Below are 225,379 nucleotides of genomic sequence, written 5' to 3' on the forward strand. Positions count from 1 at the left end.
TTTTTGTTCATCTCCTGGGAATCTATGAACAAATCACCTCTTCTCTTGCTTTCATTTTCTTGTGAAGAACTGGAACTGATGCATATCTGATGGGAATTTGACAATCCTGATGTGATCACCACTTGAAAACCTTTCTAAAATGTAATATGGGAATGTTGGAGAAATGCTGCAGTTGTACCCCCTCCAGGGTTTCTACTCACAGGTGTATGAGGGGAAGGACCAACCTGGTTTTTTTCAAATTAAAATTGTATTTACTTACAACGTGGATTAATTATTTCTGCTCTCAAGAGAGAAAGCTTGAGCTAGTGGGTGTTGGGAAGTTTGAAAATTATATTAGTGGCCATAAAACCCAGCTCCATAGATATTCACTCCCAGCTCCATTACACTATTGCCTGATAAGAAATGCAGTGTAGGCACTCCAATTTACCAGCTGACTAATGCTTCACACCCAAGGACAAATAGTCTATTACAATTCACTAGAAAAGGAGACCATTGTTATAGCACAGTAATCTCCACATAGTAATTGTTTGATGGTTTTCAGCTGGAAAAAAATATGCTAATAGGATCAATAAACAAAGATAAAAAAGCTTAGAAACAATGATGAATACAGATAAAACAGCTCAGTGAAACAGAGATATTTCCAGATGGCAGCCGAGCATGAGCTAGGAAGAATTGCAGTGTCTTTTCTGAATGCAAAGAAAGAAGCCAACGCTCAGAAATAGACCCTAAAGTTGTACTGAGATAGGGAGAAAAACTCAGTATTGGTTAGGGGTAAGGACTGTGAGGTTGAAACAGACAAATCTGTGTCATTTCAGCTCATTTACAGTCACTAAATATCTTTTTTTTCTTTTGACACTGTGGCCAAAAGTGTTGACTATCCTGCTTTAAAAAAGGGTGGTGGTCTGTCATGGAGACCACCTTTTCTGGGTGCTGTACTTCAATATTGGTCTGGGTACCTTCATTTCACTTTTTTTGTTGAAATTTTAAAAAATTCTTCAGGAACTGTCATTAATCTGGCTGAGTTTCCCTGAGTAATTCTGTTCCCACTTGGAGATTAACAATAAAAATTCCCTCAGCTCTCTCTGGGTTCTCATCAAATGTTGCCTGAAATACACCACAGTGTTATTCCACCCATTCTTGCTGCCCTCAAGTTATCAACCAGTATTGCTGACCAGAAACAGCCCCACAGATGGTGTGATATGAAAATGTATATTCCAAAGCTGAGAAGGAGCAATGGCACAGTGCTGTTGTGGTTCAGTGTGGTGGTTGAATAATAGTTAGCTTCATTTCATGTGAAAACCTTACCTGTTGAGTGCATCAGAAACCAAAGGCATGAACCAGAAGTGTCATTGCATTAGATTGCAAAACAATTTACAGAGCTTGCCAAGAGTAGTAATATAGAAGAGAGGACCTGTTACTTAATTTTTTCTTCATCAGAAAACCAGACTAGCCATGTAATGCCATTGAGTTGTACAAAGTAACCTCCTGATTCAATCTTATCAGACCACTCTGGTTTGCAGAGTTGCTGCATGTCACCATCATATTTTCTGGAAAAATCCCTTTGGCAGGATTTCTCTCCTGGGAAACTGAGAAGCCTCAGGAAAAAGGAAAACAATAATTATCTGATTTGCTTCTCCTGTGTTTTGCTGCTTTGGAATGTGGTTGGAGATCGTTTAACCAATATGTGAATTGTTTTGACTTAATAATCAATCACGGTCAGGCTGTGTCGGGACTCTGGCAGGAGTCACAAGTTTTTCATTATTATCCTTTAGCCTTCTGTAATTATCCTTTCTCTATTCTTTAGTATAGTTTTAGTACAGCATTCTTTAATATAATATAATATCATAAAATAAAATAATAAATTAGCCTTCTAAGAACATGGAGCCAGATTCATCTTTCTTTCCAACAACAGGGACCCCAGAAAATACCATAGCTGTACAGATAATTCCATGCTTCAGAGTATGTAATGGAAAGTTGGCAATGCAAAAGTTCCAAGGTGGGTCATTTTGTATTCAATGGATTTCAAAAGAGGGATGGTTTGAGGAACAACAGCTTGGATGCTTTTCCTAATAATTTGTAGTTTTTGTTACACAAACACAAGTTTGTTGCTTTCAGTCACAATTCAGAGCTGATGTGAAAAGTGCATATGTCTTGGTGTGGATAAAAGGCCCATGTAATGTCCAGCAGACAACCATTGATGTTATTTTGTTTACTTTCTGGAAAGTGCACATTTCATTTTGATAGAACATTTGTCTGAAAAGCAATCACAGGTTGAGCTGGTGCTTTGAGATGTGAATTGTACTAACACAGAATAGGCTACAAAAAGCTGAAAATTACTACAGAGGTGCTGTGAAAAAGATGAGATTGTTGGATGAGTCCCATTTGACACGGGAAAAGTGGTCACATACAGCATGAAATCACAAAGGTTACAATTTCAAGGACTTCAGAAAGGGCCAGCACTCAAGAGATTTGTACTTTCTCATTCTTGCTAGTTTTTGGGGTTTTTTGGTGGGTTTTTTTTTGTGAAAAGAAGGAGGGTTGAGTAGTTTGCCATATGGAAGGCTGCTGTTACTTAGACAGCAATTTCTATAGTGCTAGGACATGTCAGATACTCTGCCATAGTCAGGAAGGACACTATCCTTGAAAAGAAAAGAAATAACTTAGAAAAGAAACGCTAGTTCTTTTCTAAACACTATAGGACCAACATAAAGCAGTTTTCAAAATATTATTGACATGTAGAATTTTCAATCTGGCATGCAGTAGGAGATTAAAAAAAAAGTCATCCTAGTAGTAGTTTTCCATCCAAATACTGCCCTACCAGGGAATGTGGTTCTTCACTGTCTCCTCCCTCACAGATTGTCTCACACCAGTCATTTCCATTTCCTGCACTGTAACACAGTTGTCATGCTGCAGCTCCATGTAAGAAATTCAAAACATTAAATCAAATAATCACTGTTACACATTACACTAAAACTATGTACTTCTGCTGTTCTCTTCAAGTTTAGCCTAGATGTACTTCTATTTTATGATGGCAAATTCAAAGGCAGATTTTCTCCCAGAGTAACCCTCATCATTTATATGCAGCATATATTATGGACAAAACTGAAATCCTAATATTTTCCTCTAAAATCATGAAAAGAAGAAGACTGTTTGGATCAAATAGTAGCATACTATATAATTTATCCAAATTACTTTAATCACTGAGGTCCACATATAATCTTTTATAAATTAGTACAGAATATTTAATGTAATTTAAACACTGACAGGAAATCTATGCTTGCTTGCTCTTCTTTACATTATTTGAATGTTAATACTGGAAAATAATTCTAAAAACCTGAACAGTTTGTTGACTTTGCGGTATTTTTTTAATACTGCAAAGAGGAGACAACTGCATGTAATTTAATGAGGCAGAGTGTAAAAGACCAAAATGATAAAATCAGATTAAGATCTTTTTGTTAATGGGTTGCATTTGTTTGCTCCTTAGGGCAGGAAATACACCTGCCTTCATAATTGTATGTGTCCAATGAAGATATTCTAGGCCTAAATATACCTTTAAGGCAGTACAGCAGAATATGCATGTTTTCCAGAACTTGAAAATTAATTCACTGAATTATGCATTGGCTAATTAACTTGTGAATCTTAAAAAAGACATAAGAATAGAATAGAAATTTTTGTATTACACATGGTAATCATCAAAAGGAGAGAAGATTCATGTTTGATATTGCACAGCCCCACTTTCACTGAAACTCAAGAACAAATGTGACCTGGCTTTGGTTAGCCAGAAAGAGAACATTATAGGCAGTCTGATCATCTCTGAGTGAGAAACCCAGCAGAAAGAAACATGTTTTACAGAGCAGAGATGTCAGGAGCTGAAGCAAGTAATCATCATATGTTTCTGATGCAAAACTATTTGCACAGCAAAACTATCTTCAATTTCTGCAAGGCAGATCACTGGGACTTTTGGAGACCAATGGTTCAATGGTTTGGATGCATGTGTGTGTGTGGGCATGCACAACAAGTGTACACAGACATCACAGCTGGCTCACAGATGGGATTAGAAATATGCCCTGAGAAAGAGACACCCTATAACAAATGCACTGTTTGCTGTAACAACTAATTTTCTTCCTCCATTCCATGACATATTAGTTCCTCCAAGGAAGTTCTATCCAAAGAAAGTCCTTGGTTTTTCTAGGAAAGATTGCTGTCACAAACAGCAAAGTAGCCAAAACCAGTGGATTTTTTGGTCAGTCTAATTTTACTACCAACTGTAAACAGAAACATTTTCAGACTAGTTTTGTCAGATACATCTAACATTACTTTAAAATTAGTGAAAGGGTAAGTAACAGAGATCAGACAAACTGTAAGATGGAACAGTTGATTTATGAGTTACCCTCTCATCTAGTTTTTGTTAACAATTCCTTGACTAATATAAAGAGGAAGATCTCAAGCACTGCACAAACTCCCTGTATGCAGCAATTTTATAGCATACAAATCTCACCTGCTCTCTCTCGGTATCCAGCCCAAGTTTATAGCTGTCTTCACAGATAAATTGATGGTTTATAGAAATTCTTACTTCAAGGGCTCTGATTTTTTTTAGTCATTTATGAAATGACTATGAAAATGGAGTTATGGGAGCTCAGCATTTTGTTAAACAGCTGTTATGATTTCCATTTAATTGACCCAGTCTAACCAAAATTAACTCTTAGCCATTCATCTGGCCAGAGCATTATGGAAACCAAGTGCTTAAAATGACCTTTCCCTTGCTTAATTCCTTGGCTATTATAATACTCATTAATTTAACAATCTTTCTCTCCTGAGTACATGGTACAGTTTTCCCCACAGCTTCACAGTAGGAGATGTCACAGTTTCCAATGTACTTTCACACTATTGATGTAAATTACATTTCTCCATTCAGCAGAACTATATTCACATGGAGGAAATGTTTTGGTCCTCAGGAATCATTAGCAACAAGACATCCCAGGTCAAAACTTCTCATTTTAATCAACAGCAATGAACATAAAGGGTGTGAGTTTCCCCAAATATTTGACTATGTAAAGAAACAAACCAACAAATCTTCTGTCACAAAAAGTGCTGAGAAACAGCCGCATATTTGTTCTATTTTCGCCTTCAGCAAAGTGAGTGATCTTAAGAATGAAGCTATTGTCCCTTCCCTCTGAAATACTCTCAAGTCTCTGAGATATGCATCTTCTGGCTCTTTGCCGTAGCAAAATCTCAGCCTATGGCTCATAGGGACTGGGAGTTTGGGCATCTCTTTTCTTGCCTTACCTTTAGCAAGGCAGCAACAATCTCTGCCCACAGTTGACCAAAAAGGAAGGAGAAATTCAGTTATCTAATGCACAAAACAGCTAAGTCAAAAGGCATTGAAAGTATATTGCAATGTTCCACTGATTTAATTCTATAGTAATGTCATTTACTTTACAGAATATACCTGGAACTATTACAGAACACAAGTATGTTCTAGAACATTGTGATGGTCTCATGGGTTTAGAGATGGGTGGTAACTCAATTAGCATAATGATCTCTGGCAATGGTATCTCTTCTTTTCTCATTTTCTTCAAGGGAAGTAATACATATTTCCCAAACTGCATGTACTTGCTATTTACCTGAAATGTCTAAGACCCAGCTGTATTAGCAGTCCAACAGTTAATGTATACATACATACATAGTTAAGTAATTAATAAAACTACCACATTTATCTTTACATTTTACTTTTACCTTTCCAAGGTGAGCAGATGATGAAATGTACAGTAAACTTCTCCCTTTTCCTTTTCTTTACCTAGTAGACAGCTTTCAGCAAATGGTTCCATGCAAAACCATTAGTCTGAATGGTTGAAAACTTTTTCCTCCCATCAGTTGAAAAAAATGTATTAACAGAGAAGGCAGTGTTTCTGGATATACTGGAGCTTTCTTTATATGCTTCTAGATGAAAATGCTTTTTTTTTTAAACATCATACAAATAGGAAATTACAGCTTCAATCGCTGAAGTACAGCAAAGTTTTACACAACTATAAAGCAGGATATCATAAAGGTAAAAATTCTTTTTTAAAGGAAGTGTTTTCAGCCAGCTGATAAAGTTCTAATCTTCAGCTCACTATCTGAAAGTCATTGTTACAAATCAAATTAATTCAAATTAAAAATAAAGCATGGAAAGAGAAATGTGAAAGCTATATCATCTTTGAATACCATCAAGAATAAAACATACAGAATTTCTCTCTTTCACATTAAGTAAAACCAAGAACTGAGAGGCATAGAGGAGAAAAATCCCCCACAAACTATGTGAAAAGAGGAAGAGAAGAAAGTACATTACCCCAGCTTGATCATTGTGACCAGTTACGCTCTCACATTTTGTAAAATTAATCCAAAAGCCTCTGTCTCTTGCTGAACGCCTATAACACAGATGAAAATATAGAAAGAGAAAGTTATTTAAGAGTTAATAACACAAATATATAAAAATTAATGTATTGTTTTGTCACCTCATCTCACAGTGTTGAAAGAAGAATCAGACACTGACTTAAACAAACTCTTAACTACTGGGGGGTACATATATATTGCCAGCAACCCTGAATATAGGAGTGAAAAATTATCGAAATTAATCTTTATTTAAATTTGGAAATGTGGCCATGTATTCTCAATGTCTGATTGCAGTAATGCTGTTCTGCATTTCTCAACACATGATGGGATTTCCAATGATTCTTACAGAAGTGTCCATCAGGAACCTACTGCAGCTACAGTGACCCAAAGTGCAATGAACAGAGGAGAGTTTAACACTAGATGGCAATATGCTTTTGCAAAATATTTATCTGAGGTGCCTGTAGATAAAGGCAAATATTCTTCAAGCTATTGTACTATTTCTTGGTTCTCATATACGTTTAGACATACTGTTTTTCTTTTGTTTGCACTAAAATAAACTCTCATTTCATGCTATTGTATTTTTCTCATTGTTTGCTTTAAATTAAGTTTAGACAATACTCTGATCCAGACAGAAGCAATTCACAGTTTAATTGAAAATATGTTACAAATTATTCACTATTTTGTGTGCATGGAAAACATGTGAAGAATCACATGTGGAATGTTGACCAAATCTCTCCTGCTTGGCAAACTGCAAATCAAAAGGAAGTTTGTTTTGTGGGCCACCATCTTCCTTCTACTGATGTAAATCAGAGCATGAACCTAACCACGTACCTTTTAAACACTGGATTGCTTTGGGTAGCATTTTTTCCCATTACCTGAAGCATTAAACTTGCTTACCCACCTTTTGCTCTCACCTAACCTAATAGCTTCCACCAAAGCCAAAGTCTGTTATACCTTTGGAATAGCCTGGATTGTGCTACAGTTACCCACTGTACTTTGGGTTAAAAAATCAAAGCATTCTGTACTTTGTGTAGGGCTTTCCCCAATTCCTTGGAAAGCTCAACATGTTATAAATCAAACCAATAAATCTACACTTTGTAAAACTAAACCCACATTATAATTATCAGCTAGCTGCTAAATAATGAGTAACTTGGTTGTTTCCAAGAATTATCAGTATTTGAAGGTAACATTGATCTGTCTCAGCAGTGACAGCAGCTCAGAAAGGCCTTGTTCAATTTCCTGCATGATTTTAGGTGCATCTTCCTTTTACTGGCACTTCTTTTTCTAAAAAATTGGGTTCCTTGAAGCTACTACCACTCCCACACACAACCTATTTTCTCTTCCCTCTCCCAAAACAAAACAACAGGGTAATTGCCAGTACCATTTTGTCTGTTCTCCATCTTAGCTATTGCCCTCTGGACAGTTTGTCCCATATTTCTGCAAAAGGCAATTTTATGCCTTTTTTGCTCTTTATGGATGTGTCTGTGAAGACAAACATGAACACAAGATTATAGTAGGTAAGAAAATGGGACAGTATTCAAGGTACTTTGTTGAGGCCAATCAAGATACCTGATACATTGTAACTTCTAAATTAAAGGACAGTTTCAAATTTCCATAACCCTGATATACAATATCTATTTTAGTTTGACTTAAAGTGAGAGAAATTGGACATATGACCTAAAGGAAAAATACACAGTTTGTTTCTAACAGCCTGTGTATTTACAGTCAATGCAAATTTCCTTGGAAATGCCAAGGACAGCTTTGAAACACACCACCAGCCAGTCTAGTCAGTATCAATAAGCACATTGTAGTGACATAAAAGCACAGTCATCCATTTTAACAGTTCTGACAGTTTCATTCAGAAAACTTTTGTGGCAATATTTAAATTAATCACCAGCTTCTCAAGAAAACATCTGATAGAAAAATATTTGAAATGTGCCATGAAAGCATGCCTATGTCCTAGCATAAAATGCTTTACTGATTTAAATGCGGAAGAGCAAATATAACCAAAACCTTCAAGAATCCAAAGACCCTGAAAGATGATAACAGTACAGGCACAGAACAGAAAGGAGGTGGAGGAGGAATTAGATCTGAAGGAACAGCTAATTTATTAATTCTTCACTACTAATTCAGGATTTAATATCAAAAAGTAAATTACTCACAGGGGTCAATGATACTGATTACCAGAAAGATACAATATTTATGAGAAATTATTGGTATTTTTATAAAGGACTTCTTGGTATTTTATTCCAAGAGAAATAAAAAAAGTTATTGAGAGAACATTTACTCCCTCCCACATATTTGCATTTCAAATCTTGCAGCATTGTGCTAGTGCATGATCAGAAATCATTACAGCTGAGCAGAACAATTGCTTTAATCATAGCTATTGTAGCCTCTCTCAAAGTTAAATATAGTTATTAAAATTTAAAGAAAGCAGGAACCCAAACTCCTCAGGTATTCTAAGGTGCACAAGGACAATAGCTTGATGCTTGATTACACACAGGGAGGTTGTTTGGACTGATGTCAGCACCTGCATGAAACACTTGTGCTTTACGCCCAAGCTAGACAGCTGTGGCCGTGGCTGGCTGGAACAAAATGTTCTTTCAGCACAAGTAATATTTCATCTCTCATTGTCAAAACAACATGATCCTGCTGGTCCATACAATTCATTAGCAAGTCTAAATAACTAGATAGTGTCACTGATGTAAAGGCCTCCCATCTCCTAGCCATTTGCTACAACCCTTCCTTCCTGCAGTGGCAGTCTGGTTATGGAATACAGCCATCCATCACACTCAAGCACTTGAATTTGTTCACAGAATTTGGAGGAAAAAAGAATAATGGAACTTTGCACTGCACAAAATTCAGGTTTGTGACTCACTTATGGTCCAAGATCAAAACAAGATCCACCACTCTGTGGAATACTGCCAGCAAACCCTTGTTCTGGTATTACAGTAATAATCTGTTAAAACACAGCAACCAAACTGCATTTTAATTGGCAAGTCCACCATGTCAGTGTATTTTATGACCAAAAGTTGATGAATCATAGAGAACTGGAGAGAAAGTGCTCACATTTGAGAGGAGGGAGTTTTACAATCCAGCAAAACTCCAGATAAAGCTGATTGAGAACACTTCCGCTGAGAACATCATCAGTGGAAGACTAGCTGTGTAAACACAAAGGAAAATCTATCTGGATTAAGTTCATCAGCTTCTAAACAGTTACTCTATATTTGCATCAATGTAATGGAGAAGAAGCTGGCCACTGTGCAAAAGAAGTACCTTGTCTCAGATGACATCAAGAGTGCAGCTTTGAACCCAAAAAGAAGGCAATTGCCTAGAACACTGAACAGCCTGAGAACAGCCACAGCAGTAGTCCTTACAAGTCCCAACACTGACTGCTGTCTCCTCTTTTCTGCTGCAATTCAAGGAGGAACAGAGAATATGGGGTAATAAGGGATATATTCTGACAGCAGTAACAAGGACATCATCCATAGTTCTTAAGAGCCCCAGCTCCCACTGAAGATCACTTTATTTGCAGGGCTCCATTTTGTTCATATTCATGACAAGCCTTAACCCAACTCCTCAAAGCAACTGGTCATGCTTCTAACTCAGTCTGAAAATGTGCAGAAAAGAGTATTACTGAATGAGTATTCTTGCATGCCAACATTGAAATCATTAACAGAAAAGGTGTATCTGATTGGGGCAGAATTCATGTTGAGGCAGGGGTAGTGTGTGCCTGAGGCAAGGCATGGTGACACGACATGCCTTTGTTTTCCAAGCACAAAGGACCAAAGAAGTCTATGTTAAGCATTAGCCAAATAAAGGCAGCTGATTCCTATCTATTTACCTATTAAGCCAGCGGCTTGGAGTCGGATTTTTTTTGTTGTTGTTCTGACTGTTAGTTTATTGCAGCTGAAGAAATGATACCATCACTTTTCTTCATCATTTAATCAAAGCATGTAAACAGGAGACAAAGAGGTACACTGCAAACCAGAGCAAACCTTGAACTCTCTTGACACACTTCGCTTTGACCTGACTGGAGCTGAGAAAAGAAGATGAGGAAAAGTCATGGAAGCAGACATGGACACTAAAACTACAGAAGCCACAGAAACATGACTTCAACACCAGAGACTGGAATAACAACCCTGCTAAGGAGTTGTTTCAGGCAGGGTTAAGAAGGGGAGGCAGGGTGGGCAGGTTGAAATCTTCCTCCACCTGCCTCCTTCTCCCCACACTGATTCTACACTGGAGTCTTCCTCTACATTCTTATTACTGTATCTTCAACCAATTCTGACCCTTCTCCATTGTCAATGAAGAAGTAGCATCTCAAGCTGCAAGGCCAATCCTACCCTGTGTTTACATAGTAAGCAGATTTAACCCTACACTTAAAAAGTGGGGGGAGGGGGTGAGCATCACAGCATGGAAAGGATTCTTTATATTGTAATTTGGGGGTAGAGGGTCAAATTTTGTTCTTTGGATTAATAAGTTTTCAAATACAATACTAGCACTTAAACCATGAAACAATTTTAAAGCACTGGAGTATTGTTAATGAACATTTGCATTCCCTCAACAATGTCAAAGATCCAGCAGCTTCAGATATCACAGTACAGAACACAACACAAAGCTGTACTTTTACTTGCTTAGTAATATTATGTTTATCATGATCCCATAAATATTTCATCGGGTTTATTGGTAAGATAAAGGCATTTGATCTACACCTTATATATTGTCCTTTGTACTCCCAAGGAGGTGAGTGAGGTACAGTTATTACCTTTATCATTATCTTCTCCTCTTCCACCTTCAGCTGCTGCTTTAACACAGGCTGCAAGCATATTACAGAAGCAGTTACCTTGACTTTGGAACAGCTAGAGTTTACACACCTCTCACCATGGTACAGCACACTGTTTCATTCTCCCTCTGTGACCTTCAACAGGAACAGAATTAATCAACATGGTGTACTTAAAAACAACTCCAGCCCTTTACATGTCTCTTCTCATAGAATTAGAAGCATCAAGATCAGATCAAAGCAAGCATCAGCTTTAACACTAGTATCTTTTCCACATTTTGTTAATATTTTTACACGAATATTTACACTAATATTTTGTTATCCTCAAAGTAAGAGTAATTTTACCTTCCTAGTTACAAAAGTCTCACATAAAGTGTGAGACAATGGATACTTGAAGAGATGAAAGTTAAATCTTTCTGCTTCTGTTGTAGACCTGCAGTCCCTCCTAGACATGAATAGAGTATATGAAGAACCTGACCGGAGCCTTGCAAATCTGAGACCTTGCCTATTTTTTATGAGTTGGTCTATTTAAAAATCTTGTCTAGCAGAGCAGTGTATTTTAGGAGTAGTGTCTGATGCCACGTTCTCTAGAAACAGCAAAACACAGACTCTTCAGAGAAATTTTTCAGGTATGACATATACAGGGCATGAACAGCTTCAACCTGTAGACCCACATCTTCCCCCAGGTGCCTACAAATTAAAAAAAAGGGCATTTTGTTTCTCAATAAATGTAACTCCCCACCACATTTTTCTATTTATAAATATCTTTAAACTGTCAGAGATAAAAGCAGAAATGAAAGTGTGACATCTGGATGTTTCACAGAGGGATCTCTTTAGCTCTGACAGATGTGAAAGATACAACATTGTTTCCTCAGAAAGGAGAACAGATTCCCCTAGAGAAGTCTATATCTAATAATCACAAGAAAAGTTTTGTTTTGTGCCTTAAACTAGTTTGGGATTATACAACCTTTTTGGGTAGCAACATGATAATTTGTTTTCAGTAATTTCTTTTAAATTCTTACAGAGAGCTTTTGATGACTAAGAAATCACTCTCAATGTTAACATATTAACAGGACTTTCATTAACACATGAATGGACTGAACATAAAACAGGAACTTGCAAGATCAATCCCATCTCTCAGAACGGTGTCTCTGAGCCAGATTTTTTTCTTATTTAAAGTATACTGGGGAAATGACAGAAATAAATCTTGATATATGCACACTATAACAATAAGAGTATTTGCAGCAAGAGAAATTTGGAAATTTTAAATTTAACTAACTGTATGAAATTCAGGGGGGTAGCTCTAGAAAACAGTGTCACATGCTTTGCCACTAGAGACAGTCAATGTACTAAAGAGATTAAAAGTTCATTCATGTACCTTTATATTTTTTGCAATGAATTTAGGCTTATTCCTGTTCCTTTGCAACAGAGCCTTTTGTTGCTTATTCTTCCTACAAATCACAGCCAAATCTCAGAAAAATCCAGAGGTACTTTATAAAAGGACATTTGTTAGCACTGCTCCTTCTAGCAAAAAATGTTCAGAGAAGACTGGGAGCACTAGTAATGCAGATGGTTTAATAGCCCTTTTGCATACAGTAAGATACCCACAGCATTTTCATATTTGGGAAGACTGATTGACCCATACTAAATCCTAGTTAAATAACAGAAGGCAACCTCTAGCTCTTTACAGTCACTAAGCATGACTGACTCCACCCCTCTTAGCCATATATCTACTGTGTCACCGTGTCCAGCCAGGACCTTGGTGAGCAAAATAGCTGAAAGCTACCCTCAAGATGAGAGCAAGGCTGGTCTGTGGAATTTGGAGTCTGTGTTTCCTGTTCTGTCTTTTATGCATCTTTCTTCATCAAACAACAGCTAAAAGAAAACTGAAGTTTGTGTCCCTAGTAAGTATGGGCAAATGAAATTTCTTCAAAACCTGTCACTCACTACTCTTCTTGTACTCTAGAGTAGAGAGGAGGGGAAAATTTTTCAAATATTTAAATGTTTCCTCCATATTCAAAATTCATTATTGCATTGTCCAAAAAAAGTTCAATTTCAAATAAGATTTTATAATTTTGTCTCGTTTGTGCATTCCTAAATTAACTTATAGATAGATATAGGATGCTTATTTTCTAGTACTAAAATAAAAATAACACAGGATTCTGTTTTAAAATGTTAAAGAGGATTTCATTACTAAATACCAACTGTGCAAAAACCTTCTTTGCCATGGAAGAGTCTCCACTTTTCCAGTGGTTTCAATGGACTAGCATAGATAGTAAATTTCAGTATGTGAAACTCAAGGGTTCAATGACATTCAGCAAGCAACACAGAAACCAGTGTTTTGAAGCTAACTCTATTTGCAATGGTTATGATTTACCATTTGTTTGCAGGAAGCCTGAATCTTATTCTGAACATCACACACATACAAATCATTAATATTATATTTTTTCTTGCAGTTTTCAATTTAATTTCTCCCTGCTTGGATTAAGAATTTTTTTTCAAATATTAAAATTTTAGAATCATATGGGAAATATCTGCAGGAATTATTCTGCAAAACATGCGAAGCAGAGAATTCATCGTATGAATGAAAAAATCCAATGTAACTTATAAATACATCTTTTATCTGAAGTGAAATTTCAAAACAGGTTCAGTGTTTTCAGAGCAACAGTTTAGCATGCATTTACATATTAGATAACACTTCTATCACCTCTTGTGATGAAAAAACCAACATAGGACTTTTTAAGGCTAATTTCTGCCAAGTAACAGAACTTCACAGGAGTCAGCCATAGAACTGTTACTTTGAGTAATAGCCTTGGTTTTTCCCTTTTGAATCCAAATTTAGTGATACCAAAATACTAATGTTTAAATATCTGCAAAATTGCTTACATGCTTCTAGGTTTTTTCTGTTTATTTAATATTATGGTCTATACCTTCTAAAATACATGAAACTTCTTTAAAATATAATAGGGTATCCTGTAGCTTTTATAACTTGCAAAAATTTATTTAAGCTAATTTATTCTCAAATGCCAAAAAAGAACCAGTTATGTTTGTCTAAATAAATTAAACAGGAAATGTAGCTATCTAAATTTAAGGCAAGAACCATTTATATACTTAACATCTGTCAGATACAGTACTCACTGTCATGGCATATTCCTTGTGACTACACTAATTAGTAATAATCACCACAAAAAATACCAGTAACAAAAAAGCAATTTCATCTATTTTATCAGGTATTTCGCCATGGGGATCATACCCCACAGGAGTTTTTCCCAACTGATAAGCATAAAGAAATTGCAAGACAACAGGGATATGGCCAACTTACCAAGGTGAGTTTATTTACCTGGGCAAAGAGCTGAAATATTGAAAGATGTTGTGTTGATATTTGGGGGTTGGAACTTTGCTTTCACTTGGAGAAAGCCCTTAATAAGTTACCACTTAAGGACAGCCAAGGAACTTATTAGGAAATCACAGCAACATCACTCACTAATTTTGAATGAAATTGAGTCAGCCTGTTCTGATCCAGTGCCAGCATATGTTGAGCTTTTTGGTTGCAGACTAGGATCTTCTGGGAGGAGCCAGGCATTGGTGACCACCTCAGTTCACCTGAGACCATACAGGAAAATTTAAACATCAGTAGCAGGAGATAGAAGTGCTTACAGACACAACCCTCCCTCAATCTCTGCTGAACCAGAGTGCTTCCTTAATTATAAACTGTTAAGATCAGTACAAGCAGAAACTTCTCTTATGCTATGCCCAAGAAACTTGATTTAAACCTCAACTATTTTAGTGAAGGCATTTGTGGAATCAGCTGTTTCCACAAATGTACCAGAAGCTGAACCAGAAGCAGCACAGATTCTGTAATCTGAACCAGAAGCAGCACAGATTCTGACAGATGTTGTGCCTGCCTTGACTGTAACTTCTAGTAGCTGCCACCTCTTACAAATGGAGCCACAGGTGAACTGTACTATCAGACTGTAAGGCAATATTTGGACACTGGGTGTTTTTTGCCCTCCCACTGGCAGGACCCACTGTGTCTGTGTGCTTGTGCTTCATTCCTTTTCCCCCAAGATTTGGATTGGAAAAGCTCCCAGTTATTTGCCCAGCACTCAGAACCAGGCAGTCTTCCTGAAGTAGTTGAGAAGTGCCAGAAGTCTTGTTGCCCCAGACAATGGCTACAGTGCATGTGGAGGCAGACTGTGAGGTGTGTCTCTCTGTTAGGAACACACACCTTATGTCCAATGGGTCTCTGTCCTAAAAGAACTTGCCAGGTCTCCACTAAAATCAGAATAGAACAAATTGCCAAAGGGGTTCTTCTTCCCCACTGTTCTTAAGAGGCAAAACTGCTCTCCAAAGCAAATCAGGCCTGTTTCTGCTCCTGTCAACTCCCTTGAAGAAACAGGAGTGACAGAGCAGCTTCCCAACTCAGCTGTGACTCAATCATTCCATATAAACGCTATGCAAGTTCAGCAATCCATGCCAGCTTGCTCCAAGGCATAGAAGACTTCAAGACCCAGGAGTCAGGACTTAACAACATCAGCATGCATATTAGGCAAGTTGGGGCAGAAGCCTAAACCACACATATAGCCTAGGAAACTGGATGCACAATTCCAGCAAGAGAAAGAGGTGATCACATGCACACACAGCAGGTCCTGAGTAACTCCTAGCTGACTTGGCTTTGAGCAGGAGGTTGGACTAGAGACTTCCTGAGGCCCCTTTCAGCCTGAATTATCCTTTGATCCCACAACTTAGAAAATTGCTTTAGGAAGCAATGAGTACTGTACTTGAGATCCCAATGTACAGTAATGATTAAATGAGCTAAGTGGAAAATATTTAAATTTAGGCCAGGAAACACCAGGTAGATGTAAAAAGATGGCAATATAGACTATTACAGGGACACTGTGTGTGATTGTCGCGGAGTCAACACCCCAGGGGTGTTTAAGGAAAGAGTGGATTGTACCTGATTCCATGGTCTAGTTGACCTGGTAGCATTAGCTAATAGGTTGGACTCAGCGATCTCAGATGTAATTTTCAACCAAACTGATTTTGTGATTTGGTGATTCATGTGTCACGTGTTCACAAAATTATGTAGGTAGGTTGAAAGATGTTCAGCTAAGAGCTACTAAAATGTTGGGACTGAAAAAATTTTGCTTTAAGGATAGAGAATTGTCATCAGTTTAATTTAACACAGAGATAAAGTGACTTGATTCCATTTTATGGGTTATTGTTTAACTGTGAATAAGATCTGTGATGCTGAATGTTATTCAAAAGTGTAACAAGATTCAGTGACTGAAAGTTGGGAACATAATCAGGCAAGAATCAAAAATGAAATGCTTCAGACTGTTGATAAAAATTAACTACTGCAGAAAAAGGCCCAAAGGCTTGGAGGACTTTTACTTCAAAACTTCTGTTCTGAAAAACTAGATCTTGCCCAGGCTAAAATTCTAGCCCCCATAAGGAATCTCTGGTGATACTCTATGGGATTCATATCCTGGATGTGTCTCCATGGACAGGTGGCTGCTCTGTCTGCACTCCCAGTTAATCAGCTCTGAGACAGCAATAGAGTAGAAAGTAGACAGATGGTGTTGGAACATCTCTATGCCTGCTTTAAGTCTCACTAGCTCAGATAAACATACACATAGCTTTTCCACAGAGCAAAATACAAAACTGCAATTGCATCCACCAGGAGTCATAGCTAGTGTTATCCAACACCATACATGTAGCAACTTCACTACTTTTTTCTCACATCTTCCTTCCTAATTCAATTTGAAAAAAAGTCTTTATTAAAACAATATGAAATATTATTGCATTATTTTTTGGTTGTAGGAATGGATGCATAGCACATTTCTTTAGCCTCTCATGCTCTTGTGTTACCTCTACAGCTTGGCATACAACAACAGTATGAGCTTGGCCAGTACATGCGGAGGAGATACTCTCATTTCCTGAGCGTTGTATACAAGCAGTGTGAGGCAAGTACTGGATCTGGGCAGGAAGATGTTTTTCATGGTTGGTAATGGGACTTCCTGGATGCATAAGAGTCTAAACCTGGTGCAGTTGGAGAAAATTTAATACCAATTGAAGTCAATGTCATTCCAAAATATCCCTGAAACTGTAGTTCAGCTTTTATCCTGATGGCTAACTGAAAACCACATGAAAGGCTCTTTAGACAGCACATCAGGTTCAGCTCCCTCACTGCTATATGGCAGAGCATCTATGTCAAATACCTCCAATGCTACACTTCCATATGGAATGCAGATACAACTCAGTTTTCAATTAGGTTCCACTTTTCAGTGCACATACGATGTCCCAAAGCCTAGAGGGTCAAATAGAGTCAATCTCATGCTGTCTACCAGGATTTCTAGGATGTTACCCTGCTGCAGCTCAGTTGTACAGTGAAATTTTATTCCAGCTGCAGTCTTTCTCCTTCCTCCTTCTTTCTCATAGTCCTTCTTCATGCCACTCCATTTTAATGACAACTTGCCCAGTATCTCTTTTTTTCCTACCAAGAAGACAATAAAGTAATCTAATGAAAGAAATTACCATCCAAAATGTTTCTTTTTCTTTTTTGTTTTCCTCCTTCAGATATATGTTCAAAGCACTGACTGTGATCACACACTTATGAGTGCTCAGGCAAGTCTTGCTGGACTCTACCCACCAACACAGGATCAGATTTGGAATCCCAAAATCCTTTGGCAGCCAATTCCAGTTCACACAATGCCACTGTCACAGGATAATGTGAGTATAAACTAGGGGCATCTGCTTTCCCTTGAGCATTAGTAAAGTACATAGGACATGAAACGAAGGTGCAGCAAAAAGGCAATGAAAAGAACATTGTTACAAGCATTTTGCAGAAAGGCTTAATAAGCTTAGTAGAAGTGTTGGCAAGTATTTCCACAGGAATGGACTTGCATATCAGAGACATGATCTTAACAAAAGAGAAAGAAAAATGGGAGTACTGGCATGGAGAAAAAGAGTTCATTTATAAAGCGAGTAAATCACTGTAAAAGTAGATTAATTCTAAATTTAATGCAAACATGACTTTCTTTATGTGACAAGAGAAAACATACTTAGTCTCACTGGTGCTTCAGTATTACTTAGTCCACAGCCAATGGAAAAGACAAAAGAATCATTCTGGGACTTACATTATGGTGAGAATTGAGTTACAGAATTGTTTTTCATGCACTTTGCAGGTCAATGCATGTACTCCAACAACTGGTGAGAAAAGTAAAAGGGGAAAGGAAGGAGGACTCAGAGCTTTAAGCACAAGTTCATGGGGCAATATATTTATTCATCTCCCTTCCTCAGCTCCTCACTTAGGAGTTGTAAGGAATCCTGTGGATAGCAGCTCTGTAGCTTGCATGTACTTGTCCTAGAGGGCAAAGCTGTGCAGCTGGCTGGAGCTGGAACCTCCTGTGTGTGGAAAATCTATGATAAAAAGTTAAGAAGATCAGGAGTGCGCAGCATGAGTCCCAGTTTGTGAGAGCAGGTTTGCACTTGTGATGCAAGATAAATTGTGTGGGCTTTACAAGTCTAATTAACACAGTCTGTGATGATAAGGGACTCACGTCAGAGAGGCCATGGAGCAATGGTTCTCACCTCAGGGTGATGAGAGCGTGGAGATGGAAGGTAGGGAGACATGTCTTCCTCATCACACACACAGCCAGGCACAGCACAGGAGCTGCTTGGCACTGTCACAGGTGGGGATATCCCAGCAGAGAGACAAGATTACCTGCCAGTATCAACACAAAAGGCAAACTCAGCAAGCAGGTGCTGCACCTCATTCACATCTAGGGGAGCAAGTAAGTTTATTCAAACAAATAATAAAATCATGAGCACACGTACAATTTTTGTACTTTTTTAAAATATTTGTGTTTTAACTTTATTCATCCTTACTACATATACAGGCTAAACCTGAGACTACATGTATCCTACAACACAAAACAAGTGCCCATCATTTATTGGTGAAATGATGCCTGCTCATGAACCTATGGCTATAATTCACAAATACCTTCCTATCTTGTGGAATGCATAGATTGTATTTCTAAAAAGATTGAGGAACTGCTGTGAAGCATTCCAAGCTAATTATCCCTTCAAATCTCTCAAGTTCTTTTCAAAGTTCTTTTAATATTGGGACTATATAGATGGAGCTACATTACTGGAAAGACAAAAAAGCACATTAGGGAAAAGCACTAATAATATCAGTGTCAAATTTGAATTTTTGTTTAAAATTTAACACAGAAAATGAAAATAAACTCAATTTAGCTAACATATATAAATACATATAAATGAAATAACAAGTTTTTAAGTTATTCCAGCCATATGTAACCTTCATATAGCTTAGATTAATGAAAGACAAACCCAAGTTACAGAAAGTTCACAAGTTTCTACAATTTAGCTGAACTAAATGAAGCTCTGTTAAATAGACTCAATACAGCTGAGTATGCACAAAGAATCCTATTGCAGTCCCTCTGCTGCTTTGTAATTTGTTGTGAAAATGTGATGGTGTGTTTAAAGAAAGACTGAACACAATGAATGAAATCATCCCTGGAGAAGCTAAGAACAAAGGAGTTCATGAGGGCTTGTCTTATTATTCTGTCAAAGGACAAATTTCATCTTGTGTAAATGAATCCTTTAACTTTGAACTACTGCAGCTATTACTCCTCTGAACATTTAAAGATTATTTTGTGTGTAGTCATCAGTATGACTCCTAGAGTCCTGAAGATGAATATCCTTGAAACTACATTCCCAAATTATTTTTCAGCTTGTCCTAACTAGTGCAGCAAATCAAAACAGCAAACCTGCAAGGATATATTGAATTGCAGAACAAGATGCACCTTGCTTAACTAGGATTTTGCAATTTTCTTTCCAGTTGCTATATCTACCTTTCTCACACTGCCCAAAGTACAAGGAGCTTCTGAGAGAAACCTTTGCAACAAGGGATTTCCAAAGGCAATTCAAGCACTACAAGGTAAAGTATTCTGAGTTCTGGAAATCCAGTTAAAGTGTACCACTTCTTCAACATTATCTAATACACAGGTTTTAAAACAGCAGTTAATATGCTCCCTTCAGATCTCTAATCTTCAGAGTGGGTGTAGAAAACATTCCCAAAAAACAATTACAACATCCAGCTGGACTGGGTTATTCCCAACAATTGAAAATGGCAGGTCACAGAAAAGATAAATTATTGACCTACTTGCAAAAACTTCATTTCTCGGGGACTAGACAAAACAAAAACTCAGATAAAATCAGTGTCAATGCCTCTCAAATTATTCCAATACCTCTCTCTGTTTACTCCCATGTAAAGCAACTCCTCTGACATCTCTGCCTATATAAATCTGTGGGTTCAGATTCATTTTCTTAGCTCAATTTCTCAGAATTTCTATAACAGTCTCAGTGTTTTTCTCAAGTACTTATTCATGTTTTCCACCCAAATTTAGGTGTTCTCTTATGTTTTGTGCCTGTCTTCATATGGTATATCCTTTCCTTTCTTTCTCCATCATCAAAACCTTTGCATGACTATATAACCACATGTTTATTCTGCTGCAACCTTCTACTTCACATGTGTATTCAAAATGACACCATGAACCTCACCTGTTTTTCTATTATCTCTCACCACTGACCTCAATAATCCATTTATGGCTCTGCATCTGGGTATTATATGCAAGCAAATCACAATTCACATTTTATCAAATTTACATCATACCTCTCCTTCTCCTGAGTACCAATATCAGAATAATTCTGTTTATCACACTTCCTTTAAGCACTTCTTGGATTTCTACCAGACTTCTTCATATATCTGTGTTCCTTCTAAACATTTCCACCAAGCATAAACAATCACTATACTTCAAATCTGAACTAAAATCACCAACCTTGTCTAAATGAGTAGGCCAAATTCTCTTACATCTAGGCAATGGTTCATTGTTAAAGTGCAAAGACTGTCTTCTTTCTAAAAATTTCTATGTACTACTATGACAGTGTGTAGAAATCATGTAAAAATGCCTTCAGTACTACAAGTTTGGATTTTTTTGCATTCCAGCAATTTCTGAAGTTTTTAGCCACTCATACAGGATATCCAGTAAAGAAGTTGACGAGTGAAAGGATTTGGAAGCTCTCTGACACTTTACAATATGAGGTAAATAGAATCCTAGAATCATTTAGGTTGGAAAAGACCCTTAAGATCTTTCAGTCCAATAGAAATTCCTATGCTTCCTTCAACCTGGTATTTGTATTTGGTTTATTTTTTTTATTGTAAGTCATAAAAAGATCATAGATCTGTGCTTCAAAATTTTTTTAAACATCAACTATTTGCAGCTTCTTTCCCAGAAACCCTCACTTAAGGTCAAACTTATGTGTGAGGCTGCTGTGGGTCATCCACTACTGCAAGGAACACAAACTAGTGGACTTTCATATTCAAGATCCAGCCAGTGACTGCATATGGACAATTAGGCAAAAGCTTACCTTTGGATAAAATTCTCTTGTAACTCCCCCAGGCCCCACTAGGAGATAAAAATATCCCACAGGGATAAAAATATGTTGCTGGCAAAGAAACATAAGCATCCTTCCACAAAGATTTTATGCAAATTGTAAAAGCAACAGAAGCCATTATTTGTACATGGCCAGTAGTGGACGGAGTATTTTCAGGAATTAAGCAGAGGTTGGAATGACACAAATTGCTATTTGTGCAAGTCTGGGAGCTTGCTCTAAGCAAAGGTATCACAAAAGAGTGTGGATTTTATAACAAAAGGGTTATTGTGGTGCCAGACTGGCATGGGTATCTGGGTTCCGCAATCTGGAAAGGTCATGGTTTGAAAACACCCTGACTGCCCTTAATCTAGCAAGAAATCCCTCTTCAAAGTCTAGACTTACTTCTGTTGACACAAAATTGCAGAGTCTTGTGTTAAAAAGTTATTTTTGAAGGCAGCTTTTGGTACACTTTCATGCATAGCTATTTATAAACAAATATTAATGATAAATTGGTCATCAGTACTGGGATATTAGTGAGGGAGTTTTAAGGTGGATTTCAGAAGCAACATGTAATATTTTACAGGGTGTGATACGAATGAGTTTACCTTCATTCCTGCAGTTTTTGCAAAAGTCCAACTTTGCTCAAAGCAGACTTGAATAGAATGTTAGCCAGGGCCTTAAGTTAAATGAAACGTTAACATGTTGGGACATCTCACTGTAATTTCAGTGAAGTCACCCTTGCATGCAGGACCATAACTTTCTATTTCAATAGTTAAATCATACCGAGAATCTGTGTCACCAGACTAATTTGGAAAACCCACAGCTCCCATCAAGAATCTAGCTAAATACTGGAATAAAAAAAAAAATAAAAAAAGTGCTTCTCATTCTAGTGTTATATTTGATGAGTCTTGGTCTTTGATACTACTGACTGAGAACTCTCAGGGTATCAATTAAAGGCAACTGCCATAAAAACCTCTCTCATTTTTCAAGCATATAAAGAGAGAGTGCTTACACAGTTTTTAAATACAATCCATGAAACTACAGTAGCACACATCTCTCTGTATTTGTTACTTTCAGCTAAGTGTTATCTGACTTTCAGGTAACTTGGAGACTGAGGTGTTTACTTGCCTACAGACTGTCTTTAATAGCATGCCACCATCCAATTCTTCCCTCAAGACATAAATCACACTTATTAAAAGAGCAATGGATAACATTGGGATCTGAGCTGGTTTAACCTAGCACATTCTATTGTTTTCTTGTTTAAACAAACCCTTAAAGTAGTTGACATTTTCCTTTGAGCTAGCTTGTTACAAGGACAGTCCTTTAGGTGAGATCAGTCCAAAGGTTACATTGCTCTAAAGGAAAATTACCAACCTTGTTTAAACAGCAATTCAGGGTACTGCAAACCAGGAGTTTTGTGGATGTCCTCCCTTCTCACAGTTGTGATCACTAATACACCTTGGACTGCATCCCCAAGGAAAGACTAATCCATTCCACTTTAACTTGAGCACTGTGACAGTATCCAATAGACCATAATACGTACAAATTTCATTTGTATCTCATCCTTATACACCTACCCCTTACTTTGGTACATCCATACTACAGCTATACATTGATCTCTGTATTCCTCTTACATCTGAGAGCTACCAGCCCTTAAAATCCTGGTGTTTATATAGGATTTGTTTCAGTAAAAATACAACCCAGCACATGACTGAAAAAGTCATATAGTGATTTTTTCACCTGACAACATAAAAACGCCAGTTGCTTTTTGCATAATTTTAGTATTATTAATAAATATTCCTCTTCTTGTGGAAAACTGCCTTTCAAATTTCTTTCAAGCACCATGATGTTATAAATAGGAATGCTACAGCTGTCTAAATGCAAAATACAGTCATCATTTTATTACAATGAGAAAATGTTACTGGAGCGAAACATTCAAAATTTGTTCTGAGAAGTATTTTGTGCCAGAATAAATAACAGTTAGCAGTAGGAATCAGTAAGAAAATCACTATGTTTTCTTTCTTCACTGTAGGATATCAACAATTACACTTTACCTGTTTGGGCTACACATGGTGTCAGGACCAAGCTGATAAAGCTGTCAGAATTGTTATTGCAGGCGGAATTTGGGTTCCACAAACAAATACAAAAATCCCGTTTGCAGGGAGGTAAGCTGAATTCTTACAACATTTAAAACCAAAAGTAGGATGGGAAAGAAGAAAGGGTATATGACAAACATTGATGCTGGTTCTATGGTAGAATGGTGAAAGATACCATTATGGGGATTTTGGTGGGCAGCACTGAAATATTTTGCTTAATGGGGAGGGAGATGGTGACCATATGAATCATGAATATCCTAATCTAATATTGTAATTGAGGTATCATTTAGATTACACTGTATAAGAAATTCAATATAACATAAAGATTCTTGTTGAATTGAATCAAGCCTAAACTTAGCATATGCCATGTGTAACTTACTTAAAAAAAAATATTATTTGTAAGAATGTTGACTCTGTTACCTAACATCTTCATATTCCACTACTGAGAGTCCTAAAATGAGATTACTAACTGCTTTTAAACTTTACTCTGCTCAGAAAACAGTGACTAAAATTTGAAAGTATTTTATACCTTTTTTATCACCCATTCTCCTCCATTCATCCACTGTCATATTTTGAGCCTCCTTTTTGTTTTATATGGGCAGTGTGCAGGCAGGATCTGTGAGCTAGGAAGACAAATGAACACATAACTTGAATTAATTTGTTGCATTTTTCAAAACTCCAACTTGCAAAACTTGGCACAAAGTTCAAACCTCTGTCCTTGCTTTACTAACAATTGCTATTAAAAATGTGCCAGAAGCTAAAGACTAATTCTGTCTAATTTCCTAGTTGGTACAGTTCTACTTTAAGGATTTTAACTTGTCAACCTGCCAACCTTATATTAACATACTAGAGCAGCCATTGATTTAAATCAAGTAGTTTGTCTTACAATTTTTCAGCAGTTAACATTAACAAAATGCAGAAAATCAGACAATTTATAAAGCCCCAGAGTCAAGAGGATATGCTCTTTCTTTTTTCTCTGGAAAGCAGGAAATCATTCAAGCTACACAGACAACAGGGTAGCATTCATTACTGTGCTTTCCTTTCACTGTTCTGCTGGCACAAAGTAACTGTGAATGCACTGCTTGAAGCTGTTGAGGCTATTAGGGATCCCCAAAACATTTTACACAGAAGTAAAACAGGCCCACTGTTCATTTGAAAAATACTGCCACTATTAATCAAGGCACTCTGCACAAATTACCAGTTGAGTCAATGGAATGAATCTGGTGCACTTAGTGACGGATTGCTGAAATGGCAGCAGTCGATACAGATGTTAACACAAGCATCTCTTTCATTGTCACTGCTTCCCCATTTTCTTTCAGGTATTCTTTTAAAAACTATTCTAAAGCATATCTTAGATGCTAAAAAGCCTTCATACCATCAAAAAATGGTTATGTATTCCACGGTGAGTGCTTTCTGTTTCTCTTGTGTTTCCTTTCTGCAGTTATTAAATGCACTGAAAGCCGTGAAATTTTATTTCCTTCATGAAATACAGCTACAAGCATTTTTTTTTATTTGGTTAACCTTAAATGTCCTCAGATTTAAAAAAAATTTTAATGAACAGATGCTACTTTGAAACCTGAAGCATTCCACTTTCTACTGAATGTCATGGTTTTTTTCATTGTAATAATGTTTTGATTGAGTAGGGAACTGGAAAAATCATGCCTCATGTTTTATTAAACCTGGATCACAAAGTTAATTTTAAACAAAGTCTCCTTCTTCCTGCATCTTTTTCAAGTGCATATGGGGAAGAAAAGAAAAAAATTAAGTTACAGTTATTTTATCAGACCTTATGAAGGCAGTTACTCAATTGTGATCTTTTATTTTTGTTTAGAATGTACAAATGCTGTCATTGAAGGAGGAAAATTTTGGATTGCTCTCACTAAAAAGCTCCTGTTTCTAAACTGCATTTATATAATAACCTATTGGGTACATATCAGCTAAAGAGCTTACTGATCTGATCTCAAATGCTGTATACTTAACAGGCAAAACCACTAGTTCTTTTTAAAAGAAGTTTTAACAGCTCCTATTAATTATGTAAGAGCTGCAAGTGACTAAGACTTCTTAAATATTTACATATATGTATACTTGATACATGCAGGACTTCAGTTTATATAGCCATAGAGGGACAATATTTGCTCAACAGAGCAGAGGGCAAGTACTAATGAGGCCCTAATGAGGTTAATGTTGAGTGGACAGATAATGTGTGGGAAGTGTTGTTAAATAATAGGTTCGTGCAATCATTTTCAACAGACCTTTAATTAAAGATTTCCTCTGGTCACAGCATGCAGCCACCATTGCTGCCTTACAGATGGCACTCAATGTCTTCAATGGGAAATTGCCTCCTCACAGTGCCTGCCATTTTTTTGAACTTTACCAGGAAAAAAATGGGCAAGTATCTGCAAGCTATGCTGCTTATATGTACTTTTCTAAAAAAGAATTTTCTGATACCCAAGACTAATTAAACCGGATACCTGAGGTTCCCTATTCAGGGAAATATTACACATTGATTTTAATTATTGTAATTGCATTCATTTTAGTAGTCAGTAGCAGAATAGCCTGCAAACCATATCTATATATATCTATATCTATATATGTATATCTTACACCTATGAAAAGTTTTACTCCATCCTTTTTAACTATTTAACTCCTTAGCAAAGACAGCAAACTACATGCAAATTGGTGTTGACCCCCTGTTGCTTAATAAATTCTCTTCACAGTATTAATTATATTAGTAAACCATAAACATATTAGGAACCAGACAAATAAGCTGGCTAAAAGTTTACCCCCAGGTACAATAACTGCAGCATGGAAAGGCTGTGTAGTTTTGCATAGCTCACCTTATTTTGACCCCTCTGTGTTTTGAAACAGGCAATACACCATAGAAATGTACTACAGGAACAATTCTTTGAGGGAGCCTCACCCCCTCACTCTCCCTGGCTGCAAATTTCGCTGTCCCCTGGAGAGATTCACTCATCTGGTCTCTCCCATCCTTGTACCCTATTGGACAAGAGAATGTAGAATGTAGGACATCAAAAGAGGTAAGCTAAGTGCTTTGGGCACATGTACCCAAAAATAAAATCAGGATTACATCTTGAGCCAACAGTTCATTTGAAGTGACAATTATTTTCATAAGGGTCTGCTCTGAAATGAAAAATATGCAGATCCAGGAAAAGAGAATTGTACCCATGGCTGTCATTTCTCCTCCATCAATACATTTACTTATTCCAGACCAACTTTCTAGTGAAATGAAATCAAAACTGATCTGACTTTAGAGTTCTGTTTTTCGTGGAAGTTTTTTTTGGTTTTGTTTGATTTAGTACAGTCAAAAAGACCTTCAGTTACTGAAGAAGTACATGTAAATGCACTGACTTACAACAGTCACCTTTTCCTCTCTAACTACAGAGTATTTGTCCAAGCTGATTACAACAGTCAACATTAGTCATTCTCTTGATTTTAGCAGGCATTCAGAGATCAAAACAGATGAATATTGAATAGTACACCAGATTGGTACTTACCAGAATGTCAAAAGTGTACAAACACATTGGTATACGAACTCATTTCCTCCATAGCTTGTCTATATCACCATATTAGGATGTTTAAATTTCCATTTTGACCACTTACAATACTTAGTTTTGCAAAATGAGGGAACAGAAAGGCAAAAAAATGACATTGTCTGTCTTTATCTAGCTTTATATTACTTAAGGGAAATAAAAATCTAAGAAACCTCACTTTTTTAATGTTCAAATATTGTACCCAACATTAAAAAAATCCCATATGGCTTTCTGAATCACTGATCTCAAGAAGAATTTGAATCGTCAGAGATTATAAGAATGCAGACCAGGCAGCTCATCTGGTTGAAAATAATTTCCTGTTAAATATCTTGAATCCATTAATAGAGTGGAGATAGTCTGGCCAGAATGCACAAAAAATCAGCAAGTAATGATTCACTAAACAAATTTATTCACTATAGTCATTGCTCACAAATTCTCAGGAAATATTTCAGGAAATTACCATATTTAATTGCAAAAGGTAATTTGGCAGAGGAAGTGGCAGGTTGTTTCTGATGAGGTTCTTTTTTCCATCCACACTACTAATACAGTCATGGAAGATAATGATAAATACTTCATGTTTATATTGTGGTGCTTAATAATCTACGATTTGTGGAAATTAATCCCCCTCCTTCACAAACCAAACTGTGTAACTGATCAGATAAATAAACAAAAAAAAAATATAATATATCAAAATTTTACAATAATAATGACATAAATATTTAGCCTTAAAGTTTAAAACAAAGGCTTTATTTTGTTTCAATCCTCACATTTTGCTGAAGTAGAAGTTAGATGGTGTTTAGGCATTTGACACCAAATCCAGCATCACTGCTTTCATTAGCAATCCTGAATGCTGAAAACACATATAGACCACAAAAGAGGTTAAAACCAAACCTGATACTCCAATAAAAATGTTTTCCAATAAAAATGTCACTCCATAAAAATGTTTGTCATATCAAAGTTTGACACTTTCCACTATTTTATCTAATTTCCACTATACTATCTACTGTTTTATTAGATAATATATGAATAGTTCAGAATGGACCTGTTGGGGCCATATTTTGGACTCATTTTTTGGACTCATTTAGGAAACATTAATTTCATTTTTCCAGCAGGCAGTTTTAAACTCTCTGCTGTGCATGAGTGGAACTTGGGAGAAAGCCAAGGCACACTGATCCACAGGCTGCACAGTGCAGCACACGGACAGATTGTGCTAAACCACTGTGCACTACCAATTCTCAAGGAATGCAGACAGCCTGGAACAGCTGACTTTTAACACCAGTGAGCTAAATTAAGGAGAAGACTGATGCACAGTTAATAGGTCACAATTACATTTGACAAAGACAGCTGCAAAATCCCTGATTTCAGATGTTTCCAACTCTGTCAAAATTCATCTCAACTATTTTTCATTGCTAATCCATATGTTATTAATTTGATTATGCATGCATGAGAGCATTTTATGAAGCCCATAAATGTGACTTTTTAAAAAAATAAAATCCAGAAGTGTGACTGAGCTCAAAAGTGTAATTTATAGAGACAATTATTCTACAGGGAGACTCCAGTTTGCAAACATACAGATGTTTCTATAAAAGGCTTAATTGAAGTTTTGTGGAGAGGATTCATGTCCCCACTACAAGGAAATAAAGGGGTTAGGCAAGTATTTTTGCCTATTATTATAGGTCACACAATACAATAGCAGTATTTGAGGGTAGTTTAAGTCAGCCTTAAGTTCCTCCACGTCTCAATGACCATAGGGTGAAACATAGGAAATTAATAAAGCTTAGCATATTTGGGAAGGAGGTAAAACTGTGAGCTCTCCCTGTGCTCTTTTTGCTGCTCAGGAAGATTTAAGCATGGATTGACTCAACATTTCAACAGACTTCTCCTAATCCCGTTAAAATGAGAGCAAATGTGTTAACTCCTATCCACTTAGTCTGAACTGCTCACTTGTTGAGGTACAGGTTTGTCATGCTTTTGGAGAATGCCAAACGCTAAGAATGCATCTCTCTTTTTGTCTTACCTTTAGGTGTTCCCTCCTTTATCTTCAGTGTGGTTCACTTCATGAAAGAACTCTTTCCACACTGTGATATGACTGTGGTCCAACATTTCTCTTTAAATTCCATCAGCATGACCAACTGAGTCTCCTAATCTCTACCAAAAGAAAATATTCCTTAATTCTACAAACAAAAATTATAGAAAACAAGGACTTATTCTTCGTGAATATTTGCTTTGCTTTATCACCTGGTAAAACCTAAGAGCAATATGAAACCAATGGAATTTTGCAAGACCTATTCTTTCCAAAGGGACTTTGTCAGAATTAATTCAACTACGCAATTAGACTGTTTTGGAGAGCTAAAGCCTTGATTTACAGTAAAATTGGAAAATACCTCTGAAGGAGTGTTGCCCTCTTTTGAAGAACTTCCAGAACTGGTGACAGAAGCAATGCTTCAAATGGAGACACTAAAAGGAGGAGTCATTCCACACTCCTTAGACCTTATTTTAGTTAAGAAGCAATGAATCATTTTACAGCCTCAGAAGTCACAAGAATTAGGACTATGCCTGCTTACTTACCTAAGAGATTTGTTTCTCCTTCTTTTCTCTGCATTTTACATGTACAAATATTCCATCTCTATATAGCAGGAAGATGAGACTTATGGAAAACTTGGATGGTGAATCTAGACCTAACAGGGGCCTAAAAACAGCCAGGCTAGCTACCATGAAGAGCTAGCAACAACTGGTTAACCCAACAAGACCTTCAGATATTCCTTCCAAAAAGACAGCAAAGCCAAGTGTTAATTTTGGAAGAAAAATAAATTTCGGTTTCAAAGAGCTTTTTTAACACCTTCCTTCTGTTACATTACCTTGATTGTATGTTGTGATCTGATCATATAAAGTCTGTTCTCCTGGGAAATCTGTAAGCAGATGCTGCTCTTGATATGAACAAAAAAATAAAAAGGCAATAAAAAATTTAAAGAATCAGAGCTGCATTAAAATATGCAGAATATGTTGGGCAATCTTCACTAGTTATGTTTTCTAATATGGCTATTGCAAAAAACAGCTTGTGTCCTTACTGCAAAAGCTGGATCAGAAGAATCAGATGTAACTAATTTCTGAAAACAGTGGATATGGCTTTGCTTAAAGAAGCAAAGATTTCTTTTTTTGTTTGTTTTCTCACAGGAGATAGGACCTTTTGTCAACAGTCTTATTGCCTACAGATCATTTTAAAGAGAACTAGAGTAACAGCTGAGGTGCAGAAAATTTTGCCATTCTGGCTTCTTTTCCTCACATCAGGCTTTTTAAATGGATGCTAAACCTGAAAAGTATATTCTATATAGAATAAGCAGATGACTGCCACTCTACAAGATAAAAATGAATCATAATAATAAAAAGATCCCTTTTCTGTCCAACAAGAATCTAAGTTTCAGAATTGTCACTGTAAATGTCCTATTCTCTTCCCAACAGATCCCAATTTCTGCTCTTAAACCACCATAGGAAATACAGTTCACCAGGAAAGCTGTAGTTAGATTTCCAGTCAAAAAAAGCAACCCCTTTTACCATAGCATCCAAACAATGGTAGAAATGTTTTCTGACAACATGAGACAACCAGTTCTACCTGCTCCTTAATGCAAAGAAGAGCAAGTTTGTTTATTTTGTATTACCCTAATATCCCATAATGGATACCAGAAGAAAGTCATCCTAGGTCTGGCAGCCTTCACAGGAAATTTAGTGCAAGCTCTTTAAGTTATTCATCTCCAAACCACGCTGATCATCACACCTCCCTTCCTAAGAAATAATTTAAAAAAACCTGCTAGACGAAAGCAAACAGAAAGGAAAAGCCAAGACTCCGTCTTTATCAGTGTTAGACTTCTAACAGATTGTAGCCTTGGCTGTCAAAACCAAATTTCTAGGCACTTTCTCTTCTCAACCTGTTCCTGTTTCTTCTTTTTTTGAACTGGTGCCAAATTGTGGTGCTCGAGTTGCTTTTAACGTTTTGTTTGCCAGATGTTTAGAAGTGAAAGTTCAAGAGCTGTAAAGGGTAAGTTTCATGCTTCTCCCATCCAAGTTAAGGGTAACTTTTCTGTTAGTTTCCTGAATTGGACAATACTGACATAGAAAATGTGATTGAGACCTGAAACATTCTTAAATATTCTTTTCAGTCTCCAGTTCCCAGCTCTTCCACTCCTTCCTAACCCAAATCCATGTCCCAAAAACTTTCAAAGCTGCATGAAGATCCTTTGTCGCAGAGAATTGTATGGTTTGGGAGATCATGGACCTGGATAGACCCTGGCCTCAGCACTTCAGTCAGTCGTGGAAGTGCATCCTATGTGAGGTCACTGCTTACACTACAACAATGTAAGGTTCCCCTTTTCCATCACAGGTTGAGACAATGTTTTCTTCCATGCTACATGCCCCAGTGTATATACCTTGAATAACCTAATTTCTGCTGAGCAAAATAAATTTAAAATTTAATTTACAAATTAAGATATTTCTAAATTGATTTATTCCCCCTATCCCTATTGTACAAAAAACCCATCACACACATTCTTGGTAATGCTTTTTGTTCCTAAGACTATCACTGTAGAAACACAGAAAGGAAGATTTCCTTTATACCTCCCTAAGTCAGAGGGAAAATAAGCATCAGTGTTTATAAAGGCTGGAACATAAAGCCCAGATCTATTGTAGGAATATAAATTGGGCTGTCAGTGAATGAATAATAAACTGCTCTAAATTATGTTTTCCTACAACTTCACCAGCTGACTTAATTTGAAAAATCTGTCTTATATTTTTTGCAGACGTGAAGTCATAAACAAGTTCATTTCAGTTCCTCTTAAAGAAGAAGTGAGTCAAAATGAGTAAAAACAGTTTGACTTTGGAATTATTTAGATTAAGTAATCTATTTTTTAAATATGTTGCAAAACCAGGATCACCTGGATATGCAACTCCCTCTCTTCTTTCACAAGCAATGGCTAGACAGACAGTCATACTTTCAAGAGTTGCTTAATAACTTGAATAGTCATAGATGCTGTAATGGAGCTGGATATAACTTGTGATCATTATTTTTCCTTTCATATGCTGAAGCAGTGTCAGAAAAATGGGGAATGAACAACAGAAAAGCAACAGTAATTTTGTGCTGTCTGGGAATGGTGGCAATGGACAGCCTGAACTATCATTTTCATCAATTTCATCACCTGTTTCTCTTTGGGTTTTTTACTGAGCTGACTATCAGAAATGAATGAAAGAAAAAAATGCAAAACAACCTAAACTCTGATCAAATTAATTAACTAATTTAGATTTGTTTCATGGTAGTACTAGAAGCAGGTTTTCCTTCTTTTTATTTAATGTTCACAGTACTTACCCAAGATGTGGCAGACACAAGTTCAAATCCTTCCTTTAGCAAAAAGATTTGTCTCCACCTCTTCCAGAAAATAAAATCACCACCAAATTGCAGAGTTTCAGAGGGGAAAGAGAAGAGGAATAGTGCTTTCTGTCTCTTTTTTCTTTGCAGTTCACTTGGTTTTTTGAAAAACCTGCAAATTAGGTTTCCCTTGTCTCATGCCAACATTTTATCTCATAAGACCAAGAAGAAATTCTCCGAGTGCCCTGTAACCAGGTGCATATTGCAAACTTGGGACAACTAAGAAATTATTAGAAAACAGTGACTACACAGTGAGTAGACACTTTCTTCCCCCCATCTGCCTTAGATTAGTAACTTTGGGCTTAGGACATTTTTCTCTCTAGTCTAAGATAGAGGTTCATGTTCTGTCAGCAGTACAAATAAGTGAATTCTTTCTGTGTCACAAATTAACTTCCTGGTCCCTTCCCGCTCCCCACAATTGGGTGAAAACATTCCCAAACAGGACTGTGTGGCAGTCTTATTTTCCTCATGTTTCAGAATGATGCTTGGAAAAGGTGTCACTTTGTTTACTGAAACAAAATCTTTTCCCTCTTTCAGCCCAAAAAACAAAACCAAAAAAAGCTTGGAAAAAAAGGATAGGAGATAAATCCAAGACACGCTAAGTGCTGATCTGCACAGGCAGTCAGCAGCAGCACCTGAGCTGTTTCCCTGTGTAAGCAGCTTGGTTCATGAGTGCTGGCAGCAGTTTCATACCTGGTGCTTTGAGTGCAGTGACTGCCACCCTTTGAGGGTGCAGGTTGTGCTCCACCAGCAGCAGTGGTTACCTCAGGTAACCCTTGTGTACAATAAAGCACAGGCTCTTTTGCAACCAGCCACTTCAAAGCAAATCGAGGCTTCAGCAAGCCTTTAAGATAGGTACGTGCACTTAAAATTTATAATTGTGTTTAATTCTACTTAATGCCATAATATCATAATTAGAACTTATGACAATAAGTCAAATTAACATAAGTATGATTTAAATTGTTTAGGTTCACTTGCATTATAACGCTTCAGCAACCATAAATTGATTAAGAAGGACTTTTTAAATTATTATTATTTTGAAGCAACTTCTCCTGAAAAGTGCCAGCATTTAGTTGCTGCAGAATATGCCAAGTTTATACCTGCCAAATACCCAGTAGAAATGGAGATAATTCCAGAAACACAAGGAAATTTCCAAATTGAATACACACTACCAACATACTTTCAGATTGTACACAGGATTCCTACATGACTCTATCTTAACCAGTATGGCACATAAATGGGGATTCTTTTCCATTTTGGAATGTGCAAGCATTTACTCAAGTTGTTGTGGTACCTATTATTTTGAGCACAAAATACTCTCCCTAACAAAGTACATATGCCAAGGGAAGAATGAAACCACAGAAATCACTACTACTTACCATAGGCTTGGTTTTGTGTTGAGGTATCATTTTTAAGAGACATTAGCAAAGATTTTCTATAAAATGTCATTGTCATATATTTTTTTAACATTCTTGAATTATGCCATCCAGAATCCCCCTCCCTGCCCCAATAGAATTGAGTTCAGGTCCTAAAGTGAAGTCATTAGAATGGTTCCATAATAGTGAGACTAAAGTGGTCATAGTCACTCATCAATGAAACACAATAAACCAGCAAATCTTATAAAAACTAATCAGTTATGAATTTTGTGGGAAGGTCATAAGAAGGATAAGAAAAGATTCCAAGAGCCAACAGTGATTCTTGATCAAATAGCTTAGGAGCCACCCATTACATAGATTAAAAAGTAAGACATCCATTTTTGAGTTTTGAGACATATGAAAGTAGTCTGAGAGTCTGTTTTATGACCTAAACTCTTAAATAATGGAGGAAGATGATCAGCTTATGTTTGTTTTCAGAAAGACAACATATTATTTATTTATGAAGTATAGATAACTCTCATGCACCCTTTGCATAGGCAAAAATCACACCAGGAGAGATCAAAAAGGAGGGTGGGGACATAACAATGGAGGAAGAAAGAAGTCCAACTGCTGAAAACTGGGAATGGACAGAGAAGACAGACAGGAAAGTTTGGGAGCTGTCATGCTCCTCCCATCTGGCCCCATCCATCAGACAAAATGAATGCATAAAGACATTCACACAACTCAGAGGAGAGAATACCTGAGGCTTAGTGGGCTTTAGGGCCTTAAAGATGGAATTTCTGGTAAATGGTGAAGCAGAAATTGTAGAAAATGCTGCTGCAGAGAGCTCAGCAGTAGACCCTGAGACAGGTTTGGGTATGGTAGGAATGGAATGACAATACACAAAGAACCTAAAGTTTTAGCACTTAAAGAACTGTACTTACAGTTCTCTGCAAACTAATTCATTACTCAGTGCTTATAAAATCAAGTCTACAGGTATCATTCTTCTTATTTTATAGAGAGGAAGTCAGCAGAGACAAGCTGAGCAATCTCCTCAAAGCCACTCAGCTACTGTCAGAAACAGTGCTATTAATCAGTAATAATAAAAAGGTGAGATCCAGGACTTGTTCACCAGAAATTTCTTAAAGATTTGAGACCAAAAAGATCTTGACATAAGCAGTTCCAAAGGGGAAGTATAGGAATACTCCAAAGGAAGATAAAAATAACACACACAAAGTGAAGAGCAAGTAACTGCCAGCAAGGATCTTAAATAACATATTTGTTGCAAAACCTATTCTAGTATTTTGTCTGATGGATTGGCAATTTAAAACAACATGAAATGTTGTTTTAAAATAATTGTTCTGATTTTACAAAGATAATGTGGAAGAGGGAAAGAAAAAAAAAAAAAAACTGAGGAGAAGGAAGCTGAAAAGTGGGCTAGCTGAGCAGCAAAGAGAAACAGTATTGCCTGGCTCGTGGTTCATCCTTGTGGCTATAGTTTGGAAAAATTCCAGGCACAGAAAAGTCAAAGCAGAACAGGTAGGTTGAAACACCAGCAATGCTTAGCAATTCCTTTGTATCTTAACTTCATCCTCACACTCCAAAAGAAAAAAAATATTGCAGGAAAAAAAGGAACTGAATTATGATTTGATTTAAAAGAATGTAAACAGTAATTTGAAAACAAAAGGCGATGCAATTTGTTGCGTAGTCACACAACATTCCTCTTGGATTTGAAATGCACCAGCGGCAGTTCCACCCCTTCTGAAGGTACAGCCTGACGTCTCACAGTTGAGCCTGAGCAGCTGCTGGAGCTACAAAGTCTTTCTCTCCTCTCCTGTCAGGATGGGTGTGATACGGCTTCCCAGCTTGTCTAGGATCCTGTGTTTTTCTTTTCACATTATTCTCATTCTGCTTCAACAGACTACTGCAGCACGAGAACTGAAGTTTGTGGTTGTAGTAAGTAGATTTGTTGTCTGTTTTGTTGTGGGGATTACAGGGACAGAATTACATGTCTGTTGAATCAGACAAGGTGTACAGTTTCTTTGCTTGTGTCCAAACTTAGAAATAAGTACTGCTGCCCTGCTGCTTACTGAGTTTAAAGACCTAACCTAAAGAAAGATAAAAATGTCTTTGGTTCTTAGAATTTTAATCTCCTAATCTTCCTAATTATTTCATCTCCTAATCTCCTAATTATTGTTTCAAGATAACTGACTTTGTGGTAGATGCATAGTGCAGAGGAATTAGGAGATGCAAAGTCCACATTTACCTATTCTTCCTTAATTTAACTGATACTCCAATGCATACTGTTAGAGCTGGTGATAATGGACTAATTCTTCTATGCTTGGAAGATGAAACGTATCATGTTACAGAAGTTACCACACATAAACATACAAAATAAATATTTTCCATTTCACAATAAATGAATTGTAATAGCAATACACTGAGAAACTAAATAGACAAGAGTTTTTAAGTGGAGATTTGAGAGATAAGTTGTATTAACTTCAGTTAGACTGAAAACAGACTGTAACAATTGTTTTGCTGTTTAACAATTTCTTATTTCAAAGTAGCTAAACACTACTTCAATGTCACTTTCCCAAATGCCTCTTAAAAAAAGAGACATTAATTGAATGTAATACTTTGGATTATGAAGGTTGAACAATGGTCCTTTTCATTCTTTTTTTTTAAATAAAATGTATAATGATAAAGACTAGTTAGTCCAAAGCAATACTTTCTGTACAAAGTTGAGGAGTTTGGAATGAACTTTTATAAATAGGCAATTGAAGATCTTCTCCTTCAGCCCTTCCCTATTTGAGACATTATATGTGCAGAAGTACTCTATCCAAAACATATCTTTTGGCTCCAGGTAGAGTACTCCATGTATAGCCACATTGGGTGCATTGTGCATGCACAGCTTGGAGGAAGGCCAGGGTGCACAGGAAAAACCAGTTCCTGCTCCTGCTGAGACACCACACATAGCAGGGACCTGACGCTGATTCCAGTAACATTCTGTATAGAGAATGTTGCATGTCCATGTTACCATTGGAAAAACATGCATACTTGGTAACAGGGAAAACTGGATGAAAACAGGTAGACAGCAAGCCTTGGAGCATTAACTCCTTGAAAGGAATGAGATTTTTATTGAATTACTGTTATTGTGTTTTGACAAGCAATGATTTTGCAGAAAGTTACTGGAAATGTATACCATTTTGGGGAGAGAGGCTTCTTACTCAAAATCATCTGCTTACCATAACGTGACCAAAAAAAAAAAATAAAAAAAACAAACCCACAAAAAAGAAACAAATAAAAAATCAAAAAACAATTTCTAGGATAGCTTGCCACAATAAACATTAAATAGCAGGTAAATTTCATTTAGGCTGTCTTCCTTTTAGTCCTGTTACTTTTGCTTAGGCTGACCAATCACATAAAATGTTACAATAGGTTTAATATTATCACAATATACATCTTTTTTCTCAAGGCATGGTTTATGTATGCTCTATTGAATTTTGCCTTCTGAAATCACTGATTGAATTTTCATAGAAACAGAATTGCTAGTATAAGTATACAGCATAGGAATTGACCCCATCAGTGAATATACCACTGATATAATGAGATATAATGAGGATGTTGCTACAGTCAGGTAAATCGGAAAGGCATTTTCTGACATACTTCAATAGCCATTGTCCAGCTGTCCTGTAAGCTACCATGTTTTCACCTGGGAGTATTACAGCAGCGTGAAAATTGTCATAATGACGTTTTAAAACTTCCTTAGCAGAACTGCACAATATAAAATACATGTGTAGGAGTGAAGAAACACAGAAAAATGTTCACTTTTTCTCACTTCTAGAATTGTGCTATGCCTGGGAAGGTGTCTCACTCTCTCCTCACAACTTCCACCTTTGTGCTGACTCTGTGCGTTTTGACTATTGGCCACAAGCCCTGTTCTCTGAAAAGCTCTACTTCAAGCCAATTTGTCAAAATGCTTTCTAAATTTCTTTGCTTACATGTAAACATTAGCTTTCACCACAATCTTGTGCAATAAATTTAAGATTAAAGGCAGAATTTAAATTTAAAAACACAAACTTTAAAGAAGAAAATAGGAAATATGTAGGACAATCAGGCACCCAAGTAGAAATGAAGTACTGATTTATTGCCTCTGTTTAAAGAAGTTCTGACCTGAACCTTCTGCCTCTACACACACACATTTCACCTGTCATATATACAAAGAGGTGTGGTTTCTGAGGTACTGTGGTTTCATCATGTTTTTCTTCTTGTAACTCAGGGTAGGAAGCGTTGACTGAGCATGTTATCTCTGAGCGTGATTTCTCTAATCAAGCCAAAGCATCTGAAATCTTGACTAAACATGCTCAGTACTTCTACATCTGGTTTCCCTGAACTGGCAGCATGATGGTTTCACTTCACTTTTGTTTCTCCCTTCCTACTCCTGGCTTCAAAGTAACAGATCTTTTTGTCTGAAGTTAAGTCTGTCAATAAAAGGGTCTGCAAGATCACTCAGAGACAGACACTTCACTGTAATTCATGGCATTTCTAAATGAAGATTATATATATATATATATATATATATATGTGTGTGTGTGTGTGTGTGTGTGTGTGTGTGTGTGTGTGTATGCTACACAGGCCATATTCTCAGTGCACCCCCTGCCCTGCACCAGATTGTCTCCAATATGATTTTTCACCTGACAACAATGGAAGCAAATGCTGGCCAAAGTCTGACTCATTTGACCGTTTTCATATGAAGTGATCATTCTCACAAAGTTACCACGAGTGAATGACAAACCTATACACCAAATCAGATTCAAGCCTTATCAGAGTGGAAGGAGAAAGTAATGAATTTGGTAATTATTCACCTATTGCTTTCGAGAACAGAAGTGAAGCACTTCAAAAGGAGTGCCAAAATTAATATACCAAACAGATCTGTTTTCTCCTCTTGTGTACATTCCCCTTACCATTGCCCCCTTCTTGATTTCTGGAGTCTTTTCACTTTTAATGATGCTTCCTTGCTCCTCTTCTCTCATTCTTCCATGTTTTGTGTCTCCTGAAAAGTCAGGAAGGTAATCTGTTGGTCAGGAGTAATAAATGCTGCAATACACAAATTTTTAAATTACTTTGATGAATCAACTAATTTTTAAAGCAGTTGAAACTATGAGTGTTGAGAAACTCATATCGATGAGTAAGGTAGGATCTGTAGGGATACACTTTCTTTTCCTATCAGGTGTTCTAATGAAAAAAACTGTTTCAAATTTTAGAAAAAGTCTCCTAAGATGAAGCTGTGAGTGAATGAATTAGTCTTTCAGGTTAAGTGGTTGTTTATAGGGTCATTGTTTCATTTGCAGCTGAAGCAAGGTTATTTTCAGAAGTAGCAAGGAGGTTTGAGCGCATACAAAAACCAGTTGGCTAAGACGCTTTATCCCTGAATTCCTAAAAACAGGATTCTGCTTTTTTAAGTGTTTGTTCCCCTCTTGCTGCTTCCATCTTAGTGTTCATACCATATTTATGCAACACTGTGCAATGAAGGTGCAGAAATATGAACAAGGATCTTAATTTTTATTTCCTCTTTTGTGTGGACTTAAGGAAAGTAAGCTTCTTTTTAGAAGAGCACACCTCCACTCCTTCAAATTCTTAAGGTTACAAAGAAATTAAATACTTTCCTTTACATCTCCTGCTCATATATATCGTTTGATCTTGATCTTTCTGCACACTAACTTCTATTCAGAACAAATGCTGTTCTGATTTTATTGAAAGCTTTATGGGTTGACTGTTGTGACAGTGACTGTTGTGACACACTCAGGGTTAGGCAGAAAACTGAACATAAAACATCACAAACCAGTATTTAAAATCTAACACATTGTCAGTAATTTCTCTCTACTAAAAAGGGCATATTTATGGCCAAGTGTTGATCTATTGTTAATTATTGCCTAAAAAATACATAAACATTAGTCATTTAAACATGTCAGTCAGTTTGAACAATTGTCAATTACCTATAAAAATGCTCTGCTGTGAAGCTGGATAATTTAACAAGAGAGGATGCAGCTATGTTGTGATTGGGAATTTACCCTTCACTCTTGACACAGCTACCAGCTTGTCCAGAAAAACTAATAAATCCTACCGGACACCTATGTACGTAAGCATAAGGAAAACAGCAGTAGTACAAAAGTCCTTATCACTCATTTTTATTGCACTCAGCTGAATTAACCACCAGACAACGTAACTTATTCTCCTGCTCACTACAGGTGCACTGAGAAATTGTTGTAAAGAACCGACTGAGATTCCAGACTATAATAAATGAGATTTAAAGAGGATTAAAAATTGCATAGAAAAGGAAAAAAAAAAAAACCCAAACAAGAAACTTGATAATGAGGGTGAAGACCCTCCTCAATTCACTGCAAAATATACATTTTAAGTTGGCCACATAGTGAAATTAAACCGGCAAAACAAAAAACATAATGAGCTGTCTTCTACATGTTCTAATGGTAACTTATACTCTAGCAAACTTTGCTGTCTATTGTAGAATCAGAGGGAGAAATCCAATTATATTTGCCTTTAATGGACAGTATTTTCCATCTCTGCAGTACCTGCTCCAGCACAGGTCTGTGTGCATTACTACAGAAGGCTGATGGAAAGGGTATGTGCTGTAATTAAAACATTAAGTCACACCACTGGTGTTTACTTTGAAAAATATAAACGTGAAACACCTCCCAGTGGGAGTGGCAAACAAACAAGTGTGATCAGCCTTCTCTCATGTCTGGGCAAGAATGATGTGGCTTAATGAGGCAATGGAGAGTATTAATTATAAACAAGTTAAGCGCCACTGAAGTATTAGGGCATAAATGTCATTTTATTAACAAATATACCATGCTGCTACATTGTCATTTTATTGTGCTAAGTCAGGAAAGAAGTTGGTGATGGGAACATTGATAAGCAAAGGTAATTTTTCCAACAATTTGGGTCAGCATCCTGGAAGGTTGTCTGGAGCCCTGTGAATTTGTATTTCAGCATTTTGTTTCACATGAATCTTCTGTGAATTTAATTTTTCTAAGCCCACGTAGTATATGCTATGGGGGGATAATTTTGTTTTTCAGAACCATTTAATCTAGGGCTGTAATTTACTTTGTATGCTGGAATAAAAATACAAAAAGGTTCATTTAATTTTTCTGATTAAAAATCATATGATTGAGTGCATCACACTAATACTCAGCATGCTGGACTGTTCAGGATAGTGAAGCAACCAAAGTGTTTGCTCTCACTGAATTTGATAGAGATAAAATCCTAAAGACTTTAAAAAATATTTTATATTTGCATGTAAAAGTACTAATAAAGTATTAATTAAGCCAACAATGTAAATGTTTATACTCTTTTATCTTTATATTTTAGGATGATTGAGAAACTGAGCATAAGATCCATGTGTACATAGAATTACTTTTAAAGATACTGCTATGAAAAAAAGGTTACCAAAAACATTTCAAGTGTCTATGACAAAGTAATTAAATACTAATCTAAGCAAATCAGTAACTGGCTTAATATTCACAGGAACTGAGTTTCCAAAATTCAGGCATATTTCCTGTCTAGATGCCTAGCTGTGAACACAATCCCAACATTAACATCCCGGGTGATTAATGTTCTAGAAGGAAGAATCATCAGGCTTATGCCCACTTAATTCTAATAAAATTATACATAATCTTGATTTTAAAGAATATATTCACATCCTACTTGACCAGGTTTCTGCAGACTCTCCAACATTTTCATTTGAAAAATGACACTGGAAATGTAATATATGCTTCACTTCTAGTTAGATAAGAAAGGAGTGTTAACAGGAATGAACTCAAGGGGTTTTGATTGCTTACATTGTCAGCTTTTCCGACATGGTGACCGAACACCAATTGTGAACTTTCCAACTGATCTACACAAAGAAAGTGAATGGCCCCAGGGATTTGGACAGCTCACCAAGGTATGTTGACTTTCTTATAAGAACTTAAAAATGCTATTGAAAGAGGAAGTGGGAAGATATTTTTGTGTGTGTATGTGTGTGTCTAAAAAGCATTAGCAAAAATCCCAGCTTCTGATACTTGCTATTAGCAAATACCAATACCAGTAATTCATAAATATTTTTGCAATATTATTCATTTAGCTGTTATTAAATTGAAATCTTGTTCATCATAGCTTTATAATTACCTTCCTAAAAGCAACAACTTCATGATAGTGTGTCTGCTTTCAAAAAAATTGCAAGTTTAAACACTGTACTGTTAACATTGATGAAGTTCTAATGACCATTAAGTACTGAGCCCTGTGAAAGGTCAAAGACACAACAAGTCCACATCTCATCATTGGACTGACAACCACCAATTCACAAAACAAGAGAAGACTTGCAGGAGGAGGTTGCCTCTGGGGACAATGTGTCTTCCAACAAGGCCACTTGCAGTCCAGAGTTTCACTAGGATGCACTGAACCTACTTGCTGCTCTGGCATTTTAACACCAAGCCTTAGCTCTTTGACTACTTGACATATGAAGCTCTGGAGCAAAAGGAAGCTAATGCATTTCCTAATAACATTTTGTCATGGTGCAGAAGTATGAAACAGATACAGTTCAGTGTTTAATGCTTGAAGGGGGCTTGAAAGATGTGAAAAATTCACACACTGAATGCATTACTGTCTCATTACTAGCTTACATACTAAGATGTCCCTGCTTTGGCACTGATTTTTTGATAGCTTTTTGCTATTTTTCTATCTTTTTAAAAACAGTAGTAGGAATGTACTTCTCTGACAGATAGAAGTTAAAAAGTTCAGCTCAGGCTTTAGAAATAAATAACAGAAAAGACAGTGTGCAACCAAAGACAACCGCAGGCACACCAAAGCAAAGACAGAAGAATGCTTACTTAAGGCAGAAATATAAGCCACAAATGTATAAGGCTGGATAAATAACAGAGCAATGACAATGATAAATACTAGGCTGTCAATCATCCTCTCTCAGCTGTCACTAAATGACATACATTGTAAAGGACAATGTTGATCGGTGTCTACAGATCTACAGCACTGTGGAAATAATATTTGTACAGAGTCAGGGGCATTGCCTTTCTGTAGCAGATACTGCAATCTTAGCACTTCAGAACATAAAACTTCTTCATAGATAAAAGTGAACGTTTATATTAAAAATTCTAGATCACCTGCAACATACACAGTTCTTCTGGTTTTGGCTGAGAGAGAGCTGGGACAGGGCTCTGTTTTGTGCTGAAAACAGTGCTGATAACACAGGGATGTTTTTGTTACTGCTGAGCAGGGCTTACACAGATTCAAGGGCTTTTCTGCTTCTTGTACCACCCTGAGTTTGTCAGGGGGGTGGGGCACAAGAAGTAGGGAGGGGACACAGCTGGGGCAGCAGGTGTCCACTGACCAAATAGATATACTGTACCATATGATGCCATGCTCAGCATATAAAACTGGGTGGAGAAAGAGGAAGGGACAGACATTCAGCTTGATGTCATTTGTTTTCCCAAGTAACTGGGATGGGGCTCTGCTTTCCTGGAGGCCTAACACCTTCCAGTCCATGGGAAGTGGTGAATAAATTCCTTGTTCTGCTTTACTGGCATGTGTGGCTTTTGCTTTTCATATCAAACTACTGTCTTCAAACCTTGGAGTTTTCCCACTTTTACTCTTCTGATCCTCTCCCCAGTTTCACCAGGGCTGAATGAGAGAGCAGTTGTGTGGTGTTCAGTTGCCAGCTGGGGTTAAACCACAATAACAGTACGTTATACAAACAGTTAATGATAACATAAAAGGTGATAGCTGAAGACAAAAAAAAAAAAAAAAAGAAAAAAAGACACTTTTACACCAAAAGTCTCTAGTCACCCTAATCTTGTAGTTACCCATATGCTTGCCTTACAGACTGGAATGCAGCAGCTATTTGAACTTGGACAGTACATGAGGAAACGATATTCCAGCTTCTTGAACAGCACATACAACAGGCAAGAGGTATAGAGCAGATCTGTCTGCAGCACATTTCTCTGGCATAGCAGAACTATGGACTTAAAAAAGCACATTATCATACTCATTTCATTAATGGAGAAATTCAGGTAATAGAAGAACGTTTTTGAAAGTCAGACTTATGTCAAGATAAACACAGAATAAAATCTATTCTTCAGCTCTTACATTCTGTTTGGGTCTTTCACAGCCTAATTTTCCCAAACTGAACAGCTCCATGTTGAATGAGTTGGGAATTTTTCAACAGACTAAGACAAGAATGGTCACTGCACAGATAAATACTTCTCCAGTCATGTGATGGGCCATGCTTACACACTTCCTCCTGTAACAGCTCTTTGGATGTGCTTATCATACAGCACAGATCCATTGTGGGGAAGACACCTCCAACATTTTGGTCTCTTTAGGAGGCATGCATTATGGGAAGGCATGAAATACCTTTGCTATGCTTCCAAGAGAAGTTTATGGGTTTGAGTGCTTTAACATTCCTGATCACTGATAGACCATGGAATCATTTAGGTGGGAAAAGACCTTTATGAATTTCAAGTCCAATTGTCAACCTGTCCACCATTAAATCATATATATCAATGTCAAGATTGAGAGAAATAAGATAAAGAATGTCCTTCTTTGAAATCAAGTTTTCCTATTCTTTTAGTTCAGTCTGGAGGTTAGATTCCAAATTAAAAGATGCCTTGAAAATTCCATTTGTGAAACTGAAGTAGGGCCCTGAAAAACTGAGTTACAGTTTCACTGTTTTGACTTTATGCAAAAATATAACACTAAAAACAAGAAGTCACTATCGACAAGTTGGGTAAAATTTCCCTAATATCTTATAGTTTCCATTTTATCTTTAATTCTTTGCCATTCTATTTTCAGTTTTACATCCAAAGTACAGATTATGATCGCACCATTATGAGTGCCCAGTCATATCTTTCTGGCCTCTTTCCACCAACTAGCAGCCAAATTTGGAACCCTGATCTTCTCTGGCAACCCATTCCAGTCCACATTTTTCATAAAACAGCAGAGCAGGTGAGTACTGGCTAGAAGCATTCTATAAAGTCCTAATCTTTCACAGAAGCAAAAGAACAGAAAAAAGGAAAATAGCAAAAAAACACTTTTAAGCTTTTTGAGTTCAATATAATAGAAAATATCAAATGCAGCTACTGGCTGACAAGCATTTCATAGGTCAATCGTAACAGCTTCATGAAAATCCTCCTTCCATAGTTGCAGAACACCTGAATTACCACACACACTACCATTTTCTCCGAGGTTATTTCTTCTGACCAGAACACTTTTGGAAAATATTCTAGAGAAGTTGCCCTAAATCTTTACAGGAAAGAAGTGCTTTTCTAATCACCACTCAAGTAGGCAGATCTTTAATCTTTGGCAATTTTTTTTCCATAGTTTATTCAAGGAATTGAATTTCCACCAGCCACTGTAATGACCTCAAAATGATTACCTTCCTATTCTGGTAGCACTTAGGCATTCTAATTACAGACAAGGGCTCTTTTATGCTCAGTGCTATAGAAACATTTAATGAAACCCTAGAACTTCTCTTGCAGATCATAAGGGTATACCTACCTGAATAATATGTCCTGTAGAAGTTTTACTTCATGTAGCTCACTCTGGCTGACTCAGGTTTAGATTTTAATTTCACTTGCTCTTGTGACAAGGACTGTGTAAGGAACAGTGTGGCCAACAAGGATAAAAAGCTTGTGAGTGTAAAAACAGAAAGCCTCATTTACTTCTGGCTTTGAGGACTTTGAGAAGCTGACTTTAAGGAAATTTGTACAAACCACCTATTACATAACTAATGCATCTACATAACTGCCCATCACCAACATCAGGCCATGGACTCACTCATTAGGGGGCTGCCACACCTCTCTCCCTTTGATGTTGCTCCATTCTTAGAGCCCATGTTTGAACACAAGTACAGGGAGAAAGGGTTCCCACAAACTGGATTAGGCAAGTGTGATTCAACCAGAAACTTAACCCTGTTCCTAAACAGAAAAGAACACTGTCATTGTTATTTAAATAACAGAGGAAGTCCTTTCACCAGAAGACAAGAAAAACATCAGGGTGGTTAGAGTTTTGGCTATAGAATACCTCAAAGCCCTTAGGGGAATCATAGTGCAATGAAACAACCTGTTTGAGGAAGGGAAGCTCATTTGTAGGAGTCTCTGGTGCCTCATCATTTCTGTGGCTGCTTCAGGAGTGAGTACTGATGCTTCCATCAAACACACCTCTGCAGCAGCATAAAATGCCTTTTATCATGCAAACCACCTGGAAAAACAAAACATTGTTCTCTTGTTAAACCAAGCAGATGTTTGAAGGTATGTTCAAGCCCCAAGCAACACAAAGTGGGAAACTGGAGCCCGGTACAGTTCTATAAAAAAACCATAATCACAGTTTATTTTTAAGCTGCTGAGATCTATCAAGACTTGACAGGCAACAGTACTGAGTACTGCTTAATGAAGCCAAAGGGAGTGGCTTAATTAATAACACCTAGAGAGGGATAATTAAGGCATACAGCAAGAAAAACATTTATATTGTGTAATTAAACAACATTCCCCAGTCTCACATTGCAACTCTGAGCTTTCATCCTCAGTGTGCTGCTGTTACAGAAAAATTGCATCCTTGGTAACCTATCCAAGGGAAAGTGGGCTAGGGTCAGTTGGTGGCTGCTGCCAATGTCCCACTGGAGACATGCTGGAAGTGCAGTCTGTAAATGTCACAGGGCAATACTAGTGCTGGGTCAAAAATGCTCTAGTGATGCGGCATAAAATGCTGAACCAGCACAAGCTTGTTTTGTTCACCATGGCTTTTCACTGACATTTTATACTGTATCAGGTATCATTTGTCTTTGTGCAATTGATATAAATATTTTTTGCCACAGCTCAGGGTTTGAAGCACGCATGTATTTACATGCTGTTCAGATCAAATATGTGCTATCATGTGATCTTGTAAAGCACATACTTGGAGTAATTAAAAGTGAACCATTTCCCTAAAGAAGAACAGAGCCCTTAGCCCCATAGCTTTTTGATATTTCAGGAGAACAATCTGTCACTCTTGTTTTAAGTTCTGTCTATTAAGTAGTACTTAAAATGCTTACCATAATCCACTGGTTATCACCAAAGAGATGAGACCTGGGTGTGTAGATGGAGAAGCAATTCAGATTCCAGCACCAGGTGGAGTTAAGTTACAGCTCAGGGAATGCAGAAAATGAGAGGGAAATTGTAGCTTTTTAAAATTTTTGATCATGGACCCCAACTCATTTCTCAAAGCAACCCCTTGACAGACATGTGCCATTTCTTTCTGCCAAAATCAGTTAAATTGAGGGAAATCAAGCTATCACAGAAAAAGTAACCATTGAAAAGTCAAGTTACCCCAGTCTACTCACTATGTTAACTGAATTAATTATTAAGGTACCCAAACAAACAATTATTGAGTTGGTCTAGCACAACCGTGAATCTGTCCAAAAATATTACACCATTAATCTCAGGAACAGAAAAAACAGAGAGGTGTTGATAATTTTAGAACTATTCTAAGTTTTTCCTTTCATGTTTCAGAGGCTGAACTTCCCTCTGCCCAACTGTCCCCGTTTTGATGAACTCCAGCATGAAACACAAACATCTAAAGAATTTCAAAGTAGAATACAACCATACATGGTAAGAGGAAAAACAAACAAACAAAAATCTAAACAAACCCAAGATGTGAGAAAAAGGAAGGTAACTAAGTTGTAGAAGTTAAAGAATTGCACTTTTTCTTTTGTTAAAATGCAAAAACAAATTGAAAAAATTAAACTCCTGTTTAGGTAAGGTCACCATTGGGTCAGAGATGACACAGAGTCAGATCAGAAGGCAAAGTGACAAAAGCCCTAATTTTACTGAAACCACATCTTTAATACACTGGTCTGATACAGGTGGACCTGATTGGTCATTTAATCAATACATTTCAGATGACTGGCTAATTAACAAGACACCCATTTGTAAACAACCTTATGGGCAAAACAGCTTATTACCAAACACCAGGTGTAGATTGTTTAGAATTCTTTCTCTCCAGCTCCCTAAAGTTTCCCAGACCAATTCATGGGAAAGCTTATCTAGCTTTCTCCATCTCTGACCAGACTATTGCATCTCCAAGGTCAGATATTAGAGAAAGTTTCTTCACCCAGAGGGTGGTCAGGTACTGAACAGGCTCCTCAGGAAAGTGATCACAGCACCAGCCTGACAGAGTTCAAGAAGCATTTGAACAATGATCTCAGGCACATGGAGCGATTCTTAGAAATGTCATGTGCAGGGCCAGGAGTTGGACTAAATGATCCTTACAGGTCCTTTCAAACTCAGCTTTTTCTTTAATTCTGTGAAAATTCTGTGAAAGGGTTGGGTGTTAGTGAATCTATATGCATGTACATTCCATGTGTATTGAGCATTTGTGGTATACTCTTCACTTTTTCCCCACAGGATTTTTTGCAAACAATGGCAGTTAACACAGGGCTTGAACTAAATCACCTTAAAATACTGGACAATTTCCAGCTCTGGAATACATATGACACTCTTCATTGTGAGGTAATAATAAATCAATAGATGCAGGGGAAGAATATAAGTCCAACTTTGGGTTTCAATTAAACCATGGCAATGTGTTTTCACAGGAATGAGTTGTATTTTCTCCTACTTTTTTTTTTTTTTTTTAATCTAAGTTATATTTTAGTGCTTTGGTAAAAAAAAGATATAAAAAAAATATGGTCTATAGCTTGGGAGATTGTAATTTCCATTTCAGGTTTGAAGAACTGGTACCATTCCCATTATTTCCTTTTTCCCCTTCCCAATATGCTGCTATAGAATTATTCAGCATGATGGCTATAATAGATTTGTGATTTTTAACAGAGAAATTAAATTATTAGCGTTCAACTATTAAAAGGTAAACATCAAAACACTTATGATTTTGAACATGAGAGATCATGAAAGATCTATAAATTAAAAATTTCAAAAATTCTCTCAGTTAAAAAACATCAAAATACTTACGATTTTGAACATGAGAGATCATGAAAGATCTATCAGTTAAAAATTTTTGAGACAGTGATTGCTATCAGTTAAAAAATGCCCAAATTGACAACAAACATGGGATAATTCCATTTGACCCCAGCCACTACCAGCAGTGCATGAAGGACTTTGAACATACCCTCTACAAACTGAGGTAATTAAACATGATACGACACTGTCACTGTTACATGACTGAAGAGTGACACTTGTCTCTAGTTGCCCAGTGATAGAACTGGTATGTGGACAGCTACACGGAAAGGCAGAAAAAATTAAATATTTATAACCTGAAGACCCAGAAAAAGAAAGAGAAGAAGACATATGTCTGCAATATTTCCCACCAAAAAAGTGTCTCTATAGCAAGAACACATTATGGAATCTCCTTCATTTAGATGCTTCTCTCCCCATTTACTCACTTCAGGCCAATCCCATTCCCACAAAATGTGTTTCAAGGCATGCTCTGGAGTAAAACCATACTGTACAGAGAATGGCAGGACAGCCTCAGAAAGTCTAAACTAAGTAGTGTGAGTGTAGATGATAGGATGATGGAAACCAGTGAATTATAAACATGCTTTTGTTTTCCTTTATCACTAGGATATTCATAATTACACTCTCCCTGTATGGGCCACTAAAGATGTAATCAACAAGATGGAAAAACTGGCAGAATTGGCTTTACTCTCATTATTTGGGGTTTATAAAACAGAAGAGAAATCACGGCTACAAGGAGGTAAATCAAAAAATGCATAGCTTTAAGAAAGGAGGAGGTAATGCAACATGTTGTCACTTCACTAATGCAAAATTATTTAAACAAACCCTTGATTTGAAACTATGGACATTGGATGCCATATTAACTATTCAAACATGTGCTGAACATTGGCACTTGCATGGATAAAATACCACAACAAGGCGTAAAAATTAATACCTTCAGGATTTCCAGATTTTTAAAGGTATTAGGACTTTTTAGAAATAGTATAGAAAACTAAGGGAATAAATCAGGCCCTCATGGTTATGATCATTACTTACCTTATAGTAGGTTAGATTTAGTTGTTTCTCCAACATTTCTTCTAATTGTTTACTGTTGTTTTTCTCCCTTTGATATACTGGTTATATATTGTGTCAAAACACTGGCAACATACTTGTAGCTCTCTGAGTGATATAAAGCTGCTCCAAAACAGTCTGATCAGAGTAGAAGCTGAGAGATTCCAGTTATGTCTATACTGCAAGAACTACAAGAACTGGGAGCTACTGCTTAGCTCCAAAATGGGGGCACATAGACTGTGCTGCACTTTCTGACACTACTTCAGGACACAACCCTGGAATTTATCATGTGATCCCCGGGTATCCATGAGCAGGAAATCCAAACAATTGTGTTAGAATATTTGCAGGCTGGAACATTTAAAGTTAGGCTTTCTAATGCATCTACTGTGCAGCTTAGATCTAGGTAAAGAATTATTAGCAGATCCATCACCTAGGCATGCACATCATGGGATCAAATATATAGCAATTACTGGCTCCAATCTGCAGTAAAGCCTATTAGCTGGCAGATGCCCATATCAAATAGTCAGGACTATTTAATGTTCACTGGCTACATCCTCTTTTCTTAAAATTATATAAACTGTTCTTCAGGCAATTTCTGCTGCCCTTACCCATTGGTTTTAGAATACCTTTGGGCTGGAGGAGAAGCACAAAAGAGCTTTGGAAAAAGCAAAGAAGCAATAACGTGTAACATGTTGGAAGTAAATAGTTAAAATATTTCTTTGGCATGTATAGAGGAAGAGACCAGCACAGTTGTCATTATTCCAACACTACAAAAAAAAAAAAAAAAAAAAAGAATGGAGAGATCTCAGCATAACAGAACTGGAAGTGTCATTATCACCAGTTCTCAGGATGGTTCTAAATTATTTCCTGTGAATCCTGCTTTTTCACTTGACCTGGATGATGAATCATATTTTTCTCCTCTGTAATATCTTCTCTGTAGTTACAAAATTGTATTAAACTGAAAAATGAATATGAGGCCTGAGTAGATGTCTTATATTTGATACTCACATTATTTTGTCTTTTTTGTTTCCATTCAAGCATTATACCTTAATTTTCCACTTCCTTTTTTCCCATCTTTTTAAGGTGTCCTTGTGAATATTATTTTAAACAGTATTAAACAAGCTGCCAATTCTTCAAAACCAACAAAAATGGAGGTCTACTCTGCAGTGAGTATTTTCATCTTTCATAAATCTTGCTTTGATTTTATCAGTATTTAAGTTAAATGAAGGAATAATACACTACAGTTTAATTCAGCCAACAAGCTAAACACTAATCAGTACAAGAACACATTATAGGCATTGATCTCACCTCAGTTTTAGTTAAACTATATTTTGCAAAAAAACCTATATATATATTTTATCCTTCATTATTCCTACAACCCAATGGTGCAGTTTCTATTAGTTGCATCTTTCCTGAAGTGCTGCAAAGGTACTGGCAATAGCAGAACTTCAGCTGTGCCTCCAAACCTCTCTTCTGTGGGTCCTTTTTTATTACTACTACTATTATTTTATTTATTTTAGAGGGTGAAGAGGGCCACTTCCATCAGGCCAAGATCTGCTTAGCTCATCATTCTGTCTCTAACAAGAGCCAAAGGCAGGGATGAATGTGAGAATAAAGACAGCATAGAGTGATAAAACGTTCCAGAATCTGTGTCTTAGGGACTTCCTGGGACAGAATTTGCCCCTGTGTTTAGTCTCTCTTGACAAACTATCTTCCATCAACTTGCCTAATTACTTTTTAAATTCATTTCTACCTTTGGAATCTGCAACATCCTGTGACAATGACTTTTGTGTTAAAAAGTACTCCTGCTTTTATTCACATTTTCTGGGTCTCTAACGAGTTTAGTATTTTCTGTCACTCCTCTTCCATATTTCGTTTTCCAAGACAGAGTCCTACTGTATTTAATCTTTTCTCCTATAGAAACTACTTGCTACCTCATATCTTTCTCACTGTTCTTCCTACATGACTCCATGTTCTTTTTGAAGAGGAAAGAGCAGTATATCCAGATTTTTCACTTCTGCTTTAATAACCTGGGTTCATGTATACTGTTATTTTTGAAACTGATCAGCCTATAAAATTCCAGAACCTGAATATTAATTAAAGCATAGCTGCTAGACTATAGTATAAATAGGTCTGGCAGATACATATATATATATATGTGCCTAAAGATGCTTGCAAAATTTATGCGCCAAAGTGTTTGGACTTCCTGCCTTCAGCTCCTCTTCCTATGATCCTTGCAAAAGCCAGGGGTAATGGGTAGATGAAGAAACTATATGTAGGTGGGTAACAGATCCCATAAAAATAGAAGCCAAACTGAGATTTTGTTGTATGAGTCCAAACAGAAGGAACAATAGAAAAAAATCTGAAGTGGAAGAAAGGAGAATAATCTTTGAACACAACTATTTTGTCTGGTATACTACCTGAAAAAAAAAAGTACTTGTACCTTCACTTGATATGCCCTAGATTATACTACTGTACACTGCCTTAATCTGACCTTGGAGCAAAAGACACTACCAAAGGCAGGAAAAGAGAAAATGAACTGAAAAAGTAGATTTATTACTCAAACCACATCTTGCTTTCCCTCAGTATCTGTCTCCAAAATCCTGCCAGATGGTGTAAGACACATACTGCAGTAACTCTTTGGAAATGTCTCCTGCTGTCTGTAGTAATCAGTTAACATGTTTTTCCCAATGGTGAATATACTGAACACAGTTTTATGGTCAAATTTACACAGGTTTTCTTTTATCTTCATTTCCACTCCCTCTCTATTCTTGTCTCATAACTCTGGATGAATGCTAGTTGAATTAATTGACTGTAAAGGATGGATTTTTTTTTTCCAATAGCATGACACCACAGTTGGGGCTCTCCAGATTGCTCTCAATATTTTCAATGGAAAACTGCCACCATATGCTGCTTGCCAGTTTTTTGAACTCTACCAAGAAAGCAATGGGCAAGTATCTTCTTATTGATGCAAGAAAGAGTGTTTAGAATTTGCTACCCTCTTCCCCAAAACCATTTTTCTCTCAAATATTGTGAGAAGATACAATTTTCATTTAAATAGATCCTTCACTAACAGCCCATAGGCACAAGATCATATTAAAACTAGGGAAAATTACATTTTCTGGATGTATGCTTTGAAAGACAGGAAGATATAAAACAAGCCTTATGAGAGGGAAGAAAGTGGTAAAATAAATTTTCTTGATTCTCCAGATGATAGCAAGAACATTTCCAAGACATAACTCCCACAGTAAGCCAGTTGGCTTAGAGGAGCCCAGTGCTGGTGCCATTCAAGGAGCCTGCAGAAAGAACTTTTCAGCTGTCTGTTGATCTGCGCAGTTAAATTAACAGCTTTGCCAAACTGGGCTTTGCAGATGTCTTTCACAAAGCCTCCACTATTGGAGAACAGGTTCTAGAGTAGGATGTTAGAGCCTATTTCCATCATGCTGTCTCAAAGTATGAAACCTTCTATTTAAGGACCTTTTTTAAAAAAAGCTTTTCAATGTCGTTAATCAGGCAATATAGCATCGAAATGCATTATCGGAACGACACTTCAAAGGATCCTTATCTCCTCACTTTGCCAGGGTGCACCTCTTCTTGCCCACTTGAGAAGTTCGCTGAACTAGTTTCTCCTGTGATTACAGAAAACTGGTCAAAAGAATGTGGGAAGAAAGACAAAATGAAAGGTAGTGTAACAGTTCTGTATTTTCCACATAAGACACAGAGGCAGATGTTTTATCAGTGGCTCCAAACTTTGTACCTTTCACACAATCAATAGATTTCCCTTTAAGTGTGGGCCAGATTTACTATGGATAAGAAATGTCAGTAGAAATTAAATTAGCATATTCACAAAAGGAGCTGCCTAAAGGCCGTGGTCAAAACCAGATCACCACTTGTTGAAAACATCGAAGAGAAGTACGGATGTCGGTGCTATACAAGCGTCCCGTTCATGTTGGATACAGCTGACTTTCTGCAAATGCAAAGCAAGAATGGCTTGCAAATGCATGGCAAGATTTGTGCATCTGCATTTCTGCAGTTGTACTGAGTGCAGCTGTTCCATGATCTACTAACAGCTGAGAACTGATCACCTCTTCCTGCCTGAATATTATTTCTGGGAGGGAGGAGAAGAGCAAGGCAATACACGTTACTTCTCAATAGTCCCGTTATTTCCCCTGTCCTGCAGATATTCACCATTCTGCTGATCCCTGATGAAACTATTTTTCTTTTTTCATTAACTACACATAGGCCCTCCTGCCCTATGGAAACATGGGAGCAAGATTCACCTATGTACAGGAAGCAATCTGCAAATTTCTAGGATTGAAGTATATGTTCTTATGTTACATGTCAGTAAATATGATCTTGCCAGAAATATTTCCATTGCACATATATATAATTAGACTGTTAGCTTTGCATATTAAATGGTATACATATATGTCTTTCATTAACTCCCTTTTCATTTATTTTTTGTTCTTCACAGATATTTTTATCGGATTTAATGTTGCTGTTGGCTTCTTGTCCCTTTTTAACCTTGTACTGCTCTACCTCCTTTATCATTATGGAAGCTGCAGGAGCAGAAACAGCTACCAAGACATTTAAAGAGGAGGTAAAAAATGAAAGTGAGAGCAGCTAGACATCAAAGAATACTTGAAGTTGCTGATACCCATCAGTTTGCTCTGGTCAAAATAATCTCCAAAGCATATTCAATATACTTGAACAACTGAGGTATCTGTGGCGTAAAATTCTACACATCTGCAGTAAGAAATACTGTAGTAATATGTTATTTCAGGAAATACTGGATGGATGGAATTACTCCAATTTATATCTTTATTCTACTACTACTATTAATCAATTTTATATCAACCAATGGGGTGAAGGAATGCTATTGCCTATGTTTATTTTATATTGCCTATTACCATTTAGCCCCCTGCTGCTCAACAAGCCTTTCTTCAAAACTGCACTCTAATATTTACCTTACTTCCTATAAATGGCTATTTTGCTGATGCACAGGAAAATAGTTTTAGTGAGCAGAAGTTGCATTACTGTATGAAAAAGACTCATACCAGCATTTGAAGATACTGTTCCTGCATTTATTAATGCAAATTTATGCAAGAGTTTTGACCTTGGTCTTTAACTAATAAGTCTTCAGCCTGCTCTTTAAAGGAGTTACACCTCTATAGCTCTTACTGAAATTAATACAACTGGATCATCTCTGTCACATATCCAGGCATCAAGCAAGAAGCTTAGTGCAACAGCACCTTGGCCAGTGCCTGTAACTTCACTAATATGGATAAGTAAATATATTAAAATCTATTTTCAGCTGCTACACTGTTTTCCTCTTTTTCTGAGTTCCCAGTCATGTCCTATTTTTCTGAGTTCCCAGGATCATGAATGATCCTTTGCTCTGCATTTTTTGAGCCACTCTTAGAATAATTCCTCAAGCTATCACTCTCTTCATTATCTTTTATTTTAAATCACAATAGCTCCTTTAACTCCTTGCTCTGTTCACAATACTATATGTTAGCAAGATGTACACTAAAAGTAAGAAAACGATGATTCTGCTTTTTGTATGTTGATCTCTTCTGTGCAATTTATTTTGTTTAGATTGTAAGCTTCTAATGTCAGGGAATGTGTTTCTGTAACTGCTCTTGAGTGTCACAAACTATATGCATAATAAGCACTAATATTGCTGTATAAAATCCTGCTTATTATTGTATGTTTCAAGACTGAATCCAGACCTTTTCATCCTGTAGTCCTGCAGAGGATACTGTGAATTATAATACCTTGGAGAAGTCTCTTTAGAAACCAAGACAACCACACAAACAGGTGCCAACAGCAGGGTCAGCCCAACAGGTACAAAGTGCTGAAGCTGATGTGTCCTGCTGAGATTCAGAGAGAAAGCTGAGGGATGGAGCTGCTTAACTCAGACACAGCATCACAGCAATGTGAATACACTGCTTCTGGACTGACTTTCACTCACATTCTGTGGGTTGCAATGTGGAGCCCAGGAGCCTCAGTAAGCTATCACTGAGATAGTGATCTAGAGATCAGCTCTCAATATTACAGCTGAAATGTGATATAATTATATATAGTGATATTAAATATCATATATTAAATAGCATAAGTCAGAGTAACATGCTTGTGGGAGTATAGCACTTCCCAAACATTGCATTTCTTGTAATAACTTCAGCGACTGAAGTGTCCACCTTTTGAAAATTATTTCTCACTCAGTAAAAAGCTTTTAGTAGTATCCATGGCATTTCCGTTTTATCTATTTTAGGAAATATCATCATCAATGGGTGGATTTGAGTCTGACATGTTCAGGATTTTTCTTGTATAACAGGTTGATGCAAAGCTGTCAAAAAGATGAAAGGCTGTCCCTAAGTCAGATGGTTTAGATGTATAAGCTTCAGCTTGTAACTAGTAATTTTTATCCTCATGTAAAAACTTGAAGAAATATCTATATTTCAGCCAAATGTATTAAAGCAGCTCTAGGAAACAAGCCTGAGCTGTCTTGGTTACTATTAGAAGTGTACTCAAGGTGGGGAAAAGTTCAGAACAAACTCCAAAACTCATCCTTGCTCTTGTATGTGCATACATATATATATATAAATATATACACAGTCAGTGGTTACCTGAAACTGAGCTCTGCATTACCACATCCCCAATGCTGCTGGTACCCACTTAAGGATAAATTATGTTTCTTATTAGAGGAAGTCAGATGCTTGACAAATTAAGATGTATCGACTGATAAAGTGCAGGAAGAACCAGTTTTGAAATATTACAAAATCAGTCGATTGCACTCCTCAAGAAGCAGAATGGGACATATTTTTCCAAGATTGCTTCTTACAAAAAGAAGTTGATTCAGACAGAAATTAAAATGTGAAGTGTCTGAGACATCTTGTATGGTTTATGCTGCCCAAGCCTAAGGTGTAACAATGAATTTCAAAAGATAAGGCAATTCTCATTGCAGCAGGAGCTGTGAGGAATGAGTTTTATTGTAGGGACACCTTTCTGTTAAGAGATAGTCATACTTGAAAATGCAAATGCACTTTTAGAAAGGATCCAGTGAACACAAGTTACAGAGAATGTAATGATAGGTTCAGATGGTGTAACTTCAGAATTAATGAGGGTACATTAAAGATGTAATAACTTAGTAAAGTAGGCCCTGAATCTCACTAATAGGAAAGATGTTTTGTCTTGCTGTGTTTAAATCAAGTAAAATTTCTCCAGTGGAGTAAAAGTAGACAAGTTCATGTACATGTAGATAAGTTCATAGCTTTTTTTTATTTTTTCAGCCATATTTACAATTTGCTTAGTATAATCTGCAGACTGTTTGTGATTAGAAAATATCTTGTCTCCAAGCAACTTGTGGCACTGCAATAAAGTACTTGAAAGAAACAATTCATCATTTGCCATTTCATCTTCTTGAAAAACAATGGAACTTTCAGTACTTCTAGAATTTCCAAACAAAAATAAATGTTCAGATTTTTTGCTTCTGTAAGAACAGATTTTAAAGCACTTCTGCTTTGATACAAATAAAATTGATGGTATGAAGCTCTTCAATTTGCCCTCTAGCAGTGACATCATCTGTCTCTACAATAATTACAGTAGCAACTAGATGCTCTGCAGCAAGGTTTTCTGGTGCCTATGGTAGACAGTAGTGCACACACAGCACTTTTCACCTCAGTCAGCAACAACCTCCTCTCACTGAATTGATTTTATTTGGGAACTTCTTTTTCCACAGGCCAGAATATTGAATACAGTGGGTCAGCACAGAATAGGCATCTGACTTCCAGAATAATATTGGCTCAGCCAGCATCACTCATGTTCATTTGTACCAGTAATGTAGAAACATTGGATCCAAATGACATTATTTCCTCTCACTGTAATGTATTTTCTTAGCTGTGGTAAGAAAGCAGAATGACAAATGTAGTTTATTTGAATAATTAAAAAAAACTGTTAAGTCCAAAAGTTATTAAGTCTGGATTAAACCCTAAAAGACAAGAATTATGTTTCTAAATTATTCTCCACCAAAAAGAAAAAAGGCTAAAACTTCTACTCTACAAAGAATATTAATGATTTACTTTGCTGGAATTTAAGAGTGATGATGAGAATATAAAAATGCTTATTCTTAGGCACATAACCTTGGCCCATACAAATCCATGCCGAGGTGGTGTCAGCAATATTGCATAAAATTGTATTCTTGGCATGGAAGAGTTAAAACTACTGTATTCCTTATTGCATTTCTTATAAAGATGGGGATGAAAGATGGACATTTACCTATAAACAGCTAACTTTATTGATTTAGACACTAATGCCTCTTCATCAGAAATTGCCAAGTATTAATACTCAAATAGATAAACATGAGTTGCTCTTGAGACAATAGCATATCACTTGAACTATTACATGGTCTCTTCTGTGACTAGGCAACTTCACCTGCAAAGGGAATACAGCACTAGAAAGACCTGCAAGATCATGTGTAGGACATCAAGTACAGTTGGAAAGACAATTTAAAAGACTAAGTCCTGTTTTGCTAGTTTCTGTTAACGTCTCTTGTAGAATGACACTAACTTTTCTCCTGAGACTCAGTGCATTATCAATATTTTTCCATCCTGTAGACTGAGGTTGCAGTGGTCTTTTTAAAAAATCTGTCGAAAGCAGAATAATGGCATTTATCAGTTCAAAGTACTTGGAGGCAAAAGAAATTGTCCTGGCTTTGCCTCTGTATATATTTAGCTGCAGTCATGTGCATGTCCAAAAAAAGGTAATTTCTTTGTGCTCTGTTTACACCAGCTAAATCTCTTGCTCACTTCCTACAGTGAGCCCTTGACATCAGAGGACACAACAATTCTCCTAGCTCATCTACCCTACAAGGTAAAACTATGGAAAGAAAAGTTGTAAAAGGCAGTCTGATCATAAAGCCTTTTCTTTAGGAAGATGAGAATAAATGTGGACTGTAATTTAAGGTCCAAATAGGTAAGCTCTCCATCTTCTAACATACAAGTATTGACAGCATTTGGATCAATAATTACAGGCAGACTAGCAAAATTCCATAATACCCACAACTACTGAGCTGTCTGAGGACAGTGCCAGTCAGTACTTCTTGGAAGTGGAGCTCCTTCATTCTTTCCATTCTAAGGCATTCTCACAGTTTCTTCTGGCTGCTCTTCAGGAAGCAGCAAGAGCTGAAGCAGATCTGAAGCCTACACCTTGTTCAGAATTTTTGAAACACACACATTTAAGATGAAAATAGATGTGATTAATGAATTACTGTTGTACTTGTACAACAGTTTCTTCACTTGTTTTATTAGAATCTATATGAAGAAATACTTTTACAGTGCAGGTTGATTCCTCCGGGGCAGTCAAATGAACAATTCAGACACAGCATGTTAAACCTATATTCACATGAGATCATTTGATACTGATACAACTAGCTCTACATGAGAACATTCTGTATCCTCTGTAATATGGTAGTGGAAGATAGCCTTATTAATCTATTACCCACAACAACCAGAATCCTCTCTTCTTGGTAAAAGAAGATGTGGACGAAAAAGCACAGTAATCTGGAGTACTCTTCAAATAAACACATAGAAGTCTCCTTTTGCTAAATGAAGGCCTAATTTTCACTTCATCCAGTTAAATGTTTGGAAAGAAGGACCTGAAAAAGACAGACTATACTAAATCATGCAATGCTGTGGTTAGCCTATCTCCAGCACAGTTACTGAGTTGTCTTCTCTTGTAAAGCTATTTTCTTTCACCTCTGAGTTACTGATAGGATAGAGGTGAAGGACAACAATACAGTGAGTACTATACATACTGTACTTCTACATATTTTAATGACCAAAATATTTGGCCATGTTTGTGAACCAAATGAGTCATTAATCCCCTTGGCTCCTCATTCTAACTGCCACACTGAACCTCACTGTATGTACCAAGCAGAGCCTCTGCTGATTTATCTCTCTCCCTTTCTGACCATACATTCAGTAAAATCAATACTATAAAAAAAAAACCACTAGCTGGGCTGCTTGGTCTGGTTGTCTGGTTGAGACTTCAGTATGGTTTGAATACCAACTCTCTGTAAAGACCACTCTTCACTATGAAGTGCTGCTTCACTTCATTAATGACTGCCTGACTTAGGCCCTAAGAAGAATCCCAAATTCTGCAGAATTGCAGGCAAGAGTACAATCATTTAATATCTCTGAACAAAATGTTAGGAGATTTTCATAACCATAGCTTGCATTATCAAAGCAGACTGAGCATTCTAAACAAACTTTCTTCTTTATTTCAATAAAGTAGCTGCCACTTTGGAGAGTGCAGACATCCTCTGACTCTTCTTAAGTGTGTTATTTATAATGATGTATAATCCTCTGGTTTAGGATGTATTTTTAAAATGTAGTCTATATTTGTCATCAGAGAAAACACAAAGTCTAATAGGAGGCTCTTGATGATGATAGGTCTTGACTATTCAAGAAAGAGCTGTGTATCCTGAAATAACAATGACAAACTTTAAATGATCTACATTGAAGAGCAGAAGAATGTTACATGTAAATCATGTTTCATGTAAATTCTAAGAAAACTGGAAATACTATAGGAATGGTCATAGGTAAGGGTTTGGAAGATTTCTAATAATAAAATATAAAAAATTTGAAAATGGGCTCTTCTGTCAAGAAGTCCTGAAGTTACTCTTGCTGTTTTTCTCAGAGATGTTTTTTTTTTCTACCATGTGCTTACATGTTCACTGAGCCCTTGTAAATGTTACTGTGACAAGATCACTCCTGATTTCCCGTGAGTCTGAAAGAGTGCATAGAAGGGACGAAGGAGAGGAATTGTGCATGGCTGGACAACACCCCATTCTCAAATCAATCTTTCATTTATACACTAAGCAACTAATATAAAACTGCTAGCAAGCTAACATGACACATGGAAAGGAACTCAGAAAATATATATGTTTAATCAGGTATGAGTTCTTAAGAAATTCTATCATGTTTTAAGGAAGATAAAAGCAAGAGAAAGATGAATGGCATAATCTTAGTCTAGCCAAAGTGTGCAGTAGAAATGTAACATAGCCTGAGCAGGAAAGCAAACCCAAAAGAATTCTGATTCTGCATATCCACGGGATGTCTCACTAACCATCAGCAGAGCCTAAAGGATCAGTCTCAAGAGTTAGCTTAAATATAGAAGCAGCTACAATTAGCATAATCTTAATAAAAATATAAATTCCATAATATTTGGTTATTTTTTACTTTCATAAGGCCTTTCCTAGTATGAAAATCTATTTTCTTTTAATTTTCCAACATTTTTTTCATATTATCCAACATTTTTGCATAGTGGATGGGCAGCTCCCCCAAGTGTTTACCAACCATTGGATTGTGTGGTTTCCAGCAGTCTCTGGACAGCCCTCTACTTTGATACAAGAGCCTAGTTCTACGTGGGTAATGAAATGTCTTGGTATACACTAGATAGAGTCTGACAGACAGCAAAATAATGGCATGAGAAACAAGTGTGAGGGGAAGGCAGTTTGTGTAAACACCACAGGCTTCTCTTGAAATGAAACATGTGAGAAAAAAGCCAAGGCATAAAGTGCATCCCTAAGTACATTAATTATTAGCAGCAGGGCATTGGGAAAACCCCTCAAGGTGAATTTAAATTCAAAATAAAATCTGCTATAAAAAGAAAATATTTGTTCCATATAAACATCATTTAGGTAAGGGTAAGCACAAAAAAAAAAGTTTTGTCAAAAGACTGGATCCCAGCGTTTTGGGTACTGTTCAGAAAATACTCTGTGTATGTAGAGATCAGTAGAGGCTCTGGGGTACCCACAGGCATCCTCAGACATAATTGCATGTTTTAAACTCTACTTTGGTTAAAAATCTCCTTGGGTCTCTGGAGTTAAAAGGGATTTCCAAATGGTGACAAAACTACAGGCAAACTGTTGTGCAGAGGTGTCAAAGGCATGACAGCACTGGCTTTCCCTCAACAGTGGCCAATCCTCCAAAACAAGATCGAGGTCACCCAGCTGCTGCAGGGCAGGGTAACAGCCACAGTTACTCTAGGAACTGATAACACAGGGCATGGGGGAGCAACATCCTCGCCTGGCAAGGGCTGCCTCCAGTATCCCTGGCATGCCCTGTGAAATTAGGCAGACTGCTTGAACCCTAGGAGTCTCCCCACCTTTACATCTCTCTTCTCATCACCTTTAGCTACAGCCCCGCGGGCATTAAGAAGGGCTGTCACAACTTCCTAAGGATTACTGGGAGCAGTCTGCCACCTACTGCTTAGACAAGATCTTGGTGTTTGCAGCTTCCCACTTATTGCAAGAAATCCTGTTTTCTTAATCGTAAGAGATCATAAGAAAGTTTCTTTTAAAAGGGATCTAGCCCACTCTGATTCTTCTGAATCTGAAGCTAAAACCACCTTGGATGGTAAAGGTCAGTTCTGCCCTTCCAGAACTAACTTTTGTTTTAAAGGAGTAGGAAAGAGATTAACAATTTTCCTCTAGATAAAATGCAGAAAGTTGATAGGTAAATTAGTGTAAAATGAACAGATCTTGCTGCCTCAGAAAATACCAAATTTCACCACTACACTTGGCTCAGGGATTAACCCATGGTCTTCTTTTTCACAGACAAGAACCTCTAGTCAGTCATATTCAATGGCAAAACTTCAGAAGGTTATTGTTTTTCTGACCTCTGTTAGCCTGTGTGCATCTTGATCTGTGCTAATTCCCACAGCCAGCAAATATAACAGACACCTTAAATGGAAGAACAGAAGAAAAATATCTATGATCAGTTTGCTGTTGATTACAGGCTTAGCTGTACTATATTAAATTTCCACACTGATCACCAGCATTTTCTTACCTCTTGTTGATTGCAGTGATGAATCCAACCCATTGTATTTGGCCACTTGGTCTAACACTAGGGATTTCAGCTGGGGATTTCTCAACACTTTGTTATCTGAAGTCCAATACTGTTGCCACACACAGATACAAGCTTTCTATCGAAACCAACGATAGACACATTTGTTCTAGAAACAGATGTTCAAGGCCTAGCAAGTTTGAAACTTTGTATATTTTTAATTATGGGACAATCCACGACATAAAAATTTTAAACCCCCAAGCCATTAATGGCTAAGGCTGCAGTAATTAGAGAAATAATTAATGTCAAGGAAATTCTTACTTCCAAATTCTCCTTCAAGACCTTGTACTAATGTAAGTACAAAAAATAGTGATACACTGTAAGCAAATTTATGGTTAAAACAGATTTATATTGCTTTTAATAGTAGTATTCACATTTTAAAAAGTGAGGTACTTCTTGAGGTAGATGAAGCTAATGATCAGAAATTATTTATTAACTTTGTGTTGCCTCCTGCAGTACAGAGCAATTCTGCTTCAAGCCCATTTAGACAAGACATGAAGAAGGGACACTCAAGAGAGATTAAAATAGCAAAGGAAATGTGAAGATATGCACAACACTTGTCTTGAAGCCACCTCCTGGAAATCCTCACCTGTGGGATGAGTACATCACACATGCACACATGCACTGACTCTGATCCTTGACACTGAGAGCACTCACCTAAGAAAGGCTGGAAGAGCTAGATGGCAAAGGCAGGAGCAGTGAAACAAGGAACAGATTGGTAAACTGCAAACATCTCAGATTTTGGGCAGGAAGGTATTAAGTCTCTCCAGGAAATCAAGAGGAAGGAATAAATTCTCCTAGAGGGGAGAAAATATACAAAGCCACAATGAAACAGTAACATTCTGCATGGGGATACCGGAAGCCACAAAGTAAAAGGAAACACAATGCCATGTGTTGAGCTGGTTACAAATTGGAACACTGTCAAATGCAGCTTCAGGCTTTTTAATTCTGCTTTTAATCAGCAAAGTCCATGCTGTGTCCCTGTTTACTGGTTGCACTGAAATAAATTTAGGGCCACAACTGAACAGTTTGTCCTTTGTCTGCCATGTGCCAAGTCATCACTTTGTGCTTCTGTCAAAAGCTACATTAGTTTTCCTAGAAAACTGGGTGTGCCAGCTCTCTAAGCACTGGTCAGAGAGAAAACCAAATTTTATTCAAAGACATAACTGTTAGTCACTTTTACATAAGAAAATAACAGCAAATAAATTAATTAAATGCTTCATTTTCTCTTAATGACTACCAAAATGTTAGTTATTCAAATACAATAAACAAACAATTCAGTTTTAGTACATTTCTGTATAGAGTATTCTATACTTTACTTGACTGCAATCTTATTTGTGCAAAGAAAATTTTGTTGTAAGGGTCAGGTCACTTCAAATGATAAGATTCACACTGAAATAATTAATCAGCACACCTGGTGCTATGAAAATAATTACCTCTTCATAAAAATATTCAGTTTGAACATGATCAGTTGTAAAAAAAAAAAAGGCTCAGTGCCTTTTTTTGCTAAGAAACCACTTGTTTTGCAGATTGTGGGTGAAAGCCATCAGTAAAAAGCTTGAGCAATTATGAAATTGGCTTATATATTCATGAATTTTATTCTTGACTTTCCTATAGTGGAAGATATTACTCCTCTCAAAATGCAATTTGGACCAGAAGCAGAAACAAATAATACTGTGATTTATAATAGTGAACATGGTCCTTTTCATGGTTGGTATAACATCATCCCTTTTGCAGGAGAATTCAAGCTTTTTTAAACATTTGCTACCCTCCTCTTGAGTGGATATTGCTTACTTGTTGACCAACTAATTCATAAGCACACTAGCTAATTTCAGTTCTCTGTTAAGTAATTTATCAAAAAGCAGATTAATTCATATAATCAAAAACTGGTTACTAGTAAAGTACAATAATAATATGTATTTTCCACAAATTAAGATGTATAAATAAGAATATATTTGAGCTTCTTTTGTTATATGCCTCTCCACCATGCACTAAAAATACGACAGCAGAAGTTCAGAGGAATTTGGTCAAAAAAACAAACTAGCACTAAATAAGATTACATAACTGTCCATATGCTTATGCTTAAAAACAACAGCATATGCCTTATATACCACTTGATGGTCACGATCTGTGTCAAAGCAAAGCAAAAAGTGTGGGAAGATAATATGGATAACATACTGCCTGAAATGGATGCTAGAAGGGGTGTTAACTTACTGCTGTTAACTTTCTGACTTGAGGCTTGTGCTCTCTCACATTCATCTACTTCTGTTTCCATTAATTCATCCAAATGACCCAGTGATCTGGATATTAATGGTGAAATTCTTTTTCATCACCAGAATCTAAAATACCAGTATCCCTGCAAGACTGAGAAATTGGTAAGGGACTCAATGATTTGTCAGAATGAGAAAAACGAAACCAGCAACAGCACGAGGGAAATGAAGGCGAAACTGTAACAATCTAAGAAAAAATATCTACCAACTCAAAAGAAAACAGAAATTTCCAAAGTACTGCTTCTGCTTATTACAGGAAATGGGAAAGAGCCGAAAATCATGCTGACTGCAGCTCTTTTTATGACTCACTCAATCTTACATTGTAGCTGTCATTCAACAACGGGGGAAAGGCAAAGTATCAGCTTCTCTATGTCCACAGCTTGCAACGCAGTTTAGCATTACTGCAGAATATGCTACACCCTCCTTCTGCTCTTAGTGTGGATGTAATCTGATTATGACTCTAAATAGCTCATAACACGAGCTTTATAAGCACCTGTGCCCATCTCTTCTGAGCCTTCTTCCAAGGAGAGGGTGTGTTGCCTAGGAATATTCCCCTCCCTCCTTCAGACCAGCACTAGCGATCACTGATGTTGCACAGAGAGCTTAAAACATTTCTCACATAAATGATGAGACCTCTTGCCTGTGAACAATAAAGGTGAGAATAAGCCTATGGGGAATACCACCCACCTCTGTGGGTTCAATCACTTTATTTTTCTTCACAAGCTCCACAATGTTATTTGGAGATTTCGAGTCAAGGACTCCAGGGTAACTGCATGTGACTTCTCAGATCAGAGATCTGTCTGCATTGAGGAGGAGGAGGACACACAGCTCCCAGAATCAGGGCTTTTCCTGGCTCCATCAGGAGTTTCAGGTTCAAATGTCAATTAAATCAGATGCATCATGTGCCATCAGTGTGTGACATGCCAGCTCTGCCATGCAGGGACAGGGTGGCATTGTGTGCCACACTTTGCTGAGGGAAGTCACACCAAAATGTAAAGCTACACATAGGAATATAGCCTGAAATACCATCACTGATGACTTACAGGCATTCTGACTGAAGTGAGCTGAAAGGAAAGTCACTATAGTTAATTTCCAGTTTTTCATGGCAAAAAAGGGACAGGGGTTGGGGAGAAAGCAGCTTAAGTAGGCTAGAAAGATGTGAATACTACAAACCAGCACACACAAAGATAGACTAACTTTTGAAATTGTTGTAAAGGGTTTCTTTGGAGAGCAGGATTAGATAGTGATTGGATCGTGATTTGGATAGCATCCAAAATGTGGAAAGCAGCAGGTGTTGGGCGTCCCATTTTCTGTGTTATGGTGCTGGAGCTAGGGGTGCCTGGTGTAAACTCACAATGAAAATTCTGAATGCTTTGAGAAATTGAACACAGCTCAATAAAACAGTGCTTGAACTAACATGGAATTTTTTATCTTCTAGCAATCAGATAACGGCATTCTCTTTTACTTTAGAATGTTTATGAAACCAAAATACATTTTTGTAAAATCCACCACGAAAAAACATTCCAAGTGTGGATCACGCATATAGGGCGTTAAGGTATCATTGGGGTGGGGGTCCCTACATAATAATGCTTGAGATTAAATGGTTATAAAAGCAACACAGCTTTCACATATGATGCAACTTAGATCTTTCAGCCAGAAACCTTGTCATTGCTGCTGCTGCTATTACTAGTGATCTGTTCACAGATGAATTAGAGTTGAGGAATGTTATTAGGCAATAAAATGTTCTTTTGTTTTTGTGATAACACCTTGGAGCTGTTTCATTCATAAATGGTTAGTGTGCATTTCTCAGCTAGCAGTCATTGTAAATGGTAAAGAGCATACTACTGGGCTATGAGAAGCTTTAAAAAAAAAACAAAAAATGCAAAAAAGGAAAAATTAAATATTCTTTCTGATTTGCAGTCTTTCTCTCAAGGCTATAATTTCAATGGCTTGGTCTGTAAATTATGAGATCATAATTTCCTCTGTTCTTCTTGAACAAATTTTGATGAACTGGATATGCTCAAGAACATTCTTGCCCACTGAAAATAGTAAGACTTTTAGGATCATCTGAGACACGGTGGGCAAGATTAATAATTCTTGTTTGTTGTTTTGTCCACAATTATTTCCATTGGGCATCATAATCTCACTTATTTCTGCTTCTGGGATTTGACCCCAGACTAAAGAATCAAATCCCCTATTGCTCTACAGGCTGCAGTGCTGAATCAAGTATAAGTGATTCCTTCATAACTCTTGATGATGAAAACTGTATTGTGTGAGCAATAGGAACCTCTTGCTTGGTTTTCAAAGGCCCTTTTGGTTTGGATGACCAAATTTAAACACCTGCACTGCAGGAACCTCCCTATGATTCTGAATAGTTCCACCAAAAAATTAGTAGAATTGGTTTACCAAAAAATTGATAAAATTCCAATGACTGAATTTTCCTACTGTCCCACTAATTCACTGTGTTCCTGAAATAGTTCAGTGTTCAAAATAACTTTTCTTAACTATTTATTTATTTTATTTTTTCTTACCCTAATTGCTCAATATAAATTTCAGCCACTCTGTCAATATCCAGTTCCTCAACTTAATAGCATTCCCATTCCTGCCCTAGCATTTAAATTTAACTTTCCACAAAAATCAACTTTCAATAAATAAACTGACAATGAAATTGACAATGCAATATCTTTAGTAGGTGAATTTCATAAGACAGGAGCATGTACTAAAATACATAAGACATGCAAAAGTTGACATGTCACACTGTCACACAGATCAATACATTGAATAAGCCTGCAAGGTACACTGTCATCTGGTTTTGTTCTCATGTCTATAAAAAGAGACAGGGAGAGATCAAATAGCAATTTTATTTTTTTTAATAGGAGAAGGGTTCTTTGCTAAAAAACATGTGATGCTTAAAGGTTGTGTTAGGATACTTGAAAATTATACACAAGAATACACAGAAAAAGAAACATTAATGTACTTTCAACTAGTCAAATATTAGAAGCAGAAGGATGCTGAGAAAATAAATTAATTCATGTTTCTGGAGCACTCAGTGTACTGAACAATGTCACAGAAATGCCAATATGGAAATTAGTAAGCTTGAATATTCTGAAGCTTGAATAATAGAGCTCGTATAGTGTACACTAAATAAATCTTGGGCCAGCAAACTGAGCAATGTGAATAGAACACAGCACAGCATCCATGTGGATTCAATGAGTCCTTTCATCTTGTGGAGTGAATAAGGCAAAGTTCCCATGGATAAAAATTATACACAGGCATGCAATTATTTGCAGAGGCAATCCTAATCTTCGGGAATTTTGTAACTCTAAAAGACTTCTGGGTTTACAATGTCAATACTGCATAGTTATTTATGTATGTAAATGCATAATTCTCTATGTTTATTTCAAAAATCCACATAGTTATGATGTGGGATTTTATCATATTCCACATCTAGATCTGCAACACAGATCTCTGGTTGGTATTAAGAATAACTAACAACAGAACTAAGCTGAGATCCACTAGAGAGGATTTCAGATACAAATGGGCATTAGGTTTTTCAGCCTGAATTATCCTGCAAAAACTGTGGTTTCTAGTTTAGCAGGCTGAATTATCCTGCAAAAACTGTGGTTTCTAGTTTAGCAGAATGTTGTGGGTATTGCCTCTTTTGTCCTGTCTTTTGCAGCCTGTTGCTCTGCTAAGCCCTTCCTCCCACTCCTTGCTTCTACATTTGAATCTTCTTATCATCCTATTCTTTTCCTCAGATCAATCCCTGTCTCCTTCCTAGACATTCCCAGCCTTTCTTCTCAGCTATTTGTATCATTAACAGCGCTTTTACTAGGCCACATCTAAGTATATCTTCTCCTTTTGCTTTCCCTCTTCTGTGAATTGGCTGTATCAGTTTCCATGAGAAAAAAATCCTCTTCTCCCTACATAAGCACTTCTCCTGTTCACAGCAAAATTTTCAAACATCATAGCCTCACAGCTCTTCCTATCTTCCCAGTTCCCAGGTCTAGCCTGCAGAAGCTGACAGATTACTCTCCTTCTCAGTTGTTCAAGATACTTATCCATCCTATGAGAGCCCCATGTGCAAAACCCACTCCTACTACACTGGCCAGTTCTGCTCTTCCAGAACTCCAATTTCTTCTTTGCACAGGTCCTCACTTTTCTCATATTCTGCCTCTTTTGCAATACCTCTTTGTGTTTCAGGGCACTTCCCTGCAGGTGCTGTGTGTCAACAGTGTGAAGAAGTATCACCTGGGACATCCACAGTACCTTTTATCACAAAATGAGCCCTAGGAGTCAGATATTTCAAAGAACAGTTTACCTTAAGAAGCCTTGCAATGCTAAGGTGAAGTACTCCCAAGATGAAATAAGTATATGGGAACTTTCATTGTCATTTTATTGAGGTTTCCACTGAACATATGTGTACAGATTGTTTTTCAACAACCTGACTAAATGCAGTCAAAAGAGAAGGTAGTTAAAGACTTACTCTATAAATTGGTTGCTATTTTGTTTTGCATGCAATAAACAATACATTTGTCCTTTACCTTTTCCTTTGAAAAAATACAACCATACTTTTTTTAAACAGTGTAATTTCATTAGGAACTGTTACATCATTGTGCACTGCTATTTAGTTCCATTATAAGATTCTTTCTACTATGAATGACATCTGAGGTTTTAAACAAATCTGATATATTCACTTTTCTTACACCAGATGTACCACATAAACTACTAAGAATGGATTGCAACTAATATTGGAACTTACCTATTGGAATGTGAAAGAGTCAAAAGAGTTAAAAGATAAAGACAATTTGTAGATTATCTTCAAAAGATACACCAAAAAGACCAGGTTATACAAAGGTATAGATGGATCAAGAGCTCAAAAGTTAATATGTGAGGGTTTACTGCACATAGGCTGATGCCAAAATGAAAGGATTATCCAAACAGAAGAAGAGTTATTGGAGGAATGCTATGAATATGAATACAGATTGGCATGCATCGCGGTATTGAAGATACTTCTTAATTATTTACCAAAATTTATCACAATTAGCTAAGATAACAAACAAGTTGTCATTTAACAAGTCTATCAGGAAATATAGAATTATTATTGGGGAGCATCCAAAAGTTACCTGTTAATAAATGTCACAGAGGAGATAAATTATCGTTATTATCTGCACTTATTTTTAGACAAAATATGTCAAGATACATAAAAATTTGATGTGAGCTTTGAAGAGCTGGCAGATTGTCAGCATAGTCTTAATGCATCTTTGGGATAACAAGGAATAGAACAAAGACTGATGCAGGAATGTGGGTCTGATTTCCAGAAGGCCCTCAGTGTAACCTGCATTTTGCCATTTACAACAATTTTGCAGTAAAAGAGACAAGATCCAGGACAGAGGTTTCCAAAGGCATGTTTCTTAATTAGATTTATGTGGGACTTTGACATTTACTCCCCCCCGTTTCAAAATCTTTCTGTTATCCCTTCTCAGTCAAGTACTATAATTAATCATCAAGGGATTACTGTCCTTGTTATTTGGTCACTTAAAATTACAATAATTAAGCATATCTTCTGTTAGTTATCCTAAACTATCCTATACTAAGCTGTCTTGTACCTTTTAGATCCAGTCTTTAAGATGACTAAATAGATCCACATTACTTCATGGCAGAAAAACAGTAGTTGACCTTAGAGTGGATGGTCCTGCATCCTCCAACACTGCAAGTTAAGTAAGAGAGTGAAGTAACTATTCCCAGTTCTAGCAGGAACTTATTTTCTTCTAAGACAAGGAAGAGTGGAAAAATCTCTCCTTTGCCCAAACAGATGACTCAAAATTCTGCCCTACCATTAGAGACAGTACTAGGAAGGGAAGTTAATTTGTTCATTGTTTGCTGCACGCAGGCTAGGTAGAAACCTGTTCTTTCTCTTGCTATAAACCACAATATATCTTTCTTAAAGGTAATAGGATCTCTACTATTATAGGTTGTATTTACAATCATAATATTTATGCAGAGAATCTTAGCATTGGCTCGACAGTACCTGTACTGTAGCCTCCTTGAAGAATTCAGCATCCTAAACCACTGTCTTTCAGAATAGGTGCTGATCACAGAAATAGCCAGTGGACTATTAATTATTTAGTGGTGGACTAGAACTCTTCATTCCTTCCAGATTTCAATAATTGGATGGCAAGGAGAGACTTTGGTCTCTAGACTGGACATGGCCTGAACTCTTTTGCAAATGGAAGTGTTTAAATGGACAAGGTCATATTGACATTTGCAGTACTTCACGTGAAAGATCTGGAAGAACTGAACTTGAGTTTGCTTCTCCAAACTGGATTGAAGCAATTTAATATTTTAGCTTTCAAGAAGGCATCAAACTTCTGTTTTACTAATGCTATTTTGATAATGAGAATGGCTCCAATATGATTTCTGACTTTGAAAGTGACTGGGAAAAATAAAGCACTACCTGTGCCAGACACAGGTAATAACAAAACTGTGATTGACATTAATGGAGTGAGGATTTTGTTCACTTTCTTTTTAAACTAAGATAACAAACTTTTAAATTTGAGGTGTTAAAAATAGAATTTTTGTATTCCAGCATTTTCACAAACCCTTGGTTAAACAGGAAAATGAGATCCTATCTCTAAAAATATCCAGTAGTGTCATGTCACAAGAAAAAAAGACCAAGCAAGAATACTTTTTTTTCTGCACACAAGGTAACTTCACACATACTTCACAGTTAGTAATGAAATCCTGGTCTACTTTAATTTCTGAGAGATGTTGCACCATGTTGTACAATATCATTTCCATAACTTTCTGTCAGAACTGTTAAACACACTTTCCTTGTTTGCTTTTTCTCTGAATAATTTCAAAATTATTACTTCACTGTCTCTCAAATTTTCTTCATCTTAATCTGTGTCCTCCTTTTCCTTTATCATTTGTTTGCATTAGACCAAAAGTTAATACCACTACTTAGGCAAAAGCATGTCCAAAAATAGAGGAATACACAGTTACTAAAATACTAGTTTGAGCTGAATAAAAATACTGAAATATAATCTGTGCTCTCTGATTAAAATCCATCCATGAAAACATTGATTACTACTTTGTTACATCAGTTTCATTATTCAAGTGTCATTCTTTGTTCCCGAGTAATAAACAGCTAACAAGCTCTTGCTTTACTTGATGTATTTTACTTATCTATATATTAACAATGCAAAATAAGTACTAAGAAAAAATCAACACCCCCTGAATCAAAAAAACCCTCTGAGCCAACTAATCAACAAAACCAGAAGCCACTCCAAAAACTCTTCTATGCACTCAGAGAAACTCTTCCGAATCATATGACCTCCCTCTGAAATTAGATTCCTACAATTCCTAGTACGTTAATAAAACATTAAATCTTTTTTTTTTTTTTCCTCCCTTGAAGTTCTGTAACCAAAAGCAATTTATCAGCTTCCCTGAAGTAATATGTTATTTTCCCATCAGTGCTATTTTATCACAGTGCCCCAGATTCGGAGGACTAGATTTTACAGAAGAATGTCTGACTAGTATTTAAATATCTTAAGCAAAATACAAGACAGTTTATCACAGAATATCCTGAGTTGGAAGGGAACCACAAGGATCATCAACTCCAACTCCTAGCCCAGCACAGGACACGCTGAGAGTCACACCTTGTGCTCAGGAACATTGTCTGAAAGCTTCTTGAGCTCTGCCAGGCCGGTGCTGTGCCCACTTCCCTGGGGAGTCTATTCCAGCGTCCAAACACCCTCTGGGTGAAAATATTTCTCCTGATATCCATCCTGAACCTGCCCTGACTCAGCTACATGCTGCTTCTTAAGAGTAGATATGACAGTGAAAAGGATATTAAAGGATATTAAAAAAAATTAACACCTGTTGTTTCGGTATTTTTCACCAAAATAGTTAGTTCCACTTACAGTTTTTTCCTCTTTTCTCTCTTCATCTGCAGACATTTATGACACTGTTTTAAGGGAAAGGCCATAGTATTCTAATCCAAATAATATTTTAAAATATTCAAAATATTTATGCCAATCAGTAGGGATTTTAAGGAGCTCGTGTTACAATGCTGCCGTCCGTAGTTTACATTTTTGGGAACCCTTGATCTGGTGCAGAATATGGGGAAGTTGACGGGGAGCTTACGAGTCCCGTAAGAAATCTGGGGGGTGGTTAGCCAACCACATAAATCAGTGATTCAGTCTCCGCAGCCTTCATGTGGCATTTTAACATGGCTTTTACAATCACGTAAGCACTGTGCACAATTAAACAGCGTGCTCCGGCTTTTTAACTGTTCCACGCGCCTTCCACGGCCCGGGGACGCTCGGGCAGGAGCGCACCGGTCACTGGCACCCCTGAGGCGACGCGCAAGGGGAGCACCACGGGCACTTTGCACCCCGGCGGCGCAGCGCCTGCGCACGGAGCCATGCCGGTTCCCGGCAGAATCAGGCAGGGCAGGGCAGGGCAAGGGGCGAGGGTAGGAAGGAAGGAAGGAGGGAGGGAGCGCGGCGGGAAGGGGGAGGCAGCGCGGAGCACATCAGGTGACCGCGTCCCATGACGGCCCCGGGCCGCACGGCGACTGCGCCGAGGGGGCGGTCTCGCTGCCCGAGCTAAGATGGCGGCCTCCAGCGCCAGGCTCTGAGGCAGCGGGAGCGGTGTAGCGGCTGCCGCCCGCCCGGCCGGCCGGAGGGTGAGGGGTGAGAGCTCCGCTCCGTGCCCCTTCGCCCTTATCGCCGGGAAAGCGCATTGCTGGTGGGGGCAGGTCCGGGCAGCGCGGGCTCCCCGGCCAGGTAAATCCCAGCGGCGGGGGAGGCGAGGGGGCGGTGGCAGCAGCCCCCGCCTCCTTCCACGGTCCCGGGCGCTGCTCGGGGCCGGGCGGGCGGGCAGGGGGCGCGCCCGGCCCGCGTCGCCGTGCGGGGCGCGGGGTCGGGGCTGGGGCAGCGCTGGCTCTGCCGCCCGGGAGCTGATGCTGCCGCCGGCACAGCCCCGCTCCCGCCCCAGCCGTGGGGGCCTGGGGCTGTGAGCCGGCGTCCCCCGGCCCCAGCGCGGTACCTGTCAGCTGCCGCCCCAGCCCTGCCTTCGCTTCCTGTATCCGGGCACAGGAGAGGGCTGGGTTGCTCTCCAGCCTCTGCCCGCCCGGCGCTTCGCTCGGCGTGCCCCGCACCTGATGCGGCTTCTGTAGCCTCCGGGCAGAATTTGTCTTTTTTCTTAGAAGAGCATTGACGTGTCCATTAAGAAAAGACACGGTATTTTCCTCCTCCTGCCTTCAGATCAAAGTATACATCAGGAGATGCTTTGGGAAATAATTTATGAAGGGTGGGAGAGATGTGGCAGAGATATGCTCTCACAGAGATGAGATTTTATTTCTTTTTTGAGTGCTAGCAGTGTGCCTGAAGAGCATGAGCAGAACTAGATGCACTTTTCAGAAAATCTACCCTTAATGCTCTTATTTTTCCACGAGCATTTGATTTCCTTCCATGCATGCTTTTATCTTCCTTTTTGTTTTCTGAAAATCAAAACAAGCAGTCATATTGGATGGTTGCGATGTCTGCGATGAGCTGCCAGCAGTCTTTGGAATAGATTTTCCTGTGGAGTGAAGCCTGTGCCTTCATCACTGTGCTTCTACTGAGGGCTGAGTTGTGGGCCATTAAAGTGTTATCTTAGCACTTCAGTTTGGGAGAGAGAGGTCTTTTTTTCTCTTTTTAGCTTGGTGCTCTCAAGCTGAGGGAGTGCTTGAGCATTCTGCTTGGGGGAAAACACAGGCATAGAAGTTTATTCAGAGACTTCCTGTGAATGCACTCAATCTCTGCAGTGTGGCTGCTTTTGAAGTTAATGTGATCTGAAATTTGTTTTCTCTTTTTCTCCTGTGCTCTTTCACAAATAAGACTTGTGATGGTTGGAGTAGATGAAATTCAGTAGATAGCTGCTTTGTTTCATGTTACTTAGCATTGGTTAGATAATACTGCGCTTCAGAAAATATTCCTGGTTTTAGAATTTAAGTTCTCTGAAGCTGAAGACTTTTTTCGTTGATTATTAGATTTGTCTGCATAGGCTACTTGCTTGTAGTGAGATCTGTTGGAAAGGAGGAGGCTGTTGAAGGGACTGCTAGTGACTTTGAGTTTCATTTTAGGATTGAGTTAGGAAGGTTGTTTACAAACAGTCTGATGAGTAAAATCAAAATAACAGGACCGGTATTACAGATGTGAAAATTATGCTTGGTTCCAGCCTGCTTCAATTCATGAACGTGCAGCATGGTCTAATTCTTGCCTACTATAGGCAGCCAAGTGCCAGAACACTTAACTAGAAGTTACTGGCACCTTTCTATTATTTCTGACAGTTTTTTCCACTTGCAGCAAATACCTGAGTGTTTGGAGACAAAGTTGCATTTCTGTCCCTGTGTATTTTAGCCTTGTTGGAACACATTTTTTGAAAGATTTATTTTGTATGTATTTGTTGCTCCTCTGGGTGTCATGTGGCATTTCTCATAGTTTCCAAACACATACTTGTCCTGAAGGACTGAATCACTTTGTATTTCCAGATTTTAAGTGATATGCTGAGGCTTGGTCTTTAAAGCCAGATCTGTTTTTTGTACTGTGGAGGTGACTTTACTTTTGACTTGTTTGAAGCTCAGTAAGTGAAACTTACTGACTTAATAATTCTTCTGCTGGCATTCAACCATGTCTTGAAGTGTTAACCTTCAACTCCTTAGCTTCCTGATTTGCTTCCAAAAAACTATTCTTGTGTCAAAAAAATTAACAACTCTCTTGCCTCACTAATAAAACAGAACATTATTCTGAAGAAATATGACAGGATTGCTAAACTATGACCGAAAGGAATATTTTTTTTTCCTTCCTTCCCTTAGTGAGTATATGCTTTTGTTCTGATACTCAGCTGTCTAGCTGGTGAATCAGATTGGTTCACTGGTAAAGCAGAATGCTAATATAAATTTAAAAGAAAACCAGAATCTTCCACACTTTTTCTTATCCTTAGCACTGATCCTCAGTGAGGGAATGGGTCACCTGGAGGATGGGCTCTAATGTTGTCACTGTCATTTATGGTTGCAGTAAAGCTGGAATTCTCAGCCTCTTTCTGTCCTGGGGCACTGAAGGTGGGGTTGCTGCTATCACTGAGGCAGGTTGCATGTAGATTCTTCTAAGGATCTGGCAGATCTTCTCTCTTTCCCCTCTTACAAAAAGGACTGGGAGTTCCTACACTGCAGATGAAATCTGTTCCACAGCTAATTAGGCTGTAGTACTTTAGGAGAAGAGTACTGTTCAAGGAAGAGGAAAAATTAATGCTTGTTAGAAAGAATCTATCTGAAGGCAAAACTCTGCCGCTTAGTGACCACAGCAATGAGAGAGGAGGCTGAAATGTAGGCAGCTAAAACATTTCAGTGCAGGAAAACTCACTTATTTAAATAATGGCTTTAAAGCTACAGAGGTGTAGATGACTGGAAATCAGGCTCCAGATCTTTAAGCTAGCAGGCAGGTGTGTAGAACGACAAAATAACAGAACCTTAGGGATTTTTTTAGTGCTTTGCTCTCATTGCTTTCCAGTTCACTCTGTTTTTATGCTCATACTATGTGTTCTGTCTCTCAGAAAAGTCCCACTTGAGCTTGCTATGACTCTCTGTCTCTGTGTAGTAAAGACTTTCCAGGAGCTCTTGCTAATGTTCTTACTAGTGTGGTGGAATAAATTTTTAAAACAAAATCACAGTTTCTTATCTGTGTTTCTCTTCCTCTTTTGCCCAAGAAACTTCAGTTTCTTATCAGCATTCTTTTTACTCCTCCCTGAAGTAGAAAAGAATAATAATCCTGTGTGGGGCTCTGAATCCTACTTTGTTAAACCTTAGTTTAAAAAAGATATTGAGGCTTTGTAATAATAGAGAGATAATATAATCAGGAAAAAAACTCAATCTGAATTCTGCACTAAACTTTGAACCCATGTCCAAACTTCTGACTTTATTTAATAAATTGAAGGAAACTTATGTGTAACTACAGCTGTGCCTATTGCTTTGATGTCTGCAAGGTCACAGCTTTTCTTCTGACTCCACAAGTGCTGGTTTGAGACTGACTTGTCTCAGTTTCCTGAAATAGATTGTTTTCCCAGATGGTAGTTTTGTCTAAAGAATGTGAAATCCTGGAAAAGTGGAAAGTGCATACAAGTTGAATATAGATTGTGTAAAAGGTCCCTTTCAACTCAAACTATTCTATGATTCTGTGTAGCTTAAACTCTGAGGCAGGGGGACTCCTGGAAGCAGTTCAGGCCCTTTAGTTTAAAGGGTTGCTATTTCTGGTACATGAGGCACTCAAAAATGTGGTTTCAGCTCTTCCCCTAAAGCTGTTTCACTGCTATTTACAGTACTACAGGAACCAAATAGGAAAGTATTGTTGAACTTCAGTCCTGTGAAAAAGCTGATTAAAATATCCAGGGGATATTTTGGAGAGTGCTTTTGTTAGGCTCCCAAAAGAAATTGCAAGTCGTAGACAATACTTTGCCTGCAGAATCCTTGGATAGTTTGACTACAGTCTGTATTCAGCATGCCCTCTCTCAACCAAGAAAGTCATGTTTACAAACTGCTACTTTCAAAGTAGTTTTTGCCTCTGCTCCAATGGAAATAGGACAACTGGGTGTTTCTCTAGTATCAAACCTTTAAAAGCCATCAGTATGGGATATGCAATAGCTGTGCTGCAAAGTATTCAAAATAACCTTTGAAGTTGTGACTTCTCTACTCCTAGGTACCCCAGAGCATTAAGATGATTGTTCAAGTTAGTGCCTTACTGTCCTGGGGGCTCTTATGAGTGAGATAACAAATTTCACTCCATTTTTGTGTTAAGGCAGGCAACTTTTTAAAGGTCTATTGAATGGAGGAAGAAAAGGTAAGGGTAACAAGAATGTTGTCTTATTTTAGGAAATTAATATATAACTAAGCAGGCCACTATAGCTCACATTGACAATATGGCTAAACTTGATTAATGGTAAAGCCTGATGTGTTCTGCAAAGTCAATGGTTATACTGCCTTAGGTGCTAAAATTACAGTGTATGACACTGTGGAGAGTACAAGAGAGGTGCCACACTGGTTCTGCTGGAATGAGTGAAGGAAGAGAAATTTCTTGGTTTCTTCGAAAATACTGTTGCCTTTGATATGAACTTTTTTTTTTTTTTTATCTTGTTCTTACTGTGAAATCAAAGACAACCAGTAAATAATTGCTGGGCTTTACCAGAGCAGCTCAGAACACTAGGCTATTGTTAGCCTTTTCTGTCTGTTAAACTGCTGGAAAATGTGTACAAGAATTAATTGTTGCTGGACTTGAGCATATATTGCCCCTGTGGTAGTCTTCTCAGTGGGAGGGATGGTTGCAATCACTGTCCAGAAGCACAGTGAATAAAGCATGAAAGCTAAATGATTTTAGTGATTTTCATCTTAAAAAAAAAAGCAGCCTGGTGAATTTGTTATTGCACTTCAGGTATGATACTTCATGCATCAGTATCCTGATCCTAGTTAGATGCTGTTGTTAAAATTTCTGGAAGCTGCTGGTAGCTCATAAATGAATGTTTCTTAGTTCTGTATTATTAGGAGTAGATATTTGCAACCTTGAGAACATCTTGCTTTAAATACTCTAGAGCAAGTGGTGTTCAGGTCTGGGAGACCTAATAGAGCTGGTCAGAGGAGTCTGGTATTGGTGAAACTGGAATTACAGATAAATAGATCTTTTAATCCTGTACTTAGTAAAGCTAGTCTTGTTATAAGCCTCTTATTTTATTTTTACTAATACTTTAGTCAATGTCAAGAAAATGGCTTTGAAAGAGGGGCGTGAAGATTGAGTATGTGGCATGTTGTTCTGAAAGATAACTTTGAAACAAAATTACCAGATCTAAAGTATGCTACTGTACAGTAAGGTCTGTATAGTTTGGATAGAGTGTACTGTTTTGATTCTTATCCATGGTAATAATAATAACAGTTCTTAACCCAAGCAAAATGGGAACTTCAGGAGTAATCATAGAATGCTTTGGGTTGGAAAGGATCTTAAAGATGATCTAGTTCCAACCTCGCTGCCATGGGCAGGAACACTTTTCACTTGACCAAATAGCTCAAAGCCCCGTCCAGCCTGGCCTGGAGCACTTCCAGGGCTGGTGGAATGGAGTATCCACAACTTGTCTGGGCCTATTCTGGTCCTCACAATAAAGAATTTAATTCTAACATCTAACCTAAGCCTCCTGTCTTTCAGTTTAAAGGGTTAAAGCTGTTGCTCTGTCCTGTCACTACGTGCCCAAAGCCCCTCTCTGGCTTTCGTGTATGTCCCATTAGGTATTGAAAGGCTGCTCTGAGTTCTCCTTGGAGCTGCTTTTTCTCCAGGCTGCACAACCCAGGTCTTAGCCTGTTTCCATAGAAGAGGTGCTCCAGCTCCCTCCCTGGCCATCTTTGTGGCTCTCCTCTAGATTCACTACAAAAGGTGTGGACCAGGTCCTTCTTATGTTGGGAGCCCCATAAGAGCTGGACACAGTACTGCAGGTGGGGTCTCACAGAAGAGTCATCTCACACAGCCTGCTGGCCAGTTTTCATTTGATGCATCTCAGAAGGTGCTTCTGGGCTGTGAGCACACATTGCTGGGTTGTGTCAAATTTCTCATCAACCAACACTTTCAAGTCACTTTCAAGAACTGCTTTCAAGCCATTCTCCACCGAGCTTGTATTTGTGCTTGGGATGGCCCAGCCCAGCTGCAGGGTCTTGCATGTGTCCTTGTTGAACTTTGTGAGACACAGACCCACCTCTCCCACCTGTCAGAGTCCCTTTAATGTCATCCCTTCCCTCATGCCTGTTGATTGCAACACACTACTTGGTGTCATCAGCAAACTCACAGAGTCCACTCTGACAAAGGTGTCCATATCCCTGACAAAGGTGTTAACGCAGTGCCAGTTTCAGTCTCGACCCCTGAGGAATGCCACTTGTCACTATCTCCACTTTAACATTGAGCCATTGACTGCAGCTGCTTGAGTGCAACCCTCTGGACAATTCCCTGTCCGATGCTGTTGAATATCCTGCCCTTTGTTTCCAAAAACTGGCTTTAGAGAATTTAACTTGCCACAAGTCATTGGAATATTAACTCTAAAAATTTGACTCGAACACTGTCATTGAAGGATGTAAATACTGCTCTTCTCTCCTCCCAGAGGCAGTACTTCAAGTTTCCTTCAGTAGCTAGTGATGATTGTGCTGGCTCTTCACCTGAGGGAAGGAATTCTAGAGTTCATTTTGAACAGGTTATCCATTCTTCATGCTCATGACTCCATAACTGCTATAGCCTTTGCTCAGAAAGAAAATAACCTGAAGTCATAGAGGGTAGAAATTAGCAATGAGCTAATGTTGCAGGTTGTCCATCTCAAAATAAGAAATCTTCCTTTGCCCAGTCAAGCAGAGTTAGATGAATGTAAAAGATAATGGGATGTTGCTTAACTTTGAGTGGGGTACTGACTGGGATTGGGTTGTTTGAGAGTTGCTTCAGGCAAGCTGTGTTCTTGCAGACCAGCGTTAGTGTGTGGTATTTTGGGGATGCCACTGTGTTATTGGTGTGAACCTGAGGGTAATACCAGTCTTCAATCAGTTACAGGGAATCCTGATTTAACACATTTGAAAATATAGCTAATGCTGTAGCAGTAAACGGAGAGTGACAACTTCACTTTTGTACTTAATCAGGGAATGTCTGCTTAAGTTCCTTGTATATGCAATAACAGCGTAGTGAAATAAGAGGGAGATTAATTTTCTAACTACTCAACATGCATTTGTTTCAGGCATTGAAAATAGTAGTGTTTAGAAGCATTCCTTAGAACTTAGCAACTCCTAGAGCAATGATCTACTTAAGCAATTATGGGGAAGTTTAACTAAATTCCTCTGTGTGTGTGTTTAGGGAATAGATATTCCCTCTGTGTGAAATAAGCATGTCATGATGTTCGTGGTGAGATTGCTTAAACTTTTACAGCATAGGAATGGTACTTAGTCAGCTCTTCAGTCACAATGCTTAGCTAGTAAGTTTCTCAACCTCAAGTTCTGATTCAGACTGGGAAACAAACGGTTCTATGTATCTGGATATCTCCTTACTGTTTATTTCAGAATTGCAGAAGAACTTTGGTTTAGCTAGAGTTACAGGTAGAGGTTACTCAAATAATTTTATATAATACAATTTTTGACAGTAAAACATTTTGGAGATGACATAAAATGTACTTTAACTTCACTTCACTTTTGCACATTCAAATTTGAGTGATTGTAATATGGAAAATATGACATAACTTACTGGAACCTGGTACTGTTAAGGAATAGCTAGTGTAACAAATGCAGTGGAGAAACTAATAATTCTTGTGCAACTTGGTCCACGTATTGTTTGATAGACAAGTTTAAAAACAAAGTCTTTTTGTAAAAGCATATCAATGATTGGTGAACTTTGGTTTTAAATAAGAATCCTGAGTGCTAACAGGATGTCTCCTTTGTTTTCAGGTCTTGGCGCAGAATGAATATAATTAGAGAAAACAGAGATCTTGCTTGTTTCTACACAACAAAACATTCATGGAGGGGAAAGTAAGTGATTTGAAGTTTGTTAATTTTGGCTTTTTGTTTTTAAAGTTTTGTGTGACATTTTTCCTCTCTGTTACTGGATTTAAGTGCATAGTTTTAACTTCATCCAACTGATGAATTAAAATTGAACGAAAGGCTCCTGCTGCTCAGTGTCTGAACTAAATGTATCTTCACTAGAATCAGTTTGGATTTGTAACATTGTAGTTTAGCTTTCCTCTGCTTATGTTCCCACACTGCAGTGTAGCTCTGAAATGGACCACCCGATCTCATCAAGTTCTGAACCTCTGAACTAACTATATAAACCACTAAATTTAAGATGGAAATGTTTCTTCTCTGAATAGTTTTATGGAGGAGTAGTGTTTTATGTACTTTAATTCATGAGGATTACTAGTGTACATATACACTTAAGTTGTGTAACATATTATCTGTTAAACTATTAACTGGGATAATTTGAAGAATTCTGCCAATAGAAATTAACCTGATTTTAATGGGGGTCTTGGATCTAAAAATAAATTTTTGGTGATGCTTCTGTCTGCAAAAGCTTGGGAATGTCTAATAAAATTATCCACTAAGTTATCATAACTGGTATCTGTTATGCTGTGTCCGAAGTCAGCTGTTACAGAACTTGATTTGGTATGTTCATCCACTGTCCCTTTTCACATGCATAGTATCTCTGTAGAATGAGTTTTTCCTTGCTATCCAAAAATCAACCTAGCAAAGAGAGTGGGTTATCTGCACCTTGGGAACAGGAGCACTGCTTGATTCTAATGGTTTTATGAAGAGGTATTGTCCAAATCTGTTGTTTGAGCAGTAAATTGAAACTGGTTGATTTTTTTTGTCTGACCCATTCATTCTATCAAAGACTGGGAGTACTGAGAAGGAAAGGAGAATTCCTCTCATTAAAGAGCCTGAGGCAAGCTCTTGAAGTTATGATCTTGAACCTTGATGGTAATGTTCTGGTACATTTATAGAATTCTTAAAGAACTTCAGGCTAAGTCTAAAGTCTAGAACAGATTTAGTTTAAAAATTCAGTGGTGTGTTAATTCTTTTGTAGTGAGGGGGAAAGAAGTATTTAGTAAGTAGTTGCCCCTTGTTTTTTGCAACAGAAGTTTATTTGGGTTTTAGTAATTTTCTATTTGAATTCTCTAGTCCACTCAGTTTGTAGTTATACATTCTCAGTATAATCTATGTATAACATTAAAAAAACAGTAACTGAATGTGTGGTGCTAAATGAGCCTGAATCATTTTGACTACTCATAGAATTAGTCATTTTGAATATGGGCTCTGTGTGTCCATAAAGTATTTTCCAGTAGTGCACATGATGATGCTCCAGTGTTCTGTAGATCTGTAAAATTACCGAAGTTTTTTTATTTTTTTTGTTGGGTGTGGTGGTATGAAATTGATCTGCCAGGTTCATTGTGATTAAAAAGATTTCTCCAGTGCTTTGAAATAACTAGTGAACAGGCCATAGCCTTTTCTTGAGTAAGAGGACATTTGCTTCAACTCTTCTCAAAACAGCCTGGGATTAGACGGTACTGCAGAGTAGTTTGAGAGATTATTAATAGTAAACTCTTCAGGTCCTTTCTTGTATGAATACCTTTCTTAAATATTTATAGGTGAAGTTATGAACAAGAGTAGGCCACATGTAGGAGCTGACTTCTGAATCTCCTCTGTTCATGAAACAAGACTTGGTTCTTCTGAATTTACCTAGGGAGAGGAAACAAGGGAAATGGCAACTCAGCAAAACTGCTGTTCTGTGTTGTGTTCCTTATCCCAGCACATATTAAGAATGCTGGATAACAAATGCTTCCCAGATCTTGAAATGTAGGCTTGAGCATAAGGGGAGAAAAGGAAGGGGCTATGATGTTTGGAAGCTGATCTTCAGTTATGTGTAGTGGTTGCAAGTCCTTACTCTGCCACAAAGCATTGTGCAGCTCATAGTCGGCTCAGTAAGTAAACAAAACCTTGAGCAAGTAATAAAGAGCTTTATTACTTGTGATATGCTGTTCTAAAGAACTTAAATGAGTTTTCTTTATAAGTCATATAAAAGACAGAAAAACCTATATAAATTGTGCAACAAGAGGAGAGGGAACAGTGTGTTTCTTCTTATGCACTAAGGACTGGAGCGTTCCTTGAGAGGCTGAATATAGTGGAATTATTAGCAGCTAGAGTAGCTTCAAACATTCTGCTTCATTACTTCATTACTTCCTTGACTTGCATCTTAAATAAGGAAATTTCAACTATGTAGAAAAACACAGATAAGTTTTGCAAATATGTTAAACATCCTTGAGGGGGCCAATCGGTTCAATACAGATGTTCCTAAGCTTTGAAGAAAATAAGCACTTGTTTTAATTCCTAAAGTAAACTCTGGGCCAGTAAAGCTTCAACTTGCACTGTTTTAATAATAATGGAAATTGGAAGGGTATTAAGTTTGTGAGATTGCCTGACTGTCAGATGGATGCTCTTGACCTTCCTGTTATAAGGGATATGTGAGAGCTGCTCTGAATATATTTGATGCCCATGCAAAGTTTGACTTTATACAGAAATAATGGCTTGTGCTGCAGACCTGTCAAGTGAGAGAGGAGAAAGGACTGCAGCACAAGAATGCAGAGAAGGATGGAAGGAGTGATCTGGTGGTTCTTGATGCAGTCTAACATGGCACAGATTCAGATTAATTAAGCATCTGGTTGCTAATATCTTTTCCAAGCAAACCCATGGTTTACCCAGAACTGAAACTTAAATTCCTACACTGAATCAGTTTTAATGTGGACAACTAGCCAAAGTATTTTTATTTGGTTCAAGTTCAAGAAAGGCATCCATGTTCAGATGCTATTGCTTTAGTCAGAGAATGCTTACTAGTACTGGCTCTGCTTCAGCTTTGGCTTTTCTTGTTGGGCCGGATGGCTTCCAGATGGAAGCACCCTAGAACATGGCTTGTGCAAGTAATAAGCTATTATTAATAACCTGCTGTTTCAAACTCTGCTTAGTTATGTTTCAAAACTTTCAGATTCAGAAATATGTAAAGAGTCTTTGTTTGTTCAGGGTACATTTTGGAGATTATCTAGGAAATGAAGCCATGGTAAGGCTTTGATTTTGCACTTGATGCATCAAAATTCTGTAGCTTTAGCTCACTGCTGCTTGTGTCTGATACACTTGAAACACAAACAACTACCTTGCTATTCTTTAAGCCCTGTGACAGTTAACATATCTGTGATATCAGTGTACAATGACTGTAGCTTTGGTGATATAAGTCTTTCTAGAGTTTGGTAGCTTTGGTTTCCCTCAAGATGGAGAAAATTAGGCTTGGCCATAGTAGTACTTTGACTTGGTACAGTATTGTGAACAGCTGTGTAAGCTGGATTTTGTGTTAAAACTGTTGGCTGAGACAGCTTCAGATGGATGCTTTAGACTATTGCAGGAATGGCTGGGGTTTTTTTTCTCTACCTGTTTAGCCTTCTTAAAATTTATTCTGGTCTAGTAGTACCTTTCAGTGCAAGTCCATGAGTCTTTGATCCTGCCTTAGCCAGTAACTTAGGAAAAGGTATGCATAAGTAAATCTGTTTAGTAGTATTTAACTTGTGCATCCCCTTTATGGATATATAGAACTGAAGAGCTTAACATGTTATAAGGGTAAACTGCAAGTTCCAACAAAGAAAATTCCATATCCATTTCCTAACAAAAACCTGTGATCTTAACATCATTTTTGCAGTTCAGCATGGATTTTCCTGTGACTTCTGGAGAAACTTAACATTATTTTGTATTCTAGGTATAAACGAGTCTTTTCAGTTGGAACCCATGCCGTCACCACATACAACCCCAACACACTGGAAGTTACAAATCAGGTAGCTGTCATTTTTGAAGCTGATTTTTGACTTATGTCCATTATCCAGAGTGAATAGTGGCATTCAGGCTTAAGAAACCATCTAGTCTGACAAGATCTCAGAAAAGCCAGAAGGTGTGGCAGCTGTGTACAAAAGTCACATAACAGAAGGTCTGTGGCCTTTGCTAACTCTACAAATACCCAGTAGGGTTTTGTACTTTTAGGCAATTTCTCTTCATTGGCCAGCAAGTAGTTTGCCTTTGGCTGTGCTGTTCTGAAGGAACCAGGGTAAGTTTGATCACTGCTGAGCTGTGTCCCTGAAGGGACTCAGGACACTTAGTTACTTTGCACAGTATCAAAGAGGAAGCTCAAGCTTGTACTGTCACGTAGTGTGCTAGCTGTCACATTGTTACAGCTAGGTTATTTTAGGTTCTAAGGGGTTTTGAAAGGGGGAGATGTAGCTTTAAAATTACTAACAGTATAACCTAATTACTTTCCATTGTCTAGTGGCCTTATGGAGATATCTGTGCTATTTCTCCTGTTGGAAAAGGACAAGGAACAGAATTTAATCTCACTTTTCGCAAAGGGAGTGGAAAAAAATCTGAGACACTTAAGTTTTCCACAGAGCACAGAACAGAACTCCTTACAGAAGCACTGGTAAAATTTTTATTTTTATTTTCTTCAAGCAGGCAGTAAGTACTCAGTTACCATTTGTGCTAGTGTATTATGCTTTCTTGCCCTGCATAAAAAGTAGGAAGGCAAGTTTTTTGAGCTGTTATGTTAATGATTTTGATCTAGTGTCAGTTGGAGCAAGTACTGCATGATTTGTAAAGAGTGAGTAAAGGTACAAGTATTGAATATATTAATTGCAATGGAATGGTGAGCCTTCTGAGGAGGCTTAATACAAGTCTCATAAAACAGAGTCAGCTTAAATGTAGACTTTCTGGATTGATAGGTTGTCATATTTGCATTCATTCACTGTTAAATTTTTTAAAAACAGAGATTCAGGACAGACTTCTCAGAAGGAAAAATCACAGGACGGGTGAGTGTCTGGCTTACCTGCATCATGTGCCACTTAAGGAAATTATCTAAAGACTCAGATTTCTGCTTTGTTCATGTATTTTATGCTTGTGCTATATGTGCTACCTAAAATAGCTTTTGTGAATTTGGATCTGAAGTCTTTGAGAAGAGAAAATGGAGTTTGTTCAAAAGCAGTGGGAACCTCTTTACCAGTGGAATATTTGAGCTCATTTTTATTGGCAGGAGCCTTATACTTGTACATAGACTATGAATGTTACTGTTGAAATACAGGGCTGAGCTATGTGGAATTCTTATCTGGAGAGGAGAAAAACATTGATTCATGTTAGTCAATGTTTGCTTTACTTACTAATTAAATGTTTTCTGCATAACATCCTGAAAATTTGATGCTTTCTAAAAGGATTTCCATAGGTCAGATTACAGACAAGATTGGCATTCACTGAATTGTGGTAATACAGCAATAAGCAATGCAGTCTACTGAGCTGGACTTCATATTTGTCCTTTGGACATAGAAGACAGCAGTACTTCAAGTGCTTAAAGTTACTTTAAGTAATTTAAAGTGTTTAATAAAATAAATCTTCAGTCATGAGCATAGTAACACTGCTGGAATATGGGGATCCCCTTTGTCTTATTGTAGTTTAGAACAGACCTCTAACTTTTGCTGGCTAAAGTAAGTTTGTATTTGTAATGGAATGTGACTGCAGGAGATGAAAAATTTTCACTACAGTGACAAACTTACCTTAACTTGATTTAATTAGCTGAATAATAGCATTTGGTGCAAATGCTATTTCCTCATCTAACCACAGTGTTCAGAAGTCTGTGAGAAGACCACCTGCTGCAGCAAGAGAACTTACTTCCTTTGAGAGTGGCTCTTTTGGGATTAGGTTCTTGCTTCAACGTGCATTGTTTAAGCTGTGACCTCCTTGTCAATTGTCAACTACAGCTACTTTCCTTTGCTTCATAGTGTTCTTAATATAGACAACAGCATTAAGGGAAATTATGTGATATTTTTAACTTACTAGCTAAGTAGAGAACTACTGCTGTGTAGTAAAAGAGTGTGCATAGATGTCTAAAAGTAGCTCTCCCTGCAGAGGTATAATTGCTATAAGCATCACTGGAGTGATACGAGGAAACCTGTGATTCTGGAAGTGACTCCTGGAGGTATTGACCAAATTGATCCTGCAACAAATAAGGTCCTGTGCTCCTATGACTACAGAAATATTGAAGGCTTTGTTGATATTACTGGCTATCAGGGAGGCTTCTGTATCCTCTATGGAGGGTTTAGTAGATTGGTGAGTATGAAATCAAAATATCTTGGTATGGTTCTTAGGATATTTATAGCTGCATGTTTAAGAATGAAATTTCAACATAGTTGGAGCATACAAATATGTGCATCTTTGGGACCCAGTTGTGAGGCCTCATGGCTTAGGGACAGATCCTAAAAGGAAAGGAAATTAGTTAAAACATTTGAGAGGGTGTTGATATGGGTTTGGTTATGTTTTTTGGTGTGGGGAGTTTTGCGTGTGTGTGTATTGCATGTTTAAGAATTAGAAAGGGTGGGATATCTACTTTTTTAGGTAGTCAATATGAATGTAATGTGGATGTGGAATTTCCTGTCATTTCTTAAATTTACAATAGTGTGTTACTAATCTACCTAACTGATGTAGGGATTCAATTCAGAAATAGATTGATCAGTGATGCCATTGCCTCTTTATACCTGTGATCTGATTACTTAGCAGCTTTTTGCTTGGGAAATGTTTCAGTGTAATATTGGTTCTAAAATCATGACAGGGTTTCTGTGTACTGTACTTCAAACAGCTGAAAGGGATGTTTACATTATTAACCATAAATTAATTCCTAGGTATGGCTACCTCAGTCTCTAAAATAGAACTAGAGGAGGGTTTCCATGTCGTTTGTATTGCAGCATGCTTTTCTTTGGCATAAAATTAGCAATGTATAATTGATCCTCTAGAGCTGCCCTTACCTTGAAGATCACCAGCGGTAGCCCCAATTGCTTCTCTGGGTCCTCACTCCTGCCAGGCTGTCAGGGTCAGTTGCCAAGGGTGGACAGGCAGGTCATGCAGACCATAACTTTAATGGCACACTAATGTGTAGCAGGGTATCCTTTAGGAATAGCTGCTATAGATTTTCTTTTTAAAGGCAAATGTAAAGTTAATAGTGGATCTCCTGTGTAATAAATACCTGTCTATACTGTGCACTTAGCAAAGGCCAGTCCAGCTGCTGTGAACATTCCCTACCATTAGGTATATAGTGGAGGGTTATTTCTAGCACTGTGATTTTCTTCAGTTGTGCCATAATTTTCACCTGTTAATTGTTTTTCCTGACAAAATTTGCAGCACCTGTTTGCCTCTGAGCAGAGGGATGAAATTATCAAGAGTGCAATAGACCATGCTGGCAACTTCATAGGCATCTCTCTGCGCATAAGGAAAGAATCCCTAGAATTTGAGCAATACTTGAACCTTCGCTTTGGGAAGTACAGCAATGATGAATCTATAACATCTTTAGCAGAGTTTGTTGTTCAAAAAATAACACCTAGGCACTTGGTAAGGCTGTCAGACTGAATATACTTGGTTCCTGTTAAGCACTAAGTATTCTCTTTCCTAGCATGCCTCTCTCTTGTTTTACAAGGAACCTGTGAAAAGAATCCTAGCTCTTACAGAAGCTTGCTTAGTTGAGAGGGATCCAGCTACCTACAACATTGCAACTTTGAAACCTTTAGGCGAGGTAAGGGCATTCTTTCTCACTACCACTTCTTCAAATAAAGGCTCTAAAAGGGAGGAATTGATAGTATATGCAAGCTTTAATTTGTAGAGTAGCTAAATAACACTACTTCATGAATGTGATCCTTGTCCCTTATTTTCAGGTATTTGCAATAGTGTGTGACTGTGAAAACCCCCAGCTTTTCACCATTGAATTCATCAAAGGACAAATTCGAAAATACTCTTCAACAGAAAGGTAACTGGAGCTTCTGTGCATTACAGATTCAAATGGAAGTTACTACTGTAGCACTTCTAGTTCCTCAGCTTCTGTAAATTCTGACCCTTGGGAGAGGTTAACTGAAAGCATTGCTGTTCTAGCAGTCTGCCACTTACAAATCAAGGTTTGTTACAAGAACTAAATCTCTCCCATTTACCTTCATCCCAGCTTTAAACAAATATCTCCAGAAGTTTTCTGATGAACATGAAAGGATGTTGAACAGTTAGATACAGCCTGTTTCTCCTAAGTAATATAGTTCTGTGTTTGTTGTACTTGGTTAAGTAGTATATCTGAAACAAGGGAAGAAAGCACAGTCTAGGTAATATGGAAATGTGAAGGCTGTGAACCCTTTGAGCTCTCTGCTTGAGACAGTCTTAGTTGATTCTATTTAAAACAACCAACAGAACAGTCCCTGAGTGCACTTGCAGTTGTAATACAGTCTAATCCTGCTAAGTGAGGTTTTGCAGAAAGCCCAGGGATGAATTGGCTAACAACATGTGTCACTCATTAACAGATAATCTAGAACTGATCCCATTAGTGAAAGGCTGCAGCTGGCTATACTGGGTGTAAGTCAGCTCTCTCCCTACAGTGCATAAAGGAACACTGAAAGTTAGTGGTTTCTTCCAGAGGTGTAGCTGTTGGCAGTAGCATTAGTAAGAGATCCCAGGTATTGCTGCCTTTCATGATGTGATTTTTTTTAGCCCCGTTTCTGTTATAATTTGTTTCTTTGGCACCACTTCTCTGATATCAATTGTATTTCTGTGTCATTGTCCCAACCCAGAGATTCTCTCCTGGCTAGCTTGTTGGATGGAGTGAGAGCCTCTGGTAATAGAGATGTCTGTGTGAAAATGACCTCCACACACAAAGGCCAGCGTTGGGGATTACTCAGTATGCCTGTGGATGAGGAAGTAGAGAGCCTTCATCTGAAGTTTTTGGCTGCTCCTCCAAGTAAGCTAATGCTTCTTACATGGGTTTATAGTGCTCTTTAAAGCATCCAGATATTGAGTCAGTACTGTACACTTAACTTTTAATATGTCTTTTTCCAGATGGTAACTTTGCAGATGCTGTGTTCAGGTTCAATGCTAACATCTCCTACAGCGGAGTCCTACATGCAGTTACACAAGACGTAAGAATAGAACCTTTACCCATCCTTTTAAGATGTTGCTAATGCAGAAAGAAAGTAATGATTGTTATTTTTTAACCAGGGTCTCTTCTCAGAAAACAAGGAAAAGCTCATTAATAATGCCATAACAGCATTGCTCTCCCAAGAGGGAGATGTTGCAGCATCTAATGCAGAGCTTGAAAGCCAATTCCAAGCAGTAAGACGACTAGTAGCTTCAAAAGCAGGCTTCCTTGCCTTTACTCAGCTTCCAAAGTAAGTGCAAAGCCTCTTCAAGCTTGGAAGTAGTAGATGAAAATAGGCCTTGAATTTCTGTTAGTAACTTTAAAGTGAGAAATGGAATTTCTTCTGAAGAGGACTGTAAGACTCTGTACATGATGGTTTTCAGTAGTATGAGGCTGCCACCAGGCTTTTGTGCAAATTGAGAATCCCAGGTAATCATTTGCAAGGGAAGCTGATTCTTCCTGTGCTAAATACTCTGTCTTGAGGCAAATACATTTTAATGATTTTCCTAGTGGAATAATTTTTAACATGTACCTTCATCTGTCCTTGAAGTAAGCAGTTCTTCAGTCTCAAAGTATGCTGATGTCATTGCTATCTTCAGTTCAACACAAGATAAAATGGTGTCAGGAGGTTGTACTTCTGTAGTATGTACAGAGTGCTTGGAGTTTGTCTTAAATAACATAAGGAAGCAGAAAAACTGTCTATTGTTCTGACAATGAAAGATTCTTTGAAATGTTTCTGACTAGGAAATATAGAGGAACTATAATATAGAGAATTGCAGGAAGAGTAACAAAAGCACTTTGTCTGAGACCTTTATAAATTTCAGTTTCTCTGTAAATAGTATCCTGTAACTACACAGATACATCTTTATTTTGATGAATGTGCTTGGCATGTTAACAGTAAAGTCAATATTTTCCTACCAGGAATCTCAAATTTATGAAAATATCAAGGTACTGGCTTGCTAAATGCAATAGGAGCAGACCCTTCTTGGCCACTGATTAGATTTCATCTTAATTTTAAGATTTTAGTTTCTTCTCTGATCTTAGTGGTTTTGCTTCCCTTTCAAAAGATTTCGAGAACGATTAGGAGTGAAGGTTGTGAAAGCCCTCAAAAGAAACAATGATGGAGTAACCCATGCCTCTATTGACATGCTGTGTGCTCTTATGTGTGTAAGTATTAAATTTCAGGTTCTTTCACTTTGGAATATGTGAACTTCAGGCTACTGAAAGATGTAGAAATAGGGACTGCCATTCAACTTGCAGTGTGTTCAGACATGGAATGACTTGTTTTACAGTGATTTCTTGCTGAACTTGAACTGAACTGAACTTCTTGTGTGTAGAGAGAGTGGCTTTTGGATTACAGCTGTTAAGAGCTGAGGGTTGAAATGTTCCTGTGTAGTGAATACTTGTTTTTTTTATAGCCCATGCATGATGACTATGACTTGAGGCAGGAGCAGTTGAACAAAGCTTCCCTTCTTTCTTCAAAGAAGTTTCTAGAAAATCTACTAGAGAAATTCAATTCCCATGTGGTAAGTCAAATTTCGGAAACAGATTTGAGCTTAAGTGCCTTTCCTAATTTTAATGAAAATGCTTTTATCATGCTGAGATGTATCTTTGAATGTATTTGCACCTACAGTTGAAAATACAGCTCTGTCTGGCACTGAAGTTTGTTCTAATTAAGATTGGATCTTGACAGGTTAGGACATGGCTGTCAATACCACAGATTTTGAATGTCCTGCAACAAATGTTTGCATGTTTAATGTGAAAACTGGATGTTTCTTTTAAGTAAAGGAATAGTGTAAACTCAAATTTGTGGGATTAAACTAGATAAAAGTATTTTGACTCTCTAACATGCCTTAGGAACCAATTATTTACCAGGGTAGTGCCATACTCAGAGGAATGGAATATTCTAAACCCATAGTTTTTGTTTACAGACTATTTTAATGCTATGACAGGGAAGAGCACCTTCAGCATCATGAATACTCTCGGACTGCTGTATCTGAGTTACATACCTGTCTTCCTAATTTCAGGATCATGGGACAGGTGCCCTAGTAATTAGTTCACTTCTGGACTTCCTGACATTTGCCCTATGTGCTCCATATAGTGAGACTACTGAGGGGCAGCAGTTTGACATGTTGCTGGAAATGGTGGCATCTAATGGAAGAACACTATTTAAGCTCTTTCAGGTAAGATTTACTTTTCACTATTATTAGAGGCTTCAGGTAATCAGTGAACATGAAATTTTTCTAGTTTTACTGAAAGATGGATTTGGCTTCAGATGGTTAATGTGCCTAAATCTTTTCTATCTTGGTGAATGTTTTAGTGGCCTATTATTTTGCCTTCACATATCAGATTGAGGTGATTATTCTATAGTGAATGATATGCCACATCATTGTAGAATAGACTGCCTAGGACCTGTTTCCAGAAACACAGTAAAATACCACTTGGACTTTAGGATAGATTCAACAGATGCACAGATCTTCCCCTGATTGGCAAGTTTTCTGCCTTTTTGTTTCTTTCTCTGTAAATGAGAGTTAAGAGTCAGAAAACAAGAGTAGCATCCTCTTCAGTAACAAACCTGTAAGGATTGTAGCATTTTTGGCTAAAATGTTAATGCCTTGTTACTGTAAAAATAGTATTTTCTTCTGCTTTTGATTAGTGTCAGCTTGTGTCAGCCACTTTCCTCAGCATTATTTCAGCTTTTCACTGCTGCTCAGTGCCAGGAATTCTGTCTGGGAGTTGCATGAGAGATGGTTGTTCAAAGATATAGGGTAGGAACTCTTCTTAAGGCTAGCTTTCACCAAACTGAATTGGAAGTAGAACAGCCATGTACATTAGTTAAGGAAACTGAATCACAGATGATCTAATCTTCAATTTTTGCACTTGGATAATTTTTTTGTTAACATTCTGTTCTAGCACCCTTCCATGGCAATTGTGAAAGGAGCAGGTTTGGTGATGAAGGCAATAATAGAGGTGAGATTTTATCAATGTTAGCTGGGATAGCATGCAAAATATGTATTGTCTATTTTGGAAGTGCAATTGCTTACCAAGAGAAGTTTGTTTTATTAGTTTCTCAAAGTGGGGAGTGGGGAGGGGGAAGTTGGAAGTGAGGAACAGAGCACCTGCTTAATTGTGAGTGGTTTAATATAGCAACTTGCTTTGTCTTACACTTGGGGGTTTGGAAAGCATGTGAGTTGGGACATTAGGTAGTGCCTTGCATGTCTTCATACTGCAGTCAAGATTTGGCTGTAAATGTTGTACGTAGCTCAGCCACATACCTCAGAGCCACCAGACTTCTGCATGTTGGAGGGTACTTCAAGGAGGAAAGGTCATATTTCCTGGGATGCATTGCCAGATGGAATGGGACTGGGATTAGTAAGCAGTAGTGTCCCAGAGCAGACTAGTGATGTCAGCCTCTGTTCTTGCTTTGGCTTTAAGTTTCCATACCACATAATGTATGGGCCAAGTCCATACTTTTCAAGGGTTGCTCATGATTGTTGCAGGGTGACCTTGCTAACTGACTCTTGACATTTCCTGGGTTGAAATTCAGGGCTTAAGTTAGTGCCTCATTGTATCACAATGGCTTATGCATCTGAAATCCATCTAGTACTTTCTTGGAATGGAAGTGAATGAACACTTGAAATAGAGGTATTCCAAATCTTCACATTTCCCTCGATGTACCTTATAATGTTAGCTGAAAGTTACTATGTTGTTTATTAAAAGTCCTGTAATTTAGAGGAGTAAAAGTGCTGCAAAACCTTTTTCTTATTCATTGCAACTAATGTGTCTTGAGTGAGTGGCAGTCTTACCCATGTGGCTGTCTAAACTGAACAGCAGCCATTAATCTTAAGTGGTTACTGTCAGCAAAAGTCAAGCAAAAAGCAATTATGTGTGGCTGCCATTCTCTGTTTAATCCTAATTTATAATTGCAGTGTGAAAATGGTACTGCTACTACAACCTCCTGATGTATGATGGGAGACAGGCATCCTGCCCTCTTCAGTTACTGTCCTCATGGATGCAACTACCAGTTATCTGGTCCATGGCTTTACTACAGCATTGAGCAGTTGCTGTTTAGAACTTCCACTTAAAACCTATCATACTCTAAATTCTGGTTTTTGAATATTAGTTGCTATAATTGATGGTCAAGAAGGCCTTGGAACTTTAGACTGAGATAAAAGCAGCTTAACTAAAATTCTTTCCTTAGTAATAATCTTGCCCTATTTCCAAAGGAAGGAGACAAAGAGATTGCTACCAAAATGCAAGATCTTGCCCTCAGTGAAGGTGCCTTACCTCGTCACTTGCACACTGCTATGTTTACAATAAGCACAGATCAGAGGATGCTTACAAATAGGTATGTCCATCTCACTTGATATATCATGTTTAAAAAACATTTCTAAGTAATGGCCTAGCAAACATTGGGAGTTTAAGGAAGAAAAGTTGCAGTTCTTCAGGAGAATATTTTCTTTAGCAGCTGGTATGTTTTAGTAGGACAAGCTTCAGCTGAAACTGCAGCAACTTAATAAACCCTTGATTATTTTTTTGTTAACGTGGGTTTGGGTTGGTTACTTGTTAATGGCTCAAGTATTGATTTTTATTTCTTTTAATTCATGGAAAGAAAAGGCAAGTAGAATGTTTGGAACTTGTAAAAAGTTTCAACTTGTACTGTACAACTGTATAAAAATGGGTGTGCACATCTTAGGCATCTTGCATGCAGTTAGGATCACCCATCCTATCTGAGAGAGAAGTTTCCTCACATAAGTTATTCCCTGAAACAGCAGTCAGTAGAACTTGTGATCTCTGAGAGTATGCTGTGGAGGATGAGTGATGATACAATTAATTCCACCCAAATACAAGATTATGGAAGCTTTAGCTGTGAATTGCTGCAGTGCTTAGAGTTGCTAAGGAATGTAGGGACAAGTGGAGCTTGTTGCCACTGTGTGTCATCCAGGAGAGAGCGGGTATGAAACCATCTGTCATGCTAGTTCTGTTTGGTGCTACTACTTACAATGTGCTTGTAGCAATGCTTCAGTTCAGTGCAGTGGGATCCTAGTGACAAATGTTGGCAGAAAGAATCAGTTGGCATAGAAGGCAGGTTCCCAGAAAGGATTTTCTAGTCAATAACTGGCATTAAGAACTTCAAGTAGAGCATGTAGTAGTTCTTGATGACTTCTAGCCTCTTAACTTCAGCTATAAGTTAAGGTTGGCTGGATAGACTTAGACTTGGTTATTAGATGTTTCTGCTCTATTGCTCAAGTGTTCTTTGAGGTCTAGATCAAAAAGCATGTGCTGCTGCTGTTCCACTAACTTCACTGGAACTTCTTAGAGGCAACACTTTGAAGCATGCTAAGCATATCCTTGAACAATGTAATGCTTTGTGCTCACTAAAGAGTGCGAAGCTCTTGCTCATCTTCATTTCATCAGCATGGTAAGGGTGACAGTTTAGTGGTTTAAAAATCTCTTTAAAGTACTAACTTGCAGTTTGTTAATTTCAATGGCTTTTTCAGGCAGTTAAGTAGACATTTGGTTGGCCTCTGGACAGCCGAGAACAAAACTGCTATGAATTTGTTGAAACGTATTTTGGTAAGTAAAAACAAAATATGGAGTAGCAAAAAAATAAAATATGAAAGCTTGCAGTATCAAAGTTGGGACAGTCTATATAGTAAACATATTCCCTTTTTTCCTTCAAGGGGAAGGTCTTGCCTGGGAGATCAGCAGTCTGGCATCTGCTAATTAAAGGATATTGATGAGGTTCAAAGCATCTCATAATCTAAAAATTTAGTTACTTTCCTGACACTTTTTAAGATACTTTGACACAAAACTTAAAAATAAGGAGTCTTGACTTATTTTTCTTGATTAAAGCGGGGATACATTGTAAGCATGTCTCTAATGCTTTCTTGTGCCAATAAGAAATTAAGGTATCAGGAGTTCTATCCATGCTTTCCTGCCTTGCTTGTCCAACTTTGTTTGCTTGTAACTTGGTTAAATCTGTATGTTGTTAGTTCATATGCTGATTGTTCATATGTTCTTTCACCCTTAGAGCTTCCTGAATGCTTCTTGCATGTTACTTCAGTGAAGTTAGTTCAATAAGTAATGTTGTAAGAAATTATCCTATCTGTTAAATTACTAGCTTTTAATTTCAAAATAGCAGTTCCTTCATTTTTGGCAGAGCAAACTGTCCTGATCTTGAACACTATCTTATGGAAAGCTTCGTCAAAAAAGACTGTCTCATCTCTAATGTCACATGTAACATTTAGTCCATATCAGAGGATGTGGATGGATTCTAGTATTATTCTCTCAGTATTGCCCTGGGATGAACTCTTTTCTTCCTGCATTCTTTAGGTGCATTAAGTACTGCTTTAAGAAATGGGGTATAGCCAAGAGTTGTGCTGTACTGAAGCCAATAATATGTCTCTGTTAAGCAATTCTGTTGAGGATGGTGGCATTTTACTACTCACAGCAAAAAAAAAAAAAAAATGCTGGAGCTTTATATACCTACTTTAAGTAGAATATAAATTGAAATCCCTGATTTAAAGAAATTGTGTTATTACCTAAAGTGTTGTTTTCTGTTAATGAGCCACGTGTGTGTTTACACTGGTTTTAAATGTTTTTAGCCACCAGGTTTGCTGGCATACCTTGACAGTGCTGATCCTGTTCCTGAAAAAGATGCTGACAGAATGCATGTTAGAGATAACTTAAAAATTGCAACTGTAAGTAATTGTAGTTGTCTTTCCTATTCCATTATATAGATGTATTTTCTTAGTGACTTTTGTAAGACAAACACTTGACTGCTGCATTGACCTGCAGCAAAGATAACCCACAACTAAGTAATTGGTTTTATTCTGCAGGATCAGTATGGCAAGTTCAATAAAGTGCCAGAGTGGCAGAGACTGGCTGGAAAAGCTGCAAAAGAAGTTGAAAAATTTGCCAAAGAGAAGGTGGATCTAGTCTTGATGCACTGGAGAGATCGAATGGGCATAGCTCAAAAAGAGGTAAAAGTATTTGAAAGTCTTTGTTAGAGTAACTTGATTAAGTCACTGTTGAGTGTCAGAACACACACTGAAATAGTAAAGAATTGTTTTGATTTGAGAGTTCTTCTTCCTTTTAGCAAACTCTCTAGTGCTTACTGTTCTTGGGTTAGAAATAGGATCCAGGGAGAATGTAAATCAGGCAAATGAATTCCTTCAGCATATGTATTAGGCATTTTGCCAACTGTATCAAACTGCAGTACAGCTTATATGCATTTCTTGTAAGATTATTATAGAGGAGAAAATTCCTTGAAATGTGGCAAAACCAGTTTTTGAGGTATATTTAAAAGAAATGGAATATTCTTTGCATTCAAAATTATATACTTTACACCAATGATAATTTAGCTATGGAACCTTCTTGAAGAATCATAGAATAACCTGGGTTGGAAGGGACCTTAAACATCATCAAGTTCTATTTCCCCTGCCATGGACACCACCTTGGGATTCACTTGAATATAGGTATCTCAGTGCTTGAAGGGCAACACAAGACTGTACCTAAGGTCATGATTGAGACTGAAGTCATAAAAAAATGTTTTGGTCTGATATTGTAAGAGGAGAGCTTAAGCATTGCTTGAGTCTGTTGGTCTCCTTTTTCTTTTAGTTTTATTGCCATGTTTGAAAAGACAAACTCTCTAAATTCTGAGGTGTTTCCCTTAACTTTCTTTACTATATTGACTAAGCTTGTTTTTATGCATTCTGGAAGTGAAACAATCTGTTGTGCGTGCAAGGAAGGATGAAAAACACAATGCAGAGTATTGAAAATGCCTGTCTTTGTACTTGTTCTGATATAGCAGTAAGCTTTAATTTACGAAAATCTAGCTCAAGTTTGATGTAGAATGTGGTGCAGAAGTTTGACAATAATATTTGAGAAATAATGATGAATTAGGTTCAAAACAGGAGAAATGAAGAAATGTGAAAAACAACGTAAGGTCAAATTGCACTTTAAACAACTTGTTTAGATACTGAGTTTAAAGAGTCATTTTTCTGTGTGGAGTTCTGAGCTGTATCATTTCACAGCAAATGTGTGCAAGTGTAGCTTGGAAGATGTAGTAGCAAGTTTGCTGTTACCACTTTAAATTACTTCAGTGACTTTGGGGTGTTAAATGTATTTTTCTTTTTCTTCCAATTTTTCTTCATAATCAGGACAGAAACAATATGGTGAGTCTGTATATCTCTTGTCACTTGTGTGGACTCTGTTGCTCAGACTTCTGCTTGCATGTGATACCTCATGTAGATGATAACAGTGATTTCATGCTTCATCAAAATAGGGAATCTTTCAGTGACCAAGTCAGGCTTGGTTTTATTTTTGTGACTCCCTCTACTTCTTCCCTTTCAAGGGCAAAACATTTTTCATATGAGTTTTCACCTCCATCAGCTTTGGAGCTGATGAATACCTATGGTGGTGGGAATTAAGCTTTTCTCAGGGATAACTTGCTTCTAAACAAATGATGCATCAAACAGCTCTGGCATGATTTAACTTGGTGCAAATAACACTTGTGAAAGTCTGTTGCTGCTACTCACTAGAAAAGGAGACATTATTAATGAGGCTTAACTTAGTATGGTTTTTGAAAGAGTGTAAAAAATATAGCCTTTTATTTTAAAAGGGAAAAATGGGAGACATCTGCCTCTACTGACTTATGAAATTTGGTTATTTTGCAGAACATGATTCAAAAACCAGTGATATTAAGGAAACGGCGCCAAAGGATAAAAACAGAAGCAAACTGGGATCTCTTTTATTACAGGTGAAAATACTAAATTTAATACATGTTCTTAGCTGGCTGGATATTTTTGTTAATATCTTCTGAGTTTCTGTGACTTTGAATTTCTGCCTGCCTTGAAACAGTGCAAGTGTTTTGGAACAGCTACTTACTAAAAACATCCTAAGCTATACTTAAGGATTTCACTTGTGTTTAGGCAAAGGAGGAATTTAGAAAGCTTCTGAAATATTATCAAACTACATTTTTTTTTTCCCTTTAACCAAAAGGAAGAGTAAATAACAAACTTCAGGTGCAAGTCTGCATGGTGCTGAAGGCCAAGTGAAGTAGCACTGGAAAGTATTGTAGTTTGATGGTACCTGTAAGCTACTCAAGATGTTGTAACTTGAATTGGAACAAACATGAGCTTAAAGCAGGGCAAGAGAAAGCACATGCATACTGGATTTCAAATAGTGCCACAGGTCCTAAATGCAGCTTGCTTACCTGTGAGTTCTTATCACTGTCAAAGTTTACAAGGGAGGAGCTTCAATCTGAAAAAGATACATCTCTTTGGCTAGAGCCATTGTGTTAGCCAAGCCAAGCTTTATTAGTCTAACAAACAATGTAAGCAAGCTTGGGGAATTCCATAAACCTAACTGCTTGATGTTTCTAAATGTCAAATACAGTTTCATGAAAGGAAGATGATTGTGTTCCTAAACCTTTGGTGTTAAAGTCCCTTCTCAGTCTTTGGATGCAAAGAATGTGTTGGTAACTGCTACTAAAGAATGCCCACTGACTGTTTTGTGACATTTAAGACATCAACTTCTATTTTACTGCATAAGCTATTTTTTAATGTTGTTATTGGTTTAAAACACAGCATGGCTGCTACTCTGTATTGTTTACCTGTAGCCCTTGCTGGCTTACAGTGAATCACTTGCATGTTTCCTTGTCATCAACTACATGCAGATGGCAAACTGAGCCCTAAGGGATGACACAGGCATGCTTTAGTCTAGGCTGGCCTCCATGGCTATCAAAACAGTATACAAGTGAACAACTGTAATTACTGTAGCAACCTGGAGACCACTGCTCTCTGCCTTCTAATTAAGGTCCATTAATGCTAATGATCTCCCCTAGCTTGCCAGCTGAATCTTGTCTGCTTTTCAGATCATGTTTTGAGGGCTTTAAACTATGTAACTTCTTTCTTAGATTTGTTCAGGATCATGCTAGATCAAACTTGATTTGGAACTTCAAAACACGGGAAGAACTGAGAGATACGCTTGAGTCTGAGATGAGAGCATTTAATATTGACAGAGAACTTGGTAGTGCTAATGTTATCTCATGGAACCACCAGGAGTTTGAGGTAAATGACCTATGAGAAGACAAACTGCATCTGTAAAGTATCACTTGAAATGTCACTTCTGTCTCTTATTCTACAAGTGAATCTTGTGTTGATGATCTCTGACTGCAAGCTAGATTTTTTTAGACGTTATGGGATCAACTGCTAAGGCTTGAATTAGTGAACAGGTACTACTGTCCAGTGTCACTGGGCAAAACAGAAGCTTCTTTAACCCAACAAATGGTGCTGTAGAGATTAAACTTTTATCAGAACCCGTGGTGTATTCTTGAATTAAGACAAGAGTTAGTCCTTGCACTGTTTTCCAGATAAAGTCAAACTTGTTTTTGAGTGTGTTCTGTCAGAATTGGTTTGGGTAGTTTCAGAAGTCACTTCTTCCTGATAACAAGTTTGTCTTTATTTCCTTCATGTTTCAGTAATCCTGTATCTGTTAAATACTGGCTTGCCAAATCATGAATAGGTTATGGGGCTAAAAAATGCTGCATTGTAAATTATAGCAGTATGGTCTTGATTGGCTCAAAACATCTTGCAAGATGTTTTCAAGTAATATGCTAATAAACACTTCCTGTACTGTTCTCTTATCTCTAGTATTGTTGTGGTTCCACACAAAAATGTGGTTTTAATTAATGTGTAACACTTAAGCAAAGCAAGGCCACCGTTAAATTCAACTGCAAGATATTCCTTAGATATTCCCATTGCCATCCTTGTTAGAGTATAGCTTTCTAGTGACATTTGAGCTGAGAACTGTTAGTGACATGAGAACAAACTTGGTTTGAGGAATTTTTCAGCTGGCTCCTATGCAAATCAGGAAGAACTGCAAGACACCAGGCTAATGTTTTATGAGAGAGCAGTTTTATGTATGCAATTTATCCCTATCACACAACTACAGGTTGTTTCTTATATTGATACAGGAAATAGCTAAGACTGGGTTTAGATTAATATTTCTTGCGCTGTCATTTGTGTTTCAAAGCTTCCTTCAGGTATAGGTCAGGACTTCTGGGTGTCAGTGTCTGCTATCCCAACTTTTTACAACTGCAAACTGGGACAGAATCAGAAGTACAGATTTGAAGCTTAGTAATGCAGACTTCCTCCATGTACCCTATGCTTCTGTGTGGCTTTATGCTGCTGGAATGTAGCAGTAGCATTCTTGCAGCTACAAGCCAGGATACTTTGAGACTGGATTGAACAGCTGCTGTCTCACAGATTTGCTTTTAGATAGTAGTGAAGATGTTATTGGACTATGTGTAAATATTTGAATAGATAGTGGTGACAAAGGCTTTTCTATCAACTGTGAAAGCTGTCACTTTGCCAAGGAGGATGGTGGCTTGATACTCCTCTGAAAGCATACCAGTTAGTGGAATATCATTGTATGTAATGCTGTGATCAAATCTGTAGATAACTTTGTGGCCTCATGACAGTAATCTGCAAACTATAAATAACAAAAGCCACTCTACAGTGGTTTTTCTTGTATGTTAGAAGTACCTCTAATTGAAGTGCTTCCAAATTCTTGTTACCACTGAACATTGAGGCATTTGTTAAATTTAATGTAGTTGCTCTGAAGTTAATGATGGCTTTTATTGGGCAATTTTGCTTCAGATTCTTGTTTTGTGAACTGATGCCTCTAGGCTTTTATTATCCAGCAGAATAGCAAGTATAACTAGTAATTAGGTCATGCTTGTATTTCATACTTGCAATAACATTAAGTGAAATACCTTGCAGTGGAATAAGTACTTATTAAACTTGAGTCACTGAATGCATCATGTGTTATCCAAGTTTAGTTACTAAAACCAGCTGGTATTAGAAACAAGTTAGTTAAAGTCTAGAAATGGAGATTTCAGTATAAGGAGAAGCTTCCTTTATTCAGGGGGGCAGCAATAGCCAGTGAGTTCTGTTCTGTGGATGTGTTTCTTTAACAGAAAACCTGCAGATTTCAGTTTTCCTACAGCTTAGGAGAGGTTGCTAACCTTGTTGAGTTTTATGATGCAATCAAGCTCAGTATTGTTTTGTGAGCAAAAACTTACAGAAGGAGAAACAATATATGTTGTTAAGTAAGGTGTTCTGTGTTACAGGTAAAATATGAGTGCCTTTCTGAGGAAATAAAAATAGGGGATTATTATCTAAGATTACTGCTGGAAGAAGATGAAACTGAAGAGAGTGGAGCAATCAAAAGATCGTGAGTCATTATAAAAACCTTATCTCATTCCTGAGGTCTGTGTTTGTTTTCTTTTCTAAAATCTCATTTCTTTTTTAGATATGAATTCTTCAATGAACTCTACCATCGCTTCTTGCTTACCCCAAAAGTGAATATGAAATGCTTGTGTCTGCAAGCATTGGCCATTGTTTATGGAAGGTGTCATGAAGAAATAGGACCATTTTCTGATACTAAGTACATTGTTGGAATGTTAGAAAGGGTAAGAATGATGTTAAATTACTGGATATAGTAGTTAGCATACTGCTAGTCCAACATACATTCAGATCTTTCAGTTACTGTGAAACTCAGGTTTTGGGTTTACAGCTTGTGAATACTTTTTTCCATGCTGTCAACAGCTGTTCTTAGAATCTCCCTTTGTTTTAATTTCATTAAAGTTTAACTAAAAAAACCTTGCTGATCCTAGAGATGTTTCAAACTAGTCTCTTTAAGGCCAACAAAATGCAGATGTAACTTCAGCTTGCTTTTGAAAAATGCAGAAGCTTTATGAGAGGAGAGTCTTGTTCCATATCACATTATTTCAAAGTACTGACTTCGAGTCATAGCCCCAGACCTAATGAAATGATAGCTTTAGATGAGCACATGTGGTGGATTAGATTTGTAGTAGTAGCTACTTTGCCTAGTAAGTGTCTGTTAATTTATGTCTGACAACTGATTCAGCTTGCAAAAATAAATTTCCATGCAGTCTGAAGGAGGAGTTCTTTCCTTGCATCAGCATGAGTTTTGGCTGTTGTAAGTGAAACTGAACCAGGGTAGTCTGTTGTTATTTTGCCTTGAGCCTTGGTAATCTCACCAGGGGTGAAAAAAGACCCTCTCTGTCTGCTGGCTAAAAGCATTCTCTTTTTTTCTTGTGCTTGTTTTAACTGGTTCACTGGGAATCCAAACATAGTCCTGATAGGACTGTAGACTTGGCAGAATAGTGGATTTGATCCAGGGCAACATCAGTGTTGGAGGGCAGCAAGGCCTTTGCTCCTCAGTGGCAGAAAACTACCTTTATTAGCTGTGCATGAAACTTAACATTTAATAGTCATCAGTTTTTCTGGGCGTGAAAAAACAATATGGGGATTTGCAGCTGCAACTCTGTTAACTTTTCAAGGGAACTTCCAGTATGTGCTGTGATATACTAAGTTGTTCTTTTCTACTAAAACAGTGCACTGACAGGCTGGAGCGGGACAGATTGATCCTGTTCCTCAACAAGCTGATCCTCAATAAGGTAAGGTGGGCATATACACTTAACAGCAGTTCATCAGTCTTGACTCTATAAAATAGTCTGAAGTAATCTTTCAGAGTTAACTTGTACCAAAATTCAAGTATTGAGGAAGTTTTAGAACAATGTTTGCTACAGCTTTCTGGAATGTGATTGCTGTTATTACTGGTGAGAAGGCTGAAGGAAATGTGTAGATATTGTGGTGATTGCACCAAATCCAGTCGCTTTAGAGAATGATTTGACTTTTTTTGTGGTCACTTCTTTTTTGAATAAAACTCTGCAATACTTAATTGCAGCAATGCTTATCTAGAAAATGCTTTTGGTAACTCATTTCATTTGTTAACAGAGAAATGTGAAGGACCTTATGGATTCAAATGGTATCAGAATCCTTGTAGATCTTCTTACTCTGGCACATCTTCACACGAGCAGAGCTACAGTCCCTTTGCAGGTACAGGGCCTTTGTTTCTTACTACTCATATGTTGCTCTGTGAACGGGACAATTCTTAACAAAATCAATGTACTTTTCACATTTCCTGTAGAAATGTGATATTTGCACTGTGAAGCTAAAGCTGTTCTTGTAAACATCAACTTTTAGAGCAACGTGATTGAGGCAGCACCTGATGCGAAGAGGGAGAGTGAGAAAGAATGGTACTTTGGCAATGCTGACAAAGAAAGGAGTGGTCCTTACAGCTTTCAAGAGGTACCTGTCAGCTTCAGACTCACAACTTGACAAATTATTTCTGTCCTGGTGCCTGGATGTGTTTCAAACAGTGAGAGGGACCATAAACAATGCTAAAGAATGTTCTCCAAGTAACTCTTTAACTAAGGATTAAAGCTAGATAAGGGTCTTGATGTAGTGCCAAGAACTGCCGCCTTTTTGGTAAGACTGCCTACCCCTCCATGCCTCAGTTAGTTTCAACATAATCAACGCTTTCTTCTTCGTGATTCTATGACAGTGTTACAAACACATTGAAATTTCATGCAACTATAGGAGTCTGCCATATAGCAGTTAAAAGCTTGTAATGAGTGTGAGTGTTTAGGAGCAAAAGTGGCTCTGAATGCTGAATAAACTAAATTCATCTTTAATCTTGTAATAGATGCAGGAACTATGGAACGATGGGAAGGTGACTTCAAAAACTCGTTGCTGGGCTCAGGGTATGGATGGCTGGAGACCCTTACAGGTCATCCCTCAACTGAAGTGGTGCCTGCTTGCCAGTGGGCAGCCTGTGTTGAATGAGACTGACCTTGCCACACTTGTCCTCAACATGCTCATCACCATGTGTGGATATTTTCCCAGCAGGTAAACAGTGATTTTCAGCAGAAAGGGTTAACTTTATCTAGCAGATGCATGAATTAATAAATCCTGTCTTAAAGCTTTTCTTAGAAAGTAGTACATTAAGGAGCTCTATTAAAGAGCCTTTTACATGGTAGTAATTAATTCTGTGGGCAAATAGAGAGTTTGTAAATGAGACAATACTAATATTGTGAAGGGAACTGCAGGAATGAATGCATAAGCTATGTGCATTTCTAATGCTATAGACAGGCTCTTGTTTAACTTAAACAAAACTGCTTTAATGCAGGACACTTAACCACACTTACCAAGTCTAACAACAAACTTTGAAGTTAACAAAAAAGATGAGAATATGGCTTCAATAGTCTAATATTGATGCTTAATAAAATTCTTTGTTCTTGAAAGAGAAAAAGCACACGTGTGCTTACTGCTGTACTACTTGATTTTTTTTAGGGATCAAGATAATGCTATTATAAGACCTCTGCCTAGAGTGAAAAGGCTGCTGTCAGATAGTACTTGCCTTCCTCATATTACTCAGGTAAGTAACTCTTCAAAAATGTGCCTGAATAAGTGAAAGTTTCACTTGCTCTGTCTTCCTCGTGTGAATACTTTAGGTGGGGTAAATGCATCAAAGAACAATTGTAATATTGTGCAGGTTCCTGATCAAGCAGTTGTTAATTTCATAGGGTGTTGTTGCAAATTTCATGCTTTTCAGCCAATATCTCTTAAGGAAATATTTCCATCATTGGAGAAACTGAAAAGCCACCTGGACATGATCTTTATCAACTAAGTCTAGAAGATCACACTTTTAGCAGAGGGCTTTGACAAGATGATCTCCAGAGGTCCCTTTAAATGTTTTTTGATTGACACTTGTTGTTTATAAGCTGAAGTATTCTTTAACTGTAATACCTGTAAATTTCTGGGTTGTCCCAATAATTTGTTAAAACTTCAATTTTGGTTAGATTACTTGCAGCTAATATAAATGCTTGTGTTTGGTTTCAGCTATTACTGACTTTTGATCCTATCCTGGTGGAAAAAGTTGCAGTATTGCTCTCTCATGTCATGCAAGACAACCCTCAGTTACCTCGTTTTTATCTGAGTGGAGTATTCTTCTTCATCATGATGTACACAGGTTCCAATGTACTTCCTATTGCAAGGTGAGGAAAAAGAACAGCCAAAAGCACCTCTTGCCCAGTCATGCTCAGGACTGCTGCCCTACATCTCTACATGCTCTGGGGAATGTGGCTTGCTAGAACCAACATGAAATTCTTCTAGAAGAATTGCCTCCACATGATCTAGTCAGACACTAAAAAGTGAATTTCTTATCCTTCCAGAGAGGGAATGAGAATGTGTCTGATGACACAGTTCTAACAGTACAACTAGGCATGTCTTACTGTAGAATAAGCCATTTACAAGCACTAAAAAGTAGTAACACAGGCTACATATATGCTGATGTAGTTTTTGATAGTAGACAGCTATTGAAAGAGTTTAAAAAATATAACAACCTCTTTCAATATTGAAGCCTAAAACAGTTAAAACAGTCTGGACTGCTGGATAATGCACTGCATATTTAGGTAGCTACTGCCATTCTTGTCAGTACTTTTCTTCTAAATGCAGTAGTTCATAAAAAACTGTCCTACAGTTCCAGTTAAGTCTCTTGGACAGTGAAATGCATTGGGCAATGATTGCATGCTTCCAGGATGACTCTGGTGTAATAGAACTGTCAGCACTTACTGTAAAATAATCCTGTGTCATCCCTGCAGTGATGATCTAACAGAGCAGAGGTTGTCTGTGTCTCTATAGCATCTTTTTTTGTGTGTGTAGAAAACCAGCTTTCAGGAGTAAGACTTTCAAACTGAAATGATGAACATGAGGCAAGATTTATAACAGGAGTGCTTAGCTTGGTGGAGTTCCCAAGGTTTTAATGAACTCAGTACTTAATAAATTCATACAACTGTTGCAGTTACTCTTTTATCTCAAAGTAAATGTCTAATACCTGCCAGCTGGACTGTGTTGGTCTGCTACTATTCAAGAGTACCTAAGTATCAAACAAAAAGAAGATAACTGCTGTTTCTCTTCTAGGTTTTTGAAATACACACATACAAAACAAGCTTTCAAGTCTGAAGAAGTGAGTAAATTGCAACAGTAACTAACTCTGTTTCCAAATAGTTTTGCAGACTACCTGTAGATGTTTTAACTAGAATTTATCTACTATAAGGGAAAAGGGGGAGAGTTTTTAGGTCTCAAATTATTAAGCAAGACAGAATTCAATTATTGTTGAGATGACCATGTGATCTCTTCTGTAGACAAAAAGTCAAGATATAGTTCAAAGAAGTATACTTGGACATATTCTTCCTGAAGCAATGGTGTGTTATTTAGAAAACTATGAACCAGAAAAATTTTCGGAGATATTCCTTGGAGAATTTGACACTCCGGAAGCAATTTGGAGCAATGAAATGAGGTAACTGTTTTCTGTCAGAGGGCCAAATAAATCTGAACTACAGGTTATCTTGAAGAGGTATTTGATGTTCTTAAAGAAAGCTGAAAATACCTGGATTCAATGGCTTCGCCTTGTTTGCCTTCTGCAAGGGCAGTGTCCTGCTCTGCTTCAAACAAAAATAACCAGGGCAGGGGAGAGCAGAATTGGCAGTGGGAAGGGGAATATTTCCCTGAATGTCTTGAGTAAGTTCCTTCTGTGATTGGAGACTTGACTGTGTATGTGAAGTGCTTTATGCTTACTCATTTATATGTACTTTTTTATTATCAGCAACTATCTGTGTGATATACCTCTAATATTCTAGTACATATTAGGTCTTCCAGAAAGTAAAGAGGTGTTGAGAAAAGGAAAATATCACTTTTAATTTATTTAATACACTAATTTTCATGGTGTTTAAATAGCTCTCTAATAGAATAGGAGAGAGTCCTATTCTAAATCCCTACTAAAATGTGGGAAACTTCTAAGGAAAACCTTTTCAGAGGAAATCATTGAACATGCTTGTGTGCAGTGAGTGAGGATTAAGGACTGCTGGGCAAGTGTTAAACTAAACTTTGTCACTTTTAGGCGTCTAATGATTGAGAAGATTGCTGCTCATCTTGCTGACTTCACTCCTCGTCTTCAAAGCAATACAAGAGCCCTCTACCAATACTGTCCCATCCCTGTTATCAACTATCCCCAACTGGAAAATGAGCTGTTCTGTAACATTTATTACCTCAAACATCTTTGTGATACAGTTAGATTTCCAGACTGGCCAATTAAAGATCCAGTAAGTAAGAAGTATTTTAGGATTCATTTAGTTCTTGATCTTTCAGTCCTAAAAGTTAATGAAAAAGTACTAGGACTTTCAGTCCTAAAAGTTAACAAAATCAAGTGCTAGGTCTGTTGCAAGTAACTCCTTTATCATGAATTTTGGTCTACAAGTAGATACATTAAACCCTGCTTTATCTTGAAGCAGCATAGTGTTCTTTCCACATAGCAATCTCAATAAGTGTATCGTTCTTGTGGTGACTACTTGAATAGCAAACTCAAGCATCCAAGCAACTTCAGGGAGTGTTTCAGTGAATCATATTTTGCGGGCAGGGAGAGAGAATGGAAATCGTGACTTTGGGGTTCTTATTTGTCCATGCTGCAAGAGAAACCAAGCTAACATGTCAGTACATTAACTGAAGAGATCGTTTTGGTACAAGTCTATGGACTAGATCTGTCTAAACAGCTTTATTTATTCATGAAGCTTTTCAGTTTCTATAGTATCATGATTTGAGCTGTGTCTTATTTAAGTGATTTGCCATCTTCTAATTTTACTCTTACATAGTTATTTTAGTCTCAAGGTGCTTTTATCTTGAATAAAATACAGGATTCTTTAGTAAAACAGCATTTTATTAAAAATTATGTATACTGGTGTCAGCATAAATGAAACACTAATAAATTGTAATTCTTGAGGTTAAACTGTTGAAAGATACCCTAGAAGCTTGGAAGAAGGAGGTGGAGAAGAAGCCACCTACCATGTCAATAGATGATGCCTATGAAGTTCTTAACCTACCCAGAGGACAAGGCCAGTAAGTTGTCTTCAGGATTTAAAGTTATGTAAATACTTTGATATAAACTCCATGCACTGAACAAACTGAAGTTTCTTAACTTGGCACATGGAATGAGTTAGTGGTACCAGCTCGGTCACGTGTAGCACCTGCTTCTTTCACAGTGGAGGATTGCTTTGCTAAAAAGATACAAAGCTTGGAAGTACAATTCCAATGTTTGCGAAAACAATTGTTAAAGTGTTTAGATAACCTGAAAATGGGGAAAAGAATGTTCTGAGCTTTGCTCTTTTAAAGGACAAGCTTTAACCATAGTGAGCAAAGAATATAGCAGAACTTCAGTATGTTCAAAGGAGCTTTTTTGTGTAATAATCCTTCTCCCTCCCCCATATTGCCTTTTTTTCTTGGTGATTATACCCTTAGAATTTTTTGTGTACTGTCTTCCCACTGGTTTCTGACTTCAGGTCTCTAGAAGTGAGCCAACAGCAGTTTGTTTATACTTCAAGAACAGTGCACTTACAGCAATGGTGAAATACTAACTTTCAACACTTGTAGCTCATTTGGATACTTCATTTAAAGTATTGAGGGACTTTGAGCACCTTGAAAGTATTAAAATACTTTCAGTCTTTAAAATTTCTTCCTATTGTGACAACACAATTACCCCCCATTCAGTGTAAGATGATGAAGCAGAGTTTTAAAAAAGAAATAGGAGAGCTTTGTAGTTTTTACTCAATTGCACTTAGTGTTAGTACTGTTTTCAGAACCCCAGGCTTGTTTTGCTGTGGTTGTTTTAGGTTTTTTTGTTATTAAGTGTAATTGATGGAACTTGTTTTATTGCAGGAATGATGAAAGTAAGATCAGGAAAGCTTATTTCAGGCTGGCTCAAAAATACCACCCAGACAAGAATCCAGAAGGCAGGGTATGTACAGCACAAATTTGGGGTGTTAATAAAATGGGAACATATTCTCCTCTTACATATATTAAGAATTTTGAAATGCACACCTAAATTGTCTTTCTTCCTTTTAAAAGCTGTGCTCTAGATGAATGATAAAATACAGATTAATAATTTAACTAATACCATTCAAGGATTTAGGATTTCTACAGTAAGCTGGTGTAGTCAGATCAGACTCATATCTCAGAAATGGTCTTGTTTAGGGAGTTACACAGGATCTAAATGAGCTATTTGTTCCATTTTGGAGACTGACTGCATCCTCTGCCCGTTCTCACAATCCAGCTGTACTTATTGCTTTTGTCATAGTATGATTGACTTAAAAGTCTCTTGCCTGGGGCAGAGTTCAGGAGACAAAAGAAAACTATTCTATCAACCAGTGTTTGCAGTATTTCCTTGAGTGCAGTGAGGCAGCAAAGTTAGTGCTGTTGCTAGTAACCTGAAATGCTCTATTTTACTTGCACTTAAACTACGCTCCAGTAATTTAGAGTGTTCTTAACAACACTTACAGCTGTTTCTCCTTATGGGCAGGATATGTTTGAAAAAGTTAATAAAGCATATGAGTTTCTGTGCACGAAGTCTGCCAAGGTGATAGATGGGCCAGATCCAGAAAACATAATTTTGATCTTGAAAACTCAAAGCATCCTCTTCAACAGGCATAAGGAAGGTAAGCATGCTGCCTCAGTGTTTTATGTTCATTTTTTTAGTGGTCATTTCAGTCAGCTTTAATTTCCTCTCTTCTTTAGTCTGTGCTCTGTTGATCTGGTTTCTGACTTGCCACAGCACTACGTAGTTATGGTATAGGGCTTCAAATTAGGACTTTTTCTTCTAGGAAATAAACTAATCTGCAGTAAAACTTAATTCATAACAGCATGAATAGCTCTTTGTAGTGCTCTGCTCCAGTACTAATCAATTTGAATCTTCCTCTGTACGGAGAGTTCTGTCTGTGCAGAAAAATCCTCACTAGTACTCAGTCACCCAGATGCTGGTTATGCACATATATCTGGCTATTAACAATGAGCCATTCTTTCAAATCCTGACCAGTGTTGGAGTCCTTGGGTGAGTGTGCTGCAACACAACTTATCTCATTGCTCAGTTGGGAAAGAGGGATAGCTAGAGCACCCTAACACTTGGCTCCAGCTACAGTCCCAGGCTGGTAGCTGCTGCCATGTCCAAGTCTTGCAGAGCCAACCGTGTTTTGCTTTTTAAGTGTTACAGTATAATGGTAAACTAAGAACCTCAAGTACAGTCCTAGTACTGTCAATTATGTGGAGCTAGGGACAGCATTGGTATAGACTTAAATGTGTTGGCTTGCAGTTGGCTCCATGTGAAAAATGAAATTAGGCTTTAGCACCGTGGAATTCTACAGGAATGAAAAATGCAATTTGAAACTTAAAATTGTTGTGTCAAACTGGACAAGGTCCTTATAGGGTGATTGTTAGTCAGTCCTGGCCCAAGACAGAGACCAAGCTATACTTGAGTTTCTCTGGAGAAGGCTTTGACCTTGGGGGCTTACTGAGCTGGAGATAAGCCTTTTTGATCTTTAATGAGTTCTTCGTGTGAAGCTCTGTTAGCTTCTAGCATGAGCAGTTCCATGTGATGAGGAGTTCAGTTGTGTGGAGTGCTCAGTCTTGTTCCAGATTCCCTGGGTGTTTGGCTTCGTTTCCTAGTCCTTGTATATCTGATATATCTTCCACCAATAATTTTGTGGTGGCTTAGATTGCTTAGACTGTGCAAATACATAAACTTGGACTTTTTTCCTCTTTCAGATTTGAAACCTTACAAGTATGCAGGCTATCCTATGCTGATTAAGACCATTACCATTGAAACATCAGATGACCTTCTGTTTTCCAAAGAATCTCCATTGTTGCCTGCTGCTACAGAGCTTGCTTTTCATACTGTCAGTTGTTCAGCATTAAATGCAGAAGAACTGAGAAGAGAAAGTGGAATTGAGGTATATGTAAAGAAAAGTGTTGAAATGCATGCTTTTAGTCTAACTTTTCCATAGCTAGAAATCTTAGATCCTCAATGCCTGGGAAATCAGATGTAATTGAGACTCACTTTTGGTCCTGAGACACCTGTTATTCTTAACATCTCAGATATTCTGGATACAGTAGGAGAAACATCTTGCAGAATATACCCTTTTCTAGACCTAGGCTTGTCTATTGAACTGTGTGTAAACAAGCTACATACAAGGTTTCTCTACTCCTTTACAGAACTGCTGCATTTTTTTATGTGAAAGAATAGATAAATGTGAACAAGTCACTTGAGCAGAATGCCTTTTCATTGCACATATTACAGTATTAGAACCATGTGGGTTGGAAAAGATGCTGAAGATAGAGTCCAACTGTTAATCCCCACACTGACAAGTCCCACTAAATCATATCCTCATGCCTTGTTAATTAACTTCAGGGATGGCAACTCAGCCACTTCCTTTGGCAGCCTGTTCCAGTGCTTGACCACCTTTTCAGTGAAGAAATTTTTTCTAATATCCAATCTAAACCTTCCCTGGCACAACATGAGGCCATTTATCCTTGTCCTTTTGTTTCTTGGGAAAATAGACCAATCCCCACCTTGCTGCAGCCTCCTTTCAGGTGCTTTTACAGAGTGATGAGGTCTCTCCTTAGCCTACTTTTCTGAAGGCTAAACAACCCCTACTGCCTCAGTTCCTCCTTATCAGATTTGCACTCTAGAACCTTCCCCACTCTGTTGCCCTTCTCTGGACATTCTCCAGCACCTCAATCTCTTTCTCATAGAGAGGCCCCAAAACTGAGCACAGCATTCAAGGTGCAGCCTCACCAGTGCTGAGTATAGGGGGACAATCACTGTGCTGGCCCTGCTGGCCACGCTGCTGCTGATCCAGGCCAGGATGCCCTTGGCTGCCTCGGCCTCCTGGGCACACCCTGGCTCATGTTCAGTGGCTGTTGAGCAGCACCCCCAGCTCCTCTTCTGCCAGGCAGCTTTCCAGCCACTCTGTCCCCAGCCTGTAGTACTGCATGGGGTTGTTGTGACCCCAGTGCCAGACCCAGCACTTCAACTTGTTGAACCTCACACAGCTAGCCTTGGTCCATTGGTCCAGCCTATCCAGATCCCTCTGTAGAGCCTTCCTGCCCTCCAGGAGATCCACTCCCACACAGCTTAGTGTCATGTGTGCACTGACTGAGGTATTAGCTCACATGTGAGAAGACTGTCAGCTCTTAAAGCATCATTACTAGTACTTACAAGGAATTTTGCACTCCATACCACTTATGCAGGCAGCAGATTTTTGTCAAATGCTTCCTTTCAGCCATTACAAATGACTTTACCAGCTAATGTTTTGGTTTTGCTGGCTTTTACCCCTTTTTGTTGTGACTGAATTTGTGCATCATCCAATCCTCACAGGTATTGCAAGAGGCATTTAATCGTTGTGTAGCAGTCTTGACTCGATCTAGCAAGCCAGATGATATGTCTGTACAGGTGAGTTTAAAGCAGCAGCTTTAACTGAGTCTATGGTCTTCTCAGAAAATTGCACTATATATATATATGTTTGAATATATATATTGTATATATATGTAAAATATGATAATAAACACAAATGTGTGTGTATAGATAATAAAAACATTGATCTAGTATTGTACATATAAAAAATACAATTGTAAATATGCATTTTTCCTCCTCTTGGAACCAATAAAACATTGTGTTTTGTAGGTATGTGGATACATTAGTAAGTGTTATAGTGTTGCAGCTCAGTTTGAGGACTGCAGAGAGAAGATTACAGAAATGCCTAACATAATTAAGGACCTCTGTAGACTACTGTATTATGGCAAGGTGAGTGCTTCTTTCCCTTGTCCAAATGGATGTTTAACTGTTAAATGTTTAGGGGAATATTCTGGTTTTTGGGCAGATAAGACAGTCATGGAATCATAGAATGGTTTGTGTTGGAAGAGACATTAAGTTCTTTTAATTCCAGTTCCCCTGCCATGGTCAGGGACACCTTTCACTAGACCAAATTGCCTAGAGCTGCATCCAACCTGGCCTTGAACACTGCCAGGGATGGGGCATTCACAGTTTCTCTGGGCACTCTGTTCCAGTGACTCACCACCCTCACAGTAAAGAATACTTCCTATTGTCTGGTCTAAACCTACTTTCTCTGTTTGAAGCCTTTTCCCCATTGTCATGTCACTCCATACAGTTGTAGATAGTCCCTCTCACTCTTTTGTGCAGGCTCCCTTCAGGTACTTGAGGGCCCAGTTAGGTCACCTTGAAGCCTTCTCTTTTCCAGGGTGAGCAAACCCAATTCTCTCAGCCTTTCCTCATAGTTGCAGTGCCTGGTCAAACCCTTCTGTAAGATCCCAGCAAATCATGAGTTACAGAACTCAATTGCCTTGTTTCAATACTTGCATTTGAATCCATTTAAACTGTAGATTTAAACTGCAGCCCCTCTAAAGATTCAGCTACTTTTGCCTTTTAACTGACACATTAGGCAGTTTGGCTTACTGTACCTAATTAGCAAATAAATGTACTACAACTAAGCCTTGCATAAGCAGATAGACTCTAAAGTCAGCATAAACTATGGGAGCAATATTTAAGAAGTTTTCTTGCCATTTAGCTCTTTTGAACTTGCCTCATGTTATAAAAATAATTAATTTTGTCTGAATTAAGAAAGGAAAGCTTGTCTTTAACTTTTCATGTGGGGTGTGTGAAAAGGTGAGACTAAAACCAGATTCTAGTAATTGACTGTATATGCTAGTGTGTTCTTTAGTCCCTACAGGACACATGTATTGCCATAAAAAACTCTCCTGGCAATCTCTGCTGCATTTCTGAGTTGCTTTCCCAGCAGTTCATTAATGCTTCTTTCTAATCATATGAAATAACTTTTCAAGTACTCTTCCCTTTGAAAGATGCTGACTAATTAGCTGTGTTGTTGATTATGAATACTACAGCTGCAGAAATTATGTCTTCATAATTTCTTCAGTCTTGTCTCTGGGTTGCTTAGATAGTACTGCAGAATTAGCAAGTTTGGGCTTTTAAATCTTATATACAGAAACCAGTTGGCATTCTTTGGTTACAGGCTTTAAGGCAAATTTCTTTTTTCTCCCCCCAGACCATACCACGAGTAGCTGCTTTAGGAGTAGAGTGTGTTAGCTCCTTTGCCTTAGATTACTGGCTACAAACACATTTGTTCCAAGCTGGAGTTCTGTGGTACTTACTGGGTTACCTCTTCAACTATGACTATACACTGGAGGAGAGCGGGATTCAGAAAAGTGAAGATTCAAACCACCAGGTAATGTTGCTGAGGTGCTGTCAACAATCAGTGGCTGTTGTTTGCCATCTCTTACTAAGAGACCAAGTGTATTCAAATATTTGTTAGAATCATTGAATAGCACGAAGAGTAACATCAACAGAAAGTTTTAGAAGGGATTTTTTTGTAAAGTGATGAGTACTCTTTGAGTGTTTTTTTTGTTGTTGGTGGTTTTGTTTTTTAAAGCGTTGAACTGTTAAAGCTGCCAAAGCCCATGATTTCTAATGGACTTCATGCAAGACATTTTTAATCTACATCAAACAGTATAAGAGTAAATTTTTGCTATCAGAAGAAAGCTCTAGGTTTTCTCAAACTGTCTCCACATTTTTCAGGAGGTAGCAAATAGCCTTGCTAAGCTCAGTCTCCTGGCCCTGAGTCGCCTTGGAGGGTATCTTTCTGATGAACAAGCTACTCCTGAAAACCCAGCAATCAGGAAAAGCTTGGCTGGAATGTTGACACCCTACATTGCAAGAAAACTTGCTGTGGTCAGTCCTACTGAGGTAAGCATCTGTTGGCCAAAACTTTCTCTAGTGATTTATAAAAGGAGCAGCTGGTCACTTGTAAAACACTGAAATCTCTTTGACCAAATTAATACTGAGAACAGCAGTGTGATTTTTATTTGCAGTTGAGGTAACTGCAGGGAAAAGAAACTGATTCAGCCTCAAGCACTATGGACAGGAACAGTGCTTTATAGACTAATATTTGCAAAACAAATACAGGAACAAAAAAGTGGAGTTAATTGTTCAAGGCTTAAGGACATATTGATGATGGAGAGCAAAGGTTAAGTTTAACTTTTAAAAAGTGGTGCCAAGGAAGTCATCTGTAAAGAGATACTGCAGGTAGTTGCTGCTCACTGTCAAAAATGGATGGAGAATCTGAAGTAAGTGTGTCTAAGAGCAGAACAAACAGAAAATTAAAATTTAGATTGCACTTTACCACATAACTTGCACATGCTGTTTTTTCTGTATGTTTTTCCTATATGGGAAGTTTCCTACTTTAAACTTACTTGTGTAATTAGTCTAGCTGTTAATGAGATTACCATGAAACATGCTGATTATTGTGCAAAACGGTCCAAAATTGTTGTAAATGTGCTACATTGTATAAATTCCTTTTCTTAGACTCTGAAGATGCTTAACAGTAACACAGAGAACCCCTACTTGATCTGGAACAACGGGACACGAGCTGAATTAATTGAGTTTTTGGAATCTCAGCAAGAAAGCATGATTAAGAGAGTAAGATATTCTTTACTTTAAATCTCAGTACTATTTTTTAAAAAAACTGTTTTGTGTTTTCCTATATACTCTAGGGATGCAAGTGTATGGTTAATACAAGTATCCATTGTTGTCTACCCCAAAGTCACTTTCTTCATTCTGTAGTTTTTAAAAGAAAACAAAAAACCCTAAGATTTTGCTTGTTCATTTCGTGTTATGTTTCAGTCTGAGCTTCTGACTTGCTGAAGCATTAAGTTTTCTGTTCAAGTATTGCCTATTTCATGATAGGATTATAGCTGTATACTTCCTACAAGATTTTCTGTCTGAGCTTGTGCTGCTTATCTCTGCTTAAAGGGTGATTGTGACAAGAGCTATGGATCTGACTTTGTCTTCAGTGACCATGCAAAGGAACTTATTGTGGGAGAGGTTTTTGTTAGAGTCTACAATGAGGTCCCTACCTTCCAACTAGAGGTGAGATGTAGCTAAAAAGTTTTCTGTTAAAACTAGTGTTTGGAATGCTACTTCTTCCTGTTTATCTGTCAGTGCAAACAGAATGGAGGAAATACAAAATGTTATGGAAATTTCCTTCAAGATCAGCATGTTATGAGAAAGCTCTTTCCTGGAGCAGAATAAATTAAGAGACCAAGTCTCTCATAATGTCTTAGTGACTTCTCTCTACAAGCTTGTGATGCAGACACTTGGGTGGATTCAGTAATTCCAGGAAGAGCCTATTGCTTTACAGTCAATCTCTATGTATGGGCAAACACAGATCTGTTGGAGTAGTGCAGCTTTTTAAGTGTATATGTAGATAGAAATAGGGTTTAATGTGATCCAGGTGTTATAGTGATCATAGAGAAGATCTGCCTGTCTGGAAGAAAGGAATATGTGAAATGTAGAAGTTACTTGGATACAGTTTCTTCTGCTGTGGCTACTGTTGCACCACACAGCTAAAACTGCTGTCATCTCTGCTTCAAAGCTCCCTAAAGCATTTGCTGCAAGCCTCTTGGATTACGTAGGCTCACAAGCACAGTACCTTCATACGCTCATGGCGATAACTCAGACTGGGAAAGTGGAGTCCAATCAACATGGAGATCGCTTACGGAGAGTTGAAATGGCCCTGGAGGCTCTGAGAAACGTCATAAAACACAACCCAGGTAGGCTTAAAACTGAGCTTCCCCAGTATACTCTTCTGTGGGCAGCCTTAAAAACTCTGAACCTCTGTAGTCTGTGTCTTCCAGTGAGAAAGAAGCTTTTTTTGCTTGCTAACAGACTTTAACATTGTTAGTAAGCCATATAAGCTTGCTGGTTTTTTCCCTTACCTGGAAAACACTGTCAGTAAATGTAGCAAAATTTTGAGTTAAATTCGAGCCTTATCTATTTTCGTATCTGAATCATTAGATTTCAAATGTAATTCAATTCTGCTGTTGCTAGGAAGACTTAAACTTCTTGAAAGAAACTTTCTGTAATCCTTCAAAGAATCTTCAACTGTTTTTTAATCTTCCTTGCATCATAGAATCTTCCTTGAACTGAGTACTTTGTGCTAGTTAACCAAAATGGCACCTGTGTTAGGGTTGTAGTAAAGCAAGAGGAGAAGATGCTCTTGAGAGTGGGCAGCAAAGTTTAATGAGCAGACATCAATGTATAGAGTGGAAAAGCCTGAGATAAATTATTAGGATGTTTTCCTACTGTATTATGTGCTACTTCTGAAAGCAAACCATGTTACTGTTGTGGCATCTAATAATAGCTGGTTGGGATGTTCTCTGTGCTTGCAATTATAAACCTGAAGGCAGCTGCTCCTGCTGGAGACAGCAAGCCTGCTCTGAGCTGGGGCATTTTGAAAGGGCAAGTGTCTTTGAAGACAATAGGTTTTGATTGTCAATGATAAATAAAATGACAGAATTTGTTTAGTTGTTTTATAAGAATGCAAGTAACTAGGTAGCCCAAGAATTACATCACTTACTTTCCTTAGAGTGGGGAGTTACCCTCTTGTTTTTGAAAAATTGTTGACCTGAAATTCTGTGGAAGCTAGATTAATAGAGAGGAGTCCATAATATTCTAACTCTGTAGCAGGTGCTGTCCTGTATGAGCTACTGAAGCTTCTGTGGCTGACTACATGCAGCTCTTTAGTCTGTAACACCTCTCTGTACAGTGAAATATGGGCATGGGAATTGGCCTTCAGTGAATGCTTTGGCTGGCATGGAGAGTAACTTATTTGGTCTCTTGCAGGTTCTGAGTGTGAATGCATAGGGCACTTTAAGTTGATATTCTCCCTTCTGCGTGTTCATGGAGCTGGCCTGGTGCAGCAGTTGGCTCTGGAGGTAAAAACCAAACCAACCAAAAAACAAACCAACCCCCACAAACTCCCAACCTCCCTGTCTGGATGCTTTATGTAATCACCATAAACAAACCTGCTTGTGTAGCTGTTAGAGTAGCATCTAAAAATGCTAAGATTGGGGTTCCAAGGTGTCAGTTCCTCCTTGGAGGAACATGTGTCATGCATGTGTCTTTGCATCCTTCTTGCCTGAAGTGACAAAACAATTTGGTGGCAGGAATAAATGTTGTAAATATCAGTTCTGGTGGCCAGTGAATTGGCTGACTTCATACACTGGGTTTTCTGAAGTGTCTGAATAGCTGAAGTATAATCAAGTGCTGTTTCTGATCTTTTGCAGGTAGTGAACATAGTAACAAGTAATCAAGAATGTGTTAACAACATTGCTGAGGCAATGGTCCTTGCCAACTTACTGGCGCTCCTGCATTCCTTACCTTCAAGTAGGTACCATAGGATTCTCCATCTTGCAAGGGAAAGGGTTTCCAACTCAGGAATTTATAAGAATGCAGCTGAAATTAGCTCTGAGTTTTAGGTTACAATGGTCTTGTTAGCTTTATAAGATAGAGAGCTGGATTATGAATAGAAGCTACAGTAAGAACACCTATATATTGGAACAAAGCTTTCCTCAGGCTTCCCAGCTGTTGCTGTGCTCCATTCCAGTTGCTCAGCTATTAATGAGAGCAGTAAAGACAGTACTGCAATACATCCTCAGTGAAGCATGGTGTTTCTATGCTCAGTCCTTTCTTTAGCTATCAGTTATTCCCCTGCTAGATAAGAAAAGCAGAGCTACCAAACAGGAATCACCATTTTTTTAAGAAGATGACAGGAAGCAGGAATAGAAATAGATAATTTTTTTAAACAAAAGGAAAATTTAGACCATCTCTGTCATCACAGGCCCTGTGATATACTAAGTCACTTCTGTCAGCTGATTTAGACATTACTGACTATCATATCCAAAGGATGGATTACAAAAATGTTGTGTATGACCAGTTTTTTGTCTTAAATGTGTGACCTGAAACATAGAAAATGCAGATACTCTGATTACTTCTGAATTGTGTAGTGTTCCATGGACAAATTATTCCTGGGAATTTAGCTAATTAGCATCTAATTAAGAAGTTATGCTGTATTGGAATGTGGGATTGATTTGACATTCCTTAACTAATGCAGTGTAGGCAGAAATCCCTAAGCTTGTAATTTTCTGAAGCTTTATTGCAGTTTTGATACAGTTTTCTGTTGAGATCAGTTACATTTATCTTCCCTTCTTCATTCTCTGTGACACAAAGTTCTTAAATGCTCTTTATTTTGACAGGTCGGCAGCTTGTCCTTGAAACTTTGTATGCTCTGACATCTAGCACAAAAATAATTAAAGAGGCCATGGCAAAAGGTACAGTACTACACTGAAAGCAAATGTTTCTTCAACAATGGGCCTAAAGTGCATGGAGTGGCCACTCTTCCCTTTAAAATAATCAGTGTGGAATTGGAGATTTTCTACTACTTGTGACCAGAAAAATATACTAAATTGGATGCTTCCTATCTCTTTGTTACAGGTGCTTTGATCTACTTATTAGATATGTTTTGCAACTCAACTCATCCACAGGTCCGAGCCCAAACGGCAGAGCTTTTTGCTAAAATGACTGCAGATAAGCTGGTGGGTCCAAAGGTAAGAATCTTAACAGCCCATGTTGGAACTCTTTCTTGATATTACCTGCATCTTTCTAAAGGTGAGCAAAAAAATCCTTTTCTGTGTCTGAAAGACTCATGTAAGGAGCAATCAGGCTTTTTCAAAATTTAACTTCTAATCTGTGATCAGACTTCTATAAACTGTTGTATGTACAGTAACTTGTATAAGCAATTTGGTTTCCATTTGTAATGACTTTACAGTAGAGACCTAGATTTCAGTGTCACTGGCTATTGCTATTTGAAATGATGGCACTATTTTGTTTTGTGGTATTGTAGTCTAGCACTTGATAATTCTTGCATTAAAGACAGTTGGACATTGTAGAGTTTTCTATTTCTGTGAGCTTGTCCTGTCAGTTAGTCATATGATAGACTAAGTGTAATTTATGTTCATCCCTTCTAGGTTAGAATCACACTAATGAAATTTTTACCTGGAGTCTTCATGGATGCCATGAGAGACAACCCTGAAGCTGCTGTTCATATCTTTGAGGGAACCCATGAAAATCCAGAATTAATTTGGAATGACAGCTCCAGAGAGAAAGTATCAACAACAGTTCGAGAAATGATGCTTGAGTACGTGGAAACCTTCTGACTCAGTTATCTTTAACTGAGACACTCTCTGGCAGTGAACCAGAGTAGCTGTAGAACTGTGAGACAGAGCTCTGCCTCTAAAAAGTAGAATTCTTGCAAGCCAGACTTCAGTGAAATAAACTTGTTCATTGTTTATGTACTGTACCAGTAAGTCAGTGATGCAGATGCAGTTTGTGCACAGTCCAGGTATTTGCTCACTGCTGTAGGATTTGGAGGGATACAATGGGGGTAGAACGGAACTTAGAAACTGGAGCTGCTGCACAATGATGGAGGGAGACTAAGGTGTCATGTAGAGAAGACAACTGCTTCATTTACTGCTCATTAAAACTTACTTTCTTTTTAAAGGCACTTTAAACTTCAGAGGGACAACCCTGACACTAACTGGAAGGTAAAAGTATATTGTTTCTGCTTTGGGTGTGTCCAGGGAGGCTGTAAGCCACATGATAATAGATGCTTGTATTGGACTCTAACAGGCTTTTTTCTTAAAGTACTAACAGGAGTTCACTGCTGTGCTGTAAACATAACTGTTCATAACTGAAAACAGAACTGGTTTAATGTTGAATTGATGCTATTGTTACTAGCTTGCAGCTTGAAATGAGACACTTATAGATAAAACCACTGTCAGCATACTCTGAACATTTTGATAGTTTAGGTGATTCTAAAACTCATCAAAAGTCAGCAACAAAGGAGAATATTGAGACATCACTGGCTTGCTGGAAAAAGTCCTGTCACTACATAGCCATAGTAAACCTGTTCTTGGTAAATGTGAAGTAACTTTAGTAAGTCACTGGGTCTCAAAAAATATTCGAGTCCTTAAGCCATTCCCTTGCATCAGTCCCATCAATGAGGTGTTTCAGCATGTAGTGATTCCCAGTATCTGTGAAAAGCTAGACATTACTTCCTTCCAATAGCCCTCTAGTTCAACATTAAACCAGTTTCTGAACACATCATAATGTCTATTTTGATCCAGATGAAAACTGGGAACTTCCCTGGAGTGATGGTGAGAAATCTTTCCCTGAAGTGTGCAAGGAAGGAAAGAGCTGTTGTATCATCAGCCTCATTGCTGGTGCTTCTCTTGGACTAGGGTTTGCCACTGTTGCAGTTGTAGGTTCAGTTAATTGTGTTCTTTGAAAGAAAAGTTCACTGTAGTGGTCCTGCCTGCACTGCACTGTTCTTTCTGCTGTCACTTCTTACCTCATGTTCTTTCAAGACGAAGGGTTTGTTGGCCTTGCACAGCTCTGTTTCAGAGAATACAGTTAGTGACCCTGCCCACTTAGAGAAACAGTTTTAGGTCTCTCAAATACTCTTGTCAATAACTTCTACTTTACAATTCAACAGCTGCCTGAAGACTTTGCTGTGGTGTATGGTGAGGCAGAAGGTGAACTTTCAGTGGGGGGAGTCTTCCTCAGGATTTTTATTGCCCAGCCGGCCTGGGTTTTACGGAAACCAAGAGAATTTCTCATTGCACTATTGGAAAAGTTTACTGAACTACTGGAGAAAAATAACCCCCATGTAAGATGATTTTTTTTCTGATTCTGTGCTTTGAATTTGTTTAGCATTCTTAAGTTTTTAGTCTTTTCGTTTCTGATAAGCTTAGATTCTCACATTTTATTCCCATCATAAATGGGGCTTTCTGTCTGCTTTCTGACTCTCTCTAAAAGTGTGCTGATATGTTTAGGCAACTTTTGAACATGAGTCAAGGTTTTTAAAGTTCCTGAAGCCATAGAATTAGCTTCAGTTAAGTCTTAGATACTTACTTTGTGCTAGAGATGAGGCTTAACAAATGAAGTGTCTTTTAATTATTCCATGACTGACCAACCTAAAAAAATGGCACTTGTTCTACACCACCTAAAAATTTTCTGTTCTTGAGACTTTTGTTGTCCTTCTGCAACACTAAGTTCCCACTCTGGTATAAATTATGTGATTAAGGCTGCCACCTTAGTGTAATGAGTACAGCAAATGTGTTGCAGTTTAAAAATTAGTTTTTAAACAGTGTTCAGACAGATTCTGTGTTAGACTTGCGGGATGGAAGCTAACTAGCATGTTGAATAAAACAGGCACCTTTATTACAAAGATGTGACAGCAGATTGTAGAGGCAGGCAGAATACACAGAGTATGATGAGTGCTTCTGCACAGACTGCAGAATCCTTTAGGAATTCAGGTGGTCACCTGAACATCCATGCTATCAGTGCTTCCACCAAGCAACTTAGCCAGATACACTGGATTCTCAATACACTAGAAATACTGCTTAGGAATTCCTGTGTGATCTGTCTTTGTGGAACTAGTGAATGTTTGCCACTATTGGAGCTGATAATCATGTTCTTCACTTGTTGTTTTAACAGTTTGAGAGCAAAATGATATACAAGCATTAAGGAAAAAAAATATAATGCAAAGCAAGTGAGAAATGTTGTTATTACGATGATACAGAAGGCTTTACTGACTTACATTTTCTGTTGATTTTCAATTTTCTGCAGGGGGAAACTTTAGAAACCATTACCACAGCAACTGTGTGCCTGTTCAGTGCCCAGCCTCAGCTAGCTGATCAAGTTCCTCCTCTTGGTCATCTTCACAAGATAATCCAGGCTATGAATCACAAGAACAATGCCATTCCTAAAAGTGCCGTTCGTGTCATGCACATATTGTCAGACAATGAGGTACTGAATCATTTAAATGCTTGAGGGGAGAAAAGCATAGCTGGAGGTACTTGTATTGTTTAGTAGTGTTCCTAAAAGGACTATTCTAACTGTAAGTATGGTGTTGCAAGTGAGCAGGGACCTATAGCTAATTAATGGAGAATTGCTAGATCAAACACTGAGAAATGTGTGGTGTTGGCTGACCATACCTGCAATAACCATTAATCTTGGCACAAAGTAGAGTCCTCAGGATGTTTCTCTCTGTACAGCTTTGTGTTAGAGCGATGGCATCACTGGAGACCATTGGCCCTCTCATGAATGGAATGAAGAAGAGATCGGATGTGGTTGGGATAGCCTGTGAAACACTCAATCGAATGTTTCAGAAGGAACAAACTGACTTAGTAGCCCAAGTAAGTAGTACAATCTCAGACTGTAGAAATGTGGTGTATTTAAACTGTTCAACTTAAATGGCATCTGGGGAGCCTCCTGGACACTTAACTAATGTGCTTTTCTTGTTGGAAAAGTGTTTTATCTAAAAAGCAGACCTGTTCTAGGATGTTACCTGAGCATTCAAGCTTAATGCACAGAGTAGTGTTGTGTCCTCTGAGAAAGTGAAGTGGAATGCCAACTAATTCAACTGAGTTTACACCTAGATAGAGCAGAATTGCTGGACAGTATCTTTGCTTTTTCTTGTTTGTATTCATACAGCTCAGGAAAAATGGACTCATCTTGGCATTTGTAGTAATACCTGTTCGCACTTCTGGTTCACACTAATGCTAGTGATATCAAAATTCTCTATGGAACTTCCTGTCTCTGTTAAGACAACTCATTTGGGTATGTTTGCAGGCTTTGAAAGCAGATTTGGTCCCTTATCTTCTGAAGCTGCTTGAAGGTGTTGGTCTTGAGACCCTGGAGAGCCCATCTGCAACAAAAGCTCAGATTGTTAAGACTCTGAAATCCATGTCTCGTAGCCTGCAGTATGGGGAACAGGTGAGTACTCACAAGTCCTTATCTGGGCTTTGACACTTGGTAGGTGTGTACCAAACTCTGAACATCCCTTTTTTAATCTTCTGGCTGTCATGTACATCATTCCCCCTAAAGTGTTAGCGCACTGCCACAGCAAAATGATTATGGTTTGGAATTTCTTCACCTCTTGCTTGTGGAGAAGTCGTTGGTTCAATGCATGTGAAGACCACTAATAAAAAAGACAAATTCCAAGTGTGTGGGATCTCAGCACCTCAGGAGATCCCACACAAGTGCAGCAATATTTTATGAGCTGGTTATCTTTAATTGACAACACTTCAGAACTTGTGTTATAAGTGTAAATTTCTCTTCTGTTTTTTAAATAAATACATAAATGCAGCAGCATTATGGATGTATATCTAAGTAAATTTGTCCCAGTAACTGTGCTAGTTCTTAATGCCTTCCTCTTACCCTTTTGTTGAAAGCTTTCTCAAGGGGAGGAAACTTTGAATAGTCTTTCTTCCAAGTAGTCCCTATCTTGCTCTAGTACAGGAAAAGTCCTATTCTCCCTCAGCTGTCAGTGAGTGGCAAGGGCAGCTTCGAGGGTTGCTTTTCCTTGTCACCTTTCTGGGGAACAAAGGATAAAGTGAAGCTACTGAATAACTTCTTTCGATCGTTGTGTTCAGCAGCACAATTCACATGGAAAAGCAAGTCTCCTTGGAAATGTGCACAAATTCCATATTGCAACCTAAACTACTGCCACATTCTTTGGTGTAATCCCTTCAGAATGGTTTGGCAATAGAAAATGGGTTTGTTTACCTAGAACATGACAAATGGCACTTGCTCACTCTGTTGTCTCTTCAAATATTGCAGGTAAATGAAATTCTGTCCCGTTCTTCTGTTTGGAGTGCCTTCAAGGATCAGAAACACGACTTGTTCATTTCTGATACACAAACATCAGGATACCTCACAGGTTAGCAACTCTTTCCTGTTTATGTTCTGAATTATACTGAACTGTTACTTAATTGTCACACTGGACTCTGGAGTTACTGTTTATCCCCAGGATCTAGTGCCATCGTGGTCTGAACAGTCAGTGCTGTAAAAATACAGTAAGTTTTTAAAACACTTACTAAAAGGTAAACTTCTTGCTGGTTGAGAATTAATTTCTCTGCATAGTCTTTACTGTACATACTTAGCAACAGGATCTGGGCACTGGCGAGACTTGCAAGTACTCTGTAGTGATAGAGCAGAGATGTAATTGAAACTGATGAATGACAATAGCTTTCCATGCTTTCTTAGGATCAGTCTACTTCAGTTCTAGAACCTGTCTATATCAGTTAGCTGTGTGAATTAACACAACTTCAGGGTTAGGCAGGTAGTTGTACTGTTGGAAAAGTTGGAATGCTAATAGGTTGGAGTATGAGGCTATGTTCCAGCCAGAATCAGTGGCCTGACAGGGTGGCCTCGTGCCTGTACGTGGAGCTTGCAGCATTTGCTTCACTGCTGCAGTGGTGCACCTTGGGTGGCTCCCCTGCTGGTGCCACCAAGATTGAAATGGCACTTCAGGTGCACCCCAGCCCTGCTGGTAGTGAAGAGCATTTTAGCTGTGTGTGCTGTGCACTGTGTGCACAGTAAGGTTGGCAACTGAGGGAACTTCCTTGCATGGTGCAGACGTAATCCCAGATCAGTATGTCACTGCAAATCTGCTCTTGTTCTTCCTTCACTTGAGCACTTGACAGACACAGTATCACAGTCCAAAACATCACTATCACATAAAATATTTTCAGATGTAGCAAATAATGGCATTGCAGCAAACTGTCTGCAAGCTTCTGACTCCTCAGTAGCCATCAGCTGAACAAATGCTTGGTCTTAAAAGCTTTGCCTCACAGGTGAGGTTTTAAAGTCCTTTGTGACAAGCCAGTGTGGACACAGCTATGTGCCACAAGGAACTTTCTCATCTAACCCAATTTAGGAATCTTGGTAAAGCTTTTGAGTATAACTGAACTAATGAGGTGTAAATCAGATGGCCAAAGTTTTACTGCAAGATACTAGCATGTATTTTGAGTCTTTCAAGTCAGGAACTACACCTTCTAGAAGTAGTTGCTTGTATTTTGAGAGTAGCTATTGGAACACTTGATGTATTTTTTTCACACAGGACTCTGCGCTTTAGCGCTGAACCGGGGTTTTCTGGTTTTGTATTGTTTAATACCAGTTTGACAACACTGGAACTGATTCAGTTTGTATTGAATTTCCTTGGTATTTTCATAAATACTATAAATTTAAATTTCATAAATGCTGATTGATTATTGGCCAAGAACTGAAACTATATCAGATGTGGTCAGGCTTGAGACTGGGGGCAATACAGTTTTCCAATGGCCTTAAGGCCCATGCTGCTTTTAAACTGCCTAATGTTTAAGTGCTTGCCAATGTAGAATGAAGGTGCTGTACAAATGCAAAGTGTAGATGGAAACCAAGCTTTATTTTTAACCTCTCTTATCTTGTATTCTGCCTTATGTCTTGCTTCAAATTGCTTTGCTATTTGCACTTCCCTTGAAACTTCCCTTGCTTATTTCTCTTCCCTCAGGTGTCTCTTCTCCTTCCCTTCTAACTGGCAGCAGTCCCCTTCACCTGAGAAGTGGGCTTTAGATCTGCTGTGTCAGGCAGCTTGCTAACTTCTGTGTAGCTCTCTAAAGCAGGTAGATACCACCTCGCAGAACGCACGCTGCGCTCGCTGCATTCCGAGTTACAGATGCATGTCCTAGAGCTGTACAAATGCCCAGCACCGACACACCACACTGACACCTGCACTGGCTGCTACTTGCTGGTGCTACACAGGAATTCAGCTTTGGAACTGTGTTAGGATTCCTTCATAATGGAAGAGCTTGAGGCACGAGATAACTATGGGGAATTTTTGCACTAGGATGGGTAGCAGTGGGTGTGACACTTGGCAGGTTCCACTGATGGGCTGGCAAGGAGAAGTCCCCTCCTGCAGCCAGAGAGCTTTTTATTGCCAGAGGCACTGCTTGCCTTGCTCTCTGCCTCACAGAAGTAGTGTGAGACTGTTTGCAGGGAGACCAACCACGCTCTGATGTTCTGGCTGAAGTAGGAGAAAGGAGGGTGGGGCAAGAAAGAATAGTAAATCTGGGAGAACTCAGTGAGAATGGCTTAAAGGGGAAGAGTAGAGGACCCAGCAGAACTTAGTATGTTGAATATTGGCAGTGTAGGCTGGAGGTCTGAGACCAAGTTGATTGCTGTATTGGTGCAGGAACATTCTGTGAGTGATCAGTTTTCTAGTCACTAATATGATAAAAATTACTGTTAAAACACTTCATGCTGCAACCTAAATTTTTATTGCATTTGTTGAAAATTTCAATATGACTAAATTTTTAATTCCAGGCTTTAATTCCAGGGAGAGGGGCTTTGCCTGCAGGGCTGATTGCTCCTATTATAATCAACGTAGAAACTTAGTAATGGTGTGAGTCCTGCATCTCCAGTATAGAATTTCTGTATCCCAAGAATGCTGTCACTTTATTCCAACTGAAGGCACAAAATGCTGGCTAGACAAGCTTTAGGTAGTTCTGTTTCTTCATGGGGCAGCCCATTGGGCTTCCTGGAACTGTGCAGCTGGGAAAAACCTTTAAAACACTGAAAAGATACACAAGGAGCCCAGTAGTTGAACACATGCCTGAACTGACTTTAATTCCATGGCAGGGCCTTTCTTTAGCAAAGGAATGCCATCCCTGCTTTACTGTTGCTTCCACGATGGAAGGTGAGATGGGTAATGCAGGTGGTTGGGGTTCTTTTTCACTTATTTGGCATATCAGAATAAAAAAAACCTGAGCAAGCCCAAAAATGGTCCCCACAAGCTATTCCACTTGCTAGACTAAGAAGTCTTAGTTTCTAGTGTTCCTAAATTTTAGAAAATGTAAAGAAAAACTCTTAAATGTTCTTGTGTAAGGTGTCTGGTTGGCTCAGATGATGTATCTGAGTGTTACCAGAGGGGAATAAAGCTGCTCAGTCACCCAGTAGAAGGAGAACTAATCCCCAATTTTTGTTTTCCTCCTGAAAGGCCCTGGAGTTGCTGGTTACCTCACTGCAGGGACGACATCATCCGTAATGCCCAACGTACCACCCCCGGTAGACAACGAAGTGGGAGATGTCAGCTAAGGACTGGAAATCCTTGTGGAAGAGACAAAGGCAGACTGGCCAGTGATGAGGAACAGCACTTTCCTCCAATACATTGAAGTGAACTTACTGCCTTGCCAGGTGTTTATGACAGTGTTATTCCTTTTTTCTATGACTTTTTTTTCTAGGAAAAGTCAGTGATTCTAACTTCCACACTGTAACACAAGAAAGCACTCTGTGGATCAGCTGAAATGGGTACACAAGAATTTTTTCTTGTTGTACATAAGCACATTTTGTTCCTTTATATTTGTTTACAAGACTGTGAATCAAACTTTCCTAGTTTTTATATTTTCTGAATTAGCATGACTGGAGTTGAGCTACAGTCTAGAGGAATTGGGCTAAAATAACTTTGACCTCACCAACCCCACTAAAAGGGCATCCCTTCATTTCTCAGTCTGATGTGATCACTTCCATTGAACATGACCTGAAAGGGTTTGTTCCTGCACCAGTTCACTCATGTCCTTAATCATTAACATTATCTTCTTCCTCGGATCAAACAGCATTAGACATTTGTATGTATAACTGGCTTGACCAAATTGATGAAGCTTCAGCAAAAAAACCTTAAAAAGTTGACATGTTATGTAAGAAATTAGTGTAATTGTGAAATGTTCTATACATTATCCAGTATATAAAAACTTTCTATATTGAGTGTACATTATACAGATCATTCATATGTACATAGAATTTTAAAATAAAGGGAATTAAGAGCCTTGTTAATGAGATAAAGGTGGTATTCTTGTCTAGTTGTTCATTGACAGTGAGAGAAATGAGGGCAGTCCAAGACCCTAACTGGAACGTGGCAAAATGTGATCCTGGGCATTCTTGGTTGAAAAAACACTTTGTGCAGGTTTTGACAGCCTAGAGCAGAACTCCTGAACCATATGTAGTAGTGCAGGTGGTTTTATAGTTGAAGTGCATTTCAGCCACTGACCTGCTGACACCTCAACTTCCTGGAAAACATTCTTGGCAGGAAGCAAGAGGAAATGAAGGTGGATGGAAATGTAAACAAGAATTACTCATTATAATCTTGGTTTTAAGTATCATGAGATAAGGAACTTCATGGAATGCTTCTAGTTCTAGGTACCCTGCCCCTGTACCCCCTGAGAGACCACTGCAGCTGTGGCTGGACACCCTGAGGCGAGCGCTCGGCTCTGGGCTCAAGGACAGAACTGGCACAGCCTCATCCTGAGGACTGAGCCAAGCCCAGGGTGTTCTCCGCAGGCTCCAACAGGAAGGAGCTTGGAGGGGGGAGTTTGTTTGTTCATGCAAACAGTAAACCCTTGTGTCCTTAACTTCACTGCCCTTAAGTTACCAGCCCTGTGTAAGCTGAGAAGTGATTATCCTAACTTCAGGAATCATTCCAGGCTCCAGCTTTCTGTGCTGCCCTGAGCCTCACTTGAATGGGGCTGGGGGCAGGACTGAGTGTAGTCTCAGTGACAAGGAAGGCAGCTGTGAGCAGGAACTGGGGAGCAGAGGGTTGGACTGCAACTGAGCTTTGGAAAAGAAAAAGCAAGGTACTACCTCCAGTGTTTGTCAATTTAACAAATACAAAAGTTTAGCCTAGCTCGCAATAAATTAAATTGTGTGGCACTTCTGACTCAAAACTGCTTTGTCTACAATAAAAGGATAAAATGCTCTGATTCAGAAAAAAGAAAGCACTTCAGGCCTGTTTGAAAATAGATTTTATTTAGTATTATAAAGACACCCAGATTAGTTATTGCCTGGTGTTCTGCAAATTCTTAAAAGCAAGCCTATAATTATTAAGTGTAATAAGTGAAAACAGTGAGAGAATTGCTTCCAGTTAGAATCAAGTTTTTGTATTCATTCAGTTTTATCTTAGATACCATTATTACACTGAAACTTTTCCTTCATCTTCCCTCCATTAAAGAAGGCTTTATGCTGACATTAGATTTTTGCAGTGAGTTTCTTGGACTGATCAAGGAGCTCCCACCTTGCAATTGTTGAGAGATGAACTTCATCGGGCCCGTCTGCCAGGCGCAAGGTGCGTATGGACGCGAACCTGTGGGGGGAGAGCTGAGTTAGGCCTGGCCTCCTGCCCTGCCACAGCAGCCACACTGAGCTCTCAGCACTGCTTTTGCTGCCCTTTTGACACTCCTTGCTTGAAAAGTGCTGTCACAGGGAGATACTGCAGCAAAATCTTCCTGGCACGATTGAGGTGGGTGGGCTGGGAATTCAGAAGTTTCGCTTCTCCCCAGGGCCATAAGAGATAACATTAAGTTTTAGAAGCACATCCTCTTTACTGCTGATAAGAACTATTTTAGGCCCAGTGCCAGCTTTTATTTTTTGTAAGGCAACAATTGGTTTAACTTTTATAGCTTAAAGGGACATATACTGTTATTTCATGCTGAGGTGAAACAGCATGTACTGGTGTTATAAATTATTATAAAAGAAATGCTTAGAATCTACAGGAAATCTGCTTTTACTCACATGAACGCCAAAGGAAAATCCTGAGAAACTCCAGCTCCACCACACACTTGAACTGCACGGTCAATCACTTTCAGTACAGCTCGTGGAACAACCACTTTAGTCATGGCTACCTGTGGTTAGAAGAACTCACATTATGAGTAACAGTTTCATAAGCAAGTGAAAATATTTACCTAACACTTCTATTGAATATTTGTATCTCTCAGTACATTCCTTCCTCTTGGGGTTGGATGAGAGCTCTGCTGTTCCCGTTCACAGGGGATGGTAAAACTGTTTCCAGTCACTCCAAACTATCTTACTGTGTTGAGACAAGCAAGCAATGCTTGAACAGATTCATGTCCACTTCTGACTAACTCCCCAATCTTCTGACAATTAAAAGCATATCTTAAGGCTCTTTTCAACATGGATTTATACTCTACACTTAGAGTAATAGTGTTTAACAGTATGTTTTACCTTGTCTTTTAACCAGCTGAATGCACAGGCATTGCATCCAAAAATAAAATTTACCTCTCTCCTTGCTCTTCTGTTGCCCAGCATGTCGATCTTGCGGGCTGTTTGCAGGGTGAGCAGGCGAGCCTGTTCTATGCTAAGACGGCATTCCGCAATCCAGTGGGCAACAACTTCCTGCAGATCCCAAAGCCAACACCAGGACATCAGTTAATGCCTCTGAGCCCCTCTTCCTCAGCATGTGCACGTTCAGCCAACCTACAGCCACTTGTGTGCAAACTAAAGCATATCTAAGATGAGGCATAATAAAGAAAACACTTGACTAACAGAAATATTAAAGATAGGAAAAGAATTGCTCTGCCAGGAAACAAGAAAAGGGAAAACCTGTGGATTCTGGCACCTGATCAGACCCCACTGTGTGCTGGCCATTTTCCAGAAGCTCTTCCATGCCTGCTTTTTCCTTCCTCTTACCACCCCTCACAGCCTTCTCTCCATATGATAAGCCCCAGTGTATAGAAATAAGGGGGTGACAGGGGAGAGGAATTCCTTGTTTTGCTTAAACTGGTGCTGTGTGGTGCATGACACAGAGGCAAACAGCTGCAGGGTGGTGCCTGCTGCCTCTGACTGATGATAAATTAGTAACTGTCTGGATCCAAAATGAAGTTATGATCTTGGCAGCCCTTCCCTGCTCTTCTTAGCTAATTCCCCCCTGCAGCCAACATACCACAGGAGAAACAAATATTTTTGATGCTTGTCAGTGCAAAAACTGTTTGGAGCCTGACCCAGCCTCCACTTCTAGGGCTGTGGATTTTGTAGGACACAAAAGCAAATGTGCAGCACGTGCTTCAGTGCAGTCTGGAAGCTCAGCTTGGCTGGTCCCAGCAAAGGTGATCTGAACCTAGATGGGGTGTTCAGTTCTCTTCAGTCAGCAGCTCCTGGGGTCATAAATGATGGCCTGGGTGGGGGCAGGCACACTGGTACTCAGGGAAGCCACCAGCCTCACCTTGTCTTAGCCATCCTCACTGAAGGACCTGCATGGGCTCAGCAGCTGCCTCCAGGTGAGGCCTGTGGTTTCATCAAACATCACTGTTACTTCAGCCAGCTTCTGAGAGCCAGAGTGAGCCTCATGCACCTCTTACTCATTCTAGGTTATGGTGGTGAAGGGAAGTTGGGAAATGATATGACTGGAAATACAGATATGTAAAATTGCTCCCTCTGGATCTGCACAATTTGCTACAATCTGTGCCAGATGCTAATTCAATTTCTTCTTTCCATTGCTTTTACTTGTGTTTTTTCCAATAAAGCTATCCTAGCTGTTGGGAAAAATTAAGGAACACTTGAAATGTGACAGACCAACTACCAAACCCCAATAGTTCTTCTAGAAAGCAGACTGTCATATTTTTATTATTTTAGCAAGCTCTTGCTCATGAAACAGTATTTCAATCCAGAGCAAGATAAGAGCAAGGCTCTCCAATCTTCCCTTGATGTGGTCTGTACTTTCATAAGCAACTACAAATATTTGATCAAAGTAACGTTTTCAGTGAAATTTAGACCCCTAAGTGTCTCCAGTGGTTCTGAATGGAGACAGCCAGGTGACAGAATGGATACACAAAAATGGTGAACTCAGATTGTAACAGAAGCATAAATTGCATGCCTGAAAAAATACCTGTCCAAACTGATCAAGAAAAGCAGAGAACAACACACAGTGAAAAAATCCACATTCAAATCCAGCAAAAGGTATCTAATTCATTGCATATTGCAAAGGGAAAAAAAAAAGAGAAAAAGATCCTGTAGATTCTGGTGAAAAATGGGAGCCTTGCAATGTGGTTTGTTTTTTTTTCCCTTTGCCACCCAAAGGTTTATGAATAGGAATTCAAGGTTAGGGCACAGCTGCTGCCATGTCCATTATCAGAGCCACAAGGCTGTGCTGGGCAGAACAAAGGTCAGTGTGTGCAGTGTGTGCCCAGGGCCAGAGAGGGAAGGTGCTTACGTGCTGATAGAGTTTCTTGCCGAAGGTCTGGCGCTGAGCCGCGCGCTGGCACAGGATCTCCAGAGCGGCCTCGGCCGCACCCAGCGACCGCATGCAGTGATGGATCCGGCCCGGCCCCAGCCGGCCCTGGGCGATCTCAAACCCCCTGCCCTCACCTGCTTGGAAAGAAAAACAGGCTCTGCAAACTGCCTCCTGGAAGGGTCCAAGGCTCCAAGCAGAAGGGACCCCATAGCAAAATAAAAGAAGCAGAGGGGTAATAGAAGAAATCAGGATCTCCACTAAGTGAGAGAGCAGAGTTCTCCCTGCAGGGGACCACAGTGGTGGCCTGCTTGTTATTTCTTTTTCAGTTCTGCCAAGTACTGGCCATGGAGTGCAGCACAACATTCTTTCTAAAAGTCTGTAAAGTCTGCAAGAGCTGGTTCTGGGGGAAGAACAGCACTTAAAGACTTTGCTTTGCTCTACCTCAAGGCAATGATGCTTGCATGACAGCCAGAGCTGCCCTGCTTCCTTCTGCTCTAAGGTACATTCAAACAGCAGGAAGGCTGCTAAAGGAAGAGTGGGCTCCCTCAACTGACCAGAGCTGTTTAAAATAACTAATGGTGATTCATGACACAAACCACTGTCTCATAAAGCTTGGTTCATTGTTGTATGTATTAAAAATAAATCAGTGCTGAAACTCACCCAGTATTATATTGGAGACAGGTACTCGCACATCATTGAAGTGTATCTCAAAATGTCCTCCATGGATCTCATCTACAAAGTTAGAAAACACAACAGCAGGGTAAAATGAAGGAGAATAAAAATACAGGTCTCCAGTTCCTAAGCCTTCTTCTATATATCCATTTTACTGATTTATTTCATACACAATATTTATTAGTGTAACTGCAGCTTCTGAGCCTGCTAATAAATTAAAACACATATAGCTGATAAATATGACCACCTACCCATGTAGCCAAACACTGAGAGAGGTCTTATCAGCTTCAGCCCTGGGGTGTCCATGGGAACAATAACCATACTGTGCTGCTTGTACCTGATCAAGACAAAAAAGCACAGTTACCTCTGAGCCTCCCTTCTGTCTGCCCCTTCTGCTTTTTTATTTTCCATCCTTAAATTAGGACTCACATAAAGCCAGTGCTGAGATTTATCTGTACCACCTGCACCATTCTGCCCACACAGTGTGGCTTCAACCCTTCTTGACCCACCAGTCAACAACTGAAAATGTATTAGTGGCACCTAACACACCATGACTGAGAAACTCCTGCTGCTGTCACTTCTGTGCACACAGTTCTGTATCACCCAATCAGTTTCTCCCCCTCTACCTTTCTGCTTTGTTCTCAAAACCAGTTTATCAGAATCACCATCTTGGCCTGCCTACAGCTTAGGAACGAGAAATCCATCCCCATGTTTACATTCCTTCAGAAAACTTAGGTTTTAGTCACACAGAACTGGAGGTGATGCCCCAGGTCTCTAAATTCAGTCTCCAGTTCTAGCAAGTGGAGTGTCACATGATCCCCTCCATTAAATTCTCTTCAGCTTCTAAGAGCTCAACAGATGCCACTGTCTGTATAACTTCCAGGCAAACCTTCCTGGGTGCTGTGTGCAAGTTACTGATTGCTTCTTGGTGGAAACCTAAAAACGTCAGATTATCCACGGAATTTGGGCTAAAATCCATCTTAGATATAAATGTCACAATTCTTTTGCATTACAAGCTGTGTGATGTTAATAGCACCAGACATGGAGCATTTCATTCATTACTTGTATAAATTTTTGCAAAAGCTTGCAATTCGAGTTGAACGTGTTTGTGTCAAAGAAGAAGAGGTAAGGATCATATTTACACATACAGTAATAAAATGAGTAGGTCTGATTTAAGATGTGCAATGCTCTCTGCTTACACAGCTTCACCTTACCAACACCCCATGTTTCAGACTTAACTTTCTGTATCTACAGATACCTTTGTAGAAAACTTAATCAGTAACTTCAGGTCTCTGATGTGCCACTTCTACCCATTCTGATCAGGAAAGCCCTGAAAAGTTTTGTTTTTATTATATAAGCATTTTTATTTAATTCTTTCTGGTGTTAATTGTTTTTTATCCTACACTTAGAAAATAAATTGTAAGCCAGAGTTGTTGGTTATTGATGCAGACTAAACAACTCATGCAGACTAAAATTTATGTGACCAAGTTAAAGCTGGTGAAGTCCCCAAAATTTCCTCATCCAGTTCATCACACAGCTGCACAAACACTAGAGCTGGTGCAATTGAGAGAGGTGGGAAACATGCCAATGAAAGATGGTAACAGTGGAAAGGTTGGGAGGACTCAGTCAACAGCATCTGACAGCAAAACAGGAACTCAGGCTACAACAGACAGGTGCTGAGGTTTAAAACATCTTTCTAATTTAGGAGCAATCCAACTGGTCAAGGCAACTAGTGGCATTTCACTTAACAAAATTTTTGCAAGCAGCAACTCCTCCAGGGAACAAGTTTTAGGGGATTCTGAGTCTCCTAGGAATTCTTACCTGGATGCTGATGAGTTTTTGGTTTTGCCCATTACAATTGCAACTTTGCAATTTGGGTTCCCAGCACCTTAAAAAAAGTGGCAAACACAAAAATTGGTTTTAGTAGTAAAATCTCAATGTAGAATCAAATTAAGTTTCATAACAAGAAACCCTACTGCCTTCCTTTTGTGAGGCAGGAAATGCAATCTACCCCTGTGTTTATATTCTGAATAGCACATCAGAACAAAATACACATTAGTAGTTAACAAGTAAAAGGGAGCTGACTTGTGGGAAGGAGACCATGAAAAGCCAAATATCCAAACCCTCCAGGTCGTATTCCTATGATTCCTAATCACCTATTCCTATGAAAAGGGAACAAGAAGGTACTTGAAATGGAATCTGATTACTGGAATCTGATTCAGTCTCCATTACAGCTGAGCAAATAAGTGTGATACAACAGCCCATCTATCAAGGTGACATGCTGCCATTTCAAAAGTAAAACTTCTAAAGAACTTCTTCAACCCATAAAGACTGGAGGATCTATGTGGGAATGAAACACCAACCACATTATACCCAAATTATGCAGATAAGGCTACCAAAGGGTTACCATGATTACTTTACTACTACTTCAGCATAACTTTTCTGGAATGCAGGACTTCTCCCCCTTTATGCCAATGATTTTAGATTGCACTCTGAAGAAAGATCTGAGTGAAAATTGTTACCTGAAAATAGCCTGCTAGCATTTCAAACTATTGATAACATTACTTGAGATGTTTCTTATTATGGACATATCTATTAAGCCTCTGTAGCATAAAGACAGCACTTTAATGTAATAGTCCTGAAGAAGATTCTACTCTTGATTAAAACAACATTTCTATGATCCTTAATCCTCCCTGTCTTTTTCTTTTTCTTTAAAGGTTTCTTAGTACCAAAGCATGCTCTCATTCCTTTCAAAGCCTCCCAAAACAATACAGCTAGGGAAAATACCCAATGGGTGTAGCAATCAGTAATTTTTTAGTGCAGATGACAAGCTTTGTAGAGATTCAATTCAAGGCTTGATCTGTAGCAGCTTGGCTTTGTTCTGAGGTTAGAAGCAAATACAACTTCATGACTCCTCTGGCAGCTGTTCTCACAAGGCTTGGGAGACTCTGGTCTGGACAATACAACCACCTGGCTTTCAGCTGAGCCACTTCCTCCTACAAGCAGCCACTTTGATGGCCAGGAAGTGGGAGAGAGATTTATTTAATTGTGATAAACACTGCCTGTTTGGAGGGCCAGACTGCCAGATGTTTACTTTCCTCTTCTGCAATATGGTATTCAGCCATTATTTCCACAGAGGGCTTAAAGAGTGGCTCACAAGCTATACAATGCCAACAAGCTAAAAATTCCAGTGAAAAGCTTTGGCCAGGGGCATAAATCCACTTGGCAAAAAAAAAATTACCTAACTGGATCCCAAAAACTTGGCTCATTTGGGCAACTGCAACCAAAAGCAGCTGATCAGCTCCAAATGACCCAACATATGCTTTGCAGGGTACTACTCTGCACAGGGAAACATCACCCCTGCACAAGGGGTATTTGACTCTTCTCCTTTTCCACAGAAGGTAAAGAATTGCACAAGTGCTCTTTTCTAAAACAGATCTATGTTCAAGTGAGGTTTACAACAAAATATGTTTTGACCTTCTGGAAACGCCTGAAAAACTGTTTTGTAAATAATCCTCAAGTCACGTCCCTACTTGAAAACAAAGAGCAAATTTAACCATGTCATTTAATCATTTAGCCATGAAAAAAACCAAAAACCAAAACCTCAGAAGAAGCTTTCATGTTGAACTCAGTGAGGAGTTCACTAAGAGCTGGACATCTGGTTAGATGTTCTAAATCATTTGTACAATTTCTGGAAGGCAAATGAATACTCTCCAATCTCCTCTCTAAGCACAGCAATGGATGGCAGATTCCTGGTACTTCCACTCCTTAGAGTCTGAAGTCCTGAAAAACTAAAATAAATTTTATGTCACTTCAACCCATAAAAGACTGAAAAAAAGTTCTGGTCTAATGCAAGACTCTGAAAAACTCCAGTGCTTTGGAGGGAATGCAAACAGCCTGGATGGAATAAACATCTCCTTTGTAAATGACATTTTTACCTCACTTACAGAATTCAGAGATGTTGCTGGAGGATGGAGGGGAAGAGTCAGAGAAATTTGCAAGAAAACTCACAATTGAAGAAACACTAAACATTTCAGGTGGTCAGTTTTAACCATATTTCCATATTGATGAGCTTTCAATAAAGTTTTCAATGTATAAGACTGCACAAACCAAAACTTTTAGACCACAATGCTGCTAAACTGGCAAACATCTTTGGTTTAACTAACATACTTTTGAACTCTTCATGGCACTCACTCACATAGTGAGGCAAAGATAGTATTTTAACATGTGCTTAGAGTGTTGATCACAATCCCATTAGAAGCCTAATCTTTGCTATCAGGGGTATAACATGTGTAATTTTACTGATCTTCACACAATCAACTTATAGAGGTTCTCTCTGGTGGAGAGACTACTAAATGTGACAACCTTTGAGTACTACCTGTACTTGAAGAATCTGCCATAAGGTAGATATTTTTCTACCTTATGCTTTCAGAAGCCAGCAGCACCTTAGTTCTTACATTCTATTTATTTTTCAGTGTTCAGTCTTCAGTGAGACTAAGATGACTAAGGCCAGATGAACTACTGCCTGAATGCTGAATACCTATGGTTTTTGCCACATTGCCTGCTGCACCCCTCAGCCCAGCAGGTTACTTCTCTCTGCTAAAGGTCAGGGGTCTGTGGTGGCTTACAGACCTGTCAGCTTCCTGTTCTTCTTGTAGGAGAGTTCTGGCCTCTCCTACAAGAAGAAACTGGTCTGTAGGACCAACACCCTTGAGATGTTGGTCCTACAAGGATGTGTATGACAGCATGGTACTGATGGTTGGAACATGGGAGTCTCCTGATGGAGAAAAGGGACACACTCAGACACATCCCACCAAGAGCCTGCAGTAATTTCTCTCCACTAGCATGTTGTATTCCACAGCTTTATCTCATCTTCTCCAGTGCAGGCAGCTGGTTCATGGAGAACAAAGCCCACAGCTGTAGCTGCAAGCAAACAGGCAATGCTGGGGCTGTGCAGTCCTGCCACTGAATGTGGCTGCTGGTCATTCCCAGCTGGAGCTCACACGCTCTGGTGGTGCCAGTGAGAGCAGCTGCTCAGCTCAGGAATGGTTTTTTCCTTGCCTTCATGCCACTTTCACACAGCCACAAGTGTTTTTACTTAAAATCTATTTTGTATTCACTCTTACTTCCTAATTTTTGTTATTTTTGACCCTACTGAAATACACACATGACAATATTATTTCTTTACTCTGACTGGAAGGATCTGTCCTCCCTGCACCCCTGAAAGGTTACAAGGAGCTGAGGAGCTGCAATAAGCAAGGGAGGATTCACTGCCTTCCTACAGCCTGCCCACAGAACTTGTTGGAGACCCTATTGAGACAAAGCCTATTCAGAACTGAAAATCTCATTTGTTTTTTAAAGAGACGGAGCTCAGGCCTCAAAAACATGACATCACCTGTGAGGAGATGGCTGGGAAGGAGCCCAAGCATCTTCTCTGCCACTGTGAAGAGCACCACTGAAATACTGTGACAACTCAAGAGGAAAACATTGCAGAAATAGGCACAAATATTGTGGCACTCTTCCTCTAGGCTGCAATTCCTCTCCTAGCCCATTTTACTTTGTCATTCTGAAACAAAATATAGCATGTGGAAAAAATTTGCCCATTACATTCTTAGCTGCCCATTTTTAAGAATCTTTCCTTTCACATATTTCAAAATAATTGAAGCACAGACAGAAGCTTAATCCAGTCATGGCAGGTGCACCAGCATGCCAAAAACCCCCAAAATCTGACCTCTGGTCTCCTTAATATCTCTCTGTGTTGCTAGGCTTCAATATTGCATTTACTGAAGCTCATTAGATTGTTTTCTGATCCAGGATAATTCAAACAGGTCACTAATTTGATTATGAGATTGGCAACATTCAAGGCCCTGAGAACTCTCCCCCAGGATGCAGGAATATCTGCTTGTACTCTGGTTGACAATTCACATATTTTCCTTAGCATCTTTCTGGTTTCACACACTGAAAGAACCCCTTTCCCCACCTCACAAAAACCACCTCATCTTTCTATTGTATCCCCTAAAACAGTCATGTAAGGAGGGGATGTAAGGATCCCTTTAAACCTTACACAATCAGCCATCAAAAGCACAGTACTGCCCTGAGGAAAGAATGGAGTGACTCCCTGTGGTGTCTGGGCCAGTAACTCAGCCCCAGATGCACCTCCTTTCCATCCTTTTCACCTTTCTAATGTGTTGTTTGATAAAAGCCTCTCGATGATGTATTAAACATTTGGACTTCCAGGAATAAAACCACAAACAACAAAGAGAAGCAGTAAGGGCGTCCTGACCTTCCAAAGAGCAGTCACAGTTTGTTGGAACAGGAAGGAATGTAGGAAGTGTACGTGTTCAACACAAGAAGAGTCTCCAGGAAAGCACAGTTTTTAAAAGTTTTTTTTTAACTGTCAAGTCAAAATGAAAGTGCAACGGACTTCCACATGAGGGTGTGGTGTTTGAAGACAAAATGCAATGTGTCAGAGCAATTCAGATCACTTCACTGAGGCACATCTCAACTGCAGTACCTGCTACTCATCTGCTGAACAAAAGGTTAGTTTTGTTTTAATTCTTACTGCTCTGTATATTGGATAATATTTTCTTTGCATACATTAACTCTTAGTTAAGTTAGCTTTACAGAGATATATCATTTCACTAAAGGCACATCTCCTTTCCAGTTTCAAAATCAGATTTGCTCAGTAGCAGGACAGAATACTGCTTAATTTATCAGAAGAAAAAAAACCTGTCTGTTTAAACTAGAGATAATAAACTAATTCACCATCATTCATACAATCCTACATGAAGTTTAAATGCACAGAAACACTGAATTTTTATCTGACTGGAAGGCTGAAGCAATTCTGCAAGGAAGCATGCAGTTGCAGATTTAATATATTTATTAGTATAACAGAAAGCTACTTGAAAAACCAGCAGCTTCTGAGCTGTTTGGGTACTTGTGGGCAGTTTGCACATGATAAAATTCCTTTCTGTCATATCATTCTGAGAAGCTCCAGCTGGAAGACGCAGTGTGCCCACAGCAATCTGCTCCAGTAAGCAATTCCACGTGGGCATGGCTCCCTGTGTGGGATGGAGACTAAACTAAGCCTTCCCACCACCCTTCAGTGCCCAGCTGCCACGGGACTGCTTGGCTGTCTGCAATGGGCACATGCTCGTGTGCCTGAGAGACAGCACCACCAGGAAAAACAAACGTGAGCAGGCAGGAGAGCCAAAACATAACTGTGCTTTTAAGGGAGAAATGTCAATGTAGCATTTTAGATAACTTTGTTTCTGTCATGAACTCAAGGCAGGCAAAAGCTTATCAGGCAGCGGAGCACAGAGTCACAGCCAAACCGCTTTGTCATACACAGACTTTTCAAGTTTGCCCTGAAATGTTTGCTGGTTTGCTTTCAAGTAAATTTACCAGTGATACAATTTGATTAATATTCCTTGAGGGGTTCTGTATTAAGTGTTTTAAGACCACAAGAAAAATATTTTCATTTAACTTCTAATTTTCCTCAAGTCCCAGCTAAGTGGATTAAACTCTTCTTGCTGCAGTTTCTCTTCTACTAAAAAAATTAATAAAATAAAGGTTATTTTGCTGCTGATAACTAAATCTTTCCTCAGAGTACAAAAAAGCTGCAAAAGATTACTGCTGCTGGAAAATCCTGCTAACACAGCTTGTTAGGCATGAACAGACATCCCTTTGCCAAAGTATTAAGTAGAGTGACTGTACTTTTCCATTCTGCACATTTCATTAAAGATGACAATAAAGATAACAATAAAGAAGAAATTGCAAGACTTAAAAAGGAGTAATCCTTTTTTAAAGTTTGATGGGAAGTGTTTTGTACTATTCTGTTAACATTTCAAAGTCATTAAAGATGAAGCCAAACCAATAGTTAATATTAAACTAATACACTTTAAAAATCTGGCTAAGAGAATCACTAAAAAAAAATCAAACAAAAAAGTTTCATTTCTCCATTTCTCTCTATTTAATTGGTTTGCAACCCTTATTATGAGATCAATCAGTAACTTATTTTTTCCTAGTAGACAGATATATTAAAAAAACTTCAGGAGTTTAAATATTCATTTAAACTTCATTTAAACAATTGTCTAAGAAACAGAAATGGTATTTGCATTTTTCTTTCAGGCTTGAAAGAGCCAAATTGTAGCTCTGGGACAGAATATCAGATAACAATCTGCTTTCAGCAACACTGACCTCAAATTCTAAACACTGCTATGATGCCAAAAGGGGAACATGTTTTTCATTCTCAGCTGATTTTTGCTACTGCTGCTAAGAAAACTTAGTCCCATTTATTCCAAGGAAACAGGGTACTGTAGGACTGTATTTTACAACAGACAGAATTTCAGCACACTAGTCAATGAACACAGTTACAGGAAAAGAAGAAAATAATGCAGGACACAAACTTGCTTAAGACCTAATCTGAAGATACAAATGCTTAAGCTTCAACCCTAAGCTGGCAGTGAGAAGCCAGCCTCAGTGTTTACAGAGTAAATCCATCATGAGATCATACTTCAAAAACCAAACTGAGCTATTTGGGTACTTGTGGGTAGTTTGTATGTGATAAAATTCCTTTCTGTCATAACATCCTGAGAAGCTCCAGCTGTAAGATGCAGTGTACCCACACAATCTGCTCCTGTAAGAAATTCCATGTGGGCATGGCTTGCTGTGTGCGATAGATACTAAGCTTGTTCTGCTGCTGTTCAGCAACAGACTCCTTGCTGTGCTTTTTGTAATGGGCATGTACAGTGCACCTGAGAAACAAACAAAAACACTCTCCCTGTACTAGACTCATATCCAAAATTTGTCAGAATTTATGACAGCAGACAGCTGCTTGCCTCAGCTCTAATCAGCTCATATTCCTTATACACCTGATTGCAGCAGCATTTACAGCCTTCAGCTGGTATTGCTTTGCTTTGCAGAGGCTGGAGAGGGGAAGGTGTAATTCCAACCCCATAAAGGTACAGACAGTTATGTGCAATGGAATTTTGCCAAACATAACATGGTCAAAGCAGGTAAAGCAATGATGGCTCCTCGACTCAAATGCAGAAATCAATGAGGGGCACTCCAGGCATTATACAACCTCAAATGCTAAGGGTGAGGAAAGCATTTCAATTGAATCCATTTTACAAGTATTGCCCACACTGATGTCCTCAGTTACCCTATTTCATGTGAGAACTTGAGATGGTCTGCTCTGCCTCAGTTACTGTCTAGCTTCACTTTGATTATTCACAAATGTATTCTGAATACACATATATAGGTATATATATATGTTCCTTAAATTTGAGATGTATAAGCAGCTCTGAAGAAGGGTTTTAGTTTTCAACAGAAATTTTAGAACTTAAACCTAATATTATTCCTTTGGTGCTCCCTTCTCCCCACTTTTTTGTGTCTTGTAGCTTTGCCACGGTCTGAGACATGAATAACTCAACAGATTACTGGATTGATGATGAGGAGGATGACCTCAACCCTCTTATAGATTACAATACCTATGAGCTTCTCTGTGAAAAAAGTGATGTGAGAAATTTCAGAAAATTATTCCTCCCAGTGTTCTATGCACTGGCTTTCACAGTTGGAGTGGCTGGAAACTCACTAGTGGTTGCAATTTATGCCTACTGCAAGAAACCCAAGACCAAGACAGACGTGTACATCATGCACCTCGCCATCGCTGATCTGCTCCTGCTCTTCACCCTCCCCTTCTGGGCTGCAAATGCAGTGCAGGGATGGGAACTTGGAAACCCCATGTGCAAGTTCACTTCTTCTCTGTACACCATGAATTTCAGCTCCAGCATGCTGTTCCTGGCCTGTATCAGCGTGGATAGGTACAGGGCCACTTCTGAATCCCAGGGCCATAGAAGAGTGGGCAAACACTGCAGTGTTACCTGCCTCTGTGTCTGGCTGGCTGCCACTTTCCTCAGTATCCCAGAGCTGATATTTAATCAAGTCAAGAAACACAACGAGAGGAACGAATGCCTTCCCATATTTCCAATGAACATGGAAACACTCTTAAAATCAACCATTCAAATCCTGGAAATTATCCTGGAATTCCTGCTTCCTTTCCTAGTAATGCTGATCTGCTATTCTGCTACTGCTCGGGCAATCTTTAGGTCTGCAAATGTTAAGAAGTCCAGGCCTTTCAAGGTGCTGCTGGCAGTAGTGGCTACTTTCATTGTCACCCAGCTACCCTACAACATTGTGAAGCTGTGGCGAGCCATAGACATCATCTACATGTTGGTGACAGACTGCCAGGCCAGTAAAACCATGGATGTGGCACTCCAGGTCACCAAGAGCATCGCTCTGTTCCACGCCTGCCTCAACCCCCTCCTCTACGCCTTCCTGGGCGCCTCTTTCAAAATGCACATCATGAAAATTGCAAAAAATTACGGGTACTGGAGAAGGCAGAGGCAGAATGGAAGACCTGAAGAAATTTCTATGAATTATGAAGACCCTACTGAAGAAACAATCAGTTTCACTATATAGGCCCTCCATTGCTTCCACCATCTTACATAACCAAGGGAATTGTTTAGTGATTCCAGGAGGTATTGCTTCTAGACCTGTTTCTCTGCAAGTCAGCTTTCAGATGAATTTCTGAACCTGCCAAGACATCACAAAGCACTTTCAAATGGAACATGTTTATTGGAATCAAGCAAGAACTGAATACTGAAACCCCTAGAAACAACCCAAGATATTTACTAAACATCAACATCAAAGAACTCAAACAAAAAAAAAAAGCATCACAACAAAACTCAAACACCTAAAAACACCCCCAAAATTTAAATTTCCAAGTGTCACAGTACTAGGCAATTAAGCAACTATGTAATGAACAACCTGTACACATCTAAGTACGTGATTAAAACAGAGAAAAAAAAAGGTCACCAATCAAACAACAGGAATCTTTGTACCAGAAGTTAATAATCTTGTGTTTCTCCAACTATTTTATAAAACTTTAGAACATTTGCCTAACAGTTCAGCTCCATTTCTCAACTATCACTCCATAGATAACCTTGCAGATTGAAATGAAGCATAAGCTTATGGCTGAGAATTGAGAGGGAGAAAGAGGGGGGAAAAGCCATTCTCTGTGTTTCTACAAGTATATACCAGCAACAACATCCTCCACAAAAACACTCCAGCAACTCCTTTTCTATAACTACAGAAAAATGATCTTTCATCTCTTCTTTTCTGCTTACCCTAAGCTTCAACCAGTGCTCGAAGGGTGGCTGGCATACTCTAGATTTTTATAAATGTAATAAAAATTTCAGGTAATCATCAAATACAAGGCCTGGATTTTTTATTTAGAATTGCTAAAATTAATCAAGGACTGCAATAACTGCATCTGCTAAAATATATGAAGATATAATAAAATCAAAGAATAGAAAAAGTGCATTGGCTTTTGTTTTTTCTTATCTTTACATTTGTTTTGTTTTAGTAGGTACTGACATCTCTCATCATAGGCATTTACCAACCAGCAAATGGGAGAGGCCTTGCTTGACAAAACAGAGAGGTTCTCATTCCATATGGAGCTCATGGATTTACAATTTTTACAAAGAGAGGTACCAAGGCCATCCCCTGCCACAGTGTTGGCAGGGGTTCCAGGAAAACAGCAGTTTTCCATGAGTCACTGGAAGCATTTCAAACATACTGGCAAGCTAGCTTAGCTTTCAAAATGAAGAAGTGGTGTTACAGCATTCTGTCCTTATCTTCAAACATCCTGTGGGCACTGACAAAATGTCTCAGATTAGAAAAAATCTACAGATTAGAAAAGCCAGCAAGAATCTCTCATTTTTAGATACTGTTCCTAGTTACACAATTATGGACTGGAACAAAAAGCTCTAAAATGACAGACAAGAAACAACAGTAGCATAAACAAGACATGAGCCTCTTCTCCCTGTTTGGATTACAAAAGCTTACAGAATGTCTGCTCAGAATGTTTTGAGAAATACTAGGGCATGAACAGATAAGTCAGAAGTGCCTGACAGGTTTTCTACACATACACCATAAATCTGACCTATTTAAGCCATACTGGATTTGCTATACACATGCAGAGCATAATAAGAAACCCCACTTCTTCAATGAAGTAACTGACTCCTTGCATGTGTGATTTATGACTTGTCTTCACAAATACAGAGGGACATTCTGACCAGACTTCCAGGCTTCTGGGATTCCCACACATCCAAGGTTTTAATGTCCCAAAAGTTAAAAAAACCCAACCAAAACCAACAACAACAAAAAAATACCTTCCCAGCCAGGCAGAAAGAGAGACGAATACAGAGCCAAATGAACACGTTTCTCAAACTTCTTGGGATTGCAGTGCCTTTTATGCATCTGTCTTTATGCAAATCTGACTTCACTCTTTGTATTTATTAAAAATAAGACAAATCAAATCATGCTGCCTTATGTTTACTCTCCTTTTTATAATTCACATAATATTATTTTGTGTGTGTGACCCCCTAAAACTTTCTTGTTTTATGAATATTATTTTGTGTGTGTGACCCCCTAAAACTTTCTCAATTACTTCCTCAGGGACAGCATTGCATAGCTGGGAGACAGTGACCCAGAGCAAAGGCTAAAAAGCCAGTAGTTAAGCAACACTCTTAGGTCAGGAGACAAGATTCCATGCCTCTTTTTGCTGCCAGTTTTACAGGAGTAGAACAGAGAGAGAGATCTATCTTCTGGTGACTCCAAGTATTGCACAAGCATGTAGCAGCAGCTAGCTGTCATAATCGTGTACATAAATGAAACATTCCAGTTTACCAACTTGGTTTATTTACTTGGATTCCAAACTCCCAGGGAATGATGACTTTCAAGTTGCTGTGACATGTTTTGGCAAAAAAAGTAACAGTACTACAATATCAGGGACAGTTGCCACTTACAGTACAATGCATTGATTTTACTGGGAATTATAACATAAGGAAATCTCATTTAATAGTCAGTCCAACTGCACCACAGGCTACTTTAAAAGCAGCCATGTTTTACAGTAGCTATATGGTACTCTCAAGCCTCTCACACAAGCTGCCAAAGACAGCTTCATGAAAACAAAGCCATAAATATGTAATTTAACTGCTAGAAAGAGGTAATGTTTAAAGAAAATAGCAGCATTCACTCTGTGAACAAAATTCAGAGGTTCCAAAAAGGGCTCAAATCCCCAAACTGGATTTGAATCTTGGACTTTGGTTCACAGAACAAAAGCTCAATTCAGCTCCTTCTACTGCTTTACATTCTATTGCCTTTACTCAGGAGAAGACAAATTTTCATCTCAGAAATGGAGCAAAGTGATTTTTTTTTCAACAGTTCTTGAAAGAAATTCTACCTTAGCCATTCTTATTTAGGTTTCCACACTTACCACTGCTCCACCACTTCTTGCCATTGATCACATAGCTGTTCCCATCTCGCTCAATGCTGCATTGCATATTGGTGGCATCACTTGAAGCCACATCAGGTTCTGTGTCAAAGGAAGAAAACAAACCACCAGACTAAATATAAAGGTAATACAACCTTCACAAATATAGGGCTCTGGATACACTATTAAAAGTTTTGCTCCCAGTAGAAAAACTTTTTGAAAAACTCGCTGCTGGTGGTCAAAAGAATTCCTGTTTTCCAACAATCTGTTATTCACAGCCAGTTTAAATGTACTTGTTCTTGGCCTTGGACCACCCTTTGCAATCAGCCTTCTTCCTTTCCTTCTCTTTTTAAATCCTTTATCCTTCCATTCTACTTACAGGTAACAGTCATATTTCTCCTCAGCCTGTTTTCTCCTCTTGGGTTCTTCCCAAGCGAACATAGAGATTGAAAATAATTTTGTGGTTGTATACGAAATACACTACATGAAGTTGACAGCAAAATTTCATTAATGATTTTTTGGAACAGGAAATATTCTTACTCTCTCCTTTCACAGTTACATCTTTTTATAGGCCATCTACTTTAAAACAAAAGTATCTATCTCCTCTTGGGAAACACAGTGAAACAGAATTTGCAAAGTAAAAGTTTGCAAGGCTGAGTTCTCTCAGATCAAAATCAAGATTTTGATCCTCCTATTTTAGATGGAAATAGTTCCAAAAGCTACCTTCCAGTGATGCTGAATGCCACAAGCTTTCAGGAGCAAAACTAAATACAATGCTGAGCTATGGACACAAAGCAAGTTATTTCTGGGTTGTGTCTTAAAAAAAAGCTATGAGACTGCAAAACCACACAACTTTAATCACAATAATCATACTTGGACCCAACTGTGTGTGTCTAGAGAACTCCACAGCACACTACAAGGAAGGGTAAGCTCTACTGCAAACCTGTTTGGTACTACAAATTTTATTTTACTAGTACAAAAAGGAAGCTAAAAAGACATAGAAAGCAAATACTAATGATTGTAACCATGAAAATTGGCAACTACCAAGAAAGGCAGTAAGGCTTCTCCAGTTTGCATTCACACCTCATAGGTGATTTTATATTCAAACACATTCACTGATACTGAATTAGTACAGAAATGTCCACTGTAACACACAGCTTGCAGTTTTCTACTCTTCCCTGCATACACCATGTGAAGTTTCAACCAATTGGCTCTAACTTTCTTCTGGAGAAAAACTCACCTGTCATGCAGAAGCAAGAACTAATCTTCCCTTCTAGGAGAGGCTCCAGCCACTGTTTCTTTTGCTCTTCGGTGCCATACATGTGGAGAACCTCCATGTTTCCTGTGTCTGTAAGAAATCAGCAGTCATGATTACTGCTCAAGACACACAGCCTGTAAGGTGTGAGACACCCAACTTTTTAATGCTCCAGTGCCATAGTTTTGGGATTAAACCAGGGTTGCTAACCTGGTGCATGACAGTTGAAAACCTCAGGAGCAATAAGGGATCTCCCTGTCTCCTCAGCTATTAGGGCATAGTCAAGCTGGCTGAGACCACTGATATCTGGGAGGAAAAGGTTCCACAGACCTTCTGCTTTGGCCAATTCCTGTCACAAGAATCAACAGAAAAAACATCAGCAATAAGTCATTAAAAAAAAATTCTGGTTTGCAACACATTTTCTTCACTCCTGCCTACCCTACTGTCCATATCTGATGTTTTTTGCAATAGCTATTCTGAAATTGTAGGTTCAGTCTTTGATTTAAAGGTCAGATATACCCCTCTCAGACTTCATTTTGTTTTTCTTCTCTCTCATTTGTTTTCTCTTCCTTTCTTTTCCCTGTTCTTCACATTGTTTCTTTCCATGTAAAGTAACTTCTCTGACAGGATATACCAATCACTCTTATCCTCTATGTCTGTGCTCTTTTACTGCTATAGTGCTAAAAATATTTGTTACCCCCTACCTTCAGTTTCTCCAGCAGTGGTGGTTTCTTCCATTTGTCCTCAGCATTTCTGTGTTCAGTGTAATATTTTATTATTTCCTTAGAGAAAGAAAATAAAAGATGCTGTTTAAATTAAGAACACATGTAACACACAAATAATAATACATCTCTTCCAGACCTATGACCCAAGGAACCAAGTAAAAAATATTCAACACAGGTTTACATTATATAGTTGGCTGCATTATAAAATTAAATATATCATTGGAAGTTCATGGCAAGCTATTCATTCTGCAAGACTTTAAATATCAGATGACCCCAATCAGTACATTAACTACTATTTGGTATTGTTTAAAGCATGTGATGGAGATAGTATCCTAGGAGGTCAGTATTTTCTGGAGATAAAAGTACCTATTGACAACAGTACACACAAGAGGCACAAACCCAAAAGTAAAACAACAAATAAAAGCCTGATGTACTGACAGTTAAGATTCAGACACATAACCCAGCTAATCTTTTATTCACTGTGAGGAAAAAAAAGCATTTTCTCTTTCTGTCAAAATAATTCCTTAACAGATAATGTAAGCAGTCATTCCAAGCACCAGTTGTTAGTTTTAAGTGAAACTCTAAATTCAGTAATCTTAGTATTTTCACAAACATGTTTTACTGAGGCACAGAACTTCAAATCTGGCCCAAACCTAGTTATAAAATGAATAAAAGTAGTGCCCAGTTCTGAAAATGACACAATAAAGACAAATGGCCAAGTAGAATTCACAAGTCCTGATTCACAATCCCCGTTACCAGAAATAACATCCAAGCGCAACACAACTTATCTGAAAAACTTGCATGTTTTTTTGTGGTTCATTTGTTTTTTAAAGAAAATATTTTAATTATTGCAAGGCTTTCTTGGACAATCCAAAACTACAATCCCAACTTAGTCACAGAGATACTTTTTAAGAAACTTTGCACATCAAGAGCTACTGCCCTCGACCCCTCCTTGTGATAAGTAGATGTATTCATTAAACATTTAGATTAAGACGTTCTCTGCATTTCTGCTTGACTTGGAAAAAAACATAATTCAAAAAGCCAAAACAACAAATTCTGTATCAAAAGCCATCTGTACTTCCATGAGGCTAAAAGCTGAACCAACTTGCTATGTGGAAATTCCTAACCTCCCTAGGACATGAAGTAAACTACTTCATCTAATTTTCCCTTCTACTAACTATAGACTTTGTGCATATTTCATTATCTGATTTCAAACTTTCATGGGTATTAGATATATTCAGGAATGAGGCTATTCTGACACATTATGCAATCCCACTTTCTGTCACAGCCTAAAAAGCAAGAAACAGAAAAATGCATCTTCATATGGTTAAAATCAGCAGTTTCTATTTTTAAATAGGTGTCTTTAATTCAGTATCTGAGAGTTCTAGGTGGTTGTTAGTCTAACAAGTCTTCTGGCAACTTCCTCTAAAAAGTAACTCTTTCTAAAAAAGAAGGTTTTACACTTCAAAAGTTTAAAAAATAACTCTTTAATTAACAATGCACACAACATTTTAATGTTGTATTTTAATCTTCAAAAGAAATAATGCTGTCTATAATGATTTCTGATAATATTTTGCAATGCAACAATCATTATTGCATGAAAATCAGGCTGTTTTGGAAAAAAAAAAACTAACTAGGAAGACATGACTTCTATACATATTTTTACATTTTTATAACATCTAGTCAGAAAATGTTCCTTTATAAAGAGGTTGATGAAAAGCTTTTACCTTCTCAGCTGGATAAATGTGCTGCTTCATGAACTGCTTAACCTTCAGCAAAATTTCTTGGCCTTTCCTGCTTTGATGGAAGAGCTCTCCAGAAATGCCGTGCTGTGTGCTGCTGAAGGATGACCTAGGGAAGAACATTCAATCCAGTAACAAGACCAGATTTTCCCTCATAATAACAGAAGCTGCCTTAGACAGGCATTTAAATAAATGAAGATGTTGGAAAAGCTTTGCCTTGCCTTTGACCAGTAATCTAGACCACTCTTACCTTTCTGAGAGCTCTAATCCTCTTTGTGCCAAAGGCTCCACAAGCTTTGCAAATTCATGACTATTCTCTGCAGAAGCATTTCCAATAAGATACCTGGCATATACACCCTAAAACCAAAAGAAAACCATATAAGGCATAATTATGCACTTAAAATTGTTTCTTTAACACACTGGTGATTTCTCCAAATATAAAAGTAACACTTTAATGCACACGGTCTTAAAAGGAAAAAAACTTACTGGGATATGCTAATATTGGTTTTGGTACACATAATGGATATAATGAAGATGCTTGCTGCACAAAAGTAGAAATCATATCCCAGCTAAACCAAACAAAAGGCAATCACAAAAAGTAGTAGTGGAAAAGTAAAAACTAAAAAAGACAAATGTCTGCACATGATATGCCAAACGAGCCCAGCCTGTCCCTCAAGCCAACTGACAACAGCATAGACATACAATTATTACCCATGACTAAATGAACTACCCACAAACACACAAGGTATGTGGCATTTCAGCAAGTGTGAGGGTATTACCTGGGCTATCCCTGCCATTTTAAAATAGGACAAAGCAAGAAAAAAGTTCAAGTTGGGTAAAGCAGTGGAAATACGCCGGCAGCGGCAGTAAATGGAAACCAGTTCTTCAAAGGAAGGAGTTTCTACAAAAATAAAAAAAAACAAAGAGTTTTTTTTAGAAGACTCAACATTTTCTATGATTTTTCCCCACTTTATTCTTCAAGCATTTGTGCAGTTTTTATATTTTATGAGGTATTTCTTTTACATAGTAAATATATGATTCATCATTTCTCATGACATAACTGTGATATGGAGAGACCAAAGGAAGTAGGAACTGCCAGAATTTCAGATAACCATAACAATTCCTGCTGCCCTGTGTCTCCACTCCAGTCAGGCAAAAAATTAGACCTGGGGGGAAAAAAAGGCTTTTTTTTGAAAAAAATAAAATATATATTTACATTTACATTTATTTTTTCTTCCATTATCTCTTAGAAAGGTTCAAAATAAGGTTTTACAGAAGTAGCATGCTGTAGCTAAGACAAAGCTTGATAGAACAAAAGTATCTAAAGCATCACTATCAGTATGTTTGCTACAACAAAAAAAAATAAATTATGGAAAAGTTCTTTACAAATGCCAAACCATATGCTTGTGAATTTACCATTTAATTCCTACAACATTTCAAACAGAAACCAAGCCTAGGATTTGTTTCAAGAAAAAGATTAGTTTCATACCTATGGTGTCTTTGAAACCCAAGACAGAGCCTTGACCTAAGTTCTTAATAGATGTAGGCCAAAAGTAGAATTGAGTGGCATATGCTAAATCTGCTAAAGGATGACCAGTAGTTGAAAGTTCCCAGTCCAGCACTGCCAAAACACGAGCCTTAAATAAAAATAAAAACCTCAAGTGAGTGCTAGAAGACATGTTATCTCCCTCCACAAATGCACAACCCACTCAATATCCAAGTGTTTTATTTGGTTACTGTATGTTTAAAATTAAAAACACACTCTAGCTGTCAACAGCAAAGAGTTCCTTTTGGCACTATCTAAAGATCTGCAGAAATTTAACATTCACATAGGGACAGAAAGCCAGGCATTTTTCCAAAGAAAATCTCATTTAAATCTACATTTTTGAGTAGTGTTCTTTCTGTCAGAAACTTCCAAACTCTTCTAGCATAAAAGATGATTGAATTACAATTTCCTAAAGCAGTACTGAGAGTTGTTGTATTTCTTCCCCAGTCCTGTTCCACACTCCTTTAGCATAGAAATTCACACAAGACCATGTACAAGAAAACCTAATTTATCACAACATTGTCCATAGATTAACACTTCTGTGGGGAACTGAATTTCTTAAACAGGAAGTCAATCACTGCCCAGAGTGAGTCTCTGCTGCAATCCTTGCAATGGTGTCATCAGCTGGGTGGTCTGAGACTCCCCACAGTCATTCTGCTAAATTCCTGTAATCCAGCTGTCCTGTCAACTTGAATGACCCCTCCAGCCTACTCATGATCCATGGCTACTTGAAATATGTGGAAAAGTCTTTCCTACATGGCCAGTCCTGCATATTCAGGAACAATTTCTACAGATGACTTAAAATGACCTATGTACAACTTGGTCAATTCCTTCAGTTCCTTCAGGAAGAGCTGGGAGAGTCCCCAAGTCAAATTCCCTGCTTAGGGAATCAATCAGCACATTTAAGCCTATAAATCATGTCTGTCAACTAATCTATGCACAAAATCCCTAGGAATCTCTGGGATTGGTTTCTTTGTCATGAAGCATGAATTGCAGTCATGGTCACAAGTTCCAGTCATGTCCTCTGGTCACAACTCAGCAGGTAGCACAGAAAAAAGTAATGAAACTGTGTTGATATAGGTAGCACATATTTATTTCCATAAACTAGAAACAATAAAACAAAACAAAAAAAAATTCTCTTTTTCTGAATGGGGAACTTTCAGGGTCTCTGTGATCTACACGTGCTCCATAACTAAACAGCTTTGGCAGATTTTCCTTTGCTTCACTAGTGTCAGGTATCCTACATTCAGCTCCTGCTCCAAAAGCCCTTGTTGTTAACTGAAGCCACAAAACAGACATCAGTGGGCTTTGGATCAGATGCTTATGTAGCTCAATGAAGTGAGTCTTCAGCTGCACTGAATCCAATAGGATCTATGCATACAAAATGCTTTGTTCCTGAACTTTGAAGCAGGGACTGAAATGAAGGAATAAATAGAGTATCTCTCAAGGATAGATTGGATGGGGCTCTGAGCAACCTGGTCTAGTAAAAGGTGTCCCTGCCCATGGCCAAGGGGCTGGAAATAGATGATCTTTATGGTCTCTTCCACTCCAAACCATTCTATGATTCTGTGATTCCACTGATTGTATATAGCTCCTGCAACGAAAGCCAGGACTGTATTAGGTACCTAAACACCTTACACAGAGTATAGAGAAGAGTTCAATTTTCTACTGTTTCTTTCAAAGGTGTTCCATGCTCTAAAATAATCCACATATAAGTGTCCTATTACATGATAGGAGTACAAACAAATGAAGGGCCAAAACCTACTAAATGTACAAATACATTTCAAATACCTCTGTTGGGTGGAAGATGATGTTATCTATTCTGAAGTCCCCATGAATCAGCGTTTCTTCATTATCATCAGGTGGCAAGTTGTTTGCTAACCACTCGGCCAGCTTGTTCATGGCAGGAATATCTGTATGAGCAGCTGCATCATACTGTTTTTTCCAAGTTGATACCTTAAAAATACAAACACTCCAACAGATTTTTCAGTTGATTCACAAGTTTTTCAAGACTACAAAATTTTGAAGCACATACTTCTGGGCTTTGGCTATCACCATGTTTCTTGAAAATTCAGTAAAACCTCTGCATTTGCAAATGTGAACTGAGATATCAACAGATGAAATGAAGACTACATCTACATCAATCCTATTTACATAGCCCAATTCTAGTGTTATTCCAAAAGCAAGTCTGTTTTCTTTCCCTAAGTACAGCATTACAGAATCAATCTGAATGTAGTAGTAGCTTCAGATTGTGCACAATTCATTGAACTAAGTGAAGTTTTAATAGCTAAAATACGATAATTATTAATTAACGATTTAGCTTGCAAATCAAATAAACATTCAAAGACCAGACAAAAGAAGAGAATGTTGAGTTGTACCTGTCTTTTGCAGTACCCTGGTCCTCTACCATATCCTTGGAGGCCCAATGACTGCAAATCAAAGGAGTGCAAGAGGGCCAGAGTTTCTATCATTGCAAGATACAGAGCAGAGCACTCTGCAGGGCCCACCTCAGGCAGGGAGATGTCTCGGAAAATGCGACCCTAGAAATGCCATAAATCAGGTATTTATTGGGACATGCACATCAGATGAAAAGAAGTAAAGCTATACATTCCACAGCCAAAACCAAATGTAGTGAACCAACACTCCCTATGCAATCAAAAATTCCTTCCTCATTTATTTTATTCCTCACCCAGGGCCAATGAAGGGATTCATGGTAAACCCAGGTCTATAGTATATAGTGTATCTGTAGATGAAATTCTGAATTAGAGCACTCAATCCAGGTATCCTAAAGCTTGAAAGTACCAGGAAAAACAATGTTACTGTACTGTCTCTAAAAGCTAAGTTGCAGAAAAAATACCAATGAAGACCTCAGGGGAAAGGAGGGGCAGGCAGGGTAATGGGTGGGTTATGAGTACAAAGACTCAAACAATCCAAAGAAATTCACTTATTTTTCTCCTTAAGAGTAGTTGAATACATTTAGAAGATGGGTTTGTTGCTCCATTTTCACAATTGTTAAAAACAGAGCAGTGCTGACCACCATAGAATTGACAGAACATACATTTACATACTTAGAAATGTAACAAGGTTTCTTTTTAAGGTATCACTTTGTTCTAATCAAAACCAGTAAAATTCTCCATCTTTGGAGGATTTTAAGAAATCTGTTTCAAATTTCTCACAACCCTTACATTCTATTAACCTTGACTTACAGTTTTGGTAGGAAGGTTAACCTAATCTTCAGAAACTGGCCCACAAACTAACATTTCTAATTTCCCAGTGAACCTGATAGAACAGGATGCAATGAAAAGGAAAAGGCCTGAATTCAACTTGTCCCAGAGGATAAAAAAAAAAGGAAAAAGACACAGTAGAGCAGACCTATGCTCAAAATCACCAAAATCTAACAAAAAGTGCATCAATTCAGCTACAGCACCCCCAGAGTGGTGGACCACAGACAGAGCTATGCTGTGTTCTTTCTGAAAGTAGTGTTTGAACTAGAATCCTGCTTTGTTTTCAAGAACAGGTGACTGTATGTCAGCTCCTATCTTCAATACTAAAAAGCCTCCAGGATGTCCAAAGATTCATTTTACAGACTGAATTTTTTCCCTCTGACTTGTGTATGATTTTCACAGAAGCAATATTGTCTCATTTCAAGATATCCTTCCAAGAGCTCAAACAAGAACAAGAGGTTAAACACTGAGCTAAAAAATTCAACAAAGTGTGAAATAAGCCCTGGAGAAGCTGAAATCTGTGAGAATCACTGACAGCTAACATTTTTTCAAAACATCAAAAGATCATTTACTCTCATATCACAAAACTGTGCTGAGCGAGGCTCTAACAGAAAGGTTTTAGACAACTTAAAAGCAGCTTGGAGTAGAGAAAAGGGAAGAATCTCACACAGGAGGACCAACCTGCACGTGCTGCATTACATAAAACTCTGTTCCAATGACAGAAACATCACTGCAATACAAAAGGGGCTCAGGCACTGGAAACCCAGCTGAAAATAAGGCTTTCTGCACACGGTATTCTCTATCCACCTGAGGAAGACACAAAAAATTTAGGGTCAATTAAAACCTCTCAAACATAAATGAGCACAGTGAATCCTCTTGAATGTTTAATTATATGTAGTCCAGCAACTCACTGCATTTCTGGACACATTCATCAGTGTGCTGGACCACCATGCATAGACCCTGGTCACCTGCAAAACAAAGTGTTTGGAGCTCAGTGAAGAGTGTTACTTACCTTGTGTGCTCCAGGTAAAAGGGGACCATGGGGCTTCTTCCTGAGCACAAAAGCCTGCCCACCCTTCTGAAGGTAAAAGGTTGGGTTTGACTGGCCTGAGCTGCAGAGAGAAACATTATAATTACTTAAAAATTCAAGTACTTACAAATTTGTAAGCTTCTAACAGAAATTATACTTGCAAAATGCATTGTGACTTGATCTGAACAAAATGGCAAGATGGAGGAAAGCATCTTCTGTGTTGTGGTTTTTTTTTTCCAAATCTGGACTGGAAGAGGCTGCCACAACAGAGAAGTTGTGGATGCCCCTCTCTGAAAGTATTTAAGCCCAGGCTGGATGAGGCTCTGAACAACCTGGTCTAGAGGAAGGTGTCCCTGCCCATGGCAAGATGATTGGAACTAGATGACCTTTAAGGTCTCTTCCCACCCAAACCACTCTAAGATTCTACTCTATGATTAAATTACTGATTATTCTAGTACCAAGCCCCATTGTTTGCCAGCCTGATTATAACATCCAAAGATTATACTTAAGGTACAGCCTATAGGAACTGTAAAATTTTAAAGAATGCATGTTGAAGTCACAGAGAAAATTAGACATTTCAATCACATGTAATAGAGAAGGACAACCCAGTTAAACCCTTCATCACACCTTGTCTATCACATTCTAATCAAACTCATTGATCCTTATTTTCCCCAAGGCTCATTGATCCTTTTTTTCCTCAAGTGTTAATCTGCATGCTTTTCTCTCCTTATTCTTGTTCATTTTAAAGAAGTATTCTGATCTAGACCAATAAACAATTAGACAACTATTGGAAAATAAAAATCAAATGAACTTTTGCCATCATTTCTCCCATTATGTTTCCATTCTCCCCAAAGCAGTTAGGGCACAGTTTGTAATAGTTTAAAAAGTTTGACTGACAACACTTTGCCTGGAACAAAACAAATTTAGGCCAGCTGAAGCCTTGAACTGTAATTACAAGACCAAGAAGTAAAAGCATAGATACTAACAAACTTTTAGCAGACTTTACTATGACTTTACTATTAGCTACTCTCCTAAGGCTCCTCCTAAAGTCTTCTCAGCTGAAGAAGATTAGGGCAGACTGAATGAATTAATGTTTTATATTTACATCAGAAGACAATGAAAAATTGTTCACTGTTTCTTAGTGACAGCTGCAGATAAGTTAGTCAAGATCACACCTACAAAGGAATTAATCCTTATTTTTAGAAAAACTTTACTTCTAATAGTTAGTTCCTGACATGAAGTCGTGCAGCCACACCACTGATTTGCTGAATGCAAACTCAGCGCTCTACGGAACAGAGGCTTTTTGGTGTAGCACCTCCCTGGCACACTGCATGATGCTCCCCGGGCAGTAACAGGAATCTCAGCTCATCCTAACCCTGCTCTCGTGCATTTGCTTACCTGGCGATAGCCTAATGTTTTCACTATTGATTTCTCAAGCCATGTGTGTGTTTGTGAACATTGCTATTCGCTGTGCAATTAAAGATGGAGCACATCAATTGCGATTTATGTGTAGGTAATCAAACAATCGTGGATGTACTCCGAGGACGGCGGGAAGCCCATCCAATACACAGCCCGCCCACAGGCGGCCACAGGCTGAGTGTGACAAAGGGCACTTCGGCCGCCACCGCGAACTTTGCCTTCTCCAGCAGCTCAAAGGGCGAGCTAGGACATGCCTTTAATTGGACTAAGAATGCATCTTAAAAATCCATCGATGGCTGCTGCCCGCCATCCCAGCAAAAGGCTCTACCTTTGACCACTTTCCCTGGCGGGCGGCAGCGAGCGGCTCCTCTGCCCGCCCCTCCCGGGCGCTCCGGGGCAGGGGAGCGGCGGCGGCGGCCCCGCCACCAGGGTTAGTGCCCTGTCACCTGTGTCACCGGTGTCACCTGCGTTACCTGTACTGCCTGACAGCCAGCGCGCCCGCGGGCTGCCGAGGGAAGCCGGGCAAGCGGCTGCTCAGGTACCGCTCCAGGCTGCCCTGGTCGAAGCGGTGCTGCGGCCGCACCTCGCTAGTGCCCGGCTCCGCCGCCATCCTCGGAGGCCGCACCGGAGGCCGCCCGGCCGGGACACCCGGAGGCTCCTCGGTCCGCCAAGGAAAGCCCTTCGCAGCCCCCTGGCTGTCGGGCCCGGCGGCTTCTCCCGGAACACGACTTTTCCCGGGAGGCAGGTCCCGCCGCGGCGGCCACCGCCCCTCAGCCGTGAGGAGGCGGCCCCTGGAAGGGCCGGCCCCGCTCCGCCCCGACGCTTCCCGGAAGCTCCCGGGGCCGGGCACAGACGTGTCGCTGCCATGGCGGATCCCGGGCGGCTGGAGCGGCTGGAGCGGCGTGTGCGGGAGCTGGAGGAGGAACTGGCCCGGGAGAAGCGCGGGCGGGCGGCGGCGCGGGCCCGCATCGACACCATGAGCGCCGAGGTGACCGACTCGAACCCCTACAGGTGCGCTGAGGGCTCTGAGGGCGGCGGGGCTCTGTCGGGGCGCGGAGGATGGGCAAGGGGGAGGCCGTGGGTTGAACGGTGGGGCTGGGGGAGCGGGAGAGGCTCGGACGGGTGGGAATCTCGGGGATGAGGATGGGTGTGCTCGGGAGGGTGTCGGGCAGCGCAGGAGGCAGGTGCTCCGGCAGGGATGCTCTCGGGTTTCCCACCTGGCTGGGCTGGATGTCAGGGTTACTTTGTATTATCTTGCTTTACAGTAGAGGCAGGCAGGGAGGGAGAAAAATCTGAAAACCTTGTGGTTTTCAGCTAGGTTGCTAGTAAATGGGACAGGTGTTGGTATTATTTGAGGTCTTATTCTCATTCCTCCAAATTGTCTGTTTTAGAAGTTGGTTTATAGAATTCTTGAGCTTTAGAGACCCCTTCCCTTCTAGAAATCTGATGATTTTTTGGGTTTTGTTGGTTTGGGTTTGATTTTATTTTTCCTTAATACACGTTGATATTTGTACTTTCATGAAAAATGCCATAAAGAGATAAAATGTTCCTTTAAAATGCTTTCAGTTATCCTCAAAACCTGATAGTCTCTATTTATTTTTTTAATGTTATGTTAATCTAATAAAGTCGAGCAGAAAACAGTGCAAGTCCTCAATAGGTTGCTGCCATATGGTTCATTACCAAAAAAAAAAAAAAGTGTCACCTTTCATTCTGTAAATCAGGGATTGAGTTACAAAAATATCTGTGTCCTCCTGATTTCATGATATTACCAGAGGAATAGGTGCATGAGTTTCTGCAGGGTTAGGACTCTGGGGCAAATAGGAAAGCATCTACTCTGTCACTCAGACTGTACCCAGCTGGCAGTGGAACAGCAGGCTTGCATTTATTGCTTGGTCAGGTTATTTCTAAAGCAAAAGTGATTTTAAGTACCTGAAAAGCAAAATTGTTGTTAGAAACATAAAGAATATTTTCTGTGTTAACATTGCATTTTTTTCTTTGTAGTCGCTTGATGGCATTAAAAAGAATGGGGATTGTCAAAGACTATGAGGTAGGATTCTATCTGTAATGAAACACTGTTTGCATTTTTTCCCTGGGAGGACCACTTTTGACATACTGATGTGTACATTATTCCTTCCTACAGAAAATCCGTACCTTCACAGTTGCAGTAGTAGGTGTGGGGGGTGTTGGCAGTGTGACTGCTGAAATGCTGACAAGGTGTGGCATTGGTAAGGTAATGAGAGTTTTTTTTTGTTCTTCTTTATCTTTATAGTAGATTGACCAGTCCTCTTTGTAAAGAGTTTGATTTGATTTTACCCAAATAAAAAAATGTTGTGAAGAAAGCACTCAAGAACAGCACTTGTGTAAACATCACACATGATGAGTCTGTACTTTATTATGCTGGTAAAATTTATTTATTTAGGGCTTGATCATCTGGACAGTTCTTGTTTGGATGTTTGTCATCTCCATATTCTTATATGAACCTATCTCTCTAATCTTCATAGTACAAAAGGATTATTGCCAAACGAAAACAAAATAAAGGAAAGGAGGGGGTATTTCACATAAAGTCTCATAAGAACCAAGTTTATATCATGCAACTGAAATGTAGTAGATGACAAACAGAAATCTTTATCACAAACATTAGTTTTCACATGGCAGCAAGTAATATAGGTGATAATAGAGGTGCTACTGTTCATATAGGTTAATCTGTTGAATAATCTTAGTTTTAATGACTTAACAGATTGTTTCAGTTTTTCACATCCTTATGATGTTTGTACCTCTTGTATGTGAACTGAATGGGCTTCTGAGGGAGGGAGTTTTGTTGGGGGAATTTTCTATGGCTATGGTTTTAGAATTAGTTTTATTGTTCAAAATTGCCACGGTGCTCTGTTTGCAGAGTCTCTGGAGATTCACACATGTTAAAACAATCTTTGTTGTAGCTGCTTCTGTTTGATTATGACAAAGTGGAACTGGCAAACATGAACAGACTCTTCTTCCAACCTCATCAAGCTGGATTAAGTAAAGTGCAAGCAGCAGAACATACTTTGAGGTAAAACTTGGAGAAACGGGTATGAAAATGTATTGAGCCAGGATGCTGCCCTAGAAAATCAGTGTTTTGCTCTTAATCATTTGCAAAGAATCATGATTTAATTTGGGAATTTGAGCATAAAATATTTGTGGGGATGATTGATATCTCAAAGACATTTTTGTACTGGCCAAAACCTTAATGTGAGTCTACTTTTTAGTAAAAGCCAGTTTTGCTCAGAAGTTTGGTATAAACTATGCCACTCCCACATGTTGTGGGTTTTTTCTTATCTAATGTGAATTTTTGACAAATAGGGGTGAATTCTAGAGTTCAGAGTGGAAACTTAAGACTGTAGCAACACTTGGGAAATTAGGGAGAAGAATGCAAATTACCACTGTATTCTTAACTACTGACTCCTATTATTTCCTCCCTAAGGGATATTAATCCTGATGTTCAGTTTGAAGTACATAACTACAACATCACAACACTGGACAACTTTGAGCACTTCATGGATAGAATAAGGTAAAATCTCCCAATTTTAGCATATTGCTAAGTTCTGCTGATGTGTAGTTCTACACAGCCTCACATTTTTCTTGTTGGGGCTCTTTTTCAATTTATTAACTTCCAATTGAAAACCTCTGGGAAATGTATGTGTATGAAGACATTCTTGTCTAGATGTGTTATGGAAAACAGATCAGATCATATCTTGAATGCTCTGTAGTAGTTTTCAGGTATGATTTAGGAAATGAAGAAGAAAGTAGTTACTAGTGGATCTCATAGAGATCTGAGATAACTTACACCGTTTGCAGTTCTGTTGTACGAAGATACAATTCTCCAATACTGTGAGTGCATACTATATAAAGCAGTCTAAAATGCCCATATATTTAAATCCCAGCCTCAGCATGGTGTTGTTTCTACTGCAGATCTAAGATACTGGTTGTGTCCTGTACTGCATTTGCACAAGCTTTGTTAAAAATTCACTTTTCTTGGGCTTCTGTACTGTATAGCAACATGTCAGTTGCTGTGTTGGTATTTTGTTCTGCTGGCAATTTCATGTAAATTTCTGATGCTCGTTGCAGTAACGGTGCACTGGAGGAAGGGAAGCCTGTGGATCTGGTTCTGAGCTGCGTGGACAACTTTGAAGCTCGCATGGCAATTAACACGGTAAGGCCACCAAAGGCACGAGCTTGTGGAAGGCTGTTTTCTTCTATAAATGTTAGGAGTTGTGCAACTATAGAAAAGACATGAACTTAAAAACAATCTCCTAAGAAATGTCCCCCTTGGCTTGAGAAATCTGAGCTTTTACCCAGTGCTTATAAACCCATTTTATGTGTATAAATATCACTAAAGACTTGGAAGTTACTATCAGCTAATGGTTAGTAAAAGAAGTATCATAAATTCATAAACTCTGTCTTTTCTAATTACTCTGTTTATAAAACGGTATTTTGAAAGGCTGGTATGTTGAATCTTAGAAACTTAAAAAGATTTTCTACAGCTAATTATATACCTCATGTGACTTTTTGTATACTAAAAATGCTGTTTATTTAATCAAACTCTTTTTCTTTATAGTAGCAGCCAATGTAAGGTATATGCCAAATGAATGTTTTCTGTTACCCTTCAGCTGACTTGATCCATAAATTGCAGTCAGGGAAGGCACACAGATACACTGTACCCAAGCCTCTAAAATAATTTGTGGAATTATATTCTATAGTGTGCTGTAATTGGGTCACTGATGTCTGTATTGTTAGAACATCTCAGGTCCTCAGGAAAGCACAAAGGGCTGGCTTCGTGAGGGCAACTTTAATTTGCCGCTTGATTTGTCCTTTGATAATAATTTCTATCTCTTCATGTACTTTTTTCTGACCATAGCCTTTTTGCCTGAAATCAGGGACATGAATGTGTTTCATCACTCCCAATTGTTTGAGTTCCTATTATTTTCATTAAACTTCTACAGTGCTGATGTGTGTGTTTCTGTGTTTATAAGGCCTGCAATGAACTTGGACAAATCTGGATGGAGTCTGGAGTGAGTGAAAATGCAGTGTCAGGACACATCCAGCTGATCATCCCTGGTGAATCCGCTTGTTTTGCGGTACGTGGTGCTCTGCTGAATTGCTCTCTTGCCCTTTACAGTGGGACTGGAAATGTAAAGATTAGCTGGCCTTGTGAGTGTGATCCTGGCACAGCTGATGCAGTACCTTTAAATTCTGTGTGATCTGTGGGATTTCTTGAATGCTTTTTTACAGATTTTTTTCTCTATTGCCCCTCAGTGTGCTCCTCCACTGGTAGTAGCTGCAAATATTGATGAGAAGACATTGAAACGAGAAGGAGTTTGTGCAGCCAGTCTTCCTACAACCATGGGTGTTGTGGCAGGAATGCTTGTGCAAAATGTTCTCAAGTAAGTGACTGAGTTGTTGCTATTTGATGTGTACAGCAAAATATTTAAATATTTAATCATGCTCTGATTTGACATCATTACGTTATACATAAAAAATGCTGTTGTGCTGACTTGTCTTTGTAATTTTGTACATGGACAAAGAATAAATTTGTACATGGACAAATAAATAAATCTCTTGCCTGTAGCTGAGTTATCCTCACACACCACGAGAAGGTGGGATTCTGTATTGATCCAGTTATTCTGTTGCCAGCTGACTACAGCATTACTGGATTTAAGGCAATTACAGTAATTCACATTACAACTCCATGAGTCTGAAAGTATATTCTAAAAGTTCATTGAGGAAAAATGATTCCCTAAGCAACTGAATTTTTAGGTTTGCACCTGCATTACAAGCTCCTTCTTTCTCTGTGTTTCTAGATACCTGTTAAATTTTGGTACTGTGAGTTATTATCTTGGTTACAATGCAATGCAGGATTTCTTCCCAACTATGTCTATGAAGCCAAACCCCCAGTGCAGTGACCACAATTGCAGAAAACAGCAAGAAAATTATAAGGTAAAAACAGTTTGGGGTTGTGGGTCAATTTTCTAATTTCCCTTTTCGTAGAGAACAAAGCAAGTTGCAAATCTGTAGTAAAAGAAAATGTTCGTTGCTACTCCAGTTTGCAACACTCATCTTCAGATGGTTGCACGTGTTTCTAAATATACAGTACTTACCTTAAAGGGTAGGAAGAAGAGTTGAGCAATTTTCTAGAAGAAAATACTGCTTAAGAGAATGCAAACTCTTCTAGTAGTCATATGTTTCTGAGTTTTAATGGGTTTGATGTTTTTTTTAACTTACTGATATTCTGCTTTTTTGCTCCTAAGCAGTCACCATTTAGAACCTTTTTATCTTACATGTTGGAAGAAATGTGACTATTAGGCTTGAACTTCTTTGCAGTTTTTGGAAATTGGACTGGAAATTGGACTAAATGTTGATTATTGAGGGGATTGTTTTTCTGTGTTTTCTCTCCAGAGAAAAGAAGCTGCAAGACCAAAAGAAGAAGTAATTGAAAAGGAAGAAGAAATAGTACATGAAGACAATGACTGGGGTAAGTCATCACCTGGAGACTAATTGATTTTCCCAACACTGAGATTCATTTTGGGTGAACACGGTTTAGGGTACATAGAATTTTTTTAGTTCCTATATTTTATAACTTACACTGTGTAATCACTTTTGGCTTTTCCTGGATTTTGAAAGTAATTTTACCACAACGTGATGATATATTTTTAGTGCAATGTGCAGGTTTTAGGCTCAAAATGTAACTGCTGCTTGAATAAAAAACTTTCTCAGAAGATGGTTTGAAGATGAGGGAGATATGAGAAGATGTATTAACTGCATATTCCTTTTAAATATACTAAAGAGCAGTTGTCGTTTCCATAACCACTGTGCTGAGGCATCCCATGGATTTTTACTTTCCTCTGAGGATTTTAAATTAGAAGGAATTATCTTAAGGAATGGTAAATGTGTTTTATGTAACTGTTTTAAGACTGGAGATATATGTTCTGTTTATTACATGCTATAGAAAATAATCTTATCTTACACCTGGGAGAAGTGTCCTTATGGTAAAGTTTAAATGGTAAGGACAAGGAAGAGATGCCATTCTGGTTCATAAGTTGCCTATACAGAATTATGTCAAATATTCTAAAGGGAAAATATTTTCTATTGGTAATGGAATGAAATTGTTGAAGTCAAAGGTGTTTCTAGTTTAATTTAACTCTGTTTTTGGAAAGTAGCTGCATCTTTCCTCTTACTGTGATAACTTGGTGATTAAAGAACTTTTTCTTCTAACTTTTTCTTCTAACTCCTAATGGAGTTTTTGTTTCCTTTTAATGCAAAGGCATTGAATTAGTATCAGAAATTTCAGAAGATGAGCTGAAGGCTGCATCTGGCCCAGTACCTGAGCTTCCTGAGGGAATTAGTGTAGCATATACTATCCCAGACAAGGTAATGAACTTATTAGTTATGAATTTTTGAAATACACGTTGTAGATTAAATTTATAATACCAGCCAGTTTGGTTACCCTTTAAACCTAGAACAGAATTCCATCTTGAACAATTCCAGTGAAATGTGACCTCAGTTCATTTGATTATTCCTTTTTATGGTCCATTTTTGTGTTCCTGGGAAAGATAATTCTTTAAGTGTGGATGGTGTCGTTACGGTAAAGCTTAAATGCTAAGGACAAGGAAGAGATGCCAGTGTGAATGTACTGCTGAGATTATGGGAATTAATGCATTTGGGGCTGGGGGAAGAACAGCAAATGTCAATTTCTCAGTTGATATTTTGGTGACTAATTTTTCCCATACATATCTTGTAAAAGCTGTATTGTCAAAGAGCAATGAGTATACCTGGGGAACATAGAATCTGAATGTACTGCAGTAAGAACATTCTAACTCCTAGTCAAAATAGTTTACAGTTGAATTTTATTATCTAATAAACTAGGCCTAATCTCACTATTGAGTGCCTGCTTTTAGGAAAATGGTGTAACAGCAATAAACCTGATCTGTGAGGGCTTTTTTTGTTTACTTTTTTTGTTGACAACTTTTTCTTCCTGTTCCTAACAGGAAGAGAATTCAGTAACTGGGGAGACAGTAGCAGACTCTGAAGAAAGCCTAGAAGAACTCATGGCCAAAATGAGAAACATGTAGAAAAACAAATATGAAGTACAACTTTCATGAGTTTGGATGGACATTGGATTTTAAGAAGACCAGACTTCTTACTTTTTTCCTTTTTTTTACTTCCTTTGAAGCTTACTTTTCTGATGAAACAGAACTGTTACAGGGGAAGGAAGGACACAGACTTAATTGTTTATTTTCTGTTTTCTCATCATGTCTTTATTAACAGATAGAGCTGTGCTACTGTTAAATTTTAATTTCTCAGCATTGCTAGTGTCCAGATATTCAGTGGCAAATAAAAGGACCTGGATAAAGTAAAAAAAGCAGGCACAGCACATTATATACCCTATCATGTGATGAGAATAGCACATAGAACAAGCCAAGGGAAGGATGAAATCTGCTGGAGTGGGCTGAGTGAGTGAAGGGCAGATGATAATGCCTCTCTCATGATGCTGCTCCTGATTTTCCAGGCACTTTTACTTGGTTGTCACTCACTGGTCTAAAGTCTTGGCATGGATCATGCTGTGGGTATTTTTTCCGAGAAATGAGAACATATAAGCCTTTTCATCTGCCTTAAATATCCCTGGGATGGAATTTTCTTTATCAATGTCTTACTGCTGCTTGTCCTTCAACAGCTGCCTATGTTTTGTATGTGATGTTTTGAGTATACTGTAAGAAGGTGAAGTCTTCTGGTATTATTACATTAGCAGCATGCCACTATTTTGTCTGGCAGATGCTTTTCATGACAAAATTATGAGTAACTATGGAAAGAACTGGAGATTTGTCTACCTTTTCAGAAGTCTAAATATTATATTTTTGTTGGTTACTGAAAATTTAGCTATAATTCTGATCACTCCCCATCAGGTGGGCTATATTGAGGAATATAAGTCTGAGTTTGCATAGAAAGTCTTCTAAAATAAGATACTATAAATTTTTAGTTTTGCAAATATTTTCATTGGAGTAGCTCACCTATTGTATTTGTCTTGTAAATGACATAAGTACAGTCATATAACCTTTTAAATGGCCACATGTTAAACTGACCTGTAAATATTTGCATCCTGGGGCACCAGTACCCTGCAGAACTGGAAGGATCAGTTTCAGATATTTTAACTACTGTGGGCATCTGATCCAGAACTTGGTGATTATTTCAACCTTGGCAGTATAGTACAAATATTTCCAAAGTGGGTTCTTCAAAAAACTTTTCCACAACGTGATGCAGCCAACACAGAGTCAGCTAGTATCGGTCAGTAGTATCCCACTAAAATGAGAAGAGACAGCAATATCATGGTGGTGCTTCTGTTTCTTAGAGCAGCTGAATGAGTATCTGTTAGTTATACTAATAATTAGTTTAAAAAATGTTTCATTTGTAATAAATGGTTACAAAATTCAAAATCAGTTTCCTCCACAGATGACATCAAATTATATTTTACATAGAAAGATAATTTCTGAAACCAGTGAGGGAGATTTTGGGTGTGTTTTGAGTGTGGGGCATTATACTGTAAAACTGAAGTGGCTTTTTTGGATTGAGTTCTGTTTTGGAGAAACCAGCTTTTAGAAATGAGCTGCAAAGAAAGATAGGAAATAGAATAATGAGAACATTAAAAAGGTAGATACTTGAATCTGTGTCACTAAGTCTACGTTAGCTTGATCCAGTGTCAATTTACGTGTTACTTACATTTCTGTGTGACTTTCACCTTTCTGTTGGGAACAATAGAAGTCAGGCACACAGCTGTGTGGGTCTGGAGATCCTGAGGGAAATGGCTGATTCATTTCTACAACAGCTCATTTCATCCTGACTCTTAATGATTTGGCTGACATGGCTGCCATCACAGGATTGACAGCTTTATGAGAGGCAACTTCAAGTAAACTTTTATGAGGGAATTACTTTTGTATGCCCTGTTAGAGAGTACACAAAATGGTTCCTGTGTTACTTTTACACTTTCAACTTGTATATACAAGAAAAATTTGAAATAATCAAAAAATGAATAATTGTATTAAAATAATTGTATGTGTCAATGGTTAAAATTATTTAAAAATAAACAGCATCCAAAAAAGCAGCACTAAGGATTTTTTTTTTAACTAAAAAGATGTTTATAAGTATAATGCACTCTAACTGTAAAACACAAGAGAATATTTATTGCTTCCTTGGTTGTGAACTTCAAAGTGCATTGCCATGATTAAGTCCAGCTTTGTTTATTCAGCAATCTTATAAAAGTGTTCAGTTTTTACAGTGTCTCATGAACATTATTAAGATGTTGATATTCTGACAGTATAATTACATCTCCATTGAAACTGGTGACCCTCTGCTTTGAGGTGGAGTCCTACACAGAAGTATTATCTGGCATATCCCATGTATAGAAATGACTTTTCCTTGCTGTCCATGAGGTACAGCTCCATGGAAGCTGTCTCGTAAGCTTTCTTTGGGTTCACAGGGCAGGCACATGGATTCCTCACCCTCTTTGCTGAAGGACAATGGATGTTGGGATCTGCTGTTTTTGAGGGACTAATTTTTTATTTTAATTCTTTTTCTTATTCCAAAACCAACCCTGCAACCTAGGAGGAAGTTGGAGAGAAGTTGCTCAATGGAAGAAGAGTAACAGTTCAGCAACAGTAACACTGAGGCTCTAGAAAGCAACTTTTTATTTAAACTGGCTACAATAAGGGAAACTGTTTAGGAGAGGAAGATGTACCACTGTACCTATTAAAATCAGAATAGACATGGCAAGCTAGACCAGACATCTGACAATTCTTTAGAGGAGAGAATTAGGGGTCTAAGAACATGAGGCAACATAGACACACACAAGCTGAGTAGGTTGAGGTTTTGGAGGGGAGGGGGTTGGGCATTTTTGGTTGGGATTTTTTGCATGTGTATTTGTCTGTCTATCCTTTTGCCCCTCTTCTCAGTTGGTGACAATCCTGCAAAGAACTTTCCAGTTTTTAAAACTTGCTAAGGTGGTTGAAATAGAGTGGTAAACCCTTGCTTTGTTTACAAACCCATTTTCTGAATAAGAGGAAAACAGCCAGAGAGCTATTTCAAAGTGTCTACTCTTAGTCCTCTATTGTAACACCTTCAGTAACTATTTTTGATTTTTGTTTTCAACTAAACCTTAATCTTAAAAATAAAATTTGGGTTTTAATTTGTACTGTCAGTTTTATATACATTTTCTTTTGCCAAGTTACTGCAGTACCAAAACACTAAATTCCTCCTAATCAGAACAAGGGCTGAAATGAGTAATATTTAATTCTACTATAAAAGAGAAAAAACACTTGGAAGGCAAGTATTCCTTTGAAGTGAAGGCCATTTGCATATTTGAAACTGGATCAAGTTAACATTAGTTGCCTCTGAAGTATTATGGTAGGGTTTCAAATAATTTTCCACTTACATTTCTTATTTTATAAAAAAGTCTTTTTTTAGTATGTATTTAAATTGATGCATACATTTATGAACTGAATGAGAATAGAACTCAGACTGATTCTTCCAACGACTCAGGTATTAAGAAATACAACAAGCAAGTAGATTTGATTAATATTTCTTTATCTGATGGCAATCTACTTTGCATCACTAGATTTTCCCAGCTAGTAAAAACATTCTTGTATTTTAAGGGATTCAGTAAGACTAAACAGTAGATGTATTGCTAAAGGTTTAAGAACAGGAAATCTGGCCATAATCATATTCATTCTGATTCCTCACTGGAAGCATTTTTATTGAACAGAGTGGAATCCTTCAACAGCTTTAACTGTAGATGATGATGATATATTTAGATATCCTAGTTTCCCAAGGAAACCACTTCATTTTGCACAACTTCCTTGAATGAAAGTTTACTTAAACTGAAATAACCCTGCAGGTAAAACTTGAGGTTAAACAGTATTTTCAATTTTTTTTTCAAAATTACCATTTTTTTAGAAACAACTTTAAAGACTTGTAAAAAGGCAGGAAGGACTGATGATACAAAAATACACAAATTCTCTAAGCCATGCTGTTACAACACAGAAGTAAGAAATGCCTCTTAGAGTTTATACAAGTGGTTCAGCTTAATTTGTTATAGTCCTGGCACTTGGGCTAGGAGGCATCAGGTCCATGGTTTTGGTATTAGCTACAACTTGAGCTAGTAACTAATGTGTGTGCCTGTGAACAATGAAAGCAGCTCACTTTGTACCATACAGTCTGCAAAGTTAAGGCAGAATTCATGAAGACGGGTGTCAGTCCCAAAACAGTACCAAATCCTTGGAAAAATGGATTTATCTTAGTAATCTTCTGTCTACTTGAAAATATCCATAGACACTGCCTCTTCTCGGAGCAGGTTTGTATCACCTTTGTCCGTGTTCCAGCAAAGCATTTGGTGATAATGCACTTTTTAAACTGAATGTGTCTCCACTTGATGAGTGTCGAGAAGTTGCTTTTCCACCTATCAACAAAGTCTCTGCTTCTTTGATTTCCATAGCTCTCTTGTAAAGTTCAGCTGCCTTCTCAAAGTCTCCCCTTTCATAGCTTTGGAAAAGAGCAAAACAAAGTTGAAACAAGCAAATAAAACAGCTCTCTCAATTCATTTAAATTGAAATATACACCATACTATCAACATAGTGTACTTAAACTATACTTTCCTAGAAAAGCCCAGATGTTTTGTTTCATGCAGTAATTTGCATTTATAGGGTTGAAGCATAGTATCTTACCTTAGCACAGCTAAGTTTTTCAGTGTTTCCCCCACGCGAGGATGCATTTGGCCAAAGCTGTCTTCATAAATCTTTAGTGCGCGTTCATAGAGAGGCAAAGCTTCAATCTGCTTTTTCTTTGGGTAGCAGAAAGTTTCTTTGTTACAGGTGTGTATTTCTTTGATATAGATGTGTAATACATAGGCTTTTTCTTGCCAACATAGTATCAATGCATCCTAGGTACAGTATCATGCCTACCATTCACAGCAATTATTTTTTCCCTGCATGCATTTTTCTTGCCAAATATGCTTCCAACGTTTAAAAAGGAACCCAAGAATTTGCAAATATTATAAGGAATTTCCCTTTTCAATATGATCAAGTTTCTTTAGTTTCATTTAGGTACAAGTCATAAAAAAGCCTAAGACAGGAAAAATAAATGTTGGGCATGAAAACCTTACCATCTGACAGTAAAGGACAGCCAGGTTCACCAGAGCAGTTGCTACACTCGGGTGTTTTGGGCCAAATGACTTCTGTCGAATTTCTACTGCTAGCTCATACAGAGGAACAGCCTTGTCAAGCTTTCCCTAGAAATAACATGAAAAAAATGATTAATTTCTCTGATATCAAGATGGTAACAGCAAAACCTATTTTAAACAAAAGCCTTGGAGAAGATTGAATTGTTTCTAGAATAAGGGGATAACTTTGCTAAATAATATGTATATTCTGCATAAATTATTTATCATGATTATTTATTAGAACCTAATTTTCCAAAATACTGAGCATATTAAACTCTCATTTAATGTGTTTCTCAGCTAGGTCTATTTCTTCCTTTCTTAATTTATTTTTTGCCCACAAGTGTCTCATTGAGAAGGCTGTAAAAAGAATTTTCAGTTGTACTTTTAATTTGTGCTCCTTCAAACTAGCAAAGAGGTTTTTGATGCAAATACTGAGTGATTTTGCAGCTTCCAGCAGAATGAAAATTAGAAGGTGAAGTGAGCAGAAAATAACGTGACCCAAAACCATTTGATGCAGATAATAGCGGGTAAGAATTATTTAGCAAAAACATGAGCAAATTTGATCTAAGAGATTATCAGGGTCTTTTTTCTCTTGGAAGAACAGTAAAATGTGAAAACATAAAATACATAAAATTCTTATAACCCACAGAAATTCATCTTGATTCAACTGTTGGAAACACTGTATCACTATTAAACTAATGGTTGCAACAACCACATACAAACACAAATATTCATGACACATTTTGAAATTAGAAAATGCAGAAGTTTATACTTTTGGTAATTTTACTCCACAGAGTGCTTTTTTCACAGGAGTAATGCTCATCTTTCACTGAGCCAACAGAAGTTGAAGGTGGCTCAGCCAGACAGTTTATTTGTGAACTGCTATCTCCCTCATAATTCTAAAAGTTGCCCTTAAACTGACTGTAAAGTTCAAGGCCATTGTGTTAAAAGAAAAACATGATTTTTTCCATTAAGACAAAGACATTACAGTTAATTTAGGTGGTCAGAAGAGATAACAGGTGTGTGCTCACCATCTTTTTGTACAGCACTGCCAGGTGTTTCACAGTGTAAGCCAAGGAGGGATGGTCTGGAGCTAAGGCTCTCCTCCTGATGTCCAAAGCTTTCTCATAGAGCTCCTCAGCCTTGTCATAGTGCTTCTTCTCGTTGTACAGGGCTGCCAGGTTGTTCAGAGACTGTGCACAGTCTGGGTGGTCAGATCCCAGCACTCGCTCCCGCATTTCCAAGGAGCGCTTCAGGAAAAGCTCTGCTGTCCTACACAACAGATTTGCTCATCAATATTTTAAAGCTGGTAACATCTGTACAGGCTGAAGTGCCTGTTTGAAACAACAAACTCAGCCTTGGAAACTTATAGTAGAATTTGTTCAGAACTGACAAAGTAGAAAAGACTCTGTGTAATGTCGCCACTGAAGCAAAGAGCACATTTTATCTCACTACAGTAGGGTGCCACTATTTCATTTCAGCTTTACAGCAGCTCCTCTATCAAAACTACAGGTGATCCCCCCGTAAGACTGATAGCATCCATTATTACTAGGCAGCTCCTCATCATGACATCCACACAAACCCTGCCATGCTATTCTCAAGAGGTCAGCTTAATAAATCAGAAAAATCCATTTTATGTTAGCAAAAAAAAGACCATTTATACACAGAACTGTAGGTTCAATTCTGGAGCTCTTAGAGAAGTGTCAAAAGGTGCAAGGGCTGGAAGATCATCTGCGACAAATAATTATTCATTAAGTGATATATCCTTCTGCCGCTGATTTCATTTTAACAACATGAAGTCTTGGACTTGCTGGTTCAGAGCAGGAATATCCATTTTAAAAAGTTCCTTAAACCTCCACTAGAACGAAGTTTATACCTTTTCTCACCTTTGAAATAGTGGAGATACAGCTACTCTTGAAGTAGGTTGCATTTAACAGGAACTACATATGAATAAAATGGAATATTGAACAATCTTGTACGAGATTAGATAAAATATTGCTCCTCTATAATCAGTCATTTCATGAGGCTAAGCTGATGAAAACCCCACGTCTAACAACTGTTAAAAACCAATTCCTTCTCTGTAAAGATCATGATTCTGTTTGCAGGTCCTAAATAACTATATACTTCTGTAATTATCCAAAAGCTACAGGTGCATTAAACACCAGGTACGGAAGAACTGGAAGTAAAAATACTTCCAGAACTCACTCTATGCTTTTTGCTTTTTTGCTGGGCATTTTTATTCTCTGAAAAGACTCTGTTCAGTAGAGTGGGATTTAGGTCATTTTACAATTCCTTCATAACACATAGCTTAGATTCCTCTATCAGCTAAAGAAGTTGATGTGAAGAGTGGTTAAACATACAATCAGAACCATCTTGCACCTTTTATTCCCCTTCTTCAACACTCCTGTTTATCTCTGTCTGCCTTTAGAACACCTTTGTGCTTTTCTGGCCCTTTCTGGTTTTTAGCAGGATGTCAGGGTAAAAGCTGAAGGATTACAGGCACAATGAATATTTAGGTCATGACTTCTTGTAATACTGTCATAGAAAAACAACAATCCTGCTGTTCAAAGATGAACACTGTAAAGGAGAGTCATAAAATAGTGAAGCTGAGCAGAGAAGGCAGAAGTTTCAGAGAGAACTGGAATTTGCAACAAAGGCTAATTAACTGTGGAACATCAATTCTGAATGCAGAAGTGCACTGACATGGTAAACACCTACATGTCAACAGCACCAAACAGAAAACAGGAGTGAATTTCACAGTGAACAAAACCCAGCAGAATGAATAAGGGATAAGTAGTTGATCATGTGTCTGCATTTAGAGTTAGATCTCCATGTTCTGCCTCATTCAGACATGAGATCACTCAGTGGATGTGTCACAATCAGTACAACTCACTCAAGATTATTCTGCAGGTAATAGAGGACTCCAAGCTCATTTAGGGTTCGAGCATTGTCTGATGTATCCTTGCCTAACGTGAGCTCTTCCAGCTGCAGGGCTCTTTGACGCAGGAGAGCAAAGCCACACTACAGCAAAAAGAAGGAGATGTAAGCCAGTCACCAGTACTTTTAAAGTTTAGCACTAGAGACAGAAAACCAAAAGACTTAGTTTGATGCCAAAGTAGCACAATAATCCTCCTTAAGTTCTATTTTTGAGCTATATGGCAAAGCTTACTTACAATCTATCAGCAAATTGCACCAAAAATGTGAAATTTTGGTGAAAATTTCCAAGCAATACAAGTTACTGTGCAGTCACACCTCTCTCCCTGTATCAGACATGCTAATTTGCTTTAACTCCACAATTCAAATAATGAATTCAGATTGAATTCTTAGGTTTAGAACCTCGAAACTTAAAATCAATTTAGCCTTCAATCCTAAACACATACAAATGCATATAAAATATTACTCAAGGCTTCACATCAATCTGTGTAAAATGGGCAAACAAGCTAATGTTTACAAACAAAATAAATCAAAGTAAAAAGTGCATCGTTTTTACATACTCTGCTTATTTTTGGTCTTTGCAGTTTTGATTAAAATATTTTTGCAGAAGAACTCATTACAGAAATAGACCAAATATTCATGAACCAAATTCATTCTTATTTAATGACTGTGGAAACAGCAACATGATTATGGGTTTTTACTACTTTCATTAGAGCCACAACTTGAGCTCTGGAGTTATTAGCTGGACTCTTACATACAGGCATTACATGATAAACTCTTAGCTCAAAAATGACAAGAGAAACCCTGTAGCTGAAAAACAACATAGGAGAAGAAAACAGGGGAAAATTCTGTATGTCACCTAATATATTTACCCGGATTTTCCATTGCAGTAAGCACTGCATTCACTAGTAGGATAAATGCCTCAACTATTCTGGAGATCACCTTTTTCCATTGTGACTTTGACACACAATTGTATTGGCTGTAATTCTGCGCCTCTGAAATGTATATATCCACTTCTTTCTTTTCCACTTCCAATCCATTCCAGCTGTACTGATACATCTCCACCTCTAGCAGAGTTGAAAGGACTCTTGAAAGTTACCAAAGCTGCTGCTAAGATACTTCACTAGCTATGCCCACAATTATCAAAAGCCCTGGAGCATTATCAGCTCTGTGAACAGAATTTATCATCTGTTTAGCAACATGCCCCGTACATCTTCTTAAATATCAAGTACTGCCTTACCAGACTGCCTTTCTGCCTTGCTGCTTTCTGGCGTATTTTGAAGGACTTTTTCCTCAGTTGCTCAGCTTGTTCATATCTGAAAGTAGTTATTTGGAGTGTGAGAAGAATGTCAAATGTGGTATCAATAAGCATCCTGGAAAGATTCTAAGGTACTTAAGTGTACAGATTTGAAAATTTAAAATTCTTGAGAATAATCACACTTATTTTCAAATATAAAATTTACAAAATTATTAGGGACAGACAATACTTCTCCTTTATCTCAGCAAGTTTTTTGTTAAACTAAGCACAAAAGTTGGCCCCTCCTATGTGAACTGCTACAAGAATAGAGAGGGGATGCTCATGGTTGCATTTAAACATATGAAACTGGAAAAAAAAAACAAAGAAAAATTCTAGCTTCAGGAAAAAAACTTTTGCTGGTAATTTTTTTTTGTACTAGCTCCATATAAAACAAAACCAGCAGTGTAATTAAGCTTACTTGTTCTGCTTTTGGTACAACGTTGCAAGTGCATCAAGCTCACGGGCCACCCGAGGGTGTTCAGCTCCATAGGCGTTCTCAGAGATTTCCAGTGCCTGCTTATAGAGCTGTTCAGCATTTCCAAACTTCTTCCACTGAACATACACCCCTGCCAGCTGGTGGAGTGACTGTGCCACCCTGGGGTGGTCTGGATCCAGCGCGGTCTCCCGAATCTCCAGAGAGCGCTGCAGAGGAGCTACAGCCTGGAACAGCCAAGTCCAGAGCGTGAGGGCAGCAGGCAGCATCCTCTATGCTCCAATAACTTAACCACTGCCACAGAAAGCACACACTGAGCTCTGCTTCATTTGCCTTTTTGCTGTTACAACAATCTCTAAATGTACTTACCTGACTGAGAAGACCTAGGTCCTTAAGAAACCGTCCCAGGGTCTCATAAAGATCAGCCAGGCAGATCATACTTTCCTCTCCCTCACTGCTTTTTTCATATTCTTTCAGAGAGTCAAAATACTCAGCTGCCATAGAGCTCTTATCTTTCCCAACCAGCTGCCAGTAATTCAGCAATTCTGCAAAATGTCCCCTGTTTTAACAAGGAAAAGAATCTTATCTCTGATACCTCTCTATTCAGACTGATGCTAGCTTAGGAATAAAAGGCCTACAAGCACAAATGTTGTTATGCTACAGCATCTACAGAGACAGTCCATGGAGACTAATGCTATTCAACAGCAATATTTATTCCTTTACCACCCCCCAGGGTGTAGCAGAATAGAAAAAAATACATTATTTATACGGAAACATCATTTAGCATTTCAGCCTCCACTGTTTAAGTATTTGAATCTGTCGCTTTCTGATTTATATTGACAAAAAATTACTATGAAATGTTTATAATGGCCGAAGCAATTTCTACCTTTGTACCTTTTGTAAAGGTTCTGGGACACAAAGAGATTCAAAAGACACTTGTGTAGCTTTTGCTTATCACCCTGCTGTTGGAAGAGCCAGGGAAGTTCATCTGCACTTCTCCAAGTCACTCGGTCTTGACTATTGAGAGAAAAACAAATGTAAATTAAAACTCTGACAGGCCTGGCATCTTTTTGCTGTGAAAACCAGGCAAGCATACAATTTCCACACCTGAATGTCTGGACAGATTACTGTAAGGCCTATGTACTCCATTTTGTTATATGTTCATTTTAATTTCACCTCAGAAGGCGCTGGAACCCCCAGGCACTCCACAGGAAGCTGCCTCTCCATCCCACATGGGCTAATCTACGCCTGCCAGGAGGACTGCAGCCCTGCAGCAGCCCATTGTCCCTTTGTGCCTCCTTTGTCTGGCACACTGTGGCCCTCTTGGCTTCCTCCTACCCAACAGCAGATGCTTGGAGGAGCAATAAACAGCAGCCCACAGCTGGGACACTAACTTGGGATGTAAATGCAAATCAGTTTTCAAGCTGGATATGAACTAGATGTAGATGTAGATGTTCATCTGTCCTACCAGATCTCCTCTTATATATGTGTAATTGCTTGCTGAACACAAGTGGATTTCTGCTTCAAGTCCCAATCAAACTCAAATTTCCTAGCATTTACTGGGAAATCCATGGGGGTTGGAGACCACAAAAATCCATGGGGGGTTGGAGACCACAAAATAACTGATACGGTATAAATTCATGCCCTATATTTCCACATGACCGCTTTATTGTATGCCCATTCCCCTTCACAGACCTCATTCTTTTCCAAGACTAAAAAGAACATATCAATAAGTAAACTTTTAAGCTGACAATTTTGCATAGTTATTTTGTGATAATAATTTACTAAACTCAAAGAAAGTATATGAAGAAACCAAAATATCTATGAGGCATGAAATCTGCAATTTAGCACTTCTTGAAGAATTCTGACCTACCTCAACTGCATGGTGAAATATTCCACTAGTTTTTGTCTATAGGCAGAAATAACATTTTCACCTGCTTCCATATACTCTAGTTTTACCATCTCCCAAGCCTGAAAGAGAGGATAATTTGAAAAAGAGAATGCATTTAATTTGTTTAAGTGGTGATGATACACAGGGTGATGAAACACATCTCATGTTGTAGAACTGAAAATCTTCTAATGACAAAGGCACTACAAACAAATTGTCTTACATTAGACCACAGCTCTGATTATTCAAGCAATATTCCTTTCAACTCTTCTTGTTTTTTGGGGAAGCCAATGTTTTCTAGGATACATGGAATTAAAAATTAATAGATTAGAAATTTATGAATGTTTGAAAGGTCAGATTTTCAGCAATACTGGTTTATCACAGTTCTGGTAGTTTTCAAGGTGTTTCTAAATCTAAGGAGAATGAATGAGCAAACATGCATTTCAAGGCCTAGGTAGCTAACAACAGAACTTATCTAAAAAAACAGGGGTTGGAGCCAGGAGCTGGAGTTTCCCTTGCACATGTTTAGAATTACAAACTTTACCTGGAGGTGCTGGAATTTCAGCAAACCACAGCCATATGTCAGCAGACACATTTTGTGCAGGCTATGAAGGAGTGAGGCCAGCACTGCAGAAGTCAGCTCAGGATAAAGCTCCATCAGCTCTGACTCACTCACCCCATTGTGGCTGACACCAATGACACACAGGATCTGCATGAAGCAGAAAACAAGATTTAACACAGTTAGCAATATTTCCCGGAGAGCTTAGTTACACTGAAATCTCAAGAAAAATGCTGTTTATCACTGTGATTATTTTATAGCCAGAGGAAAAAACCCTGCCTATACAAGCCCTTTCCATCTTCTCAAAGAAGAGACCTCAGTGTTAATGGTTTAATATTCTAATAGATAAAGCACCAAATGGGACACTCTGAGATCAACAAATGGCCCCTCAGACTTTCCTCTAAAACACTGGGAGAGAGTTTCTCCATTATCATGAGGAACTTTCATCTAAGTCAAATATGCTGAGGGTCTGCATGCAGCCAGAACCAAAGAAGTAGCAAGTAAAGAGTATTGTGTACTAATTAAAAAATGTTTTGCACAAGAGGGAAATTCTGCAAAGGTAGGAAGAGGAGTCAGAAATGTAATAAGCAATGCCTGTATTCATAAGACACCATGTTTTGATTGCATTTACTACGCTCAATGTAATTAATCACTAGATGATGGTAGTGATCAGCAAGGAAGTGCTAATTCTGTATCACATCATAGGGAAAAAGCTCTGCTTTATTCTGTGAGACAACAGCTCAGTTGTTATTTAACACAAAGCAGTCATACATTCTATAATTATCCAACAGATGTAATTACACTAATTAAATTGTCCCTTGTATACTAATAATACACAATAGTCCCTGAATCATACATATGAACTAATATAAATTTGTATTTACTTTTAAGTTAAGGAAAACTCTTTAGAGGGAAGAGTATTTATTACCTGTAGAAACAGTGATGCATTCTCTGCTTACCTCTCTCAAAAGATCTTTCTCTTTATCACTCTGCAATGATTCCTGAATTGATCTCAGAACAAGCCTGTACAGTGACACTGTGTCTTGACACTGGCAACACTGTTGAAGAATCTCATCAATGTTTCCTGTATTTCCAACACTGAACAGAAGGACAAAAAGGGTTAGGTTTAGCATATTATATTTGGCTGAGTAAGATTGATTTCAAACTACAAAAGAGTTGTATCTCAAATATTCTCTGGATTTCTACTGGGTTCAAAAGCTGCAAAGCACCTGGTGAGATTTCAACAAAGAAGAGGTGAGTTCTTCCAAGCCAATTTCTGATTTCTGTCATATTGTCTGATTTTTCTAAATAGCTGCAACAGTTTTATTAAAAAACCTAGGCTGCAGTGTTCATTTCTCCAGCAGGAGTACAAGCAGGAACATCAGGATGGATAAAGATAAAACCACATGCTGCTATTTCATTTAATGCATTTACAAAGCACATTTTCAGGAGCAATTAAGTCTTCTAGAACATAAAACATGAACAAAAATAATGAAATCAGTCACCTGGAGTAAATTACCAATTAGTGTATCATCTTCTGGGAGTCTCTTAACTAAGAATGCATCTTTCTCAACAAGATGAAGTCTAGGTTAATAAGAAGCCAATGCACTTATTGGGTATTCTCTTGCACAAGAGGGAAGATTAATTTTCTCCACAGCAGGAATTACAAGGCTAAGGACCATATGCAGGAAGTTAAACTAAACAGTTGTTGAACTTCCTTGTAGCCTTAAAAATCTGTGGGGGAAACTCTGTGGTACATCAGAAAATACAACACACCTGAATTTAACTGTTTAACAACACAATACCAACATTCTTCAAATACCTTTAAAAACCTTCAAATACCTTTAAAAACTGAAGCAACTGACACACCCATAAAGAAGAAATTAAACAAATTAAAATTAAATAAAAATAGAAGAGCTGGAAACAGATACAACTGCTTGGATTCACTTAGTATCGAACTGGTGACTGTAAACTCCGATTTCTGTTCCTGTTGCATTCAGAGTCAGTGGAGGGCAAAACTTCTCCATCATTTTTACTAACAAGATTCATTCTGTGTTAAATGAAAGTATTTCAAAAGGCTGACCTACTTGAAGTCTTCTGATCTAGTGGTGACCATAGTAATTTCCAAAACACCTCAACTTACCAAGCAATGGTTTTGCCCAAGAGAGTGACATACAAAGCATTGCAAGTTGTGGCAGAACGACAATGTCTCTCAAGCTTCTTCTCCTACAACATTTTAAATAATCATCTGTGAACTGAGATGAAACTAACCATACAAATAAATCATTGAGAAGAAAACAAAAATCCTAGATATTATTTTATGTGCAACATCTGAAGACTATAATATGGTAAGTAGTACACAAAACACTGCACACATTTCCAAGTATAGGAGCATATAAGTGAAAATTCCCATTTGAATTTAAGATGCAGAGTTAGGGCCTAAAATTGTATCTGAACATGAAGGTTACCTTAAAGAATCAGTCTCAAGGACAAAGGTGAAATACTGTTTTTCCCAATCTGTTGGTGACTGTTACAGTATTATGCAAAAATAATTAATTAAAACATAATTAAACCTTCTGGTATTCTAAAATAAAGCATCACATTTACAGCAGTATGTGCAACTGCACAGTTTTTCTGTTAAAAATTTATGTTGTTCCTTCTGTGTTTCAGGGCTGAGAGCCATGGAGTAAAAATACTTAAACTTCATGCTATCTTGAGCAATCATATTTAGTTAGCTAAATATAATTCTTTGCTCTGGCAGCTGGGCTAATTCAATCTTTCCATGTTTTCATTAAAAGTTATACTAGAGTAAAGTATTTCAGAAAAACAACAGACATACCTGCTCTTTAGTCAATTTAACATTTGCAGAGTTACATTCTGCACTAATGAGAGATTTAACATCTTTGGAATTCAGTGGATCAAGATGAAGAGTGGGCCATAACCTTTGGTAAGAGAGAAAAAAGTCATATTTGAACCTTATTAAATAGCACAAAAGAGTAAAAAAAAAAAGACATCAGAGTTCCAGGGCTTTTTAAAGATTTATATTAAAGCAGTAATTGAAGCTATTCCCTCCTACTATGAAATTCTATTTATCTGAAGTAAAATTTCCACTTTTAGCCTTATCCTGAATCTACATCATGGTACTGCAGTTCTTGATGTGCATCTGACTGCATTTAATATCGCCTTTCATACAGTCATGTGGGTAGATCCATCACAGTAAAACAAAAATCTGGTTTTCCAGCATCTAAAATCTGTCATTGCAGCTGAAATAGAGAAGCTTTCATTTTCCTCATAGGTTGCAAAATCTTATCCTATTAAATCTCCACATCTTGACAAATCTGTCTGCTCTCCAATGAGTAACTGCAATTTAAAATAATAATTCTAAGCCAGGATACTTTGTCACATCACAGAAATGTAACATACCTCCAAGCCTGTGGACAGGTTTCTACATTCACTGATACAATCACTCTCACGTTCACTGGCAGTGGATCTATCAACCACTTCATGTGCTTCTCAGCTTGCTTAAAAACAAAATTTCATTTCTTAACACAGGTTGTTCAAAACAATGCCAGAAGTTGCTATGTCTCATCAACTGTGCAACCCAATGAAAGGAGTCTTAAATTCTCCAGTCCTTTAAAATCTTTCATGAACTGGTCCTCTAGACAGTACTAAATGACCCCCTTATATGCATCAGCACAACTCTACACTAAATAAAGCAGATAGAATACTATTGTTGAAATGTTCACCCCATAAAAACCAGGCTATATACATGCCCAGTAAGTCAGCTCACAGGATCTTTGGAAAAGTAATGTAAGCAAACTGCTGAAAAAATTAAGGGGTTAAGATAAAATTTAGAAGAAAAATACCAAAACAATCCTAAAAAAGTTTATCTACAAAATTAACTCAACTGCACTCTTTACGAAACTATTTTCTATATGTTTTCTTCAGAGCAAAGCAAACTCTAATATTTTTGTTACACAGCTATGACTGAACCTATTACAATAGTCAAGATTCCTGTTAGACTGACAAATGGCAAAGATTTTGAAAACATACCTGTATTTGGTCAATAGAGTCAATAATGATAATAATGCTGCCTTGATGGCGTGCAGAAAGCTTTTCCAGCCAACGGGGAAACTCTTCTAGAAGTTTAGCTGGATCGAAAGTCAGAGGTGATACTAACCAAGAGTGTTGCATAAGCTGCAGAATTATAAACATGACATGAAATTCTATCTTAAAAATCAGCTAGGATAGTTGAAAGAAGTCCTTTAGACACAAAAGGGAAAAAAGAAAAAGCCGTTCTACCCCCCTACCTCACCCTCTACCCCAAAAAAACTCCATGGGATGTGGGGGCAATTTTTCTAGTCAAGTTCACACAGAGTTCTTTCTTTCTAGTATAGGCAGAAAGCTGGCCTATGCAGAACAAAGAATATTTCTTGAACCCAGTGTGTAAATTCTAGAGAGATAACCTTTACACAACAGACAAGAAATATGAAGACTTAAAGGACTTTAAGTTGCACAGATTAAACAGGCAAACATCTAAGATAGTTGAGAAAGCTACATGGATAGCAAAATTGAATTCATTTTTCTACAGGTTTTACTACTGTAAGGCCCTTAGTGCTACTCTTGTGATGGAAAAAGCAAGTTCAGACCCTAGCACAAAAATGATCCTTATTCCCCATGTATTTAGCACACAATTAAAAATAAATTAATATAGGAGCGAGCCTAGTCTAGGAACAAGATGGTACCAAGTGGCCAGCACAGCCTTGGGTTTCTAAGCACATAGACACAAGATGTACCACCTGCCTCTCTCATTGGCCAGATGGCAGGGAATTTTGGAAGGAGTATAATTATATGGTTTTATAGGTCACTGGAAACATAACTGCTAATGCTGGTCTATTATGAATATCACAGAGATGCTATTTAGTTGAACTACATTAAGTGTATAGGATCAGATTCCCCTCATCCTATAATGCCTTACATTTCATAGACTCACAGAAGAGTTTGGATTGGAAGGAGCTTTAAAAGGCCACCTAGTCAAATGCAGGGGCATTGCATCTTCACCCAGAACAGGTTGCCCAGAGCCCTGACCAATCTGAACCTGAATATTTTTCTACTACAACTGTATTACATTTCACTGCTGAAAAATTTGTAGAAAATGTTATTTTTGCACAGACACACACACAGAGAAAGATGCAATGCAGGGCATGTAATACAGCATTACCTTCAGAGTAAGGCGCTTAATTATCAATGCAGACTCTGAACTGGTAGACATGGGCCTCCCAACAAAGTGGTAAAGAATTAGAGTGTTTGGAGAATGCTTCTGCTGTAATTGAATCCTAATGAAAGAAGAGAAGAAAAAAAGTAGACTCAACAGACTGCAATTTTGCAAATAGATCTCAAAAAAATGCATCAGTTTTGCCAAAGAGTAGCTTAGCTACATGTGTTCCATGTTTATCTTACAAAACAGGATAGACATTTCCTGAGCTACAACTGAACTTCTAATGTCAGATTCCATTTTTACTCTCATCATTACTGATAGCAATTAGCAAGTGTCCTTCCTGGCACTGAACAGTCATGTGGCCACTAAACTTTCAAAAAGCAATGACACCATCAATTTATCAGAAAATTTTGTCATAGCACACAAGTGACAATAAAATTCTATGGTCTATGATAAATTATGAGGATTCTTTCTTTATTTCAGACCCTTCTTGTGTATGAGAGAAGGGAAACACAATTGAGCTATCAAAACCACTTTGTAATGCTGTGCAAAGACAGGTATGTAAGTGATGCCTTATCACAAGGTGTTGCAGCTGGCATCAGGGAGCTGTCAAAGGCAGCCCAGATGAAATTAGCTACTCAAATATCACAAATCTTTCCAGGATGCTTCAATAACGTTAGCACTTTTGTAAATGCCCCCATTTTATCTCTTATTACTGACACAATGTTTGAAATGTAATGGAAACTCTTTTCTTAAACTTCATTCATATTAAAAAAAAAAAATTTAAACTACCATTTAGACAGAAGGAGAGATTTCCCAGAGCCTGGTCCTCCTGATACAAGCAATGGTGGAATTGGTGCTGGTGCTGCTACTAGGTCATTCAGACGTTCAAAATACTATAAAAAAGAAGCAATCATTATGAATAATCCAGTGTTTAAGGAAGAAATATAGTGCCTGGTATTGTTAACCATTTTGATTCAAAATGCATGTACCAATTTATTAAGGTAAAGAAGAAACTGCCGAAATGCAATACAACACAAGTGCAAACAGATATTGCAAGGAAACACTTAAACCACAGAATTTATTATCTCTTTTTTAAAAAGTGTGAATTAACTAACACTTTCTTCAAAACTCTTTTTAAAATGGAATCTTCAGTGGTAATAAACGGAATTAGTGTTATTACAGTAAAGCAACAGTGTTCTGTTTTTGCTCAGGCTTCCTTGTCCCGCCCTCTCCCCAAACTACTCCACTGCACTGGATATGGCTGCCAGGAAAAAGCTGGCATCTGCCATGAATGACTATTTTGAGCATACAAAGGCATACAAAAGAAGGCTTTCTTACAGCATATGAATGTCCAAAAATATTGCAGCAGATGACAAAATAAACCAAAGCAAAACATCCTTCACTTGCTTGGGAGAAATATTTTGTCTTCAAAGTAAGAGGTGCATTTAGATATACGTTGGTATTTTTTCTTTAATGTTGTGTTATTCTGTTGCTCTAGAATGTAATAAAGATGGTACAATACTCCAAACCATTACCAATATAAGAGTGGGGAAGTAAAAGAATATATTGTGCTAGTAAAATCGGGGTATTAAGAATTTAAATGCAGTAACAGAAAATGCATGCTTATGTTACATTGCCAAAATAAACTACTGCACGATATTCTGTGATGACTTTAATGTTTATCTTCCTACATTCATTATATCTTCCCAACATATACCTGATACTCACAACTTGAAAAGTTTTAAAACATTATTTCCAGTAATGAGTAAGTACTGAGGTATTCAGCAGCTTTCCACTATAAAGTTTCCTTTGTTCTTCTTTTACAGCTGCATGACGAGATGAAATCTTTTCATTAACCATCTCCTAAAGACCTAACTCCAGGTGTCAAGAAAGAGATTGGATTTCCTCAGGGAAAATAAAAGAGAAATAAAAAACATAGAAGAAGAAAAAAAAATAGATATTCAAGAGTGTTTTCTATTGATGACCAAAGTCTAGGAGGACGCTCTGCTTCTGGCACACTGTTTTAGTGCTTTTCTCCAGTGCAGGCACAACAACTACTTCTTCATCAATGTCATTCAACAACACACCAACTGGCATCTCTCCCAGAAAAGAAATATGCCATCTATATCAGACATATGGCTTCTTCCAGCATAAGGAGTAATCGCCTTAAGGATGCTCTCAGACACTGCTTCTTCTGTAGAAATGCATCTTGCCCAACAAGGGATGAAAGTGAGTTAATACTTTCTCTTCATCCATATACCTTTATAATGTACTCACTTTCTCAAATCCCAGCTCACATGTTGAATTAGAGGCCTGCTGAAAAGCTTCCATCTGTTCTTGTTCATCATGTGCATCCCACAATACATCACCAAAAACTTCTTCTTCAGGAGCAGCAGAGTCTTCCTTATTACCCAGGTCCTTGCCTTCTAAGTCTGTCATTTCACACCCCAATATATCCTAAATAAAAAGAAATTACATGGAAAAACTGCAACTGTAGTGCAAGCACATATGGTGATAGTCTCAGTATGAGTGTGGCTCTACTAACACCAATATGTTCATTTCCTTGCGGGGCAGCAAAGAACATAAATAAATAAGCAATTAATTGAAACTAAGTTAACTCTGAATGCACAGGTCTCAAGACATTGATTTAAAATATCTCATAGGGGAGACAACTCACCCCAAGAATAAGGAGAGGATGCATCTATGATATGGATAAAGAGAAATTAAAAGCTAATTAAGGTCCATAAATAGAACCCTTTCCCATGGTCCAGTGCTTCTGTCCATAAAAGCACTGCTCAGTTTGGGGTTTTATTTTCCACTTGCACATTTTCTTGCTTGCCAGATATTAACAATAAAACAGAGAGATACTTTGAATCACACCTAAGTACCACATAGTAATCACATTGACATCATTCAAGATCATAAATCAACATAGACATAAAAAGCTAAAATGCATGATGTACTTTACCTGTTTAATTATTTTCTCCACACAATTATAGATTTCATATGCTCCTTCCTCCATACCTCCAACATGGTCAATCATCTGAAAAAGTAAAGGGAAAAGCATGACACAACTCTGAATCCAACTGAGAACAATATTTAGGACTTCCAACAAAAACATTCTGGAACACATTTAAATTCCATTCTGTTGCCTTCCTTAGGTAAGATTCATTTTGCCTAAGGACTTCAAAAGTTGGGCATCTAGTTTCAGCTGTTCTCAACCATTGTCTCTGTAGAGGGAAATAGATCATAACTGATCGATTTTTAGGCAGCAGTAATCTCTCTAGAGGTATACTTCATTCCCTTCAGTGGCTACAGAGGGACTTCAGATAAACAACTTTGCCATTTGAATGCCTAAATACAGGTAAGAAATTCTAACCTTATAGCATAGCCCTTTTTTTTCAGTGAAAATGCGGTGGCTTTTTTTTCTCCCCTGCTAATGAAAATTTCATAACATTCATGAATTTCAGCTTCATCAATCTGCTGACAGAATGAGCAGTCAGAGCAATGAGTGCAATGCAATTTCTTCTAAAATCTGGGACTATCAGCATGCAGTGTTGTTTACAGCAATTTTTAAATGTCATACCTTTGCTTTGTTCATGCAAGAAATTTGCTCAATTAACTGTTGCACTGAGACTGAACTGACTTTGCCTTCCTCCCTTCTGTGGTAAATTAACCGGGGCTTTTCTTCTGGATTTCTCAAGAAGGCTTCTTCACAGTCCTCCAACAAACAACTAGATTGGAAATCAGCATTCTTGTGCTATATTACACTGCTGTAGTAAACAGTTCAATCAACACAAGCTCCAAAGATGGGTTTCACTGCAAAATCTAATTCAAAAGTCATATCTATTTATAGCAAAAAAGCAATCAAATATTTCAACAGAGAATATGAGAAAAAGTCTGAAGCAAGAAAAAGCTGAGAGAGAGATTTATGCTACTTGTACCAAAACCAGCAAAACCATGTATTAATTTTTTCAATTATTGTTTGGTAAATTTAAAGCTGTTTTTCCTGTCATAGCAATATGCCAAGTGAAAGGTAATTGCCTTGCAAGGAAAAAGTATGGTTTCACATATAATTAATAAGCATCATATATATGCTTTGCTACCAGTTATCTGAAGGTTCTGTTCTATCTTTGATCTTTTCAGGAAGAGTCCTTTAGTATTTTTCTGATGTCTTGGGTGACAGTCTTTCAATTTATAGTATTTAAAAATGAGAATTTGCACCTCCAAATTCAAAAGCACTTTGGATTTATATATGTAAATGATATCCACAGATATCTATTGCTTTTCCACAGAAGGAACTATACTACTTGTGGATGCTGATAATAGCAGACAAGAGTGCTCAAATATTACCATCTTTACACAAGCACTACAATTTTCATTGGAGTTTTTCTAAGAGAAATTCTCTAAATTAATAGTTTTGGGGTTTTTTTCCCTGAATATTTTTTTCTTACACATTTTTGCTTCACATACATAAAACTGGGTTGTTTGGCAACAGCATATAACACATAACAGTAACATTCCTAAAGCAATTCAAAAGTATCCCTCCTTTGGTGTATTTTCTTTAGTGAATCATGCTTCTTCTTCTAGAAGGTTAAGAAATTACTCACTGAACAAACAGACCACATTCCATCACTATTTGTCATGAAACATCATGACTTCACTAAATCAAAGCTGTCAAAAGACAGCACACAGTAACACACAGGAGAGCCATTAAATTAGTCTGAAAGACAGCCAAAACCAGGAACTAATATGTGATAGAATAAACCCCAAATACTATGGACAGGTGTAAGGCTAGATAAGCAAATGAAAAACACTGAGTACATTCACATCAGCCATCTTGAATTCCTAAGACATAACGGCATGCACAACAGACAGCTCCTCTTGGAAAGCAAAACATTTCTGTATGTTATTAAGACATTGTTTAAGCTGTATTTTAAGAGAATTTGTAGCTACAAGAAGAAGAAAATGGTACAAAGCTGATACATTCTTTTAAGTGTCTGCACTAGCCAACCTAAAGTTTGAAGGAGTATCACTTTGAAGTTACTAGCTTAGGAAACATACTGAGCAAAGCATCCCATACATTTTAATAAGCTATGCACTCTGCAAGCTGCCATTTGTTTCACCAGCCTGGAAAATACTCACCTTGGCAAAGTTAAATGCAGGAGCAAAATTACTAATGAACTTTTTTCTATTTCCCATTTTCTTACATCCTGAAGAGGCCTTTCATTCTCTGTTGAAAAATTAACGACTTGAAAGAAGTACCCCATTGTTTCACAGACTCTCTGAAGTTTTGAAGAGTAGTTCTGAAAGCAAATGTGAGCAACAGTGATTTATTACTAACCATGCATAGCACTAAGGACTGACCAAACAAATCTCAGTTTCTTTAATCTAAGCACTTTGTTTCCCTGAAGCCCTTGACAATACTTTCACTGATTTCATTGGAATCAGACTACACCTACTAAAGCTTTCAAGAAGTATTAGACAAATTTCTGAACCAGCATCACATTGGAAACAAGACAGCACAAAAGTGAGCACAGGTTTGGGGGTACTCACTCTAATGAAGATGGTCACTTCTGGCTGAGTCTCATCAGTACTGATAATATAACATCTTACTGTGTTACTCCACAGAGAGTGGGAAAAGAGAGGAGTAACCTGCAATAAACTGGCAACAGCAGCATCCCAATCATCTGCCAATGGAAAAAAAACCCAAAATGAAGTCTTAGACATTTTCTCCTGTCATCACACTGCCTAACAGTTAAGTCATCACCTCTTAACATCATGAATACTACTTTTTATTTAAAATAGTAGCAATTTTTTTACTCAATTATTTAAATTTTACAAATGTTGAGAACTCATACCATTTGATAATGTCACACAACTTGACAATGTGTCAAAATAAAAGTGTTAAATGTATTTATATTATCATCACAATGATATCTCCTTTAAAAAGGATTGATGAAATGTTTCCACAAAATCAAGCTGATAGTTGTAAAATAAGTACCAATATGCAGGAGTAATAAGTTCACTCATAACCAAACACTTTTTTGTCCTTCAGATCTATGTGTATTTCAATTAGACCATGTGAATAAATGACAGCAAAACACTGTGGGAACTTCCTCTTCCAGAGAAAAAAAATCCATTGCTTTCTGTAGCATTGTATGTTTATTCCCTACAGAAGCAATGAGTTTTAAAACTTTCTTAAACTCTTCATTTTGTGGTTGGTCATTCTTTCAAGATAGGAATAGGTTCTCTTCTCAGGACCACACAGGGTGATGAAAAGCTTAGTGTATGAAGCTGGAGCCATCACAGGGAAGACCCACCCTTCCCACTTTGCAGGCACAGACTTCTGAATCAGACAGAGCCTGAACTAAAAAGGGAAAAACTGCCAAAAGCCAACTATATCCAGGAGAGTTCCAGAGCCAGGACAACAGTGAAGGAAACCAGAGTATCAGAAGCCGATTTACAAGAGGCCACTTGGGAAACAAAGTTCAAAAGCAGTAATTATTGACAAGAAAATATCAAGCACTGATTTACATAACAACTGTACATCCTGGTCTTATAATCAGATTTCCATAAGTGGCCTCCTAGGCAGACTCAAAATCCATGCAAAATCAATGAACAAAACAGTGGTATAATTTATTCTAACACAAATGTGACGCTCATACTCAGGAAGTAGAGAATCTGAATACAAATGGAAAAAGAGAACACCAGCAGATATTGAAAGAAGGAGCCATTATCTTCCATTGGAAGACATAAGGAACACATAAGGAACACACTCACAACAAAGCACTGGTAACTGCTGTTTGCTAAAATCACTGCTACACATACCACAGTCATCATATATATGAAACATAACTTAGCTACATTTCCTTTTACTTTTAGAAAGAAGTCCAAATAATCCTTTAGTTAAATTGCCCAAGAGTGGACAGAAAAGGATCCAAGAAGGAACAGAGTTATTTAAGCATAGTTGAAAAAATTCCACAGACACCTGCAATCCTAGCAAAATGATCTGTCATTACTTACCTCTGTTTATATTTGCAAATGGTCCCTCAACATCTATGGAGCTATGAGCAAATTCAGGCCCTCTGAAAGACTGCTGAAGTTGCATCATACTACCCATGGATGGCTCACTTCCCAACACTCCTCCATTCCAGTATTCAGATGGTGCCCCAGCAGCTAAGAATTGGAAAACAAACAAAAAACCCCTCTTCACTGTCACTACACAGGGTAAATTGTCATTCCTAAATACTCCAGCCACATACCACTGACCATAATTTTTCTTCTGTCAGCAGATTTCCTCACACCTTTGTGTTCTAAATGGTTGCTTGTCCAAAGTTAACAAGAATCCATGACACCAAAGGCTGAGGGTATTTCCTAATATTTGCTATTACATAGATTGCTCACATACCCATCTGAATCCTTTCCATGTTAGTAAATTCTTCATACAGCATATATAAGGTTTTGTACCTACTTCTTCTTTGTTAAAGATCTAACTGCTGTTCTGGAACACACAGCAGCTGCCACTGGCATATGTCATCATCCAAAGTGTCTAAGACTCCCTCGAGTTTCTGGTGTGATTTTTGGATATGCTGGAGCACTATCTCTCAGATACAGAATAAAAGAACTCAGAAAAGACTAGAAAACTCAGAACAGCTAATGGAACAACTTTTAAAAAGTGTTCAAGTGACTGTGTCTAGACAGTTCTCTGTCTTCATTTATTGATTTGTAACACCAGAAATGTGAGGTTCCCACAATCTAAACCAAGTTTGCAAGGTTTGTTGCTTTTACCCTTCAAACTACTTTAAGTTGCTTTTCATCTGGATTAATAAAACTTCTTTTTTCAAAACAACACAAATATCTGTCTTCTGCTTCACTATTTGGAGACTTCAGTCATGTTCCAACATAAAATGTTGGGGATGAAATGCTCACCTGTAACATCTGTACAATTATCATCAGAATCAGACTCTTCAGGATCAAACACCTGGATTCCCTGGGCCTGGAGTCTCTGGAGTTTTGCTTCTAGCTCTCGTTTGGCCCTCAGTAAGTCCTGAATCTCATTTTCTTTAGTTTCTCTAAAAATCTATTAGCAGGAAGGAAAAAAAAATCAGCATCTATTCCTGAACTCATGTTATCTACTTTCAATTGGAAAAGTAAGTTTTTTGCATTTATTTACCAGGCAAAGGCATGAAAATGTCAATCTGAAGCCATCATGAAATAAGCAGGAAACCACAGTTTAAAATTATCTATTTTTTAAATTTTACCATTATAAACCTTAGCATACCATTCTGAAAGAAGCCTGCATTAGCATGTTCATTAAAAATGAAAATAAGTCTTTTTACTTTTTAAACTTTATTGTCTTCTAAAATTGCTAAATGTAACAATTTTTTCAAAGGTTCCCTTTTATGCTCCCATGTTTTTATTTAAAATTACATATAATCTTGTATTTACATTTTGTTGTTGCAGAAATGTCAATTTCCTACGACAGAAATTGATCAAACATCTCCAGCTGTCCTGTTTGCAACTTATTACCATCATGTGGGAAAGAAAACATGAATCTAGTTTTAAATTCAAAGAAATGAAGTAGTCTTCAAGTCTCATTTTCTTAAATAAGGTCAGAACCAATCCTCTTTTTCTATATCTGACAAACATGAACTACATGTAGCTACAGACAACTAAAATTAAGGACATGAAGAATCTTGAAAACAGTGAAAAACCAGGACCTGTTTGGGGTGGCAAAAGTATCATCTGCAGCAAAGGAAAAGCAGAAACATCTGCCTGGCCCTTCAAGTCATTCTGCAGGGAGTGCAAACGGTCTCTAACTATCATATTTTTGCAGCCAAAAGAGATGCACCAATACACAGTTTAAAAAAAAATAAGCTAGACATGTTACATCTCACAATTCAAGGTATAACATTTATAATGGAACTCTGTGGAGCTCCATATACTCCTGTGTTCAAACTCAACGCAGGAATTTAGTTTATGATGTATCACTTCATATTCTCCTTTTAATATTTATGAAGTTATTTCATATTTTTTTCCTCTTGGTCTTACAGAGAGTTTTTGATAGGACTATTTTAATGGAAATAGGCATCTACAGCTATGACACGCTAAGGTATTTTTAAGAAGGAGAGGGTATCATGAAAGCTTTTGGAGAAGGGTTCATTTGGGGAATGTGAACAAGTGATATCTTTTTTGGTCATTTTCCTAGGAATAGAAAAGTCAAACCATACCTTGAATTGCCTTTTGACCTTGTCTCGATCATGTTCAAAAGTAGCAGCTCTCTCCATGGCTTGGTATTTAGCTTCTAATGCACTTTCTTTCTCTCTAAGTATTTTCTGGTATGTTTTCTGAAGTGCCTGAAAACATTTAGTAATTCATTTTTTTTCAGAGTTTTATTGCCCATAAGAGGTTTCAGATTACTTTTCAGGTCTGACTACAGTATTATCTCAGCACCCTGTATCTTTCCTTACTGTAGGGCAGCCAGAATCAGAGAATACTCTGAGTTGCAAGGGAACCACGAGGACCATCGAGTCCAACTCCCAGCCCTACACAGGACACCCCAAGAGTGGCACCCTGTGCTCAGAAGCACTGTCCAAACACTTCTTGAACTCTGTCAGGCTTTGTGCTGTGACCACTTCCCTGGGGAGTCTATTCCAGTGTCCAACACCCTCTGGGTGAGGAACCTTTTACAATATCCTGCCTAAGCCTCCCTTGGCACAACTTCAGCCTGTCCCCAGGTCGCCACAGCGGTGCACGGCGTGGTCCCCATCCCCAGAGGCGCACTGTGACGGCATCCCAATGGCTCGGCAGGAGAGCACTGGGACACCGCTTCCCCAGTGTGAAAAATGTGTATTTTATGATTGGCTTTTCGCAAATATTAAAATGAATATTATATGTGTTGTGTTAGAAAGTAATGCTGTATTAATTCTCTTAAGTAGTGTGCTAAATATAGTTTTAGGTTATAAAAAACGCTAAAATAGAAACTATGCTATGTAGGATACTTTTTTTAAAGAAAGGACTTGCAGCAAAATAGCAGCCACAAGATACCTAAATCTTTCAGCGAAAAAGAATTTATTGCCCTCTTATCAGAAGAAACTGAACTTCTTCCTGCCTCGAAGGTGCTGTTAAGATTCAGAGGAAGAAGCTGAGGATGACCAGACAGAATCCTGTACTTGAATGGAATTTATGCATCATGTATGAAGTGTGCGAATATTCAACAGGCTGCTGCTTTTAAGGGTTAATCCTTTGTTAACAGGGGTCCTTTTACGGGCTCGTGCTGCCCAGAAAAAGGTATGCAGACGTCCGTAACTCTTTGTCTCTATTGTCTCATATTGTCCTAATCAAATTGTCCAAATTATTATTACTCTAATTGTATTACTATTTTTATAACCATTTTATTACTATTAAACTTTTAAAATTTTATAAACAAGTGATTAGGGTTTTTCACACCCAGCACCTTGCCTTCCCTCGCACCCATCACCTCCCTGCCACGGCTCTCCCCATGAAGCGGGACGAGTCCCTGGCAGCCTCAGCATCGCCGCTCGGTGCCCTCAGTACCCCGGGGCAGCGGGCGCTACCTGCAGCTCGGCGCGCAGCCGCTTGTTCTCCCTGTCCAGCTTGGCCTCCTTCTTCACCATGGAGGCCACCTCGTTGTTCTTGCTGACGCGGAAGATCTCGTACTCCTTCCTCAGGCGCTCGTACTCGGCCACGCACTCCAGCTCCTGCACCGAGGCCGTGGACTTGAAGCTGGCCCCGATGAGGCCGCCGGGCCGGGAGCCGCCGACGCGCCGCAGGGAGCCGCGCAGCAGCCGCGCCTTGGGCTTCACCTCCACAGGGATCTCGCAGGCCTCGCCGCCGCCGCCGCCGTACGTGTCCTCGATCACCTCCCCGACGGCGCCCGCCGGGCTCACCAGGGACGACGCCGTGCCCATGGCTCCGCGCCCGCCCGAGGGCGAGGCTCTAACCCCGAGCCCAGGGCCCGCTGCCCCCGGGGGGACCTGGCGGCGGGGCCGTGCCCGGCGCGGAGCCCTCCCGGCGGCGGCTGCGGGCCATGGTCCGCTCCTTGCGGCCGCCGGACGAGGAAGGGAGAGCGGGAGGAAGCTGCCCCGCGGGCCGCCTCTCTCCCTCCCTCCCTCTCCCGGCCGCTCCCGCCCCGTCCCGTCCCGTCCCGCGGCGGCTCCCGGCCCGGGAACGCTGCTGGAGCAGCCCGGGAGGCTGGGAAAAGCGGAGAGGGAGAGCCGCAGGGGCTGGCGGCGGGAATCTGCTGCTCACAGCCAAAAGTGACGGCGTTTTAGGGTTTTGCTGCTAAAAACCAGCTAATGTGAGGTCACGGCAAACTTTCCCATTCCCACTGACACCATCTCAGACTCGTCGGGGATGCTTTATCAAAAGGAAAAAAAAGTGCCCCTTTTTATCTTCACCGTGTCTATTTCTCCTCAAGTGTCTATTTCTAATCTGTCACCTGCCCCGGAGCCCTCAGGTTGCGCGGCATCCCTGGCTGGTCTACACGCTTATATCACACTGTTCTCCTTGGCCAAACAGGGACAGACAGGTTGTGCCACCAACTTTGGTGTTGAGGAGACCTTGGAGGGGGAATTACCCCTCACTGGCCAGAAGTTGTGACCTCTCAGACCAGCTGGCACTCTCCGAGAAGAACTGAGAAGAGCCAGTAGTGTCACCAGCGACACTCATGTGCGCCTCACATGAAATTGGTGAATTCCCTGTTTGAAGATCTTACCTGCCAAGAACAAGGAAGCCATGGATTATCAGCCCTGTAAATTATCCTAATGGCATTTCCTTCTCTATCTCTCAAAAAAGCCCTGTTTGGTTCCTTCACTGGTCATAGGGAATTCAGTGTAACATCCCTATAGCTGAGGAGAACATCCATTTGTTCCTACATCTCAGAATCTGCTCTACCTTTGGCATGAATGACAAAAATGTCATTACTTCAAAACAGATTTTTTCTCATGTGTGTGCCAGGTTTGTTAGCCATGAGCAAGGGAGCCATTTCCTCTTAACAATGAGGAAAAAAATAATCTTAGAAATGTCATTCCAATGAGACATTCTTGAGTTTCAAAATCACTGGAGAGGGAAGTTACTTTTGTGTACAGTAGTATAAATAGAACAAAAGATGTTGCTTTATTTCCCTGAGTAAAAACTTTGGCTTTGAAGAATATGTGCTTTTTACCCCATTATTTTCATGAGGAAAAAAGAACTCATTGACTGAATATTATTTCTTGATAAGTCACATTGTTGATGTATTCCCCTTAAACCCTGCTTCACTGAAAAAGACATACAGAATATGTGACAATTGAAAGAAGAGGAAGGGTGCTGCTGTGTTTCCTCTAATATTGACAGTAACATAGCTGGCACAGTATCAGGTGATTCAGCACGTAAATCTGCAGCTCTGTAACAAAGCAAGGCTCTTGGTTTCAATTGTGTGTTGGTATAAGGCAGTTTCTCCACTTCCCTGCTGTCTGAGCTCTGGGAACAATTGAAGAAGCATTCATGCTGGTGCTTGAGCTGAATTATTTTCATATTCTGAATTTTTTGAATATGAAAATCTGCAAGCTTTAAGCCTAGAATAAAAAGTGGGCTATTGTAAGAGCTCTTGGACTCCTTCTAATAATCCACTTGACATTAACAAATAGATGGGAAGAACTATAAATGCTGTTTCTCTAATGCTGCCCCTGGGTGCATTATGGAATTTTCATGGATAATAAAGATCATATTAACACAACCCTTTCTAAACAGAAAAATTACACTGCTTCCCTATTGCTTCATGGATTGGTTTTCATAATGTTTAGAGATTAGACAAGCTTACTTCAATATCTAATTTGTAAACTAACAAAGTTAGCTTTAAATCACTGATTAGGACTATTCAGAAAGCAATCCAACTGTTCATTGCACAAATATTGGAAACAGTGTCTTAGCTTTCAGAAATTAATTGCCCCACAAAATCATTTTCTGCAGAAAACCTTATCAAATTCTTTAAAAATTTCTCTTCATGTTATGCTACTTTTTTAAGTGTCCAGCACAACCCTTAGTCCTTTGAGGATATTGATGCTGGGTGTATTGTGTCATAAAGTTCTTCATTGATCAGTGAAGATATTTGGGGTAGTTGATCAGTTTCCTATTTACCATTTCCATTATTTACATAATTTAGACAGTTTAATAAAACATTCCAGGAGTGAAATGTGCTGTTGGCCAGCTGTTATTACTACATGATGTATTGTTGGTGTTTCTTACTCCTGACTTTCTTTCCTTTCAGGAGTTGTTGGTGACTGTTGACAAACGAGTTCTATGGATCTAAGGATCAGTCCCATAGAGAAAAGTACAACTGCAGGAATTAGACCTTTGCAAGAAGGTTTGATTTCATATGTGTATTATTAAGTGCAGCTCCAAGTTAGCAGATGTTCATTTTATAAAATAATGTATTTTATACCTATACATTCCAGTAAAATTTAGTGTACAAGTTCAAGATATAGAAAGATAAGGGGAAGCTTAGGAAGGTTGAAGGTGATAAGTTGTCACAGATTGATTAACCAGTAAAAAGGAGAGTTGCTTTGTTTAGAATGAATGGTGATAATGACCTGAAAACAGAAGGTGCTTTAAATGAAGACAAGGGACCAAACTTCTGCTCAACATTATTTCTGTTAGCTCAGAGGCTGGAGTGACTTTTAAGGCTGTATACTACAGTCATAAGCAAAATGTGTCAAAAATCCTTCACAAATCAATATTAAATTGCTTTTGCCTACACTGAAGGGAGTTGAAAATATTTTATTAAAATCTTTGTGTCTGATGGAATATAAGGGAATTCTAGTGAGGATGTAGAGTTAAAAGATGTAGAATGTAGACTTCTTTAAAAATTGCTTTTGCCCTGGATTATACAGGCTTTTTACAAGGGCATGGAGTAATAACACAAGAGGTAATAACTTTAAACTGAAAGAGGGTATATTTAGATTAGATACTACAAAGTATCTCACTTTACTGTGAGGGTAGTGAGGCACTGGAACAGGTTACCCAGAGAGGTTGTGGATGGCCGTCCCTGGCAGTGTTCAAGGCCAAGATGGATGGGGCTTTGGGCAACCAGATCTAATGGATGGTGTCCCTGCCCATGGCAGGGGGTTGGAATGAGATAATTTTTAAGGTTCCTTCCAACCTAAACACTTTCATGAATCTATAGTTCTATGGTATAAACTCTAAAAGGAGATTTGCTGTTGTGCTGTTCTTTATTAACTTGTCTCTCCCCAGTACTGTACACTGAGCACAGAGTGCAAGTCTGAATAAGCCAAAGGGCTGATCTACTTACTCAGCTTCTTTTTTATATAATGAGGCCTGATGACTTTCAATTGAGAAGATGTGTTTTGAATCTGGTACACTAGTTATTCCATAAAATCCTGAAACTGCCAAATCTTAGAATTACTTTGTTGTTTTTTGCCGTGTTGTGGCATGTCCATTTTGTTACTCTGCGTGAAAGACATCTGGACATCTGCCTCTGTCCTCCTCAGAGACCTTCATGCTAAGCATCTGCAGTTCCATGATGCACCAGCACTCTGGCTGGGATGTAGGGTTCTGGAGCCATGTGCAGCTGAGCTGATGGCTGCTGGATGGTGGAGAGGTAGATGTCTTCTTCCCTTTTTCATGTGTCACAGCATAGCTGAGGCTACATCCATTGTTATGACTGGCTTACACCTTGCAGTCTTTCTGTGACCCAACATGAAATTGTATAACTGGGACTTGAGTCATTTGAGGTGTTGTGAGTTTAGGAGACAGGATAACTAAGAAATTGAGAGCAGTTCATCATTAGCTCAACAAGTTAGAAATTAACATTCATAAGAAAGACTTTGTCATAAACTTTTTTAGAAGTAGGACTGTGCAATTGAAGTCTGAAGAAACGTGCTGAAAATCCCATCTAAAGTCATAAGATAATTTATTCCAATAGGCATGTTTATGAGAGTCTAAAACATCTAACACAGTCTCTAATACATCTGCTTTTAATACATCTGGTTTTTCTTTTCAAACTAAAAGTAATTAAAAGTACCTGTGGTTAATTGTAGACTGCTTAACAAATTCAACCTTGAGGCATAGTTCTAAGTTCAAATAGCTACTGAACTTGCTATGTGTCACTCAGTAACTTTGTTACAGTCTGGCAAGTTGAAATCATCAGCTTCTTTCAAGAAACAATTTGCTGAGAGGCCTGAAAGTTACCTGGAGCAGAGATGATGAAAATCATAACGAAGGAGAGGACATCTGCTTTCAAATGCTCCCACAACTTTTACAAGTCATAGCCCTTTGCCACTAGAGGACAGCAAGACCTCAGGAAAATGGGGATGATGGGGAGGTGTGAGGAGGCGAGAGAAAAGGAGAGAAATTGCTTACGCAAGAGTTAAGAAAGCTTTAGTTCAGATGTTACATGCTTCTAGGTATAATTCATCTTCTTAAAGGTTGAGTCCATTTTGGAAGATATTTCAAGACAAAATATGGAGGAGGCAGATAAAAGCTGAAGTTTTAATGTAGTGCTTTGTCTATCAGTTATAGATAATGTTATTTGAAAAGTACAATACTAATTAACTTTGAGAGCTGTATGCTGTTTCCACTTAATTCATATATAGTTTTGTATTGATTTCGGCCAGAATAGGGCTTTATTTTGAAATCTTAAATAACTCGTAGGTGTTCTGTTTTTTGATGAATAAATTTGATACCCTTATGTAGAAAGGTTCTTACAGACTGTTATTTAGAATGGAAATAATAGACTGAAGATACTGAAAAGGAATCTTCTGCCTCTATACCTATTATTTTTGTCTGTTACTTCTAATGCAAGGACTCATTAAAGGTATCAACATAAACTATAGGAAATGCATTCAGAACAGTGCAATTCATAACCAAAATCAAACTTTTCACCTTCATAGCTTTAGAATGTCAGACAAGAAAAACTTTTTAAATCTTTATGGCAAGTCACTTGGTGATATTTCTCCATTAAGGGTTCAAAAGCCTCTTTGAAGTGACCTTCGTTTGTCATAAATCTGAATTGAGTTTTAACTGAAAATTATACAATGAGTTATAATCCTAGAAAGAAGAGCTCTTGAACTTTATCTATTTTATCATTACTGAATCATCACTGAACTGAGAAGGACATATCAGATTTTGCACTCTCATGGTCATGTTGTTCCAGGCCAGTTGGATTTATGTATATGATCACAAGGCAGAGGAACAACTAATCTTGTTCACCAGAAAGGTGGTGTGAAAGTGAAGGAAATATCCAAACAAACAGCAAACAGAGACACACTAATGACAAGCAATTGCTGTTGCCATGCTCTTTATTGCTTCAGCCTAGAGCCAGAAAACAACAATGGTGCACAGCAAGGAATGAATGTAGAGAAATGTGCTGAAACGTGCACCTAATGATTTTCACGATCACTTACGAGTGCTGTTTAAAAAATCTTCTTGTGTTAGTGGGAATGTGAAATTCAATAGGACCCAAGTGAAATTTCATGAATACTTCCATGCTGCATCGTTCATCCCCAGAACATCTGCCTTCTTGGCGGAGCTGAGTGTCCCAATAACTTATCCTGTTTGGGATTTGCAAATTAGGCATCCTAAATCTGAACAAAATTTTTCCTTGAAAACACATGGAAATGGCACTGCCAATAGGAAAGTTTGGTACCTGAGTGAGTTTTTAGCTTTTTTAATCTGGAGCAATTAGATCCTGCATCTTTTGTTTCCCAGAAGGTTGCCTTGACAAAGGGGCTATAAGCAGGACTGGGCTCAGACTGACTGCGGCTGTCTGGGGAGAACTGGTATGTCATACAGCAGAGAGTGCATGTTTTGTGGGACTAAAATGAACTATAGGAGAAATGATTCTCTAGATTCCTCCTCTTCCAGCAAGCTAAAACAAAATGTATTCTGTCTCCAGATGTACTCAGCTATACCCAGATAAGGATGAAATGAACTCTTCATGAGTTCATTCAAATGAGTTCATTCAAAATGAACTTAATTTTAAATGCCTGATTCTGGGAAGCACCAGAGATCTCAAGAGTGATCAGATACAAACCATAGTCATTCTTCTTCATTCCTTTAGGTAGATATTGTCTTTGTCATTGTGTATTCTGTCTGTGGTCAAGTGTGACTCTGCCCTTGTAGTCTCTAGAGAAGTCAGACATCTAAAGCCACAGAGTGCACTGTCAGGGCAAGAGGCTTAAAATTTGGTATTACAGTGCTAGAAGATGTAATATTTAACTCTCTTTCTAAGGTACCAATTTAGCAGTGTCCCTAATCATGCTCAATCTGTAATCATGTCAGTATTTACTTTGAAATCCAAGGGGCTAATTCCTTCCTGACATTTTTTCTTGCAGTTGGTGTCATCCTTATCTTCAACACAAGCAATTTTGGTTTTAGGAGTCATAAGGACAGCCACAGAGATTTTTTTTTTTTTCAAACTGATCAAATGCAATAGAAATTATGTTGAAATCCTGTGAGAAGTTTCTTGAGAAATCCCTGCATTGTTAGGCTAGGGTAGAAGTGCCAGCAGAGGCATGGCATGTGGGATGTTGAATCCCATCTTTAAGAAAATAAATACTAGAAAGCTTCCCAGAAGTTCTTAGCGCATTTGAAACTGATTTCAGATCTGAATGAGGCCCATCAAAGGATTATATGCTCTGAACTTCCAGAGGCAGGTCCTTTTCATCTAGCTGAAAATTAAATACTAAGTTCCTTTAGTTTTTCATTGATCCCCCCAGTTTCAATTATGTAGCTTGGAGTGCTTATTACAGGAGTGCTGCCATATTTTATTATGTATACTGCTAAACAGGATACAATTTCAAGAAATGAATTGGATAGTGTGGAAATTGCTAAAATGAATGAAGAATGTTAGACATTTTCCATGGAGTTCATGTTATTAGCTAGAAAATGTAGTTACTTGTGTGATACATTAGTTCTGCATTTATGAGCTGAAGCTGGCAACCGCATGATGTAGAATTTTATCTCTAAACCATTATGTGGCATATTTTTGAGTCAGTTTATGTTGTTTCCTAAAAATTTTCTTGTGCTACTGGGGTAGCAGTTCATTTTCATACTTCATTTTCTATTGTGTTTCAATTCTCTATATGAGACATGTATTGAAACCAAATTACGTTTCTCTTTTTATAAATGCAGCAGATTCTGAACATCCTGAGGCTATACCTGGCTGGCATACAGATATCTTAGATAACCATTGCATAATAGGAGTGGCTGGAGAACACTGGAGCTGCAAATACTCTATATTAAAAAAATATAGAATTTTAAACATGTGACTCAAATGAAGAAGGATTTTGGCGTGACATATATATTAAACTAAGTTATAGCTTATGCCTTGAAGACTTCAAAAGAAAGGAAATACTGCATAATTCTTACTTCATTTCTGAAAAGTTATTTGCCCAGTTGTCCCCTACAAATTTATTTTTTCTCCCTTCCAGTCTTCATTCCCATGTCACCTTTCACCATTTTCAGTACCTGCCAGAGTAATAGTCAGACAACCAGACAGACACTAGCAGGACCTCTTCACTCCTGCAATGGCCAGACACTTCTCTTCACTCTTTTAGGTATTGCTCTGCACCACAAGTCTGACTTCATCCCCTCAGATCCTAATTTAGTCTTCTGTCTCTTAAAAGAAAAAAAAAAAAAAAGAAAGAAAAAAGAAAAAGTACCAAAAAGACCCCTGACTTTAAACTCCTGTTTGAAGAGATATCACATATGATAAAGGAAGGGGAAAAATATGAGAGGTATCTTTTTCACTTGGGGTCAACATAGATGAAAGTATGTTCTGGCAACCAGGAGACTGCTGTCTTTCTCATCAATATCCTGTGGTAGGAAGCAGAGCACAGGTGTTTCAAATCATGGAGAAACGACAAGGTGAAGTGCTTGGTGTGAGGTACAATCTTTAATGCTTGCTGGTATCTCAAGTGCATTAGAAAACAGTCTTTGCAGTCATGAGGGCTAAACTTCTTTTTGAAAGTTTCTGCTCTGCACAAAGAAAGCAAGCAGAAATGAGAAGAGAGACCTAACTCCCCAGGGCAGTTTCCAAGAACAAACAAAGCTGACTTTTTCCATGTTTTTTAAAGATCTCTTAAGGTCCTTTTAAAGACCTTTAAAGACCTTAATGAATTGAAAGGGAAAACCAGACTATAAAACATCTTTTTGATGTATTTATAAACAGTAAGATGTCACTTTATTCTCAAGCAAAGTAAATAAAGCCATGAAATATGTAGCTCAGACCTACGTATTTCTGTACTATTCAATACTATTTCTGATTCAAAGGCAGTCAAAAACATACTGGTATTTCCCACTACATCTTCAAAACTATTTTAAAATTCTGTCTAGCAATGAGACTAGTCTTCAAAACAGTTACCTTACCTAGCTTTCAACTGTTAAATGTCAGAGCTGAGCTTATGTTCACAATGGAACTAAATGATGAACAGCACCAATTGAATGACCTTTATGGAGTAAACAATTTGTTGCAGTCTCTGGTGAAGCCTCTCCATCGACATGCCTTTAGATTAGAGGATACGTTAGAATAAACAGTACTGACAGCTAACAGTAAAGGAAACATTCAAAATACTGCTTTACTTCCCCATCCTCCCTAAAGCCTGTCACTTCATTCTCATGTACCTGCTAAAGAAATGCCCAAGGCTGCTTGAAACATTCAGAGATTTCTTTGAAAATTAAGCTGCATGGAAAGGAAATTGAGAGCAACGGCAACCTTCTTCCTGCTTTTGGGTTAAAGACCATCTTGTGTCAGGAAGTCAGGCAGTAATGAGCTTTTCTTTTTCCCCACAACACTTGAATAGCTTGGAAATTAACTAGGCACAAGTGAAGTACCTTTGCCTTGAGGTATCGTGGCAATGTTTCCTCAGGGAATCAGGCGTACCAGGGTGGGGCATTCATATCTAGTAAACTCATGTGCTAGGTTTCTGAACCAACATCTCCAAAGTCCTTCTGCTGGCAATGTTGCAATGCCTTTTTGGAACTGCATTCCAGAGTGCATTCCCTGCAGAATGTGCTATGAAAATAAGGCCATGTCTCTGTTCTCTTCTTGTTGCAGTTTAGTGCATGGTATTAACACAGAGTAATGTCACAGAATTACAGAATGCACTGAGTTGGAAGGAAACCACAAGGATCATTGAGTCCATGCCCTGGCTCTGCACAGAACCATCCCCAAGAGTCATACCTTGTACCTCAGAGGATTATCCAAGTGCTTTTTGAACTCTGTCAAGCTTGGTGTTGTGGCCACTATCCTGGGGAGCCTGTAACAGTGCCCAACCACCCTCTGGGTGAAGAACCTATTTCTAATGTTTAACCTAAACCTCCTCTGAATCAGGTTTAAGCCGTTCCCTCAGGTTCCTTTAAGCCATTCCCTCCTGTCACTGATCAACAGAGAGAAGAGATCAGTGCCTGTTCTTCCTCCTCCCCTCATGAAGAAGTTGTAACTGCAGTGAGGTCTCCCCTTGGTCTCTACTTCAGGCTGAACAAGCCAAGTGACCTCAGCCACTCCTCACCAGGCTTCCCTTCCAGACCCTTTATATTCCTTTTTGCCTTCCTCTGGACACTCTATAATAATGTCTTTACATTGTGGCTCCCAAACCTGCCCCCAGCACTCGAGGTGAGGCCGCCGCAGTGCAGAGCAGAGCAGGACAGTCCCCTCCCTTGCCTGGCTGGTGATGCTGTCCTTGATGCTCCTCAGGACACACGTGGCCCTCCTGGCCCCCAGGGCACTGCTGACTCACATTCAACTTGTCATCGACCAGGACCTACCCTGGAGAGGATACTGCAGTGTTTGGATACATCTTTTCAAAGGCCAATGTGTGCCTTTGGTTAGCCTGGAACATAGAATGGAGTTTAAGCAATTATGGTTTGTTTTTCTGAGCATAGGCAAATACATGTTCCATATGAAGTGTCTCCTTAGGCACCAGGCACTTTCAGAAGAGTGTGAAAGCAGAATACCAGCCTAAGAATGCAGCTCACAGACAAATGTTGAGAGCACAGATGGGTTGCAGTGCCTGAAGCCCACAGGGAATGAGCAACGGAGTTGAGCATGTGTTTTCTTCTCTGATGGTTGGGTAGAGACTGTATTTGATTGTGGGTTCTGATTTTGTATTTCAGTGCAGTCATGAATTTACATGAGGTTCAAGAAGATACCTATTCAGTTAGTCACACTGTAGGGAAATTTTGCTGAATGTATGAGTATCTTGCTCTCTTATAGCATAGTTCTCATTGGGGAGAATAATTGGAGTCTTCTTTGGTCAGTTATTTAAAACAAATTGGTGAAAAACAAGTGTAGTAAGGAATTAGTTATTTAAAACAAATTGGTGAAAAACAAGTGTAGTAAGGAATTAGGTCAGTGCAAAAAAGTTCCCTCCCCAATTCTGTGCTAATTAATGAGGAATTAACTTAAATCTGTGATAAATTCAACTAAGAAAATAATCAATCAGTCTTTCTGTGTGGTAAATAAATTATTTGTCAACTTGAAACCTATCAGTTAGTTTATCAGGTAAAGACAATTGTTCTGTGCATGTTCATGCTTCTGATATTAATTCAGCTGTTTATCTCCTTTTATATGTTTGCTCCTCATTAGTTGTCACATACATAATTTATGATCTAGTTTTTCAAAGCATAGATTTCTGTACATTGGTTCCTTTACATCTTCTTGTAAAGTTTTGCTGTGGAAAATTTAAAATCTAAGAGGATCATATAATATTAATTATAAACCTGTTCAGAGTGACTGCAAGAACCAGCATTTTTTCCCCTGCAAACTGATATTGTCTCTTTGCAGGGTTCCAGCTACATGGAAAGGACATGAAACTGTTAGATTGATTTTTCCAGTAAGTGATACATGTATTTTGGTTACCTGAGACATCTAAAGTTCATATAAAACAAGTTGTGGAGAATTTGGAGTGTTTGGTTGGGTGCTTGGCAGTGTTCAAGGTCATGTGGCTGGGTGACCTGCAAGAGCTCTTGGAACAGCTGAGGTATTACAGTAGGACAAAAGGATGGGAAGAGTAGGAGGCTGCAGGGGAGCAAAGGTGGAAGCAGGAGCCTGCCCCAGGGCAACACGTCTGGATGTAAGTGGGGAGGTGAGAAGTGGAAATTAACAGAGCTACAAGCAGCTACATTTCCATATGGTTAAACAGCTGTGTGCTTGCTGCTCTCAGAAACATGTTTTCCTATTAGCTTGGAGCTGATTCATTGAGGGACACACTCCAGACCATAGCATAATGAGGCAGAGCCTTGCTTTCTATCTGGGTTATGATATTTAATTAAATACCAGGTAAAATATTAAAAAGATCTCTAGGTGACTTAGAAATCTAACTTACTTTTTCATCAGTTTTCTTAGAACAATGTTAAATTGGTCTTAAACTCTGTTTGTACCAGTGTAAAAATGGGGCCTAAATACCAGTGTCTAATGTGCAGGCATAATTGTTTATTTTAAAGAATCTTAGTGTTTGTTAGGAAATGTAGAAAATGAGAAATACTATTGTTGCACTTTTCCTTTAAATCACTTGGGCTGGATTGTGAGAATGAAGAGTGAGCAGTGATGTTGCCAGAACAAAGTGAGAATTTTACTAAAAATGTAAAGGAGAAATGAAAGGTGAAAGAAATTGAGTGCCCTGAAGAATTATTTTTCTTATGACATGATTGTTTCCTAGACCCATAACACCTAGATTATTCTATTCTTATTTTTTTTATCTTGTAAGTCTTCATTATAATTTCCTGAGACTGTGGAACCTTGCATTTTAAACTGTCACTAATATCTGTTGTAAATACCATGTTTGCATTGATGAAAGAAATTATTTTTGGGGGGAGCTAATCTTTTTCTTCAATCCCTCTTGCTTAACTTTGTTATAATCCTTTAGGTAAGTATTTTAAGTAATACATATTAAAGAGAACTAAAATATGGAGTAAATGGAAGGTATTCCTAAATATTTTAGGAAGGTAACAAAATCTTAAATGCAGTTGAGATATTTGCTGGCACTTCTTTGTGACAAAATATACTGTATAACAAAGCTATACAGAATTGTAAGATTACATAATATTTGGATTTGAGTTGTTCTTCTGAGATTTTGGTTCTGAGATAAAATACATCCACTTCAGATGTAGTTTCAACAACTCGTTTTTCTCCATTTGTAAGTAGTACAAATATTACTGAAGCATCTGTGTACAGACATAGGTAAGAGTCACTCATCCATGTCTTCTCTGCAAAGCTGCTGCAGTTAACAGGGCTGCCAATCCACAGCTTTCACTCTTTACATCTTCCTTCTTCTTCCTGTAGAAGTAATTCCTGCAGACCCAAGCTAGCCCAAAATCAGTGAAGACAGAACAGAACCCAAACAGTTCTGTAAATGACATGTCATCTTGAGGTGAGGCTTTGACAGGAAAGGACTTTCTACAGTTTATGTTTCTACTTCTGCAGAGGAAAAGCTCAGCCTGGATGTAGATAACTCTTTTACATATTTTGTGGGCTGGATGAAAATTGTAGTATAGTATCACATATGGCACCATTTTCATCACATTTCATAATTTTGTAGAAAACCGCCTACTTTATTTGTCTTCTTATTTAAAGAAAGACTGTGTTAAAATACTTGAATTGTGATAGCTTAATGTCCATATTGCTTATTCCTATTTTGACTCAAACAACCTCAACTTTATGGAAAAATATGTACTGCATTCCATTTTTAAACTCCATATTCATGAAGTCCTATATCCAAAAGAACCTCACTCTTAATGAAGTGACTCCCAAGTGTTCCACTCAAATACATACCCACTTTGCAAGCAAATGTGTGTTTCTGAACAAAACAGATGAAAACTTAAAGCTGCTTGGGAAAAACTCTAGAACTTTTCACAAAAACATAAAGAATCACTAGCAACATCACTGAATATAATAAAAGATGTAAACAGAGAACTGCTTTTCCTTAAAAACAGAAGTGAAAAACTCTCTCCTAAGAAAACCTTCAAAAAGAAAAAGTAGGATTATTTCAATTGCACAGTTCATGCAATAAATATGCTAAAGAAAGTGTAATCCTGTCTTAATGCAGCTTCTTTAACTTGACTGTACAAGGTTGTGTTTGAAACCAAAAACCTATTCAGGAATTTTAATATCTTTTTGAATACTCTGGAAGAAGAGTGAGATTCTACAAAGGAGACTTTGGACCAGTTATTTTAAGTCTTCCAAAAAGAGATTTTGCAATTTTTGTACATCAGTGGGGTGATTTTTTTGTGTTTGCAGAAGCTCAGTCTTTTAATATGTCATTCTTTTTTTCATAATTTTGAACACATAGGGTTATAAATCTCTTTTGGAGTGACTAATGATAAAATTCTTGCAAACACAAATGTAAATACATCAGAACTCTATTTTCTAGGGTGGCAATTCTGTATCACTCTGAATTTTTCAGTCAGCATTAGATTTCTTTTAGTCAATTAATTTCCTTCAACTACAATGTTAAACTAGATTCAAGGACTGAATGACATTTTCCTTTTTTTTAAATCTCAGTGTCAGGTGACATGATTATAAATTCTTTTCTTTTTGTGAATACAGGATCTTGAAAAGGGGAGGGATTGGGAAGGCAGCATGGGCATGGAAGTTAGAAACCACCAAATGAAGGCAGAGGAAAAAATGGCATGAAAGAAGAAAAGTATAAAATAAATTAGATAAAGAAGGATATAGATCAGCATTCAATTTCAGCAAGTCAGAAGAATGCATCTGACAGGCCACAAAAGCAAGAGCAAGGGGCAGAGTTGATTGAAAAAGAATTTGCTACATTGCACATTTTCATCAGAACCAAGCTTTGCACTTATTTGCCCAAGCCTTCAACTTCTCAGGTACACTGGTTCCATCAAATGGAGCTGAATTGATCCCATCTTTCTTTTGCCTGATACCAATCAAAAGATGAGAAAATGAAGAAATTGCTAGGGCCCAGCAGGCTATGAAATGCATTTTGAATAATGCAGCTACTTCTACAATGCCAAATTAAATTTATCAGCTTAGTTACTATGCCAATTAGCTATAAATAGATCTTGTCATTAGATAACACAACAGCTGTATATTTGATATGATTTACTTTGCTTCTTCTGATGGCAAACACTGCTACATCGTAGTGCCAGATTGATTTTTATAAAGGGATTTCTAGCTGATATAAAATATCATCATTCCACTGACTTCAATCCATCCGAGTCTCAGTTTAGGTTGGATGTTTGGCCAAAGTATTTGATAGCTGATGCCAAGAAGGGTAACAGTAATGCAGCAGGAAAAAAAAAAGTGAGTGATGAGAGATCTTCATTTTACAAAAAGCTTATCTCATTTCTGACTGAAAAAGTTATGAATTATAGGTGCAAGCTCCCTTCTTACTGAACAGCTCATTTACTTTTATGTATGCTGACCACAGAGTCCTGTAAACAGAACACATGGCTGCATACCTTAATTCTACCAAGGGAAAAAAACTTTCACATACTCATTTGCTTTGCTTTACATCAAGGAATGGCAATGAATGAGAACAACAATCTGCTGGCTTCTTTTGTAGTATTGATAATTTACAATGTTCAATTTCTCCGTTTCCCATCCTATAGTAAAAGAGATGTATTAATTTAATAGAGATACATTATTTGAACTTATTATTTTGGATCCACATCACCTTGTTTTTTCTCCAAGTTTCTTGTAAATTGCAATCTGGTGTTTGTATGTTTTCTAGATAGTATCAAAAGGCTTTTGATTATTTGTGCAGCAGTTGGATATGAATTTCTCCAGACATTTCTGAGGTTAAAACCAAATCCTCCTTGGAGAGGATCTATGAACTATCACGATCATAAAAGAATTAACAGACTGAAATTAGTTAAACTGCTACAAAGTATATCAGACTTGCAATGAGTGCCCTGGGTTACTATATTGGCTAAGAAGAATGGCATAAGGTCCTAAAATTGCATGAATAGTGACAGCTTTTCTTTACTGATGAAGTAGATAAAAATGCAGTTTACTGATTTGCATTGACTCTTAAAATTTGGTAGTCCTGCAGAGTGAAGAGCTAGCAATTTAAAAAAAGCAAACCCAAGCCCAAAATCCCACGTATGTTTGAGGTTTCCTCTTTACAAATTGAGGATTGTGTTTGACTACAGTCAAGTTCAGTGTGATTTTTAAACCTTTCTAATTTAACTTAAAGGTATATTGAAACATTTCCATAGATTCTAATTTATATTTATGTTTAACCCTATCAGAGTTTTGACAGTTGCATTTTTCCCCTGCTGATTTTATGCCTTTTGAAAACTGTTTCCCTTCATCATCTATATGGAACAAAAGCAATCTCTGGGGCTGTTTGTCATGGTATTTTATTTCCATATTTTTAAACTGTGTGAAAAGAAAGAGTCCAACTACATAAAGCTTTCCAGAGCAAAGTCACTCAGTGAACATGTTCAATAGTAAGCATTTAACAGAAGGTACGAGGGCACTGTAATGTTTTGGGCTTATATGAGCTCATAACTCCCAGCAGGCAGAAACAGTTGAAGCATAGACTGTTCATAGTGTCTAAAATGAAACATATGCAGTAAGCCTTTGAAGGAAAAAGGTCTAATTTTACTGGGTTTTAATGTCAGCAAGGAAGAACCCAACCCAATGTTTTAACAGCTGTCACCTCCTTAAATGGCATACATCAGTGGATAATGCAAAATTAAAAGCAGTTTTGTTTAAAGGCAAAATCAAAGAAAGCTGCGCCCTATGAACTGCTCTGCAGCCCTCTGTATGTTCTAAGATACAATGATCTTTGCTGATGCTATCTTCAAATGGAAAAGCGAGTTTGAGTGGTTCACAAAACATCAAATTTGTAGTGTTGTTTATCAGAAGATGTTGAAAGACTTTGGAGACTAATAAAATGGGGCATCTTCAGTTTGAGTACTTTACTGTGAAAGTTGTGGCACTGTATGGAGAAAAATCTGAATGCCAGATAATGTTTACTGAAATAAAAATTCTGATGCATTCCATCATGCTAAATCTTTTTGCACATGTTTAAATTATTGTGCTGCATGTACTGAAGCTATGATATTTCACTACACAGTATTTTAGTTAATATGGTATAATTTAATACTTAAATAAACAGTGTAATTTAATACTTAAAATAGTATTTTCCAAATATGAAAAAGGCCACCATGTTATATATGTCTCCTTGATTTGAAGTATATCTATCTCCTTGACATGAAGTATTTTAATAAAGTACCTTTTAAATGAAATAAAGAAGAAATATCAACTTTAAAATATTTTAAAATTCTGAGTTATTTTTGATAGTAGTATAAATTAGATGGAGTAGCAACCATTTCATTGTAGTGCCTTCAGTTTTCTTAAAAATAATTTGACTTCAGGAGGGAGCCTCAATACATGTAGAGCACAGGATAGAGAGAAAATAAACACTTTTCACTGCCTTTCCAGTCTAGTGATGCTCATGCAAAGTTTGTTCAGCATCCCTATGGAATTCCAGCAGTGAGGCTTTGACCCTCGACTGGGATACAGTAGCTCAGATTTCTGTATCTGTGAAGAATCTTTTTTAAGTCATTGGTATGCACCTGAGTGATTTTTTATCACAGTTTATTGTCTGTTATATTTGTTTTAGAAGACCACAAGTATCTAATTATATAAAACAAGGCTTAATATGATTCACAAAGATAAGGGAAGCTAAAAAAAATGTTGATACCATAAAAATTGCCCTTTTAACAAAATAAGGTCAGTGTCAAACAGAGTTTTTAATCTTTTTTCAGTAAATAATGAAATGAAAACAATGCTGTTCTTGATTTCAGGTTCACCATTCACACAATATGGCTTTTTGTCCTTGTAGAGAGAGAGGGGGAAGAAATCATTCTTATCATACTGTCTGTTCATCATGATAAGTGGGCAATTGCACCTGCAGGCAGATGAAATCTACCAGCTGTAACTGGTAAGACCTGAGCTGGTCCTCTCTTCTTTGAAGGAAGGCATTGAGCACTTTGCCATATGCCTACTAAAATGGTTTCCCATGACTTTACTGTGCTCAGGTAGTTCAGCCAGGTGTCTTGCTTATCTGTGCTTGCTTTTTATGTCCTTATGAAAAAGATCTTCAAATAGCATAAATAACTCATCAGTGAGCTACAATACCTAAGCTTAAAGAAACATTGAATTACCTTTGTTCAACACCATAGCTTGTAGATTGTAATTATTTGCAAAGGGGAGATGAAGAGTCTATAGCTTCCCCATTTAGAAAGGAGCATTTAAGAAATCACTTGCCTTATGTTTATTGTATGATATTAAATGCTAGGAAAAGCAACTATAGATTTTTCAGATCCACATCCTCAGATAGAAATGTATGTTTGAGAAACTAGGTTCTAATAGCAAGGGTGTTGTTATGCTTTGGGTCTCATTTTGTTGAGAACTGTGCACACAGAAAAGAAAAATTGTGCTTTAGCCTATAAATTAAATCTTAAATACAAGTCTACATATTATAAAATGTGTGTAAATGAAGATGAAAAAGGGAGAACAGTGGGTTGGTTTTGCTCAATCTGATAGCCCATTGTGTTAGCTCACTAGTACAGCAAAGAGAGATGTAAGGAGAATAACAGGGCAGCTATGCAGGTGTTAAGGTTAACATATGCCCAAGTATCATAGACAAGAGGAAGGAAAGCATAAATTATGTTGCTGTTTGTTTTCTTGCCTGTTCATTTAGTAAGCCTAAAATGAATTTGGCATTGCCAGATAACCATGTTAGCAAATTTGTTTGTTAGAGATACATGTACACACACTGAAAATGCATACCAGCCTTTTCTGATTTCTTGTAATGAGAGCCAGTGAAAGGATGCAAAAAAACAGCAGTTAAAATATGAACTAGGAAAATCACTTTTTCAGCATCTTTCTGGATATGTATGAGCAGAGCCAGCTTGCACTGGTCAGGACCAACAGAAAGGAGCTTGCAATACTGAAAGGTAATGAGATGCAGATCCTATGGTTTAATAGCATGTACAGAATCTTAGAGGTGGAGTGGAAGTTTCTAACTTCATTGAGATTCAGATGCAATGTGGGTGTAAGGATTTCAGAAGGAAGTCTAATTCCAAAGTAGTGATCAGCTGCTGTAATGAATACTGATGAGAGAGATTTGGTGATTGGCAAAGGAAACAGAAGGGAGAGATTAAAAGAAAATGTTAGAATGTCTTAGTTTTACTAATGTTGATGAATCTGTGAGACATGAGACAGGTCATTCAGTTTAACTCATATTAGTGAATCTTACTGGGTGAGTACATGGTTGTTCAATATATTCTTAAACAAGCTCCAAAGTTGTGGCTTCTGCAACTTACCTACTTCTGCTACTTACCTATCTTTTATTGATTCAGTACCGTTATCACTAAAATATTGTTTCTAATGCATAATCTGAATTGATTTTGCTGCAGGTTGTGTGTCTCCTTCAGCCTTTTTTTGCCATATTAACTATCTTTCATACTGCTCATGCAAAAATAACATAGTCACTTCACTTAATTGTTCAGTCACTGATGGAGGTAGGATTTTGAGCTAGGTATATATTGGATTGGTTCTTACGTGACTGAGGTTCAGTTTCACTGTATATTCACATTTCTTCTTTCCCTTCTGAGGACCAAGAACACTGCCATTTCATGTAGGATCATAGAATCAAGGAAAGGATAGAACTTTTATGGAACTTTTGGATGACTTCCCTGGTTCAAACCCCAGTTCAAAACAATGTCAACCAATATCAGGTTGCTAGCAGCTTTTTCCAGTCTTTAATATCTCAAAGAATAAAGATGTTGCAGCATCTTTGAACATCTTTTAGTAGTTGACTGCCTTCATAGGAACAATTTTTTTTGTCTACATACTCCTATGAAGTCATTGAAGACCAAGATGTGTCTACTTCCATACTCCAGTAGAAAGCAGCACTCCAGTAGCTGCTTTCTATTATTAGAAACAAATATTGAGGAATATTTGTGCACAGTTCTTTTTGACCAATGCATTTCAAGAGGTGACTAGACAAAACATATTCCTTCCCCAAGAGATATCTGAACAAACTAACATCCCTCATTCCCACCACTCAAGTTTGTTTTGAATTATTTTGCAAAAGGCCTGCAGAAATCTTGGTTTATCAGATTTTGATGATTTGGCTTCATGAGTTACCTTTCCAAAACAATCCCCCCTTTTTTTTTCTTCCTTTTTCCTGTTTGTTCTTATGCTTTCAAAGAGTTCATCCACATTCCAGGCTTCAGAGCAAATTCTTCATGTGCAAGCTAAGGTCACTGCCTCTCGGCTCTGTCGTATCTTCCTGAAACATACTGGGTTAAATGTGAGGCAAGTTATACATTTGCTTCTCTTATTTCACACCCCTGGTTATCTGCCGCCTGATTTCTACCACCTTGTGGTTTTTTCTTTAGTATACAGATATCTAAGTTGATCAGTGATTTGCAACAATTCTTCCTTTTGTCCTTTTCATTTCATCTTCAGCCATTTGCTCTGATAATCTTTCTTTGGCCCATAATATTGGATTACTATTAGTAAAACTGGATTACAATCGAATTTTGAAAATTGAAAAAAAGCAACACTTTTCTCACAGTAATGTGTAGAAAACAAACTGTTTCCATGGAGTGGGTTTTCTTCTGAAATGACCTGTATGCACATCAAATGCTGACTCTATAATGTAAAGAAAGATTAAAAAAGAAGTTTACTGTAAGTTAATGGAAAGTCATGGTGAGAACTGGTATCTCATGTTCTGAAAGGATGCTCACACAGAATACAGCACTTTCAAGAACTTATTGCTCTATAAACTACACCCACAATTTTAAATGAAGGGCTATAATCCTGCGAGATTGCAACATATAGGATGGATAAATTGAGTTTAAATATATTTATTTCCAAACATAATATAAGCACTAAAACAGTTAATATGCTCTATGCAGTAAGAAGTGCACTAGCATTTTTATTACATAGTTAAGGGCAAAAAACATGCCAAAGGAAGGAAAACAGCATAATTCTTAAGTGTAAAATTACTTCTAGAAGCAGGGGAAGTAGTCTAAACCAAAAAATGCTTACTTTGCAAAGTATTCTTTTCTATGAATGCCAAATGTGAAGGTCAACTGACCGTGTGGCCTTAACTTTTGTTTCATAGTGAAACGTGGGCTTTGTTGGCTCTGATATACAAGGTTCCTGTGATCAGAAAACATAATTATAGAAAAACAGAATTTGAGTATTGAAGGTTAATGACCTTAGTGTATTCAATTTCATGCTATCCAAAGACAATTACACTGAGTTTATTATAAGGCTATTTTTAATCACTCCTGGACATTTTCCATTTAAGAGAGCACTTCCTGTACTTATAGAGCATGAGAAACCTAAACAGCTTTAAGAAGTTTAACCCTTTTTATTGCATATGGGTTCATTGCTGATTAAATAATCTGACTCCTAGCTGTCAGAGTTATGTGGAGTTTGTCGGGAAACAAAACCCTGTGGGTGCAGTGAACAAGCTGCTGAGCTGTCTCTCCTCTTGTTAAGTCCAGTAGGAGAAAAAAAAAAAAGATTGGACAATCTAGATTAACCTACTTCAGTCTTTATTCTTATCATGACCAAAAACTCTGGACAAAGTATTTAGTGAGTGTTTTTAGGCCATTATAGATGCCTGCTTTCTCACTCACCTTTGCAAAGAAAGTGCTCTTCAGACAAAATTTCAGATAAACCTTCATTTTGGTTTACTTCACAACTATAATAACAATATTATAAATAAATAATGCCCTTGTAGCTAATGTTATCGAGTATATTCAGGAACTTTGGTGTATACTTATGATACTAATTAAGGCTCAAGGCAACTGTCCAATGACTGCCAAGAAAAACTCGATCCTTATTACTCCCCTTGACCTTCACATTCTTTTCCTGACGGTCTTCCACTGAGTTTGACTATCCTGTATTCCTGTACAGGGCAACTTACGTGTGTGTGTGTGTATATATATATATATATATATATATACATACACATACATACATACACATATATTTATATACACATATATATACTCACCCCTAATTAGGGTTCAAAATGGAAAACCACTTTCTTCTTTTAATAGTTTAAGAAAGACAATTTATTCTCCTTAAACTGCAGAAGTAGTCTTTCTACTTCTAGCTTCTTATTTGACTTTCTAGAAATATTTTCTGAACTGTTCTAGATTAGTTACACATCTTCCTTTCAGGTACCAATACCCATTAATCACAGATCTATGAGTCTTCTAATTTAAGTATGAAGAAAGAGTTGTGGCTTGTTGTGTACCTGTGCCAAATGCATGTCTTGTGATAGCATTACTCCCTTACAGTCAGTCCTTCAGGTTCTCTGCTGTTGTTTTTCTTCAAGTTCAATGATGAACAGAATTCTGCAGCAGCAGCAAATTATTTCCTGAAGAATTCAATGAATTGCTAGAATCAGATCCGATTATAATACTATAGTATTTCTTATAAATAAACTGTCTATGTCTTTCAATGTCTACAACGCCTACCAAATGTGCTTTTTGTTGCATCTTACATATCATCTCTCTTTTGATCTTACATCCAGATTGCTCATTTAACTGTAACTGACAGTAAATTCTTACAGATAGATAAATGTACTATACTTGTTCTGTAATTGGTATTCCATGACTTTATTTGTGTATAAAAAAATCTACTTTTAGATATTTGTTATATATATTCTTTTTTTCCCCATTTATTTATAGATATGGAGACGTAGTTCAAATGTTTTAGGGAAAAAGCAAATGGGTTAGAAATTTAATGTGATGTACCTGTCTCATAAAAGGAGTTTATTGACCTTGACAAACTATTTATTTATTTCTTGTCATTCCCGTATATTATTACACAGTAACTAATGGAATAAAGGAAATACCAAGTTTGCATCACTACTTGGATTTTTGAAGTGTTTTATATTTCAGCTTTACTTCTGTTCTCCCTCTTTCCACCTCTTCTTTCCAGTTTGGGGCAATATTTGGTCTTTGTGGCCTAAGACAGTATGTTTTCTTGAAAGATTGTATCTACAAGGCAGTAGCTTGGAAGGATGTAGTTCCTCACACAGCTGTCCATTTTTTACACACATATTAATATATGTGACCCTTTTATGTTTCCTGTGAGCAAGGGAATGAATTGCTTTGTTCCTAGTTGCAGAGTTATAATGGTAAAAGACAGGTAAGTTTTCCCTTTTTCTGTAAACTTTCAGGAAATAATGTGAATGGCCATTTCTGTTTTACTACAAAATGAATCATTTGATGTAAGATGTTTCACTTTTCTTATCAATTACTATAATTGGATGTAAGTAAGAGACTGTGATGGCATTGACTTGGGAAGTTGCAATTCTACTGAAACTGATCCTGTGTCTGACAATGATCCATAACTGCAGTATGCTTGATTATTTATAGAAAATTTTCTGTGTTAGGTCAGTTTATTCCTCAGTTTAATTCTAGGCCTTTCAAAGCCAATTTTTAAAATGACACTGTTTACAGGCAGCATCTTATGTTCTGTTTCCTGATCCAACTCTAGACTTGATTTAATTGTATCATGGAATGGCAGTTTTCACTTACACAGTAATTTTGTTCAGGCAGTCTGCAGTTTTACAAATGCAGTGGATGCAAGACCTTGTGTTTCAGGGAGTGTGGCAAATCATCATTGGATTGTAAATTTATGGTGGATACTGCCATCAATGTCAGCTGCTCCCCTGGTTATCAAACTGTTATCAAACAATGTAAAGAAGAAAAGTTAGTTCTTAATGACAACAGTTAAATTAAAGTAGTCTATTGCTTACAATGGAAAACCCCCTTGACTTTTTTCGTTTTCTCTTGTGGGGTGGAGAGGTCAATATCTCTTCTCATTTATGAGACTTCTTACAAGCATGGAAAATTGAATCCTCTATGTCACTTTGGTTTATATTGTATTTCTAGGCTGACTGCTATTTACCCCTTTAAATATTGTGAATGCAAATCCATTGTGGCTTTGTTTCTGCAACTATGTTCATCACCATTTTGTTTCTTGAAAGGAAGCAGACACAGAAGTTATTTTCCAGAAGCTTTCTAATTTTAATACTTTGAGATTTAAAAATCAAATATCTCTGAAAGAAAAGAGAATAGGAAAATTTGTTTTCTACTTTCCTTCAATGAGTGCCCTAAAACAGATTTCATTACTGAGCACTAAAACCAAAATTTCCTGGTTGTCATCTGAATAAACAAGCTATTCTTCTAAGCAAGAATATATTCTGGAAGTCAGTGCAACTTTGAAGACAATAGAGACAAATTCAATAAAACAAATTCTGACCATCTGCAGGTAAGACGAGAAAAATAACCATGCATATTTCATAGTGACCTTAGAAATATAGTAGTCTGGATATGGAGTATAGCTATGGCTCAATATTGCATTGCAAAATTTAAGACATTAACATGAACTAAAACTTTAATTTTGAATTCCTATTTTGCTCCTTATATACTTTATGTCTGCAGTAATTGAATTACAGAATAAATTAAACCTGTAATTTTTCTGATGATCTTTAGATGAGTCTTTGCAATTCTCCCAGTTTATGGAAATAAATTACTTACAACAGACTTTGGGATGAAACAATGATGCTTTTTCCCTTCTCATTTGTGGGTAGATGTTGGACAGGACAACAACAGCTAATAACCTTATTTTCAGCAATATTTTGACTCATATAATTTTTGAAAAGTGAGTTTAAAGCCTTAACTATGCATGGATCTAAGTAGCAATTATTTTTAACCTAGAGTAATTTAATATTAATAGTAAGATGCTTCTTTGCCTGAAGAAAAGCTACATAATTTTAGCTTTTAAATGCAAGAAGGAACTGCCATGAATAAAATTAGATGGTATAAAGGACCATTTGTTTTCATATCTTCAAATCAATTGGTACACCTGGGGGCTTCCGCAATGCAAATAATGGGGAATGTAGAAATTATTACTTCACTTGCTTTTAACTGAAAAAATTATTAGATTCACATTCAGAATTGTTTTTGCAATATTTTTATTAATTAATGGCTGTTAAGAAGAACTCAGAGACTTAAAAGTATGAGATAAATCTAGTCACCATGTAATTACTTTTAAATTAGATTAGCAATAAAGACTTCATTAAATTTTTTTAATATAAACCAACACAAAATATTTAGATATTTAAGAGCTCGGTCCCTAAAATTATTTAGATCTCACTTATAAGATTAGAGCCTTTAGCTTCTCTCTGCTTGAGATAAACTCTTCTTCAGTCTACTTTGAAATAAATCCCTGTAAATTGGAAATCTTGAAATTATTCTGCTGGAACTTGCTTGAATGCCATTAAAATATATAGAGGGTAATTTTCTTTGTATCCCACTCACTTGTACCAGTAACTGTAATTTTAAATTGTAATTCCACTCTGTCTCCTAGTATGGGCATCTCTTTACTTTGTGTGAAACATTGTTCTGCATACTTATTCTACTTATTCTGTGTACTTAGTGTTAATACAGGAAATAGTGTTAACAGAGGAAATTAGTGTGTATTAGCTATTGAATTTCAAATTCACCTGTTCACTTCCTCATCTAAACAGGGCTATAGAGGAACAAAATACCCATATTCAGGCTCATTTTAAAATAGAATTTACTAGCCAATAGAGTCTTGCATCTCCTTGCCGTAATTCCATCTATTTTCACATAAATAAAAGCAAGGGTGGATACTCCCATTAAATCACCTCTGTTCATGCAAATGTTATTATTACATCAAAAGTCCTGACCATTTTCACATACATTATATATTGTATACACTAACACGATGTCTGTAGGGCATATAAAAATGCATCTGTATATGCCTTTATGTGTGCCTAAAATATGATCTATTAACAAGAAGATCTAATTTAAAACCTTATATTTGCTCCTGAATCTCAAGATGTAAAAAGACCTTCTGCCTACTCTTTATTATGAAATCCATTGTGCTCTACATGCATACATAGCTGTTACTGAATTTTTAATTTCAAAACTAACTTCACTTTTCTGCATTCTCTCACAAAAATGGTTGCAAGAACAGGCTGGTCTAAACTGCTATCAATGTCTAGCTGTTTAAAAAACGAGTAGGATTTTTAAATGCATCATGCATCTTCAATCTAACCTTGTTTCTAGTGTGATCTGGATTACAGTTTTCAGTAATCCATAACAAATTCTTCTCCAGGAATGTTTATTCAGTTGACAATAGACAGTGAGAATAGAAAACAGAAAGTTTCTAATAAATGTGTGGGTCTCTTGTACTCATGTGAAATTATTATTGGAAAAATTTTAGTTTTTGAAGAAAAAGCTGTGGGCTTTAAGATCTTGGCTTTACTGACATACTGAATATCTAGAGCAGAAAAACAACCATCTCTGCTATGTAGATTCTATGTAATACAGAAGTTCTATTTTTTCCTTTTGCACCCATATCTTGATCATTTCTTTTATAAGAGCAATCAAGAGTGAGCGTGCTATGGAATGGTATAAAACAAGCACAGTCCCTCACTCTTACTGTTTTGATTTCACTATTAATGTATTCTTTCAGAAAGAAAAGACAAAAGGCAATAATAAAACTTTTTTCCTTTGTGTTTTTTTAGGAAAGAGAATGGTTTTATCTGTTTGCAACAAAGATAAAGAATGGAGGATTTGCTACTTCTTGCAGCCCTTGCAGCTGCTTCAGGTTGAGGTGACAGGAGGGCTCGCAGAGAATAGTGATGGTGACATGAAGTTAGTGGGGTTTGCATTGCTGTGGCAGAGGGGAAGCAGTAGCTCACACTGAGGCAATGGGTGCCACATGCAGTCATGAACATACAAAGTAAAATCCAGCAGTATGCGTCATCCGCTTGAGCCTATAGCACCTTCTATTACTCCAGCCCATTACTTTAGTTTATAAAACTGACTGAAGGGAAATATCAGGAGTTAACAAATACAGCTCTGTTCAGAAAAGGAAATGCAGTTTTAGCTGTATTTACTGAAGCACAATGGTAATCTTGGAGGAACATCTGCAAAAGGGGCTGTTGTTTTACACCAAATTAGGCAGATCATGGCATACAAAGCTGCTTTGTTTCAAAGTGATACAGTAAAAGCTCTCCCTGTGTTCACGTTGCCCTTATGGATGTTGCTACTTCTTAGCTATTTTTCATTCATTCCCCTTTAGTTCAGAGGAGATACTAAAATATAAAAGGACTACTCAGAAAAAGAGAATATGCTCTAAACACAGTTATAACAGGAGGAAGCCCGGTGCATAAAATCTTAGTAATTAATAGAAAATAATTAGTAAATGCCTTAGGCAAGGAGATATCCTGAATTCCTCCTGGAAAAAAAGAAAATTATCTTATTCTGTGGTATTTCACTCTTCTGAAACCTCTGTAGAACTTAAGAGATTTCCTGAAATTAAAATGCATCAGTCAGAATCCAAATGCTTCAATATTAAGCTTGAGAGCCATGAGACAATGTGGTCCTTAGTGAATACCAATAGGTAGAAATACAATTAGAAAACATAATACTGAAAACATATGAAAGGTGCAATGTGTATAAGATATAGCTGTATACAATATATAGCTCAGCAGTCTTCAATTGTAAACATGGAATTAGCTGAATCCAGCAGTATGATTTTAGGTCTGAGCTGAATTCTCTTCTTTCAAAGAAAAAGAAGGCTTGCGAGATTGCAAAGGCGGTGAGAGACACCTCTTCCCACATATCTGTGGAAATAATGTACTCACTTCAGGCAAGAGCCATTTGTACTAATTCCTGTTCCTCTGTGTGCACTGAGGGATATCTTCCTTTCAGTCATGCCCTTTCCCCCATGGCTTGAAAACTTTGCTGCCTGTTTGCATGGAGGTTTTAGCTGCAAGGGAAAAGGACCTGGAAGGAAGAACTCCACTTCTACTGAAAATAGACATCATCACATCTACAGCTGTAGCAGGGCACATCACCATCCTTAGAGGGCCTGGACCCTGGCACCATGGTCAGTATCTCAGGCAGGGCCATTCTAGGTTCGTGGTTGTTGCCAACTGCTCTAAAAAATTGTCAGAGGATTTACATGTTCTGGTGTTAGGCCAGAAGGACAGAGTTCAACACACATTCTGTGGCAGTTAGGCTTGAGTATTAAAAGCATAAGTCACAAAGTTGACAGTTTGGATCAGAAACTGGTAAGAATTTCCTTAGTAGTATCAAAGTATTTCAAAGGAGTGGCTAATTTTGCATCAAGATTGTAAGCAAAATGCCAAGTAAAGCACAAAAAAATTGCTTTGGGAGTTGGAGACCAAACTGTATTATCAAATAGTAGTTTTGACCCAGGAAGAACTATTGTTCTGTGCCCAAGTACTTAAGTAAATCAATTGTTTCTTTCTTTCTTTATTTCCTTTGGTGTTGGAGTTTTAATACATAGAAAAGGCCAGTGGAGTGCTTTTGAAAGCAACCAAACTTCAGAGCAGTATTTTTTTACTGTAATATTCTGCTCCCTTTGGGGAATACTACACTGAAAAACTGAGGATTAAAACAACTTAATGGAGAACAATCTAAGCCTACTGGTGGGTGATGGGTAGGGGGAGAATATTTTGCAGATTTCTTCCTTGCCTGGAATGATGGTAAACACAGCACTGAAGAGAGAATGATAGAAGGAACTACCAAAAGTTATTATCTAACATGCTTGGGTGGAAAAACAAAATTTAGAAGGATGAAGAGATGGTGCTGTTTCAAGATAGAGAGGATACGAATGGTGCCAGGTGAATAGAGGAGATTGTGTGTGACCCACAAATCCAGAAGTCTTTAAAAACATTAATAAAATTAAGCAAGTAAAAAATCTTATCTAAAAAATAAGTAATCTACATTAAGTATCCTCTGTTTGCTGGGGAAATGAATCCATGACTCTCAGGGGGTATAATAAATCCAAATGTTGTCCATGAAACCGGATGTTGCATCTGGGTTCCAGTCTGACTGACAGATATGTAAAATCTCATGAAGACAGACAGCTCCCCACTGGCTCAGCATCTGAGGAAGGTTCCTGTGCAATGTTTTAATTAAGGTTATTTATTTCTTTATTATGATGATTGCATTTTAATTGCTCGTGAAGCACCCCAGGGGTGGAGGTGGAGGTACCTCATAAATATTATATGACAGTATGTAAGGGAAAATGTTGCAGTCTTAGAAAATACTTCTGATGCAATCTAAGAATGAAAGCAGAAATGCTTCTTTAAACCCTTTCATATCTTTTGAATAAATAATATTAATTTATTAGTCTTTTCCATTTAGTACAAGTGACTGCAAGTGTAACTCATACTTGTGTTTAAGTTGTGGCTACATGAGAGAAAGATCTCTTACGTACATCTCCACTTCCAGATCTCAGTGGGACCTTTTGGACAGGGTCAGGGTAGATATTTATATTTCCAGTGAAAGCACTGCCTGAATAAATCTCTGCTGGGCAAGTAGAATGGGAAAAATAGCAAAAGAAGAAGAAAAAATCCTGTTTTATGACTAGTCTCTTAGTTGTTTCCTCTTCAAGTGTTGTTTAGGTCTGTGTTTCACCGATGTACAAAGTGGAGGAGAGATCCACATTGTACAAAGGTATGCTCTGCTTGTATGGCTTTATAAAAGCCTTAGGGTTTCTGTGTCTCATCCAATGAATAGTTTTGAGTTCAGGAATTAAAGCTACTTGTTTATATTTCTATATACTGCTCTTCACATTCATGGATTCTTGCAGTTACAAGTTTGTGGTAGAAGCTTGTGTTATGATGTGTTGCAAAATATTTGCACCCATCCAGAATTGGGTGTTCTTTTTCTCTTAGCTATTTGCATAATTTAATTCTTAAATCATAGAAGTTCTTATCCATGGACAAAGGTATTTTTTCCTTCTACCCCATATTTATTTTCAGTGCTTAATTTATGAATTCAGAAAGTGGTGTTTTTCAATATGTTTTTTATCTGGCCAAACTGGGCGCTGCTTTTTTTTTTTTTTTTGCCTTCTTTCAACATTGAAAATTGTTCCTTACAGAAAAAATTAAAAGTGAAGCATTTAATTAATCTTGAATAATTTGACATCGTACAACAATTTGGAATTTATTTGAGCATTTCAGCCTTGAATATGCACTTTTATTAGGAGGAGATTTGGCATTTTTTCATACAAACACTGAAATAGATATTTCACTGGTTTTATAAACAAGAACTTTAGTATTATCTATCAAAGGATATTTTTATTCAGCAGTAAACATAAGGTCATATGTATATCCCTCATTTTGTCCATCTTATTATTTAAGGTGAATATTATTATTTAAAGATTGTCCATCTTATTATTTAAAGATTGTCACATACAATAAAGCACAGGAGCCTGGTGTACTGTCCAAATTGAAGTTTGTGTACGGTGACAGTAGAGCTCAAAGAGTTCTGGTGCTTTTTACACCTCTTCAGCCTTAAACGTAAAACATTGATTTAAACAGTAGTTGTCTTCAGGAATGAGGTACCCTAATTTGTGGCAGGGTAGTTCCATATAGTTTCTGTATTTATCAATAAT

General features: G+C 38.0%; 7 protein-coding genes across 10 annotated transcripts; 5 read left to right on the plus strand and 2 right to left on the minus strand.

Annotated features, from left to right (window-relative positions):
- Positions 1 to 12,948: 12,948 nt before the first annotated feature.
- LOC134422177 (prostatic acid phosphatase-like) lies at positions 12,949 to 26,737 on the plus strand. Its single transcript, XM_063164485.1, has 10 exons — positions 12,949 to 13,059; positions 14,386 to 14,481; positions 17,035 to 17,121; positions 17,735 to 17,887; positions 20,022 to 20,120; positions 21,189 to 21,284; positions 23,649 to 23,781; positions 25,032 to 25,114; positions 25,994 to 26,100; positions 26,581 to 26,737. Exons 1-10 carry the CDS (start codon positions 12,949 to 12,951, stop codon positions 26,735 to 26,737), a joined length of 1,122 nt encoding a protein of 373 aa, XP_063020555.1.
- A 9,072-nt stretch (positions 26,738 to 35,809) lies between these two features.
- LOC134417965 (prostatic acid phosphatase-like) lies at positions 35,810 to 55,445 on the plus strand. Its single transcript, XM_063155829.1, has 11 exons — positions 35,810 to 35,987; positions 41,899 to 41,994; positions 43,926 to 44,012; positions 44,895 to 45,047; positions 47,588 to 47,686; positions 48,482 to 48,586; positions 49,652 to 49,784; positions 51,179 to 51,261; positions 52,939 to 53,045; positions 53,609 to 53,778; positions 54,570 to 55,445. Exons 1-11 carry the CDS (start codon positions 35,874 to 35,876, stop codon positions 54,686 to 54,688), a joined length of 1,266 nt encoding a protein of 421 aa, XP_063011899.1. The 5' UTR covers positions 35,810 to 35,873; the 3' UTR covers positions 54,689 to 55,445.
- Positions 55,446 to 73,910: 18,465 nt separating this feature from the next.
- On the plus strand, positions 73,911 to 130,171 carry DNAJC13 (DnaJ heat shock protein family (Hsp40) member C13). 3 transcript variants are annotated; one of them, XR_010027663.1, is made up of 58 exons: positions 73,911 to 74,065; positions 81,763 to 81,843; positions 85,607 to 85,682; positions 86,168 to 86,317; positions 86,661 to 86,702; positions 87,790 to 87,990; positions 89,056 to 89,262; positions 89,348 to 89,443; positions 89,583 to 89,674; positions 90,477 to 90,643; positions 90,742 to 90,821; positions 90,901 to 91,070; positions 91,888 to 91,987; positions 92,239 to 92,346; positions 92,848 to 93,003; positions 93,734 to 93,790; positions 95,047 to 95,168; positions 96,322 to 96,397; positions 97,429 to 97,524; positions 97,663 to 97,806; positions 98,986 to 99,000; positions 99,502 to 99,584; positions 100,743 to 100,896; positions 102,960 to 103,063; positions 103,142 to 103,301; positions 104,250 to 104,312; positions 104,653 to 104,754; positions 104,902 to 105,006; positions 105,404 to 105,606; positions 106,051 to 106,135; positions 106,600 to 106,754; positions 107,680 to 107,725; positions 107,904 to 108,058; positions 108,659 to 108,860; positions 109,535 to 109,650; positions 110,467 to 110,545; positions 111,107 to 111,242; positions 112,345 to 112,529; positions 113,957 to 114,031; positions 114,263 to 114,382; positions 115,659 to 115,838; positions 116,189 to 116,356; positions 116,975 to 117,088; positions 117,422 to 117,538; positions 118,044 to 118,221; positions 119,294 to 119,385; positions 119,737 to 119,836; positions 120,706 to 120,780; positions 120,944 to 121,056; positions 121,477 to 121,646; positions 122,010 to 122,052; positions 123,003 to 123,176; positions 124,139 to 124,318; positions 124,567 to 124,707; positions 125,144 to 125,287; positions 126,134 to 126,233; positions 127,845 to 127,956; positions 129,330 to 130,171. XR_010027663.1 is itself a non-coding variant. In XM_063155835.1 (57 exons), exons 2-57 carry the CDS (start codon positions 81,776 to 81,778, stop codon positions 129,425 to 129,427), a joined length of 6,738 nt encoding a protein of 2,245 aa, XP_063011905.1. In that variant the 5' UTR covers positions 73,912 to 74,065; positions 81,763 to 81,775; the 3' UTR covers positions 129,428 to 130,171. The 3 variants fall into 3 exon arrangements, 2 of the variants coding, with proteins under 2 accessions (XP_063011905.1, XP_063011912.1); XM_063155835.1 differs by lacking the exon at positions 127,845 to 127,956 and having other exon boundaries at positions 73,912 to 74,065; XM_063155842.1 differs by lacking the exons at positions 98,986 to 99,000; positions 127,845 to 127,956 and having other exon boundaries at positions 73,912 to 74,065.
- A 939-nt stretch (positions 130,172 to 131,110) lies between these two features.
- On the minus strand, positions 131,111 to 160,167 carry ACAD11 (acyl-CoA dehydrogenase family member 11). The gene is given in 21 exon segments (XM_063155861.1): positions 131,111 to 131,465; positions 131,894 to 132,003; positions 132,398 to 132,514; positions 134,328 to 134,482; positions 135,009 to 135,080; positions 135,272 to 135,357; positions 136,842 to 136,908; positions 148,363 to 148,461; positions 149,600 to 149,707; positions 149,825 to 149,963; positions 150,319 to 150,396; positions 152,067 to 152,190; positions 152,332 to 152,438; positions 152,861 to 152,982; positions 153,571 to 153,718; positions 155,419 to 155,583; positions 156,006 to 156,167; positions 157,533 to 157,658; positions 157,864 to 157,963; positions 159,774 to 159,930; positions 159,933 to 160,167. Coding segments are annotated over 21 exon segments (2,592 nt in total). The 3' UTR covers positions 131,111 to 131,350.
- ACKR4 (atypical chemokine receptor 4) lies at positions 141,188 to 146,400 on the plus strand. 2 transcript variants are annotated; one of them, XM_063155883.1, is made up of 3 exons: positions 141,188 to 141,568; positions 142,456 to 142,462; positions 144,439 to 146,400. In XM_063155883.1, exons 1-3 carry the CDS (start codon positions 141,482 to 141,484, stop codon positions 145,500 to 145,502), a joined length of 1,158 nt encoding a protein of 385 aa, XP_063011953.1. In that variant the 5' UTR covers positions 141,188 to 141,481; the 3' UTR covers positions 145,503 to 146,400. The 2 variants fall into 2 exon arrangements, with proteins under 2 accessions (XP_063011953.1, XP_063011946.1); XM_063155876.1 differs by lacking the exon at positions 142,456 to 142,462 and having other exon boundaries at positions 141,194 to 141,559; positions 144,422 to 146,400.
- Positions 160,166 to 169,602, plus strand: UBA5 (ubiquitin like modifier activating enzyme 5). Its single transcript, XM_063155871.1, has 12 exons — positions 160,166 to 160,311; positions 161,302 to 161,347; positions 161,441 to 161,530; positions 162,237 to 162,346; positions 162,758 to 162,844; positions 163,402 to 163,486; positions 164,307 to 164,411; positions 164,590 to 164,717; positions 165,135 to 165,270; positions 165,730 to 165,805; positions 166,595 to 166,701; positions 167,319 to 169,602. The coding sequence occupies exons 1-12, from the start codon at positions 160,166 to 160,168 to the stop codon at positions 167,400 to 167,402; spliced, it is 1,200 nt and encodes a 399-aa protein (XP_063011941.1). The 3' UTR covers positions 167,403 to 169,602.
- Positions 169,603 to 170,887: 1,285 nt separating this feature from the next.
- Positions 170,888 to 195,800, minus strand: NPHP3 (nephrocystin 3). The gene is made up of 27 exons (XM_063155852.1): positions 195,447 to 195,800; positions 194,100 to 194,225; positions 192,799 to 192,949; positions 191,893 to 192,045; positions 190,423 to 190,556; positions 190,012 to 190,172; positions 188,453 to 188,600; positions 187,835 to 187,909; positions 187,144 to 187,323; positions 185,656 to 185,759; positions 184,867 to 184,981; positions 183,699 to 183,842; positions 183,069 to 183,166; positions 182,485 to 182,587; positions 181,789 to 181,871; positions 180,605 to 180,743; positions 179,631 to 179,795; positions 179,072 to 179,169; positions 178,093 to 178,215; positions 177,568 to 177,757; positions 177,184 to 177,425; positions 176,709 to 176,784; positions 175,428 to 175,555; positions 173,566 to 173,806; positions 172,478 to 172,603; positions 172,041 to 172,156; positions 170,888 to 171,858 (listed from the first exon to the last, which is right to left on the minus strand). Exons 1-27 carry the CDS (start codon positions 195,798 to 195,800, stop codon positions 171,678 to 171,680), a joined length of 3,954 nt encoding a protein of 1,317 aa, XP_063011922.1. The 3' UTR covers positions 170,888 to 171,677.
- Positions 195,801 to 225,379: the final 29,579 nt, after the last annotated feature.

This window comes from Melospiza melodia, chromosome 1 (genome assembly GCF_035770615.1).
Source record: "Melospiza melodia melodia isolate bMelMel2 chromosome 1, bMelMel2.pri, whole genome shotgun sequence".
Taxonomy (NCBI): domain Eukaryota; kingdom Metazoa; phylum Chordata; class Aves; order Passeriformes; family Passerellidae; genus Melospiza; species Melospiza melodia.

What these genes read in the sequence shown, in the direction of transcription:
- NPHP3 (XM_063155852.1), bottom strand. Translation starts at nt 195,800, where the DNA reads ATGGGCACGGCGTCGTCCCTGGTGAGCCCGGCGGGCGCCGTCGGGGAG. An exon ending in CAAGGCAGAAAGGCAGTCTG is followed by an intron (nt 175,556 to 176,708) that starts GTAAGGCAGTAC and finishes TTTTTGCTGTAG; the next exon opens with TGTGGCTTTGCTCTCCTGCG. An exon ending in CAGTGCTGTACAAAAAGATG is followed by an intron (nt 172,604 to 173,565) that starts GTGAGCACACAC and finishes TGTTATTTCTAG; the next exon opens with GGAAAGCTTGACAAGGCTGT.
- LOC134417965 (XM_063155829.1), top strand. Translation starts at nt 35,874, where the DNA reads ATGGGTGTGATACGGCTTCCCAGCTTGTCTAGGATCCTGTGTTTTTCT. An exon ending in GTAGAATACAACCATACATG is followed by an intron (nt 47,687 to 48,481) that starts GTAAGAGGAAAA and finishes TTTTCCCCACAG; the next exon opens with GATTTTTTGCAAACAATGGC. An exon ending in ATGACACTCTTCATTGTGAG is followed by an intron (nt 48,587 to 49,651) that starts GTAATAATAAAT and finishes CTTTATCACTAG; the next exon opens with GATATTCATAATTACACTCT.
- ACKR4 (XM_063155883.1), top strand. Translation starts at nt 141,482, where the DNA reads ATGTGTCAGAGCAATTCAGATCACTTCACTGAGGCACATCTCAACTGC.
- LOC134422177 (XM_063164485.1), top strand. Translation starts at nt 12,949, where the DNA reads ATGAGAGCAAGGCTGGTCTGTGGAATTTGGAGTCTGTGTTTCCTGTTC. An exon ending in AAAATCCCGTTTGCAGGGAG is followed by an intron (nt 23,782 to 25,031) that starts GTAAGCTGAATT and finishes ATTTTCTTTCAG; the next exon opens with GTATTCTTTTAAAAACTATT. An exon ending in CTTTACCAGGAAAAAAATGG is followed by an intron (nt 26,101 to 26,580) that starts GCAAGTATCTGC and finishes GTTTTGAAACAG; the next exon opens with GCAATACACCATAGAAATGT.
- UBA5 (XM_063155871.1), top strand. Translation starts at nt 160,166, where the DNA reads ATGGCGGATCCCGGGCGGCTGGAGCGGCTGGAGCGGCGTGTGCGGGAG. An exon ending in CAAGGTGTGGCATTGGTAAG is followed by an intron (nt 161,531 to 162,236) that starts GTAATGAGAGTT and finishes TCTTTGTTGTAG; the next exon opens with CTGCTTCTGTTTGATTATGA. An exon ending in CTTGTGCAAAATGTTCTCAA is followed by an intron (nt 164,718 to 165,134) that starts GTAAGTGACTGA and finishes CTGTGTTTCTAG; the next exon opens with ATACCTGTTAAATTTTGGTA.
- DNAJC13 (XM_063155835.1), top strand. Translation starts at nt 81,776, where the DNA reads ATGAATATAATTAGAGAAAACAGAGATCTTGCTTGTTTCTACACAACA. An exon ending in GCCTTCCTCATATTACTCAG is followed by an intron (nt 106,136 to 106,599) that starts GTAAGTAACTCT and finishes GTTTGGTTTCAG; the next exon opens with CTATTACTGACTTTTGATCC. An exon ending in CGTCATAAAACACAACCCAG is followed by an intron (nt 118,222 to 119,293) that starts GTAGGCTTAAAA and finishes GGTCTCTTGCAG; the next exon opens with GTTCTGAGTGTGAATGCATA.